Consider the following 286,805-nt stretch of genomic DNA (forward strand, 5'->3'; position numbering starts at 1 on the left):
TATCTATATTGTATAGGTATATATATACTATATATCTATAGTATTGAATATACTAAATATACTAAAGATATTTAATATATTTAGTATATTTAATATATTAATTATATTTACTATATTAATTATATTTAGTATATTAATTATATTTAATATATAATAATTATAAATTCCATTATTTTATGACTTCATGAAATAAACACAAAGGAACGTCACAGCCCAGCCAACAGGTTTTTAATTATTTTTAAATTATTTTTTAATTATTTCAGCAATGTTTCCCCTTCCTCTGGGACTACACTGGCCCCAAGCTGCTCAAGGAGGAATTATCTTGTTTAAACATATTATAATGTATAAAACACTATTTTTTGTCTCTAATATGATTAATATAAATATTAATTACCAAGATTTTTTATTCAGGCTAAGCAGAGGATGAAGGAGGAGCAGATGGATTCCACTCACCAGAATTAAAATCCCAGAATGGTTTGGGTTGGAAAGGACCTTAAATCCCATCCCATTCCATCCCCATATATATTTAATATATTTAATATATTTAATATATTTAATATATTTAATATATTTAATATATTTAATATAATAAAGATAATATAGGTAATGTAGATAATACAGAAATATAGATAATATAGATTATTATATTATCTATATAATAGATAATATAATTATAATATTATTATATGATTATTATAATAGATAATATAATAATATTATATATTATTATATATAATATATAGTATTTTATATATTTTATATATATTACATATTATATAATATATATTATATAATAAATATTTATATTATATATTATAAATTATATATTATGAATTATATATTATATATTGTATATTATATATTATATATTATTTAAGATATAAAACAATAATCCACATCAAGGATTATAGGAGAGCTCTATAGGATACAATTAAAATATTTATCCAGGATAAATACAGGATACAGGATACAATTAAGGATAGGATACAATAGAACACAATTAAGATATTTATATTTTTTAAATTTAATTTATTTAACAGAAAATGAACCCCAAATGCCACCCCAGTGCTGGGAAACCTCCTGTTTTTCTGGGCGCTGAGAAACCTGGAAAGCCAAAGCGGCGCCTTTGAGGAACAGCCCCCAGCACATCCCAAAACCTCTTTCACTTTTGGCTCCTCCACGAGCTGGAAACCACAGCCCAGAGTGAAAATGACGATTCAGGGCTGGAAAAAACACAGAGAGAGAGAAATTGGAAAATGATGCACTGCTGGTACTGGAGCCAAAAGAAAAGTCTCAGGACACGCCACGAGCTTCTTATAGGAAACAGCGAAAATATAAAGAATCTGAAAATGCAATATAAAACTCTTGATTCATCCTGCTCCCTTCCAATTTGACAGCAAAAATCCCAGTGACTTCACGGCAGTCTCAAGGCACAGAAAAGTTTTTCTGCAGCTTTTTTTGGTGTAGATGAGAACGGCCACGAGAAATGGGAGATGGTGTTGAGATGTTTTGTTGGTTGTTTCAAATGTTTTTGGCAAAATCGAACGTTCGAGGAGGTTTTTGCAAATGTGAGTGAGTGAGGTTTGGTTGTTAGAGAATCAAAGGATCGTGGAGTGGTTTGGGGTGGAAAATATCCCAAAGTTCCTTCAGTCCAAGGATCTCCTGTGGTTTGGGGTGGAAAATATCCCAAAGTTCCGTCAGTCCAAGGATCTCCTGTGGTTTGGGGTGGAAAATATCCCAAAGTTCCTTCAGTCCAAGGATCTCCTGTGGTTTGGGGTGGAAAATATCCCAAAGTTCCATCAGTCCAAGGATCTCCTGTGGTTTGGGGTGGAAAATATCCCAAAGTTCCGTCAGTCCAAGGGTCCCCGGCCTGGCCAAGGCCACCCCTGGGTGTTGTCCCCAAGTGTCACCTCCAAAGGGCTTTAAACCCCCAGGGATGGGGACACCACCCCTGCCCTGCCCTGCCCTTCCAACCCTTTCCACAAAGGAATATTCCCCAAAATCCACCATGAACCTCCAGTGGTGGGAGCTGGGGCTCTTCCCTCTTGTCCCAACACTTTTTCCTTGAGGAGAATAAATAAAGACTAGAAATGGAAAAGCTGGAGAAAGACCATTTACAAAGGATGGAGTGAGAGAACAAAGAGGGAACGGTTCAGGGTGAAGGAGGAGGAGGTTCAGGTGGGATTTTGGGATGGAATTCCCGGCTCTGAGGGCGAGGAATGCCCAGAGAATCCCCTGGAAGTGTCCAAGGCCAGGCTGGGATAGCGGAAGGTGTCGCTGCCATTGGAACGAGAAAACCTTTAAGGTCCTTTCAACCCAAACTTTGTGATTCCGTGGAAGTTTATCCTGGTGCCAGATCCCGTTTTCCGGGAAGGGAAGGGGAGGGAAGGGGAGGGAAGGGAAGGGAAGGGGAGGGAAGGGGAGGGAAGGGAAGGGAAGGGAAGGGAAGGGAAGGGAAGGGAAGGGAAGGGAAGGGAAGGGAAGGGAAGGGAAGGGAAGGGAAGGGAAGGGAAGGGAAGGGAAGGGAAGGGAAGGGAAGGGAAGGGAAGGGAAGGGAAGGGAAGGGAAGGGAAGGGAAGGGAAGGGAAGGGAAGGGAAGGGAAGGGAAGGGAAGGGAAGGGAAGGGAAGGGAAGGGAAGGGAAGGGAAGGGAAGGGAAGGGAAGGGAAGGGAAGGGAAGGGAAGGGAAGGGAAGGGAAGGGAAGGGAAGGGAAGGGAAGGGAAGGGAAGGGAAGGGAAGGGAAGGGAAGGGAAGGGAAGGGAAGGGAAGGGAAGGGAAGGGAAGGGAAGGGAAGGGAAGGGAAGGGAAGGGAAGGGAAGGGAAGGGAAGGAGCCCCAGCCCAGCCCCGGAGCCCCGGGCGGGATTCCCGGCCCCGCCACTCTCGGGATGAGCGCGGCCGGCGCGGGGGGAAATCCCGCTCGGGCCGGGCTCTATAAGAGCTGTCCCGGCTCGGACCGACGGCAGAGACAGCAGAGACATGGAGGGGACAGACGGCAGCGGGTTCGGCACCGGCAGCACCGGGACCAGCACCGGGACCAGCACCGGGAATAACACCGGGAGTGGGCGGGCAGCGCCGCCTGGCGGCCCCGGGCGGGTATTGCTGTGCCTGGCGCTGCTGCTGCTGCTGCCCCCTGCCCGGGCACTGCCCACCCCTGCCCGGCCACTGCCCGCCCCTGCCCGGCCACTGCCCGCCCCTGCCCGGCCACTGCCCGACCACCCCCTGGCCCAGTGCCTCAACCGCTCCTGGAACCTGCTGGAGGCCACCAACGCCTCCCTGCACCGCCTGAAGGTCTGCGGGGAACGGGATGGGACGGGCAGGATGGGGCAGGGATGGGGCAGGGATGGGGCAGGGATGGGGCAGGGATGGGGCAGGGATGGGGCAGGGATGGGGCAGGGATGGGGCAGGGGTGACACCAAAACAGGAATTGCTGGAGCAGGTTTGGTCCCCAGGAGGGCAGGGATGGTCCCCAAGGTGTCAGGGATGTCCCCAGGGTGTCAATTATGGTCCCCAGGGTGTCAGGGATGTCCCCAGGGTGCCAGTGGTGTCCCCAGGGTGTCAGTTTTGGTCCCCAGGATGTCAGTTATGGTCCCCAGGGTGTCAGTTTTGGTCCCCAGGGTGTCAGTTTTGATCCCCAGGGTGTCAGTGGTGGCCCCAGGGTGTCAATTATTGTCCCCAGGGTGTCAGTTTTGGTCCCCAGGGTGTCAGTTATGGTCCCCAGGGTGTCAGTGGTGGCCCCAGGGTGTCAGTTTTGGTCCCCGGGGTGTCAGTTTTGGTCCCCAGGGTGTCAGTGGTGTCCCCAGGGTGTCAGTTATGGTCCCCAGGGTGTCAGTTTTGGTCCCCAGGGTGTCAGTTTTGGTCCCCAGGAGGGCAGGGATGGTCCCCAGGGTGTCAGTTTTGGTCCCCGGGGTGTCAGTTTTGATCCCCAGGGTGTCAGTGGTGTCCCCAGGGTGTCAGGGATGTCCCCAGGGGGTCCCCAGGAGGTGACACTCCCCAGTCTCCCTTCACAGCCCCATCTCTGCTCTCTGCCCTCCTGCCCTGACCAGCCCCCTAGGAGAGGCTTTTGCTCAGTTCTCCTCCTTTCCCCTTTATTTTTGCTAAATTTCCCGGCTATTTTTGCACCCTCGTGGCAGGGAACCCCAAAAAGCCCCAGCAGCGAACAGGAGCTGCTCCCCATCTGCATTTGCTACTTTTCTCCTTCTAAAAGATCATTTCCATTCTAAACTCTCCTGCCATGAATTCTCCCCAAATTCCACATCTGACGAGAATTTAAAGCCACGGAGGCAGAACAATTCCCCAAAAAATCTAAAACAAATCTGTGCAAAAACTGGGATTATTCCCAATTTATCTCCTGTATTTCACATTTAACCTCACAGAGCTCCTCATTCCTGGGATCCATCTAAGCACAGGCAGCTGAGATAAATAAAATTATTGTGTGTATTTACGGATAAATGTCTAAAAATATATAAATATATATAAATATATAAGAATTATATATTATATATAAATATATATAATATATATTTATATAAATGGATATAATATATATTATATATATACATTATTATATTAAAAATTTGATATAATATATAATTATATATTTTATATATAAATATATATGATTATATATATTTATATAAATTTATATATAATATATATAATATAATAAAAATGTATATAATGTATAATTATATATATAATTATATATAATTATATATATAATATATATAATATTATATTATATATTATATGTTATATATAATATTTAATAATAATATATAATATATATAATATAATATATATAATATTTATAATTATATATATTTTTATATATAATGTATAAATATATATTATTATATATTTCTATAAATATATATAATATATATTATATTATATAAATATAAATATATATTATATATTATATATAAAAATATTATATATGTATATTTATATATTTATATAAATATATAAAATGCATCATGAATATGTCACAAAGCCTTTTTTTATTCCCTTTTTCCCCACAGGAACGCGACATCCTGAGGTTTAACTGCACCTTTGAGGAGGTGGATGTGGAGGACATCACTGAGCACCAAATGAACACCATCAGTGCCTGCACAGCTCAGGATCCAGGGGTAAAACACACAGAAATTAGAGAGAAAATTACAATTTTACCTCCTTGTTTTGTGAGATACATAAAATTATTGTGTGCATTTACAGATAAATGTCTAAAAATATATTTATATATAAATATATAAGTATTATATATATTATATATAAATATATATAATTATATAATATATATATTATAATCTACATTCCACATTAAATCCCCTCAAATCTTATTTCTTGTTTTAATCTGCAGCCTGGAAATTGCCCAGTCCTGGAAAAATCAACTTTCGATCAGGTAAAAAATGGAAATTTCCCAGAAAAAAAAAATTCCTTTTTTTTTTTTTCTCCTTGTATATTTAAAGCAGCATCAATTCCCACATTTCCTGATAATTCCCTAATTTTTAATTTCTTTTTTTTCCCCAGGGAAAATGCCTGCAGGGGATCTCTGAGGATCTGAGAACATACAGACCCCACCTGAGGAGCCTGGAGGATCCGCAGCTGCTCCTGGCGCTGGATGAGCTGATGGAGGTGAGAATTCCTGCCCCAAATTCCTCCAAAATTCAGCAAATAGGACAGAAAAAAATTCAATTTTTCCTCCAGATATTGAAATATAACAGAGCCAATCATTGGATGTGATACAGGATGAATTAAAGGTTGATAAAGTAGATTTTAGTCTCAGTTCAGAAATGCAATCAGGAAATATTTGAGATTCAGTATTTCAAATTTTTTCCTCAGTCTATTAATGGAATAGTGAAATATTTCAGAATTTACCTTATTAATGATCAATTAAATATTTCCAATTTTACCCTCAGTCTATTAATGGAATAGTGAAATATTTCAGAATTTACCTTATTAATGATCAATTTAATATTTCCAATTTTACCCTCAGTCTATTAATGGAATCCTGAAATATTTCAGAATTCATGATGAATTAAACACCCCAAATTTTCCCCTCTCTCTATTGATGATAAATATCCCAAATTTTCCCCTCTCAATTAATGATAAATATCCCAATTTTCCCCTCTCTATTAATGATAAATATCCCAATTTTCCCCTCTCTATCCATGATAAATATCCCAAATTTTTCCCTCTCTATCCATGATAAATATCCCAATTTCTCCCTCATTCTACTAACGATAAATATTTCCAATTCTTCCCTCACTCCACCCACAATAAACATCCCAAATTTTTCCCTGGGCCCATCCTCACATCCCAGTCTTGCCGTTCACCCCTAAGAGGGGAAAAAAAAATCCAAGGAATTCTATTTTTGGTTTTAAATCATTTCCTAACCTTGGGCAGGCCCTGGGCAACTGCAGCAGGAAGGATTTGGAGACACCATTGGGATCATCAGTGGGATCATCAATGGGATCAATGGGATCATCAATGGGATCAATGGGATCATCATCAATGGGATCATCAATGGGATCATCAATGGGATCAATGGGATCATCAATGGGATCAGTGGGATCCCCCCCAGGACTGGGCTGGACGCCGTTCCCGGAGCGGTTGAGGCTCTGCAGTTCCCTCCTGGCTTTCCGTGTGCGCAGCGTCACCATCAGCAGGATGCTGAGCTTCCTCAGCTCCCTCTGAGTCCTGGCAATTCCAGAGGGAAAACAGCTTCCTCAGCTCCCTCTGAATCCTGGAATTCCTGGGAATCCCAGAGGGAAAACAGCTTCCTCAGCTCCCTCTGAGTCCTGGGATTCCTGGGAATTCCAGAGGGAGAACAGTGGGATGCTGACCTTCCTCAGCTCCCTCTGAATCCCAGGAATCCCAGAGGGAAAACAGTAGGATCAGCTTCCTCAGCTCCCTCTGAATCCCAGGAATTCCAGAGGGACAACAGCAGGATGCTGAACTTCCTCAGCTCCCTCCGAGTCCTGGGATTCCTGGGAATTCCAGAGGGAGAACAGTGGGATGCTGACCTTCCTCAGCTCCCTCTGAATCCCAGGAATCCCAGAAGGAAAACAGTGGGATCAGCTTCCTCAGCTCCCTCTGAATCCTGGGAATCCCAGAAGGAAAACAGTGGGATCAGCTTCCTCACCTCCCTCTGAGTCTTGGGGATTCCTGGGAATTCCAGAAGGAAAACAGCTTCCTCAGCTCCCTCTGAGTCCTGGGAATCCCGGGAATTCCAGAGGGAGAACAGTGGGATCAGCTTCCTCAGCTCCCTCTGAATCCCGGGAATCTCAGAAGGAAAACAGCAGGATCAGCTTCCTCAGCTCCCCCTGAGTCCTGGGAATTCCAGAGGGGAAAACAGTGGGATCAGCTTCCTCACCTCCCTCTGAATCCTGGAATTCCTGGGAATTCCAGAGGGAAAACAGCAGGATCAGCTCCCTCTGAGTCCTGGGAATCCCAGGAATTCCAGAGGGAAAACAGTGGGATCACCTCCCTCTGAATCCCAGGAATCCCAAAGGGAAAAAACCAGGATCAGCTTGCTCAGCTCCCTCTGAATCCCAGGAATCCCAGAGGGAAACCAGTGGGATCGATGCCCACCGATCACTCCATAAAATTCCCACAATTGTTTTTAGGGATTTCTCCTTTTTAACCATGTTAAACTCCTGGGTTTTGGAATTTCAGCTGCATCTGAGCACCAGAATGTTCCTATTTATCTGTATTTATTCTGCTGATTTCTCAGGAATTGAGAGCTATTTATGGTAATGCCTTTTCTTGGGGATCCCTTCCAACTCAGGAAATTCTATTCCATGGTTTATTTAGGATGATATTCCATTCTGTTCCCTGATTTATTTATGATGATTTTCCATTCTGTTCCCTGATTTATTTATGATGATATTCCATTCTGTTCCCTGATTTATTTATGATGATTTTCCATTCTGTTCCCTGATTTATTTATGATAATATTCCATTCTGTTCCCTGATTTGTGATGATATTCCTTGATTTATTTGAGATTCTATTCTACTTTATGATTTCTGATGATAATCCTGAATTTATTTATGATTATATTCCCTGATTTATTTATGATATTCCACTCCGTTCCCTGATTTGTGATGAAATTCCTTGATTTCTTTGAGATTCCATTCTATTTCCTGATTCATTACAATATTCCTGGATTTATTTATGATTACATTCCCTGATTTATTTATGATGATATTCCTTCTTTTACATGTTCCATTCTATTCCCTGATTCCATTCTGGTCGATGATTTATTTATGATATTACCTATTTATTCTATTTATTGCTTAATAAAATCAAAATCACAGATATTTTTTTGTCCTTTGTGATCCAACATGAATCCTTGGAAATACTTTGGATATTTCTGGGATGGGAAAGCACCTGCCTGGAATTGGTGTGGTTTAAAATCCAAGTTTCCCTCTTGGAAAAAACAGGGATAGGGAAGGTGTCCCTATCCCAGAGGTTGGAACTGGATAAAATATTTTGGGATTTCCATCCCAAAAAAACCCTTGGATGCTTTTGGTGGCACTTCCAGCTTTTCCAGAAGTTGAGGAACAACTTCCATCCTCCTCCTCCTCTTCCCAGAACACCAACAACTTTTCCAACACTTCATCCAACTAAAACAAACATCAGAATTCAGACGGAAATAATGGAAAATTTTCTTGTTTAATCCTTATTTTTTTTAAAAAGTATGTTTTCCTTTCCCAAACATACACAGAGGAAAATGATCCCAAGTATCCCACGGCCTTAAAAACAAGACAATCCTGGATCTGGTCACTCCTCTCTTCTGCAAATTCCATTCTTTCCCAATTTTTTTTTTCCAATCCTGGAAAAAAAACCAGATTATTTTGGCTCCTCACACTTTTAAGCACCTAAATTCTATTCAAATTTGAATAAATCAAGTAAAAAAAAAATTAAAAAAAAAAAGAAGTATAAAAATTTTCTCATAGAAAAAAAAAGTATTAAACAATGTAAAAAAAAAAAAAGGGAGACAAGATATACAGAAAAGAGAGGAGAAAAAATTCCATGGGGAAATTCCAAGTTCATAGTGGTGTTCCCCATCTTTGGGAATTTCAGGAAGCAGAAGCACAGCTTAACAAGGACTGGATGTCCAGGATCTGTACAATAATTCCATATATACAGTGATTCTGGAAAGGAATCTGGTGCAGGTTTAGGATTATTCTTCCCTGATCCATGAGAAATCCAAAGCACCTCACGATTCTGGCAGTTCAGTAGGTTTTTTTTTTTGGAAAGGGGTGAAAGTTTCCAGGGGAATTGAATTCTTCTCCCTGTTTTAAAGTTTCCAGGGGAATTCTTCTCCATTTTTTAAAGTTTCCAGGAGAATTCTTCTCCCTGTTTTAAAGTCTCCAGGGGAATTCTTCTCCCTGTTTTTCCCTGATGGAAATAAAAAAATCTTTTCCAGGTGATGAAAAAGATAAAAGTGGTTTGTTTGTTTGTTTTTTTCCAGTGTTTGTGTCTTTCCAGAGTGGCTTTTCCCTGTGGGTGAAGCCTGGAAATCCGGGATCCACCTCTCCTGAAAATCTGGGAAGTGGCTTCTGTCCATCCAAAATTCCATTCCACGTTTCTCTGGAGGATCCTGCCTGACCTTCCCAGCCACTGGTGATGCCACAAACATTCCTGAATCCCAGCAGGATCCCAGGGGAGCAGAATGGTTGGATGGGGAAGCTCCCACCTCCTCTTCCTCCTCCTCCTCCTCCTTCCAGCTGGCTCAGCCCTGAGCTGAGAAACCTGAGGGAAGGGAAAAAACACACCTCTGAAGTTCCTGAATTTGAATTTAAAAATATTTAAGTTGAAAAATAAATGTATTAAAGCCCTCTCCATGAGGCTGTGGCAGAGTCTGTCAAGGGAGAGCTCTCCACCTTTTCCAGCCAGGTTGTTTTCAGGGAGAATTAATCATGGAATTAAGATCCATGGAATTAAAATCATCCAAATCCAACTGTGCCAGTCCTGGACAGCCCTTTCCATGCAGGAATTTTCCTGAAATCCAATCTAAACCTCCCCTGGCACAGCCTGAGGCCATTTCCTTTTGTGCTAAATTAAGGAATTCAGACAGAACAAAGTTTTGTTGTTGCAAAAGAAAGAAAAAAAAAATCCATTTAATTTTTGAGGACAATTTCCCTTGGCTGGCTGAGTTCATAAAATTATGGAATGGTCTGGGTTGGAAAGGACTTTAAAAGTCATTTAATTCCAACCCCTGCCATGGGCAGGGATAATTCCCAGCTCCTGGAATAATTTGGATTTGTAGAAGGTGAACTGAATGTAAGAACTCCATGGAAAGGAGGGGGAGCTCCCTTGGGAAATCCATCCCCACATGGGATGGAACCACAAAGTCATCAGGGAAGGTGATTAATTAACCATTAATTAACCATTCCTGAAATAAAGACCCAAACATCTCCTCTTAGGACTTCCAGAGAACCCCAAGAACTGGTTTGGACACCAGGGCAAAAACATTCTTCATTTTGTATCATCCCCTGAAGGGAAGGATAAAAACACCACAAAGCACTGGTGAAAGTGGAAGGGAGACAATTTTAACCTCCACAACAAACCAAGCACTGGAGATTTGGTGAATTCCCTGCTGGAATCCCCCAAACCCAGCTGGAGCAGGGATGGTTCAGTGCCCAGGAGCTGATGGTACCTTGCAGCGTCTGCAGGATCTCGTAGGTGGCTTTTTCCCCCAGGCTGCTCTGCAGAGCCTCTGCAGTTCCATTGCCCTGTTCCCTGTCTCTCCACTTCCTCAGCACCAGGAATTTCTGCATGTTCACCTCCTCCTCCATGGCCCTGATGTCCTCGATGTCCTTCATCTCCATCTGCAGGCACTCGATGGCGATTTCCCGCCAGCGCCGGTCCAGCTGCTTGGCCACCATCATCAGCTCCTTGTCTGTCAGGCTTTTGGCTCCCATTCCATCTGAAAAACATTGGATTTCCCCCCAAATCATCAGCAGCTTGGCCACCATCATCAGCTCCTTGTCTGTCAAGCTTTTGGCTCCCATTCCATCTGAAAAACATTGGATTTCCCCCAAAATCATCATCAGCTTGGCCACCATCATCAGCTCTTTGTCTGTCAGGCTTTTGGCTCCCATTCCATCTGAAAAACATTGGATTTTCCCCCAAAATCCACTCTGAGTCTCCCCTGAGGCCGTTCCCTCTCCTCCTGTCCCTGTTCCCTGGGATAAGATCCCAAATTCACCCCAAACTGTCCCCTCCTGTCAGGGAGTTGTGCAGAGCCACAAGGTCCCCCCTGAGCCTCCTTTTCTCCAGGCTCAGCCCCTTCTCAGCTCCCTCAGCCCCTCCTGGGGCTCCATTCCCTTCCCCAGCTCCCTCAGCCCCTCCTGGGGCTCCATTCCCTACCCCAGCTCCATTCCCTCTCCTGGGGCTCCATTCCCTTCCCCAGCTCCCTCATTCCCTCCTGGGGCTCCATTCCCTTCCCCAGCTCCCTCAGCCCCTCCCGGGGCTCCATTTCCCTTCCCCAGCTCCCTCATTCCCTCCTGGGGCTCCATTCCCTTCCCCAGCTCCCTCAGCCCCTCCTGGGGCTCCATTTCCCTTCCCTCAGCCCCTCCTGGGGCTCCATTCCCTTCCCCAGCTCCCTCAGCTGCTCCAGCCCCTTTCCCAACCCCATTCCCTTCCCTGGACGCTCAGTGTCCTTGTGAGGACCCCAAAGCTGCCCCAGGGCTGGAGGAGCCTCAGCACAGGGGACAATCCCTGCCCTGGGCCTGTGGCATTGCTGGGACCTCCTTGGCCACCCCTGGCTCACCCCCAGCTCCTTTCCCACCAGACACTTTTCCAGCTGTTGTTCCCCAAGCCTGGACCATCCCACAGGGAAAAATCTTTGGGAAAGTGAGGTGAGTTTCAAGCCCAGGACACAAAAATGACCCCAGGCAGGTTCTTTCCCACCTGCAGTGCCGCCAGTTTTCTGCTTTTTGCTCTGCAGCCCCTCCTCCTCCAGGATGCTGAGGGCTGGTTTCCTCCTCTTCACACCTGGGAGGGAGCAGAGGGGCTGTCACTGCTGTCCCCAGGGCCAGGGAGGGGCACAGGGGACAGGGACAGTCACTCACTGCCTGAGCTCCTCTTCTGCTCGTTCTTGTTCTGGTCATAATGGATCCAATCCCCTGGGAAGGGCACAGGAGGGAAATGTGAGCGAGGAATTCCCAGCTCCAGGAATTCCCAGCACAAAGCAAAGCTCCTGGGTGGATTCCAACCCCTCAGGTTTGACAGAATGCAATTTTTCCCCTTTGATTCAATGTGCTGCAGCAGGCCCAAACAGGCAAGAGAAATTGCAAGTTATTATGCAAAAACATGCAATTTTATATTATATTATACAGTTCCATGGATAATATGTGGAATAATATATTGTAACATGGAATAATAATATAATAACATGCAATTTTATATTATATTATACAGTTCCATGGACAATATGTGGAATAATATATTGTAACATGGAATAATATGGAATAATACATTTTAACATGGAATAATACATCATAATATAGAATAATAATATAATAATGTGCAATTTTGCATTATATTATACAATTCCATGGATATATATACGGAATATATTCCATGGAATATATGGAATTATAACATAGAATAATAATACAGTAACATGCAATTTTGCATTATGTTATACAATTCCATGGATAATATATGGAATAATATATGGAATAATATATTATAAGATGGAATAATAATGTTATAACATGCAATTTTATATTATGTTATACAATTCCATGGATAATATATGGAATCATATATTATAACATGGAATAATTTGCAGGAGGATGGAACTAAATGGTCTTTAATGGTCTAAATGAGCAGAGGGATGGAGCAGCTCTGCTGGAGGAAAGGCTGGGAGAGCTGGGATTGTTCAGCCTGGAGAGGAGAAGATTTGGGGTGAGCTCAGGAGGAACTGAGGAAAGATGGAGAGAGACTCTGGAGAAGGGATGGAGGGACAGGACACTGGGAATGGCTTCAAATGGACAGAGAGGAGTTTAGATGGGATTTTTGGGATGGAATTCCTGACTGGGAGGGCGGGGAGGGGCTGGGATGAATTCCCAGAGCAGCTGTGGCTGCCCCTGGATCCCTGGCAGTGCCCCAGGCCAGGCTGGAGAGGGCCTGGAGCACCTGGGACAATGGAAAATGTCCCTGGTCCTCCCATCCCATCCCAGCCCATTCCCAAGGACTCACGCTCTCGGAGTTTGGCTTTCCAGACAGTCTCATCCGAGTCCTGCTCCACCAGGGACAGGGTGAAGTCATCAGGCTTCTCCAGATACACCTCAAAGTAACTCTTCAGTTTCAACACCGACCCGTCAACAAACTCAATCTCCTGCATGACAGAAATATAAAACAAATATAAATATTTACCTGAAATAAACCAAACAGAAGGCAATTGGCTGTTGGGAGAGATCTGAAAAAAAATCCAATTTCCCCAGAGTTTTGCTGTTGATTTTAGCATCAGGATTTCATCCCAAAATTTTAGAGCTCCAAGAGGCAAAAGGTTCCTTTTTGTGCCACGTTTCCAGGGAAGCTGCAGAGCAGGAAGTGAGGGTTGTGTAAGGGACTCACCTCAGGAGTGATCTCAGCTTCTGGCTCACAGATCAATCTGTACTTCTTTCCTTCCTGCAGTAATTTCTGGCACACAGGGGGCTTTTCAATCTGAACAAATTTCCTTTTGGAGTGTTTCACAGTCTTTGAGATATCCTACATTTTAAAAAATACCATTTCAAGCTCAATATTTCAACGTTACTGATTTCAGTAAAGGAATTAACATTTAAAACCTGTGCTCAGGTGGCTCCTTGGGCTGTTCTCTGGCCCCAGCTTTACACAACAGCCACAATCTGTGCCACAAACTTCCCAGAAAGCTGTGGAATAACCACCACGCTCAAAAAGCACCATCTAAACCTCCTCTGGCACAACTCGAGGCTGTTTTCTCTTGTTACTTGGTAGAAGTGACTCGGATAAAGAATGGAAATGGAAAAGCTTCGAGAGAGAAAAATTTGTAATTTGGGATTATTATAAAATTATATTTTGGGATGGAGTGACAGAAGAAAAGGGGGAGTGGATTCATTTTTAAAGATTGTAGGGTTAGATGGGATATTGGGATGGAATTTTTTCCCTGAGGGTGAGGAGGAGCTGGGATGGAATTCCCAGAGAAGCTGTGGCTGCCCCTGGATCCCAAGGCCAGGTTGGACATTGGGGCTTAGAGCAGCCTGGGATGGTGTGAGGTGTCCCTGGGCATGGCAGGGGTGGAATTGATGCCTTAAGTTTTATCTCCCATGTGTTTCAGGTTCTGTGGTGCCCAGGGGTGCAGCTCTGAGCTCACAGTCAGTGTCACTCAGCTCTGCACACAGCAGGGACACAAAACAAATCCTTTTCCTGCTGCACACCAAGGACAACTCTCAGCCCCAAAAGCACAAACAAGGGTGGACTGAAGAGAGAAAACAAGACGGATGAGACCTCACAACCTGGAGCTGGGATTGGACAATTAAACCCCAATATACAAATTGACCAAAATTTATAAAAATGTGAGATCTTGTGAGATTGTTGTGACTGTTCTTGGTCCAACTTGGGTGTAGCCCAAGGTGTGTCCTAAAGCCCTTTCAATAAATATCTACTTTAGCTCTGCCCAGTCTGTTTCAGGCCAGCTTTCCCAGAATAAGAAGGGATTTAATCTCCTTCCCACCCCAACCACACCAGGATCCCTCATCCCACCCTTCCCACGCCCTCCCGGGGCCGTACCTTGATGAAGGAGTCGTTGTTGGTGGCCAGGTAGACCCAGAAGGACAGGGAGGGGTGCTCGTCGATGGCCTTGTAGAGGATGACAGCCCCGTGGTACTGCAGGGGCTGGGGGCTGTGGATCAGGGGCCCCACGGGGGACAGGGAGCTCACCACCCACTTGACGTGCGAGGCCGAGAACTCTGCCGAGGGCTCGATGGCCGCGCCGCCGCCCTTGACGTGCAGCACCTTGAAGGCCACGCCGGCCCCGTCACCTGCGGGGACAAGGCAGGGTTGTGGCAGGGCTGGGAAATGCTGCTCCTTTCTCCAAGATTCTCCCTCACAGGCTGCTCAGAGCAGGCCAAGGGAGCTGCCATTTCCAGCCATGCACATACAGGAAGGGGCTCCTGTATGGTATTTGCCACCAGGGTTTATTGCAGTGTGATAAAGGGATCAGGGACAGAACACTCAGACCATGTGCTCAGGGGTGAAGTATGGGGTCAGTGGTCAATGGTCTGAGGGCACAATGACCAGGGACAGAACACTCAGACCATGTGGTGCCCAGGGGTAAAATAAGGGCTCAGTGGTCAGTGATCTGTGGGCACAATGATCAGGGACAGAAGATCCAGAACATGTGCTCTCAGGGGTTAAATATGGGGCCAGTGGTCAATGGTTTGAGGGCACAATGATGAGGGACAGAAGACCCAGACCAAGTGGTGCCCAGGGGTCAGTGGTCAGTGGTCTGAGGGCACAGGCAGTACAAAGGGCAAGACCTACAGAGGGGTATGAGGGATGAACAACTGGGGAGGGCAGGGAAACAATCCAGGGTAGACTGGCAGTAGTTTCTGCAAGACACCATGAAGGAACTCTTCTCTTTCAGCCTAGGCTGGGAACTCTTCAGTAAATCTTCCCAGGGCAAAGCCTCAAAGTTTCCCTGAGGGGATTTTTAGGGTTCCCACAGGGCTCAGAACTCCTAGAACACCCCCAGGGGTCCCTCCCAGCCCCTGTCCCCAGGCTCACCCCCCAGGCAGAGGCAGTGAGGGAACTGGATGGAGCTGAGCGCGCCGGGCACCGAGCAGCGCATGTCGAACAGGGGCCCGCCCACGATCCAGGGCTTCTCCACCAGCTGGGCATATTTACTCCAGGATAACAGGGAATAGGTGATCCTGGCACTGCCTGTCACCTCGAAGATCAGCCCAGTGATGCTGCACTGGTAGGAGCCCTCTGCATCCAGCTGCACCCTGCAAGAGACATCCAACAATGTGGCACTTGGCCAGAGGGAGAGACTCCCTCCTGCTTTATCTCGACAGCACAGGGGCCACAATGAACTCCAGGCTGGTTTTGAGCAGTTAAAAACTGCTGAGGGCCCACCCAGACTATGCAAAACAGCTGGAAATGAGCACTTTGCATAAAGCTTCCTGTGCCAGGAGCTGCTCTCACATGAAGGGCTCGGTGTCAGAGCCAAGGTTTCCCATGGATAATATTGACATCCAGAGTGGAGAACAGCAATGGGCACCCCACAGGGAGCACTGCAAGGCAGAGAGAGGGAGAACAGTGCTGCACCCAGGGAAAATGCAGGGCTGAAAGGGAGGGTGAGGCAGGGGAGATGCCTGCTGTGCACCCAGGCTGAAATAAGCACAGATAAATGGGCCCTGCTGTTCATTGTGGCAGCATCCTGAAAAACCCTGCCAAGAGCTGTCTTGGACCAGGATCTGGAGGCAGCACAGGCTCTGAACTGTGATTTTTAAGGATGTGGGTGCACGTTCCAGGATAAATCCAAATGCATTTGTGCAGCAAATGAGCTGTTTGCCCACTCCAACCAAAGACTGAAGCACCTTGATGAGAACAATGTAAACTCACACCCATTACATTAAAAAAAAAAAATTCATACATAAATTGTCCTCCAGCAAGTCTCCTGGGGGTCACTTGCTCCTTCTGGTCCTGGAAATAGATTTAAAAAAAAAAAAAATCTTTAAAAAGGTGAGGAGAGAGTAGAATTACAGTTTGCAAATGATCTCATGTAAAACAAGTGGGTGGTTTTTTCCTCACAAACCTACATTATCATTCCTGCAGTGCTGACAGCGTGGCAAGCAGCTCCCTCCTAGAGGGAAAAGAGGGAGATGAGCTCATGAAAAGCCAAGTAATTAAACAGCCAGGAATAATTAAAAAAAAAAAAAAAACCCTCAGGAGATCTGTTCCTACCTGACTCATTGCAGTAAGGTGGGGATTCCTTCTCCTCCTGTTCTTCATCTTGGAAAAAAGGAGTTTGGAGTGAATATCTCAATGTCCAGAGAGTTTCTGCTCCCACATTCACCCAAGACAACCCAATTTCATTTGCTTAAATTCACCAAATCCAAAAGGAGAACATTCCTGAGAGGCCTTGCAGGCTTTGCACAGCCTGGGGGTGAGGCAGAACAATCAGGATACAAATTTGCCTAAGGCTCCTTAATTGTTCAAACTCCTGGGAATTTTCACAGGGGTTAAAATAAAGATTTAACAAGAGATGAGCCTCACAGTGCCAAGGCATGGAAACTGGGAACAGCCTTCCCAAGGAGCAACCACCACACTGTCTGCACTGTTGTTTGTCCCTGAAATGATTTAAAAGTGCCTGGATTCTCCTGGCTGCAACCAAGAGGAGGGAATTCCAGCTGAGCTGACACTTCAGGCCAAAGGTTGTGTCCTGAGGGGTGGATTTGGGAGCAGGGGAGTGGCAGAGCTGCCAGGATCAGCTGCTTCCCATCCTACTTCTCTCCCAGGAAAAAGGGATCCTGGAGCTCTCCCAGAGCTCTCCTGGAACTCCAGTCTCCCCCTGGGCTGGGAGAGGCAGGGAAGGCCAACCAGCAAAACACTCCCTGCACATGGAAACTCGAGGCCTCCACCCCTCATTTCCTAGGGATGCTCTCCAGCAGCTCCTTTTCCCCCAAGAGATGGAGCTGATGGCTCCAAATCCTTCCTGCCACCCCACATCACCCCTGGGGCATTGTTTATCCCAGCTGCTTTCCTCCTGCTGAGCAAGGGATCACAGGGACAATAAACCCACACTGACCCAGCCTTCCTCCACCCCACTCCTCTGCATCTGCAGGGAAAAACCACTGGAACTGTTTAATTAGCAGCATTACATAAAAGCAGAATAAACTGCTGCCAGCAAAACCCAGGGAAGAGCAAAAAACCACCGACAGCAAACACTTCCCTTAATTCTTTTCCTGGCCATCCTGTTTGGCCAGTTCTGTTGCCAGTTTTTGAGGAAATTTATGGCCTCTTGGTGTTTGGACAACTGCTGTGGTGGTGTAAAAATACCCGTGGGTGTTGTGTCTGGGGTGTTGTGTCTGAGAGTGAAAGCAGCACGAGCTGCTGCCCTTTGATCATTGATAGGAAATCCCAAAAATTTTATTGGGGAAGCAATGAGAGTTAGCATTCCCTAATAACTGTGAGACTCTTTAAAACTGAACACCACTTTTAAAAAAGCAAACAGGTAAATAAATGATGATGTTTTGCTCACCTGAGTCCTCTTCTGAGCTGCTGCCCTTTAATCATTGACAGGAAATCATTGGCTCCCAAAAGTTTTATTGGGGAAGCAATGAGAGTTAGCATTCCCTAATAACTGTGAGACTCTTCCCAGGAGCAGCAGCTGGTTTAAACAGTTTTAATCAGTTTTAACAAAGGGATTACAGGTAAATAAATCACAATGTTCTGCTCACCTGAGTCCTCTTCTGAGCTGCTGCTGGAGCTGTCCTCAGAACTGGCTTCTCCTAAAAAATAGGTGGAATGTGAGTCCAGGGATCCATCAGGCCAGACAGCAGGTTAGATAATGAAACATTAAAAAAAAATAAATACTGAGGGCAGAGAAAAACATCAGAGCATCAAATCCCAGCACCAGGGAAGACTCTGGGGTCACCCAGGCCCTTGTGAAGGGTGTTCAGAATATTGAATTCTCATGTTTTATACAACCTGGGATAATTTTGGAGCTTCAGCCATGGCACATCCCAGATAAATTCTGGTTTTCCATGGCAGGTGGGAGCTGGGATGCACCAAATGTGGCTTGAATTAATTCTTCTTATAATTTGAAGGGAAACCAGCACTGGAAAGGCGGGGAGGTGCTCTGGGATGGGGCTGGGGGAAATTTGGGATGCAGGACCTTGCCAGGAGTGAGGAAACCCCTGAGCCATGGTGAGCTCACCCTCCTGCTGCTCCTCGGCTGATCCTGATCCCTCCATGCCATTGGGTGTCACCTCTGCAAGAGAACAGCAGGGAGTAAAAGTCTGAGCAGGATTTAACTCTGCTCTGCCCCATTTTGTACACAGAGAAAGGGAATAAATAACAAAGGAACAGGGATTTTAAAAGCCAGCATAAAAACCAAAGTAATCCATAAAGGAAGGGCTTACACTGAGGCTTTTAAAGGCAGTTATAATTATAATATTCCCATTCCAAAAGGTGGGCATTTCCCAAAATCCCTATGCCTTTCCAACTGGTTTTTAAAGGCAGTTATAGAATTCTCATTCCCAAGGATGGGTAATTCCCAAAATCCTTGTGCCTTTCCAACTAGTTTTTACAGCCAGTCTTAGAATTCCCATTCCAAAGAACAGGTATTTCCCAAAATCCCTCTATTTTTTCAACTGGTTTTTAAAGGCAATTTTAGAATTCCCATTCCAAACAATGGGTATTTCCCAAAATCTCTGCACCTTTTCAATTGGTTTTTAAAGCCAGTTATAGAATTCCCAGTCCAAACAATGGGTATGTCCTAAAATCCCTGTACCTTTCCAACTGGTTTTTAAAGTCAGTTATAGAATTCCCATTCCAAAGAACGGGTATTTCCCAAAATCCCTGCACCTTTCCAACTGGTTTTAAAGGCAGTTTTAGATGTCCCAGTCCCAAGGAAGGGCATTTCCCCAAACCCCTGTACCTTTTTCATCCGAGGAGAGGGACTCAGCTCCGCTGGAAGACAAAAGCAGACACACATGAACCCTCTGCCAGCCCTTTCTTTCCCAGGCCTGCACGAGGGGCAGCACTCCCAGCCCCAGGCCTGGCACCGCTCCCAGCCTCAGGAATCCGGGAGCTGGGGATGGAATATTCATCTCCTGCAGCATCCCCCCTGCCCTGGCTCTCTTCTGGCTCTTTTTGGGGACACCTGGCTGTGCTGGACACAATTCCAGCTCCTGCTTCCATTCCCTCTTGCCAAGCACCAGGATCCCGTGCCAGGTGCCCGTTGGATTTGGGAGCAATCCAACCAATCTCCAGGGAGGCAGAAAACTCAGATAAACTTTGCACTCCATCTGTGGTAAATTCACACCAAGCTCCAGCCTCCATCTCCTCCTGGGAACGGGGAAAAACTGCTGTGTGCATCATTCACAGGATAAAAATCCTGTTTGGAAAAGCTTTTTCCAGGAGTTCCACGACATCTGTCAGGCAGATCCAGCAAAGAAAAAGCTGCCCTGAGGAAGGGAATGGCCCTGGGTGCAGTCACCATAAACCAGCAGGTGACATCCAGCTCTGTGGATAGGAAATATTCCAGAAAATATTCCAGAACCTCCACCCTGCCAAGGGGCAGCTGGAAGAGCAGGCTGGAAATATTAAAAAAAAAAAAAAAAAAAATCATCTAGCCCTTTTTTTTTTTTTTTATTATTGGAGGTGGTGAAGGTCCCAGTGCAATCCCAGAGATGGTGAAGCTGAGATGTGAGAGTTGCTCAGCTCAGGGAGATGATTTTGGGGTTGATTTTGGACATCCTGGGAGCACCTGGAATGAGGGGGCATCACCTCCTTAGCCTGAGGCTCGGGGTCATGCAGGGGCACTCAGCCAGAATTCTGAACAAAGAAAGAAATAAATTTTATAAAAATAAATAAATAAAAGAGGCAGGAACATCCCAAATGAGTGAGCATTCCTGAGGAGCTCAGGGAAGTGATGCCAGCTGGGTGTGGGGTGGGGATGGTCCTGGCAAAAAGCACAGCAAAAAGGATCTGGGTCAAGGGCAGGAAGAAGTGCTTGAGGAAATTTTTTTTTTTTTTTTTATTTTTTTTTTTTTTTTTTTTCCCTCACGAGAGATTACACAACAACAGTTTGCTCTTCGAAACTGTATCTTTGGAAAAAAAAAAAAAAAAGAGAGAGAGAGCGAGAGAAAAAAAAAAAAAAAAAAAAAAAAAAAGTTTGCATTTATCTGGGGGATTTGGACGAAGGCTGGATGCTCTCCAGGGCCGGCACCTGAGCCAAGCGATGTTTGTGCAACCCTTCAACCCTTCTCTCCACCAAGTGCTGGCTTGCTAATTTGGGATCGCTGCCCTCCAGCCCCCTCCAGCTGCATTTCCCTCCTCCCGCGCTGGCAAACGGCGCAGAAACGGGGCGGGAGGGGCAAGAATAGAAGAAAAAAATTAAATAAATAAAGAAACAAAAAAAACGCGGCCGCAGAGCCTCGGAGCTTTGTGCACTAATAACTGTAACCATTAATTGCGGCGGGGAGGGAGGAGGAGCCGCCGAGCGGGGAAAGGGGCGCGATAAAACCAAAGGGAAGATAAACACGGGCTTTGCTCGGGGTCAGGGCAGGGCTGGGGGCTCGGGGGGCTCCGGGGGGCTCCGGGGGAGGCGGAGGGAGCGGAGGGGAGGCAGAGAAAGCGGAGGGAGGCCGGGGAAGGCAGAGGGAGGGAGGGGAGGAGCGGGAGCCGCGCTTTGTTCTGCAGCAGCAGCAGCGGCGCGGCCGGCGGCGCTCGCAGCCCCCGCTGCAGGTGCACGGCCCGGGCTCGGGTAACCGGGAAAAAAGGGGTTTGGGGACACTCCGGGCTCCGTGCCCAGGGAAGGGGCACCGGGAGGGGATGGAGGAGAGGGAGGATGCCCGGGATACAGGGGAGTGGGGGATGGGAGGATGCTAGGGGCGGGGTTGGGGGCGCAGGGGGACAGCGGGAGGGTTCGGGGGGACAGCGGGAGGGTGCAGGGGACAGCGGGAGGGTGCAGGGGACAGCGGGAGGGTGCAGGGGGTGCAGGGGACAGCGGGAGGGGACAACAGCGGGGAGAGTGGAGGGTGGCGAGGGAAGCCGCGCAGCCCCGGGGAGAGGCGGGGAGGCTGCGGGGGGATGGCGGGGGACAGGGACACGGCAGGGACCCCACCCATCCATCCATCCGTCCGTCCATCCCCGCTCACCTGTCGGGCTCCTGGGCCGGGCCGGACATCGCGGGGGCTCCGCTCGGCGGGAACGGCCGCGGCCTCCGCGCGCGGGGGCGGGGCCTCGGGCACGGCCCCCCCGGACACGCCCCAAACACCGCTGGACACGCCCCCGGCACCCCCGAACAGCGCCGGACACCCCCGGAAACACCCGAACATCCCCGAATACCCCTGACACCCTCGGGCACCTCAGGACGCCCCCGAGCGCCTCCGGACACCCCCGGAAATCCCCGAACACCCCCAAACTCCTCAGAACACCCCCACACACACACCCGGAAACCCTCAGGACACCCAAACACCCCCGGACACCCCCAAACACCTCAGAACACACACACACACCCCGGACACCCTCAGGACACCCGAACATCCCCAGACACCCGCAAACACCTCAGGACACCCACACACACCCTGGACACCCCAGGACATCCCCAAACACCCCCAAACACCTCAGGACACCCCCAAACACCTCAGAACACTCACACACCCTCAGGACACCCTCAGGACATCCCCTGGAGCTCCCGCTCGCCCCCCTCGTCCTCTCCCCCCTCAGAACTCCGGTGCTGTGTGTGAATATAGCTGGAATAATTCATAAATATAGAGTTAATATTCATATCTGGGCGTGTTTTCTATCAGAATATTTGTATTCTGTGGACATATTTAGATAATTGTAAAATCCTACAACGGTTCGGGTGGGAAGGGACCTTAAAGCTCATCTGGTTCCATTGCCACGGGCAGGGATAATTTTCTTGGTTTTTTTTTTTCATTTATGTTGCTCCAAACCTTGTCCAACCTGGCCTTGGACACGTCAGGATCTGCCTCCTGCTGGCAGAGCTGCTTAGAGGGGAAAAGGAAAGGAAAGGAAAGGAAAGGAAAGGAAAGGAAAGGAAAGGAAAGGAAAGGAAAGGAAAGGAAAGGAAAGGAAAGGAAAGGAAAGGAAAGGAAAGGAAAGGAAAGGAAAGGAAAGGAAAGGAAAGGAAAGGAAAGGAAAGGAAAGGAAAGGAAAGGAAAGGAAAGGAAAGGAAAGGAAAGGAAAGGAAAGGAAAGGAAAGGAAAGGAAAGGAAAGGAAAGGAAAGGAAAGGAAAGGAAAGGAAAGGAAAAAGGAAAGGAAAGGAAAGGAAAGGAAAAGGAAAGGAAAGGAAAGGAAAGGAAAGGAAAGGAAAGGAAAGGAAAGGAAAGGAAAGGAAAGGAAAGGAAAGGAAAGGCCCACACCAAAAAACACCCCACACCAGCCCGAACCTGCAGCACATTCAGACCCAAAAAAATACCAACCAAAAAACCCAAAAACAAACAAACAAACAAAAGGAATAAAAAGGGAATAAAAAAGGAATAAAAAGGAAATAAAAGCCTCTTAAGCAGAAGTATTGGGATGCTCCTGGAGCATCTCAGCAATGCAATAAATCCCACCTGGCCCCACCCTGCAAACCCTCCGTGAGGGGAATTCCAGAGCTGCAGCCAAGGAAAGCCCCTCACACCTTCCCCGGCTCTTCCCAGGCTGGAAACATCCAAAACCACACGGGTTTGTGCCCACAGAAACCCCTTGGAAAGAAGATTTAAGGGTATTTATTTTATTCCAAACCCCAATTCCTGTCTCAGCATTATCCCCCTCTCCCTGTGGTACAGGTGGGCTCTGGGTGACCCTTTCTGTGTGTCTGCCCAGGGCCTGAAGCAGAAATAAAAATAATCTCCATAAACAAACGTAAGGACTTGAGCAAACATGGGCTCTGAATGCTGCTCCAAGCGCCTTTTCAAGTGCTCCTGGAAATAAATATTCTGTATTGGGAGTTCTGCCCCTTCACCCCAAATCTCTTCTGGAGCCCCAAAGAGCTCTGGAAAATCCATATTCCCTGGATTAAAGGGAATATTGATTAAAGGGAATATGGATTAGAGGGAATATGGATTAAAGGGAATACGGATTAAAGCTCTCCAAGTGCAGAGCTCACAGGAAAGAGCTGTCAGGGACAAAGTGGGGCTGTAAAACTGATGGAAATCCAACAAAACCAACCAACTTTTAATGGGAGACCCTGGAAAAGTGACTTGAGGGGTGGAGTTGGGAATTGTCAGGGAAGGAAATCCCCTCTAAACTGCTCGTCCAGGCAAATCCAGCCTGGAACAAACAGGAAGAAGAGGGAAAAGTTCACAACACGACGACAGTTGAGAGTGTAAATAATCAACCCCCCACAAGGGAGAGTAAATAAAGAAAGGAAAGCAAAACCAAGGAGGGGAAAGGAGGAAGGGAAAGTGAGGGTGATGGAGAGGGGTTTTGTCTTTCCCAGCTCCATCTTTTTTTTTCCCCAGCTTTTTTTTTTCCAGCTTTTTTTTATTTATTTTATTTTTATTTTCTCAGCTATTCCAGAGGTCTCCAGGCCCAAGGATGATGCAATAAACATCCTCTGAAGTGTCAGGGCACCGAGGAGCCACAAACTCCCCTGGGGCAGCCCCAGCCCCGCTGTTTGTGGACTCTCAGCAGCTCAGCTCAAACCTCTCCAATTTTTAGTTTTCCTCTAAGGGGCTGATTCACCCCCCAAACCAAAACCTGCCCCAGTTTTACATCCCCAACCCTTCCCAGTTTAACTGGGAGTCTCGTGGTGCTGGGATTCAGTTTCTCAGAGCATAAATCAGCTTTTTTTTTTTAAGGACGGGGACAGATTTAAGACGCGCCTTTGTTGGCACTTTATAAACCAGGCCTTTGTGTGGAAAAGGAAAGTGCAGCTGCTGGTGGCACATCGGGACAGGTCCTTGCAGGGGAATTCCAGCAGGGGTTGGGCTGCAGAGGCTGAGGTGCCTGACTTTTGCCACCTAAAAAACAGGTTCTGGAGAAACTCAGAACAATTTCAGCCTCCCACAACCCCTCTGCTTTCTGCAGGTCCATCCCCTGAGCCCCACATTCATCCCAGTTTTAAAAATGGGGATAAATCATAGAAATCCAGAGCCTGAAGCAAATATGTGGAGGGCAGCAGGAGTGTCTAAGGAGGTGAGGAGAGATGTCTCTTCTTTCTTCCCTGGCACATTGGAGCTGGTTTTTCTGGAGGTTTTTCAGCATAGAAGTTCATGGCACTTCTCCTTTTTCTTTTCCTCCTTCTTCTCTTTCTTCTCTTTCTTCTTCTTCTTCTTCCTCTTCTTCCTCTTCTTCCTCTTCTTCCTCTTTTCCTTCTCCTTCTTTTTGTTTGAATCTTCTTTTCCTCCTCTTCTTCTTCTCCTCCTTCTTCTTTTCCTCCTCCTTCTCTTTCTTCTGTTAATCTTCTTCCCTTTATTCTATTATTACTATTACTATTGTAACTATTACTATTATTACTATTATTATTATTACTATTATTACTACCACTATTATTATTACTACTTTTTTTTTTTTTTTTTTTTACTTACAGCAGGCCATCAATTCACTTTTTGAGTACTATCTGACCAATTAATACATTTACCAGATCACTAAACAGAAAATAAGAAAGAGGCACAAAAAATTTGTTGTCAGCTCCCAGAATCTCCCACTTTTCTGGTCCCAGTTATTTTTTCACGAGGGTGAGAAGGGTTTGCAGTGCTGGGATGGACTGTCCAGCTCTTCCAGGGGAAGAATTCCAAGGGGAATTTGAAGGGAAGCTCAGTGAGTGGCTGGTTGTATTTTCTGGGTGCAGCTGGCCCTGCAGCATCCCAGCACAAGAGGGGAATGTTCAGGGCTCAGGGAATGTGAGCAGGGCAGAGGGAGCTCTGTGAATGCACTGAAAGAGCAGCTATTGACTGAGTCCTGCAGGAATTCCTGTGCCAGGCTGGCAATGAGGGCTGGGATTGTCTGCTGTGCACTGAAACCCTGTGGGAAATGGATTAGAAATAATAGAAATTATAGAAACAAGTTTCAAGTGATGACCTTGCAAATAGATGAGATTGTTGAAACCCTGGAGGCTGAAAATTTCAGGTTTTCTGTGCTAAAAGGTGCTGACCCCTCAAGGAAGCATCACATTTGACCTGAGGCCTTGGAACAGGGTTCAGGAATTGAGTGACCACACTGGGGTTGTGGGTGTGTGGTTTGAATAGTGTCGTGTGATCCTGCAAGGTGAAAAACTTGGATTTAGGGTTGTAATATATAGTAATACATATGGGGCAAGATGGAGGATTTAAGGCATTTATCTAAGTCCTTCTTCTTCACCTTCTTCTTCTTAGTTTTGGGTGTTTTTTTTCCTAATTGGGTGAAAAAGGTTCTGCATTGCAGGCCTTGGGTGGTCATTATTGAGTCAGAAATATAAAATAAAAATAATTACATGTGTCATGTCGTTATTGAGTGATTAGTGCTTAAATAACTTTGGAAAGAGTTAGGAGCTCTCCTTTTTACCTCATTTTCTCTGCCTTGCTGGTTAGAGCTCACGGCTCATGAATCTGTAAACAGATAAGAAACAATAAACATCCAAATCCAAACATGAAACCAACATTTCCCGTGTATTAATCCCAACCTTGGCAGAGAAAAAGGAGCCAGAACTGTCCCATGAGATATTTTGCAGAAACAGAGCTGTGAAATAATAAATTATCCAATAATGTGGTGACACCTATATTATTGATACTTTTGACCCAATAATAGTCTGCAATGGAGACCTTTTCACCCAATTAGAAAATAAAACACCCAAGACCATGAAGAAGAAGGTGAAGAAGAAAGACTTAGACAATGCCCAAAATCTTCCATCTTGCCCCACAAATATTACTATATATACTAAACCCCTAAATCTAATTTTTTCACCCTGTAATACCACCCATTTCTATTCAAACTCCACACCCCCAACCCCAGTGCCATCACTTAATTTCAGAACCTGTTCCACGACCTCAAATCAAATGTGGTGTTTTCCTGAGGGTCAGTGGTTTTTTTAGCCTGAAATTCTCACCCTGCAGGGTTCCAGAGCCCAGGGATTTATTTATTTATTCCAGAGCCGCCTGCAGATGGCAACAGCTCCCCAACCCCGCTCTGCTCTCCCGGGATTCAATAGATAAATGTTATTCATAATAATATTGTGTCGCCCTCAGAAACCAAAATAATAGAGAATAATATCAAATAAAGAAGTAATGTTACAAGAATAAAAATAAATAATAGAATCAGAGAGTGAAAAAAAAAAATTAAAAAGTCGATTAATGGGGCTGTTTGGTTATGGGGGAATTGGTGCCTGTAAATTTGGAATGGATGGAAATTTGGAAGGTTGTTTGTAATCCCACCCAAAATTCCCTCTGATCTTCATCCCTCAGGCAATTCCCAGCACGGGATGGGGATAATGGAGAAAGAGGTGCCTGTTGCAAATGCGGTTTTTATTTCATTCCCAACTCTTTTTCTTTCCCCCATTACAGCAGATTTAAACTGCCAGAGGGGAGGGTTAGATGGGATTTGGGGAAAAAATTCCTCCCTGTGAGGGTCAGGAGCTCCTGGCAGAGGTTGCCCAGAGAAACTGTGAATTTTGTTGTTATTTTTGGTGTTTGGGGGTACGGAGGGTCAAGAGCACAAGGGGAAAGTGAAAATGAAAGGAGAAATGGAGTTTCCTTAGACTGCTCAATAAAATATAGATTATTTTTGCTGAATATTCACTGTTTCACCCCCAATTTTCTGTGGGTTGTGTCATCCTGGAGCCCCAAAAAGGTGACAGGAATTGCAGGAGCCACCGAATATTTTGTTGCAACTCGTTGAGTGGCAAAGGGACATTATTTTTGCTGAATATTCACTGTTTTTACCCCAATTTGCTGCAAGTTGTGTCATCCTGGAGCCCCGAAAGGTGACAAGAATTGCAGGAGCCACCAAATATTTTGTTCCAACTCGTTGAGTGGCAAAGCGATGTTATTTTTGCTGGTTTTTTCCCCAGTTTGCTGCAGGTTGTGCCATCCTGGAGCCCCAGAAAGGTGACAGGAATTGGAGGAGCCACCAAATATTTTGTTGCAACTCATTGAGTGGCACAGGGACGTTATTTTTGCTGAATATTCACTTTTTTACCCCAATTTGCTGCAGATTGTGTCATCCTGGAGCCCCAAAAGGTGACAAGAATTGCAGGAGCCCCCAAATATTTTGTTGCAACTCGTCGAGTGGTACAGGGACGTTATTTTTGCTGAATATTCACTGTTTTTACCCCAATTTGCTGCAAGTTGTATCATCCTGGAGCCCCAAAAAGGTGACAGGAATTGCAGGAGCCACCAAATATTTTGTTGCAAGTCGTTGAGTGGCACAGGGAGGGAGAAGGATGCTCTGGTGGATCCAGGGCTCAGAGTCACTGCAGATCATTTATTATTTGATTTTATTTTTTTTGGTGTTTTGGTTGGTTTGTGTGGAACAGGAGGCTCTGAGGCCATCACCCACCCCCAGCCCAGCTCTGCCTGAGCTCAGCATCCCCTGATCCCCCCTGAACTCAGAGCCACCCCCTCAGGGCACAACATTTCACCAGCAAACACTTCCCTGATTTCCCCATCCCGATTTTCAGGATTGAAATGTCACCGAGTGAAGCAACAACACCCGGGCTGAGCAGGAAACCGGGGCTGGACACGGCAAATCTGCTTTTTGGGGCTCGACAAGGAGCCGCCCACCTCATTTTCCAGCAGGGAATATTTTGCTTTTCCCCAGCCATCCCACCGGTTTGTGCTGCTCAAAAAGGGACCAGCAGGACCCCCGAGGCTTGGGATGGATCCAGGAGGGGCCATTCCAGAGCTTTTCCCTGTTTTTTCACGCCGCCTCCGAGGCTGACACGGTGGTTTTAAGGAGAGTAAAAATAGCAGGGTCAAAACCTCTCCTGCCCCCTCAGCATCCTCATCATCCCTCCCCGTATCTGCATCTTTCCCTGAGGATGCTTCCCTGGGGAACTCACAGCCCTGTGCCTGGAAAAACAGCTGGAAGGGTTTTCTCCCCCTTTTTTCCTTCATTTTCACCTTTTTTTCCATAATTTTTTAACATTCTCCTGCCTGGGGGATGCCCTGAGCAGCCCCAGTTGGAGGTGTTGGATTTTCCCCCAGGAAAACTCTCTGTCTGCACAGGGAATCCAGGGAATTCAGGCTCCTGTGGACAAACTGGGGTGGGAAATGTTTAGTTTGGTAACAATAAAATCTTTTCAGAAGGAAAAGGAGAAGGAGAGGGAAATGGGAAAGGATTTGGTGCTCACTCCCTGCCCTGGGGCATTGCCCCACTCTCCTGACCCCACAAAAACTGGGATTACCTGGAATTCCTGGGACATGTGGGATGGCAAAGAAGCAGCCAGGAAAAAATTGGATTACTTGGAATTCCTGGTGGGATGACAGGGAATCAACCAGGAAAAATGGGGATTACCTGGAATTCCTGGTGGAATGGCAGGGAATCAACCAGGAAAACTGATATTCCCTGGAATTCCTGGTGGGATAACAGGGAAGCAGCCAGGAAAACTGATATTCCCTGGAATTCCTGGTGGGATAACAGGGAAGCAGCCAGGAAAACTGATATTCCCTGGAATTCCTGGTGGGATAACAGGGAAGCAGCCAGGAAAACTGATATTCCCTGGAATTCCTGGTGGGATGGCAACTGGAATGCAGCCAGGAAAACTGATATTCCCTGGAATTCCTGGTGGGATGGCAGCTGGAATGCAGCCAGGAAAACTGGTATTCCCTGGAATTCCTGGTGGGATGACAGGGAATCAACCAGGAAAAATGGGGATTACCTGGAATTCCTGGTGGAATGGCAGGGAATCAACCAGGAAAACTGATATTCCCTGGAATTCCTGGTGGAATGGCAGGGAAGCAACCAGGAAAACTGATATTCCCTGGAATTCCTGGTGGGATGGCAGCTGGAATGCAGCCAGGAAAACTGATATTCCCTGGAATTCCTGGTGGAATAACAGGGAAGTAACCACGAAAAATTTGGATTACCTGGAATTACAGGGAATCAACCAGGAAAACTGATATTCCCTGGAATTCCCGCTGGGATGGCAGCTGGAATCAGGCAGGACAATCCCTCCTGGCATTCCTGGGGCTGGCAGAGCTCCCCAGGCTGTGTCACACAAATTTCACCTCGAGATGCTCCGGACAGGCTCATCCTCATCATTCCCACTGGGAAAACCGCTCCTGACTCATCCCCTGGTGTGGGAAGAGCGGCAGGGCTGGGAAAGAACCCGCTGCTAAATTTAACCACAAATAATAGGAAGAGGTTAAGCCTTTTTGGGGCCGAGTCGGTTGTAAATAGCAGCGGGATGAAATCACGGCAGAAATCCACGCCTGGAGCTGGGGCAGCCTCTGGAGGGATGGGGTGACTAACCAGGAAAAATGCTGCTCTCCCTGGAAAACACAAAGAATTTCAAAATGAAAAAAAAATTTTAAAAAAAAAAAAAAAAAAAGGTTTTGATTATTCCAGACCGACACGAGGATCTTTCCAGCTGTGACAAATTGTCCTCTATAGTGACTTTGAGGATATTTCAGCTGCTCCCACCCAGGGATTCCATGTGGATGGTGTGGGATGGAGGTTCAGCCTGGAATCACTTTTTTAGGAGTTAAGATCATTTGGAAAAGGAAAAAACAGCAAATCATCCCCGATAGGAAGAAATGTTCATCATTTGTAACTCTAAAAGCCTCAGCCAAAGTCGTTGCGTTGCCTTTCCGTGGAGTCAGGGGAATAAAATCCTAATTGTGAGGAATTGTTGCAAAGGGAGAACCAGTCTGAGCCAATCTTTCTGATGCTTCTGTGCAGCAGGAGGAATAAAGAAGAATTTTTTTCAGTGTCACAGGCAAGCTGGAAGCCTGAAAACCCATTGACATCAATAGCATTGTCCTGATATTTCCACCTTTTATTTACTGGAAAAAAAAATGATGTTAAATAAATAAACATTTTATACATAAAATACAGAAACAAATACAGAATTGATAGGGATGATTAAATTTTATTTATTTCTTCGATTTGACTGATTTATTAGAGAAAACACATTTAATTTCTGGAGGACACCCAAACTTGTTAAGAGCCTGGGAAGGAATCAGAGTTGTCCAGGAGGGTTTCAGCCTCTCTCTCTCTCACTTTCCCTGGGTTTTAAACAGTCCAACAGCAAATATTTGCTGGCAGAGGAGATTTCTGAGCTGTGAGGTAATGGCTGGTGGAGTTTTTTTTACATTTGCAGAGTCATCTCCTCGGGTTTTGGGCCTCATTGCAGTCCCAGATGTGCTGGAGGAACTGGAGCTCAGCTTTGGGGTTTAATTCCAGCATTTCAGAGTTTCCCCTGAGCCCTGCTCTGAGCTCCCTGCTGACGGATGGGCTTCCTCAGGAGCTCCTCTGGGGGGTTTTACAGGAATATTCAGATAGTTTGTTCTATTAAGAATGATTTAAGAATTATTTTTGCCCTGGAGGAGGTTCCCACCAGGCTGTGTCTGATTATTGTGGAATCCTGGAATGGTTTGGGTGGGAAGGGACCTTAAAGCTCATCCCATTCCACCCTGCCATGGGCAGGGACACTTCCCACTCTCCCAGGCTGCTCCAACCTGGCCTTGGGCACTTCCAGGGATGTGGCAGCCACAGATTTTTCTGTCCAACCTCCAGTGCAGCAGAGATTTGCTCCACAATCCCCACAAAACGCTCAATTATCACAAGGTTTGGTTCTATCAGATAGTAAAATATCATTGAAGCCAAGAGTGCTGAACTTGTTCATACCAACATCCAGAGCTGTGCTGCCCTCCATCATTCCATGGGACTTTTCCAGCCACCAAAACCCCATTCCATGGAATTTTTCCAGCCACCAAAACCCCATTCCAAGGGATTTTTCCAGCCACCAAAACCCCATTCCAAGGGATTTTTCCAGCCACCAAAACCCATTCCATGGGACTTTCAGAGCCACCAAAACCCCATTCCATGGAATTTTTCCAGCCACCAAAACCCCATTCCATGGGACTTTTCCAGCCACCAATTCCCCATTCCATGGGATTTTTCCAGCCACCAAAACCCCATTCCATAGAATTTTTCCAGCCACCAAAACCCCATTCCATGGGATTTTTCCAGCCACCAAACACATGAAGATTTCAGAATCCTCCCCCAAAAAAAAAAAACCAACAAACCTCAGATCATCGCGATTTTTTTTCCTGAGGATTTTTCCCATATTTGAGGGGAAAACACATCAAAGGGAACTCAGATGTGAAGCATCACTTGTGCAAAGAGCATTTTTATGGAGCAGGTTCCTGTGGGGAAGAGTTTTGAGATCCCCAAATGTCAAAGGTCTTCAGGACAAGGACAATATGCAATGGTCATTTTTGCTGTGTCAGCACTTTGGCACCACCTGGAAGGTCTGGAAGTGGAGCTTTAATGATCTGCAGCTCCAAAGGGATCGATGGATTTCTGCAGGGGTCATTTGCAGGATCAATAGTTTGTCCATCCCCTGCAAAACTGGAGAAAATCAACCTGAAAGCTCCTTCCCAGAAACTGCGCGGCGGCTCCGGGTTTTACCTGACTCCAGGGAGCCTCAAAGTGAGTTTCTTTACAGATTTTGGGATGGGGGAAGGCAGGATGTGGCCACTAATGATGAGTTTATTCCTGCTGGTCCTGCCCCAGAGCTCTGCTGTGCTTGGGAGGCAGAGAAATTCCAGGCTGGGTGGAGCTGGGAACAACCTGCTCTAGGGGAAGGTGTGGAATCCTGCTGGAATCAAAGATCCCTGACTGCCACCACACTCCCACTCTCTACAGATCCCCAAAATGTGGTAACTGAGCCAGCTGCACCTCCCCAAATCCCCCAAACCCTCAGAGGATGCAGCTCCCGACATCCACAGCCATCCCAACATGGATCCTCTGGCCCTGACTCCTCCTGGGCCTGAATTCCTGTGTTTTTCCAAGCCAGGCATGGGGCTGAGGGAGCTGGGGCTGCTGCACACCAGGATTGGAATTTTTATTCCTCCTTGTGCCCTGCTCACTCCAGCCACCATTTTCCTTGTCCTTTCCTTGTCTCTGTGTCCTTTTTTCCTGGGACATGGAGCAGCTCCTGAGCCCCTGCTGCAGGCTGAGCAGCAGAGCCCAACTCCCAGCACAAAAAGTTGGCTTTAACGAGCTCTCAACAGGCTTTAATATTTCATGGAGCTCCGAGGGAGTCCCAGCTGATCAGAAATGCTGTTAAAAGGCTCAGCTCTATTAACGGCCGGGCAGGTTTGTACAGGCGCCTGCTCTTTGCTCCCAATTTGCCTCCAAAGCATCACCTCGGTTATGGGCGGCTCCGGAGGGAATGTGGCCCCTGGAGCTGCTGCTGGAGCTGCTGCAGAACATCCCAAATCCTGCTGGGCCCGGGCAGGGATGAGTCCCCAAAGCAAAGGGTTCTCAGAGTCACTGAGTGTGTGATGGGGCTGGACCCACTGCTGGCACCTCCTGTCCTCCTCTCCCAGCTCCTGTCCCTTTCTGCAGGGAGAAATGTCCCCAAAACGAGGGAACAGATGCAGAATAAACCCCTGAAATTCAGAAACAGCAGCTTCTCCTTGTTTGCCAGAAGCTCAGCACCACCACCACCTCCTTCCTCAAACTCCCTTATCACAGCTGAGAATTTTCCTCTCATTTTTTTTGTCCAAAATGTGTCACAAATACAGTCACCCAAAGCCTGGTGCTGCCGGCAGGGGGATGGATTGCAGCTCTCAGCAGTGAAATCATCCCCGGGCCAGCAAACAGCACAAAGGAAATAAATTCACCCCACGCGGAGCTCCTGTAGGTGGGTCAGCAGCTGCCCATCAGATTTGGCAGGGTCACCAAAGAGGAAAGCGAGCAGGAAAGGTCTGGTCAGCTTTTGCCGTGTTCCATGTTAGTTTTTCCATGATGAGAGCTCCCTCTGCTCTCCCTTTCCCTGGAGTTTTGCAATTAAGCTGAAGGTAATCAGCAAACCACGCAGATGAGGGTGGGCTGGGACTCCACTGGGTGACACAGGGACCTGTGAAACCTCAATGGCAGGAATAAAACCCACTAAAAAATAAGGAAGAAGGTCTCACTGTGTCTGCACAGGTACCAGAGTCTGTCAGAGCCTGCCCTGACACTGCTCTTGCCTCCCTTTTTAAGCTGCAAAATCAGTGCTGGGCTCTGCACCTTGAGTTCAGAGGTGAGGGTACAGAAACCTGAGCTCAGGGCTCAGGTATCACTTCCCCTGATGTCCCTGGGGACTGCTCAGCCCTGCACCCTTGGGTTTATCCCACCTGCTCAGCTACTGCTCATCCCCACACCCTTGGGTGCCACACAGCCCTGTGTCCTTGGCTGCTGCTCATCCCTGAACCTCGGGTTTGTTCTCCCATCCTTGGGTACCACTCATCACTTGGCTGCTGCTCATCCCTGAACCTCGGGTTCACTCTCCCATCTGTGGGTACCACTCATCACTTGGCTGCTGCTCATCCCTGAACCTCAGGGTCACTCTCCCCTCTCCTGGGTACCACTCATCTCCATATCCTTGGCTCCTGCTCATCCCTAAAACTCAGGTTCGTTCTCCCATCCTTGGCTCCTGTTCATCCCTGCATCCTCAGGTTCACTCTCCTATCTGTGGGTACAACTCATCCCCATATCCTTGGCTGCTGCTCATCCCTGAACCTCAGGTTTGCTCATCCCCACATCCTTGGGTACCACTCATCACTTGGCTGCTGCTCATCCCTGAACCTCAGGGTCACTCTCCCCTCTCCTGGGTACCACTCATCCCCCATATCCTTGGCTTCTGCTCATCCCTGCATCCTCAGGTTCACTCTCCTATCTGTGGGTACCCACTCATCCCTTGGCTCCTGTTCATCCCTGCATCCTCAGGTTTACTCTCCCCTCTCCTGGGTACCACTCACCCCCGTATCCTTGGCTGCTGCTCATCCCTGAACCTCGGGTTCACTCTCCCATCTTTGGGTACCACTGATCCCCACCTCCTTGGCTCCTGCTGGTCCCTGCACCCCGAGGTTCCTCCCCTCTCCCGGGCCCCTCTGCCCGCCGTGTCCCCCCACACAGATAAACCCTTCCAGGGCTCAGCCCCGAATTCGGGGCAGCTCAGCCGTGACTCGGTGGCGGGGCCATCCCTGCGCTGCCCCCCGGGGCTGAGGCCGCTCCTGGCCGCGTTCCCCGGTCCCATTAGGCTGCGAACGGCCGCCAAATGTCCCCATCAATATTTCATGGGGCTGGAAGGCGCGGATAAATCGCGGCCGGGCGGGCGGATAAATCGCGGCGCGGCGCGGCGGGGATGGCGGGCGGCCGGGGCCCGGGGGTCTCTCCCGGCTCGGAGGCGCTGGCCAGTCCCCCGTGGGTTCCGCGGGCGCGGTGGCTGGCGCGGAGACTGGCGGCGCTGCTGGTGCTGCTGGCGCTGGTGGCCGCGGGCTGCGCGCTCCGGCGCCGCGCCTGCCCCGAGCCCCGCCGGCCGCGACCCCCGGCCCTCCGCGCCTGCCCCGAGCCCCGCCGGCCGCGACCCCCGGCCCTCCGCGCCTGCCCCGAGCCCCGCCGGCCGCGACCCCCGCCCCGCCGGACGCCGGGGACATCCCCGGCCCTCCGCGCCTGCCCCGAGCCCCGCCGGCCGCGACCCCCGGCCCTCCGCGCCTGCCCCGAGCCCCGCCGGCCGCGACCCCCGCCCCGCCGGACGCCGGGGACATCCCCGGCCCGCCCGCAGCGGGGAGCGGGCCCCGCCTGCCGCACCTGCCCAGCTACGAGGAGGTGAAACACCTGCCCAGCTACGAGGAGGCGCAGCGCGGTGATACCCCAGAGCCCGCGGAAAGGGGCTGAGCCACCCCCGGGCACCGCCTGAGAGATGCGGAGGGAATGGCTTCATCCCCATCATCCCCATCATCATCATCATCATCATCATCATCACCATCATCCCCATCCTCATCATCATCATCGTCCTCAGCATCCTCTGGGCCATCGGGAAAGACAGCGGCCGGTCCCAGGTGTGCCAGGAGGGATGCCACGCCGGGAGGCGGCAGCGTTGTCTGGTGGGACAAATTGGGGATTCCCGGGAATGCCGCACACCGCGGGGTGACACACCTGGCTCTGCACAGGGACATTGGGATTCCCGGGAATGCCGCACACCGCAGGGTGACCTGCCCTGCAAAGGGACATTGGGATTCCCGGGAATGCCGCACACCCCAGCTGGACACTCCTGGTCCTGCACAGGGACATTGGGATTCCTGGGAATGCCGCACACCGCAGGGTGACACACCTGGCTCTGCACAGGGACATTGGGATTCCCGGGAATGCCGCACACCCCAGCTGGACACACCTGGCTCTGCACAGGGACATTGGGATTCCCGGGAATGCTGCACACCCCAGCTGGACACTCCTGGCTCTGCACAGGGACATTGGGATTCCCGGGAATGCCGCACACCCCAGCTGGACACTCCTGGCTCTGCACAGGGACATTGGGATTCCCGGGAATGCCGCACACCCCAGCTGGACACACCTGGCTCTGCACAGGGACATTGGGATTCCTGAGGACCCTGGAGGGAAGGGACACTGCCTGGACACACCGGGACAGCCCCACAGCCCTGGGAGCAGCTCCATGAGGAAGGTCACTTCCTTGGGGACATCAGCTCCAGGGCAAGGCCATGGAGGGATGGGAAGAGCCGGGTGCAACTTGGTGCATTCCTCAGAATTTTGGGATTCTCGGCTGTGGGATTTTGCTGTGTGGACACACCGGGGGATCCTCACCCCCAGGGATGCCACAGGGAGGATTTTTGGGCAGCAGGAGAAGGGAAGAACCTCTGCAAAACCTGCAGATAAATTATCAGCACCTCCTGCTCACTGAGGGCTCCTTCTGCTCTGAGGGAAATAAATAAATGTCCCAGCTGGGGATTCCCCATGAACAGAACACAGCAAAGCCCAGGAAAGGCAGAAACCTCCTCCACCCTCAATTCCACCACCCCTGGAGGAGCTGGGGGTGCCTCATTTACCCTGAATTCTCCCTGCAGCATCCCCGAGCCCAGCCCAGCCCTCTGACAATGGAAATGGTATTTATTTCATTAAATACCTTTGTTACCCCTGAATTCTCCCTGCAGCATCCCCGAGCCCAGCCCAGCCCTCTGACAATGGAAATGGTATTTATTTCATTAAATACCTTTGTTACCCCTGAATTCTCCCTGCAGCATCCCCGAGCCCAGCCCAGCCCTCCTGACAGTGGAAATGGTATTTATTTCATTAAATACCTTTATTTTTTTTTTTCTTTTTCCTTTCCTAGCTTGACTTCAGCCTTGGGAAATGCTCAGTGCAGGAGCAGCAGCCACTCTCCTCTCTCTCTCTCTCTCTTTTGGAGGTGTCTCTAATGGGAAAGAAAACCTGCAGGTTTATTTAAAATTATTTTAAAAATATTTTAAAATTATTTAAAATTTATTTTAAAAAGTTTCAAAACTGCAGGGCTGCAAGTATCACAGTTATTTCTTTATAGAAAGTGAAATAATCGTGAAAAACACAGAAATAATGAAATATTTTGGGGTTTTGTACAGCCAAGCTCTGTGCAGACTCATCTCTCTTTTTCCCTGAAGGTACCAAACCTATTTTCCCAAACTTTTACAGGAGGGAAAAAGCACCTGAATTAAATTTGAAAGCTTAAAATCCAGTATTGGAAATTTTATATTTCTAATTGGGATCCACAAAAATAAAACTTTGGAAATAGAGATTCTCAATTAATAAAAAGTGGGTTTTTTTTCTCCCTGGTTCTTCCTCATCTCCTGCAGAGTAAAATCTCATTTTTGTTGTCATGAAAATAAAGAAATGGAGGTTTTAAAATTTATAAATTTAATAAAAACCGTGTAAAAACCAATATGAAAACATATCTATAATATAAAAAACAGTAAATTGCTTATCATGAAAATAAATAAATGGAGGTTTTAAAATTTCTAAATTTAATAAAAACCGTGTAAAAATCAATATAAAAACATATCTATAATATAAAAAAGAGTAAATTGCTTATCATGAAAATAAAGAAATGGAGGTTTTAAAATTTCTAAATTTAATAAAAACCGTGTAAAAACCAATATAAAAATATATCTATAATATAAAAAACAGTGAATTGCTTCTCTCCAACTTCCCCATCTGTAGGTGATACAAAGTTTATATTTCTATAAATATCAATTAAAATTTCTGAATTTAATTTTAGAAAGCTTGGAGCTCTTCCATTCTTGCTCATTTATTTAATTTTTATTTAATTTTTATTTAATTTTTATTTAATTTTGACTAGTCTGAAGTGAATAAAGCAACCCCCACCAGGGTTTTTCTGCAGGAAATGGTTCCACATAATCTGTAAAAAATCAAATTTTCACTTGGGATGATTCAAACCTTCCTCCTCTTTCCCGTCCCCAAAGGGTAAAAAAATCCCACAGACAAATCCAGATTTCTAAGTTTTGTTGCCTTAAAAGCCAGAAAACAAAAAGATATTTTTAATTTTTTTTTTTGCTCTGAGCTATTACAAATATTGAGTAGGTTTTTAAACACCCACCTGGAGCTTTTAATTTTATTTCACTCGAGGAGTTTATTTTTCACCTAAAAATGTATTTTTCAACCTCTGTTTTTATGATCAGGGAGGATTTACTGTGGCCAAGGTTAAATCAAGTGAATGAACTCAATTCTCACCCTGAAATGGCAAAATTTGGGTTATTTTTGATTATTGATCCATAACAGCAGCACTTAAACAACTGAATTTTAATCACGTTAATTCATCTTAAATTGGTTTCTGATGGTTTAAATCAAGGAATTAAATATGAAATATTTCTTTTTGAAAGAGGATTTTAAAAGAATTTCTTGTTCTGGGCAATAATGTAACCAAAATGTACCTGAAACATCTGTATCCTCCTGCTATTTATTTATTATTTAATACTGAAAATAACTGAAAACAGGTAAAAACAAAATGCAAACCCCAAGAAAAACCAGCTCAAAATCCCCTTGGAATTCCAACCCCTAAAATCCCTCCCAGAAAAGCCACGTAGGAACATTTTTTTTCTGAGAATATCCTGAAATTTAGATGTCAAACCTGTATTTAGAACCTGGTGAAAAGAAGGAATAAAAGTGCTTTTCCAAAATATTTTGCTTTGTTTTTTATTTAACACCAGGACTGGATGTGTGGGATTAAAAAAATGGAATTAAACACCTCTCCCATCCCTTCCAAATGCAATTAAAACACTCAAAATATTATTTTTTTTTAGCTCTCAGATCCATTTAAAACCTCCACTTTTATCTTTTATTTATTTTTATTTTCTGGTTTTATTCAGAAATTTATGAACTGTGCAAGGAAGGGTCACACAATGGTTATTTACAAATTTTACTATTTACAATTTAATTTAACATTTAACATTTTATTTAACATTTTTCTGTTGGAAAGATACATAATAAACCTTGATGATGAATAATCTGGAAATAAATTTATAACAGGAGGAAAATGCAGCCACTTTTGGGTGTGAAACAAAGAGAAGTTTATCTTGATAAAATAACATAAATTAAAAAAAAAAAGTATTTAAGTATTTATAAGTATTTAAGTATTAAGTATTTACAGATCAAGTGCTTTGGGCAATAAAAAAATACAGGAAATAGTCTTTTATTTGAAATATTCTTGTTAATTTTACACATCAGATGCTACAAATGCTGTTTGTTACTTCCAACAAGCCTGAAAACACATTCCAAAGTATTAAAAAAAACCCATAAAAATCCTTTTACTGGTGAATGTTTTGCTCAATGACCAAACCTGAGCTGCTGAAATTATCTGAAATTATTAAAGAACTCTCTGGTACACCCTAAAAAATACATATTCCCACAACTGTGAGGGAATATTTGTACTTTAAAGGCTCAAGCTCCTTTTTTTTGTTGCATTTTCTGCACTTTCAGTTTGTTAAATTTGTTTTTAGGGCAATTTAACCAAGTCTGGAGAGATCCCTGAGGTTGCAGAAAAAACCAAATTGTTTAAATTGGGGCTTAAATTATGATTTAAGTAGAGACAACCCCAGTTAAAGAATATTAATGGCAATGAAAATTTAAAACCACTATGAAAGAACAGTTAATTCCCTTTTTTTTCCTTTCTCATTTATGTTGCCATCACTGGCACCAGAATATAAACCCAGCACAAAATGAAAAGAAATAATTCACCCCAAGGATTCAAATCTACAGAAATTCTTCATCCTGTGGCCCACAAAATATTTACTGTGTTTTTTGGCTTTTTTTTTTTTAAGCAAATATTGAAGGAGCACTTTGAAAATGCCCAAAAAATGGAATTATTGCTGCACAGTGACACTGGTCCTCACTGCAGAACTGCCTGCTGCCCGTTCTCTTTCTTTAGCAATTTCCAGCTCTATTTTGGCTTTGATTTTATTCCAATCCACTTCCAGCTGTAAGGAGAGAAAAAAATTAAACACACAGAGTTTGACATCAGAGAGAGACAGGTTAGTTATTTGATTTAAAAATACAATTATTAATACAATTATTAATTATTAATATAATATTTATATACAATCTACTTCCAGCTGTAAGGAGAGAAAAAATTAAACACAGAGAGTTTGACATCAGAGAGAGACAGGTTAGTTATTTGATTTAAAAATACAATTATTAATTATTAATATAATATTTATATACAATCTACTTCCAGCTGTAAGGAGAGAGAAAAAATTAAACACAGAGAGTTTGACATCAGAGAGAGACAGGTCAGTTATTTGATTTAAAAATACAATTATTAATACAATTATTAATTATTAATATAATATTTATATACAATCTACTTCCAGCTGTAAGGAGAGAAAAAAATTAAACACAGAGAGTTTGACATCAGAGAGAGACAGGTCAGTTATTTGATTTAAAAATACAATTATTAATACAATTATTAATTATTAATATAATATTTATATACAATCTACTTCCAGCTGTAAGGAGAGAAAAAAATTAAACACAGAGAGTTTGACATCAGAGAGAGACAGGTTAGTTATTTGATTTAAAAATACAATTATTAATTATTAATATAATATTTATATAATATTAATATAATTAATGATTACTAATTATTAAAATACAATTATAACTCAACAATTATTAAGTGTTGAGTTATTAACTCATGAAAGATGTGAAGGCACAGCTGAGTTCTGACTGAGTTTCCACCTTTAAAATAAATAAAACCTGAGATATTTTAATAAATCTCATTGTGCCAGGCAATAAAACACAAAAATAACCTGCTGCTAATTTAATATCATGACATCAGTGTCCTGTTACTGAAAATTCAGTATTTCTGCATCATTAATTTAGGAGTGATGTCTCCTCCAAGGGAGATGAGAGGATATAAAATCAAATTCCTGCTTGGAACTGCCCCCTCTGCATCAATAAATGTTTTATTTGAACCTTGGTGTTCCTCCAGCTGCAGAGAATTGGCATTTTCTGCCTCTGTTGTGTGGCAGTGAAACCTCACAGCAGAAAAGTTGTTTCTTCCCCCCCCAAAAAAATGCTTGACAAGGAAAATAAAAATGGATTATGGACATAAAAACGTCCAAAAATGTCATTGTGCAGTTCAGTTTATTGCTGGAGAATTCACACTGTCAAAGGTGGCCTGGGAGAAGAATTTCCAGGGCTGAACAGGGAATTTTTTTTTGCTGTAATTAAGTAGTGGAGTAACAGGGGAGATTCTCTAAGAGGGAAAGTGAAATTAAATATCCACATTCTCAGGTGAAAATATAATAATAATAATAATAATAATAATAATAATATTTCAGCTCTAGAGGCATTGACTGGGTCCAGGATTATCAGGATATGTGAAAAGTATTGAGAACTTGATATATAAAATAAGCACAATTTTAGATCCTGCCAGGCTGCAGAAAAGAGGAAAAAAAATCTTTATTTAAGCCTGAAGAGGTTTTAAATTGTGAGAGGAAAAGTGAGAAGAAACAGCAGCACAAAATCTTGTTTTTTCTCATCAATTTCTTTCTGATTTTGCTTTGTGAGTCTGACAAGTTACATGAAGAATTTACATTTTATTTACAATTACAGCTGAAAATTCTCATTATGTGGATCCCTCCTGCTCTCAAATCCAGAAAAGACCTGGATGAGGAAAAGGATTTTTTCTCTCCAGGAATCTCCTGAGTGAGACCCAAATTTCAAGACTGAATAAGCTGAAAAATCATCCTGTCACTGGCAAGGTGGAATTCCTTAGGAATCCTCATGGAATCTACAGCTTTCTCCAGGATTTTAAGAAAATCAGGATTATCTCCAGGGAATTTACGTGATTTTTGCTCTGTAATGGGTTTTATACTTCCAGGACAGGAGCTGGAAAAGCTGCAGGATAAAAATGCTTGAAATCTGTGCTTTATTTTTTCTGTATTTTCCAGGTAAATGACTGTGGAATGGCTCATTAAGGGCTGAGTTTTATTTGGGAAATGAGAATTTTTATGAGTTCCATTAGAAATCCAGCTTTATTCCAAGTGTCCAATGGAAGGATGTGAATTCCCAGCTCAGGTGTTCCCTGATCCATCAGCTGCAGTGGATAAAAAGGATTTCACACGAAGAAAAATGACTTTTTTTGTTATTTCTCCCTCCAGAATAAAGAGGGGAAAAGCAGGAAGGGCTCAAGGGGTTCTCAGTGGAATTTTGCCTCTCCTGAGGAAAATGTGTGGAAATATTTCAAGATCCAACATCTCAACTTCAGCATGTGTGAAATACTAATAAATTAATTTATTGATAATGCAGAGGGTTCCCAATAAATCTATTTTGAACTGTTTATTGTATTTACCAGAATAATTTACAGTCCATAAATATCCAGATTTGTTACTGTTTCTATCCATAAAATGCCATAAAAATGTTGGGAATATTTGAGACACTCATTGAACCACAGTGAAGTTCAGCTCTCTATTTACAGAAAACAACTGTGCCTCCACTTGTGTGATCTTTATCAGATATTAAATATATATATAACTATATATATTTATTATCTTTACCAGATATTAAATATATACAGTGAATCTTCAAATAAACCCCAAAATTTCCTGGCCAAGCAGCAAATTATTAGGCCAAAAACTGTAAAAAAATTCCATATTTATGGTCACAATTGAACCACAGAAGGACAAAAGAGGTGCAAACCCATCCCAGAAATGTGTGAAGCATCAGGGAAATCCCTGAGAGACACTTACACCTTCTGCATATTGCAAAAACCTTTGGTTGGTTTCTTTCTTCCCAAAATCTTCCAAGAATTTCTGTCTGTAAGCCAGGACTGTGTCCACGTGTGTCCTGTGCTTCACTGCCAGCTCCAGGGCTCTGCAATAAAGCAGGAAAAGGTTTGGGAAATGTTCTGGCATCACCAAAATCACCAGAAATCCCAAATCCAACCCCATATTAGGATCAGGAGGTTAAATGTAGCCAGTGATGAAAAATATCCAATAATTATTCCCATTGACAACCTCATCACATCATTAATTTGATCCCATTTTAAAGAAATGCAGAATATTTCAGAGTTTAGCATAAGAATAATAAGTTTTTTCTAGTCAGAAATACTCATAATACACATTTATGATATATTCTATATAATATTTATAAATATAAAGATCAGACACTGGATTAATTTAATTCATTGCCCACATTTGGTTTCTTCTCAATGGTTTAAGAACATTGATATTGGATATACAGAGAGTTTTTAGTTGATAGAATAAAAGAATATTATTTTTTTTAATATCCAGCTTAAAGCTGCCCTGACACAGCTTCATAACAAAACAAAATTAAAGATTTGTGTGGGGAAAAAAAAAAAAAAAATCAACCTTTTGCCTGAATAAATGAATATAACAGCAGAGAAATCAGGAGTAAACAACTCAGAGGATTCTGTCAGAAAACGTGGGGGTTTTGTTTAAATGAGAAATTCCTCCTTTGTTTTCTCAGCCTTTAATTCACATTTTCTCCACCTACACAATGCTGGGAGTTTTGAGTAGCCACAGATTTTATTTTTAGCAACAAGACATTTTAAAGCAGCTCAAATTCCCCAGCCAGTCTGGGGGCATCACTGAAGGCTCCACTGATGAGAAAGCAAAATGTTATTTCAAAATACCTCCAGGAATGTTTTGGAAGTACAAATACAAATATTTGTATTTTCTAAACACGACAACAAAACGTTTTTTTGGGGTTTTTTTCTGCTTATCATCAGGCAATGATTTAATTCGTTTATTTGAAGTAGTGGGTGATTAAAAGATTAAAAAAATGAGTCAGCAATAAAACAACTGGTGGAAATAATTAGGGAATAACTCCTACCTTTCCCAGTTGTAAAGGTTGATGTTGATTTGGATGGCCTGGTAAACCAGCCCCGACTGCAGCAGGAGCGTTTCAGCCTCCTGGCTGTTCCCACTGAAGAGCAGAATATGAGCCAGCCTGGATTCCTTGGATGGCAAATCCTTGATGGAATTGATGTATTGCACTTTATCAATCTGCTCAGGAGGAGGGCACAGCAAGAGAATTAATTATTCAATTCGTTTGGCGACGTTTAATTGGGATTTAATTCCGTTTTCTCACCTCGCCGATGGCCGCGTAGGCAATTTCAGCCGTGCTCATGTCCTTGTTGGCCACTGCCATGGCAGCCAAACAGGCCCAAAGGGTCTGATCCTGAAATTCAAAATAAAAAAACACTTGTCAACCTTTAAATGTTTATTGTGATGTTGCAAATGACTCCTCAGAGCTGCTACACAAGGCCTGAAATGATGAAAATTACATTTCTCTGCGTGGTGTTTATCTAATAATTAGGAAATTATTAATTATTTCTCAGGATTAGGAATTAAAAAACTTAATGGTAATAATAATATTATACCTTTTTATTATTATTATTTTTATTATTTTTATTGGTTCTTTGAGGTTTTGGGTATTTTGCACAAAAAACCTCAGAATCCAGGAAAATCCTAAATGAGATTTTGATGGATTTTCACTAAGACAAAACACACTAATAAACCATATTTTAATACAGTTTAAGCTACCACGTCTAAAACTCTATTCAGACAGGGAAAAATGTAATTTTGGACTTGCTAGCCCAGGAATTAAGGTGGTTTTAATGTTTTTTTGTTGAATCTGGAAATAAAGACTTTGCTCTGTGAAGGTTTTTAGAAGGATCTCTCTTGGCTGAAATCAGAATTAACAGAATCCTGCATGGAGGATGTTCTAAACACATTTCCCACCTTTCCCAACTGACTTTTCCATCACTCAGGAAGCCCAGAATTTGGGAAAATTCAGATTAAATTCAGAAAATTAAATGCTCCTAAAATCTTCATCACACTCTCTTCCCATTTCCCTTTTATTTAGAAAAACCAAGTGATAAAATGTTGAAAAGCTCAGCCTGAAATTATCCAGGAGATAAAATTTCCTGGAGTTGCTCCTTGATGGTTCCAAGTTGTTTCTTGCTGCTTTTTTTCCATCAGAAATATTTGTTATTCTTGATTGGAAATACTTTTTAGTCTCTACCTGGGCTGCCAAAATCAAAATATCCTGATTAAATCAGGTGATGTGGGACACTGCAAATAAAAATTCTGTTCCAATTAATTCTAATTAATCATCTAGATGTGCATTAATGTAATAACTGGTTATAAAAATATCTGAAATACACATTTAAGGTCATGATAAAAGTGCTGAACTTTTCTAGGAATAAATGGGAAGGAAGGTTTGAAGGGATTTTGTTGTTTTAAAAACTACCACAACTCACCTCATCTGTTGCTGTTGTCTAAATAAATACAAAAGAAAGCAGTGCAAAAAAAAAAGGAAAAAAAATAAAAAGAAGTGAAATAAAATACTAAAATTAACAGGTAATTGTGGAAATTTTAATTGGTTATATTAAGGCCCAGACTTGAAAATTTAAGTTTAGAACTGAATTCTGTGAACGCATTTGTGTTTAATCCAGCTGGACTCTGGTGTGAGTTATTAAAATAGCAAGAATTCTTAAAGAAGAATAGTAAGAATTCTTAAAGAGGAATAGTAAGAATTCTTAAAGAAGAATAGTAAGAATTCTTATTAAAAATAAAAATTACCATTTATCACGGAAGGAATTATTTTCTTATGGAATTAAGAAAAAGAATGAAAAATTTTTCCGCGAGCAGCCGAAAAAAATAAATTATGAGTGACAAATCATGCTGGAAATAAACTGTACCATTTGACATAGAGAACTCACTATTAAAGACAACTTAAAATAATTAATATTCTATGGAATGGTGTGGAAATATGGCAAAAAAAATCAATTTTACCTTGACGAAACGGCAGAGCCTGAGCCCGTCGTCCCAGCGGGAGGAGCCGACGTGGCCGTGCAGGATCGCGGGGTACGGGGAGATGTGCAGGTGCACCAGGGACCCGTCTGCCCTCCTGATGGTGAGCAGATTCCCCACAAAACTCACCAGCTGCGCGTTCTTGCTGAATTCACTGCGTGGGGAAAGAGAGAAGGAAGTTAATGTTCCTCTTTTGTTTTTTTTTTGTATGAAGGATTTAAGATTAGTTTTTGTTATTTCGTTAGTTTTAATTTGCCACTTCGTCAAAACAGATCTTTTACAAAACCTAAAGTAATATTTTATGAGAAACGATTCAAATTATGTTTCTACCTCCACTTTCAAACCCTACATCACCATTTAAACACTAAACTTTATAATTTTCCTTATAAAAAACCTCATTTTTCCTCCTTTCCCAACCAAGAACGAAGAGAATTTTAAAAGTCGCAAGGTCAGTTTTTAAAAGTCGCAAGGTCAGTTTTTACTCCTCTTGATAGAAAGGAAAGAAATAATTTAAAATAAATAATATTTGGATGAAAAAGGCTTTTTTTACCTGGTATCTTTTTCATAGAGGGTTTTTGGGAGGAGATCTTTATCCACATAGACTGTGTTGGGATAATACCAGACTGTGAATTTGGAATCCTGGATCCCACAGAGGATGTTGGAGGTGTCGTTCCAGGCCAAGCTTTGCACCATTGTCCCTTCATTTATAGACAATAAATATTGATAATAAATAAAGAAATAAGCAAAACATTTCCAGGAGAAACTTCAAAATAAAAAGAATTCTAATAGGGTGGTTATTCAGCATTTTTTGGTTGATGTTCTAAGGTTTTAACCCCAAATTTGTGACATTTTAAAAGCTGCTTTGCATGGAAATGATATAAAAATTATCAGAAATTAAATAAAATTTACTAAAATTGATTCTACCTCTATCACATAAAAGCCAAATTTTTTAAATTCAATTTAAATCACAGTTTTTTTAAAATTGAATTTCACTATTGATTAATCAAAATGTTGTCTCTTGTATTAAATAAAAATTTATTTCCCCCCCCAAACATCAATTTGAATTTTTCTCACCTATTTTGACAATTTTCTGCTCTTTCCCAAACCTTTTCACTGAGGTGATGAAAAGATCTCTGTTCTTATCAATAAAAGCAATTTTTCTTTCACTTGTCAGTCCTTTCTGGTCCAAAGCAATCTCCACAATCTCTGTCTGAAAAGATAAAAAAAAAAAATATCTCTGACTTTTATTTTAGAAATTTTATATTTGGACTTACAAATTGATTTTTTTTTCATAAAACTCTTCGATCAACTGGGTTGTAAAAACACTCTGTGTGTGATTTTTCTGTGGAATAAATAATTCCATGGGATTAAAATTAAGATTATTTTAAAGTCCTTTCCAACCCAACCCATCTCATGATTCTGTGATTTTAGAAACTGAATTTCATGAAGATTAAAACAAATTCTTTTTGTTTTAATTCAATTTAATTTAACTAAAACAAGACAACACAGAGCATTAAAAATCAACTGAAAAGCTCCTTTCTATTAAGATTTAAAAACCTTTAATGGGTTTTTAGTCCCATTATTGAGGAAATCCATTAGTGATTCTTAATTTCTAAAATTAAAATAAATTAAATTTAAAGCCTCCACTTCACCTTGTGGGTCAGAGGTTTTCCATCACCCAGTGGTTTCCCAGATAAAGCTTCAAATATGTAGATAACTAAAGAAAAACAATTATATATTATAGAATTTATCAATTATTATATTTCACAATATATTTCATAATATATTTCATAATATAATTATATTTCATAATATAAGAATTTCATATAATATATCCATAATATATATTTAACTATGTATAATAGTATATAATATGATTTATTAATTATTATATATAATATAATTTATTAATTAAAAGCAGAAGTTCTTAATGGATTTTTCCAGTGATTTCACTCCTTTTTTGAGTGAAATTTAGTGCAAGTGGATCAAATATTCTGTGTGAGCTTTACCAGTGATTTTCACACAGTAGTGGAAAAAAAAACCTTATAATAATCTGAATTTTCACTTCCTATCCCTGTTTTTCATTTCCTGTCTCAAATGGGGCTTTACAGAAATGACACCAAATTGTGATCAAAGTCTCCACCCACTATTTCAATAAATCCCCATTTCCAAAATCAGATTGATCAATCTTAATCCACAATTTAATGAATGGGAATGTTTGGAAAGAGAGAAAATTGAAAAATCCCACCAGAAAATAAAAAACTTATTCAAGTATTTCCTGCAAATATTCCATGGATGAACTGGAAATTCACCACCAAACCATTCTCTTGATGTTTTTAAATTAATTTTTAAGCAAGACCCATAACTCAAATTCATTTTTAGAATAAATATATTGTATTTTTATGGTAAATAAAGCAGAATTTACCTTTCTCATCAGCTTTGTCCTTCACTGCCAGGGTGTCATTGCTCAGGGACACTGTCCTGGCATTTAAAATGTCTGTTCTCATGCCTGGATATTTTGGAGAGGAAATTAATCTGCCTTCATAGGAATATAAATAAAGGCCTCCACCATCTACAAGAAGAAAATGCCTAAAAAAAAGAAAAAAAACACAACTAAACAACAAAGAAGTAAATCAGTAAATAATATAAAAATTGGTATTTTCATATGGGAAAGTCATATTTTCATGGGAAAGTCATTGTTTAAAATCTTCCAACTTTTTACCAGTTTCCATCACTCCTGAGCTTTAAATTTTCAAGATATTCTGGAAGTTCTGGATGTCAAAGTTTGATTTTAATGTATTATCTTTTTTTCCAGAAAAAATATTTATTATCTGAAATATTTATGATTTTATTTTTTGTTTCTTTCTGATATTTCAATTTGAGCTTATTTTGTTCATTATATACATGCACATAATAAATATATTTATTAGAAATACAATAAATATATTTATTATAATAAATAAACACATTATTTATACTAGAGAAAATAAACAAATGTATTTATTTATTCATTTATTTGATAATTTTATTATGTTCATAATGAGCATTTTAAGAATTCAGGTACCTTTCTGCTTGGAGAATCAAACTCACAGTTCCTTCCTTCAGGTCAAAAATCAATGGAGTGTTCCAGTTCTTTGTCCTGCAAATATTAAAAAAATCAGCATTAAAATCCCTAATTTCCACATATTTCAAACACAAAGTTGGATTTAGCAAGCAAAACACACATTTTTTATCATCAAATATTCCTAAAAGGGAAGTTTTTTAACTTCAAACAGCATTTAGGAAATTAAGGAACACTAATAAATACAAAATATGATGGAATAACATTTTTGCCTTCATTATTTCACCCCTTCACACCAGCAGCAGCTGCCTCAGGAGCCCTAAAACCCAGCAAAATTCTATTTATATGGATTATTTTATTTAAAAAAGATTAAAAAACTATTTTACAGTGATCTGCACTAGTGTTCAATGAGCAGATACTCCATCGAATATTTCGAATGATTAAAAACAAATTAATTTTTGTGCTTCAAATCAAGTTCTTGCCATTTTTTTTTTCCTCTGAGAGATAAGAATTTGTTTTACTCACGAAAATACATAACACTGCAGGGAAGTGGAGACCACCAAATATCCATAATTCAGGGAGGCTTTAATGACCCTGTCCCGGAATTCCAACAAATCCACGGCGTCGTTGATGACGTTGTGCACCTGAGCAAAAGGGGAAATGGCATCATTAAATTAAATTAAATTAAATTAAATTATTTAATAAAGAATTAAACAGCAGAGCTGAAATTAAAATTAATTAATGAAATATTTCCTGCTGAGAAAATCATTTGAGATGGAGTAAGCTGGAAAATTCAAAATCATTTGAGATGGAGGAAGTCGGAAAATTCCTATTTTTGGATTGTTCAGGTATTGGTTGTTTGAATATTTGAAATGAAGAATGTTTATTTTGTTGTTATTTCAATAAATGTCAATGTTATTAAATAAATATTTCATCCAAATAATCCAGCAATGTCCAGGATTGGGATGAGGATGTTGTAGAGCTCTGAATGTGGAAAATTTGTGGGATTTTAATGATTTTACACTTGGAATCACAGGAAATTCAGGATGTGGCTGAGCAGGTCGTGGTTTTGTTATTCTGCTTAAAATTTCCTCAAGAAAATCAAAATTTGCCTCAAATCAACACAGATTTTTCAGCTCGGAGCTAAAAATCCAAAAGGGGACCTTAAACAACAAAGTATCCTGGTTTTTTTGTGGGATTTTGGGGGTTTTTTTTGGAAGATTTCACCGTTCTGAGGGTGGTGACTTCCTTCTGATGTTCTCCATTATCCAACTGCAAAACAAGGACTGACCTCAATTATTCCAGGAGTCTTGAAACCATTTCCAAGAAGATTTTAATTGCTAAACCCACCATAAAATCACTAATTAATTTTGCCATTGTAACACTCAGGAAAAAAATCCATCTCCAAGTTTTTTGTAAGATTTTGTAGGATTTTCCTATGTAATATATAAGAATAAAATCACTGTGAAACAATGAAAATTAAAAATGATTCAGGGTTTTAGATACATTCCCTGACTCTTTGCATATTGAAAAAGAGAATTCAAATCCCATGGAGATCATTCCCAAGTGGGACGAGTCGATGTCTGGGAATGAGGGAAAAAAATTGGGAATTTTGAGTTGATTTTTGCTGTGTGTGTTTTCCCAGACACTGAGTCACAACATCCCACCCACGGCCCCAACCCCAAATCCAGCTGCTCCAGCTCTTCCTAATATTAAAAGGAAAAAAAAAATAAAACATTTAGGAATTTGGAAAACGTGGAAGGATGGAAATCTTTATTATAAATCCCAGAGAAATGTGAGTCAATGTCTGAGAACACAAATATCCAACTCAAAATTCTCATTTTTTCATTAAGATGAGCTTTGTGATCAAGCTGAGGGCTCTGAAGTGATTTTACCTTCATGGTTCTTCTTTTAATTAAAGTGATTTCCAAATTTTTCCACTCCCAGTGTTGTTCCACCACGTGGGCAAAGATGACGTGGCCGTTCCCACAGGCTCCGGCCAGTTGGGTGCCATCGATGGACCAGGAAAGGGCAAAAATGCTGCCAGTGTTGGGTTTCTCCAGGGCATAAGACCACTGAAAAAAAAGGAAAAAAAATAATAATTTAGGTTATTCTGTAGTTTTTTAGAAGTTGTTTGTTGTCATTAATAGGTTTGGAGGGTTGGGGTTGTGCAATAAATGAATTTTTTGTTGTGTTGGGATTGGATGTTGAAGTCACTCAAGGGGGAAGAAAAAATAAGAAAACGATCAAGTAAAGCAGGTAAAAATTTTTTTTTTTTGTATTTTTATTATTCCAGAAGAATAATTTTCCCCTCATGTTTTAGTGTCATTTGAAAAATCACCTTTATTGAAAAGTCACAATGATTGAAGTACATCAGGCACCAGTTTTCTACTCATAATTTATTCCCATTCATAAATCCAGGCAATCACTACAGAAAATTAAGGTGCTTAAAAAATAATTACATTTCCTCCACTCTGTTATTGTCCAAATAAAGGATTAATTAAAAGTTTCCTCCAGAAAAGACCTTAATTCTTCATTCCCTTATTCTTATCCATGAGACTCCTCTGAAGTTTAGATTCTTATTAATAAATTCTTATCAAAAATTAGATTTTTCAGACTAAGACACTTTTTTTTTTTTTCAATTTCCTTCCTATAAGAAACACAAATCATCCTGAACCTCCAAAGAGATGTTTTCCTGAAAATGGATGAAAAAGAAAAATTAAATAACCTTTTTAGGGAATTTTAGGTCGATATTAAAGCAGATTTTAAATCAAGAAACAAATCTCAATTATTTCCTATTTATGTAATAGAATATTTTTAAAAAAAAGTAGTAAATGAAGAACTACCTGGGTGAGTAAAAGGTGATGCTGGCACTGCAAAATTTCCATTTTTGAGCCCTGATTTTAAGGCTTCACCTTCCCCACCATCCCCTGGGCTGGGCAAGGGGAAGGAAAATTCAAAGTTTTGAATCCCAAGGAAGGAAATCCCCATTTTTAAATCCCAAGGAAGGAAATCCCCATTTTTGAATCCCAAGGAAGAAAATCCCAATTTTTAAATCCCAAGGAAGGAAATCCCTATTTTTAAATTTCAAGGAAGGAAATCCCCAGTTTTAAATCCCAAGGAAGGAAATCCCATTTTTGAATTCCAAGGAAGGAAATCCCTATTTTTAAATCCCCATTTTTGAATCCCAAGGAAGGAAATCCCTATTTTTAAATCCCCATTTTTAAATCCCAAGGAAGGAAATTCCAATTTTTGAATCCCAAGGAATGAAATCCTCATTTTTGAATCCCAAGGAAGGAAATTCCCATTTTTAAATCCTAAGGAAGGAAATCCCATTTTTGAATCCCAAGGAAGGAAATCCCCATTTTTTAAATCCCAAGGAAGGAAATCCCCGTTTTTAAATCCAAGGAAGGAAATCCCTATTTTTAAATTTCCCAAGGAAGGAAATCCTCATTTCTAAATCCCAAGGAAGGAAATTCCAATTTTTAATTCCCAAGGAAGGAAATTCCTATTTCTGAATCCCAAGGAAGGAAATCCCCATTTTTGAATCCCAAGGAAGGAAATTCCCATTTTTGAATCCCAAGGAAGGAAATCCCCATTTTTGAATCCCAAGGAAGGAAATTCCCATTTTTAAATCCTAAGGAAGGAAATCCCTATTTTTGAATCCCAAGGAAGGAAATCCCCATTTTTAAATCCCCATTTTTGAATTCCAAGGAAGGAAAGTCCAAATTTTTGAATCCCAAGGAAGGAAATCCCCATTTTTTAAATCCCAAGGAAGGAAATCCCCATTTTTGAATTCCGAAATTCCAATTTTTGAATTCCAAAATCCCAATTTTTCACTGCTCCTCCACCTGGCCAGGCAGAATTGAGCCCCAAACCTCTCTCCAATAATTAACCCCAATAATTAAATCCTGATTTCAGCTCCATTCCAGATGTTTTTCCCAGCTGGAATCAGTCTGGGAACACTCTGAAGGAGCCCTGGGATCCTCCCAGCCTCATTTCCGAGGTCATTTCCCCACCCAGGAGGAATCAAAGGACACCAAACCAGAATTAAAAAAAAAAAAATCACTTTAAGGATCTCCAGGAATGTTTTTTTCCCATGAAAAGCCAGACCTACTACAGCTCTGATGAAATCCATTCCCAAAATTCCTTTTTTTTTTTAAATAAACTTCTTTTTTTTTCTTCAAGCTATTGAAAATCACTCAAATATTTCCAGATCATAACCTACATTAAAAAAATAATTAAAAAAAGGCATTTCCAAGCTTTATTTTCCAGCTGTTTTGAAGGCTCTGGGTAAGTCAGAGCTCTCCAGTGATTCATGTTCCCTGCAGATGTCTGGGCTGGTTTATCTGGTTTTATCAGAAAAAAAAATCATTTTAGCTCTTCATTTTTTAAATAGAATTTAGTTAAGAATTGGAGTAGCTGCTGTGGAATTCCTAAATACATGGATTTTTTTTTTTTTTTTTTTTTTTTTTTTTTTTGTGACTCCAGGAATGAATGTTGGTCCAATGTGAATTTTGGGTTCTATTTTTCCTGTGCCATCATTAATTTTTTCACTGAATTCTCAACCCAGGAGTTGTCAAAGTTTCATTTTATTAAATAAATCCAGAGAAACAGCAGCTTGAGCTTCTTCTCTTTTCTGATTGCACAACAGAGTAAAAGTTTGCAAGATGTTTTCCTCTATTTTCCAAGGCAATATTTCATATTTTAAATAGAATTTCAGGCAAAATTTGATAGAATATAAAAATATAAGAGAAACAGTGAAATATGGAAACTGCCAGTGTAGTAAAATGGCCAAAATTCAGTCTGTAATACAAGGAAAAGCTTGAAGAATGTTCAAAATAATTAAAAGATGTATGGATTAATGGAAATAATTTGTTTTATTAGAGAGGATTTTCTCAGCAGAGTGCTGAAGACAGGAGGGAAGCAAAGGGCAGGATTTAACAGTCAAATAAACATCAGCAGAAAATAAATGTTCAACAAGAGGAGCACAAACAGTTTGGAAAATAAACAAAAGCATTAAATTAAACTGGTCAATCCCATTCAGGGTAAGTAAACCATGAAGAGAAGATGGATAAATACATTCAGCAATATTGAAATATAAATTGGATGCTTTTATTTGCTACTTAAAATGATTTACTTGACCACTTTTAATGGTTTTTATCATTGATCCCTCTACACTCCCAAGGCGCAGGGAACACAATTATATTAATTTATTTCACATATAAATACATCACTCCTTGTCATGATGTTTAATTCAAGAAATACAATTTAAAATGTTATTATTAAATTTGTAAAAGTTTATTCTTTACCATGAAGTTGCTTGAAGATGACAGGGAGGTAGGAAAAAAATAAAATAAAATAAAATAAAATAAAATAAAGTAAAGTAAAATAAAATAAAATAAAATGAAATAAAGTAAAATAAAATAAAATAAAATAAATAAAATAAAATAAAATTAAAATAAAATAAATAAAATAAAATAAAATAAAAATAAATAAAATAAAATAAAATAAAATAAAATTAAAATAAAATTAAAATAAAATAAAATAAAGAGAGAAAAAAGAGCATCGAGTGGAAGAATTGAATTGAATTCTGGCCCAAAGTGAACACACATGCTGGAGAAGAGTTAATGATAAATATTTATTGTCCTGATGGTTCCCTGGGGAACAATTTGCCAAGGCAGCTCCGTTCCATCAGACACAATCAAAGTGTCTGTGCTGAGCAGGAAAAGGCAGCTCTGCTTCTCCTCAAACTGCCATGGGAATATTCCCTCTTTCCTCTCAATTCCAGCCACTTCTTTAGTCAATATTTATATTTAATATCATTATTTCCATTCAAAATCCTGAATTTTAAAAGAATAAAATTTGCTGAACACATAAAGGATCTACTGTTCATTTTTGTTTAAGTGTTTAGTAATAAACCAGGTAAAATAATCTTAATTTTATACAAGAAATGAGCTTGTTTGTATTAAAATTCCCAATAACTTTTTCAGTATTAAATGTTGATTAAAAATTTGCTTTTTAGCTTGTAGGAGTGTGAGCCAGATTTACAGTAAATGAAATTACAAACCTGTGGATATCAAAATAAAAGATTTTTAAATCAGCAAATTCACACCTTATGGAAGAAAAGTTCATTTGAGCACTTTTCCTTCACGTTAATTGTAATTAACTTTTCCTTCAAGATAATTGTAATTAAATTTTCCTTCACGTTAATTGTAATTAACTTTTCCTTCAAGATAATTGTAATTAAATTTTATTTATGAACTTGTAATTAAATTCTGTTTATACACTGTCAGTGAATATCAGTGGGATCAGAATCAGAAAGTGAAATAGGAAAACTCAGATTTTTTCCTTAATCTTTAAAGGTTTCTCTTCATGAATTTAAAAATATTTTAAATGCACACTCCAAATTCATGGGGAGGTGAACCAGGATTGACAGTGATTTTTTTTTCCAAAAAAAAAGCAATAAACACAATAAGAAAATAGGACAATAAAAGTCCCCAAAAAATCAAAGTTTGCAGCAAAAAAATCTGAGCAAAAATGTGCAAAACCACAGGAAATTCAGAGAGACAATGAAATTATTCTGTGCTAATTCAGAGCACCAGGGAAGGGAGGTAAAATTGCATTAAATTCATTTTAATTTGAGATAAAATTGCAAAAAAAACCCCTATAAAAATAATGATTCAGGAGTAAACCTTCAAGGAAAAAAAAATTAAATAATCAAAGTGCAGGACATGGTTCTTCCACTTCCTTTTCTATTTTATGGTTAAAAAATTGCAATTTATCTTAAGTTATGATCACAAGAAATGCTCTGTTGTTTTCAGGTAAAGAATTTCATGTCCCAAAAGGCAAAATTTTATTAAAAAAAATAAATTCTGGTCAGCAAAAAAGTATTTTTTGCTAATAAAACACCCACCTCAACACTGATATCTTGAGGAATATTTAGTGTATTATCAATAAATTTGGATTTTCACTCTGAAATTTGATATTTTAATGATTTTTTTATAGATAAAAAAAGAGATTTTTCAGAGTTTTACTCACGCCAGTTTTATCACAGAGCCGTAAAGTGTTGAAGGAACCCAGAGCTCTGAAATTTGATTTTTTAGTGATTTTTTATAGATAAAAAAGAGATTTTTCAGAGTTTTACTCACCCCAGTTTTATCACAGAGCCGTAAAGTGTTGAAGGATCCCAGAGCTCTGAAATTTGATATTTTATGATTTTTAATAGATAAAAAAAGAGATTTTTCCGAGTTTTACTCACCCCAGTTTTATCACAGAGCCGTAAAGTGTTGAAGGATCCCAGAGCTCTGAAATTTGATTTTTGAATGATATTTTATGATATTTTATAGATAAAAAAAGAGATTTTTCCGAGTTTTACTCACCCCAGTTTTATCACAGAGCCGTAAAGTGTTGAAGGATCCCAGAGCTCTGAAATTTGATTTTTGAATGATATTTTATGATTTTTTATAGATAAAAAAAAGGAGATTTTCCGAGTTTTACTCACCCCAGTTTTATCACAGAGCCGTAAAGTGTTGAAGGATCCCAGAGCTCTGAAATTTGATTTTTGAATGATATTTTATAGATTAAAAAAAAGAGATTTTTCAGAGTTTTACTCACCCCAGTTTTATCACAGAGCCGTAAAGTGTTGAAGGATCCCAAAGCAAAGAATTCCCCATCCAGGGCCCAGGCGATGGAGGTGATGGGACACTCGTGGGGCTGGGAACTGAACAGGCCACGGCCAAAACTGTCCCAAACCTGCAGCAAAATTCACATTTCCAGCCACAAAAAGATCATTTGAAATGTCATCTGGATTATAATTCACTTTTGGGTTTTATGTATATTTTTTTTGTATTTTTTGTTACACCAGGAGAATAGTTTTCACTCGTGTTTTTAGTGGGACTTGAAAAATCACCTGTATTATATCTCATTTTTTATATTTTTTTGTATTTTTATTAATCCAGGAGAATAATTTCCCATGTTTTTAGTGGAACTTGAAAAATCACCTGTATTATATCTCATTTTTTATATTTTTTTGTATTTTTATTAATCCAGGAGAATAATTTCTCTCTTGTGTTTAGTGTAACTTGAAAAATCATCTGTGTTTTATAACTCCTTTTTGTTTTGTATATATATATATATAGTGTTTTCCCCTCACTTTTGGTTTATATATATATTTTTGTATTTTTTGTTACTCCAGGAGAATAATTTTCTCTCGTGTTTTTAGTATAACTTGAAAAATCACCTGTATTTTATATCTCCTTTTTGTTTTATATATATATATATATTTTGTATTTTTGCTATTCCACAAGTGGAATTTTCCCTCATGTTTTCAGTGTAACTTGAAAAGTCACCTGTATTATATCTCACTTTTGTTTTATATATATATATATTTTTTGTATTTTTTGTTACACCAGGAGAATAATTTTCTCTCATGTTTTTAGTGTAACTTAAAAAATTATCTGTATTTTATACCTCCTTTTTGTTTTATATATATATATATATATAGTGTTTTTACTACTCCATAAGTGTAAATTTCCCTCATGTTTTTAGTGTAACTTTAAAAATCACCTGTATTATATCTCACTTTTGTTTTATATATGTATATTTTGTATTTTTGTTAGTCCAGAATAATTTTCCCTTGTGGTTTTAGTGTAACTTGAAAAATCACCCATATTACGGCTCACTTCTTATATTTTTTGTATTTTTAATAATCCAGAATATTAATTTCCCCTCATATTTTAGTGTAATTTGAAAAATCACCTATATCACTTTTGGTTTATATATATATATATATTATATTTTTTCTTTTTTATCATTTCAGAACTATCATTTTCCCTCCTGATTAAGTGTAACTTTAATAATCACCTACATTATACCTCACATTTATTTTCTATATACACACTTGTTATACTTCTATTATTTCAGAAGTAAAATTTTCCCTCATGACATAGAAATTCTAGAAATAATTGCCCAAGTTAATGAAGTGTAATTATATAATTATATATATATATATATATATATATATATATATACACAAACACATATATATTATTATTTAATTAGAACTGATTTATTTAATGCAACAGATTTTGCTTTTGGCAAATGTCACCTAATTCTGGATAAAATATTTTACACCCCTCAGTTTTATTTCCTGTAAAATTCCCCAAATCTATAAAAGAACCACAAAGTTTATTCTGTTTGCACTCACGAGGCCCCTCTGCAAATTAAAAAATAAATAAATAAAAGAGATTTTTGTATGGAAATCAATCAGGAAGCCAGTCCACAAAACAATTTAATAATTTATTGGATTTTTCAAATTTCTTAATTGTCTACTGTCTATTGCAGCCATTACAAAATTAAATGACAGAACCCACACATGATACAAATAAATAAATATTTATTTATTTACCCATAAATAAATAAATAAATAAATAAAACCAATAAATATTAAATACACATAAATAAAAACTGATTTAAAAATCCGATTTTATTTTAGGTACTGGCTTTGTAGTTTGGATGTAGATTATATGAATATATTTCCTGTATGTATTAATATATTTTAAAATTTACACTAATGTTCCTGTAATAGAAAATCAGCAGTTTTAACCTCCTTTAATTTGATATTTCAGCTTATATTAATTCAAATAACCACTTTTTTATTTGTAAATATTTTTCTTTTTGTTTCACCGCCATTTTAACGATTTTTATCTTGCTGTATTTAAAAAAGATTTGTAATTTTATGTTTCTACACAGAGTGAGGTGTATTTATAAATAATACAATTTTTTCTTGAAAAGTGAAAGATTTTTCATTTTATTTTTCGGGCATCCAGGGTAAAATTAAGATAAATTTCAGGATATGTAATAAATTTTTGGTCATGGAATTAAAATTGAAGCAGAACTCACCTTATACCTACAATCCTCCCCTGCAGAAAGAATCAAATCATTCACTGAATTCCAGTCAGTCTTTAAAATCAGCCCATCGTGGGCTTTCCACTGAAATATATTAAAAAAAAATCAATTCAACAGATGCCACAACTCTGACAACTTCAATTTTTAATATTTATTACCTTTTAATATTTATAATACCTTAACAACTTTATGATTTAGCAGAGAAATAAATTAAATAAAACCTGATCGAGGAGCAGAATCAAAGCACAAAAATTTGCATTAAAATCCTGTTTTCAACAACTGTTTCTTTAATAAGAGAAAAGGGAGAGGCTCTTTATTTGTGGAAAGATTATTAATTTATTAATTAATCAGATTATTGATGGTACCTGCAAAACTTTAGCATTTGGCTGGAGGGGTTTAATGACCAGCTGCTTTCCTGAGGTGAAGAGAACTTTGTCAGAGTCTGGTCCCCAGGACACTGAGTACACTGGAGTTCCTGTGGGCAGGAAAAAATGGGAAAAAACATGGAAAAAAACCTGGGAAACATTCCTGGATAAATCCTACAGGAATTCCTATAGTCCTTTTAATACTGTATTTTTAATATATGTAATAATAATAAATAATATTGATGATGAAACACAATAGTGGATAATAAACTAAATATACAATTATATATAATATAATTATATATTATATGGGAAAAAACATGGAAAAAACCCTGGGAAACATTCCTGGATAAATCCTACAGGAATTCCTATAGTCCTTTTAATACTGTATTTTTAATATATATAATAATAATAAATAATATTGATGATAAGACCCAATAGTGGGTAATAAATTAAATATATAATGATATAAAATATAATTTTATATATAAAATATTTAACTACATAAAATACAACACACAATTATTGCTTAAAAATATATTATTTTTACATTACATTTAAATATCTATGCAGATAATCCAGTATTATATAAACACACATTACCCATTTCTCAAGCCTCTTTCTCTATTGTAATTTTACATTATCAAGTTCTAAAACTTTTACAAAATGAACAGTTTTAAGTCCAGAAAACCAAGAGGAAATAGCTGCATTTTGTATTTATATTCAGATTTTACCTACTGATGCAATTTTAGTCCCAAGTGTCACTCCAGACACAAAGAAAATCAAAATAACACCAAGAGACATCAGAAAATCAATCTTTTCACCCCAAATTATGAGGCTGAACACAAATGTGGGAGGAAAAAAATTTTGTGTTGCACTTAAATTATTTTTTTTTAGGTTTTTGGACATCTAATTCACACAGATTTTTGTTTTGCTGCAAAAACAAGTTCCAAAATAAATGACAATAAATAAAATTGGCCCACAGACTCCACAGACTTTCCCCAATTAACTGAAACTTTCTTAGATTGAAATCCCCAGAATTTTGTAGCTGAAAAAAAAAAATCTGACTGTTCCATTTTAAAATCATGTTCCAGTTTTTAAATTAGAGTTTTTTTGAAAACAGAATAAAGCAAAAAATTAGATGGAAAAACATCCAAGAGGAAAAAAAAAAAAGAATTTAAAAAAAGTCAGATTTGCCAACTGTGCAAATATTTTCCATATTATTTGACAGGATTTGTCTCCTCTGAAGAAAAATCAAAGGATTTTGCTACTTGATTCCTTGAAATAAAACTAAGTTAAGTAAAAAACATCTCCAAGTATTAAACTGAGCAACTGAATTAAAAATTGTTCAAATAAATAAATTTTAATGTAATTTTCTGGTAATAAAAAAACCCCAAAAGGCTTAAAAATGGTTTTACAGTGTAAAATTCTCAGTGACAATTTTGGCATATTAAATTCTATTTCCAAAAAATGACTCAGGAATATTTTTTGTATGGGAATATTTTGATGAGATTTAGATAATTGAACTACAAAAATATCATCCAGTATCTCCTCACTTCTCTCTGTGCAAAAAAAAATCTGATTTTATTATGGTTAAACTCAATTTGAGCTCCCAAATATTCACCCCCTAAACTGAGACCTGGTGTCGTTGCTCCTGAAGATTTCTGCATTTCACAGATTTTTCTTTTAGGGGATTTTATGACTTAAAAAAATACAGAATTATGGCAGATTTTTTTTTTTTTTTTTTTAAACTTGTCAAGCATCAGAGCAGACAAGTCCCAGAAACACAACATATATTAAATAAATGTGGCTCTGGCTGTTTTTCCTCCTGGCAATTCCTGGTGAAAATGTCATAAATTCTGTCACCAGCTGGAGCAGAAATTCTAAATAAACTCATTTTTTTATTTTTTTATCCTGTCTTAATGCTGATCTAACAATCAGAAGAGGTTTTTTTTTTCTATTTAAACCAAATGTTTTCCTTTTTTTTTTTTTTTTTTTTAATGATGGCTGAGGACTTAACCACAATTTCCAGGGTTTAACAGCAGGAGCTGAGTTAACTCATTTCCTTCTGCACTTAACAAGGGCTGGGTTGGGAAAACGCTGCCAACACCCTGGAAAACCCAGAGGGATAAAATCCTGCAGGATAAACTGGAATATCTGGGAGAAAAAGAGGGAAAAAATATAAAAAAATGGGATTTTAGGAAGGAAGATGCTGCAGATCCCACAGCAGACTTGGAGTTTGGGGGGGATTTTGGATGATTAACATGAATTGAAATTATTTTAGGGATGTTGTGGTCAAAAAAATTTAGATATTAGGAATAAATTCCTCCCTGAGAGGGTTGAGATGGAATTCCCAGAGAAGCTGTGATCCCTGAAAATGTCCAAATCCAGGTTTGGGATAGTGAGAGGTGACCAGGGATGAGCTTTAAAGGTCCTTCCAATCCCAAATCATTCCAGGATTCCATGATAATCTTGTAGGAAATCCATGGAATAAAATTTCCTCACCAAAATGGGACCCAAATACAACATTTCAGTGTAAGGAGAAGGAGAAAAAAAAAGAATTTTAAAGGAATTTAAAGAGAAATAAAGGCCAAAGATCATCAGCCCAAAATATGAGCCTGAAAAGCTGTTTCTAACACAAAGAGTAGAATGTTGGCAAATGGGATATTTTTTTAAAGTTCTGATTATAATAAAGGAAAAGAAAAATTGGTTGAACACAATTTCACCTCCCTGAAATATCAGCATTCCTGTAGAATCCTGATCCCAGGTATGGCCACACTTACAACAGGATCTGTGGGATTCTGACTCTGAATTTAAAGATTTCAAGGCCTCACAAGGTTTTTAAGTTGAAAACACAAATACAAGGTGACAGTTATTCCATGGGGACTCAGCTGTGCTTTTGTACTGCACCAAAAACTTGCAGAAAATATGAAAATTCATATTTCAAATCAGAGCACAGAATTGATAATGCTTTTTTCAAACCTCAAATAAGCAAAATAATGCACAAAAAATTTGACAACATCAACTGAGATCCGCTAAAGAATATGTGCTTTGATTTGAATATTTTGTTTTTTTAATTTTAGTTCAGTTGGTTTATCTTTTTCACCTGCCAAACATTGTAGCAGCATGTGAACTTCCTTAAAAGCACAGAAATGCATTTTACACTCAGTGCTGTGGTTAAAATGCCTTCCCCGGGGGTTGAAAGAATTCAGATCATTTGTTTCAGCCAGAGATAAGGGCCTGACATTTAACCCAAGCCCAGGTGTGTGTGTGGTTTCTTCAAAAATGTCAGAGCCTCCATCTATGAAGTCTGAAAAACAAAATTGAGCTGAGGATCCTTTCACTGAAAACGGCACCAAATCCTCAGGGTGGGACTGAGACTGCTGCCCAAAAATATTGCAACATTTTTAATTTGAAAAATGAATTATTTTTTTTAATTTTATTGAAATGCAACTCTGATTTACATTTAGTTTTAATTAAGGCCTCGACACCCTTGAACAAACCATCACTGCTATATTTAGGGTCTGTTAATTAAATATATTTCAGAATAATTCAAAGGAACAAGTTCTGATGGAGCTTTGAGCAAAATGAACTCACCTTGCTGAGCCAAAGTGGATCTCAGCATTCCACTTTTAGACCAGATTTTCACTTGTCCATCTTCCCCGACTGCAAATGAGCACAGAAATCAAACCAGAAAATGATCACTCTGACAAATGTATTTCTATTTACTCAGGAAACACTTGAGTTAAAATAAATCCAGCTTTTCTTGCAGGTAAATTCCTTTTCTTTAGTTTTCCAAACATGCAATGGGAAGTATATGAAGGAAAAATATTTAAGATTTTTTTTTGTTATGAATAAGTTGTTTTCCTTTCCTGAAAATCCCTTTGAAATTTCCTTTCCTTTTTGAAATTTTCTTTCCTTTCCTTTCCTTTCTTGAAAATCCCTGAATTCTCTTCTGAAGCTGCTCATAGGAAGGGAAAATCCATCATTATTTAAAGTATCTCAAATTCTGTATTTTTGATTCCTTCAGAAGCTGCTTAAAGGAGCCTGAAGGGAGCAGGAGCAGATTTTTGATGGATTAAACTGGAGATTTCACAGCTGATAAATGGTGGAAGTGAAGATAACTCTGAATGGCTTCAATTTTTTACCACAACTGTGTGTTACCAAATAATTCAGTTTATTTATTGAAGAATTAATTGTTAAACACTACACAGCACAATTAGGACTGTTTTGACAGCACAAAATTCCTGGTGTTGGTGTCATTTTTAAAATACTCTGCTCCTTCAATGAGGAAAAAGGTGAAATTAATGGATTATTCCATTCAAATATAATTTATTTACCACATTTCAGCTTTTTATATCCGACCAACGTTGTTTTAAATGTTTAAAAAATTATTTAAAAAATCCCTCAAAATTAAAAATTTTATTTGAAATAGAACTATAAAAATAATTCAAGTGGTGCAGTAGCAATGATTTATTTTACTCCTCCACCAAGTCCAGCTGTGGTAAAAGAGGAGTTGATCTCCTCAGAATAAACTGGAAGTGGTGATGAATTCCCACACTCCCAAAAAAAGTGTCAGTGTCATGCAGCCTCATAAAAAAAATAAATAATAATAAAAAAAGAGGAGATTCAAAAGACAATTTTGACTTTGTCTTTGGAGAAGTTCCTGAGGCAAAGCTGTCTTTAAAAGGAACAATATTTCCATCCCTGTGGGATTTCAGAGGAACAGGCCAGACAAGAGTTCCTTGAAGCAGCATTGCAGAGTCTGGAAATGAGCAGAATAATCCAAAATTATCTTCAGTTTCTTGTGGCCTGAGCTGGATTTTGTCCAGAGGAATCAGCTGTGCTCCATCAGCAGGAGGATGACACCAGCAGAAACCCCAGCAAGGAGCTCAGCAATGGGAATTTCAGCACTTCCCCTCAACACCCAGATGGAATTTGGGACAAAAAATTGCCAAAAGTAACTGGTTAATAAAAGATTTAGGGGGAAAAAAATGGTGTGGAAATGAAGAAATTGTGGGGTTACTCCCACAGCATTAATATAAACAGGCTGTAGGTGATAATTATTGATAATTGAGGAATAAAGCACAGGAATATTCAAGATTAATGAACCTTTTTGGCTAAAAAAAAACCCCAAAATGTACCAACTTAGCAACTTTTTCTTGTAACAGATAGAAAAAAAAAGAAATCAAATATTCTCCTTTCTGAAGTTCAGAAGAGCCACAAAACCACCTAAGCACTCTGATATTAAAACATTTACTTTCAAGGAGTTTGGATGACTTAAATGAAAAAAGAGAAATATTTTTACTAGATCTAATAATTAAAAATGGACAACACTGAGCTAAAATAGCATTAATTGAATAGTGCAAAATGAACTCCTAATAAACAAAGTGATAACAACCTCTGTGATAATTAAGACCAAAAAAAAAAGTAGATTATTATTTTAGTTTTTAAAGTATTTTATTAATGTAGAAAAACTCACCTGTAACCAGGGCTGTTCCCTCATAATTCCACCTTCCTGCAAGGACAGCTCCACAATGTGCTTCTACACTTTTCTCCACTCTTCCCAGCTTGGAAATCAAATGGAATTTCCCTAAAAATAAATAAATAATAAAAAAATACACAGTGAATATAATTCACATAATTACAAATAATTAGTTATATAGTAAATTATTAATTAATTACCTTATGTGTTATTACAGCAGTGCTGGTATCTTCTGTGGAAAACACACACACACAAAGCAAGAAACCAACAATATAAAAAGAAAACTTCCAATTGTTTCTCAGAGCTCAAATGAGAATTATTCCTCTCCCATGCTGGAGCTGGGGTGGAATTCCACAGCAGCCAGCCCCAAAGTTTGTAATGATTTCAACAGAAGGATCAGGAAGTTTTTTTCTTCCCAAATAAGGGATGCTGCTTAAATCCAGGAAGATCAGATTTAAACTGGAGCAAAGAGCAGACAATGGAGAGCTTGGAAATATGAGCAGCCCAGTAACTGAAATGAGCTACTTCAAAAAATCAAATTATTTTTAGCATTATTTGATCTGAGCTGCCAGACTGAACCACTGCAAGGAAGCTCCTGAGTGACCAGAACTTTTGGCACAATAATTCAGTCAAATCTCTGCCAAGGCAAGATCTCCAAGGAAAAGACTTTTAACATTGATTTAAAAAGAAAAAAATTCTATGGTTTGGATAAATCAGTTTAATGATTTACACATTATTTAAAATATCATGGAATCCCAGACTGGTTTGGGTTGGGAAGGACATTAAATCCCAATGGGCAGAGACACCTTTCACAGACCAACAATTCCAAATTGTTATTAATTAATGCATTCCATTAATTTAGAACTACAAAATAGAATTTATCTCATTAATGTATCACTTATTGTATAGAACATCCCTCAGGTCTGGATTTTCATGTTTCTTGTATGAGCAATAAACGGATTTAGAGGAATTCAATGTTATTTTCTCCAATTCAATTGCTAAAATGGCTTTTTTTCTGCTTTTACATTAAAAACTTTTATTTTCTGGTAAATAAATCTTTTATTTGCTGCACTTTTTTCCATGCAGTGTCTTTATTCCATCTTTTTCACTGGAGAATCCTTAAACCTCATCTCCCAGGACCAGGAATATTCCCATCACCTACAGGGCTCAGCATGAAGTGCTTTTTCAGGATATAAAGAATTATCACTTTTTCCAGGATATAAAGAATTCCATGGGATTTTATATATTCAAACAGCTTCCACTGATCTAATCCAGAATCCCAGAATATTTCTGTATTCTGAATTTCTGTAAGCAATTCCTCAGCTCATAAGAGACAAATGAAATTCCAGTGGAAGCACAAGGAGCTGAGAAAGAACTAAAAGCTTTGGTGAAGTCAAAATATCAGGAAAATGGGGAAAGTATCAGATAAAATCCTGATATCAAGGGAAAACTCAACTATTTTCCCAATCTTTGGTATCTTCTCCCACTCCACAAGCTCCTACTTCTCTCACAAAGCCCTTCCAAAGAGGGAAACAGAGGAAATTGTAGCTGAGCAGGGAAGAACATGGTTACATGTAAAAAGCAGGATCAACTTTCCAGAATTCCTCTGGAAAAAATGTCATCATCACTTAAAACTGGATCCTAATCCTTCTGCAGAACAGGGGAGATCAAGTTTTCATGGATATCAGCTTTGCTTCTGCAACTTCTTTGCTTTTCCAGGAGGGGAATTTACAATTGCTGACAGTGAAATGCTTTTTCCATGGAATTCCCACAAGGAGGTTTCTCCATTTCCATGGATTTCTGTTCTTCAGTTGAGGGAACAGAGACTTTCAAATTACAATTTACTACACAAAAAAGGAGAAAATTTTAGCCTGCAGTAGGTAGAAGTGATTCATCTTAATCTCTTGGTCCTTTATTTTTATTAAATACTGAAATCAGAACTGTTCTCAACCTGAGAATGACTAAAGGAATTTCCAGTGAGGGATTCCCAGCCTATGCAAACACAGAATATAAAATATTTATGTTTTATTCATTAACTTCCATGGACTCTTAAATGCTGATCTAATATAAAGTTATCATTAAAAATGAAAAAAAAAACAAAAAAACCACTAATGATTTCTGGTTAATTTGAAGGTTAAATCCAAACATATTCTTCATTTTTTGTTAAAAAATAGCAACAAGACCAATGTCAGGAGGAACTAAAAGAACAATATCCCCCAGGAGATGCATTTCAGAAGAAAACCCAAGGGGACTAAATTTACATTTGCTCTGATTTCAAACATCTGCAGTTCAACTAGGAATTAATGCAACCCTGTAAAGACATTCTGCTCCTTTTCCATTGGATTCAGCAAATTTCCAGGAATCCTTATCACAGAGGGCAGGAAAATTGCAGGAATTATCTGGTGCAGGAAGAAAAATCTGGCTGGCTGCAAAATCTTTTTGGGGAGAAGAGAAAGAGAACAAAACCATCCCAAGCAATCCTCAAAATTCCTTGCTCCCCAAAGAATGGCTTGTATTTGACTGACATGGGTATGAAACAAGAAATATTTTAAATTTTCCTACATATTCAAAAGTGCTTTACCATCAGAACTGGTGAGAACAAAGCTCTCAGCCTGGGATTGCTTCTTCCCACCAATCCCTCTGGGAAACCAGTGCAGATCCAGGGGATAAACATCATCTGGGAGCTTCACCACCCGCGTGGCCTCGCTGGTGACGGGGTTCCACCTCAGGATCTGGTGGTCGTCACTGCAGGAGAAGAGTTCATCAGCTGTTGTCCACCCCACACAGCTCACCAAGTCCTTATGTTTCATTTTGTTAAGGAATCTAAACAATTAAAACTGTTACAAATAATCAAAAATCCCATTTTGGCTATTCAGAACCGAAGGGATGTTACAGGATGATTATTTTGATCAGATCGCGTGGAATGTTTTATATTTTTTGCTCTTATGTGGCAAGAGCTGGGAAAAATTTAGCCAAAAATAAAGCAATTTTTCATGTTTAAAAATAAAAAAAAAAATCATGATGCAAAGTTGTCAAAACATGGCTAAAAATGTTGGGTTAATGGTCAAAATGCAAAACATCCAACCACCATTCAAAGGAGCTGGTTTATTAACACCACATCAGATATAAGTGTTCAATAAATCTTAAAACATTGTCCTGAAAGGCTCAATGACAAAGGAAAAGCAAGAAAAAAAAAAAAGCTATCTGCAATTTACTAATATTTTACTGTAATTTCAACAATAAAAAAAGTCTGGAAGAGTCTATTCAGAATGAACATGATGTTCCATTTTTTTTTTTTTTTTTCTGTGACAAAGGATATGTTTTGGCTCCTTTAAAAGGGAAGTTTTCAGTCTCATCTCAGCTGTTCAGATGGAGCATTAAAACCATGTGTTATAACTGTAATAAAAGAAAACAAACACATAAATATGTATAATTAATATAATATATATGCACACACAAGCAGCCAAAATTAAAAAAAGGAGACATTAAATTCATTAAAATGAAGAGTTCTGAAGTTATACTGCATCACTACTGGTGAAAAATAAGCACCAAGAAATACCTGAGTTTAAAGAAAATTCTGTTTTCACATTATCCAACTGAGTGTGGCCAACTTGAAGAAAAAATGATGCTGTGGACAGTGAATTCTTGGATAAATAAAGTTGGAAAAGACCTTTAAGATCAAGCCTGAAACATCAGAGGTTGGAGCACTGGACACACAGCCAGGAAGGGAAAAATCTGATATTTTCCTTTCAAAGCCCAGAACTTTATCATAATTTTTAATTCATTTTAATCACTTTGTAGTGGCACTAAAAGGCTGAACACCCACCCTGGGTCACCCACAGGTACATCCATCTCTCCCAGCCCACGTATTCCCCACATCCCAAGGAATGCAGCAGCGGCTCCGCTGGAGTCTTAGCAGAGATGTGGCAATAAGCAGGAATTAAACCCAGGAATTATCCCGGCTGGGAGAAGCCAAAGCGCCTCTCACGCCTCCTCCTTTCCCCATCCGGAGCTGCCGGCCAGGAGATGAGGATCAGGGACGGCGGAGGAGAGGGAGCAGGAGCGGGATGGGGGAGGAATTTGGATTTGGGGATGCCAAAGGCGGGATGGGGGCAGCGCGGGGAGGGAATGACAGGGGGAAGGGAAGGGAAGGGAAGGGAAGGGAAGGGAAGGGAAGGGAAGGGAAGGGAAGGGAAGGGAAGGGAAGGGAAGGGAAGGGAAGGGAAGGGAAGGGAAGGGAAGGGAAGGGAAGGGAAGGGAAGGGAAGGGAAGGGAAGGGAAGGGAAGGGAAGGGAAGGGAAGGGAAGGGAAGGGAAGGGAAGGGAAGGGAAGGGAAGGGAAGGGAAGGGAAGGGAAGGGAAGGGAAGGGAAGGGAAGGGAAGGGAAGGGAAGGGAAGGGAAGGGAAGGGAAGGGAAGGGAAGGGAAGGGAAGGGAAGGGAAGGGAAGGGAAGGGAAGGGAAGGGAAGGATGGGGGAGAACCGGGGAGGAAAACTGGCGGGATGAGGAAGGGAATGGGAAGGGATGGGGGCAGAGCAGGAAAGGAAAACAGGATGGGGGAAACGGGGAGGAATGTCACAGCTGGATGGGGACACCGCGAGGAATTAATGCCCCACAGCTGGATGGGGACACCGGGGAGAAATGTCCCACAGCTGGATGGGGACAATGTGGAGGAATGCCCCACAGCTGAATGGGGGCACCGGGGAATGTCACAAATGGATGGGGGGACCGGGGAGGAATGCCCCACAGCTGGATGGAGACACCGGGGAGGAGGGAATGTCCCACAGCTGGATGGAGACACCGGAGAGGGAGGAATGCCCCACAGCTGGATGGGGACAGCGGGAAAGGAGGAATGCCCCACAGCTGGATGGGGACAATGTGGAGGAATGCCCCACAGCTGGATGGGGACACCGGGGAGGAGGGCATGTCCCACAGCTGGATGGAGACACCGGAGAGGGAGGAATGCTCCACAGCTGGATGGGGACAGCGGGAAAGGAGGAATGCCCCACAGCTGGATGGGGACAATGTGGAGGAATGCCCCACAGCTGGATGGGGACACCGGAGAGGGAGGAATGCCCCACAGCTGGATGGAGACACAGGGGAGGGAGGAATGCCCCACAGCTGGATGGGGACACCGGAGAGGGAGGAATGCCCCACAGCTGGATGGGGACACCGGGAAGGGAGGAATGCCCCACAGCTGGATGGAGACACAGGGGAGGGAGGAATGCCCCACAGCTGGATGGAGACACAGGGGAGGGAGGAATGCCCCACAGCTGGATGGAGACACAGGGGAGGGAGGAATGCCCCACAGCTGGATGGGGACAATGTGGAGGAATGCCCCACAGCTGGATGGGGACAATGTGGAGGAATTAATGTCCCACAGCTGGATGGGGGGGAATGCCGAGAGGAAAAAGCAGCCGCCAGAACGGGGCGGAAAAGGACACACCAAACCCTCAGGGCAGCCTCAGCCCCCACCGCCCGCTCTCCGACTCGCTTTTCCCTCCTTTTCCACCTTTCCAAGAAATAGTTTATCCAACCCCTCCTGAGGGCCGCCAGCAGCCCGGGGCTCCCCGCCCTGCCCTCAGCCGTCCCCCGGAGCTCTCCCTCCCCTCCACCCGCCCGTCCCACGCCCGGCCGGGGGTCAGGGCTGCCGACCCTGTCGCCCACCGCGGCGGTGACTCAGCCCCGGGGAGGGGGCCGGGGCCGCCGCCTCCCCAGCGCGCCTTTACCTGCGCGGGCAGCGGCAGGGAGCGCGCAGAGCTCCCGGCGGATCCCCGGGATGATCCTGCTCCCGGTGGATCCCGCTCCCGGTGGATTCCCGGGATGATCCCGCCTCTCTCTCTCCCTCAGCGGCGGCGGCTCCCGCTCCCCCCGCGGCCAAGCGCCGCCGTCTCTATGGCGACTTCTCGCGAGATTTCATCCTCCTCCTCCTCCTCCTCCTCCTCCTCCTCCGCCACCTCACGGCTCCCCCCCCCCCCCAAGGTGCCACGGCGCCACCCGTTAATTAATTAATTAAACCCGCTTCAAATTCGCCGCGCTGTCACCATTTTTTAAAATTTTTTTTCTCCACGCGTAAATTTTTTTTTTTAATATTTTTTATTTTTTTTTTTTTTTTTAAACCAGCGCGCGGTCACCCGGCAACCCAAAGCGCTCCGCCCACTGACCTACTTCTAAAATTAAAATTAACCCCTTTTCTCCTCTGCCACGGCATCGAGGCTGTTTGACCGCGTCGCTTTCACCCCTTAAAACCTTCCACTTCTCCATCTGTGCCCAGAGCAAGCCGCTCCCGGCGGGTTTGTGGGCGATTTTTCCCCTCCCCTCAGTAACGAACACAAGATGGCGGGCGGGGGCGGCGGGGCCGTTCAAACCCGCGGGCCCGGCCCCGCCCGTCCCAGCCTGCCCCGCGCTTTTCTAACGAATTTCGGTTCGAGTTCGCCGTTTCGGCGCCATTTTCGAGTGTGGAAGCGGCTGAGCGGTTTTTTTTTTACAGCGGCCGGAGCTGCCCGGAGCTCCTGGCCGGGGCACGGAGCCGCCGGGAGCGGCAGGTACGAGCTCGGTGGGAGGGAAGGCAATGGTGGTTCAGGCTCAGGGCGGTGGGGTTGGGGGGATGGTGCTGATGTGGAGAAAAAAAAAGAGATGCTGGGAGAGTTGAAGGGTGCTGGAGTGGAGATGAGGATTTTGGAGGGGAAGGTGCTGAGGGGAGAGACAGGCGGTGCTGAGGGGGCAGGCGGGGGGTGCCCAGGCCGTGGCAGGGGGAACGGCGGGTTCTGCCCCGCGCGTTATTTCCCCATTTCCCTCCCCGGCCGGAGGGAGCAGCGGCTTTCCCCGGGCCGGGCTGTCCTGCCGGGCCTTCCCCCGACGGCTCCGGGCTCTGAGGAGGCTCCCGGAGGGGCTGAGCAGCCCCAGGGCTCCGCTGTGCCCTCAGGGACCCCCGGCTCGGAGGATGGGGAAGTTCAAAGGCACATTTGAGTAGCGGAGAGACCCGATTTTAATCTGTTTAGAGCCTTTAATGTGCCTTCTAGCCCCGGCTCTGCCTGCTGCTTTGGTGCTTGACGGATGGGAGAAAAATCCCAAGAAAGTCTTTAATGATTCGCTTAAAAGAGCTTGGACTCGATGGATCTTTTATTCTGGGATTCTGTGACTTTATTCTGGGATTCTGTGACTTTATTCTGGGATTCTGTGACTTGGAAAGAGCGTGACAAGGGCGCAGTCCGGCTCTTTAGGCTTTGAAAAAACCCCCCCAGATTTGTCACTGACAGGGCTTGTCGCGATCAGATTTAATCGGTTAATAAGGAAGTTTTTTCTGCCCATCTCCGACTCTTTTTTTATTTTTTTTTTTTTCGCCATCCCCGTAAGGAAAACGGCGCTTGGCAGGAGAGATGCTTTTAGCAAACACCTTTGGAGTTGGCTCGGGGAAAGGGAGGGGCTGGGCACGAATTTGTTAAATTTGTTCGAGGCTATGTGGCAGCTGATTTATCGCGATTTAAAAGCTCAGGTCAAGTAGTTCGGCTTGTTCATTCTGCTGAAGTGTCCCGAGGAGTGTGAGGGGGAAGGGTTGGGAAGGTAAATAGGTCTATATTGCACAATTCTGTTGGAGTGGAGCAGTTTGATGGGGGGAAAAAATAAATAAATAAATGTGCTTTGAGAGGCTGTAATTGTCCGCGACAGCCATTGCGGAACAGTTCTGAACGGGGGCATAGAGTGAAATTGCCCGAAAATGAGTTTTGTCTCTCATTTCCCCCCTCCCCCTTTGTCCCGAATGAAGGACTCTCATCAGAGTGTGGGCTGGGGGTAGGTCTGAAAACGTCAAATGATTGGCACCAATTGTAAGATGACTTTCTAACCACGTCAGTTTTTTTTTATCTTGTGAGAAGTAAACTTTCTCATGTCTGGTTTTTTTTTCTGCGAACTCACTTCGCCACTTGCTGCGATTTCAACTCTTTTTTTTGCGGGGGGAGAGTTTCGCTCCTCACTCGTCTTTTCTTCTCCTCGGGTGCTTTTTCTCTTCACCCGTTTGGGGAGCTGATGGCTTTTGTAATGCTCCTCCTTGCTCGGATCGCTTTAACATCCCAGCTACATGAAGGTATTTCTTTTTTGCTTTCTCTCTGAAAACGCTGAGTGCTGGCAGGAGGTGTTGTGTTGTGTTTTGTGAGCAGACTGTGTCGATTTGAATTATTTAAGAGTCAAGTCTTTGCTATAATCACGCAGGGCTTTTGTTTCTCTATCTGTTTATCAATCTCTCTATAGCCATAAAAATATTTATTGAAAGTAAAACGAGTGTCAGGTCTGAGATATAAGGAGTCCTTCCAGGAGAGCAGAGATGTGTCTCCTGGGCTTGTTATTCAATGTGTGTTTAACTCTTTTGCCCCCAACACCAGGGAGCAAAGTCACTGCCCCAAGAGTTGGCAGCAGGTAGATCCACTCTGTTAATACAGATTAGGCTCAGCCCCTCCTTTTGGCAGTGATGTATCTTAAAATATATCTAAAATATATCCTCACGAAGCTCACCTCGATATTTTGTTTCAAATTTGGATTTTTGTCTGAAGTTTCTAAACGAGCAGAGCCTGCGGGCAGAGAGGTGTGGAGGTGAATTCCCGGCGGGGCTGGAGATCACGGCGTTCGTTCTCTTGTTTGTGGCAGCAAAGGAGATAAAGGCCCGCAGTTGTTTGATTGCTCGGGATGGAAGGGGAGCAGCCCAGAGGGACCGTGCCAGGCAAGAGCACCAAAAGCTCCACTGCGGCCCGGGGGAAGGGCAGGGAGCCCTCCCAGGAGTCCGACACGGACATGGAAATGGAAAACGAGGGCGCCAGGAGGGAGCCTGACAAAGAACCTCCCCAAGGTAGGTCTGGGCTGGCTCTGCTGGTGCTGATGGAGCCTCCTTAGCACCAGCTTCAATTCCCCACTCTTATTCCCTTGTACAAAGCAACGCTGAGACCCCTGGCAATTTCAAACTCTGCTTTTCAAGTGCTCAAAAGGGCTTGCAAAGAGTTAAAGGGCTTGGCCCAGTACAAGTGCAAAAACAATTTGTAAGACTTTCTCCTAATGAAGCCGATTTCAGAGCTCTGATCTGCAACATTGTGCTTTAAATTGCAGGATTTTTCAAATTTATAGGCAGCCAATGGTATGGGATTTCTTGGAATGGAATAAATGTCAAGTTTATTTACTTAACTCTTAAAATGATTTGACTTTCTTTTTCATGAAGCAGTGGATTTTCTTGAGTTCCTCCAGTTGAGCTTTAGCAGAGAAACTGTTCTAACAGCAGCTGTGTGACTTTTTAGGGAGCCAGATGTGCATTGGTTAAAGGCAGATCTTTGACAAACAGATGAATACATTGAAATTGGTGGTAAAAAAAACCCGCTGCCTGTTGTCAGGAGGACTTGCTGGTGCCTGGGGAAAAGCTGCTCTGCTGATATCCAGGGGGCCAGTTTTTGTTTTCGTAACAAACTTCCTGTCTTTGCAGAGCAGCCGTGCTGTCATTGCAGCTTTCAGAGCTCCCCAAACCTCTCAGAGTGACTCTGAAATGTGTCTTTGCACTCACTCATTAAGGAAGGCTTTGCCTGCTTCACATTTGTGGATTTATTGTGATGGTTGGAGCTGTTGGAATTGCAGGGGGCCTGTTAAAGTGTGTTGGGAGTAAAGGTTACATAATGAAAGAACAAACCCAGCGATGGGACATCTTAAGTAGCTCTTAAAAAACATTTTGTTTGTGGAAAGAGGAATTTTAATTTCACTGAGCTCATATTAATGATTACAGGCCGAAATGTAGTTTGGTTCAGGCAGAAGTGATGTTTGCTTTTTTTCAGTTCAACATTTTAAAAGGTGTCAAATCATTGAGAGCTTACGGGGTTGTTGTTTTTTTTTGTCTTTCTTTGTTTGTTTTTTATCTTTCCATTTATTTGGATGGGTTTTAGCAGGCTCAGAGGAGGTGGTGGATAATCGAAGTTTAGAAGAGATTTTGGGTAGCATCCCTCCTCCCCCACCTCCAGCAATGACCAGTGAACCTGGTGCTCCTCGCCTCATGATCACTCACATTGTAAACCAGAACTTCAAATCCTATGCAGGGGAACAAACTCTGGGACCTTTTCACAAGGTATCTTTCTTTTTTTCTTGAGTTTTTTTCTTTTTTTGCTTTTGAACTGTAGCTGAGGCTTCACTGGGTGATATTATTCCTTCCTGTATTTTCATCTAAGCTCACCTCAAAATAACTGAAAAAAATATATTTAAGGTTTAGAAATATTTTGATACTAATGTTCTAAATTAAGCAAAGAAAACACTTAAGTGCAACTTCCCAATGCTGTGCAATTTAAATTTGTCAGCACAGCTTAGAAAAAACTCTCTTTTCTCTTGATTTCGTTTGCTGGAGAACTTTTAGAGCTGTGTTTGAAGAAAGAGAATATTTTTTAGTGCCCACAAGAGACTTACGTGGCTGAGCATGAAACTTTTCTTGTGAGGGCTGTGAAGTGCAGGGAGAGCTGAACTTGATTCTTTTGCTTCATTTTTACCTTGGGCAGCCAAAGCTGAGCCCTCAGACTCTCACACACATGAACAAAATGAGTGATGGGCTCTGGGCAGGGTTTATTTCCCTTTGAGGATGATTTTCCCCCTCTGTGTGCAGCGTTTTTCCTGCATTATCGGCCCCAATGGCAGCGGCAAATCCAATATCATCGATTCCCTGCTCTTTGTCTTTGGCTACCGAGCCCAAAAAATCCGCTCCAAAAAGCTCTCGGTGCTGATCCACAATTCTGACGAGCACAAGGACATCCAGAGCTGCTCTGTGGAGGTTCACTTCCAAAAAATCATTGACAAGGTATGTATGAGTCCAGCTTTTTTTTTATTATTATTATTATTATCCTTTTTAAGGAGCTGAAAAACTTTTTGAATATTTGCCTATTTTTGTTGGAGCTGGGGAAAACTTTGTAGTGTGATTAGTTTACCTTTGGGATGTAAAACCATCAGTGTTAATTAACTTTAAAAATCCTCTGTTGAGTAGTGAAGCTCTTCAAATCTTAATACAGATTCTTTTATTTGCTGCAGGACTTATATGTGGTAGATTTCTGTTTGAAAACAATTTAGAGATTTTTAGTCATCATTTTAAGAAGAACTCGTTTTATTTTGTAATCTCGTTTACCTCAAGTCAATTTATTTCTGCAATTAAAAGAATTTAATAAAAAATTGATAAGTCTATGTTTGGACATATTAGAGATTCTTAAATGTATAACACAAATATATGTATTAAGAAATAAAACCTATTTAAGCAAAACTTTTCCAAGCAGTTAGAAATTATTTTAGGTTGTCTAAATTTAGAAAAATACATAATGAATCTGAAACTTATTTACACTTCATGTACTGTAAACATGCCTGCAGTTTTGTAAAAGATTTTTCAGCAAAAATTCTGGACCCCACATTTTACCACTAAAATTTTTTGAAGCTGATATTTTGTTAGAATGAAATAGAAATAGTTGGAAAATTAAAAAAATATATTTTGCTTGCTGCTTTGTATATTGATAAAAACTTTAGCTTTTTTTTGTTGTTTTATTGCAATTGCAGTACAAAAAAAATATTTCTCTTAATTTAAATTTCTTTTTTGTGCCCACATCCAAACTTTTAAATTTAGGGTGAACCAAAAAAGTGAGAAGTGTACATTGAAATTCCAAAAATGGTGTCCATAAAGTGGCAGCATTTCCAGCCTTTTTTAGAAACTGTTTGAAAAGACACTTATTTTTTTTTATATATATTTTTAATAACCAAATTTAAAAATTAATCAATTTAATTTTTTAATTTTTTTTTTGTTTTGTTTTACTTTGTGTGAACATCCAGAAGCTGAGTTTGATTTCAAACCACTGAACAATTTGAGAGCTCTTGGGGGGTTAATCTGGATGAGTTTTAACTTCTTCAAGCCTGGCACCAGCTTTATTTTGGCCGCTGCTCTGGGAGGTGAATGGAAGCTCCTTTTGAAGCTCCTGATGTCACATTTGTCACATCTTTAATATTTGGCTTTTTTAAAAAAAAAATCTGGTGCAGTTTCTCTTTGGAGCTGGAAATGCAGAGAGCTCTGCATTCCCCAGGGCTTCCCCCAGCAAAGAGAATTAATTTTCATTTCTCCAAGCTCTGACTGATATTAGAGGTGAGAAAAGCATCAAATGAATACAATTCAGGGTATTTTTTTATCCACTTCTCAAATTATTTTCTTTTTTGCTGTTGTTTTTCTCTCTCTCTCTGTTTTTTTTGTTTTTTTTTTTTTTTAAAGATGCAATTTTAAGGCAGCTCCCACTTGTACAACTCAGAGTCCACGATAAAAACATCTCATGATGAAACTTATCTGCTTCATTGTGAAATAGGAGGTGAATCCACAGCTCCAGTGATTGTTTCTCTGGCTTTGTGTTTCCTCAAAGCAGGAAGGAGATGATTACGAAGTCATTCCTGACAGCAAATTCTGTGTCTCCAGAACTGCCTGCAGAGACAATTCCTCCTCCTACTACATCAATGGCAAGAAAAAATCCTTCAGAGATGTTGGGATGCTCCTCAGGAGCCACGGCATCGACCTGGATCATAACAGGTTCTTAATCTTACAGGTTGGTGTGCCAATAAAACCCATTTCAGAGTTGTAATTCCAGTTAAAATGATTAAAACCTGCAGGTTTGAAGTGTTGCCTTGGAGGCCTTGAGGTGCTGTAGCAGCACATCATGGTTTGCATGCTCTGCTCAAGGTGCGAATCATTATTTGCTGCTGGAGCAATTGAAGGCCCAGAAACAGTTGGGGGGAATCCTGCTGGTCCTTTTTCCAGAAGGGAATTGTACTCCTGGGTGCAGGATTAGTACTCCTGTGCTTTTTTCCAGGAGGGAATTGTGATCCTGACTGCAGGACTGTGCTCCTGTGCTTTTTTCCAGGAGGGAATTGCGTTCCTGGCCCTTTTTCCAGGAGGAAAAATTGAATTCCTGTGCCTTTTTCCAGGAAGAAATTGTGCTCCTGACTGAAGGACTGTGCTCCTGTCCTTTTTTCCAGGAAGGAATTGTCTTCCTGACTGCAGGACTGTGCTCCTGTGCTTTTTTCCAGGAGGGAATTGTGTTCCTGGCCCTTTTTCCAGGAGGGAATTGTGTTCCTGTGCCTTTTTCCAGAAGGGACTTGTGCTCCTGACTGCAGGATTTTTGCTCCTGTCCCTTTTTCCAAGAGGAAATTGTGCTCATGTCCCTTTTTCCAGGAGGGAATTGTATTCCTGGCCATTTTTCAGGAGGGAATTGTGTTCCTGACTGTAGGACTGTGCTCCTGTCCCTTTTTCCAGGAGAGATTTGTGTTCCTGTCCCCTTTCCCAGGAGGGACTTATGCTCCTGACTGCAGATTTTTTGCTCCTGTCCCCTTTTCCAGGAGGGATTTTTGCTCCTGTCCCCTTTCCCAGGAGGGAATTGTGCTCCTGACTGCAGGATTTTCAGGATTTTTGCTCCTGTCCCCTTTTCCAGGAGGGATTTTTGCTCCTGTCGCCTTTCCCAGGAGGGAATTGTGCTCCTGACTGCAGGATTTTCAGGATTTTTGCTCCTGTCCCTTTCCCAAGAGGGAATTGTGCTCCTGACTGCAGGATTTTCAGGATTTTTGCTCCTGTCCCCTTTCCCAGGAAGGAATTGTGCTCCTGACTGCAGGATTTTCAGGATTTTTGCTCCTGTCCCTTTCCCAAGAGGGAATTGTCCTCCTGGCTGCAGGATCCGTGCCTGTCCCGCATTAGCAGCACGTAAATATTGGCGTGTGACAGAAACCTTCAACCCCAATATTCTTGTGCTGCTTCAGCGTGGCAGAGACTCAGCAACTGGGGCTGCTTTTATCTCAACTCCATCCAATCCATCCAATCTTCATTTCAGTCTCAAGTGTTTCATTGTTTAATCTCCTCTTGTCTGCAGCTCTCATGGTTTTACTGAGCAAGGAGTGTGGAAAAATGAAGTGTGCATAAAATAAGTGCAAGAAAAAAAAAATCTCCTGAATTGTGTTTGTTGTTCACCAGCTCTAGAAGTAGCAGATTTATAATTAATTACAGTTTACAGCCCATAATGTAAAAAATAATCTCAATTTGTCAATAGAATATCATTTATATTCCTGTTTGACCTTCAGAGACTGAGCCTTGCATCTGTTTGCTGTTTTAAAATCAAGCTGAAGGAAGCAACATTAATTATTTTTCTAGTTTTTAAATAATGAGAATTTTGCTACGTTGCAGCCAGTTAAAATATAAATTAAGCAACAAGTATTTAAATATTAATTCCATTAAATAACTATTTCTGCCATTACCTGTAATTACTAATAAATCCCAAATCTCCTCTGGCCTAGAAATCAGTGATCACTGGGAGCTTCCCAAGGTCTGAAATGTTTTAACAGAGTTTATTTTAGGCCTTGTTCTGTCAAAGGAGCTTCCAGTTCCCCTCTAAAAAACCAAAATATTTAAAAAACTTGTAGCTGGGTGGCTGTGCTTGCTTCACTTCCTCCAGGCTTTCTGTGCAGTCCTTTTTTTACAGCTACACCCACAAAAAGAGGATATCTCTGTTTGCAAGTCTCCATGCCAATTAATTATTTCCTCCAACACTTTATTCCTGTGTTTTCTGCTTCAAAATGGAGCGAGAAACACCTCCAAGAAAACAACTTGGAGTAAATACATCCCTTTTTATTTATTTATTTATTTTAATACAGTTGTTTTAAATTCTCATTTTGCCAAAATTTCCAGAAGGGAGAAATGTAAAATGAAAGATGGAGCAGGGTGGGAATGCTGGGGCAGAGATACTCAAAGCTCAGAGTTTGAGAACACTGGGAGCAGGGGAGGGGAGAAACATTTGGAAAAGAATACTTGATATCTTAATTTATTTTATTTTTTTTTCTCCCCAAATGGGATTTATTTTCTTCTCCCACAAATTGTTTCAATGAGGGGAGCATCCCTTTTTTTCCTAAAAGCTGCAATTTCAGGCTTTCCACCCTACAAAGGGAAATGGAGGAAAAAAGAGCAAATATTAAACCATAAGCCAGAGTTTTCCCACCATCATTTTTCTATTTGATCCCACCAGGCTTTGTCTGAGAAACTGCCCTGAGATTTTCTGCTTTTTTTAGCCTTTCTGACTGAGGGCAGGGCCTTTGTCTTTGCCTTTTTAAAGTGAAATCCACTGATGTGACTGTCCAAAATTCAGCATTTCCACTTGGGGAAATATAACAATATTTTCCACAGAATGACAACAAAACTTCAACCCCCAAATCCTAAAATTTACAGTTAGAAAGAAATAAAACCAGCTAAGGCTGTGGATAGTTATCACAAAAATTGCATTTTCCCCTCCCTAATGATTTCCAAATTATTTAAAATTGAAGGGATAAGTAACAAGTTTATTTGGCTTTTTCTCGTTTTTTAAACAGCAAAACTAAGAGTTTAATTAAACTAAGTTTAACCAACTATTTCTCACTTATTTTAAGTTATAAATCTGATTTTTAACTATATCAATAGGGTGTAATTAAAACATTTCATTTGTACTCCAGATTTTGTGGGAAAATATTAATTAAGGATTATCAACTGCTGATTTGGGTGTGTGACAGAACATTTGCTGTCACTACTAAAGAAAATATTGTAGGAGAACTTGTCCTACATGTAGTAACAACACCTTCAGAGCTTTGATTTTATCTTGCTCACATAATTGCCATTACTCAATGGAAAATATTTGCTTCTTTAGAAGACTGTTTCAGGGTTTTTTTTATTTTATTTTATTTTTGCTTGCTTTTCCCCCTTTCACCCCCTATTTTGCAGTGGTTTTCTGCTGATTTTGGTGCTTTTTTTAGGGTAAAATTTGAAAACTGAATTTTGATCTAAGTATTTATGCTGATGCCAAAGTGAAAATAGTCAAATCAAAGTGTTGCTGACTTTTTGTGAATAACATCACAAAAAAAAAAAAAACCCAAAAAAAACACCAACTCACCTGTGGGACAACAGAAAATATGAGAATAATTGAGAAAAATGGCAAATTTTGTGCCTGAATTTGCAAATTGAAATAAATCTGCTTTTAAAATCCTTCTGGTTTCAATGGGATGTTGCCAGCACAGAACAGGAGGAGTTTGTCACTTCTGAGATCCTCAACTCCAACACTCCTTAGTGCATGGTTTTTAATCAATTACCCTGTGTGCTTTTAATACTTCAGGAATAGACAATTATTTAGCATTATTATAATAATAATTATTTAAAATTATCACAAATTAGTTGCATTTTGAATCAGCTTGAAACCAGGAAAAAAACCAGCATCTTCTCACTTAAAAAAAAAAAATAAAAGAGAATTAGGGGGGGAAAATTTGGCACCTTGGTGCAGCTTTTCTGTCTTCCACACCTTCCAGGAACTTGGAGAGGTGTAAAAAACAACAAATAAAATAATGTAGTTTTCACTGAAAGCCTTGGAAGCCTTACCCAGAGTAAGTATTGCTGCTGTTCTCTGCACTGACTCCTCTGAAAGGTTAAATTAAAAAATCTCAGCCTCTTCCTCCTGCCTCTTTTCCTCTAAAGAATGAGGAAAAAAAAAAAAAATGGGAGCACTGGAGGAAATATCAGATTTGGGAATCCAGGGGGAGAATATTTATTATCTGGGATGGGCAAAGGTGAGAAGCAGAGTCACCAAAAAGGGTGGAAAAGCCAAATAAAGATGCCCAGGTGACCCCCCCCTTTGCACACAAATATTGCAGAATTCATTCTGTATTCACAGCAGCAAACTTCTGAATTGATCTGAATTTATTTCACAATCTTACAAACAAATTAGAATTGTTTAAAGTAATTTTATCCTAATTACAGTTGTATTTCACTTGGATATATTTGATAGATTTAATTAAAATATTCTCCTGTAATCTTAGGGCTAGATCTTTGTAATCTTTGGTGTATTTTGTAACTGATTTGGAGCTCAGTTTTATCCCGTGGCAAGATGAGGTTGCCAGGAAGGAAATTCAGGTTTTTCACCTTCTCCGTTGTGGGAGTCACTTCCAGGGGAGTGGGGAGGAAATGAGGGACAGAAACCAGAAATCCCCAATTGTTGGGGGCTGTGCTCCTGATGGGACACTGGAGTTGAGGCTATAAATGGGATTATAAATGAAATTATTAAAAAAAAATCTGTGCTGCAGCATTGGGGGTGAAGAGAGGCTTGTTCCTGGAGGAAATTCTGCAGAAAAACATGGAAAAATGGGAGGAGAAAAATCAGTGATAATTGAATAATTTCTTTACAACACACCAATAACAAATTAAACATTGCAGGTTGGGTTTGCCAATTCCTGACTTAAATTCCAAAGTGACTCTGGGTTTGCATTCACTTTGTGCTTTTATATTAAACACAGGATTGTCCTGAAAACTTCTAAACTGATTCCCAGAATGCAGAAATTGTAGTTTTGTGCAAACAACTGAATGTTGTATAAAGGCTCAGTCTGAGATTTGCCTCATCTCTGGCCAGTGGTGACACTGGAGATTTTTATATAGAGATTTATTTTTTATTTGATTTTTATTTCCCACTGAGTTTTCCTGGAAAGGAAAAATTTTTGGTGCTTTTTTTTTCCCTCTTGTATATTCAACTCCTGTGGTGAATATAAAAAATTGAAGGGTAAAAATGAGTTAGGACTGCAAGCATTAAATAATAACAAAAATAACATGGAATTACAGGAAAAAAATCCCAAAACAATCTGTTCTAACTTCCCAAAACTGTGTTACAGCAGCAGAATAATGAGGTTATGGGAATATTTGGTCTCTCCATCCATGGATGCAGAATTGGAATTCATGGGCAAAGCTTTGTGAGATGGGATAAAATAAATAAATAAATTGAAGATACAGAAATTTAGGATTTATTTTTTGCCATTATTTCCTGTACCTCTGCTTAAAAATGAGAGTTACCATTGTGGTAAAGTGGAGGGAAAAAATCCTAAATCCAAGTGTGAGCAGGTAAAAGAAAAATTTAAAAACTGAAATCTGGGAGAGGAGGTGAAATCAGTGGAAGTTGCAGGCAGGAAAAGGAAAACACTTGTCTCATTTTGCTGCCTAAAGGCTTTTTGTGGAGAAAAACGCACTTTTGGTACCTTTTTTATCAAGAAATTGATGGCACAAAGCAGCCAGGAAATAAAAATGTAGCAGGGAAATAAAATTTTACAACTTCCAGGCTGCTTTTTGCTGTAAATTTTTCCTCCCCCTTGGCTTTTGCTGCAGTTTCAGGTTGTGTCAGGCAGGTGGAATTGGAGCAGTAAATTTGTGGTTCTGCTCTCTGTGTGTGCAGGAGGGGGGTAAAGAAACAAAGGAAAAACAAGAATTAGCCTTAATTTTTTTTCTCTTTTCAATCTCTAGAAAAACAGCTTTATAATAAATATTCCAGGTGTTTTAATGGGATTTTCCTTCCCTGTGTCATTCTGGCTTTGCTGCTTGTGATGCTTAAGAGTTTTCAGCTCCTTCTTCATTTCCATTTATTTTGATGTTTGAGAGAATTGAAACATTTCTGTGCTCTGGAAAACAGAGGAAAATATAACTTGACTTTTATTAAGAGAAGTTTGACCTGTGCTGGGTCACTTTTGTCTCCAATTCCATGGTAAAAAGTTAAGAAAATAATAGAAATTGGGGTGTAATTTGAATGAAAATGGTTTTTTTTTGACATTTGGACAAACAAATAGCTCTGGCTGCTCTGATCCTCCACAAAAGTGTGAGTTTAAGGTGTTTTTTACATTAAATTTTAATTACTCATGCATTTATAGTACTATTTCATCACAAATCTTCCTTAATTTTGTGATGATTGATAAATTAAATCATGTCCTAATCACTGCATTCAGATATGAATTCCATTTTATTATGTAATACCATAAAAATGCAAACTGATTTATGTAATCATTTGATTTAGAAAGCAAATATTGTGAAATTCCAATATTAAGGCATTATTACTGTTAAATATTAAGTTACAGATAATTGGAATTGTGCTGGAACAGGTGTTATGGTTAAATTACAGTAAAGTTTGCTGAGACTCAAAGATTTTGGTCTCAATAAAAAAAACCTTCCTTTTATGGGGGTTTAAAAACCCTTAAAAACTTTTCTGTTATAAAAATATACTGAAACTGCTCAAATATTACTCTGAATTTTAAAAAAATTGTCTAAAAAATACTAAATATTCTTAAAAACACCAAGTATTATAGTCACAGTTGTAATACATTAATTTTTCTGGTGGTTTAATGAGATTTGAAAACAAATTTATATATTTTGACCTGTCCCCAACTAGGGCAGGTTTTCCTGATCCCATATTGTTACATTTTCCAGGAAATATTTTCTCTAAAGCCGTTTCTGCTGAGCACAAGTGTGATTTTCACTTCAGTCAGATGTCACATTGCTCCACCTCTGATTAGTGATGGAGGAAAAAAAACCCCAAAACCTAAACCACCACAACTGCACCACGAAATTCCCCTCCAAAACCACCCAAAGTTCCCTGAGCTGCTGCCCCGGGCACGGTGCCTTCCCACCTACTGAATTCTAAGTTCTCCCAAAGTTCTCAGCTTTTTAAAAGCTGACCTTAAGGCAGCAGAAATTGAGAATCCAAAATCTTGGAAAAATGTTTTTACCTCCTTGGTGCCATAATTATTCACAATTATATCAATTTATAATTGTCAAAGAGCTCTGGGAGTGCTGCAGTGATAGTTTAACAAAAAATCAGGATGTTCAAGGTGTTGCTTTCCCAAAGCTTTATCCCAAATATTCAGAGATGAAAAGAGGAAACAATAATTAAAACAAATATCTTCAGAAACAACTTTTGCTGCCCAAGGGATGGATGGGATATGGGGAAGGAATTTTTGGCTGTGAGGATGAGGAGGGGCTGGGCTGGAATTCCCAGAGAAGCTGCCCTTGGATCCCTGAAGTGTGTCCAACACACCCTGGGATAGTAAAAAGTGTCCCTAAAGTTCCCTTCCAACCCCAAAAAAGTGTTATTTGTTCTTCATGAAGAGCTCTCAGGTTGCTGTCAGTAATTTTTCAATGCCAGACTCTTGTTGCCATCTCTGTCTCCTCCACAGCAGAGTTTTAGGATGGGATGTGGTGTCTGGATCCCAAAACTGCCCCACAATCCCAGTTACAGCACTTGGGGCCACTCACACTGCACAGCTTTGGGAAACCAGAGCCAGGCCCAAAGGGAAAGAGGAAGGTTCTGGAACAGAGCTCAGCAAATGGGAATTGCCTCTGTAGGATCTCATTTCTAGACCACAGTTTCAGGAAAAACCTCAGGAGTGGGTCAGACTTTCCCTTTATCAAGCAGTTAGACAACCTTGTTTAAAATTCCAGTCCAGAAAACATGGGATAAACTTAGGTTAGAGGGTCAGCTCTTTTCCTCCTTTTAGAGAGAACAGTTATTGTGGGTAAATTCAGAATTTTAAACTGCTGCTTGGGTTGCCAGTCCTGAAACTTCTTTTAAATTTTCCCTCTTTACTTAGGAACAATAAAAAACTAAATTGAGGAAGTATCTTAAACGTCAAAGAAACACGGGTTCCAAATTCCAGCAGTTTATTCCTCATGCTTTTCACCAAAGGAGCCACTTCCAGCTGAGAAAAGCTCTTGCCTTATTTTACAGCCTGGTCTCCAAGGGGATTTGTCCTGATTTGCCCCAGGGCTCAGCTGATGGTTTGGAAATGTTTCCCCAGATGAGGAGCTGGTGCTGTAGATTCCCTGTGGTTGTTCCCTGAGGAATTCTGTGGGAGCTGCTGCAGGAGCTGGAATTGGTTTTAGAGCTGAGTGTAGAACCTTCCCAAAGAATGGTGGGGATGGAAATGTGGGATTGCAGGATGGTTTGGGTGGGAAGGGACCTTAAATCCCATCCATTCCACCCCTGCCATGGCAGGGACACCTTCTACTGTCCCAGGGTGTTCCAAGCCCTGTCCAGGCTGGCCTTGGACATTTCCAGGGATCCAGGGGCAGCCACAGCTTCTCTGGGAATTCCAGCCCAGCCAGGAATTCCTTCCCAAAATCCCATCCAGCCCTGCCCTCTGTCTATGTGAGGTCATTCCCTGTGTCCTGTCCCTCCAGCCCTTGTAAACAATCTCTCCATCTTTCCTGCAGCTCCTTCAGGCACTGCAAGGTCACAGTTCAGTCGCCCTGGAGCTCCTCCAGGACAAATCCAAGGCTGGTTTATTCCAGGATTTTTTCCCTCGTGTGGATATTTGGTTCCTTGTTGGCATCACCCATGGCTGGGTGTTGACTCCATTTTGATTGTCTGAGCAGAGCCTCCATTTCCTTTTTGATTTTCCACTTTTCTCCCTGTCCTGAATCCCTGAACCACAGGGAGACAACTGAGGGCAGGAATTGCAGAATTGCAGAGGTTCTGGTGGCAGCCCTGGCAAAGCTGGGGGTGACAGTTTTGAGGAGCTGCCCGAGCTCCTTTTTTCCCCCTCATTGCTCAACAAATGTCTGCCTGCCCCGCCTTGGTTTCACTTTCACAATGTCCGAGCTGCTCCAAGATTCACAAAGAGCAAAAAGGTTTGGGGGTTTTAAATTCGTCATTCAAAAAATGGATCAAGTAATGAGCGCTGGTAATTAATTAGGAGACACTTAAATAATTTTTAGCAATTGGAAAATCTGTTTGCTCTGTTAAACATTGTCAAGAGAAACAGGTACAGCCTTTTCACTCTCCTTTATCAATTTAAGGAAACCTTAAACCTTTTTCTTTTCTGGAAAAAATTATTTTAATTTTTTTTTTCTGGAATCCTTTTATTTCTTAAATCTGGGCTGATCTAGACAGATTTCTTTATATATTAATAAGTAGTAGAAATATTAAATAATACTTAATCTTATTTAGTTAATAATTTATAAATATACTTATTTTTACCCTCAATAAGAAAACAATTCAAGAACTCACATTAATAAGCTACAGAGAAACCCCACAACTGCATCATCATCTTTCTTAGAGGTGGTTAATTATATTTAGCCAAATAATAAAAATTTGATTAATTTTTTGCTTGTCCATAATTGCCATTTTCCCCTGTTAAATCCAAGGTGGGTTTGTGATTTACAACACTGAACATGAGGGCTGCAAACCCAGTGCAGAAACCTCTCAGTCCTGATCAGCATTGAGTTAAATCTTTCCTGTGATTGTTTTCTTGTGGATGTAAACAGAGGAAATGCTTTAATGCAAGAAGGAGAAATCCTTCTGACAAGCCCAGAATAACTGAGGAGGTTTTGCACAGTTTCCTCCCCCAGGAGCTGGCAGGGAGGTTTTGGGGAGAGAACCCACATTTTTATGGCAAGAGAGCAAATGGGTATTTGGGGTTTTGTACAATCCAGCAGCAGTTATTCCCAAACTGATTGTTTTGCTTTTTTGAGATGTGCAAGAAATAAAAACAAGAGTTGGGTTGTGGGTTTTTTGTCTTTCAGACCTGCAGCAGTAACACAAACTGTCCTTGTCACTGGCTCTGTTTAATCCTTTCTGAATCTTATTTTTGAAAATTCAAATTATTTTTAATACCACCTCAATCACTTAAAATTAATGCGGTGCATAAAGGGAAATGACACAAAGGAACCCTCATACCTAAAGAATCCTTTTCTTTCTCCACCAAGGAAGCCTCAATTAAATGAATTACAATTCCAGTTCATCCATCAGCCAGGATTTTATGGACTTTCTGCTTCTAAAGAGACTTTTCAGGGACTTTAATCCTTATTAAACTCTTGCCAAGGACCTGCTTTATTCTATTCTCCTTTTTTTAGCTTGGGGAAACACATTTTGAATCTTTTAGAGAACGAAGGAACGGTCAGACCTGAAGGGTGGAGGAAATGGAGAAATGGAGAGGAAATTTCTCTTCATTCTGATCTCTGTTATCCCAAATAAATGTGAAGGTTGGACTCGATCTTGGAAATCTTTTCCTTAATGTTCTTAATGATCCTGTGATGAACCTTAATGATTCTGTGATATTCCAGTTGGAATAATTTTGATTGCTGCCTTCTATAACATCTGTTTGATGAGAATTCCATAGATTTTTTTTTCCAGAATACTTTCCCCATCCCAGAAAAAAAAAGAAAAGAAAAGAATCACCTTGTGGCAATTTACGACACGAAAGAACGACAGGTTGAAGCGGGGAGCAAAAGAAGGGCAGTTTATTATGATTTGGGGTTTAAATAGGATTTAGGATTTGATCAAGGATTTGGGAGATGAGGGGAACACCTCTCTGACCCCACTGGTGAATTCAGCATTCCATCACAGAGAGGGATGCGAAAATGATCTAATTTTGTTTTATGTTACATTCATGAGAGACTCCACTAGAAATACGCCAACAAGATTATCAGCAAGTTAAAAAATCAGAACATCACCACCCACCTTTTATTTCCCAAGGGGGAGGTGGAGCAGATTGCCATGATGAAGCCCAAGGGGCAGACGGAGCACGACGAGGGGATGTTGGAATATCTGGAGGATTTGATCGGCTCAGCGCGGCTCAAGGAGCCCATCCACACCCTGTGCCGGAGGGTGGAGCTGCTCAACGAGCGCCGCGGGGAAACGGTGAGTCTGAACCTCCTGGGGCATCACCCCACTGCCCCCAGCCATGGGGAGACCCCAACCACACAATTCCTGCTGCCCAACCTCCTGTTGTTACCTTTTATTGGTGTTAAAAGGGCTAAAAAAGCTCTAAAATCAAAGTTCGTTTTCCTCGATATGGCCGTAGTTAAATCTTGTGGCAGAATTGTTTTAGACAACACATGGAGTTGTAGAATTAAATTTAAAATGGCCATTCAGAAGGTTGAGATGAAGGAAATCATCATAAAATTGCCTTGCAGAGGTAATTCCTATGGTAGACTTTTAAACAACACCTGGAGATGCAGGAATTATATTAAAAATGGTCATTCAGAAGGTTGAGATGAAGGAAATCACCATAAAATTGCCTTGCAGAGGTGATTCCTATGGCAGACTTGTTTTAAAGGTGAACAACACCTGTAGCTGCAGAAATTAAATTAAAAATGGCCTGTCAGGAGGTTGAGATAAAGAAAATCATCATAAAATTGCAATGCAGAGGTAATTCCTGATACCATTTTTCCAGAGGATTCATATCCTACAAAAGGGTTGGAATTTTCTCCTCATGGTTTTCTCCCATAGTTCTGGCCCTACCTCAGCCCTGCCCTTTTGTTTTCTCCAGTTAAATCGAGTTAAAATAGTGGAGAAAGAAAAGGATGCCTTGGAAGAGGACAAGAATAAAGCCATTGAGTTCCTTTGCTTGGAAAACCAAATATTTAAGGAAAAGAATCAGCTCTGTCAATATTACATGTAAGTAATTCCCAGGGTTGGCTTTAATGAGATTGGGCTGCTGTTAAACTTTGCTTCTAATCTCTAATTAGAAATATTCTCCAAATTATTGTTATTTTTTGATGCTTTACATAATCCTGTTGTTACACTGAGAATTGGAACTAGAAATTCATTGTGAAGATGGAGAAAAGTGAGAATTTCTTGTTGTTTTCTTTTCCCAGCCATGACCTAAAGAAACGAATAAATGACCTGGAAACGCAGAAAGAGAAAATTAATGAAGAAACTAAAAGTATTAATGAGAAAAGCAGTAAACTTGCAGAGGAAACAAAAACCAAGAATAAAGCTTTGAAAGAACTTGAGAAGTGAGTACTTTTGGCATGTGTAGTACCACATTTTATATGTTTCTCACCAAAAAAAAAATTATCTGATGAGCAGAGTCACTTCTGGTACATCTAAATACACAAAGAAGGATTTAAATTAATGCACAAAAATAAATTAAAAGCACAAAAATAGAATTCACATTGGTTTGATTTGGTTCTGGGCAAGATTCACAATTACAATAAGAAAATGTCTGGTATTTTTAATGGATTTAAAATATTTCTTTATATTGATTGTACAAAAAAAAAATTAAAAATATCTTTTAGATTTACAACCCTAATCCTCAGGGACATGGATTTGGGATTTTTTCCCTGGTTTCCTCATGAATCATTTATGCATAAATTGTGTTTTTTAAAAATGCTTTGCTTGGGTGCTGATTTTCAATCCAGCTGCAATATTGACCTCAGGGAATTACTGAGGAGAGATGGGAATTCTCAATTCTGTCAAGAAAAAAAATTGAAAATTCCTGAAAATATGTTTAATATTGCTTGGGTAGTTGATCTTTTTCTGATGAAACATCATATTTCCAGAGAAAATACTGGGAATATAGTGAATATTGGATATTGTTTATCAGAAAACAAGAGTAATACTAGTTAAATTCTTCATGTTGACTTATTAAACCAAGCTTAATAAACCTGTATGAAACATTTTTTTTTTCTTTCTTCCTTCAGGAAATACAATAAAATCACGAAGTTCATAGAGGAAAATAAAGAAAAATTCACTCAGCTGGATTTGCAGGATGTGAAAGTGAGGGAAAACCTCAAACATGCCAAGAGCAAGGCTAAAAAACTGGAGAAGCAGCTTCAAAAGGACAAGGAAAAGGTAAATGGATCAGCTGGGTTGGCTTGGAAAAGTGCAACTAATTGTGGGAGAAAATGGGAAGAGCACAAAGAAAGTGGGAAAAGGGAGTTTGAATTGTTTTAATCAGATTTTTTAAGTCATTAAATCTTTTTAAGTGAGAGGTTTTCACTCTATGAGTGGATCTGGGTGATCCACACTTGGTCATTGAGAGCTGTTGGGGTCCTTTGGATGGAGGAGGGACTCAGGAATTGCTGTCCCAGGGGGAGAGGAGGCTCAAAGTCCTTTCCTGGTGCAGGTGGAGGAGCTGAGGAACGTCCCCTCCACGAGCACCAAAACCATCGAGGACGCCACGGCCAAGAGGGAGCAGCTGGCCAAGGCCAAGGACAAGGAGGAGGCCAAGCTCAGGCAGGTCCTGGCCAGCCTGCAGGAGGAGACCAAGGGAGTTCAGAAAGAAAAAGAGGTTTGGACTTCACTCTTCTCAAAAAAACCAACAGCAGGCACTTGTAAAATGCCATTTATTGACAAAAATTACATTAATTTTCACAGTTCCTCCTCTCAGAGGAGCCTCGGTGGGAAATTAATCTGAAATGAATAATTACAGCTGAACCCTTGGCTGCTTTTTGAGTGCTCGAGCATCATCAAGTAGCTCATTCATAGATTTAATATAAATAATACACTCTGATTTTCTGCCACCAAAATATTTAAGCCCATGGTGTTATTTAAATAAATAAAGATATTTTGGAATGATTTGTTCCCAGCCTTTCCCACATTAATAGTGAATTAATGGACAACTATTTAACTATTTATTTGGTTATTGCTGGTGGTGATGTTCAGTACCTGGAGGCTGGAAATTTATCCTGTAGATTTGCAGGGTTGTTTTTTTGTCCTTGAAAATGTGGATTCTCCATGGATTTGAGCTGTAACTTAGCTCAGTGTGTAGAGCTCCTCCCACCTTTCAGAAAACAACACAATGTATGGAAATACTCTGTGATAACTCCCTGAAGTTCTTTCTAATTAAGAAAAGCCTTGTTAACCCATTAATGTTAATTAACAAAGAAATGCTGCTTCTCCCAGAGAAGAGAAGTGTTTCCTGGTGCCAGGGCTGGAAAAGCACATCCCATCGCTGTTCCCTTGCCCAGCTGAGGGGCTGAGCTGGAAAAGCACATCCCATCCCTGTTCCCTTGCCCAGCTGGGGGGCTGAGCTGGAAAAGCACATCCCATCCCTGTTCCCTTGCCCTGCTGAGGGGCTGAGCTGGAAAAGCACATCCCATCGCTGTTCCCTTGCCCAGCTGAGGGGCTGAGCTGGAAAAGCACATCCCATCCCTGTTCCTTTGCCCAGCTGAGGGGCTGAGCTGGAAAAGCACATCCCATCCCTGTTCCTTTGCCCAGCTGCGGGGCTGAGCTGGAAAAGCACATCCCATCGCTGTTCCTTTGCCCAGCTGAGGGGCTGAGCTGGAAAAGCACATCCCATCGCTGTTCCTTTGCCCAGCTGAGGGGCTGAGCTGTCCCTGGGTGTCTCTGCAGGGCAAGGAGAAGGAGCTGATGGAGTTCAGCAAGGAGGTGACCGAGGCCAGCTCCAGGATGGAGATTGCACAGTCAGAGCTGGAGCTCTACCTGAGCAGGTACAACTCTGCTGTGGCCCGGCTCAGCCAGGCTCAGGAGGCCCTGGGGAGCACCTCCAGCACCCTGAAGGAAAGGAAAGCTGCCATCAAAGACATCGCTGGGAAATTGCCCCAGGCTGAGCAGCAGCTCAAGGAGGTGAGACTTCACTTTCCTATTTCATTCCGAGGCACACACAAACCAAAGGCCCACTCTTCCCTTTGGTATTAGAAATAAACCATGACCCATCTCTAAAACAACCTTGAAAAGCTGCTTTCTAATACTCATTTTGCTAGTGGAGCAAATATTGGATTTCAAACTTGCTTTGTTGACTTAAATCCTACATATCCCTGCAAGGGAATGGATTTAATTTCACACTGAGGGGTGGCTGCAATCCTGAGGCCCTGGCACAGTTTCCCAGAGCACTGTGGCTGCCCCTGGATCCCTGGCAGTGTCCAAGGCCAGGTTGGAGAGGGTTTGGAGCAGCCTGGGACAGTGAGAGGTGTCCCTGCCATGGCAGGGGTGACACTGGAGGAGCTTTAATGTCCCTCCCAACCCAAACTATTCTTCAAATTTCATTTCTTGCTCCTCAATCATTCCCTAAAGAACAAAACCATGCATTGTCAACTCCCTGAATCCAGCAGCTTTTGGGAGGCTGAGCCAATATCTTTGAACCCCCAGAAAGAGGATGCTCTGGAGAAACTGGGAAGGGAAGAATCCGGGGCCAAGGATCTCGTGAGAAACCTGCGGCGAAAAGTAGAAGAAGCCAAAAGTTCTTTAGCGCAAAGTCGCAGCCGAGGAAAAGTGCTCGAGGCTCTGCTCCAGCAGAAGAAACGTGGGAATATTCCTGGTCTCTATGGGAGGCTGGTAAGTTCTAGAAGGCCATGAAAATTTTAGTGTTGAACTTAAGAGGAGCTGAGTGGTGTTGCTGTGACAAAGTGTGGGATGCCTCACTTCCCTGGCGTTAGGAATTTGGAGAGAGATTCTTCTCTTCCCTGGCATTAGGAATTTGGAGAGGGATTCTTCTCTTCCCTGGCATTAGGAATTTGGAGAGGGATTCCTCACTTCCCTGGCATTAGGAATTTGGAGAGGGATTCCTCACTTCCCTGGAATTAGGAATTTGGAGAGGGATTCCTCACTTCCCTGGCATTAGGAATTTGGAGAGGGATTCCTCACTTCCCTGGCATTAGGAGTTTGGAGAGGGATTCCTCACTTCCCTGGCATTAGGAGTTTGGAGAGCAGAGCTGTAAATCCTGTGGGCTTGCTGTAAAATCAAATATTTTTCAGTTCTTTCCAAGCAACGTTGGTTTAAAGTTCTGAAAATTCAGAGCTGAGTTTTTCATTCCTGTTGCACATCAGTGTCATTGTAAAAGTGCTGGTTCTGTATTCTGCAGCTTTTTGTCCAAAGAGAATTATCTTTGCTTCATAAAAATCAGTTTATTCAGCTTTTAAAAAGTGCATTCATGGATTTACTGGGACAGAGCTCAAAGAGCAGCTCAGGTGCCAACTCATCAGTGTTTGCCCCTCAGGGAGACCTGGGAGCCATCGATGACAAGTACGACGTGGCCATTTCCTCGTCCTGTGGGGCCTTGGATCACATTGTTGTGGACACCATTGACACTGCCCAGGCCTGTGTGAACTTCCTGAAGGCTGGAGGCATTGGAGTTGCCACCTTTATAGCCCTGGACAAGGTGGGAAAAAAAAATCATTTTACTGTTAATTGTACTCTAATTCCATTGGTTTTAAAGCCTTAATATCTCATAGAATAACAGCATGAGCTCAATGTTTATCCCAAAGATTGATTCCTTGTTTCCTGTGTGGGTGTAGATGGCTGTGTGGGAAAAGAAGACACAGAAAATCCCAACTCCCGAGAACGCGCCGCGGCTCTTTGACTTGGTGAAGGTGGAGGACCCCAAGGTCCGCCTGGCCTTCTACTTCGCCCTCAGGGACACCCTGGTGGCCAAAAACCTGGAAGAAGCCACCAGAATAGCATTCCAGAAGGAGAAGAGGTGGAGGGTGGTAACCCTGCAAGGACAGATCATCGAGGTGTCAGGTACTGCAGCTCCATTGGATGCACTTTGTGGGTGATACCAAAGCCCAAGGAGTTCTCTGACCTCTTCTCATCCTTTTTTCTGTAGGAACCATGACTGGTGGGGGAGGAAAGGTCATGAAGGGCAGAATGGGCTCCTCAGTAGTGATGGATATCTCAGAAGAAGAGGTGAGTACATCATGGAAATGGAATTCCAGCAGAATTCCCTTTGTTTGGGCAGTTCTGACACACATGTGCCTTTCCAAGCAGCATGAGCAGGAGCAGTGTGGGATGGAGGATAATTACAAAGGGTTACAAAGTCAAAATTCCCCGTGTTGGCAGAGGTTACAATGCTTTGAAGTGCATTTTACTCCACTCTCTCCTGTGTTTTAAGAGCTGTTGAGCACAGGGATGAGCCCTGGCTTGGTTTTGTCGTGGTGACACCAATAAATAATCCTCTCATTCTGTGTAGATCAGCAAAATGGAATCCCAGCTGCAGAGGGATTCCCAGAGAGCTGTGCAGTGTGAGGAGCAGAAATCCCAGCTTGAGGAAGCCATAAGGAAACTGCAGCAGGACATTCGGGAGATGAGGAACACCTCAGAGAAATACACAGCCAGTATCCAGGTGAGGATTCCTGAGCCCCACACAGGCCTGGCTGCTGGCAAGGAGTGTTCAAGGACAAGATTCCAGCCCAGTTTTGTTTTCTCTGCAGGGATTTTCTGAACAAGAAATTGATCTCAAAAAGCAAATCAAAGAACTCGAAGCCAACGTTGCTGCTGCTGCTCCAGACAAAACCAAACAGAAGGAGATGGAAAAAGCCCTCGATGGTTATAAAAAAGGTACATTTTGTGGAGAGGAAATTAGAGATAAAAGCTGTAGTAAGGAATGGGTTTGGGTTGTGCTTCAGTTCCCTGTCTTAGTTTGGGACCTTGTTTTTTAAGGTGCTTCTTGAGATTAGAGAGTAAAACCCCTTTTCTGTGTAATTGTTGGAGTTGATGTTTCAGTCAAGCTAAACTAAGCAGAATTTCAGTATTTTGTTTCTGTGCTTAGATTTTTGTGGTTGTATCACACATTCATAGGGAAGCTTAGTTCAATTAGAATTGTTAATGAGGAGGTAATGATATAAAAGTCCAGCAAAGGTTTTTGCCAGGCTCTTACCAGGCTCTGCCATGAATCTAAAACAAATCCCTGTATGTTTTGTGGGAACACATCCCTTTTGTGCAGTGATGCTGTTCACCAGGGGCAGGAACTACACAGTTACACCAACTCCAGGGAAATGCTGGTGACCAGTTCTTAAAATCTTAACTTTTGAGCATCTTCCTATTAACTAAATGCAAAGAATGAGCTTGGAATAACTTCTAATGCCCCACCTCATATATTTCAGCACTCTGTGTACATTAACTAATCCACGTGGAGTGGTTTTTGTGGCAGTAGAGCAGTGGCAGAAAGAAGTGGCAGGATTTTGATGTTTGTCACAGTCAAACCCATTGAGTTTGTCTCAGTTAAGTCATAACTGTTTGTCACAGTTAAACTTGTCACAGCACAGAGAGTCTGTGCACTTCTCAGTGGAGGAACAGAGCAGAGGTTCCATGTGAAATCCCTTCCACCACTTCATCCCTTCAGTGCTGATGTCCCTGAGCAGCCCAGGGCTGCCCTTAACTCCCTTTTCCATGCCCAGATTATGAGTGTGTGGCTGAGAAGGCCAGGAAGATGGAGGAGGAGGTGAAACGGCTGCACCAGCTCATCATGGACACCAACAACCAGAAACTGAAGGCTCAGCAGGACAAAATTGATCAGCTTGACAAGGAGATGGATGAATGTTCCTCAGCCATCACCAAGGCCCAGGTGGCAGCCAAGACTGCAGAGAGGTACAGCACAGGGAGCTCACTGTACTCATTCGCTGTCTGTGCTCAGGGAGGGAAAGGGAAGGCAAATCTTGTACTTTCTAATAGTTTAAAAGTCATATTTCATCAGCATTTCTCTAGTATTTGCCTGAATTATTTCTCTAATGTTGCCTAAACTGTAATATTCAGGATAAAGTCCAAAATAGCACTCAGCTGGATGTGCTGTAACAGTTCAAACCTGAAGGGACTGAATTTATTAGGAGGTCTGTCAGGAAATAAAATGAGATCTATTTTTTATGGGAATTCACCAATCCATAGAGAGTCCAACCTCTGAAAAGAAGAAATGAAGTCATTTAGTGAGGTCTGGCTGCTGAGGAAGACAACTTTATTTTCCTTGGATCCCTCTGGAGTGTGGGAGTTGGTGCCTAAAGCAGCACTTGCTCCTTGCTGTCAGTGGGGTTGTGCTCCTGGGGTATTTCTGTGCTCTTTGCCTGGTGTGAGGTGCACAGAGATCCCTCCCTGTCCCTGGGCAGGAACCTGAAGAAATCAGAGGAGGCTCTGAGGCGCACGGAGAAGGAGATGGAGGAAAACGAGAAGGAGATGAAGAAGTTGACAGCAGAGCTAACAACGCTGGAGGATAAAGCCACCGAGGTGATGAACGAGTGCAAACAGGCTGAGGTGAGTCCTGGCACCACTCTGGGCTCCAGGGAAAGCAGGAAAAGGAATTAAATCCTCCCTGGATCCCACTGACATCCCACTCTCTCTGCAGAGCAACCAGGCTGTGACAGTGGTGTGGTTTTATTTTTTATACTCACCTGGAAATTTATCCTATTTAGGAGAAAAACTTACACCAGGTTTCTCCAGAGAAATTGCTGGGTTTAAAAGTTGCTTAAACATATAATTTTTTTCCACTTATCTGAGATTTTCCTGTCTAGGTTTCTGTGAGAGAGGAAAAAACCAGGATGGTTGAAATGCTTTCAAATAAATCTAAGATTTTATATCTTTCTCTAATTAGCTAAAAATGAGTGTAGGATCTATTTGATCCAGATCTGGAATGAAAAAATAAACTGCAGCATTTTCTCAGTCATTCCAGAACTCAGGGATCAGTTATAGATCCAGGAATATTTATTTATTTCCATCAATAACCATGAGTAAATTAAGTGAAAACAGACTTTTCACCCAAACATTTTATAAGTGATTGATTAATGCAATTTTGGGGGTATTTACCATTTTTCTATTCAGGAAGTCTTGCCAGGAGTGCAGGAAGAGCAGAAGAATTTACTCCAGGAGGTGAAAACTATTCGGGATGCTGAACATGCCCTTCAGAGTGAAGCTCTGAGCATCAAGCTGAAAATTGAACAAATCGACAGCCACATTTCCACCCACCAGGGGAAGATTAAATACTGGCAGAAAGAGGTAGGGGATGGTTTAGTTCCTGAAATTTAAATCAGAGAATTGTGGGATGGTTTGGCTTGGGAGGGACCTTAAAGCTCATCCTGATCCACCCTCAGGGACACTTTCCACTGTCCCAGGGGCAGCCACAGCTGCTCTGTGGATCTCTCAGGATGAACTCATCCCCTTAGAAAACACAGGATTTGGGAGAAAATTCCTCTTCAGATCACAGCTTACTGCTGTAAATGCAGGAACATTAATAGGATAAAAGGATATTTATTCTCATTTTCACATCCTGTTTTCGCGGGACTTGTGGGAAGAACCTTGGAGTGTTTGGAGATTGAAGCTTCCCTGTCCTAACCCGGCAAAACCTCATTTTAGAAACAGAACCTGAAGTGCCCCACGTGTTAATTAGAGCTCTCCACGCCCTGTGCTTTGATTGCAGATCTCCAAGTTCTCCCTGCACGCCATCGAGGGCCAGGCCCCCGAGGAGCTGCGGGCGCTGAGCGAGGAGGAGCTGGAGGCGCTGCAGGAGCCCGACGTGCTCAGCAAGAGAATCGCCCTGCTGGAGGCGCAGTGCCACCAGCTCCGCCCCAACCTGGCCGCCATTGCCGAGTACAGGAACAAGGTAAAGCTGCTGCCAGCCCCGGGGGACGGCAAAACAGGCCCTGCTCCTCCTCCTTCCTCTTGGGAGCCTGGAATACGCCTGTTCCTGTTGTTACCAACTCTTAGAAAGTTGTTTTGAAGAATTTCCACAGTTTCATTGTCAGGCGACAAGAAGTTCCTGGGTGATCTTCAAGTTTTTTCCAGCCTGAGTAATTCCATGATTTGTGGGTTAGTTATCTTCTTTTCTGTTAGAGCCAGGATCAAATGCTTGAGAGATGGTGTTTGTGTTCAGACTCAGATGTTTATTAATTCTTATCTATATATATGTATCTATCTATGTTCTTATTTTCCTGGAAATGTTTATTTATTAGAGTCAAGTTTTCACAGCAAAGACAGACACAGCTGTTTATTAATTCTTATCTATATCTATCTATCTATCTATCTCTATATATCTATGTATATAAATATATTCTTATTCTCTTTGGAATGTTTATTTATTAGACTCAAGTTTTCACAGCCAAGACAGACACAGCTGTTTATTAATTCTTATCTATATCTATCTATCTATCTATCTATCTATATCTATATATATTCTTATTCTCCTGGGACTATTTATTTAATAGAGTCAAGTCTTCACAGCCAAGACAGACACAAAACACCAGGATTTTTCCTTCCTCACATCAGGAATAGTGAGCCATTCAACAGATGAAATATTTTTTTATTTTGACACAGGTTTGGTTTTTTTGTTTTCCCTCACAGAGATGGAAAAAGAGAGACAGATTTGGGGGTTTTGTTTTAGGGCTGTTAGCCAAGCTGGGGAAGAGGAAAAGTGGTTTAAACTCTAAAGGGAGGAGGCAGCTGCTCTAAGTGCCCTCGGGTTTGGATGTTTTCCCCTGCAGGAAGAGCTGTACCTGAAGCACGTGGGGGAACTGGACAACATCACCAGCGAGAGGGACAAATTCAGAGAGGCCTTTGAAGAGCTCAGGAAACAGAGGCTGAATGAATTCATGGCAGGGTTTAATGTCATCACCAACAAGCTGAAGGAGAACTACCAGATGCTCACGCTGGGAGGGGATGCTGAGCTGGAGCTTGTGGACAGTCTGGATCCCTTCTCAGAGGGAATCATGTTCAGGTTTTCAAAACACTTCATATTCTATCCAGTTTTAATCATCATAGTCTTTTTTTTAACCTGTTGTTAAACTAAATGTTCACTGATCATCAGTGAACAGGCTCAATGTGGGCAAACAGTGACAGGAACCACAACTTTTTAGCTCTCAGATTAATTTCTTTCTCTTGGAGAAATCAGGAATTAAAAGAGTTGGAAAGCTTTGAACTCCTTTCCCAGCATTTCTTATTTCCCAGGTCACTGTTCTGCCTAGGGAATGATGGCAGTGCTCTGTCAGAACTGCTCCCAGGAGAAATTCCTGGAGTTCAGCTGGGAAAGGCACAGGGGGGTGAGGGGCTGCAGCTCCTGCAGGAACAGCCCCGTGGTACCCTGAGCTCAGGCAGGATCACAACTGACAGACCCAACTCCTGCTCTCTTCCAGTGTCCGGCCTCCCAAGAAAAGCTGGAAGAAAATCTTCAACCTGTCAGGAGGAGAGAAGACCCTGAGCTCCCTGGCCCTGGTGTTTGCCCTCCACCACTACAAACCCACCCCTCTGTACTTCATGGACGAGATCGACGCTGCCCTCGACTTCAAAAACGTCTCCATTGTGGCCTTTTACATCTATGTAAGTAAATTCCTCCTGCCCTCAATGTTACATCTATGTAAGTAAATTCCTCCTGGCCTCAATTTTACTTCCATGTAATTTCCTCCTGGGATGGTCCCCTCCTCCTCCAGAAGGGACAAGGTGTCACACACAGTTCCAGGCAGATTGAAGCTCTGGGATGCTGCAGTTTCACTCTGGAACACACACAGACTTCTCCCCCCAAACCATCAGTTATTATCAGAATACACAACCTCAGCTGTTACTGATGTCTCCATGGATCCAAGCTCATCATTTCCCGAAATTCCTTGGATTTATACTCCCCATCAGTGTCTTTGATCTATATCTTAATTAGTAGTAATTAATTTTTTTCATGCCTTTAAAAATTCTGCCCTTACCATATTTAATCAAAGCAAACCACTTACACAGCTCCAGTTCAGGTAATTAAACCTGAATAAAACTGAATATTCAGGGTTATAATTAACTGCAGTTTGGGAAACAGGTGGCAAAGATTAGGAGCAGCTACTTCAAACTGGGGAATCACTTGGAAGTTCTTTGTCTGCAGCTGCAGTTTTAACCTTGGCTCTGTGTGCCCCACCAGCACAGAGGGGATTTAGGGAATGCCAGGCACTAACACAAATCATTTCTGTTTCAGGAACAAACCAAAAACGCCCAGTTCATCATCATCTCCCTGCGGAACAACATGTTTGAGATTGCAGACAGATTAATTGGGATTTATAAAACCCAGAACACCACCAAAAGTGTGGCCACCAACCCCAAAATCCTGGCTGTGAAAGGACTGGAGGAGCTTGGCCTCCCTGCCTGCAGTGTAGCCCAAAAATAGGCAGGAAGAAACTTCCATGGCTGCTGTTTCTTTTTGTCTGGTCTAATTTTGTATTGTAAACTATGTTTTGTAAATTTTGAATAAATTTTGTAAAAAATTTGATCTTGTTAATATAAACCCAGCCTCAATAAATTCCACTTTTTGAATGTCATGTGAAAATTGAGGAAAGGGAGATGTAAATTGCTGAAAAAGAAAGTTGCATTGGGTTTACCAGGGGGCAGCACCAAAGACACAGACACCAATTTAAGGACTCAGTGTAATTTACTGTAATGCAAAACTGCCAAGAATTACAGCAGAAGCTCAGAAATGCACCTGATCTTTGGCACAGAATTCCAGGAGGATGTTAAGGACTGAATTCCAAAATTGTGGATCAAGGCAAAACTCACCACTCGTCACCTTAAGTGGATCAGGGCTTTAGTTCAGAGGAGATCCATGCAATGCAGCAAAGGAAGGATATGGAAACACAACAAGTGTAGAGCTCTGACAGTGCAGCTTTTAAACAGAAATTGGAAATAATGCTGGATTGCTGCACTAGGTGTTTTCAATCTAATCAAAGGAGTAAGGAAAAAGTCTCCTGCACAACTGCAGAGGGAGGGTAGAAGTGAAGCACAGCTCCCACACTCTGTCCTGCAGGTGAGTGCAGAAATCTGGAAAAATCCACCTCAGGAATTTCCAGAGCTGCACCAGAGGAGCCGGGATGGCACCAGCAAAGAAATCCTTGAGGCACAACACCAAAAGTGGGATCAGGATGAGCAGAAGAACGTTTGGGTCAGTAAGAGCAGCCTGGATGTCAGCAACAACAGCCCAGAGTGCGGCTGAGCGCTGCTCTCCAAAGCCTTGGCCCTTGGGAACCAGGTGGAGCTTTGGAACGTGGATCCTGTGCACCTTTCCCAGCTCAGTTTTAGACCAGGTGTCCTGCAGCACCTTCTCCATCCTCGGGTGAATCTCCACAGGTTCAGGCTCTGGGAGCTGCTTCTGTCTGAGGGCCTGGAGCCTGAGCTGCAGCCCGTCCAGCTTCTCCAGGAAAAGCAGCGGGGACTCCTCCTCCTGCACAGCTGAATGCAGCTCCTTCAACTCACTCTCTTCCAACTTCACCTTCTCCACCTCCTCGATGAGGGGATCGTATTTCTCCGAGATGCTGCCGTCCAGTTCATCCAGCGCACCCAGCAGAGCTTCCTTCTGCCTCTCCAAGACATCACCGAGTTCCCGAAAATACCTCAGCACCGCCTCCCTGTCGCTCCGCGCGGCCTCCTGGCACCGCGCCTTGTCCTGCCGCAGCCTCTCTGAGCACAGCCTGGAGCGGGGCTGCTCCTGCAGCTCCTGCAGCAGCCGGCCCGAGGCCTCCCTGCCTTTCCTGTAGGCGCTCTGCAGGTCATCGATGGCGTGCCCGCGGTGTTTGCCGATGGTGATGCACTGGGCGCACACCAGCCGCCGGTCCTGCAGGCAGTAAACGTTCAGCGGCTGCTGGGGGTGTGCCCTGCACGTCCCCGCCTCTGCCCCAGCCCCAGCTCCAGCCCCAGCCCCGGCCCGGGCCGCCTCCTCCTCCTCCTGCTCCTGCTCCCGCTCCCGCTCCTGCTCCTGCCGCCACTTGTCGATGACGGCCTGGAGGGCGAAGTTGACGGGCAGCGCCTCGGGGCCGTGGGCGGGCAGGACCAGCGGGGCGCGGCAGCTGGGGCAGCGCGGGGAGCCCCCGCACGGGCTGGAGCGCAGGAGACCCCGCACGCACCGCAGGCAGAAGGTGTGCGAGCACAGCAGCAGCCGCGGCTCCGAGAAGATCTCACAGCAGATGGCACAGGTCAGCTCCTCCTCCAGCCGCTCCATGGCCTGCGGGGACACACAACACACAGAATGAATCACAGGATGTGGAGGTTGGGGGAGGCCTTCAGGATGATCGAGTCCAACCCAGCCCTGACACCTCAACTGGGTCATGGCATTGAGTGCCACATCCAGTCTGCTTTAAACACATCCACCACCTCCCTGGGCAGACTATTCCAGTCTTTAATCACTCCTTCCGTGAAAAACTTCTTCCTGATATCCAACCTATATTTCCTACATTTCCCTTAAGACTGTGTCCTCTCCTTCTGTCAGTGCTGCTTTGGAGAACAAACAACCCTCACTCACCTCTGCTCCCACAAACCCCAACAATGCACCTGAATTTTGGCACAGAATTCCAGGAGGATGTTGAGGACTGAATTCCAAAATTGTGGATCAAGACAAAACTCACCTCTCCTCACCCTAAGTGGATCAGGGCTTTAGTTCAGAGGAGATCCATGCAATGCAGCAAAGGAAGGATATGGAAACACAACAAGTGTAGAGCTCTGACAGTGCAGCTTTTAAACAGAAATTGGAAATAATGCTGGATTGCTGCACTAGGTGTTTTCAATTGAATCAAAGTAGTCAGGAAAAAGTTTCCTGCACAACTGCAGAGGGAGGGCAGAAGTGAAGCACAGCTCCCACACTCTGTCCTGCAGGTGAGTGCAGAAATCTGGGTAAATCAGCATTTCCTCACTGGGAATTCCCCACCTCAGCAATTGGGGCAGAAAAAAAAAAAAAAACAACCCAAAATGGACATGAGCAATGGTTCACAGAATTCAGCAAATTCCAAGCTGCACTCAGAGCATTCCCCCAGCCATATTCACATCATCCATATCCAACCCTTAAAAATCCAGGAAAAGCAGCAATCTGCCACCAGACACAGTGGAAAACAGTGGTAAAAGCCAGAAGTAGAATTTCTAAATAACCTCAGAGCAATGGAAATTTTCTCCCCCCAGGAGTAACATTTTCAATGTGAACAGAAGTACAGAATTTTTTTCTCTCCCCCTCTGGTTTCAAATGTTCCTTTTGTAACATAAAATAGTCATGAGTGCATTAAACAGTCCCATTTAGCAGCTCTCTCAAGGCTCTGGCACAGAAAGTCCAGCTCAGCAGCCCCCACACACACCACCACAGCAGGAACCACTCCGGGGTTACTTTAAGCACAAAACTAAAAAATGAACTTTCACTTTCCATTCTCTGCAACGTTGCTTTGTTCTATTTCCCAGCTGAGTGAAATCACACTGCAAAATTACAAGTAACAGTAACACTAAAACCTGTTTTCCTAAAAATTATAATAATCCTGGTTTTCTTCCTGCTAAAAGATAGGGAAATTAGTACCAAATTTCCTTCTCTTTGTGCCACAGTTTCCTGCCCCCTTCACCAGCTCCAGTGAGCCCTGTGGACTTTGCCACACTGCAGAAAAGAATTGTCAGAGCATTCAGGATCAAAGGCCATCAATGTTTGATTTATGGCAGGAGGAGCTCCAGCTTTGGAGGAAGAAAAGAGGAAGGGAAGAGAGGAAAAGCTCAGGAGGGAAATTTCCTTCCCAAAGAACACACACCCAACCTGCCTGAGCTCTGGGAAGGGCGAGAGGAAACAAATCCAACTGCCAAGGAGTTGTTTGCTGCCAGAAAAACAAAGGAAAACCTTCGCAAACCCGATGGGAATTTGGGCCGGAATCAGCAGCAGGTTCGGCTGTGAGCCCCGGGCACCCCCCGAGGGAACAGCCCTGTTTATTCTGTTTATTTGTTATTCCTTCACGTCCCAACAACACCTGCAAAGCTCAGGTTTGCTCTGGGCACACGGTGTTTTCTCACTTTCTTCCAGACAAAGGAAAAGGTGGAAATCCTGAAATTCAGTTTCATCCGACACTTCACGGAGGAAACTGATTCATTTACTGATTCATTTACTGATTTATTTACTGATTTATTTCCACCTGCAGACTGGATTGAACAGATTGGAAACAGGCTGGGAGCACAAGGGAAAGGACAGAGGAGACACCGCAGAGTTCAGCAAACAACAAAAAGTTTTCCAGGGATTAAAAAAACCCCAAAAAGCAGCAGAAAGCTGGGAAATGCTGGTTTTATCTGCCACAGCATCCACACTGCTGGGGAATACAGTGTTTAGGGAGATAAATAACTGCTTTACAGGGCAATCCCATTGTGCTCTGAGAGGTTAAAAAGGTGAATTTGGCACTGGTAAACCTCCCCAGGAAGGGGAACTGCCATTCTCCTGCTCAGCAAAGGAAACATCAGCTCTGTCCTGAGGATGGGACACTCCAACGGTGCTGAACACAAACCAGGGATGTTCTCTGCCCTTTCATGTCAGAGAGATTTCAGTGCCAGCCTTGGCTGGTGACAAATCCACAGCCTTTTCACTCAACTTTCACACTCTGCCTCAAAACTCAGGGATTTTTCGAGACCGGCACAGGCATCACTTCAATGAAGACTTTTACAGTAGGAACTTATTCTGGTAATTTTAAACCCCAACTTTAAGAAAGCAGAACCCAGGCCCAGGAGAGTCTGGTGATCCCTTCCAATACCCTCAGGGTATTTTACGATTCTCTATCTCCCTCTTCTTTTCTATTCCCTTGCCAAGACCAACTCTCCATCCCTTATAACTCTATCAAGGCTTGTGGCCACGAGCATTATTTACCTGTTATTTATCGGCAGGAGGGCGGAGCTCACACCCCTTCCTGTCCCTGCAGCTCCGCACACGGGGGATCCACGGGCGCCGTCCCTGTGAGGGAACAGGGATCCACAGCCGGGCCACAGGAACCAGCTGAAATATGATAAAAGCGGCGCTGGGGCGGCCCCGAACCCCGGGAGGGCGGTGATTACCGGGCCAGGCCCTCAAAGGGGAGCCGGGGCCCTCAGCTCGGCGATGGAGCCGCCCAGGGCCCCTCGCTCAGTGATGGAAGCCGCTCCGGGTCTCTCTGTTCAGCGATGGAGCCGCACCGGGCCCTTCGTTCAACTGTGGAGCCGCTCCAGGCCCCTCGTTCAGTGATGGAGCCGCTCCCGGGTCTCCCCGTTCACTGATGGAGCCGCCCCGCTCTGGCCCCGCCCCGCCCGGTAACGGCCGCGGCCCGAAGGCCAATGGCGGGAACGGGAAGGGGCGGGGCTGAGGGGAGAAGGGGCGGGGCCGGGGCTGAGGGAGAGCGATGAGGGGACTGAGGGGAGAAATGGCGGGACCCCACAGGGACCCCTCAGGGACCCGCCCCGGCCGGCCCGAGCCGGGACTGTGGGGTCTGTGGGGTCTGTGGGGTTTGTGGGGACTGTGGGGCCTGTGGGGTTTGTGGGGCCTGTGGGGTTTGTGAGGCCTGTGGGGTCTGTGCCCTGCGGTGGCCGAGCCGCTGGAGGAGCTCGGAGGAAAAGGGAAGGAAAGGGAAAGGGAAAGGAAAGGGATCCCCACTCTCCATCCACCGACTCAACCTCATTCCTGTCAAAAAATCCCCCCTGAAGATGGAAAACAGGAGACACGAAACCTCCTCTCCTCTTGGGAGCCACAGACCCGCGCCTTGGGGCGGAAACTGAAATTATTTCCTCTTTTCTGTCTCATTTCTCTGCCTCGGCTGCCGAGAGGATTTTTAGGGACACAGGGAATGGCTCCCATTGCCAAGGGCAGGATTTGGGCAGGAATTCCGCCCTGGGCAGGCCCAGTGAAGGCTTTTCTCATATCCCACATTATTCTCTGTTCATTTACACTTCACCGAAGTCACTCTCAGCTGTTAAAAAGTGAATTTGAAAGAGAAATGAAACTCATTTAATGTTCATGATGCACCATCATTCAAAACTCACCTAAAACTACTTTAAAAAAAACTCCTGTGTAGAAAATAAAATACAATTATCTGGGAAACAGCTAAAATTATAAAATAATTTAATAATAATAAAATAATAATAATAAAACCCCTCAAGCTCTAATCACAAATTACCCAACACATCAGGAAAATCCTGAGGGGAAAATCACAGGAGCAGAAAATGAGGGAGTTTTAGACAATAATTCAAAATACTGAGGAACATATGTTGGTTTTCATTGATTTTATGAACTTAAATTAAGAAATTTAAGATGAAGCAGCATTTCAAATGCAAACTGCCATTTCAGGAATTAAATCTGGGGTTAAATCTGTGATTAAAGCCACGTTTTGCTGATAGAAATTCTGTCCCCCATCTGCCTTTCCATCAAATGACAAAACTTCTGGAACACATTTACCAATAGCTGATATTTCAAATTTCCCCAAATTTCCCTTTTCTAGCAAGACCAGCCTTTAAAGTGCTTTATAGAAATTTAGAATTGAAATAAATTAGAATTAAAATTGACATTTTAATGACAATTTAAGGAAAAGTTTTCCCCAGCTTTTGGGGCAGCAGGATAAATACAGAATTTATAATGGATTGACCAGCAAAAAAATGGGAATTATTTGATGGAAATGAAGCTTCCACCCACTTTTCCTGTGTTAAATGCAGCAAAATATTAATTTTCTCAATGATTTCTGTGTTTTTCCCCCTGAATTTCACTGGAGCAGTAGCTACAACTTACCCTGAGAGTTTGTAAACTTGACACGTTTGCAGCTACCGAGTTTCCTCTCACCAATATTTGCTCCAGATGTAAAATTCCTCTAATTGTTTCCAGCCTCAGGAGCAGCTTTTCCCGCCAGGAATTGGGTGACACGCAGAGCTGAGGAAACATTTATGGTTAAAAGTGGTAAAAAAAGTCTCTGGGATTTAATCTGAAGACATCCTGGAGTTATGGAGTGGCTCTGCCAGGGTTTGAATTTTCCTTTTTAATGTTAAAAATGCTTAAAAATGCTTTTTAATTGTTTATTTTCTTACTGTTCTGTGCAGAAATTTGGATTTTTACCAGCCTGTCTCACTCTCAAAGCAGAAATTCACAATTTAGTGGGAAGGAAAATGGGTTGAGATCTGTCCAGGGCTCTGTAATCCAAAGATAATTCCATTTCCAGCAGAAAAATAATTAATTTCTCTAAAAAAAACCCTTTCCACTCAGTTTATTCTTCTTTCTTCCCACATCCTAAAATTCCAGGGGTAACTATTTAATTTTTTTTTTCCTTTAAAAGAAAATTTCCCACCCGGCACAGCTGATTTGTGGATTAATTTTTGTCCTTTTAATATTTTAAATCTTTTTTTCTGTTTGTTAGCCTAAACTCAGATGAAAAGATATTTTTTAAATTCCAAAATATGGGATATTTTAATATGTAAATATGGATACAACACCCAAACTCAGTGATCAGCATTCCCAGAGGAAATTCCCATTTTTTTTCTGGTTTGTATCCCAACAAATCCCCATTTCCCCAAAGGCATCACCTCAAAAAAATGCAAATTTTGGGAAAAAAAGGCACCGCACAAAGAGCTCCAGTGGTGCCACCCTGTGGAGGTTGGAATATTCCACATTTCGGTGATAAAACAGTGACAGGAGCTGCTGTGAAGAGAATTTCCCTGTTAAAAACCCACCCCAAAGCCCCAAATCCACCAAAAAAAGGGAAAAACTGCAACAGCAGCAGCTCAAGGGAATTTTCTGGAGTTATTTTATACCCAGGAAGTGCCCAAAAGGCATTTTTCAGCATTAAATATATAATTTTTTCAGTATTAAATTCAAAATTTTGGTGTTAACTTTGATTTTAGAAAAGCAGAAGTTGCCAAAAATACCTGTTTTCCTCTTACCCCAACAGGAAAGTTTTGTAAAGCAGCAATTTTTTATAAAATATCCCTCCAAAAGGTGTTTGAGGGTGAAAATTGTAATTTACTGCTTAGGATTTTCTTCAGAACATTGCAACTTCCATAAAAAAAATTTAATTTCTCTCCTCCACGGATTCCCTGTCTCCATGAAAACAGCCCTGAATTACTGAGTGAACACACAGAGATAATTAAATAAAATAGAAGTAAAATTGGTAAATTTTAAACATTTATAACAAAATAATTCCATGCAACACACCAACATTTAACAGGTAAAAAAACCCCTCAACCCCAGAACCTTTAAAAAAAAATCACCTCTGTCTTTTATGCTGAAAAAAAAAATGAGAATATTGTATAAATAAAGAGCCAGAGCAGCAGAATTGCAAGTTTTAATGTTTATTTTTCCCCAAGACAGCCTAGCCTGCACTCTACTTGGATAAATTCACAAGCTAGTTTTTCTGCTGCTTCTATTTTTTTTTTTTATTATTTTAAACTTTTTAAACCATGTTTCTGATGACAAGGAATGCTGCAAAAATACTCTAGAGTCCAACAAAGAGTTATGATCACAAAATAATCTTTATCCATTCTACAGTGTTTCAGAATTACCAGCTGATTTGAAAAAAACACAAGGTAGATATAGATGCTAATGGTGGCTAACCTGGGATGGTTTTTTTTTTTTTATTTATAGCAAACTGTTGTTCATGCAACACTTGTGCTCAAAGGGGAAGGCACAGCATTTCCTACAATGAGCCACCTTATCAAGAGTTCACTTGGTACAAATTTGTAACATCACCTTGAATTTAGTGTGTGCACCACCTCGAAATTGAGGCATTCCCTCCAATTATAAAAACACTTGCAGCCTTTTTTGGTGCAAGTTTTAAAAATACAAAGTTTTTTTTTTTTTTTTTTTTTTTTTGTGGTTTTTTTTTTGTTTATTTTTCTCTCTAAAGTGGCTCAAAATAGATTGTTCATGGCTGCCTACATCTAAGATAAAAAGAGTCTAAAACAATTGGATTAGGCATATTAAAGGTGTTCAAACCATGACTTGATTTGTACATCTATTCACACCTCTTTTTTTCTTTTTTTCGCTCTTTATTTCAGCAGTACATATGCACCAAATTTCATTTTTTTTTAGACGTTTCCATATCATTTTCATAGAAAACAAAGTTTGAAAACAAGTAACATTGAAACACAGCACGGTATCCTACCACAACAGAAACATTTTGGTTACAGGACTCAACGAAATCTAAAAATGAACTCTATGCTGGAGAGATTTACCACATGCAAAGGTCTTCATGTTATCTTTGAAAATGAAAAGGATGAGGTTTTTATTACCACATTTTACTGCTTTTCTAACTATTATGGCAACTTGTGTACTGCAACACAGTCTAGTTCAAAGGGAAATTGATGATTTTTTTCTGTTTGTTTGTTTGCTTGTTTTGTTTTTTGTTTATTTTTTTTTTTTTCCATGCAAAAAAAATCTACAAATTAGTTTTGATGATATGGAAAAGCTTTTCATAACATCAAACATTCATCTGGTGCAAATGCACAGGGAAGCCTTCCTGAAATTCTTGACTTTTACGAACAACTAAAGAAAAAAAAGAAAAAGGAAAAAAAAAAAAACAAAAAAAAGAAAAAAAAAAAAAAAAAAAAAAAAAAGGGGAAAAAATAATAATAATAATAAAAAAAAATAGAGAAAAAAACACAGGCTGCAGGAGTAAACCAGAGTCTGCTGCTAAACCGGTCTCGGTGTGTCCAGTGTAAAGTGACACTTGTCTGTAGTTGGGTGACAGTTTAGGTTCCCCAGCCCCGAGGCCACTCAAGCTCACGCGCTCACAGACACAGCACACCCACTCGGGCCCCGCGCTGGCCGCGGCCCCGGGGGCCCCGCACTCTCACTCCACGCTGGCCATTCACACTGGTGGGGCTGCAGAGCAAGGCCTGGGCTGCTCTCCCTCTCTCTCTCTCCCTCTCCCTGCGGTGTGTGGGCACCACCCGCCCTCTCTGATGCTTTTTTTTTTTTTTGACGAGGCTGATGATGAGAGTTTTCTGCGTTCCGTCCCCCCCACCCTCTCGGTTGTTGTTGTTGCTCTGGGAGGTCGGTTGTTCCTTCTCAGGCACTGAAGATCTGTGACCTGTAGCCCTTTTAATTTTTTTTTTTGTTTTGTTTTTTTTTTTTCTTTGAACAATCTAAAGAAGCATTCAGTGTGAAGTTTGTCATTACATTTTGCCACTCATTCTCACTCGCACCCACTCGCCATCTTGACTTCATTTGGGCTTTTTTTTTCTGTGATTCCAAATGAAATCTTCACATTTACTTTCCCGATTTAATGCAGCAGCGGATCCCATGAGCCAAGATTGATGGATCAAACCTTTTTTTTTTTTTTATTCAGTGCTGCATTGTACCTAAACTCCCAAAATACCACTCTAAAACTGGAACCCTTCTGCTGGTACGTTGGCAGATGAATTGAAACCAAATGTTCCGCCTTGGATCGCTTCTGGAACAAGGCTTGGATCTTCATCAATCTGGAATGCAATGGGAACATGGTGAGCAGGGACACAACAAAACCTCCCTCCACGAGAGCTGGACAATCCCAAAAGCAGCTCCCTCTTCACCTCCTGCCACCCAGTCCTGCCATCCCTCCCCTAATTTAGTGAGAGAATTAAAATAAAGGGATTTAAACCCAAATGTTTTAGTTTGTATTTGTCAGGGAATGTTGACATGGCACCCCAAACCCTCTTGTTTACACAATTTTCTCTCCTGGAAAACCTTCTGGCAGTTTCAGGAACTGTCTCAGTTCTTAGGAGAAGACCAAGGCAAGGAAGGACTAAGCTCAAACTGAAACTGGATTAAATTCCAAGTCCGGCTGTAAATGCCAAAGTTGAGCTGCTAAACAAGAATTGGATCTTATTGTTCACATCCAAGTGGGACTCCAGCACAAAATCTTCCAAGTGAATGAAAACAGGCCAGGAATTCACCTCAACTCCACCACTGCTGCAGTTCCTCAACATGGCAGAGCCTGGCAGGGCTGCACTTCCCCTCTGTGACTGAAATGCACACAAATCAACCTTGCCCTTGATTTATGTTTCAGGCTTGAAATGGAAACAACTTCCCTGATCAGCACATTCCAGCCCTGGAATTATTCAAATATCCCAACTGTTTTGTTTCTTAAGCAGCAGCCTCAGCCCTGGAGTCAGCAGGCAGCTTATCAAATGGGAAATGTCAAGCTCAGGCAGGGGCTGAGAGTTAAAGGAACTATTCCCAGCCTGGGATTTTAATCCCTACAAGAGATGAGGCTTAATTTAGGCATCAGATCTTCTTTAGATGCTTCATCATCAGCAATGGCAGGAGATGCAAGAGGTTCAAACAAGGGCTCGTTCCTCCCTGAGCCCAACAAGAGCAGCCCTGGGGCTGTGCCTTTCCCCTGAGGCACATTTATCAATAAAAGCCATGAGCACACTGCAGGGAACTGCACACTCACATCATCTGAAGAGAAGAACTGATCAATGATCTCATAAGCCAGTTTGTAGATGTCTTCATTTTCATGGTTTTGTAGCTGTTCAATTTTCTCCAGGCCTGCAAGCAACACACGAGAGATTCTCAGAACATCGAATTCAGGCCAAACAACTTTCAATAAAGAAATTAAAAATACATTTGGGAATAGAGTTATGAATAATCTGGTTATGAATTAGATGCTCTTGAACCCACCTGGCACATTTATCTGTATTTTACACACAGAAACACAGATGTTCAGGACACAGAAATCTCTCTGAGGCAGAGTTTTGGCACAAGCACCTCTTTTCTCCTCCCAGCCCATCACCCACCACTTGATCTTTCTGCCCTCCCTCAAGATTTGGGATTTTAAAGATTATTCTACTCCATGTTAAAAAATCTCACAGTTTTTTTACCTGTGCCCAAATTTAATATCACTGTTCTTCCATCCCTGAAAAGTTTCACTCAACTTAAACCACAACCAGCATGGAGAAAGTCTCAAAACCGTGAGGAAATTAAAGTTGTTACACATTTTTACAGTCATTGTATGTAGAATTATTTTTATTAAGTTCACCTGGACGTGACTTGTGCATAATTAAGGTAAGCACATCATCCCCACACTGACTAATTTAATTTCTATTAATTAGACTAATTTGTCTAATTAATATGCAGACTGTTACAAAATTAGCACCTAATGAACTTTCCTGCCACTTTCCTGCTCCTCCACATTTTATTTGCTCATGAACTTAAGAAAAGCTGTGGATATTCACCTGATAGGCATGAAAAGGGTGCTTTAAAAAGGGTTTGCTTAAAATATCTGTGCAAACAATAAACCCAAGACAAGCAGGATGCCAAAGCAGCAATCCCTGGAAAAGTTATTCAAATTTTTGCTCCTCTTACCTCCACACTCTTCTATAAGGTTGGCTATGGTTTCTGCTTCCTCTTCAGCCATTTTTAATATATTACTTAGTCCATCCAGAACCACTTGCACAACTTGTGCATCTTTTACTGTCAGCAAATTGCAAAAGGGAGGAATTACATTTTGTTGAATTAAGTAAGCCACCTGAGGGGGGAAAAGACAAGAGTTACAGCAGGAATGGGACAGCAGCACAGGCAAACACAGCCCAGCAAGTCCAACAAGGACTCTGAGTCACCCACCCAGCTCAGAGCATTCTGGAATCCCTTTTTGAACATTCAAATAACAATTGGGTATTAAATTATGAATAGATTTGAGATTTACAACACCTAAAAGCAAATCCTGTGAATTTTGCAGTGTCAGATAAGGGTTTTCAACCTCTGCAGTGGCCGCTTCAGGAATCCCTTTTTGGAACATTCACAGGTAACATTTGGGTATTAAAGTACAAATAGATTTGAGATTTACAACACACAAGGAGCAAAAAACGTGAATTTTTCAGTGTCTGATAAGGAGTTTCAACCTCATCTCCGAGGAGTGACAGCAGCACCACAAATCTCATACTCTGGGCTTACAAGAGACTTGTGTACTCCTTACTCCTTGGTTAATGTCCTTTTATTTATCACATCCTCATGGTTTGGGAAAGGTAAAAAGAAATGTCCCTCATGCCAATAGAGCTTCCAACCAAACCCCCAGGTCACTCCAGAAACCAGGGGAGGTCACCCCAAATCCCATGTGGAGAAGGGAAAGGTGACACAAGTGAAGGACAGAGGGATTTGTAACCCCAGCACCTCCCCAGACAGGAATGAAAGTCTTCTCCAAGCTGGACTCACCTGGTCTTTTCTCCCACTGATTGTTAAGTTGCTTATTGCCCAAGCAGCTTCTTTCTGAGTCCCAAAATCCCCCTGAAAGCACAAGCAGAGACAGAACAGTCATTGCAGGGTTTGTGACAGGCAGGATTCCCACCAAAGCTGCATTTGTTACAGTCCCTCTGCAGGGTGTCAGTGTAACAGCTTTCTGTGAGAGTAACAAACAAATCCAGTCCTGTTTGAGTGTCTCTGTGTCCATCCCTTCCCTATAAAGAGGGTTTGAAATAGATTTTCCAGGGGAAGGAGCTTTGTTTCCATCACACATTGCACTGCCACATCCCCACAGGGGGAGCTGAGATAAAAGCACTGCACACTCTGCACCTGGGGCTGCAATCCCATGGAAAAGTCTCCAATCTTTTCTCACAGATCAATAAATTGGCAATTAACCGATCTGTTTGTGACCAGCTCTGTGTTATTTGTCTTTTCCCACATCTTTTAGCTGTTCCTTCTGCCACAGCAGATCCTTGGGGGAGCTTTGGGAAGTCACTTTTTCCCAAAAAGCTGGAAAGGAACACAGGATTTGAAGCCCCAACACCAATCCCTGGGATCTGACCTTATCTAGAAGATGGATTATCATTGGAACAAGGTTTGCATCTATTACTGCCTGGACTTGCTGCTGGTTTCCTGCAGTGATGTTAGATAGGAACCACACTGCTTCCTGCAAAATAAAATAAAAAATCAGGAATTAATTCACAGAAGGATTTTATATAAATTATGCCTACTCTTATTTTTACATCTACAACTGGCCAACCTTGAGCACAAGCAAACATTCAACCAGCTGGACTGTGCAGAGCTGAATTCTTGTTTGACAAACCAAAGGGACAATCTCACCTTAGGAGACTCCACAAGACTCCTCAGCCTTTCACAGTTACCAGCTCCAACCAAATACTTCAAATTAAAAGGAAAAATTATTTGGAGACAGGAAAATGCCAAATGAGCAGTGATTGCTTCCAGCAGAGCCAATAAAGAGCAGGTTTGAGGTGCTGCCCCAAATGCCTGAGACAATCCTGTGCCCCAGGAATGACAGTGCAGGACACAGTTCTTTACCTCCTTCCTGATGTCTCTTCTGAGCTTGAGGTTGAGGAAAATGCAGCACTATTAATTAAACACTTGATTTTTAACAATTCTCTGAAGTTTATGATTCTTTATGCTCATTCTGTCCACAAACCCAGGACTCTCCTTCCAGGCAAAGCAAGAACAGATCTTTTCCCCAAAAACTGAATTAAATTCAGAGCCCTCATCTCCCTTTTAGACTGGGAATGTAAGTTTTAATCAAGAAATAACAGTTTTAAATACATTTTGAAGTATATTCAGGGTATCAACCTTTTAAAATCCTGCAGCTGATAAGATTTCTCCCTTCCTAGAAATTCTCCACCATTCCATTCCCTTCTCAACCTCCCTGAACTTTTTATCTGAGTAATTTCTCTCAAAATAAACCTCAGGAATGTTGATCCTTCACTCCCTGACTCTCTGAGATCAGATCACAGGATCACAGGTGACCCTGGGAGATGTTTGGGCATCCTGGGGCTCTCCTGGTGGGATTTTTTTGGGGCTTTAATCACTGGCAGTGTTGGAGAGGGGCCCCTGAGGTGCCCAACACGCCTCAGATGCACTCCTGGCTCAGCACTGCCATCAGTGCCCCCAGGAGAGCCCCCTCACACCCCACACACACAAAACCCCCACCCCAGTTTGATTAATTCCCTTTCCCACTCACACTCCATCCAAACACACCCAATTATCTCCTTGTCATCACTTCCAAGAGAGTCGAGTTTAATTAAGGTGACATTTCACCTACTGAGAACTCCAACTTTTTAAGTCAACAGGCAGAATTTTAAGAGCGAGCTTTGATTTTCCTACAAAAACACTGACATTCCTGTCAAGCACCAAATCTGCAGCTCCTAAGAGACTTCCCCTATGGATATTGATTTCCAGTATTTGCTGAAATTTGCCACAAACTGTTGGAAGGAGTCAATTATTCCCATCTTTATGACCTTCCCCAAGTTAAATATAAAATCTCTCAATCATGTAAACCCCCTGGTGTTGCTCACCTTATTAATTTTTTCTTTGGGATGTGTCAGAAGTGCTGGGAAATGTGAGAGAGCTTCACAGTTGAGGACGACCTGTGTCTGCTCATCGGTGCCCGTGACGATGTTCCCCACAGCTCTCAGGGCAGCTGTCTGCAAACAAAACATTTCCTTTCAAAACAACCTGTTTTTTCACCACAAAAAAAAGGTTTTCAGCACAAAAATAAGGTTTTACGCAAAGAAAAAAAAAAGGTTTATAAAAAAAGGTTTTATGCAAACAAAAGAAAGGTTTTATGCAAATAAAAAAAGGTTTTATGCAAATGCCGCAGCGCTCAGGAAAAAAAAAATATTTTAAAAAATTCAATGTAAGGTATTAAAAAAATATATATTTTCTGAAGTAGCACATTTTGAAGGTTATTTACTCCAAACTCACCTGGACTTTGACTTCCTGGTGGCTGAGGAGAGGAACCAAGTGAGGGACAATTCCAGAGTCTATCACCATCTGGATCTGCTCATTGCCAGCGTCCGTGAGATAGGAGAGAGCCCAGACTGTATCTACCAATATCTGAGAGAAAAAAACACAACAACTCTGTCAACAGCACAGAAATAACTCCAAAATAATAGACATTTAGCGAGAAATTGATAATTTATTTGAATTAATGTGTGTGTGCATTCACAGGCAGAAAAGGCAGTTTGAAATTTGAGTATTTGAATTGACAGCTTGGAAAAATATTGAGTGAGTGTTGTTGTTTCAGCTGACAGCTCTTGAGTGGCTCACCAATACAGGCATTTCAAAAATTCAAATTAATTTAATTTCACCTCCTTAGAGGCAAGAAATTAAATCACATAATTACTATAGGAGTAGTAAAGTTAATATAGATGTATTTTTTTTGCAGAGCACCGTTGCCATTAAGTGAACTACAACTTCTTTAGGAAGCAAAGAATCTTAAATTTTGATTTATGTTCAGACAAAAAGCTGACTTAATCCATAATTTCAATAAATATTTGCTCATTTATTTCACTTTTAAATGACAATATTTAATTATTTAATTATTCATATTTAACACCTCAGAAGTTACACCTAACCCTGACATTTGACATGTGCAGCAGACACTGGTTTTCCTTTCCTTCACACTGATTTTCATGACAAATTAAAATTTCTTGTATTTTTCTGCGAATGAATGCTCACAGAAATAAAAACAAATATATTTTAAATATATTGTGAATGAATGCTCACAGAAATAAAAATAAAATGCACTTTCACTTTTAAGTACATGCAAATAAATGACAGAAATACCAGGGGGAAAAAACCGCTGTTTAAAAATAACATCAATATTTTAAAATAAGCTGTTAATAGATACCCAAAGAAATCTGTTGCATTTGAAAGGTGATTTAAATTTTAATTTTATTTTATATTTCAGCTAAAAAAAAGCTCCAGCAGGAGCTGGGAGTGGCTTTAGAAGGGTCACTCACATTTACATCCGTGTGGTGAATCAGAACGCAGAGCGCTGGCAGGATCTGAGGGGGGAGAAAACAAACACCTGAGGGTTATTTTAAATCACTTGAGGGTTATTTTTAAATAATTTACACCCAGCTGGAATGCAAGGCCAGCCCAGAGCAGCCCCAGCACCTCCTGGATGGTCTCCATGGGCGGAGGGGGGTCCTTGTGGCGGCACAGGTTGACCATGACCCAGGTGACGTTCCTGAGGAAGGTGATGGGGATGGAGGGGCTGATGAAGGACAGCAGAGGCTTCACCACCCCCAGGCTGATCACATAATCTCTACACTGGGGTCCATCACCTGGGGACAACAGAAAACATCTCATATTGTAGAGATTTTAACAGAAAACATCTCATCATCCCCAGATTTTAACAGAGCGCAGCCCATCGTTTATAGATTTTACCAGAAAACGTCCCATCAAATCCAAATTTTTACAGAACACATCCCACCATTCAGATTTTCCCAGAAAATATCCCACCATTTAGAGATTTTCCCAGAAAACAGCCCATTATTTCCAGATTTTACCAGAAAACATCCCACTATTGTCAGATTTTACCAGAGCACATCCCATGCTTTCCAAATTTTAACAGAAAACACCCCACTATTTATAGATTTTACAAAAAACCCCTCATCATTCCCAGATTTTCCCAGAAAACAGCCCACCATTTAGAGATTTTACCAGAAAACAGCCCATCATTTCCAGATTTTACCAGAAAAGAGTCTGTCATTCCAATTTTTAACAGAAAACATCCCACTATTTAGATTTTACAAAAAAAAAAAAACAAACAAAAAAACTTCATCATTCCCAGATTTAAACAGAAAACACCCCACCATTTCCAGATTTTAACTCAAACCAACCCATCATCTTGAGATTTTACCAGAAAACACCTGATGATTCCCAGATTTTCCCAAAAAATGTCCCACCATTTCCAGATTTCTGGTGGTGGGTAAAGGAAAGGGGTGACGGACAACACCAGACCACCAAGAACAGCGAGAACCCAACAAAAATTCCTCAAGATCCCTTGAAAAATTCTCCAAACAATAAGAAAACATCTCCAAAAGTTGGTGGTGCCAGGAGTAGCAATAAAAATTATAATAAAAAAAATCTCCAGAAGTTTGTGATGGCAGGAGTAACAGTAATAATAATAATAATAATAATAATAATAAAACATCCAGAGAGGTTGGTGATGGCAGGAGTAACAATAATAATAAAAATAATAATAAAAGATCTCCAGAGGTTGGTGATGGCAAGAGTAATAATAATAATAATAATAATAATAATAATAATAAAAGATCCCCAGAGATTGGTGATGGCAGGAGTAACAATAATAATAATAATAATAATAAAAAAAACATCTCCAGAGATTGGTGATAGTGGAAGTGACAATAATAAAAATAAAAATAAAAATAATAAAAGATCTCCAGAGGTTGGTGATGGCAGGAGTAACAAAAATAATAATAAAAAAACATCTCCAGAAGTTGGTGATGGCAGGAGTAACAATAATAATAATAATAATAATAATAAAAGATCTCCAGAGGTTGGTGATGGCAAGAGTAACAATAATAATAAAAAAAATCCCCAGAAGCTGGTGAAGGCAGGAGTAATAATAATAGTAAAAGATCTCCAGAGGTTGGTGATAGCAGGAGTAACAATAATAAAAATAAAAATAATAATAATAATAAAAGATCTCCAGAGATTGGTGATAGTGGAAGTGACAATAATAAAAATAAAAATAATAATAATAAAACATCTCCAGAGGTTGGTGATGGCAAGAGTAATAATAATAATAATAGTAATAATAATAATAAAACATCCCTGGAGGTTGGTGATGGCAGGAATAATAATAATAATAATAATAATAATAATAATAATAATAATAATAAACAACCCCAAGGAAGACCCACCTATGATATTTCCTAAAGCCCACACTGCCTGCTCACAAACATTTTGATGAGGTGAATGCAGCAGTCTCAGGAAAAGCGGCACAGCATCTGAAAAAATACAAAAAAAACCCCAAAAAAACCAGGGAAATGGTTAAAAAAAATAATTCACAGAATTAACTCTCACATCAGGCTTTTTTTTTTTTTTTCTCCTGTTAAGAACTGGTCAAAGCTTCACAAATTTCCCAGGTGATACTAAAATAAAACACTTCAATAATTCCTCCTTTGCTGCATATTTTTATAGAGCCTGAACTGGAGAATATTAAACCTCTGACATTTAATTTGTTTGCAAGTCTCAGGTTTACTGAAGCTTGTCAGGATCCAAATTTAGCTCCATTTCTTGAATTCAGAATTTCTCTGCTAAGTGATGCACCAGACCCAAGTGCAGAGTAACAACAGAGACCAAACTCAGCCTTTCAAATGAAGCAACTGGGGAATAAACAGGAATGGAGTGGGAATTAAGGAGTGGGAACGGAGGAAAAGGGCAGAAAATAAATTCTAATTTACATAATTGATCCTTTTTTATTCCCCTCCCAGCATTGAGGTGCTTGTTTATATAATAAAACCCATTTACTTCATCTATTTCAAGAGAAAATTATGTTTTTTTAGTTAAGTTTTTTCTTAATGTAAACCATTTTTACTAGAGAAACAATGAATCAGCAGGATTCTTATTTCCTGCTAAATAAAGGTATTTATTTAGTGTCTGTAGGAGAAAAAAACATCTCCAGCAAGCAGATTTATAAATTCTTATGGAAAAATTACAAAAGAGCACCTTTTAAATTGAAATAAATCATAATTTCAGATGTCACAGTTATTAAATTGACTAACAGTGCAATACAGACCTACAGAAATCACTGAAAAAGTTCTAAATCCATTGATAAATTAGATTTAAAGTGGGTTGTTTGGTTTTATTTCAAGTTTTTTTGTGATTTCTGGTGGTTTTTTAAAAGTTTGAAAACTGGAAACCAGCAGATATCAACTCTGCTGAGATATTTTGAATTTCCAGCTGTTGCTCACCGTTAGGAAACCCCAGCGGGTTTAAACTGAAAATGAAGAATATCAATATTTCAGAGGGGTTGTTTGGTTTTATTTCAAGTTTTGGTGACTTCTGGTGGGGTTTTTTTTCAAGCTTAAAAACCTCAACTCTGCTGAGATATTTTGAATTTCCAGCTGTTGCTCACTGTTAGGAAATCCAATTGGGTTTAAACCTGAGAAAAATGAAGCCAAAACCAGGAGTGTGAGGTAACAGGGGAAGAGGCAAGAATATTAATATTTCAGAGGGGTTGTTTGGTTTTATCTCAAGTTTTTTGGTGACTTCTGGTGGGGTTTTTTTTCAAGTTTAAAAACCTCAACTCTGCTGAGATATTTTGAGTTTCCAGCTGTTGCTCAGCTTTAGGAAACCCCAGTAGGTTTAAACTGAAAATGAAGAATATCAGTATTTCAGAAGGTTTGTTTGATTTTATTTCAAGTTTTTTGGTGACTTCTGGTGAAGTTTTTTAGAAGTTTGAAAACCTCAACTCTGCTGAGATATTTTGAATTTCCAGCAGTTGTTCAGCATTAGGAAACCCAAGTAGGTTTAAACCCTGAGAAAATGAAGCCAAAACCAGAAGTTTGAGGTGAGCAGCTCCTTTAGGGACTGCCAACCTGATCCCAGATTAAATCCCAGCTGTGGATTGGAGGGATTGGAGGGAAATCCCCCTGCAGGACTCACTGGATTGAACTACAGCCTGTGTTTGTTCCGAGGTTCCGGAGGCAATGTTTGTCAAAGCCCACGCAGCCTCAAACTGTAAGGAAGGACTGCAGAGAAAAGACAAAAAAAACCACAGGGATTTTATTTTATTATTCAGGTTACAGCAAATCAGCTAAAACTGCAATAATTGGAGTTTTGGCAATACTCACTTGTCATCTCTTTCAAGACAGTGCACTAGGATGGGTAATATTCCTGATTTTATTAGGTCGTCGATGGGCGGGTTGCGGTCACTGGACAGCAGCTTCCTGTGCAGGGAAATGGGAGAGAAAAATCAAATTACACACAAATCCTGCCTGGAAAGGGGCAGGGAGGTGTTGAATCCAGGTTTTCCTTCAAAAAGGGAGCAGTGCTGACAGTGGAACAGGTCAGTAAAGGATTCCTGGGGTGGAGTTTGGGAATTTCCAGTAGAGCCCCCAAAAACCAAACTGGTTTCCCAAATTCCTTCCCAAGTGTTTCTCTCCTTCTCCCAAAGACCCACAAGATTTATTTATTTCCTCCTCTTTAAGTGAAAATAATCCCTCAAAGTGAAGTTATTTTTTTTCAAATTATCAAATTGAGCCACTGGAAAAGCAAAGCCATTGCATCCATTTGTTCTATTTCATTCCGTGTTTGGGAATTTCCAATGGAGCCCCCAAAAACCAAACTGGTTTCCCAAATTCCTTCCCAAGTGTTTCTCTCCTTCTCCCAAAGACCCACAGGATTTATTTATTTCCTCCTCTTTAAGTGAAAATAATCCCCCAAAGTGAAGTTATTTTTTTTCAAATTATCAAATTGAGCCACTGGAAAAGCAAAGCCATTGCATCCATTTGTTCTATTTCATTCCGTGTTTTCTCCCCTTTGGAAGTTTATCAGAGTCAGGAAAATAAAAGATCTGAGTTTTTCAGTTTTAATTCCTGCAGCTTCTTCCTTCTCCACCCAGCAAAGGAGACACTCAGCTCTTTTTCTGCACTTCAAGATAAAGGTTTTACAGTCCTTTAAAATGTATTTTACTCTGTGAGAAGCATCAAGTTTGCACCAAATAAATCCAGATATTTATATGTAAAGAAAATCCACACTACTTAAAAGCTCTGTGTATTCTGATTTCTTTAAAATTCTATTTTCCTTTTAAAAAATCAATCAATTTCAATCAAGCCAGAACACATTTTCTGACCTTAAGAGCATGATAAATCAGAATAAAATCAGAATAAATTTGAGCAAAGTGTGTTCTTACCTTGCTGCCTGCACAGCACTTAACTGAATACCCTGGTTGTCACTTGAAGCATTCTAAAATGAGAAAAAAAATGAGATTTTTCACACATCTGTCATCATGCCATGAAGAATATTTAAACAATTTAATTGTTTTTACCTGTACTATTGCCTCCAATGAAGTGTTTTGCTAGAAAACAGAGACAAAAAGCAGTTAGAAATTCTAAATATCTGCAATATCTGCAAAAAGAAGTTATTGTGAGTTAATTCTTACCACTCTAAAGTCCCCATCTATATCAGAATCTTCACAGATATCTTCATGGGGAACATTCCTTCTCTTTAGGAGATGCTCATCTCTTTTGTTCTGAAAGAGAAAAATGATGGAATATCTTTAAAACTTGGATTTTGGGGGACTGGGGGTGTTAAGAAGGGAAGAGAAGCTTCTGTTTTAATCATAAATACACCATCACTGATAATTAAATGTTCCAAAAAAAACTTGGAAAGGATTGCACAGAGAATTTTGGGAATTCTCCCTAAAAAAATCCTGCCTCCAACTTGTGCTGGAAGTTTGATGTGCACAAATCCATCAATATTCCAATTTATTTGTCATCATTTCTATCAGGACACAGCAATTCCCAGAGGTTTTTTTCTGTTCAGCTCAGAAGGAAAATAATTCCAGTTGTGATTTCTTTTCCCCAACAATTCCAGTTTTACCTTCAGACACTTCCACACTTGTAAGGAAGAACTTTCTGCCTGCAGATGAGCAGGAATAGTTGATTTTCAAATGAAAAAACAAGCTTTTTATAAATCTTTAAAAACCTCTGGAAGTGCAAGAATTATTTCCTTATTTAGGATACAAATAAACTCCTGGTTTTCAGGACAAAAGTTATGGAACTCCCATAACTTCAGAACTTTTGAATATTTAACAAAAACTCTTATATTTTACTGGAGTAACAATAAAGTCAAATCCCACCTGGTAAGGATGATAATATAAAAGAAAATAATAATAATAATAATAATAAATATATATATTATAAAATAAAAGAATAATAATGCTGGGTCATCTCACCTTTCTCAACTCCACAACAACTTCATTTCTTTGTCTTCTCATAGTCTGGAAAGAATCAAGATAAAAAAAACTTCAATTGAAAAAGTTCTTGTAGAATTATTTCAGTTCATGCACTTCAAACAAAACTTTGACACACAGGGTTTAATTTTCATTATAAAAAGTTGAGATCCTACAGGAAATAACTACAATATTTCTGTTATTTCATAGTAAAATACTCTCTCTAAATCTTCATGCTGAGGAAAAAAGGAATTAAGAATAAAACCATGTATTTTTAAATGGAAAGTTGTGTATTAAACAGCACCAAAAGCATTAAAAACACCCTGGCAATCCAACAGTAAAATAACTTTATAAACAAGCTCAATTTAAGAGACCCTGCAAGCCAAGCTGAGTTCCAGAATTATTATTTATAAATTAAAACCTTTGACATTCTAACAGCAATTTTTTGGGGTCATTTTCTCTCCAGCTGCCATTGACACCACTCAGCAAAAAAAAAAAAAAAATCAATTGTAAATATACATAAATTAGTTTATTGCTGCTTGTGTTGCTGCAGTGAAAACAGAGAAATAAATCAGTCTGGGGTGATTTTATTCTACACTTTGAGCTCTACAGTGAATGAGAACAGCAAAATTCCATTTTTATTGTGACAAGCCCAGGGAAAGCACAGGACAGAAGGAAAAGGAACCTCCTGAACAGAAGGAGAGCTGAAGATAAACATGAAAACTTCACTTTCAAAGCATCATTATTTTTGTCAAAAAAATCAAATTTCAGCTGAGCACAAAAAGGAAGTTCCTTAAAGGAAGGAGCTACAAGAAATAGGAAAAAAGTGGACAAGTGATGGTTCCCTGCTGCTTTGGAGGGAGAACTTTGCATGGAGGGGAAAATCTTCTTCCTCCCCAAAAAAGACAATTTCCTGCCCTGGGATGCCCAAACCCCCGGGACAGTGAAGAGCAGAAATCACTCCAGGATTTTTCTCTGATTTTTCACTCCAGGATTTTTCTCAGGATTTTCCCACCCAGCACTCCCAGGCTTTGTGAAGATGCTACAACTTTACACAAGATTTATGTACTCCAGGCTCCTGCTCGGGGGGGTTTCTCCAAACTCTTCTAATCTGACACATCCAAGATGAAAATAAGTGATGAGAGGAAAAGCTCTGATGAGCAGATTGCAGAATTGTACCACATCCCTGGTGATCTCACAGGACTTTTAACACCTTCCCAAAGCACGAGGCAAATAAAGCAGAATTTCCACCCAAAATTTGTCCTGGGAGAAGGATGGCTCTTCCCAGACCCCAGGGATGACACTGCTGCTGACACAGGGACCAAAACAAATATTACAACAAAAAAAGAGCCTCAGATGTGTCATTTAGAAAATTCCTTACATAAAAAAAACCTGCAGTTGATCAGAATTTAAAAGATCCTCTGCTGGGATAAGAATTTTCTCCCACCTGCCACAAGCTGCCTCAGCCTGAATTCCTGCCTGCACACCTTGGAATGACAAAAGCCACCAGTGGAGTCACTTTTAAGCACAATTTCCCAAATTTTCTGCTAAAATCCCCCCTGTGTGTAAACAGAGTCTGTTGACAGAACAGTTACAGGTCAAGCTGGCACTGCTGATCCTCTGAGGAAGAGGAAAAGCACAAAGGATGAGAGAACTGAGGTCAGCTCTGCCACGGGATTTCCCAGATTCATCCCAGTTTGGAGAAGGGAAAACACCAAGCAGAGTCAAGATCAACCTGTGCTGATTTTTGGAGAAGAGCTCAGAGGGCAGAGCTGAGGGATGGTGGGGATTATTCCTTCTGAAACCACTCTCAGCAGAAAGGGTTTGAAGCACAGTTCAGCCCTGGGAAAGGCTCCAGTTGAACAACATGCACCACTCTGGCAGGAATTCACTCTCGCAGTCACTGGATCCTGTTTGTGAATTGCTCCATCAAAAAATCAAATGATCAGATCTATTTCTGTCGGCCCGCCACGGCCACCCCTCCATCCTCCCTTTTTTTTTTTCAATTATATTTAGCTGCAGATTTCTCATAAGGGCTATTTCTGACCGTTCGTCATGACTGAGCCCTGCAGCTTCGTGTGAAAATCTCGTGTTGGTGATGCCTGAAGGATCCTCAGACACTTCTGGGGTTTTCACATCACCATGAGGATCATTCCAGGATCCTCAGACACTTCTGGGGGTTTTCACTCCACCACCAGGAGCATTCCAGGATCCTCAGACACTTCTGGGGGTTTCACATCACCATGAGGAGCATTCCAGGATCCTCAGACACTTCTGGGGGTTTTCACATCACCACCAGGAGCATTCCAGGATCCTCAGACACTTCTGGGGGTTTCACATCACCATGAGGAGCATTCCAGGATCCTCAGACACTTCTGGGGGTTTCACATCACCATGAGGAGCATTCCAGGATCCTCAGACACTTCTGGGGGTTTTCACATCACCACCAGGAGCATTCCAGGATCCTCAGACACTTCTGGGGGTTTTCACTCCACCACCAGGAGCATTCCAGGATCCTCAGACACTTCTGGGGTTTTCACTCCACCACCAGGAGCATTCCAGGATCCTCAGACACTTCTGGGGGTTTTCACATCACCATGAAGAGCATTCCAGGATCCTCAGACACTTCTGGGGTTTTCACATCACCACCATGAGGATCATTCCAGGATCCTCAGACACTTCTGAGGTTTTCACATCACCATGAGGAGCATTCCAGGATCCTCAGACACTTCTGGGGGTTTTCACTCCACCACCAGGAGCATTCCAGGATCCTCAGACACTTCTGGGGGTTTTCACTCCACCACCAGGAGCATTCCAGGATCCTCAGACACTTCTGGGGGTTTTCACATCACCACCAGGAGCATTCCAGGATCCTCAGACACTTCTGGGGGTTTTCACATCACCATGAGGAGCATTCCAGGATCCTCAGACACTTCTGGGGTTTTCACATCACCACCATGAGGATCATTCCAGGATCCTCAGACACTTCTGGGGGTTTTCACATCACCACCAGGAGCATTCCAGGATCCTCAGACACTTCTGGGGGTTTTCACATCACCATGAGGATCATTCCAGGATCCTCAGACACTTCTGGGGTTTTCACATCACCATGAGGAGCATTCCAGGATCCTCAGACACTTCTGGGGGTTTTCACTCCACCACCAGGAGCATTCCAGGATCCTCAGACACTTCTGGGGGTTTTCACATCACCACCAGGAGCATTCCAGGATCCTCAGACACTTCTGGGGGTTTCACATCACCATGAGGAGCATTCCAGGATCCTCAGACACTTCTGGGGGTTTTCACTCCACCACCAGGAGCATTCCAGGATCCTCAGACACTTCTGGGGGTTTCACATCACCATGAGGAGCATTCCAGGATCCTCAGACACTTCTGGGGGTTTCACATCACCATGAGGAGCATTCCAGGATCCTCAGACACTTCTGGGGGTTTTCACATCACCACCAGGAGCATTCCAGGATCCTCAGACACTTCTGGGGGTTTTCACTCCACCACCAGGAGCATTCCAGGATCCTCAGACACTTCTGGGGTTTTCACTCCACCACCAGGAGCATTCCAGGATCCTCAGACACTTCTGGGGGTTTTCACATCACCATGAAGAGCATTCCAGGATCCTCAGACACTTCTGGGGTTTTCACATCACCACCATGAGGATCATTCCAGGATCCTCAGACACTTCTGAGGTTTTCACATCACCATGAGGAGCATTCCAGGATCCTCAGACACTTCTGGGGGTTTTCACTCCACCACCAGGAGCATTCCAGGATCCTCAGACACTTCTGGGGGTTTTCACTCCACCACCAGGAGCATTCCAGGATCCTCAGACACTTCTGGGGGTTTTCACATCACCACCAGGAGCATTCCAGGATCCTCAGACACTTCTGGGGGTTTTCACATCACCACCAGGAGCATTCCAGGATCCTCAGACACTTCTGGGGGTTTTCACATCACCATGAGGAGCATTCCAGGATCCTCAGACACTTCTGGGGTTTTCACATCACCACCATGAGGATCATTCCAGGATCCTCAGACACTTCTGGGGGTTTTCACATCACCACCAGGAGCATTCCAGGATCCTCAGACACTTCTGGGGGTTTTCACATCACCATGAGGATCATTCCAGGATCCTCAGACACTTCTGGGGTTTTCACATCACCATGAGGAGCATTCCCAGCACTTTGGGATCCACCAGCCCTTCCTAAATCCACCTGGAATAGGATCCTGACCCCTGTTCCTTCCCTGAGGGATCAGCAGCTCAGCCTGTGGTCACTACTGAGTTGTTTTTTTGTTGTTGTTATAATATTCCTCTCCATTTCTACACCTCCAACAGGAAGCTGTGACAGCACAGGGGTAACTGTAGAACTTTGGCTGCTCCTTTCCTCCCAGGGAATAGTTTTCCAAAGGCACATTGTTGCTGTTGGGGAATTGCAAAGCCAACAGTTACTGTAAATAAAAAATGAGTTGGTTGTGCCTTCCTTCCTTCCTTCCTTTCCTTCCCAGGAGTTCTACCAGCACCAGCGTGGTCTGGGATTGCAAATAAAAACAAAAAAACACCCCACAGGGAACAGAGAAGTGAAAAGAGATTGTTTTCCCTCAGTTCTATGCCATGAGTCAGGCCCTCCTCCATCCATCATTCCCCTCCTGTACAAATCCAAGCTGGAGCAATGAAATCTGCCCTCAAGATCACTGATCAAAAGGCTTTGGGATCACAAAACCAAGATACCTCCAGAAATCACATCCCAGGCTGAGCTCCAGATAAAAAAATAAAAATCAGAATCAATATGACATTCCATGTGCCACCAGCCCCATTTTTTTCCTGGAGAAGGAGAGAAAACGCCTCAAACAAACAAATCTCGGGATCATTTGGAAGTGACAAGATGGATGAGCTTCACCACACAACTCCAAGTCAGCTTAAAGGAAAACCTATTTTTATCTCACTGAGTGAAATTCCTGCTCTCCTTCACTTCTTCCATATTTAATCCCAAGCAGACTATTTTGTGGGGGATACAGAAAGGTCTGAAAAAGCTTCAAAACACCTGCAATATTCAATTTATCTCACAGCACCACCTTTCCTTCACTCCCCTGGAGTTTCTCCTTGGTCTTCTCAAATATATTGATATTTATTAAAGTCCAGTGAATGATGCTGGCAACTCTTAAAATCCTGATATTACTGATCTTTGAGCATCTTGATGAAATGGCTGCTCCAAAATTAGTTTTGAAGTGCTTTGCATCATGGAATGATCATCATTTCCCCTCGTGCATCTCTCAATTGCAGAAATTTTTATTATTTAACTCTTCTCCTGTTCGAGCAATCCTTGATCTCCTGGCCAGCAACACAGGTGAGAAAAGATTCAGCAGATTTTTCCAGGATTTCCAGAGAAATAAAATGCAGGAAATAATTTTTATTTTATTAAAAAAAAACACACACAAAAAAAATCCTAAATGTCAGTCAGATTGCAATGCTGGAGCATATCTGGAAATATTGCAATGCTGGAAATAATCACCAAGTGAAAATGAAATGTTGAATCACCAGGTGATGAAAGAAACTGAAGCAAATAAAACACCCCAAAAACTCTGCAAATCTCCCCAAACTGAGACCTCTAAATACAGAATTAAAAAGGCATTATTTAAACTCAAATTGTTCATAAAACTCCAGCACAGACACAATGAACAATTTGCACTTCTCTGGCTTTGTTATAGCAAAGATTTTGGTATTTAATTCCAAGATGAAAAATAAAAGGTGGATGGGTGTCAGCACAGCCAGGCCCACAATAAACAATAAAAAACAGCTCAACCTTCCTCATCCAAGGTGGAGAAAAAAAAAAAAAAGAAAAACCTGTTCCTCACTGAAGACAAGATGAGAAGAGTCACCTTACCCTGCTCCCTAATGGAAAAGTATTTGCATAATTTAATATCAGAGTCCAGATAAGCCTTTCCTCAAGTCAGATTTTGGGGTTGGAGGTTAAAGACAAAAACTGTGGCCACTTCTGCAGATTTTAACTGTTCTTTGTGTTGAACCAATTCTATTTTTCTCCCTCCACAGCATTAAATCTTGAAGACACTAAAAAAAAAACCTGTTGCAAGCTCTGCCCAGAAATCTCCAAATTATTGCTCTCCCTACCATTAAAAACTTTATTATAACCTGTATCCCTTTGAGCAGGAGCAGAAATCAGGGAAAAAGGAAATGATTGGAGATTTCTGGTCCCAGAGAATCCCTTTATTGCCAGTGTCACCACCAATCTGTCATCTCCAAACACATGGCAGTAATTATTTACAACGTGCCCGTGCAGGAAATGTTTACCCAAGACTTTAACAAAATTCCTTTATATGCTGAACACCTTATGTAAAACAGGTGCTTGTGTTGAGCTTTTTTATTATTATTATTATTATTATTTTTGATTTTTTTTTCCAGGCCAGAATTTGTATTTTTAGAAACATATTGAGGGGAAAAAAAATAAAAAATAAAATCAAACTTTAAGTATCCAAAAAAGTGAATGAATGTTTGGTATTTTAAGGGATAAAATATAGGAAATCCCCTAATTTTGGTGAGAAATAAAATAACTTCCTGTGAATATGTAAAAGACAATGTGACAGGAATTGCTGCCACTGGAACTGTCAATGGCACATGGAATTAAGAGATAACATTTTTAGGAAGTTTGTAATTCATAATGTGGAAACCTTTTACAAGATCTAGAAATCTCTTCATTTTATTGAAATTAGGGTGATTTCTTATTTTTTTAGGGGCAAACTGTCATGGAAAAAAAAATTAAAAAAAAAGATGTTTTTGTCAAAACAACCCAAGGCCAAGCAGAATTTCAGCAGAGATAAAAAAAAAGGGGGGAGGAGTGAAGGAGATAAAGATCGAGTGTTGGTTTCCTCTGTGAAATAAACACACAAAGTGGTGCCCAAAGAGCAAAAATCCTGGATTTTCCTGCCCCCAAATTCCCCCAGGGTGATGTGGGAGCAGTAAATGAGCAGCAAGGACAGCCAGGAGCCTGAGCTATTGTATGAAAAATAGCCCTGCACTGTGGTTATTTTAGGGAGCAGGCGTGTGCTCCAGGATTTGCTGGATAAATGTCACTCTCTAAAATTTAACACGGCCCAGCGAGTGGGTTTGGAGTGTGGGAAAAGGTTGTTTAATGCTGCAGATAATAATAATAATAATTAAAAAAATGATTGAAGATTTTTCTGCTTTCTGACAGTTTCACATGTGGTGTTACCTGAGTGTGTCCATCCTAAACTTTCCCAATTTCAGCCCCTTTTCCCTTAAAATTCTGCACCAAAGCACCTGAATTCCAACTCAGGAATCCCATTTTTCATTTTAAAAGCACATTCTGTGGGAATTCCTAAAGGTGCTTTTCTGTAATTGTCTCTTCAGTGGTAACAAATTTAATATAAAAACAAATTAATATCTAAGGCAAGGGGTTACCAATCAACCTCACAACTCTGTTGGCAAAATGGAGAAATTCATTATTCCCACAATATTTTGGATATAAGTGAATAATAAACTGTTTTATCAGCCTAATTGGACAGGTTAAAAATCCAGGTGTTACAGAGCCCTGGGAAACCTGGCTGATGTTTTAAGGAGTTTTTTACTTTTGAAACGTTGTAATGTCTTTATATAAAAGACTGGAATATTATGGGAAACACAAAAGATTTTTCGAGGGTAGTAAAAAACCCACGAGAATGACAAAATTCTTGTCCAGAACCTTGTAGAGAAAATTGGTTTGAAGCTCCAAGCAGCTCCAGGCCGAGGATTTAAAGGTGAAGATTGATACTTAGTTTTAAAATTTGACTCTTTTCTGAGGAAACCCCAAATAATGTATCCTGCTGTGTTTAGGAAACATCTTTAGCAGCTCTAAATAACTGAAGCACCAAAAAGTTCAGGGGCTCTGAGATATAAGAGCAGAAAACAGAAATACAAAAAAAATTAAAAAAAGGGGGAGAGAGAGAGAGAGAAGAGAAAATAATATAATATAAATAATTTTGCTGTGAAGGTTATGGCGCTAGTTTTATTTAACCGGGTATCCTGGACACACACACACGCAGCACAACAGCCAAGGCGGGCCCTAATCCTGACTCAGGCTTTTAGGGGCTGCTGGCAGAGACAGAACCGTTCCCGCAGGATTCCCGGGGAACCCCCCGCTCCGGGGCCCGCTGGGGCAGGGCCGGGCCGGGCCCGAGGGGCGGCGGAACCCCCGGAGGAGCGGGCTCGGCCCCTCTCTGGGCGCCCACAGCCAGGCCCGGCCGCGCCCGGCCCGCAGCGCGGCCTCGGCGGCTCCTTCCTCCCTCCTCCTTCCTCCCTCCTCCCTCCCTTCCCGGCCGCTCCCGCCTCCCCGCGGGCCCCGTCGCGCTCACCTCCAGGTCGCGGCCTTTGTTCTTGAAGTTCTTGAGGCGCTGGTTGTCCAGCTTCTCGTTGTCGGCCATGGCGGGGCCGCCCGGGGAGGAGCGCGGCCCCTCCGCCTCCGCCCGGGCCCGAGCGCGCCGGGGGCCCGGCGGGCCCGCTCTCGGCCTCGGCGAGCCGGGAAAAGGCCGGGGCTCTCGGGGGGCGGGTCGGCGGGGCCCGGAGCCGGGTGCGGAGCGGGGCCCGAGCGGGCGGTTCGGAGCGGGTTGGGAGCGGGCCCGGGCCGGTCCCGGCGGTGCCGGTGCCGCCGAGCGGGGGAAGGGACGGGCCCAGCCAGGGAGGGAGAGAGGGAGGGGGAAACAGGGGCAGCCTCGCTCTGAGCGCCGCCGCCCATTGGCTGCGCCCCGCGCGCCCCGCGGCCAATGGCGGCGCGCAGGGAGAGGGCGGGAGCGGTGACGCAGAGCGGGACGGGGGAGGGAAGGAGGGGCCGCCTCAGCACCGCCGCCATTTTGGGCGCTGTGGGGCTGAGGGGAGGCGGGTCCGCTGCTCTCCGCGCTCCCCGCGCCTGCGCTGCTCCTGGATGGGTTAATCCCTTCCGTGCTCGGCTTTGGAGGCGAAAGTTAACGTTTTAATCCTTCCCCCCATTAGGACTTTCCCTTCGTTTCCCCTGATGGAGCCGACAGTTAACAGTTTAATCCTTCCGCTTGCTGCGCTCGGCATTCGCTCCCGTCATGGAGCCGGAAGTTGGCGCTTTAATCACTCACCGCACTTTATATTCATTCTCCTCATGGGGCTCAAAGTTAATAGTTTAACCCTTCCCCTCACTGAAGTTTGCATTAGTCTCCATCGTGGAGTTAAAAATTAAGTTTAATCCTTCCCCTCATTACACTTCGCAATTATTTGCATCGTGGAGCCGAAAATTAACACTTTAATATTTCCCATCACTACACTTTGCACTCACTAAGAATAATCTCCCTCCCAGTCTGCCAGAATTTCAGAGGAAATTTAAAAAAAAAAAAAAAAAAAAAAAAAAAAAAAAAAAAAAGCTGCTACAGAAACTTTTAATTTTTTCTTGAAATAAGATAAACAGTATTGAAAGCAATAGAGAGATACACTTGCAGAGCAGAGGGGATGGTAATTTTGTCCCTACTTCAGAAATTTTACTTAGAAATTAATACCTTTGTGCCATAACTAGAAGAATTCTTTAGGGGGTATGTGTGTGTATATATATATACACATAGATTATATATATATGTGTATATATATATATATATATAGTCTCCACTCATTTTTAATGATTGGCAATGAACTCAGTGAAGTCTTCCATTGTAATTTTCCATGATACTTGATGAGAAAAGTTAAAGTTATGACAGGAGATGCAGCTTCCCAAGAGTGAAAATGAAGTCACCAAGTCCTGAGGAATATCAGGAAAGAGAACTTGGGAAAACACAACGACAATGATTTTTCAGACTATGAAGAACTATGTGTTTTATCTCTGGACACTTCCCAGAGGATGAGGCTTGGCTCTGGATAGTTCTCCAAAAAAATCCCCAAAAAGTGACAGGAGCTGAGTCACCACAGCCCCATCTGTTCCATAACTGTAGCAGTGATGTCACAGTGATATGAGGAAGATAAATTAGTTGTGGCTAATTAGTGCTGGTGATGTTCCATATCAGCATGGCTTGTCTAACAGTATATAAAGCATTTTGTCCCTGGATGGACAAAAATGACATTTTTTTGATACAGCTATTTACTTTTTTAAATGTAATGCAGATTTTCCATGTGGTAATGTTGCAGAAGACTATATAGAGATAATATTTTTTTAAAAATAGTCTCTTTAGTTAGTGTTCTGTTTCATTTACAGGCTGAGAGATTTAGGATTGTTCAGCCTAGAGAAGTGAGACCTCAGAGCCCCTTTCAGGCCCTAAAGGGGTTCCAGGAGAGCTGGAGAGGGACTTTGGACAAGGGATGGAGAGACAGGACACAGGGAATGGTTTTAAACTGGAAGGGCGTAGGTTTAGATTAGATATTAGGCACAAATTCTGTGATGAATAATGAAATTGGACTCTGGTACTACGTGTTCCATCCCTGCCCAGTGTTCAGAACTATGACTAGTAAAAAATACCCAGTGTGTAAGACCCAGCCTGGAATTTTATGAAAGGAAAGAAAACCCTTTTATTCCATCACCACCTTTTTTGTGTCTTTGTTACCCCAGACTTGCTCATGCCACCTCCCAGTGTCACCTCCCTGGGCACTGAGTGACCCCTTGGTGTGGCTGGAATTGGAAAGGCAGCACATCCTGCCCTGACTCAGAGCCCAAACCTGCCCCAGTGACCTCGCAGGGAAACCATCCCTCTGCTGCCCTTGGAAAAAGACTGACCCAGTCAAAAGGCTGAGCAACAACCTCATTCCTTTATGAGTAACCACTTGAAAATAACCGAGAATCACCCTGGAGAATCTTCCTCCAAATCCAGACCTGTCTGAAAATCACACTCCTGCACCACCGGGTCTGACACCCCATTTCTTTTCTGTGTAACTCCATGTAATAACATCCAAAACACGTTTTGCTCTTGCTAAATTATGAAGGAAGACAATCCTTCAGTGGTCTTTTGATCTGGTATCATCCAAAGAATAATTTATATTGTGGCTTCATTGTAGACATAATCAGAGATGAACTGAGTGCATTTTGTGTAACTGTAATCTAATTAAGCTGCTTGGCTCTCAGAAGAACAATTACCACACTATTTTTGTTTGATTTTACCTCAGGTCCACGGTGCAAAAACACTCAGAAAAACAGTTTTGAAGGATAGACCAGTTCCCCTCTGAATCCTTGATCCAGTGTCACTGGGCTGTCTTTAAAAAAACAAAACCCAAACAAACAATTGGATTTTTTGATTCTGAATGAGGTGTTTTTTTTTTTTTTACCAAATGTAGGTGCCTACAACATAATAAATTATGCATAAAACACAAATTTCTCATGGTGTGTTGCTGTTCAGACTTCATATGATGCTACAGAACAAAGCTCTGCTTCTTTGATATTTTTTTGCATATTTTTTAGCTTGAAAAATAATGATGCAAATATAAAGGTGGGAATTAGGCTCTGCTCGCCTTCCTATCCTTCAAGCGACAGATAGATTTGTTTTACAAAGAGTTTACATTTTGTTTACAACTCTCAATTTGTGAATTTTGCACCTCATTATGCAATTAGAAAGTGTTTAAATCTCAGCTTATCTTAAACACCTCTTTTGAGTAATAATATGAACTGACCTGAAAGCTTTTTCTAATCTATTAGTAAAAATATATAAAATATATTTACTAAATGTACACTTAGGTGAAATAAACTCCTGCTTTTCATAGCCCCATCTCCCTCCTATAAGGAACAAAAATGTTATGTAAAGCTGCAAAGATTTGTGTTACACACAGAAAAACACCCGTTAATCCCGGGGTTTATACAAATGGAATAGCTGGCATTAACAAAGAAGCAGCCCACTGCTGGGAAAGGATATTTTATAATAATCTTTCAGCTGGTGTGCAAACCCAGACTTTTGCAGGAGCCACGTTTGAAGGGGATTTTTGTTGGGAGTTGGCTGAGGTGCTTTGAATGAGAGCAGGAGTCAAAGATTTGGCCCACGGACACTGGAGCAGCTCTGCTGTCTCAGGGCTGTGCTCACACTCACTCAGGGGTTGCTGCCTTGTAGAGGGAACATTTTTATTCAAAAGCTGTGGAGTTCCTGTGCATGTTTCTCCTTGGGTTTAATTTAGAACCACTGGTTACACTGTATTTTGATGGGTTTTTTTTCACTATTTAGAGAAAAAGAAATATTTACACTTTGAGAAAAACACTCTTCAGTCGGGGTGGTACTCAAAAACTCACTTTTTAAAATCAGTTTCTTAAAGAGATGGACTGCACAAGCTTGAACTGGAAAATCAGCTTCAAATATTCCCAATATGACAGGACCCTATGCCTTTCCATTTCTAACCCTTTAATCCCCCTGTGTGGGTCACTGGACCCCTGGAGCTGCTCTGGCCCCTGTGGGATGTTAAGGCAGCCAAGGGCTGGTGGCACTGATTTAATTTGGGATCTCTCCCTCATTCCCTCTGTCCCTGGGCTCTGCTGTGTCCTCACAGCCTGAACGCTGCATCTGCCGTGGGATCTCCTCCCACAAGGCCTCTCTGAACGTGTAACACCCTCTCATGAGCACTTCTTTCTAGTTAAAGGCCTCTAGATATTTTTATTTATTTTATTTTTATTTTATTTAGGCTGCAGCAGAGGAGGGCACAGAGCGGGGGGAGTTCCCCTGGCTCCAGTGGCCCTTGGCTGATTCACATCAGCCCAACATCTGCTCCTGTGATGAGGAAATCAGCCCAGGGCTCCCACATGACACCGAGCAGGAGCCAGGCAGCTTCAAATGCCTGAGCAGAGCTCCAGAGCTGCCTCTGAGAGAGCACAGCCTGCTCTGGTCTCAGCCACTCTGCTTTAAATCACTTCTGATTTTGTGCTGCATTCAATTGGGGGGTCGCCTTTAATATACATTGATACCTTTCCTCCAGTTCAGCCTGTAAATGTTCTGGTTTTAATTCTGTTTTTAATGCGCTAAATCAGAGCTTTTGCAGATAAATTTATAGGTCATGACGTGACCATTGGCAAAAAATGTTCCTTGGTACCAGAGCTGGAGTAGATCCCAAAAATCCATCAGCTGCAAATAGCCCAAGCAGAAGAAGAGGAATCAATCCTCAATCAGCAGATTGTGGAGCTGCACTTCCCTGCTGGTGTCCCAGCTGCTTTGCCTTGCCAGCACAATTTCCTATTGAAGGAAAGGGAAGAAATTAATTTGAGATAAAAAAGTGAAGAAATGGTCACTGAAATGGGCCATGTCAAGATGCCCTGGCAGATCCAAGGTTTTTCCATGTTAAAACAAATTCTTGTAGCACTGCAGATGGTGGGACAGTTACAAAAATTCCTTCTGTCTCTGCTGGTTTGGGGTGAGTTCAATAATATTTCTATAAGGAAAGGAAAACTCATCTGGTGGCAGATGTGGGAACTCCACTATTCTGGATCCTGTTTCCCTTGACTTCAAGAAGGGAAGTTACTTTTCCATCCTTAATTCCTCAGGTTTCCAAAAGGAAGGCTGATCACTGGAGCTGTATTTGAAAAATTAATCTACACAACATGCTCAGATAATTAAATGGTGTGAGGTGTTAGGTGATGTGTTCCATGTTGTACACAGAAATATTGGTAGCATCACGAAAACAGAGACATTTTTGGGAGCATCTCAGATCGAAACTCTTATTTCTGGCTGTTAACACTTACAGGGAGCAGAGTTTAGCTCATAAAACAGCATCAAACCCAAGATGCAACAAAAATGTAAATGTCCAGATGCAGATTGCTATTGTCAGTGCTGTGTCTCAGGCTCATTTTGAAAGGAAACTTGAATACATGACTGAATAAGGAATTTTGAAAGGCTCGGGGCTCGGTATTGAGCAGAGAAATGAAAATACTCCAAGTTTGCATCTCTCTTTGTTCCGCTGTAATGGAGAAAATGAGTGCTCTGAGCAGCAGCACTAACGAGGCCCATTCTCCCAAGGCTCAGCACTGAGATCTCCTTGATTTTCTGCTGTCTGATAAATGATAATATTTCTGTTCAGCTTTTCTTTTGAGGGGGAATTACGGGCACGTAATTTTCCTGATTTACGCAGCATTTCAGCAGCTTCAGGAATCTGTGCCTCTGTCAGATCAATCCTTTCTTTGAATGCTCATTATTCCTCTTTATATTCAAATCTCACTTTAGTTATGAAATGGTAACCAGGGCTCTTCTAAACCAGAAAAAAAAAAAAAAAAAAAAAAAAAAGGGAATTCCAGTTTAGGAATCTGCTTGTTTGGGCAGTTTGGACATCACTCATTGTTATTTTCAGTGTCACAAAGTGAAACTTCATCATAATGCATTGATGAAAACGAATGTGGGCGCTATCAATTTAATTAATTAGAGCAGCAATTTAAATTTATATTTAATAAAGGGAAAATAATCTCTGAAAACAAACCCATCAGCGCTGTAATGAGTCAGATTTTGTTTAAAAAAACCCCGATTTTTAGCTGTGTGGTTTAAGCATCTCAGAGAGTTTGAATTTGCAAACCCGACAGTTTCGTTTTGGCGGGGCTGCAGGAAGCCTCACACACCACAAGATGTCTCAGCGAGGAAACACATTTTACACGAGCATCTTTTAATAATGTTACTCAATTTTCTGCTGTTTCCCTCGGGTTTTCCTTCGTGCTCGACAGGGGCTTTTCAGCACCACACGAGGAGCCAAAGCCTCTACAAATTGACCCCTTGGCGTGGGCAATAAATGGATATTTTAAATAATCGATGATCCAAATGACTCAGTGGAAAACCTTAAGTTTCAAAAAGGAAAGGCTCAGTGTAGGTGACAGCAAAGAAGTTTTCAATTTTCCCGTGTAGGTTAAATGGAAGAGTTATTTGAAATCGTAATTAATTTCCACAATGTTTGACCTTAATATGTTAAATATTTTTAACTATTCGTACTAACGAGTAATATTGTTTAGAGTTAGTGTAAGGAGACGTTTATTTGCAGAGGATTTTCTCCAAAGTTGCATCATCTTTGGGGCTTGATATTATTTTATCTATGAAACCACTGCCTTCAGTGTTGAACGTTCAGGGGGAGCACAGAGAAGTTCCCCCTGTGAGCACCAGGAGGGTTTGCACACATGAAATGTTCATTTTAAAAGAAGGGCAGCCTCAGCTTTTGCACCAGAGTGCAAACTTAATGGCTGGGAAGGGATATATATGTACTTCCTTTTTTTTTTTTTTTTTTTTTTTTGCTTTCTATTGCTTTGTGTATCTACAACACTCAGTACTTTGACCTGAGAATTTTCTCACTTATTTTTCTTTTCACTTCTCTTTTTCATGGTTGTTACTTTCGTTTGCTGTCGTTTATCTTCCCCCACTGACCCTCCTGATCAACTCCTTAAATTCTTCTTCTTTATATTCTTTATTCTTTATTTTTTTAAAATAATTCTTTAATAATTAAAGTTCTTTAGTAATTCTTTATTTTTTCACCTTTTCAGAGAATTCAAGCTGTGCAAATACCGATGGGCACATAAGAATTGTGTGACCACCAAACAGACACTTTAGGCAAATTAAACCTTTACTGTTAATCCTCAACGAAGGAAAAATCCATGAGAATTCAATCCAAAATTATTCCCTTGTGCTGGGAAAGGCATCCAGCTCCCATGAGGAGCCAGATATTAATTTATCATCTATTAATTAAGCTGATTGCAGAACACCTTTATGTTTTATGTTCCATCCAAACGATACGAGGGATTTTCACAGCGACCTGTAAGAAATAAAACTCCTCTGACTTCTTAAGGGAAGGTTGAGAGAGAGACTCAAATTCTTCAGTGATAAACGTGTGTGCTTTAGATAAAGTAACTGAAAACCATTGACTGGGGCACGGTTACCCTTTAACAGCCAAGCAGAATTTCACAGGAGATTGGCCTTTGTCTGGATCGATAAAATCGTTGCTGCTGTTCCCAACTGTAATTGCTGAAACCAAACAATATGACTGGCTCGGGTTTCACAGCCAGGTGGTTTATTAAAATCACAAAATTACTTATTTTTTTTTTTGCAAGTATTTGGCCAGAATCAGGATGATACAAGGCCTAGAAACTTCTCATTGGCCGGGCAAATGAAAAGGGTAAAACAAAGTAAAAACGAGTCAACAAAAGGTTAAAAAAAGGTAAAAAAAACCAGGACAAAAAGATGATCTTGCACCAATAAAAGCACCTTGTAAGACTAAAAGGGAGGAGATGACAAATATGGGGAGGAGAAGGAAATAATAAAAAATATTCATCAAAAGGCACGGCTCATAAAGCATTGTCAGGAGGTTTGCACACATCGTGGGAAAGGAGAGCTTTGAGCAAGGACCTGACAGAAAACAATGAAACGGGGCTGTAAAATGTCTTTGGGTCACTCCAAACCTGAGGAGTGGCTGAGGGCAAACCCAAAAACCTCAGGGGAAAATCTGATAAGGAGACCAGGGGAGGTGGCACTGCCACTGGAGAGGGACAAGGACAGGGGGAAAGCTCTGCTGGGAGGGGACACTGAGGTGCCAAGGCCCAAATTCCACAAACACATCAGGGATGAGCAGGAGCAGCACAGGAACACCGAGCACAGCTGTGGAACACAACATTTTGCCAAAATCCCCTCCCCTCAGAATGTGTCTGCACTCCTTACTGGCCACGAATTTCCATTTGCAAATGGTGCCTGCGGTGTGGTGTGTGCTGAGAGCCTCCACCCTCCAGAATTTACATCCCAAATGACACTGGGCTGGCTAATCCAGGCTGTGGGACGTGAGGAGATGGATGTCCAGAATCCAAACAGGATATCTGAGCTGATGAAAGTGGAGGAAGCCTGGTGTAGCAGCACAGAACTCAGCATGGCCTGTTCACCTGGGGGAAAAACAAAACCTGTTTAATGTGCACACAGCACAACCCTTTGCAGCACTTAGAACTTGTTTGACACAGGAAAGTCTTTCCTTGTCCAAAATGAGACGGCACAGAGACATTTTGATTATCACCAGTTGTCTGATACTGGAAAAGCCTTGTCCTGGATTCTTTAGACACTAAAGAATTCTCCTGGATTCTGAATGATTGGACAGTTGTCTCCCAGGCAAAGCAGGAGGCAGTGCTGCTATCCAAATTTGCCATGGTTTCTTCTGCTGCTCCACACCTTCCCTTAAAATGGCATTTCATCCCCATTTCACCCCATGTTCAATGAGCTCCATGAGTTATTCCTAAAGTCAGAACCCTCAATGTGACTTTAAACCACAGGGATCTTATCAAAGAATGGCCAACAGGACAGAGCCCCATCCTTGGTGTCTGTCAGATTTTAAATGGTCCCATCCAAACACATCTCCTCGAGAGGACACAGGGTCCTGCAGGCCTTGGGCTTCAGATCCTTCTCTTTTTGTGTTCCACTCATTTTCTCATGTTTACTCTTCTGCCAGCACAAAGGAACAGGGACAGCAAACCCTTTAAGGGCTATAAACCCTTTAAGGAATATGAGCAGACAAAGAAAAGTTTGAGCCCTTTAGCTACAGAACACCTGCAGTGCTTCTGCACAAGGCTGCCAGAATGCAGCAATTAAAACATAGAAAACAACAGGGTGAGCTGAGTAAAAAAATTCTCAGATTTGAAGCAAAATAAACATCTGACCCCAATAAACATCTGACCCCAACAAACATCTGACCCCATCTTCATCCCATGAAAAGCTTTCAGCTCCCAGACATCTGCTCCACTGCCTCAGGGCTCTTCAGATTCTGATTTCTCACCATCTCAAAGCATCCTAAAACCTTGAAAAATCCTAAAAGTTTTTTAGTGAGTAATCTGTAAAAATTCTAAATAATAAAACCAGCCAAACGTATCCAGGAACAAATGATCCCGCTGCTGTGGGCTGGATTTTAGCAGCAGTAAAATTCCTGAAACACCAAGGACAATTCTGCTCTTTGTGTTCAGACAAGCACTTTGAACTCTCTGAGCAAGAGGGAGCTGGAAAACACCTTTGGAACTCCCTGAGTATTGATTTCACCAGGGAACAGGTGATGGGATCAACAATTCCCAGACTTCTCTTGGGAGCACACAGCGCCCTGGGCTGAGCCTGTGCTCAGAGCTGAGCCACAATTCCCTTCCTCTGCACTTCCCTGCCCAGGCAACTTCCCAAAATCTGCTGAGTGTTCTTGGCTCCAGGTGGTTTGCAGCAGTGCATTCCATCTCTGCCTCATCCTCAGGAAGCTCCTGAGTGCTCTGCTGATCCAAGCACGATGGAAAAGCCCTGGAGCAGAGGAACTCATTAAGGCCTGGCTCTGGATTGATGTCCCTTGTCTCTCATGGAACATTTATCTCCCTGGGGATCAGTCTTTTTGTACCTTATCAGCCTTGTCTTTAAGGGGGCACTGGTGTGGTCACTTTTCTCTGTCTCACTGAGTTTTTTTTAAATTAAACTTTCAGGCATCTAATTCCTCTGAGAATTCCGTCTCTGAGCCAGCTTGACTGATTTATTTTAAACCTTTATAAAAGGATTCCAGAAGGTTGGGGTCTCCTCAGGCAGATATGACAGGCCTGCCTTCACTTCTCTGGGAAATCAAACCCTTAGAAAATGCAATTTTTAAATACTTGATATCCTATAAAGTGAATGGAATTGAGTTTATTCCTTTCCTTTGAAGCAAAATGTTAAACACTTCTTCAAGTTGATGTGAGTGTCATTTAGTGTAATTTGATAACCTGCAGAAGGGCCTGTGTGCCTGAGAGCTTATTCTCATTTTCAGCTGTATGAGTTGGTCTATTTTATGACTTTATTCCTCCCTTCAGAACTTGCTTCTTGGCTAATTAGAGACCCTGGTGCCCCCTCATTAAATCTCTCAGGAGTGTTTCTCCCCGAGGAAGTCCTGAGGCCACAGAACTAAATTCTGCTTTATAACACACACGTGAGTAGATTAAGAGAATTCACCCCACACCAGACACATCCAAGCGTTTATAAATGTATTGATATCAAATATCACATTTTTAAACTCTGAATTGTTTGCCTTGGAAGACCAACATTAATGACTTTTAAAGATCTTTTTAGGGACAGAAGATGATATTTGCTGTTGAGCCCAAATCATCAGAGCAGGCAATGAGAAATCCAGACACTTGCTCTGCTTTTAGCAAGAGTCTCAGCATGAGTCAGGATTTAGCTCCTGGTAATTAATTAGTCTCAGTATTAATAACAACTTCTATTGAGAAACTTCCCTTGGTTTACTATTTCAGCAAATCCACCGGATGATTTTTCTGGTTTTTAAATAACCCGTGCATGAGACAACAGGGTATGTCTGGGTGATTTTATTGCTGCTTCACCCTTTGATAACTTGACATTCCTGTCTGTTTGTTAGCAAGAATGAAACGTAAACTTCCCACTTCCCACCTATTTCCTTAGTGTAATCCTGAAACGAGAAAAACAGGAGCACAAGATGACCCCTGCCACAATTTTTCCAGAGCCCAGGACTGGAAAATCACCACAAAACCAGTGGGATTCAGCTCTCCCCTGAGTGAACTGAACCTCCTGTAAGGAGGACAGTCCAGCAGTGCAGGAACAAGGAGAAGTTGCAATAATGAGGAACAAGCAGCACGTGGATATCTGGGACAAGCTGTCTGGGACAGCACTGCAGCTCTGTCTGGGGCGGGGTGAGGAGCTCATCCTGCTCCTCACAACCTCTCTGCAGCAGTTGTTCCTAGAATGCAGGAACAGACAAATTCTCTTGTACATAACTAAGAGTTCAAGCCCTCACCCCACTCTGTTTTCAAATGAGAAACACATCCATGGAGCATCTATTACAGACCAGAATTTGATCACTGCTGACCAAATGACTTGGCTGGTTTAATCTTGAAAAAAATACATTTGAATCTTCATTTAATTTAAGCCACTTAAACAGTGCTCACCTATTTTATTTCCATGTGCCCGACTGCCCCTTTCTCATCATTCAACTCGAATAACCCCAATAAAAAAATAATAAGAAAATGCTACAGAGTCCTATCTCAGGTACGAGATGTCCTATGAGGTATATCAAATATCTACAGGTAGAACAGTAGAGTTTAATATTGTCAAAGTCCTTTATAAATATTTATGTATAAAAGTTCTTCAGAATCCAGTATTCCCATATTTAATCTGTCCAACAAAATACGTTAAGAGTCACCAGAAGTGGATGATAGAAATCCTTGAAAGGATTTTATGTATAAAAGTTCTTCGGGATCCAGTATTTCCAAGTTTAATCTGTCCAACAAGAAAATACAAATGTTAAGAGTCACTAGAAGTGGATGACAGGAATCCCTGACAGGCATTGAGTTCCTTGAGGGTGGTGAAGGTCTCCTTTGACTTGCTGTACTGCCTGGCAAAGGTGGCCACTCTCTGGAAAGCTTCTGCCAGCCCCTGGCCCGTGATGGCACAGCAGGGCTGCACGTACCAGTTCCTGTCACTGCAGTACTTCTTCATCTTGAACCTCCTGGTGATGTCCTCGGCGTTCAGAGCTCCGGGCAGGTCCTGCTTGTTGGCCAGCACCACCACAGGGACGTTTTTCATGGAGTCACTCTTTAAAATGAGCTCAAATTCCCTCCTGGATTCCTCCAGCCGGCGCTTGTCAGAGCTGTCCACCACGTAGAGCAGCGCGTGGGTGCCTTCCAGGAAATTGCTCCAGAGCTCTCTCATTTTCTTCTGCCCTCCAACATCCCAGAATGTCAGTGTGAAGCCTTTCCCTGCGTCAATCATGTCCACATTAAAGCCAATGGTTGGCATTGTTAGAAAAGCATCTTTGTACCTGAACTTGTAGAGCAGCGTGGATTTCCCCGCAGAATCCAAGCCCAGCATCAGGATGTTGGTTCTCTTCCCTGAGGAGGCCTTGGCGTTCTGGAGGCCCATTTATCCCGGGGATTTCTCTATTCCAGGGAGATTCCCCCTTTCCCTGGGGCTGATTTGTGTGGCTGCCTTCCTTCCCCTGTCCTGGGGTGAAGCACAGGCAGTGAGGGAGAAGAGGCAGCTGCGAGCTCTGGAGCAGTCCAACCTCTGTGCAAACACACACACGCCGCTTTTATCGGCCTGATAAGGAGCCAGGAGGCTTCGGAAGGTGCAGAGCTCCGTGCCAAGCCTGTGGGTGGGACTGGGATGAGTAAGAGCAGCCCCAGGGGCACAGGCACAAAGGTTACAGGCTGTTTGAACAGCCACGCTCCCGGCACCTGCAGCCTGATCCGTGGCCAGCTCCTGTCTCCTCTCCCCTGAGCATCCACAGCCATCTGGGGAAAAAAAAAAAAAATGAGATGCGAACACAAGCAATGGAGAGGGGAGATTGAAGATTTAAGGTTTGTCCATACTTAGGAAGCCACAAAATGAGCGGGTAGATGATTTATTGGTGTGTCTCATCTCCCACAAGCTGATCTTAGTTGATCTCCAGTGTGACTTGCAGCCCATGGACTCAATCAAGCCCTAAGAGAACTCCAGTAAAACTGGGCTCTGCTCTGAGCAGCTGCCCCAGGGACTCCTCTGCCAGGGCTGTAAACTCAGGGAGTTTGTTTAGGTTGTTCGTGGATGAGTTTAACTGCACCCCACAGGGTGGAGACTAAATACAGACTTTATGGTCTGGTCATCACTGAGATCCTGCTGCCTCAAATTAAAAATTCCTGTTACCTTCATTTCACTCTTCTCCATGGTTGCCCAATGAAGATTTCCTCCAGAAAAAGGTCAAGAAGTGAAGAAATAACTGAGTCTTGATATTTTATTTTTTTTTTTGGCCAACATTCCAAGCAGTAGAATAAAACAAGAGGAGAATAGAAAATTTAGTCAGCTATTAATGAATTCCTATTGACTGCTCATTTTTCTGATAGTGGATGCACACCTGGCTGCTCTGACACATCCTGAGCACTGCAGGAGTTGCCCTTACACCCAGGAAACCATTTCTCTTTGCCTCAGAGAGTCCAGAATCAGCAAAAAGATGCAAAGGTCTTGTGGTCAAAACGAGCTGCTGACTGATAGAGCAATCATTTCGATAATTACGACATTGGTTGCGTAAAATCTGCCTCAGCCCTGACAGACAAGTTATAATCTGGTTTCTCTGGAGGCTGAAAGGGTTAGACTGGGGGTAACAAGAGATGACAGTGACACACTCACTGCTGTATGTTTTTGATATTAATAACATGGATGGATTATGTGTGGAGCAGGTCAGGATGTGTTAAACCAGGGGGGAAAAGTGCATTTGTTTCTAAATAAATGGACATGAATGAATTGCAAGATGGGGAGGCAGCAAACTGCAAACCACAGGGGTTAACACATCAAATGGATCAGATGCAATTCCAATAAAATGTGGGTATCTTGGGCAAGGCAGGGATGGATGGTTTGGAGATCACTCACAGTTCTGTGCTCTGTGTGTGCTCCACCTGTGCTGGGTGTTTATGGTCACAACTGTTACTCCCTCCAGCAGCCCTCAGCTCAGAGCAGGGACCAGCAGAGCCTGACGTTTTATGAGGTGATTTGTGTGGGCCTCTGCAGGTTCCTGACTGTGCCAGAGTGCAGAGCCAGAGCTCGTGATCCAGAGCTGCTCCCACTGAGGATTCCCAGAGCTACTTCTGGTAAGGATTCCCAGAGCTGCTCCAGGTAAGGAGTCCCAGATCTGCTCCCACTGAGGATTCTGTGCACTGCTCCAGGTCAGAATTCCCTGCACTGCTCCCAGTAAGAATTCCCTGCACTGCTCCCAGTGAGGATTTCCAGATCTCCCACTGAGGATGCTCTGCACTGCTCCCAGTGATTCCCTGCACTGCTCCCAGTGAGGATTGCAGAGCTATTCCCACTGAGGATTCCCTGCACTGTTCCCACTGCGAATTCCCAGATCTGCTCCCAGTGAAGAACCGCTGCACTGGTCCCCATGAGGATTCCCAGATCTCCCAGTGAGGATCCCCTACACTGCTCCCACTGAGGATCCCAGCGCTGTGTTTGCCCTGCCAGGCCGGGACTGTCCCGCCTGTGTCCAGTTCACCTTCCATCTCCCCTGCAGAACCCAGAGGCACAAATCCCCCCAGGGAGCGCTGATTTAGCCCCGACTGCCCAGTGACCCTTCCCTAAACTGAACAGCTTCACCCCAAACCCCGCACGCTCCCCGTGCGGGCGAGAATAAACCCCGAGGGGTGATGGATGGACTAACTCAGCAGCGAATCCTCTCCGGGGGCACCGGCACGGCCGGGCAGGAAGGGGAGGAGGTTCCGCCGCCTCTGCCCGGCCTTTGCTCTCTCGGCTGCCGGGGAAGGCGCGGAGGAGAGCGGGGAGCGGGGAACAGGAGCGGCTCCTGCCCGGGGACACGGTAATGGGGATGGGGAATGGGGTGGGGAGAGGGATGGGGAATGGGAATGGGATGGGCACGGGGAATGGGATGGGGAAGGGAAGGGAAGGGAGAGCGGGGACTCGGCCCGGGTGGAGCGAGGTGCGGGAGGAGGGAAGTGCCGGCCGAGCCCGGGCGTTGCTGGGCAGCGCGGCTGGGACAGAAACACCAGAGAAGCGGCTCGGAGCGGGTCCGTGGGCTCGGCAGAGGGCGGCACAGCCCCTCGCAGGCAGGCATCCCTCTATCCCTCCATCCATCCATCCCTCCATCCCTCCCTCCATCCATCCATCCATCCATCCATCCATCCATCCATCCATCCATCCATCCCTCCCTCCATCCATCCATCCATCCATCCCTCCATCCCTCCATCCATCCATCCCTCCATCCCTCCATCCATCCCTCCATCCCTCCATCCATCCCTCCATCCATCCATCCATCCATCCATCCATCCCTCCATCCCTCCATCCCTCCATCCCTCCATCCATCCCTCCATCCATCCATCCCTCCATCCCTCCATCCATCCATCCCTCCATCCATCCATCCATCCCTCCATCCATCCATCCATCCATCCATCCATCCATCCATCCCTCCATCCATCCATCCCTCCATCCATCCATCCATCCATCCATCCATCCATCCATCCATCCCTCCATCCATCCATCCATCCATCCCTCCATCCATCCATCCATCCCTCCATCCATCCATCCATCCATCCATCCATCCCTCCATCCCTCCATCCCTCCATCCCTCCATCCATCCCTCCATCCATCCATCCATCCATCCATCCCTCCATCCATCTCTTCCTGCCAGGAAAGGGACACCAGGGATGGTTTGGGCAGCCTCCAGTGAGAGGGAGTCACTGCTAAAGGTCCTTTCAATGAAAAGCTTTAAAGTTTTGTTGTGTTAGAGCATCACGACCTGGGATCTTGCGAAACTGCCTCTAGTTTCGATTGTTTTTAAAGATAAAATCGTTCAATCAGTGGCTGCTTTGGGCTGGAAGGACATTAAATATTATCTCGTGTGTAGGGACACCTCTCACAGAGGCTCCAGACCTTATTTCCAAATTATTTCTGCTGGTACCTTTAAAAACCATTTATTTTCCTATCCACCTGTTATTACGGTATTTTAAAATCATTATCTTGGACTATTGGTTATTATAATTAGTAATCTTTAATGAAAATGAGAATATCTCACCTTTTTCCTGCCAAGCACGTCCACACTCCACCTGTGTGGGAGATGGATTTAATCCCTGTGGAGCATTCTGAGCCTTGCATTTATTTCAAAGTTCACCAGTTTTATCTGCTGGCACAATCTCAGCCTGGGGGAAAATGAAAGCAAAGCCCTGCAAGGAGCTGCTGTTCACAAGTGGAAGGGAAAAAATTCCAGCAAAAAGTCTGGAAGTGGAGGAGGAGCTGGAAGGGGCTGCACCTGCACCGTGGCTGAGCAAACCTCAACTTCTTCACTTGGCTTTAAGCACTTGAAATGGGAGAAGGTGGGGATTTATTTCCCTGGGTGCCCTGAAGGAGCTGAATTGGTGTTGATTTCCCCAGATTTTTCCTTCTGTAGCAGGTCAGGATTTGTCTCCAGTTTTGTTGGTCACGGTCTCATGAAATCAGGGTTTTCTTCTTCTAAAGAATCAAAACATTTAAAATATTTTTTTTCCATTAGACAGCCAAGAACTGATCAAACGGATCAGATTTCACTGAGATGCTTTAAAGTTCATAATCAAAAATATTATTGATCTGATATCAAATAATAAACACTGATACATAACTTAGGTTATTTTCCTCCAGTATGTATTTTCCTACTGTCCACTGAAAGTCAGGTTGATGCATAAAAAGAGAAGATTCCTGTGAGTTAATTACTGATTTTGAGAGGAATCAGTCCAAAATTCTTCTATTTAAATGCTTTATATAATTTTTTTTAAAATCCATTTTAAGGCATTGTTGGTGAAATGTTCTCCAAATGCTTCCTTTAAAGGATGATTAATTTAAAATCAGATCTTACACAGAAACCTGAGGCAGGTGGGCTCTGGAAAATCAAATTCCCCTGGATTCCAGAGTGCTGTTCTGGAGGTTGGATTTATTTGTCAAACATAAAACATTTATGAGCCCTGTGGTGATATTTTTGAGGACAAAGAGTAATTAATTGTGCTGTAAAATCCAAACCTTCAATCATCCTGACTGTGTCTTTATCCTGCTCGTGCAGGATAAATATTATTACTGCAAACATCAGAAACCGTGTGGAATTCCCACAGTTGGGCACTGGAATTAAATTTGGCTTAAAGGTGTCTAAAATAGATGCTTGAGCACGTGTGGTTTTAAGGAAATACAGTGAAATCAAGGAAATACAGTGAATTTAAGGAAATACAGTGAATTGGAGGGTACAGGCCTGGGGGGCTGGTGTTAAACTGAGTTTTGTGAGGATTTATCCATTGGAATCTCTGACCTGGCATTGACATTAACTGACAGAGGCTTCAGCACCAATTCCACGGGGGTTTGGAAGGCCCTGCTGTGGATTTGTGTCCCTCAAATCCCAAAATTACCTGGCTGATGGTAAAAATGGCCACGATTTTGGTCACAAACGGCTTCAGCACATCGCTTGGTTTGAGGAAGTTGGTTTTTACCTTCCCTCCTCCCCCTCAGAAGCAGCAGCTGCTCAAGCCTTGAATGAAAATGAAATATTTGCTCGTATTTCTGCTTTCTTGTCCCATGTGCTCATGCAAATCACACTTCCTGTCTGAGGAAACTCTGAGGCCTCTGAGCATCCATTTCCTGAGCATTTGTTGGACTTTGTGCACTGTGTCCTGTCCTTGAGGTGGAGTCGGGTCAGAGACACTCCAGAGATCCATCCCTGGGACCTTGGAGTGGGATCAGCTGGGGATCAGCTCTGTGCAGGGGGGATTTATTGGGATTTCCGTGAGCTGTCAATGCAAACCCTCCTGGGCAGTGGCTCCGTGTCCTGCTGCCATCCATGGGATGAGGATCAGGATCAGGGATGGATCAGGAATGCTTGGATTGGCTGATACCACAGCACAATTCCAGCCAGCACAAGGAGAAGGAAATGTCTGACCCACACCCCTCTGAATTCCTCTTTCCCCTTTCCCTTTCAGGCAGGATGCTGCTCCAGGACTCGTGGAACGGATTCTGAGGGGCACCAGCAGATCCCGACCATGACGCCGGTGGGCACCTGGTACAGGAGATCCTTGAAAGGGATTTTCCTGTTGCTGCTGGTGTTTTCCCTGAGCACCATGTGGTACATCACCCTCTCCTCCAGGGCTGGCCTGCAGAACCTGAACGTGCTCTACTTCTACGAGTACGAGCCCGTGTACCGGCAGCCGCGCCCCTTCACGCTGCGCGAGCGCCGCGGCTGCGCCGACGCCGACCCTTTCCTGGTCATCCTGGTGGCCTCCAGGCCCGGGGACGTGAAGGCCAGACAGGCCATCAGGACGAGCTGGGCCTCCCGGGATTCCTGGTGGGGCCAGAGGGTCCTCACCCTGTTCCTGCTGGGGCAGGACACGCACAGGGAGGACGCGGCCGCGGCGCTGTCGGTGGAGGATGAGAGCCTCCTCTACGGGGACATCCTCCGCCAGGATTTCGTGGACACCTACAACAACCTCACCCTGAAGACCATCATGGCCTTCCAGTGGCTCTCTGAGTTCTGCTCCAACGCCAGGTTCTTCATGAAAACTGACGTCGACGTTTTCATCAACACTCCCAACCTGGTGAAGCTCCTGCTGCAGCTGAACTCCTCGGAGAACGTTTTCACTGGGTATCCCTTCATTGACAACTTGGCCTACAGAGGCTTGAACAAAAAAAACTTCATCTCCTATGAGGAATATCCCTTCAAGTTCTATCCTCCCTACTGCAGCGGGCTGGGATACATCCTGGATGGAAAACTGGCTCTGAGGACTTACGAGCTGATGGGCCACGTCAAACCCGTCAAATTTGAGGATGTTTATGTGGGGATTTGCTTGAATATACTCCAAGTCAACATCACTATTCCAGAAGGTCCAGAACAGTTCTTTCTCTACAAAATCAACTTTGATGTCTGTAAGTACAGGCATCTGATTGCAGTTCATGGCCTCACATCAAGTGAGCTGGTCCAGTTTTGGCAGGATTTGTCATCCGACACTTCAAAAACTTGCCTTTGATGGTGGATTTATTTAGAAACTTCACTTTGGTGTAAGAGTGGCCTCTGGAGCTGACTCTGACTGCTGGGGCAGCATTTCTCTGGGGCATTCCAACCCTTCTCAATACAAACAGGGATTCCTAAAGCACCTTTCCATTTTCCACACCCAGAGGGTACCTTGGAATGTTCTGTCCCCTCTGCCTCTGCTGCCTTTTCCATGTGCTGGTGGGATTTACCCCCGGGAATCTTCTGGAATGTACAAAATACCACCAAGGAAAGATGTTTATGCCAAGAAAGCAGCTTTGAGGATGATTCCCAACTTCCTGCCTGGATTGTTTTTTTATTGTTTTATTGCCACACTCCATCCATTATTTCACTCTCCATCCATTATTTCACTCTCCATCCATTATTTCTTCTCTGCCCAGCAGGAAATTTAACCCAACCCAACCTTTTTTTTTCTGTGAAAGCCTCCTGAGAGTGTCACACGTTGGTATTTAAATGTGTCACCTCCACGAGGCTTCCAGGAGTGTTCCCAGCCTGGGGATCCTGTGGGATCTGCAGGAGTGATGGGAAATGCTGGGAATGTGCTGCACTTTGTGTGTCCACATTAAATGGAATGGCTTTGGCGCCTCTGCTTTTGGACATCCCAAAACCATTGGGCTCATCAATCCCCCGCCCCTCTGTGTCTCTGTGTGTGTTTGATGCATCCCAGGAGTTTTGGAACCCTGTGGGGGAAGATGAAAAATCATTTCTGTTGTGATTTATGTCTTGATTCTAAATGAGAGTTTTTTTGATCCAATTGTAAAACGCGAGAATAAATAAATTCCCCCGTTGATTCTTTAAAGAAGAGCCAGCTGTGCCCTGTGTGTAAAGACCGGTTTTTAATCACTTTATTCATATCAGCAAGGCCCAGTTTTCAGTAGTTTACACTTCTAATGGACAAAGATACAGAGTTTGCAGTTGCATGAACAGGATTAACCTGGACACATCCACGACACGGGGGGAGAGACCACGGAGACGTCCTGGCCCCGCTGCCAGGGCTCCCCCTTGGGCTGGGACAACCCCACGGCCCTTGTCTCTCTGAGACAAACCAGGGGGGGCCCAGACCCCCAGGAGAAGGGCTGAGGGCTCAGAAGGGCTGAGAGATCAGCAGGGTCTCCAGGAGAAGGGCTGAGGGCTCAGCAGATCTCCAGGAGAAGGGCTGAGGATCAGCAGGATCTCCAGGAGAAGGGCTGAGGGATCAGCAGGACCCCCAGAAGGGCTGAGAGCTCAGCAGATCCCCAGGAGAAGGGCTGGGGGCTCAGCAGATCCCCAGGAGAAGGGCTGAGGGCTCAGCAGATCTCCAGGAGAAGGGCTGAGGATCAGCAGGATCTCCAGGAGAAGGGCTGAGGATCAGCAGATCTCCAGGAGAAGGGCTGGGATCCCCAGGAGAAGGGCTGAGGATCAGCAGGACCCCCAGAAGGGCTGAGGGATCAGCAGATCTCCAGGAGAAGGGCTGAGGATCAGCAGATCTCCAGGAGAAGGGCTGAGGGCTCAGCAGATCTCCAGGAGAAGGGCTGGGATCCCCAGGAGAAGGGCTGAGAGCTCAGCAGATCCCCAGGAGAAGGGCTGAGGGATCAGCAGATCCCCAGGAGAAGGGCTGAGGGATCAGCAGATCTCCAGGAGAAGGGCTGGGATCCCCAGGAGAAGGGCTGAGAGCTCAGCAGATCCCCAGGAGAAGGGCTGAGGGATCAGCAGGACCCCCAGGAGAAGGGCTGAGATCTCCAGGAGAAGGGCTGAGGGATCAGCAGATCTCCAGGAGAACGGCTGAGATCTCCAGGAGAAGGGCTGAGGATCAGCAGGATCTCCAGGAGAAGGGCTGAGGATCAGCAGATCTCCAGGAGAAGGGCTGAGGATCAGCAGATCTCCAGGAGAAGGGCTGAGGATCAGCAGATCTCCAGGAGAAGGGCTGAGAGCTCAGCAGATCCCCAGGAGAAGGGCTGAGGGATCAGCAGATCTCCAGGAGAAGGGCTGGGATCCCCAGGAGAAGGGCTGAGGATCAGCAGGACCCCCAGAAGGGCTGAGGGCTCAGCAGATCCCCAGGAGAAGGGCTGAGAGCTCAGCAGATCCCCAGGAGAAGGGCTGAGGGATCAGCAGGGTCTCCAGGAGAAGGGCTGAGGATCAGCAGGATCTCCAGGAGAAGGGCTGAGGATCAGCAGGACCCCCAGGAGAAGGGCTGAGATCTCCAGGAGAAGGGCTGAGGGATCAGCAGATCTCCAGGAGAAGGGCTGAGATCTCCAGGAGAAGGGCTGAGGATCAGCAGATCTCCAGGAGAAGGGCTGAGGGATCAGCAGGATCTCCAGGAGCAGGGTTGGGATCTCCAGGAGAAGGGCTGAGGGATCAGCAGGATCTCCAGGAGCAGGGTTGGGATCTCCAGGAGAAGGGCTGAGGGATCAGCAGGATCTCCAGGAGCAGGGTTGGGATCTCCAGGAGAAGGGCTGAGGGATCAGCAGGATCTCCAGGAGCAGGGTTGGGATCTCCAGGAGAAGGGCTGAGGATCAGCAGATCTCCAGGAGAAGGGCTGAGATCTCCAGGAGAAGGGCTGAGGGATCAGCAGATCTCCAGGAGAAGGGCTGAGAGCTCAGCTCAGCTGGGTTTTGTGGGCAGGGCTGGGGTTTGCTCTGCTCCACAACCACACCTGGGGCTGGGCTGGGATTTTGATGATGGGCTTTCTTTTTTAGGGATAAAAAGGTTCTTGGGGACAACACTCTCCAGACAAGGATCTCAGATGTCAAGTGTTCTGATGGTGAAGTCAAAAGCTTTTAAAAAATAAAGGCCTTATTTTTTTGGTTGGATTTTTTTTTTTTTTAATTTTTTTGGGGGGAAAATACAGTATTGCATAAGTGAGGGGATGATGGGCTTGTATTCCTAGATCCAGGTGAAATTCCAGCTGTGCCGTGGGATTGGATTGTTCTCTGAGCAGGTCCTGGGGGAAATGCCTTGTTCTGTGATTGTTGATACACCTCAAACCCCAAACCCTTTTGTTTTGCTCTAAGCCTGCCACGTGAAATGCTCAGAAATAAATTATTTACCACAAGAACACTGAGACTCCAGCACAGCTTGTATTGCTTTTTTTCCAAAATAAGATGTAACGATGGCTCTGTGCCTTCAGCAAATGGATAAAGCAGAGAGTGCTCGTGGTGAGGGAGAAATGAGACTCCTGGGGGGGCTGAGAATGGCCAGAAATTCTCCTGTCACCTGCAGGAATTTGGGGTTTGGTGCCCCAAAGGCTGACTCTGCTCACAGGTTCCAAGGCTTGGGTTTTATACACAGTGATCTCTTTGTGCCACCTGAAATGAATTTACACATTTACATTTACACACCCAGCAGCATTGGACAAACATCCATCCTGCTCCTGGTTTCCCTAAAAAAAAAAAATAATAAATTCCTCATTCCCAAATCTGACTTTATTATTGCTTAAAAGCCTGTAAAACCCCACACTGAGCTCCTGCTTCTGCTCAAAGCCATTCTTAGGGAAGTTTTATTTGTGTGAGCAGCCTGGCAAAAAGTGAAAAACCTTAAAAATATGGAATAATCTGGGCATTGAATTAGGGGGAGGCCCAAATTTTATTGCATCTGCCTGGAATATTGTACTAAAAACAAAGTGTAAAAAGGTTTTCCAAATCCTAAGGTGTTTTTTTTTTTTTCTCATATTAAATCAAAATTGCAAATATTTGTGATTTTGACAGGAAAACTGTGGGGTTTCCTGACCTGAAAATAATAAATAATAATAATAATAATAATTATTATTATTATTGTTCATTGGGCAAAGATGTTTGGAAGTTGCTGCTGAGTGAGGAGCAAAAGTAGGTTCCAAGGTGATATTCCCAGTCTGGATTTTATTTCAGAGGAGTTAAAATGCTTTTTGTGCATCTGGAACAAATAAATTCCCAATAAATCACACAGGAGATGCAGGGACAGCATTCCCTGTGGTCGCTTTAATGGGATATTTGGGATATTTCCCTAAATTCTGTCTCACATTTATGGATGATTGGTGTCAGAGCAGGCGGGAAATGGAGAGGCTCCTGTGTCCGTGGCTGCAACAAAAAAAATGCAGGATTTGCCATTAAAAATGCTTGGAAAAATAAAAGTCCTTTAGTTCCCTATTGCTCAAATAATTCCCAGAATTATCCCAGACTGGTTTGGGTTGGAAGGGACCTTAAAAACCACCTCGTTCCAACTTCCTTAGGGCTGAGCAGAGCAGACTCAGGAGCTGCCAAATTCCATCAAAAACATCAATTTTTCCCCTCAAACCTCTGTCTGAGGTTCAGGAAAGGCTTCAGCTGCACCCACCAAGGTTTTGTGTTCCAGATTATCTTCCAGAGCTGGACACAGCTGATCCCTGGGATTTAAATTACCTCAGGAAAATTCAGATTTATCCACCTGCTCCCCTAAGCCTTGTCCAGTCAGCGCTGCAAACACAAAAGTGACAAAACTTCAGCTCATTTTTAACTGTACAGAACTTTTTTTGGGGGTTTTAAAAATTTTGAATTTATGAATTCATTGGGCACGAGGGGCAGTATCAGTGGCCAAATTCCAGCAGAACATTCTCACCTGGAATTTTGTCCAGAGGCATAAAAATCCTGCTTTGGGAGATGAAAGGCTGCTGAGGTGTTTTTTATTTTTCTGTATTATAATCACTGATTAAATTCTTCTCTGTGTAAAACAAGTACCAGCTACATTAGCAATAAATCCATATTATTTAAAGCGGGGTTGTCCCATATCCTGAGACACAAAATTCCCTTTTTTTTTTTAAATTTTTTAGCTGTGGCATTGGTGTTTTTCTGTAGCCAACACTGCTCAAATTCTGACTTCTGGATTCTAAAATCTTCACAATATTTCTCATTTCACCTCTGGAAATGGTTTAACTCTGCAACAACAGCAGCAGTGGGAGGTTAAATCTTTTATTTAAAGATCTGTGGGATTTGTGGGAATGTCAGGGCGGGAGGAGGAGCCATGGGGCCACCAGAGGGACAGGCTGGGACAGTCCCAGCCCTGCCAGGAACTCCAGGAACAATCCCAGTGCAGGCTGAGGATGGATGAGCTCCATGGCTGAGAGAATCCTCAGGATATCCCAGGTGAGTGAGCTGGGAGCTGGGAAATCCCTGGGAACAGCCCCAGTTCCCTCAGCTGAGCCCTTCCAGGAGTATTTTATCACCTCAGGCCATCAGGAAGATGCTCTTTGTGAGGCTCACAAAGGGGATGAGCAGGCAGGAGGAGCTCCCAGCTGTGCCAGAGGCAGCTCCTGCTTCTGGAGAGCAGAGCAGCAGTGCTGGAGCCCTTCTGCCCCAGGATTCTCCTGCCTCCAGCCCCTGGCAGCCCTTCCCAGGTGGAGGATGGAGTGTTAAGGCAGTGGGAGAACCCTGGGTTGGTCAGGTTGCATAAACAAAAAAATGTACAAGGAGTTCACCTGGTCAGCCTCCAGCTGTGTCACGACAGAGTTTGGCACAAATCAGCACAGCTGGAAAGTTGGGAATTCTTTTGATTTGGAGGAGAAACTTCCAAACCTTCCAGCTGGGAGCACAGGTAGGCACTGGATGTGGATGTGGGAGACCACACAGAGCCTCTCTCACCTCCATCACTCCTTCCTTTTTAAACCTGAAGCAGCTGAAGCTCCTTTTTTTAAAAAAAAAGTAATCAAAGCAAGCAAAAATCCCCAGGCTAAGCAGAGATCATTGGCATGGATGGCTTGGGCTGGGACAGCACTGCCAGGGAGGGGAGAGGACACTGAAGGTGCTCAAACAGTTCTTGCTGCAGCTGCAGCCACTTGGAATTTGACCCAGGGCTGCCTGGAGTGCCAGGGAATGATCCTGGAATGATCCAGGCAAAGCTGCAAACCACTCCAGCCCTGCTGTGTTTGCCTAAATCCTGGGAATGTGGCTCACTCCCAGCGTGAGCTGCTCTCCCAGGGCTCCCTCCTGGCTGGGAATTCCTGCCAAGCTGCTTTTCCTGTCTGTCCCAGGGCTGGAGGGGCAGCCAGCTGTGCTCCAGAGCTCATGGATCCCTCAGGAATGCTCCCTGACCTTGGGGTGCTGTGTGCAGCCAGCCCAGAGCTGTCATTTATCCCGTTTTTCTGGGCATGGCCATCACTGGAGCTTCTGCAGGGCCTGGATGGGTCAGTGGGGATGTCTCTGCACACAAATATCTCTCTTCTTTAGAGCTGCAATTCCCCTTTTCCCAGGGCAGCTGTGCCCTCCAAAGGAAAGGCACAACAGGAACATCTCCATGAAGGACACAGGGAAGGGAAACTCCCCACTCTGAGCTCTGCCTGGGGCTGCTCCAGCACTGCTGCTGTGCCATTCCCAGGATCCAGGATTCCCAAGGAATCCTCATCACCCCAGGGCTGCATTTCCCAGCACTCTGAGCCCACATTTCCACACTGGAATAACTGAAGCCATTATTACCATTTCCTGCTGGCTGAACAGCCCCAGGGATTGAAAACATCAGGAATCTCCCATCCCCTGGGCAAGGAGCAGTGCAGGCTCCTCCACAGCCTCTGGACACTCCTCAGGGGCTCTCCCCAGAGTTCAGGATCAGCAGAGGGGTCCAGAAACGTTTTACACAGCATTGGAAATACCACCAGAGCCAATTAAGGGCTGAGATTATCCCCAAACCAATTAAAGGAGGGCAGTTTGTTGGGGGAGAGGTGACAAAACTAGAAAGACAAAGATGGGGATTCTTTCTGGAGCAGAAATTTGTGCTGTTTGGTTTTTGCCTTGAGAGACCCTCGACCCCCTCAGCACCTCCCCAGCCCAGCTCAGCCTCACCCCAAAGCCCTGCAGGGGAGCAGAGGGTGGAGGCAGCTGGGAAATGAGGAATATTGGACTTTCCCAAGGAAAAGGCAATGCCAGGTAATCCATCCCACCCCTGAGCCACCTCCAGCCCCAAACACAGGCAGCCCCCAGCCCCCTGAGGACTGGAGCAGATTGTTGTGGGGGGGATCCCAAGGACTTCTGTAAGGCAGGACAAGGAGAAAGGAGCCACCCCAAATCCTGCCCTGTCCCTCTGCCATGACACAGCTGCAGCAAACTCAAAACTGGCCTCATTCCAACTTAACAGCAGTCACACATCCCAAAATACAATTAAATACTGAAAGTTAGATCTAAACAGACTTTTTAAACCTAGATTTAACACAACCTTTTCATCTCTACAGTGCACTGATGCTGCCTGGCGTTTGCAGGTCATCCCAAAAGCCGGTTCCAGAGGGGTCTGCCCTGGGATTAACACCACAAATCCACCTGCAGTGGTACAAGGAAATCCTTCCTTGGCTTGACTTCCAGCTCTGAGGAACAGCCTGGACGAGGTTCCCAACAGTCACCAATGAAATTCCGTTTTCTCTCACATCACTTTCAGAGTCCACAGAAATAAGGTCAGGGTGATGCTCGGTGAGGGACAGACACTCTGCCATCACAGCTGAGCTCTGCTCCCATCCTGGGGGGTCACCACTCCCAGGATTTTGCTGAAGTCCACCATTGCTTGGTTTGGATACGATATGGCCTAGAAGAACTGTCCTAGAGTAATGCACAGCCTGAATAAACGTGGTAATTCAGGAGCTCTACCTACTCAACATGCTGGGCAGGGGTTTATTTCTGGGGAGAGGTTAAACAAAGCGAGAGCCAGCAGTGGCAGCAGGCTGAGAGTTGGCTCCTCTTCCTCTTTTCCATCACAAACCCTTTTCAGTGCAGCTCCACAGCAATGAGGAATAAAGAGCAGCTTCTGAGCAGTGACACCCAGGAGGGAAAAGCAGCAGCACTGCCCTGACCCTGCCGTGCACACCAGAAGGGAGGAATCAAACCAAAAACCTACACAGGATTCGTAAAGAAAAGTGAGAAATGGGCAGTGCCAGTCGGTTCCTAAGGAGCAGCGAGGGCACAGGAGGGCGGGGACATGGGGACAAACTGGATTCTTGTCACTTGCTCGCCATGGATTTGTTTTTTATTGTATTGCTCCTTCTGTCAAGGCCAGAAGGGATCCGCTCCTCCCAGGGGAGAGCCCGCACGGCGTTTCCAGAGCTCCACATCCAACGTGGTGAGTCCTGAGCGAGCCCTGGGGGTTCCTCCCTCCCTCCCTCACTGCTGCTCCTCTGCTCTGCTGCTATTCCTGAACTTCACCACCATGACGGTGATGTTGTCGGGGCAGCCCCTGTAGAAGGACTGCAGCACGATGCTCTTGGCGCCGAAGTGCGGCTCGTCCAGGCGCTCCTTGATGAACCTCACGGCCTCCTCGTTGCTGAAGGCGTCCCACAGCCCGTCCGAGGCCAGGATCATGAACTCTGGCTGCAGTTTGTCCAGGTCAAAGCTCAGGATGTCGGGGTCGGGGATCACCACGTTCAGGTTCTTCAGGGGGTAATCGCCCAGCGAGCGCGACATGGCCAGGATGCCCTGAACGCGCCACGAGCCGTTGAAGCTGATGAATCCACCTGGGGAGAAACAGCAAAAAAAGGAAAAAAGCAGCTCTTTGGAATGTTCAAACAGCTCTGTGCTTCCTGCCAGAGACCAGGACCTCTGCCAGACCCTCCCAAAGGCTCATCCTGAGGGGTTACAGAGCTCACAGTGTGGGAGGTGGATCTGGGAGATTTTGGAGTGCTCAAGGGAAGAGCTGGATTGTAATGACTGGATAAGGGAATGGTTCTGCTTTACCCCAGGAATGGCTCTGCTTTACCCCAGGAATTGCTCTGCTTTGCCCTAAGAGTGGCTCTGCTTCTCCCAGGAATGGCTCTGCCTTACTCCAGGCTCTGCCTTCCCCAGGAGTGGCTCTGCTCTCCCCAGGAATGCTCTACTCTCCCCAGGAGTGGCTCTGCCTTCCTCCAGCTTCTGGACCAGCACAGGAATTCCTGCTCTTCACAGGAATTTACAGGTTTCCAAAGGAAACCCCTTGGAATTTTGCAGAAGAAAACAGTGAGGGCAAATCTTGACATCCCTGTGTTTGTTGCTGGTGGGAGCACAGTGATAACCTGAGGGCTTTAAGATGTTTTATATTAATGATAAAACTCATTTGTTCCCATTTTGGAGGGGAGACAGGCCCTGCATGGCTGGGGCTGTGCTCACTGGAGGGTTAACATAAACCAGAGGAACTTATTTTCTCCACCAAAGAATTTGCTGCTGCTGTGGGAGCCAAACTAGGAATGGATTCCAAGAAAGCTTTGACAAATCCAAGGAGAATTGGCTGTTAAACCCCAAGATCCCAGTGTAACTTCCAGCCCAGGAGGTGGCTGAAGTGACAAGTGATGAAAACAATGAAGATTTATTGTGGGGAGGTTTCTTTCCCTCTACTCCTGTCACGATTTCCATGTTTGTGCTCCTTTTATGGGAATAAAAACCAGCTTGGATGAAGGAGATTCCTGCTCTGCTGATTTTAGCTCTAAACCTCCCTCAGGCTCAGACCTTTTCAAGGCTTTGGGCAGGGGCTGAAACTCCTGGGATGCTCCTGGTGATCCATGTGGGGATCCCAAGGGATGGGATCCCACTGGGGTATTGCTCTCTCTACCCCAATCAGATGGGTAAGGGATGGATCATCTGCTGCCACCTCTGCCCTGTGACATCCCACTGGAATTTTGGGTGGAAAAATGAGAGATTTGATTTGCTGCCACCTCTGCCCTGTGACATCCCACTGGAATTTTGGGTGGAAAACAGATTTGATCTTTGCCACCTCTACCCTGTGATGTCCCACTGGAATTTTGGGTAGAAAACAGGAGATTTGATCTGCTGGTGCCTCTTCCCTGTGACATCCCACTGGAATTTTGGGTGGAAAAGGGGAGATTTTATTTGCTAGTGCCTCAGTCTGTGACATCCCACTGGAATTTTGGGAGATTTGATCTACTGCCACCTCTGCCCTGTGACATCCCACTGGAATTTTGGGTGGAAAACAGGACATTTTTTCTGCTGCCACCTCGGCCGTCACTTCCCACCCTCTCATGGGAGAAAACATCAATTTTAGCGCCAAACAAAAAGCTGACCCTCCCAACAACTCACCAGCTCTCTTGATCCTCTTCCTCTCCTTGAGCTGGTAGGGTTTGTGGTCGTGGGACAGGGGGATGGCATTGCCATCCTTGTCACACAGGACGCCGCGGGAGTCGCCCACGTTGGCCACGGTGAGCTCCTTGTCGGAGAGCAGCGCGATCAGACACGTGGTGCCTGCAGAACAACGGGGGGAGGGAAAATAAAAATGAAATAAAGAGTGTTGTCCTGGGTTGTAGTGTAAGATGTGCACAAAGTATTTATTTTATCACCATCTCCATGAGCTGTTGGAACCAGGTGGGGCAGTGTTTTCCCAGGCCCCTCCTTTGGGCTCTTCTGCTCACGGCCCATCAATGCCTTGCCCAGGACTCACAGGGAACTCCCTCCAGGAGCTCTCTCTGTTTAATGGGCCACCAAGGCCCCACTGCAGGACTGTCTGTGTTTAATGGGCCACCAAGGCCCCACTGCAGGACTGTCTGTGTTTAATGGGCCACCAAGGCCCCACTGCACGACTGTCTGTGTTTAATGGGCCACCAAGGCCCCGCTGCAGGACTGTCTGTGTTTAATGGGCCACCAAGGCCCCACTGCAGGACTGTCTGTGTTTAATGGGCCACCAAGGCCCCACTGCAGGACTGTCTGTGTTTAATGGGCCACCAAGGCCCCACTGCAGGACTGTCTGTGTTTAATGGGCCACCAAGGCCCCACTGCAGGACTGTCTGTGTTTAATGGGCCACCAAGGAGCCACTGCACGACTCCTCATCCCATTGGGAGATGCTCCCAATGCCCAGGGGGAGGAGCCAAGCATTCCCACCTGGAGAGAATCTGGGATTTGGGACAGGACAAGCAGCCCTGAGCCACTGGATTCCCAGAGGAGCAGAGCTCCCAGACCTTTCTGTGGGATCACTGCTTCAGGAAGAGCCCCTCACCTGGACTGCTCCCACCACCCTGCTCAGGGTGTGTTCTGGCTCTGTCAGTGCTCCTTTGTGTTATTGCCTTTATTTTATTTTATTTTACCTTTTTACCTTTCTTCTTATTAAATTGTATTTCTGACTTGGAGCCTCTCACTCGTTTTGCTTTCAAACCATGACAGGTGTAAAGAGGTTTTCCTGATCAGCAGGAAAAGGTTCTTGTATTCCCAGAATCCCAGGATTGGTGAGTTGGGAAGGATTCCCAGGATGGGGGAGTCCAGGTTGTGACCCCTCTGAGCACTGAGGTGACATTAAAAGAGGGGCTGAGATGGGAGGGATATTCCACATTTCCCATCTCCTTTCCAGTTCCCATCTTTCCAGCAAATACCAGCTAAAAAAAATTAAATCCCATTCTGGGCCTGACACCTGGCTCTGGATTCAATCCCTAAATATCAATAAATATCTCCAGGACTGCTTGACAGCAGGGAAAAATTAATTCCATCTCTTTTTTTTTTTTGTTGTTGTTGTGCAGTAATGAAACTCAATTTCTCCTGGGGTAGAAGGGCCATCCATTAAAGAAAAAAACCATTTCCCACAGGACAAAACCACCTCCAGAACATCCCAGCAGGCTGGAATTCCCTGAATTAAATGCCAAAAATGCCTTTAAATAACCAAAATTTGCCACAGATCAGGCACTGACCACCTCAGATGGTGTAAAATCAAAGGAATGGGATTAAGAGCCAGCAAAGCTTTGTTGGGAGAAAATATTCTTGCACAAAATTGCCTCAGCCTTAGCCAGTCAAGAATGCCACTTTTTAAACTAAAGGATTTAGAGATTAGGAGAGGATTTGTCCCCATCTGTCACTTTTGGCCTCCTTTCATTTTTTAAAGCTTCCTTTACTCAAACCTCACTAAAAAAAAATCTTGCCAGCATTTGACTATTTCCAGACAAACTCGTTTTATTTGTAGCTCTGAGGGATTGATTTCCTAAAGGGAAAGATTCCCAAAAAGAGGGAAAAATTCACATTGGGATGTGGAATCCATCAAAGCTACACTTTATTGATATTGGGTGTTGCCAGAAAAACCAAATTAACTCCCCAAAATCGTGGTGTTAATTAAAATGAACAAAATTAACACCCAGACCCAGAGTTTTGAGCTTTATTCTGGCAAATGGATTCAGCTGAACTCGATTCACTTTGGGAAACATCTCTGGGGAGAAAGGAGTGACCTGAGGGTGCAAAATGGTCCTTCCAGGAGGGATGGGAAAGGTTTCCTGGCTGGAAAAGGTGTGGGAGAGCTTCCCTAAGCTCCAAACCCTGCTGCAATCACTGACTGAGCCCCTCAAACATCTCCTTTTCCAGCTTCCCTGGCTCACACCTGCTGGAATTCCACCTGCTCCTCATTATTCCAGAGATGAACCCCCTGCCAAAGCTCCAGGATGGGTTTGGGTGATCGTTTCCCATCGTCGCCCCCTGCCAGACAAAATTGTGTTTTCACCACTTTTATTTTGCCAGTTTTGAAGGATTGTTTCCCTCATTTTTCGTGCCCCCACCCGCAGCTTGAGTTCCTCACTGAGTTGATTTTTGCTGTGGGAAAAAAAAAAGCCAAAAAACAAACAAAAAAAAAAAGGAGAAAATGCCACCATTAAGGGCTGGAGCAGCCAGGATCACCAGCAGCTGCTGGAATTACATTTAACTGCCCATTTTCTGTGTTTTCATCTCTGGAGGTGTCTCCACCTGCTTGGCTGGCTGGAATTTTGGGGTTTCATTCACAGCTGTGCTGCTGGCAGTTTTCTAAACCAGTTATTACTGAGCTTCTCATTTCCAACATGATTTTTTGCTGGATGAGATAAATCCCCAAATATGTGTTTCAAGCGGTTTTAATCTTTATTTTTGCTGTACAAACACGGAGATTTCCATAAAGGAAAAAGGTTGCTTTTCCTTCTGCCAGGAATCAGTGATTTCACTGCATTTTCTCCTCTTTATAATAAATGAAAATAAGTGGAGAGGAGCTGGAGGAAACTAAGGGAAAAACAAAATTACAGGATTCGTTGGAGTGGGAAATTCTGTGTGAGAAAAGATCAGCAGAGGTGACAGAAAAAAAAAACAACTTTTGAAGCTTGTTTTTTATGGATCGTTAAAAGTGAAAGAAATATTCTGCACCCTCTGCTGGCCTTTGAGAACCCACCAGCCAAGCTCCTTGTGCCAGGTGTGTTTTGCAGAAGGATTTAAAAGCCTCAAGGCATTTCTAACTGATTGAAAATAAAATGCTGGGAAAAGGGTGAGTATCAGATCAGAGAACTGTGAGTTCACTGTGAAAAATCTTCCAAAATTGCCTGGGTTTGGCTGCCCATGGCCTGGTGTCATGTTTAAAGTCAGGGTTTGTGCCTGCCCAGTCCACTCTCAGCTGGGAAAGGCCAAAAATCTGCTATTTGTGAAGGGGAAAAAGGCAAAAATCAGGTCCAGGGGCGATGCAGAGAAAGGGAGATCGATCAACAGCAGGGCACAGAGCACAAAGGGCTGCCAGGAGGAGGAGGAGAAGGAGGAGGAGAAGAAAGAAAAGGAGGAGGAGGAGAAGGAGAAGGAGAAAGAGAAGGAGGAGAAGAAAGAGGAGAAGGAGAAGGAGAAGGAGAAGAAAGAGGAGGAGAAAGAGAAAGAAGAAGAAGAAAGAAAAAGAAGAAGAAAGAATGAAGAAGGAGGAAGAAGGAAGAAGAGAGAAGAAGAAGGAAGAAGGAGAAAAAAGAAGAAAAGGAAGAAGAAGAAAGAAGAAGAAAAGAAAGAAGGAAGAAGAAGAAAAGGAAGAAGAAAAGAAAAAAAGGAAGAAGAAAAGAAGAAAAGGAAGAAGAAAGAAGAAAAAGGGAGAAGGAGAAGAAAAGGAAGAAGAAAAGAAGAAAAAGGAAGAAGGAGAAGAAAAAGGAAGAAGAAAAGAAGAAAAGGAAGAAGAAGAAGAAAAAGGAAGAAGGAGAAGAAAAAAGGAAGAAGAAGAAAGAAGAAAAGAAGAGAAGGAAGAAGAAAATAAGAAAAAAGAAGAAGGAGAAGGAGAAGAAGAAGAACAAGAAGAAAGAAGGAAGAAGAAAAGAAGAAAAGGAAGAAGAAAGAAGAAAGAAGAAAGGAGGAAGAAAAAAAGAAGAAAGAAGAAAAGGAAGAAGAAAAAGAAAGAAGAAAAGGAAGAAGAAAGAAGAAGCAGCAGAAGTAGTAATAGTAGTGTCCTCTCAGCTCCTTGGCACCCCATCCCTCATGAGCAACACTCCCCACCCCAGCCTGACTTCACAAGAAACAAACAAAAGGACAAAGACAAAAGCCCAAAGTGTTTGGGACCAGAACCAAAACCAAACCATTTTCGTGGCAGCAAAAAGTGAAATTTCCAAGGAAGGCCATCCATACCTGCCTCATCATAGGACACAGTGAGCTTCTCCAGCATCTCCCTGTCGATGGAGAGGATCTGCTGCTCCAGGATGCTCTGGTAGGACAGGACACTGTTCTCCTTGTCCTTCTCGTAGTCCTGCAGGTGCTGCTTCAGCACCTCGGGCAGCCGCGACTTCACGTACTCTGCTGCAGACTGGGGAGAGCAGGGGGTTCATAATTAATGCTTTTGTGTTAATTAATGCTTTTGTGTCCATTCATTAATGCTTTTGTGTCCATTCATTAATGCTTTTGTGTTCATTAATGCTTTTGTGTCCATTCATTAATGCTTTTGTGTTCATTCATTAATGCTTTTTAAAATATCTACAATGAAATATATTACTCAGCACAAAAGTCTCATTTTTCTCTGTTCACTAGACACCCCCCCCTTCAACACACACGTAAAAATCCCATCAGGAATTGTTGAAAATCCCATCAGGAATTGTTGAAAATCCCATCAGGAATTGTTAAAAAATCCCATCAGGAATTGTTGAAAATCCCATCAGGAATTGTTAGAAATCCCATCAGGAATTGTTAAAAAATCCATCAGGAATTGTTAAAAAAATCCCATCAGGAATTGTTAAAAAAATCCCATCAGGAATTGTTAAAAAATCCATCAGAAATTGTTAAAAATCCCATCAGGAATTGTTAAAAATCCCATCAGGAATTGTTGAAAATCCCATCAGGAATTGTTAAAAATCCCATCAGGAATTGTTGAAAAATCCCATCAGGAATTGTTAAAAATCCCATCAGGAATTGTTGAAAATCCCATCAGGAATTGTTAAAAATCTCATCAGGAATTGTTGAAAATCTCATCAGGAATTGTTGAAAATCCCATCAGGAATTATTAGAAATCCCATCAGGAATTGTTAAAAAATCCCATCAGGACTTGTTGAAAATCCCATCAGGAATTGTTGAAAATCTCATCAGGAATTGTTGAAAATCCCATCAGGAATTGTTAAAAAATCCCATCAGGAATTGTTAAAAAATCCCATCAGGAATTGTTGAAAATCTCATCAGGAATTGTTAAAAAATTCATCAGGAATTGTTGAAAATCCCATCAGGAATTATTAGAAATCCCATCAGGAATTATTAGAAATCCCATCAGGAATTGTTAAAAAATCCCATCAGGAATTGTTGAAAATCCCTCATTTTTCAGCAACCTGAACACAAAAATTTGCTCACATTTTTTTAATTGATGGAGAAAAAAAAAATAAAAAATCCAAATATCCGAATCAAATTTTTCCTTTTATAAATGATGATGAAATTTGGTCTCTGAAGTGGCTCCTTGGGAGCTGCTTTGGACATGGGGAAGGAGAAATCAAATTTAAAGTCTTTATTCTAAATTTTAAAGGAAAGGAAAGGTCTGAAATGTTCATTGTGGGTTTTTTTTTCATTAAACTGCCTCAAAAATCAAATGGTGCCTGGACAAAGCAACTTGTTGGGAAATTTGGAACAGAAATTTCAAGTTTCTGGCATCGAAATTTTTAATTAATTGTGGAAAAAAGAGGCAAAGCCTTGGGAATGCTGCTCATCCCACAGTGGGGAGGAAAAGGAGGAGGAGGGAGGCAAAATATCCCAAATTTTGTGGGTTTTCCACAGAAATGGAATTAATTTCCAATTAAACACAGGCAGATTTTATTTGCAGGGATTTGCAAATTTGCAGGGACAGAGGGGACACCACAGATTTATGATATTTATGGTTTGGAGAGAGAATTCCTTGTGTTTTCCCAGCTACTCCAGACATCCAGGGAAACACAGGCAAAATAAAAGGCAGGAAAATAAAACTTTCCAGGGAAAATAAAAAAGGATTTAATCATATAAATATAAGGGATAAATATAAGGGTTTACCAGGGAAAAATAAAAAAGATTTATCAAGGAAAAATGAAAAGGATCCATGGCAGAGTTTGGCATTCCTGGTGTAGCAGTTGGGACACCAAGATGCTGCTGTCACATCCCTCCTTCCCACAAAATTCTTTTCAAAAAACACCTGAATTATTACAAATTTCCACCTTCAGAGGGGATGTCCCATCCCTGGAAGGATTCAAATCCAACTGGGATAGTGGGAGGTGTCCCTGCCCAGATCAATTTTAAAGGGAGGACAAAAAGATTTTTGAGGCTTGACAGTGCAAAAAGGTCCAAAACTGCCAAGTCAAAGAAAGTTTTTTGGGAGCAAACCTTAAGGGAATGTCAGTGAAAAGTTTCCTGGTGCAGAAAAATCCCAAGATTTATCCTGGTTAAATCCTGAGCTGCTCAGTGAGCTCAGACTGACACGTCCACAAAGTCACAACAAAGCCAGAAAGAAAATAATATAAACACAGAAAATAAAGAATAAAATTAATTGGAGCAAAGGCAAATGACAAAATGTTCCACAAATCCATTTGGAAGGAGGAAAAGCCAGGGAAAATGATGTTGCACTGGTGATGATGGTCTGGGAGCTGCAGGATTTCCTGGCTCTGCCCTAAACTGCTCATTTCCCTTCCCTGGAGTCACCACCTGGCCCTGCAGCTCAATCCCGGGCAAAGAACCAAAACCTTGGGCAGGAACAGGTTGGGAAGTGCTTGGAAAGATGAATTTTCTTGCTATTTTCCAGCTGAAACCCACCCAGGGATATGCAGGTAAATGGGCTGAAAATAAACCTCTTTAAGGATTTCTGTGGTTGAAAAACCCAAAGGGAGAGAGGTGGAATTACAGAGGAGTTGGTTTAATTGTGATCCCTAAAAACCAGGAGAGGGGATCAGATGGTTCCTACATCCAGGAAAAAGATGGGATTTGAAAGGAATTTCTCCTGAAAAAAATGGGAAATCATGGAAAATATTCCAGCCAGAGCTGCTGTTTGAAATCCCACAATGATCCCATTTATATTTTCACAATCCACATCTCAGACCAGCAACTCCTCAGCAGAAATACTTTTAAATACACATTTTTTGGACTTGAATATTTTTTTTTTAAAAAAAAAGCCCCCAAATCCACCCACACGATTCATTATCCTAAGAAAAGTGCACTTAACTTATTAAACATCTCTCAATGGGAAAGCAAAAAAGCACGGAATAATGAGGTTGTGGACAAGGAACGTATTCCAGAAAATCCATCAGTGAATTTTTGCAGCAATCCTCTGAGGTTTTCCTGCTCATCTCCACAAAGGACAGCACAGAAATATCTATAGATTGGCACAGACACATAAATTAAGATTCACAAGTTAAAAAAAAATCCTATTTCAGATTAAATCAAAGACCTGAAATCCACCTTTTCCTCATTTTCTCAATTCTGGCAGAGAAGTTCCACCTTCCAGGGGTCAACTTGGGCATCACCTTCCCCTGATCAAACCCTGCGAGGGTTTATTCCCATTTTAGTGCCATTCCAAGAGTTTTCCTGGCATCCTGACACTCTGGAAGTGGCTAAAGAATATTCCCTGGATTCCCTGGGAGCCAAAGGATATTCCCTGGATTCCCTGAGAGCCAAAGGATATTCCCTGGATTCCCTGAGAACCAAAGGATATTCCCTGGATTCCAGAGAAGTCTCCCTGGATTCCTGTCCCCCTGAGAGCCAAAGGATATTCCCTGGATTCCCTGGGAGCCAAAGAATATTCCCTGGATTCCCTGAGAGCCAAAGGATATTCCCTGGATTTCCTGAGAGCCAAAGGATATTCCCTGGATTCCCTGGGAGCCAAAGAATATTCCCTGGATACCCTGAGAGCCAAAGGATATTCCCTGGATTCCCTGGGAGCCAAAGAATATTCCCTGGATTCCCTGGGAGCCAAAGGATATTCCCTGGATTCCATGAGAACCAAAGGATATTCCCTGGATTCCATGAGAACCAAAGGATATTCCCTGGATTCCTGCCTCCTTAAGAACCAAAGGATATTCCCTGGATTCCTGCCTCCTTAAGAACCAAAGGATATTCCCTGGATTCCCTGAGAGCCAAAGGATATTCCCTGGATTCCCTGAGAGCCAAATTTTTCCTTTAATATCAAATTTTGGGGTGTTTAGCCAATTATTTCTATCTAAAAATGTCTTTTTTTTTCCTCTGCAGTAACCAATCAATATGTATATCCTAGAAAAGCTCAGCTCACAATTTAAAATAAATTTATGAGCTGGAAATGAGTTTGAGGAGCTCTGAAATTCTCTGCTGGGACTTTCCACACCACTGGACACCAAAACCACCAGTATTATTTTAACAGCCCACGCACAGTTATTTCCACAGGAGACCAAATATTAGCTCAAAAACATTTTTACTTCATCAGACACCGTCTAATAATGAGGTAATTAACCTGACTCCGAGGAGATGGTTAAAGTTCAAATTAATATTCACCCTGGATTGTCAGAGATTTATGAAATCCATAATTACAGCCATCCACAGCTGCTTCAGCTGCAGAAAATAATGGATTGCCCAGTGAGAACTGGGGAAGTGAAAAGAGAAGGAAAAAAACATCTGGAATTTGGGTTTTGCTGGGAGCACACAGAGCTTGAGCTCCTTTGGGTGTGGATTTTCTCCCAAAATAAAACCATGGTGATTTATGGCCCCAAAAATCACATTTCAGGCCTTTAAACAGCCCCTGGAACTGTTTTTTATTGAGAATTATTGCTGTGTTTGAGCAGGGGAAGGTGCTGCTCAAGTTGACCCCTGGAAGGTGGAATTTCTCTGCCAGAACATGGGATGAGGAAAAGGTGAATTCCAGGTTTTTTATTTAAATCTGAGATGGGATTTTTTTAACTTGTGAATCTTAATTTATGTGTCTGTGTCAATCTATAGATATTTCTGTGCTGTCCTTTGTGGAAAAAATGAGCAGGAAAACCTTAGAGAATTGCTGCAAAAATTCACTGATGGATTTTCTGGAATACATTCCTTGTCCCAATGAGGAGCAAGGAAGTCAACAAGACGTGGGATGGAAAAAGGGATTTATTCTGTTCTCCCTCCCCCAGCAGCCACAGGGTGACAATCCACAAATTCCCAATCATTTCCCACTTGTACAAACCATGGTTTTAATGGCAGCTCTTAATTAATGAGTGAAAATGAAAATGGAGCACAGGAGGGAGGACAAAGCACAGACATGGATCTGTCTGAGCTGAACCACCAGGAATGTTCTGGAACCTGGAGGTCTCATTAAAACACTGATTTCATCAAGGGAGGAGCATCATTAAAATGATCTTTTCTGGCATCTCCACTGTCTCATTCTCTAAACCAAGAAATCATGGTGAAAAATAAGGAAAATATTCCCAGGCAGATCTTCCCCAGCGCCTGGAATTTAATGAATTCCCACTCCATAGGAAATATTCTTGTGGTTTCCAGCCTGAATCCTCCAGTTTTTGGGATTTTCAGTGCGATCTGTCCCTGCTGAACCACCAGGAATGTTCTGGAACCTGGAGGTCTCATTAAAACACTGATTTAATCAAGGAAGGAGCATCATTAAAATTATCTTTTCTGGTATCTCCACTCAGGACCACAGCACTCCCCTGTCTCAGTCTCTGAAGTTATGGTGAAAAATAGGAAAATATTCCCAGGCACATCTTCCCCAGCCCTGGAATTTAATGAATTCCCATCCACAGGAACTGTGAACTTTCCTGTTTTTGGGATTTTCAGTGGGATCTGTGTCACCTCCATCCCTTTCTCCTGTAAATCCCTGTCAATGCAGCCAATTATCCCGTCAGTGCAGAGCAGAGCAGGTGGAATTCCTGCAATCAGCTGTGACACTTCCCTGCAATCCCAGCAGCCGCTCCTGGCTCTGCAGGGGAATCATCACACGGGAGGGGGAGATTTATCAACACACAAGGGAGTCATTTACACCCAAACCACCTCCTTAATTTAATAAATTTTATTCTTAAATAATATTTATTAACTGTATTTATTAATTTTTATTAATTACATGATTACCATTTAATACTTTAGCACTTTATTTTAATACTTTATTATATTATTTATTTATAATATAATATATTATTATATATCATTGTTATATATAATATAATATAATATAATATAATATAATATAATATAATATAATATATTATATATCATTATATATTATATAACATGATATTATATATTATAATCTATAATATATTATAGAAGATATCGTTATTATATATTATATAAATTATATTATATAATATACATATATACATATATGTATATATAATATATAATATATAATATACATATATATACATATATAATATATATATTATATATTATAATAATATTATATATAATTATATTATATACATATATACATTACATATAATTATATTATATAATATACATAATTATCTATATATTAATATATAATTTTGCATTAATAAATAATAAATATTACTTAAAATATTTTTTAAAATAAAGAATTATTTTATTTATTATTTTATTTAAAATCGATCTTAAAATTTATTGAAAATTTAAATTTATTTTAAATTTATTTTTAAAGACTTATTTAAATATTTTAAATATTTATTACATTATGACTATTTAATATTTTAACACTTTGGTACTTTAAACAAAATATGTAAGTAAATAAATGAATAAAAATTTTATAAAATAATTTTTTGTTTATTACTTTTTATTTATTATATTATTACTATTTAATAGTTTAACACTTTGGTACTTTAAATAAAATAAGTAAGTAAAGAAATTAATAAAAAAATTAAAATAATTTTTATTTATTACTTTTTATTTATTACATTATTACTATTTAATATTTTAACACTTTGGTACTTTAAATAAAATATGTAAGTAAAATTAATAAAAATTATTTAAAATAAATTTTCATTTATTACTTTTTATTACATTACTACTATTTAATATTTTAGTTTTTTATTTTAATATCTTATGTACAATTAATATTTATAACTTTTATTAATTACGTCCATCATGGGCTCAGCACTGCCCTGGCAGCTCCTAAATTTTCCTTCATTGTGCAATATCAAATATCCAGAATTGTGCTTGGATTTATTAATTACAAATTGTTTGCAGGTGCTTCCCCAGAAAATGAGTGAATTCCTCTGGATTTATCAATTATTTAGGGATAATTCCATCAAAAATTGTCACAGGACCATTTTCCAAGTGAAAACAACAATTTCTGTTTATTGTTCTCCTGAATGGGCACAGATTGAAATGCAGGAAATGAAATTTAAATAAAATTTAAATTAAAAAAATTAAAGAAAAGCTTTTTTTTTGTTTTGTTTTGGTCAAACACAGGCTGTGGAATCACCATCCATGGAAATAGCAAATCCCACCCTGAATATTTGTTCTGACAACCACACACCAAAAAAAAAAAAAAAACCAAACCAAAATTAAGAATATCAGGAATAATAAGAGTAAAGGAATTTATTCCTGCAGCAAAAAAAAAAAAAAAAAAAAAAAAAAAAAAAAAAAAAAAAAAAGCATCAGCACTTAAAATGACACACACACAACCTCTGAATGTTAATTAGCAAGTCAATCATTATCCACGCCTCTTTTAGGAGGAAAATTAAGATCAGGGAGGAAATTAAAGTGAAAATGAGGGGCCCAAAGCAGTTGAGTGATGAAATTCCTGTCACTTCTGACAAACAAAGAGCTTAAAGTGATGGATCCCAGAAATCCTGGAAGAATAAACACTGAAAAGCAGAAATAATTCTGATAAAAACCCACATGGGCCATAAGAAAAGGAAAATAATATTTGACTAATATTTGAATTTACCAAAGGGCACGATTTAGTTTAATGGCACAAAAGCAAAATAGGTGTGATTGAAGTGCTTAAAAAAAAATAAAATAAAAATAGGGATGTCAAGATTTCACCTGATTTTGATGCTAATTGGGTTGGAACTATTAACAAAGATGAGCTGAATATAAAATAAAACCCTGTAAAAAAAAAAAAAAAAAAAAGGTTTAAAATGCCTGAAAAGATTTGGCCATTACCAGGTAACGATGCAGAAAAAACCAGATCCCAAATTAAAATTTATTTATTTATTAAATGTGCAGGTGCACAGAGCAGGGATTGCAGTTCAAAGCCAGCCAGGATGAACTGAAACATTATTTTTTTTTCTATCTCTGTAATCAAATCTAAGCAAAAGGGATAATTTATTTTAATATTGGCATAAAGAGGCAGAAATGAGAGAAATAAAAATAATGGTCAGAGCACCATAAACCCTCTAAATTTACCCAGGTGTTGAAACTGCTCATTTTCTGAGCTTTTTTTATTTTTGATACAGCAAAAATGCTGCGTTTTTGGAATTTACTGAGCTCATCAAGTTCAACATTGAAGGGAAAAAAAAAAAAAAAAAAAGAAAAAAAAAGGTTTGCAAAATGACTCAACTTTAAATGTCATTTCCAAGGCTGTAACCCTGAATCAACTCAGCCCCTGAACTGAAAGCTTTTATTAGGAATTAAAATGCCTTAAAACTACTCCAGGGGATTTCCACAGGTGTCTCTGTGCAGAAGCTTTTCCAAAGAAAAGGTTTTTTTTTTTTTTAGTGAGAAACCAGTTTTACCAGAAGCCTTTCATTCTGCTCCTGTAGTTGAGGGAAAAAATGTTATTTATAGCCCATTAGAGTCAATTAAAGAGCAAGAGGCATTAATTCATCTTTCTTTGCCATTGTTCTCTCCCTCCAAGCACTGAGGGAGAGGAGGGGAATATTTCAGCCTAAATGGTCTCTCCTGATTTAGAGATTTCACTTTGTGCCAAAGCAAGAAAATCAAGAAGTGGAAAGATTCAGTTTGGGTGAGTTATACAGGAGGCAAAAAATAAAATAAAATAGAATAGAATGGAATAGAATAGAATAGAATAAAATAAAATAAAATAAAATAAAATAAAATATAATAAAATATAATAGAATAAAATAGAATAGAATAGAATAAAATAGAATAGAATAAAATAAAATAGAATAGAATAAAATAAAATAGAATAAAATAAAATAAAATAAAATAAAATAAAATAAAATAAAATAAAATAAAATTCTCTATTTTCACCTGCTTAGAATTTCCCCAATGTTCAAGCAGCTGGTCCCAAATCTGTCTCCCACTTTTCCTTAGCACTTCTAAAATGGAATATTTCTGTAATTCCACCCTGTACAAATCCAAAGCTCAGCAAGTGACAAACACACAGGAATTATCAAATAACAGCAGAGTGTTAATGTATAAAATATTCTCATTTTGCCTCCCTCAGCCATAAATCCCCTGAGAGAAGCAGGAAAACTCCTGGAGCAGGAGATGTTGGCCCTTGGAGCCAAATCCTGTCCTGATAAGGCTTTTCCTAAAGGAGATAAATAAATCTAATGCTGGGAACCATCCTTTAAATCTGACCTTAAAAATTTCTTTATTGAGAAATCCCATTAAAAATTTGCCTTGTGTTACATCCAAAGGTGTGAGGAAAAGAGATGAGATGGAGAAAAATCTGCTGGGAAGTCTCAGGGATCATCCAGAGGGATCCAGGGATGGAGACACAGCTGGATTTTCCTCTGGAACAAACCCTGCACACAAGGAATGAACAAGGAAAAGGTGAAATTTAATTCACCACAAGGTTTAATTTCCTTTAAAAATTTAAAATTTCTGAAGGAGACAACGTGCAGGTTCAATGAGTTCTGGTTAAATGTAATTCTGGTTATTTTTCTGAGATTCCCCTCCTCCCCTTGGGTTTGTAAAATCCACTGTATTGACCCCAAATAATGAGCTGGAGGCAGCCAGGAAAGATCCCTGGAAAACTAATCCGGAATAAAACAAACTTTTGTGTCCTCCTGGAACAGGAGGCTGCCAGGAAAAAAGATTTCTGTGATCATGGGGGTGATAAGAGGCTGAAATATGAGATTGTGGCACAATTCAGGGTTTAAAAAAGGCTCCTGGAATCCCCAAATGTAGAAATAGTGGGGTAATAACCATGGATTGGGGTGAGGTTATTAGGGAATTGTCTGCCTGTTCCACCTGGAATTTGGGAATCCAGAGAGTCACTGAGGGTTGAAGAAAAGAATAAGAAAAAAGGGGAAAATTACTTTTAAAAGTTTTGGAGTTTTGGTTTTGTGGTGTTTTTTTTTTTTTTTTTTTTTTTTTTTTTTTTTTTTTTTTTTTTTTGTGGGTTTTTTTTTGTGGGTTTTTTTTTGTTTTTTTTGGTTTTGTTTTTGTGGGGTTTTTTTTGTTTTGTTTTGGTTTGGTTTTGTTTTTGTTTGTTTGGTTGGTTTTGGTTTTGTATTTTTTTTCAGAGAAGGAAATTTTCCCTCTGATGATTTAACAGGTCACAGAGGTGAGGATGTGCAGGCTCTGAGAGAAGACTTGCTCTGGTTCTAAGGACACAGCTCCTTTTCCTAAAAAAAAGGAGGGATCAGAGCAGTTTTAGGGACATCAGAGACTGAGGAAAATAAGGATGGGACAGCAGGATTCCTGCTGCAGAGTCACTGCCCTGAAATCCTGAAATTCATCTGCAGGTTCTTCTCCTCCTGAGCTGAAGGACCCAGAAAGTCCCATGAAATAAAACCACCTCCTTCAGGAGGAAAAGACAAACCTTCCAGAATTGATGTCAGTGAGTAATTATATAAAGCACTTAATTAAATGGCAGAGGCTCAAAGACAGGGGACTTCATTAAATAGAAAAGCAGCCAATTCCAATCCATAAATAGTTTCCAAAGCCTGTTCGTTTTCTGGAGGCATTTTCACTACACAAACACTGAGAGCTCTACCCTTGAGAGCAGGAGAGGAATAAATCACACCCCAGTTCAGACAAACACCAATGTCTGCATGTTATTCCTTCTTCCACCTAAAAATGTGAAGGAATTTTAAAAAAAAAGGGATTTTTCCTGCTTATGGGGATCAGAACTTCACTGGTTTTTGAGCCCAAAGGCAGGTGGGGAGCAGGGAATGGTTTGGAGGTGGGTTTTGTTCATATTCCTTGAGTTTAAAGATGGGAAAACAAAACAAAGGAGAAAGGAGGCAGATGTAGGAAAAAAAAAAAAAAAAAAAGGGAGATAGAAATTAATGAAAGGGAGAACAGTGCGTGAAGAGGAATAGGCAGAAAAAGAAAAAGTGACACCAATTTTGTTCAGAGAACACCTGGAGGTGGCACTCAGGGCTCTGGACAAGGCACAGATTTGGGAATCTGGACTCCACAGTTTTGGGAATCTTTTCCAACCTCAGGGATTCAATGCCAGGGAAATGTGAGTGGCCATTTAAAGGACATTTTCCCCAAGCACAGTTTAATTCAATCAGATGTTACACAGTTTGTCCAGCTTGTGTTAATTGCACTTATCACCACGGCAGAAGGTCAAGGAGGTTTCCAGCTATTTTCATCTCTGAATAAATGGAGAATTCAGGGACTGAGCAAGAAATTATCCAGCTCAGGGGGGGGAAAAGGTAACTTCAGGACAAACTGATTTACAGAGGGGACTAAACACTGCCTGCCATGAACTGAAATCTCCAGCACAGCCAATTCTGGTTGACATTAGAGTATTGCAGCCATAATTTAGCAGATTTTATCTCTTTATTCACCACCAGGCTGCACTGCACCCAAGCAGGGCCAGACCAGGATTCCTCTCTCAAGTGAGGCTGATTAAACGTCCCAGCAGTTTCTTTACTGCTTCACTTTGCAATTTCCTCCTATTTTTTTAAGAGCAGCCCCAGCATGGATTAAAGGTCCATGATAGCACACCATAAAAAACTTCAAAGCAGCAACTGCTCCTGCATTAGAAGCTCCTTGAAAAAAAAATAAAATAATAAAAGCTCCTGCTCTGAAGAGATAACAGCACAGCTTTGATTTTTAAGGCTTTTGTATTGCTTGGAGTGTTTGTATATTAAAATGACACAGCCTGGAGTTTGCAGATTTCATGGCAAGCCTTGAGACAACAACAAAAAAAAAAGCAAAATACCTTTTATGGGGAGCGTGGAGCGAAGCAAAGCTCAATGTTTTGGCAAAGGGCCCAAAAATCCTCAGCCTTTCAGTCCCAGGAGGTTAAACAGAAATTTAAACAAACCTGAGCCAACGTTTTGGAAGATTTGAAATTCAGAGAAATTCAAGATATCCCAGGGGCTGGTTGGGTTTTCATGCTGCTCCAAGCCCCTGATCCCAAACACTGGGATCCTTTTTCCTTTTCCCAAACCACATTTACAGGGTGGAAAAAATCCACTCACATCCAGCCTTTGCTTCTCAAATCCCACCAAAACGCTTCCCCTCTTGGGAATGAATTCCCTCAGCTCGCAGAGGTCTCTGAGAGCCTCAGAGGTGGAAGTTGGGGAGATGGAGTTGATTTTTCAGCAAAATGGAGCTGCTGGTAAATCAATGTTTTGGTGTCACTCAGGCATTGATTTATTATCCCCCAAAATTGTGAATATTTCTCCCCAAAGTCTTATTCCTCAAAATCATCAATATTTCTCCCCAAAGTCTCTTATTCCTCAAAATCATGAATATTTCTCCCCAAAGTCTCTTATTCTCCAGAATTGTGAATATTTCTCTCCCAAAGTCTTTTATTCCCCAAAATTGTGAATATTTCTCCCCAAAGTCTCTTATTCCTCAAAATCATCAATATTTCTCCCCAAAGTCTCTTATTCCCCAGAATTGTGAATATTTCTCCCCAAAGTCTCTGCCCTGGTGCTGTTCCCTCACTTGATCCCTCAGGACGGGTGAACTCCATGGGGATTTCTCATTATTCCACCTGGATCATTTCCACCCAACTCCAGCAGATTTTTCCTTATTTTCCAGAGAGTTTTTCCCTATTATTTTCCATAGAGTTCCCCACCAGCTGTCATTGACTCCACCTGATCACTAAACCGTGTCTAAAACCTTCATCTCCAGGTGCTTTTAAATAAAATCCACCTACACGACCTATTCCCCCTCCAGGCACTGCCTGATCTCAGCTGCTGGAAAAAATAAATTAAAATAATAAATCCAGATTTATTCTTTAACACTTGGAGCAGCGAACACTTGAAGGGATGAACTGTGGTGGAAACCAAAGGAGAAGAGCAGAATGGGAAAAAAATAAAAAAAATCTCAACAGCTTGAAGTGTCTCGACAGATCAGGACAAAAAAAAAAAATAAAGTGAGAGAATAATTTTGGGCAAGAAATTGTGGAATTGCAGCTTTCCACCCCAAAAAGAAGTGGGTTTGTTTCCTGACGACCGACACAAACAGGGAACAGAGAAAACAACATCTGAAAGACTCAGAAGGTTCAAAGAAATGCTGCCAAAATTGAGAAAAAAAAAAAAAAAAAAGCCAAGAAAGGGTAAAAACAGGATTTGGGAATCTTGTGGGTGTGATAGAAACTCATCAGAGTCGAGACAAATAAAATACCAGCAGGAAATGTTGAGAGGAGGGGAAAATAAAACCTGGTGTGGAGAAGAGAGAGAAACTTATTTTGGAGCCAACATGACGGAACAGCCAAATAATGGCATTTCTTAGGGAGAAAATCTGTGGGAGAAGGAAAAGGGACAAAAGGGAAGGCTGAGCACCAAGGGGCTTAAAGGAATTTTGGGAGACACTTTGAAATCTTGGGTTTTCTGTTTCTTTCTCCTGAGATTTCAAGTCTGGTGGTTCTGGTGGGTCTTTTTCTGTCTCTGTTTTCTTTGACCTCTGAAGGTTTTGAGGCTGAGTCTGGGCTCGGTGTGAGGATGATGTGGAGTCTCACAGTCTTGGTTTTCTTGGTTTCTCGCGTTGTTTATTAATTCTTATCTTACAATTCTCTGTGTCCCCCAAGGTGTTCACAGCAGCCTGGACATGATGTGACTCCCCAGTGATGGGAGGTCACTCTGGTTTTATTCAGATAATTACGTGGTTATTATTTACCATTTCATACCAATGTCTATCACCTGTACAAGAAGGGTCATCTCTACTTTGACCCAATCCACGGAAACTCCCCTGTGCCCACGTCACTGCAGACAATGGATGCCAGGGGAGAAAAAGAAGAAGAACCCAGGGCTCCACCCTAATTCCTCCATCTTGTCCCTTTGCATCTACATTGTAAAAACCCCAAAACTACAAAATCTTCTGCACAGTGATAACCTACACCACTGTCTGTCACACATTTGTGCCTTGCAATTCTTCTCTGTGTTGGATGTTTTTCTCATGGACCAAAATCAAACATTGTGTCCTCCTGGGCTCTGTGCCAGGCAAACCCCCCTGGACAGACCCCAGACCCCCTGCACAGACCCCAGACCCCCCTGCACAGACCCCAGACCCCCCTGCACAGACCCCAGACCCCCCTGGACAGACCCCAAACCCCCCTGCACAGACCCCAAACCCCCTGGAGAGACCCCAGACCCCCTGCACAGACCCCAGACCCCCTGCACAGACCCCAGACCCCCCTGGACAGACCCCAGACCCCCCTGCACAGACCCCAAACTCCCTGCACAGACCCCAGACCCCCCTGGGCAGACCCCAGACCCCCTGCACAGACCCCAGACCCTCCTGGACAGACCCCAAACCCCCTGCACAGACCCCAAACCCCCTGGAGAGACCCCAGACCCCCTGCACAGACCCCAGACCCCCTGCACAGACCCCAAACCCTCGTGCACAGACCCCAGACCCTATTTTTTGGGTCCCAGGCCTCTCTACTGAGCTCTGTGACCTTCCAGGGGGCCCAGAGAGATGCCCTGGACTTTGACATTGAAAGATCAGCTAAAAGAAAGGTGAGGTGCTCAAGGTGCTGAATGTGAAAACCTTCAAAACCTTCCAATCCATGCCCTGGCCTCCAGCTCCATTAAAAAAAAAAATCCCATTTTCCTAAAGAGAGGAGAAAATTATGGCTGAGAAGTTCCTTCTCCAGCACCAGCAGCAACTGCTGGGAAGTTTCTGCTGAGCCCTGGGTGCTCTGACAGGAATTAAATCCCTGCACAGGACCTAAACCAGCTAAATTGTTTGCATTTAACTCTAAAAATTTGAATTTTTTTAAAATTCTTTTTTTTTTTAAATAGGAAGCTGGGGGTTATTTTATTTTTCGTGACTAACTGCAACTAAAAAATGTAAATTTTTTTGTACTTTGTTTGGGATTTTTTAATTTTAATGTGGTTTTTTTGGGGGGAAAAACCTCTTGGTTGGGCTCTGGAAGGGACTGGGAGTTCCAGGTGGATTTTCCAGCTGCAGAGCCCCAGGAAAAGCCCATTCCTGGCCCAGGAGTTGGTGCCAGCTCAGCAGCTCAAACCCAGATTCATCTGCCTCGGGATTGAATCTTGGCTATTTTTATTCCATCCCGTTCCAGGGCAAGAGAAAAATCCCCTGCAAAATTCAAACTTCACCTTCAGCAGCTGCTGATACCCCAAAAATATCAAAGAGGACAAAAAAAAAATTCCAAATGTGCTGCTCTGGGAGGCAAAAATGGCTTTAAAGGCAAATTTCATTTAATTTCCCACCTAAGAGAACAAAACACACGAGCAAAAAGGTCATGGCAATGAAATCAGGGTTATTTCTGAACTCTTTATTTCCATTTTTGAGCCTCATCATCTCCTTTTCCCCCCCTGCAGGATTTCCCTAAAGTGGATTTTAGTGAAGTGAGAAATCAAATTTGCAAGAGCAAAGGGCTGCAGGAAATCAAAGGATGAAATCCTTGATGTTTCCTGACACTTGAAAAATAATATTTTAATCTGGTTTTGCTAAAGCTTTGCAATAAACTCTGCTGCCTGGAAATCCAAGGGGGGAAGTGAATAAATCCAAACACAAAATTAATGTTTTTTCATTGGATACAATTAGGGGGATATTAAATATTATATTCAATATTTATTTTTTTATATTTATTATATAAAGATCTACAGATTAAACTACCTGAAAAATGAAAATATTGAACTTCAGCATTGAAACTGAGCAATAAAATCGGTTTTTATGGATAAAAATCTCTTTCACAAGGAGCTGTTTGCTCCTTACACAGAATTTCTGGGGAAACATCCTGGATTTTATTTTTCCACGGAGGTTATTTTGGTCACTGGTGCAGTTTCACATGCACACGAGGCTATTTTTTGGTACCAAAATGATCTTTATTCTGCTATTTTTAATCCTCATTGCTGTGTTTTTTTGCCCTTGGCCTCTCTGCAAAGCTTTCCCATTCCCATTCCTCCCCCAATCCCAGTTCTTTGCATCCTTTCCTACAGAAATTTCCTTAAAAACTTTTTATTCTCCTTAAAAACTTCTTATTCTCCTTAAAAACTTTTTATTCTCCTTAAAATTTTTTATTCTCCTTAAAAACTTATTCTCCTTAAAATTTTTTTATTCTCCTTAAAACATTTTTATTCTCCTTATAATTTTTTTATTCTCCTTAAACTTTTTTTATTCTCCTTAAAACCTTTTTATTCTCCTTAAAAACTTCTTATTCTCCTTAAAAACTTCTTATTCTCCTTAAAATTTTTTTATTCTCCTTAAAAACTTTTTATTCTCCTTAAAAACTTTTTATTCTCCCTAAAAACTTTTTATTCTCCCAAAAAACTTTTTATTCTCCTTAAAAACTTTTTATTCTCCTTAAAAATTTTTTATTCTCCTTAAAAACTTTTTATTCTCCCTAAAAACTTTTTATTCTCCCAAAAAACTTTTTATTCTCCTTAAAAACTTCTTATTCTCCTTAATTTTTTTTATTCTCCTTAAAACCTTTTTATTCTCCCTAAAAACTTCTTATTCTCCTTAAAAACTTTTTATTCTCCTTAAAAACTTTTTATTCTCCTTAAAATTTTTTTATTCTCCTTAAAACCTTTTTATTCTCCTTAAAAACTTCTTATTCTCCTTAAAAACTTCTTATTCGCCTTAAAAACTTTCTATTCTCCTTAAAAACTTTGAATTTAAAGCCTCAATTTTCCAGCAGAGCCCAAACAAAGCCACCTCTCGTTCTCCCTGTGCTGTTTTTGCATCGTGAATTTTGAATATTAAAGCGCATTTTGTAGATTTTTGGGGCTTTAAGACCATCAAGCCAAATAATATTTAGCAGATGATAAATGTCTTTTCCAACCTAAATGATTCTGTGGTTATTTAATATATTAAATAAGCAAAGAATAAATAAAAGAGTGAAATTCAGCTGGGCTTAAAAACCAAACTCTGAGCACTCCACGCTTAGAAAGGATGGCTGAGGTGGAATAAAACTCCTTAAAATCTTTTAAAATTGTACTTTATATGCATTAGGAGGACTTGCTTGAGAAAAAAAAAAATGCTTTTTCCTGCTGATTCCTGTGGTTTTCTCCTTGGCCTTTCCCAGAGCTCGCAGGAATTATGGAAAATAAAATACAGAACTACGGGGTCAAGCAAAAAAAGCTGTTAAAATGTTTTCGTAGGTAGGTGGCCAAGAAATAATCTGATTTTTCTCTCAGGAACCGAGCTCAGAACCCACTCAAACAACATCTCTGGGTGATTTAGTGTCGTGGTGTTTTAAAGTGAAATCAATTATGAGAAAAATCTGGTTTTTTCTTGCTAAATATTGCCAGAATAACCTGCAGCTTGTTCCTTTCTGCAAGGACTAGTACGAGTTTAGTTTTGAAAGGTAGCTGATAAAATCATTTCCATGTAATTTCTCAGAGAATTCATGGGGAAAATGCCACGAGATGGAAATCCCACTGGGAATTTGGGATAAATTCCACAGGAAATTAATGATAAATCCCACAGGGAATTTGGGATAAATCCCACAGGGAATTCAGGATAAATCCTACAGTGAATTCGGGAGAAATCCCACAAGGAATTTGGGAGAAATCCCACCGGGAATTTGGAAGAAATCCCACAGGGAATTCAGGATAAATCCCACAAGGAATTTGGGAGAAATCCCACAGGGAATTTGGGATAAATCCTACAAGGAATTCTGGAGAAATCCCACAGGGAATTCGGGATAAATCCCACAGGGAATTCGATTTAAATCCCAGAGAGAATTCAGGATAAATCCTACAGTGAATGCAGGAAAAATCTCACAGGGAATTCAGGATAAATCCTACAGGGAATTTGGGATAAATCTCACAGGGAATTCGGGATAAATCCCAGAGAGAATTCAGGATAAATCCTACAGGGAATTAATGATAAATCCCACGGGGAATTCAGGAAAAATCCTACAGGAAATTTGAGATAAATCTCACAGGGAATTCAGGAGAAATCCCACAGTGAATTCAGGATAAATCCCACAGGGAATTCAGGAAAAATCTCACAGGGAATTAATGATAAATCCCACAGGGAATTTGGGATAAATCTCACAGGGAATTCGGGTTAAATCCCAGAGAGAATTCAGGATAAATCCTACAGTGAATGCAGGAAAAATCCCACAAGGAATTTGGGAGAAATCCCACAGAGAATTCAGGATAAATCCTACGGAGAAATCCTACAAGGAATTCGGGATAAAACCCACAGGGAATTTGGGATAAATCCTGCAGGGAATTCAGGATAAATCCTACAGAAAATTCAGGATAAATCCCACAGAGAATTTGGGATAAATCCCCCAAAATTCAGGATAAATCCCAATTCAAGGTGTTCTGGATAAAAACAACACCAGATTTGGAGTTTTAATCAAACACCAAATGGTGTAACCAGAAAGAAGAGAAACAAAACTTTCCCTCAATATTTCCACCACTTTTTTTTTGGGAACCTTCTCATACTTTTTGGTCATGAACAACTGCAACAATCCCAGGGAATAAAAATCCTGAAGTTTCTTCTCTGTGGGACACTGGGAGAGGTTTTTTTCCCCCAGTTTCTACCACTGGAATATAAAAAATATATTTTAAAATAAGTATTTTTTACTTATATATAAAATATATTTTATATATATTTATATATAATATATACTTATATATAAAATATATATAATATATTTTAAAATAAGTATTTTTACTTACATATAAAATATATTTAATATATATTTATATATAATATATACTTATATATAAAATATATATAATATATTTTAAAATAAGTATTTTTTACTTTATATATATATAAAGTATATATATAAAAGATATAATTTATATATAATTATATATAATATATATAATATATATTATAAAAAATATATATTATGTAATATAAAATATAAATAATATATATAAAATATATAATACATAGGGCACTATACATATAATATTATATATAATATTTTATATATAATATTTAAAATAAGAAGTATAATAAATATATAAGGCACTACACATTATATAATATATATTATATATATTATATATTATATATTATATATATATTATATATTATATATTATATTTTAGAGAGAATATATTAAATATCTTATAGTGTATCTATTATATAATATATAATATATATTATATCTAATCTATTCTATATTATCTAATATATCTATGCAATATACATGATAATATATATATATTTTAAATATAAAATATATAGGAATATAAATCTACCAGATGTGCTGCCAGCTGGAAATCTGACCCATTAAAATCTGCATTAATACCCAGAATAATTCAAGTGGGAGCTTTGTGCCACCAATTATTCCTTTGCAAGAAACCAAAGAAGAAACTAAAAAAATTTTTAGCCAAGGAATGGCTAAACAGGAAAAAAAAAATCAAAGTATTCCCATTTCCAGGCCTAAATCTCTGCAAGGCAAAAAAATCTCTTTTTGTACCTCTGGCATAAATAAAATTCAGCTGTGCCTTTTTTGGGTGGAATAAATACTTTAAAGCATTATTTGGGGTTTAAAAATAGAATTATTTTGTCCTGCCTGAAGCCTGGGTGGCACCACTGGATGTGGAAGGGTAAAACTTGGGAGTTTTATTCTGTTTTTTTTTCCTTGTGCAGGATTAAAGAGCTCAGTCAGGTCACAGAAAGACAAAACCAAGGACATGAAGCATTTAAATCCATTTGTGAAAAATAAAATACTAAAAAGTGATTAAAAAATTCCTTGGAAGTGAAGAGGAATTAAAGGAAGCTCCAGAGCAGAGCAGGAATATCTGACATATTCCTAAACCTCAATAAATAGAAGTGAAAATAAATCTCATTTTCTTGTACAGAACACGATGTTATGGATATAATTTCTATATATAATTTCTATATATAATTTATACATAATTTCTAAATAAAGTGCTTGGAGCATCCCATTCCAGGGAATATTGTGATCATTATGGGCAGCATAATTTAATTTAATTTAATTTTCCACCACTGCCTGTACACAGATGTAGAACTGAAGGAAAAGCCAACCTACCTTAACCATAACTGATAAATCAAATTAAAATCCACAGCACTGAAACCACTGAGAAAATACTTTATAAATAGATAAAAAACCTTGAACTCCACAGATCTTTTTGCAAGGAAAGAATAAAAATATTCTGAGTTTCAACATCCCATCCAGGGCTTTGTTTGCAGGTTTATTTTCGGGGAAATTTTTCCAAGGTCCCTCTTTGATGTGTCCCTTTTATTTTGGATTATTTTGGGAGGTGCTTTTGGAAGTGGAGTCACCAAACACCAGTGGACAGGATGTTTGTGAATTCTGCACTTGAAAATGGAATTATTGTGTCCTGATGTGCAAAAAACACGCTTTGAGTGGAAGCTGCTCAAGAGAAAAGTTGGAATAATGTCCCAAACAAGGAAATTCCTGCTCCAGGATCCAGCCTGGGGTGGATTTTCACATCCCACTCACATCAAAATCCAACAAACAGGGATGGGATCTGGGGAAACAGGGCCTGGACACATCAAATAAAGGAATGTTGATGGAAGATTGAAAGAATGGGTGACAAATTATTAAAAAAAAAAAAAACAGGAATTGTACAAATGCAGATGGTTTGGGACATGAAAACCAGGAATGTGACCTGATAAAACACCAAGGAAAGCCCCATGGCCACACTTTATCCCAAAAATGCTCCTTGGCCGGGCAGTTTTCCCACCCAGCTGCAAAATAAACTTGATTTAACACCAATTCTCCTCCACAGGGACAGCCCTGCTCCTTCCCATGGCAATGAAAAAAAAAAAAAAATAGCCAAGGATTTCCCTTGGATTAGCTAAATTAAATTCCATGTCAATAATCCCACAGTGCCACCTCTGCTGCTCCTCATCCAGCATCACCCTGAGCTGCCCCACAAAGGATTTATTTTTTTTTTTCCCAGCTTTGTTTCTTTTGCCACTAAACCCAAACAATCCCCTCGTTTTCCAGGCTTGAGAGAGACTTGCCAGCTTTTAGGAAGAGCCCTGCTAATTCTGTATTTAACCAGCAGCAAATTTGTGCCATTTAAAGCTGCTTTTCATTGGGGTGTTGCTGTCCAAAAACATTTCCAAAGGATGTTGTTGGCTGGGCTGGAGCTCCTTGGTCCTGGTTCAAGATGCTCATTTTCCAAAATCCAGAGCTGTGTTGTGGGTTTTAATGAACTCTGTTCTTAATTGCTTTGCACGTTTCTAATGTACAGCATGAGGTGAAAGGGATGCAGAGGAAAATCAAATTCAGTGAATGGGGTTTACAGAATTCCTTTTATTCTCCTTTCAGTGTGACCACAAGGGTTTGGAAGGGAGTGTGAAGAAAGGCAGAATTTGCCCAAAGCACCCTGACTGAGTGAGGAGGAGTGCAGCTCAGTGCTGTGAGAGTGAGGAAATATCCTTTACAGAGAGAAAAGAACAAATCACAGAATTCTTTCATGAAATTCAGTGGGAAAATAGGAGAGTTGGGGAGAGGGAAGTTGCCCAGCTCTGATGTGCTCAGAGTGCTGATTCCTGCAGGAATTTATCCCTCTGGATAAATCCTTTTTTATCCTATTTCACCAACCTCCATGAAGAACAGGAACTGCAAAATCCAAATATAAACTGTAAGGCCGCAATGACCCAAGAATTGTTGAATTTCTCCTAAATAAAGAACCTGAGATGAGAGATCTTGAACAGTGGAGATAAATCTGAGTAAAGAGATACTTTAGGAAGAGATGAGCAGGTGATAAGGAAGTTCTGTCCCCACCTGGCAGCAATTCAGGGGGAGTGACATTGGCACTCTTTAAGTAAGTGCTGACAGCTGGAAAATAAAGCCCTGCACTTGGCAAAAAAAAAAAAAAAAAAAAAAAAAAAGAGAGAGAAGAGGGAGAAAAAAAAAAAAACCTGATAAAAGAATAGGAGGTGATTTATGAGGAACAGAAGAAAAGGCAGCTGGTGCAGTTGTGAAGGTCAGAACTTGGGAGAGCAGGAGATGTGAGAACAACCTGGCTCAGCAGCAGGGCAGGAGGAGGGAAAACTGGGCTGGGTAAAACAGAACTTCCCAGCCAGGGCGAAAAGGAGGATGAAAATAAATGGTTTGTCCAAAAAATTGGGTTTCTGCAGGTCTGGAGATGTGGTGGAAGAGAAGGGAGAACTGAATTGTGGAATCACCAAGTGCTGTGGGGTACAAGGATCTTAAATCCCACCCCAATCCAAGGGTAGGGACCCTTCCCACTGTCCCAGGTGCTCCAAGCCCTTCCCACTGGCCTTGGCTGCAGGAACCCCTCCTGTGCTCCACTCCTGCCCATGGCCCTTCCCTCTGCACCCTGGAATTGCTGCTGAATGACATCTAGGACCTCCCCACCTTCACAGGAAAGGATTTTTTTCCAAACCTTTCCTTATTCAGTTTAACACCATTTCCCTTCATCTCACCAGATGTGGAGCCTCCTTCACACCAGGGCCCATCCCAGAGTTTAAAAGCTGCAAGATGAGCAGGAAATCATCCAATAACACACCAGGATGGGTCAAATCAATCAGAGAATTCTTAATTTTGGGAAAGACCTTCAAGGCCCTCAGCACCATCACCATGGTCACCACTAAACCAGCTCAAGTGTCACATCCACACCTTTTAAAAACACTTTTAAAAACAGTTTAAAGCAGCATTAATTAAAGCCCTTCACTGCCAGACTCTCCATCCTCTCCCAGCTCCCTGGAAAAGGTTTGTTCCCCATTTCAGTTTGAGCAGCTCCAATTCCTGCCTGCTGATCTGACACCACTTTAGTTAATTCAGGTTAATAGAATGAAATTACCCTCCCAAAACCACAAAACTCACACCCCCTGGAGTATTTAAGGACAAGGCACAACATTATTAATAATAAAGGCTGGAAATAAAGAGGGTAAAGCAACTCCCTCTTTAAAAATAAATGAATGAGTGTAAAGGAACTACCTCCACACTTGGAAATTGTAATTCCCCTCATGAGCAGCTTTTTCACAGCTTATTCAAATTCACATATTGTCCCTGCACTAGATGCAGCATTAGAAATATAATTACAGAAGATGACAAACGAAGTAAATTGTACCCAAACTGTGGCTATAAACCAAAAAAAAAAAAAGCTGTCTGCTCTGTGTCAGGTGTTTTGAGCTATTCTCAAGCAAGTCTAGAGGTTAATTTAATAAATATAATGGTGTTTATCAGCTTTAGAACCTGTGCAACATCAGCCTTCAACACCCCACAGCCCCAGCACCTCCAGAAAAGGACAATTTATCCCAGCCAAGGGAAAATCCTGCTCCAAACCCTGCAGGAAAAGACTGCAGGGGTTACAATTTATCCCAGCCAAGGGAAAATCCTGCTCCAAACCCTGCAGGAAAAGACTGCAGGGGTTACAATTTATCCCAGCAAAGGGAAAATCCTGCTCCAAACCCTGCAGGGGTTACAATTTAACCAGCAAGCTGCAGAAAATGGGATAAATTAATGTTTAAACCAAACAGCTGCTTCATTCTGAGTGCTTAGGAGATGAAAAGATTAAGGAGGAGGTGAAGTTTGGGGCTGAGGAGGTTCCTCATGTTTGGTGATGATGATGATGATGAGCTCAGCAAGATCCCAGCTCAGCTCCTGGTCAATCCCAGGATCCCAACAATTTAATTTTGTATTATATAAAATCCCAAAGAGCCATCCCAGGTATTTATGACTTCTCCACTTCATTAAAGATGGGTGATTATAAAAAGGAAATAACAGGACTGGAACTGGCGTTTGAATTTTATGGAGCAGAGGGAACAGGAATTAAATCACTGGAATGAAGGGAAGCCAAACACAACCTGCTTTGCCTGAAGTTATTTGTGGCTCCAGGCAAAGCTTGGTGCTGCTGTTGATTTTCCTGGCACGCCTGAAGGCTGAATCCCTGGGAAAACAGGGAGATAAATTGTGATTTGGGGATGTTTAATGAGAGATTCCCCTCTCAGGGCACAGCTCTGTCCCATCCCAGCCCAGGAATTTCATCCCCAGCACAAAGTGAAGACAAAATCACGACCAGGAATTTTAATTCCATCAGCTGGAAGGATTTTTTTTTTTCTTTTTTCCTTCTGTTAATGTAAAATTACCATCTTTAAAAAGAAAAAAAAAAAAAAAAACAACAACCCTACAAATGAAATCTAATAGTGTGAAGAGCACAGAATGAGTGTGGGGGAAGTGTGGGACACGCTGCAAAGAGCAGAAATTTCACTCCGTTTTTAAATTTAGGGGATTGCAGCCTCAAGAATGTTAACTCCGCTTTTCTAATTCTTCAAACATTTAAAGCAAAATAGTAAATTAAAGGGCATTTTCCTGCTCTCACTCTAATTTCGAGTGCCTTCACCTCTGCAGTTGCAGAGTTTATTGAGCACATAACACACAATGTTTAAAAATCATCAATCAGGGGGGATTTATTCCTGACAAAAGTGCCCAAATTGCTGCTGACATGGGACTCACACGTCAGGATTTTCTCCCTGAATTTCTAATGGCACAAACATCACAGAAACAGATCCCAGAACACAAATGAAAACCTCAGAACAGAATTGTTGTAATAGAATTAAGATTTCAATTTGAGACATAAATTTTGTTTCAGATGTGATTGCAAAGCCATAGATCAATTTTGGAATATATGAGCAACATTATTAAATGTTAATAATAAATGAATGAAGTACAAAGCCCTGGATTTCCTGGATTAAGGAATAACCTCACATTTATTCCTTTCAGGAAGACAAGAACAACTTGCACCTTTTGCTGGTGGAACCTGTTGCTTCTCCAGCGCTGCCTTTGCAATGCAACGTTTTAAAATCAAGAGATGGAATTTCTCCCTCTCTAAAATCACTCTGGAGATGGAGAAAAAGCAGGAGGAGTCTGAGGGTGATTCCATCCCTCTTGTCCACTTCCCTCTGCACCCTGAAATTGTTGCTGCTCCAAGAGTGACAAAACCAGCCCAGGTGAAGCTGTTGGTTTGGGATTTTCCTGCCCAAAAAAAAAAAAAAGTGGGATTTCTCCATCTCTCCAAGCACAAACACCCACAGCAGCATTTGGGGACACAATGGGTTCAGGAGTGACCAGTTAAAAATTCTGACAGGAACCTGATGATGCTCCCAGGACCTCTGACCACATTAATTCCATCTAAAATAATTAATTTACACCTCACTGAAAGCAGCAACACTCGGAATATTGCAGGAATTCCATCCCTCTGAACAGCAGCAGCAGCTCTAATAAACACATTCCCTGTCTATCTGTATTACAGCACCTGTATAAATAATAAATTCAGCTTCTCTAGTGCCAGGCAAGTACTACACAAACAACCCTCTTGCTTTACACACAACTGCAACAAAATTCCTCTCCCCAAAGCTGTCGTCTCTTTGAACTCCAAAGGCAACTCAGAGCAAAGCAAAAAAAAAAAGAAAGTGTTTAAAGATAAATGATGTGCAGTCCTTGCCAGAAAAGCTGGGAGGGAAATAAACGCTCTCCTTCCTTTTGGCTGCTGCTTTGTTGTTTCTGACACAGCAGTGGAGTAAAAAAAAAAAAAAAAGAAAAAAAAAGGAGATGATTTGGTTTGGGAGTAGGAGTTGTGGAGTATTTTAGGGGTTTGATGTTCTGGAGCCCCTGGTGCCAATCTGAAGGCTGGAAGTGGCACAGAGAAACCAGGGTTTGTCAGCCCAGGAATAAGTTTTATTCCTAATGCTGCCAGAATCACTTGGGAAGAACAATTTGCAGCATTTTGCCCATTTTTTGGAGGTGATGGAGGATTTATGTCCGTGATGAGACCCAGAGAAAACAGTGAGCACTGATGGGCTTCCATCTACACGGGGACATTTCTATTTTTATTTCAATTTCCAAAACCAAAATGATGAACTTTAAACGCAGCTGCAGGAGCTGGGACAGGATGTAGAAGTGACAATTGTACATAAAATCAGCTCCCTGGTAAATCTGCAATAACATGATCTGTTCTCATAAATTCTTTATCAGGGCAAACCTGGCACTGGGGTTGATGATGTTCAAAATGTGCTCACAAATTAATTCAGCTCCAGAATCCTGGGGCTTGGCTTTCCACTGAGTGCTGATGTGGGTCCACCACAGAAAAAAAAAAAAAATAAATAACCTCAGTAAAATTACTGATAAATTGCAATAAACACCAAACTGTTCACAGCCAGGTTTTTCCATCAGCCCTGAGCAGCTTTTAACACCCAAAACTGAAGTGGAAAGTCAAAAACTCAGCCCTCAAGGTGAGCTGCTTTCACCTTCACCCTGACAGGAGACAAATGAACACTTGGGAGCAAACAATTCCTGCAGAAACAAGTCCTCACCTGGAGAAACCAGGCCAAGAAATGCTGGGATGTACCTGGAACAATCCAGGTGTGCCTGAGCAGGGCAGGAAAAATGTGTGTACACAACTGAAGAGCCCAGACACCCAGAGCTGGGGCCAAGGTGGATTCCTACCAAATCCAGATGGATTGAGAATTTCCCCAAAAGTTCAGAGTCCTGAAGTCCAGGCTTTGCCCTGCAGGTGAAATGAGCCCAGAGTTCTGGTTTATTCCCATCCCAGTCCTGCAGTGCTGGGGAAAAGCAGGATTGAACTCCCAGGGATGACTCACACCACAGAGCTGATGGTTTGTTGAGAGAAAAGGGGAGAAAATACCACCAAAAAGCCACTTTTAAAATAAACTTGAATCCCTACATCATTTATTTCCTCCTGCTCTGGGATTTGAGGCAGTGGAGCAGCAGTTCCAAGGGAAGCTGTCCTTCCATGAGGCTGATTAATAGAAATAAAAATGACATTATTAACACTGGCCAAGGGCAGGTTCCTGCTGAACAGAAACTGTCAGAGCTGAATTTCCAGCCTGAAAAGTGCCAGGAACTCCTGCAAGAAAGGGAATTCCACTCCCACTGCCAGGGAGAAATGCTGAGACACGCAGGGGATGAGGGGAGGAGGAAAGGAGAGAAGCAGGAGAAAGAAAAATTCCCATTATGGGGGAAAAAAAAGGGAATAAAAGCTGCCTTCTCTCATAGGGACACCATAGGAAGGGATTGATCAAGGGAAAGGGAATTCTGCCAACATGAAATTCATGTGTTACATCCAAATTTCAAATATCCAGGCATGATATGGATGAAAAACTTTTCTGCCACAAAGGTTCAAACCCCAAGAGATATACATAAAAAAATATAAATATATTAAAATCTATTTAATATATTAAATAGATAATATATAAATAGATAGTATATAAATAGATAATATATATAAATATATTTTATATATCTTATTATGAAAATATAAAAATATAATATACAATATATATGTGTTTTTATATATGTTTATATATGTATATATATGTGTTTTTATATATGTTTACATATATATATTTATAATTATAAATATATAAAAAAATCTATTTAATATATTAAATAGATAATATATAAAATATTACATGTATATATCTCATTATAAAAATATTATATATATATATATTATATATATGTGAATTTTATACACATATCCACATATGTACTATGGCAGTCTCCACAGTCACTCACAAAGAATGAACAAGAAAACTCAAATAATTAACAGGCCACAAGAACTGCACTGAAGTCTGGAGAGTTTAAAACACTTCTGTGATTTTTAATTCTCACTATTATCCTGCTGTTTGTGGTTTTGCAGCTGCTCTCCAGGAAAAGAACTGCAAGGATTCTTATATATCAATATATTCAGTTTAGTGCAATATTCTCATCCAGCACCACTGACAAAACAGATTTTCCTGCAAAACATGAAAGATAAAGGGACAGACATTCCTAACTCTGGTTTTGGCTGCACCTCCTCAAATCACCTTTAATAAATTACTGTATTTGGGGCTTCACCAAGGAGTCACAACTCAATTGTGAATACAAGGTGGGTTTTATATTTATGACCTGGGACAGAATTCCAGTGAAAACAGGAACTGGAAATAGCAATTCCCCAAAAAATCCCCATAGAGCAGGGCACTCTCTTTATTTCCGGGTGAAATATTGGGCATTATTTGATAATTCTGTCACCACTGAGCACTGTTTGATGATTTTGTCACCACTGGGCATTATCTGATGATTTTGTCACCACTAGGCACTATGGGATGATTTTGTCACCACTGGGCATTATCTGATGATTTTGTCACCACTAGGCACTATGGGATGATTTTGTCACCACTGGGCATTATCTGATGATTTTGTCACCACTAGGCACTATTTGATGATTTTGTCACCACTAGGCACTATGGGATGATTTTGTCACCACTGGGCACCATTTGATGATTTTGTCACCACTGGGCACTATTTGATGATTTTGTCAGCAGGTTGGAACCAGGGAAAAGGAATTTCTGCTTCATTAGAGGAACCAGTTGTGGTCAGTGCAGAGGAGAAAAGTTGGCTCTTTATAAATCCCCATCAGTGCTTTTCAAACAAACAGCTCCAGCTGCAAATTCCCTGTGAAAAACTGTCTAAAAAACCAACTCTGAGCTATCTCAGGAGCCAAATTCTTCAACAAACTCATCTCAAGGTTTGGATTTGTGACTCTGAGTCTCAGACACAACTCTGGATGTGCATTTTGGGCTGGGAAGAAACTTCCATCTCCTTTTTTTTTTTCCCCTTTCATTAGGCTGAGCAGGTCCCAGCTTTAACCCATGAACACAAATGTTTCCCTCAGGAGCCCCCAAAAATAGGAATATATTCCCATTATTGCAAGAGAATCATTTTGCAGGGTCAGTGGATCTCCAGCCTCCCCTCCAGCCTAATGGAGCGACACCAAAGCATTTCCCTTTCTGCCTCCTCAGCTCCTCCAAGATAAATATTAATGGCCAAGCACGGAGGGAACACTCCAGTGACTCCTCTGCAGCTATTTCACACTAAATAAGCCCTTTAAAGTGTTTTGTTTTTTTTTTTTTTTCTTCCCTACCAGATCTTCTCCTCTGAATATTTTCTAGGCTTTGCCTGAGCTGAGTTTCTCCTCGGTGCCATTTAAAGGTTTGTACAAAGCTGGGGTAGAGCTGAAATGTGTAGGGAGAGCAGCTCTGTGGCAGGAAAATCAAGTTTTTCCCTGAAATCTCTTTGCTGGTAAGAAAAATCCCCCTCTGAGGGGTGATTTTGCAGAGATTTCATCTCTGAGCTCACACACCACCAGCCTGCTCTGAGGAAAGGATGCTCATAGCACCAAAAAAGGGATTTTCCCTGTGTGAAAATGCAGAGAAAACACAAATCTCACACCCAAAGCCCAATTCTGTTAAAAAATCTCCTGGCAAATATTAAATTTCTGCTTTTAAAGGCAGTGGGGATGTGCCTGAGCCTGGCCTGAACATCCACTGGCGACACCTCCCGTGGAGCTGGTGCTTTCCTTTCTTCCCTGTAATGAGTAGAAAATTAATTAAAGAGACCAAAGCCTTCAATAATGCACAAAACACCCCTCAAGGGCCAGTTTCTGCTGCCTCCCTGTGAGAGCTCAGGGTGTTTTCACAGTGAGCTCCCTCTGTGCTCCCCAGGATGAAACAAAGAGCCCAAATCCCCAAGTCAATATAAAATGAGTAATCTGGAGCCTGCATGTCCTAAAAATAGATCTCGTGTACGTTGTGCTATGAATAATTCCTCAGTTTAGGGGAACTGAAGAGCCTTTTAAAGCTGAGACCACAGAGGCTGCACTTTGGACAGAGACAGGGAGAGAGCTGGGGGCACTTCTGCCCAAAAAAAACTAAGTTTGGATAATTTTTCCTGGTTTTTTTTGATGTCAGAGCTTGTTTTTTCAGGGTGATTTTTTTCCATTGATCCAACACTTTACAGATTTGTATTCCTGGAGATCCCAAAGGGGTGTTTTCCATTGGTAACTCACAGAGATCTTTGTATCTGGCAGATATTAGATCCTAAATCAAGTGGAGATTGGGATAATCCTGGATCTAAGGGAAACAGAGGAATGATCCTGGATCCTGGAGGGATGGGGAGATAATCCTGGATCCAGGAGGGATAATTCTGGATCCAGGAGGGATGAGGGGACAATCCTGGATCCAGGAGGGATGGGGGACAATCCTGGATCCAGGAGGGATGGGGGAATAATCCTGGATCCAGGAGGGATGGGGGACAATCCTGGATCCAGGAGGGATGGGGGACAATCCTGGATCCAGGAGGGATGTGAGATAATCCTGGATCCAGGAGGGATGGGGGACAATCCTGGATCCAGGAGGGATGGGGGATAATCCTGGATCCAGGAGGGATGGGGGATAATCCTGGATCCAGGAGGGATGGGGGACAATCCTGGATCCAGGAGGGATGGGGGATAATCCTGGATCCAGGAGGGATGGGGAATAATCCTGGATCCAGGAGGGATGGGGGACAATCCTGGATCCAGGAGGGATGGGGGAAATAATCCTGGATCCAGAAAGGATGGGGGGACAATCGTGGATCCAGGAGGGATGGGGGAATAATCCTGGATCCAGGAGGGATGGGGGACAATCCTGGATCCAGGAGGGATGGCGAGACAATCCTGGATCCAGGAGGGATGGGGGAAATAATCCTGGATCCAGAAAGGATGGGGGGACAATCCTGGATCCAGGAGGGATGGGGGATAATCCTGGATCCAGAAAGGATGGGGGGACACTCGTGGATCCAGGAGGGATGGGGAGGATTTATCTGCCCAGGACAGTTGAGACCTGAGCAGTGCAGGAGGAGCTGCCAACAGCACATAAAAATGGGTTTGTGTCCCAGTCTGCCCAAAAACTAACAGGGATAAACACATTATTTCAAGAAATTCCAACCAAACCAGGCAGGAAAATACGAATTCCAGATGCAGACTGTATTCCTTTGCAGATGGATAAACACTAAAGAATTGTTTTGGGTTAAGATAGACAAAATATCTTTGAAAAGAGTGATTTAAACAGGACAGAAATAAACCTGGGCACCAATTTGATTCAGCAAGTTAATTAAACAAGGAATTGTTCTGGATTTGCATGTGGACTATGGAAATTTCTGAGGGTGAGGCTGGAGTGATGGTTTAAAAACGTGCCAGGCAGTGCCACCACCACTGATTTCATCTTCCTCTGGAAACAAAAGCCTTTTTACACCAAAACTCTGCTGAATTTCCCATCTGATCAACGTAACTCACAGCAAAGGGAGGGTTTAACTCACAGCAAAGTGCCCAAAGGCTCCTTCCTTCCTTTCCCTGTGAAGTCAGGCAGGGAAAAGAGAAAAATCACCAAATGAATCTTTTAAAGCAGAATTTTAACTCTATAAATAGAGGAAATTTCCCTGCAGTGCTGTGTCACCCACAGGCAAAGCCACCAGACTTGGGGACATTGTTCCATGTCACATTTAAACAGCCAAAAAAACCAACCCAGGGAATGTTTGTCTTGAGGGGTGGCAAAAAAAAAAAAAAAAAAAAAAAATAAACCCAAATTCAGGAGAGTAATCCCCAAAAGTGCATCTCTTCAGCACTACTGAGCCTTCAAGCAGTGGGTGAGCATTAATAAATCAGATTATTCAATTTGTTGTGAATTAAAGTGAATGTTTATGTGACATTCCAGTAAATTGTCATATTATATATGATGGTATAACATTATATTAATAGAATGTTGTAACATTAAATTGCTACATTATATATCAATATATGTAATACAATTATATATAATTAATATAATATTATAATATAGTGTAATATTATATAACTATTAATATAATTATATATAATTATGTATATTATATAATTATATGTAACATAATATATATTATAATGATATGATTGATATAATAAAATATGATAATTTATTATCATATAATTATAAAATATTGTAATATTATATGATTGATATAATAGATATAAATATATCTTGTGTTTTAATATATTATATTAATATAACATTATATTAATAGAATGTTATAATATTATTATAATAGAATGTTGTAACATTTACTATATTATATATATTAATATATAATGTATTAATTTAAATTATATATAATCAATATAATATTGTAATATAATATACTGTAATAGTATATAACTATTAGTATAATTATATATAATTATGTATATTATATAATTATATGTAACATAATATAGAGAACATAATATATATTATAATATTAATATATATGATTATAATAGAAATATAATATTAAAAATATAATTTATATTGTGTTTTAATATATTATTATAATATTATATTAATTTAATGTTATAACAGATGCACCAAAAATCACTTTTAACCTGATGCTCCTTGCCCCAGCAACAGCCTCAAAAATCCATTTTCTTCTCATTTCTCCTTTCCTGCTGAAAGCCACAATTATTCCAGGAGCTGCACAGGCTCTGCCCTGGCAGTTTGGAAATGAAAAGCTGAGATGTTCATTAAGGGGCCTAATGAAAAGTGAGTGGATTTAGCAGGAAAACTGCACCTTTTGCTCCCTGAGCATCCCTGGAACAGGCTCAGAGCTGGAACTGTGGCTGCTGCTGGAAGTTCTTCATAAGCAGCTCTTGTCAAGCAACTTTTTAGCCTTTTAAAAAAAAATCTTAAATTCCTTGAGAGCCATTAAAAAATCTAGCAAAAAAACCCTTCCCAAACAGACAAAAAAAATCCCAATCCAAACCCAAAATTCCCCAAAAAAAAAAAAAAAAAAAAAACCCCAAAAACCCCCCCCCAAAAAAACAAGAAAAAACATCAAGAAAAAAACACCAAAAAAACCCAACCCAAAAAACCAAATAAAAGATGAAACACCAAACAAAAAAAAACCCACAAAAAACCACCTAAAAAAACCCAATCAAAACACCCCCAAATAAAAGATGAAACACCAAACAAACAAAACCCATGCAAAAACCACCCAAAAAAAACCCCCAATCAAAACACCCCCAAACAAACAAAAATAAATCAGTTTTTCCTGCTCTAAATAAATCCCATAAAGTTAAAACTGCCGACACAAAAATTGTGCTGAAATTTCACATTAGGTTAGAAGTGTGACCTGAAATAAATAAAATTCTCTCCATTTCAGGCCCCAGAATTAAATCAGTGTACAGCTAATTGGGATAACTCTGGATAAATCAAGGGAAAAAAGGAAGCCAAGCAGGATTTGGGATTTTTCAGGAAAACAGGAGCTGCATCTCCTCAAACCACTCTAATAATTAATTCCTGATGGTGGAAGAGAAATAACTCCATTCCCTTTTCTCTCATTCTATAATCACCCAATTCAACATCATTTTGGAGCAGCTGATAAAACCAGCCAAATTCAAACCCAGGGATTACAGAGAGATCAGACATTAATCCAGAACCTTTTTCCTCGCTGCACGTTCAGGATCACAATTTATCATTTTGCACTGGGGTTTTGTTTTACAGGAAGGGTTTTTTTACTGCTCAGGGCTGGGGAAAATGAGGAGTTATTTAGTGGCTGAAACGTCATACAAGATGATCCATCCTGGATATTTTTGTCACAGAAGTCAAAAAATGGGTTTTTTAATACTTAACAAAGCTCCTGGTTGAGTTTTTGCTGATATAAAATTATTCAGGACTCAACCACAATCAAAACTGAAAGCAGTGCCAGGGCTTGTCCTCTCCTATCCAAATCTACCAGAGAAGTTTAACTGGATTGAAATTCCTTTAGGTGACACAGTGGGTTTAAAAATAAAGCCCATCTTAACCTGAAATTGGATTATTTATTTTTACTTTGGTCAAAGCCTCTGGGAAAAAAAAAGCAGCAATTACCAACTCCCCCTCCCTGCAAACCCTGGGAAAGATTATTCTCTTTTTTTCTGAAAGATGAGGAGATTACAAACACCTCTTGCGTTCAAAGCTGCCCCATAAATCTGATTTTTCTTCTCATTATTGTACAGGAAGATCACTCAGGAACAAACAGCAAAGCAGCAATAAACAAAATACATCCCAAAATGTGTCTGAGCAAATCTGCTGCTGGAACCCCAAAGCATCTTTAATCACAGAAGGGCCAGGGTGGAGCAGGAGGTGCCAGAGGGGATAACACTGACACAGGATTTGCTGCAGGAAAGGAGGGACAGAGAATCAGCACCTGGAACACCAGGGAGGGATTTTCTCCCTGGATTCACGGATGGGGAAATGGAAATGAAATCACTGCCCAGGAATTCTGCAGCCAGGAATGATCCAGGAGAGGCACGAGGAAGAGGATGGTGGAGTTCATGTGAGGATTCACAGAAAGATGGAATGGTTTGGGTTGGAAAGGATATTAAATTTATTCCTCCATGGGCAGGGACACCTTCCACCATCCCAGGCTGCTCCAATCCCAACCCAGCCTGGCCTTGGGCACTGCTAGGGATTCAGGGAGAGCCACATTCTCTGGGAATTCCAGCCCAGCCAGGAATTCCTTCCCAAAATCCCACCTAAACCTTCTCCCCTTCAGCATAAAGCCATTCCCTCCTGTCCTATCCACAGCCTTCAATTCCTTTTCCACTCTCCTTGTAACCACAAGGTGCCAATTTGAGAGAAAAACCCCAAATAATATGATCTTAGACTAGAGGGTTTTTTTAAAAAAAACCCAAAAATTGTGCTTAAATTCTTCATTCTGAAAAAAATTTAATATTTATCTTAAATACAACAGAGTCGTGACCAAACGGTCCTGAACAAACACAAACTCTGCTGGGCAGTGATGACAGAAATGTCTGAAATCAAGGCAAACACAAGTGGAACAAAAGAGGAGCCCAGAGGAGCTGCAGGCTCTGTTTGCTCACCTGGGTGAGCTCAGCTCCCCAAGAGGGCCCTGGAAGGTTCCCTGACTCCCCACTCCTGGTGGTTTCAGGTTCCTGCAAAGAGGAGCTGGCGCTCCCAGGATTCGTTTTTAAACTTTAAACAGATCCGAGAGGGTGAAATATTAAACCTTTCAAATCAGTGGCAGGGCAGGTAATGACAAGAGGCAGCTCTTTTGGAGCCTGATTTAAGATTTACTCCTCACATGCAATCCTCCTGCTCAATACAAGGTTTTATACATTTATATGACATGATTTATTTTTTAAGTTGTCACCAACTGAAAGTTTTCCTCCTGGGACTGCAAAGCTGAGGGCTTTTAAGACAAGGATTTTTTTCCAGAATGCCACTTTTTGTAAATGACTTCATGTTCTGCAGAATTTATTAAAAAGCAAAGCCATGGAGGGAGAAGGGTTGATGTTGTTCATTTGTAAGATTATAAAAAGGACAAACAAACTTTTGATAATACATAAAATGCGATTAATCACATCATTCTATTTATTTAATATTAATGTTAGCTGGGAGTATTTCTTCCCCAGCCGGTTAATTCCTTCAGTTTTGGAATGGGAACGAGCTGAGCTGTAAATACAACCCCAACAGAACAATTCAGCAGGAAATGTGGATTTTCCTTCAACAACAGGACACAGCAGAGCCTGATCCCACCTCCCAAATTCACATGGACACCCTTTGGAACATCCAGCTGTGACTCCAGGAGTTATCCACAAAGTGTTGGGGCTCACAGGACAAGGAAAGGAAAGGGGAAAGAAGGGAGGGGGAAAAAAGAAGGGGAAAAAAAACAAGGGGAAAAAAAGAAGGGGGAAAAAAAGAAGGGGGAAAAAAAGAAGGGGAAAAAAAGAAGGGGAAAAAAAGAAGGGGAAAAAAAGAAGGGGAAAAAAAGAGGGGAAAAAAAGGGGGAAAAGAAGTGGGGGAAAAAGGAAGGGGAAAAAGGAAGGGGGAAAAGGAAGGGGGAAAAGGAAGGGGGGAAAAGGAAGGGGGGAAAAGGAAGGGGGGAAAAGGAAGGGGGGGAAAGGAAGGGGGGGAAAGGAAGGGGGGGAAAGGAAGGGGGGGAAAGGAAGGGGGGGAAAGAAGGGGGAAAAAAGAAGGGGGGAAAAAAGAAGGGGGGAAAAAAGAAGGGGGGAAAAAGAAGGGGGGAAAAAAGAAGGGGGGAAAAAAGGGGGAAAAAGGAAGGGGAAAAGGGAAGGGGGAAAAAGAAGGGGGGAAAAAAGGAAGGGGGAAAAAGAAGAAGGGGAAAAAGAAGAAGGGGGAAAAAGAAGAAGAGGGAAAAAGAAGGAGGAAAAAAAGAAGGGGGAAAGGGAAGCTGGGACTGAAACAATTGAGAACAACAAAGTCCTGTGATCATTTATTCCCAGTTCCTGGAGGATCTCAGGGAACTCCTCTCCCAGGCAAAGGATTTTACACCCACCAAGGAAAAAGGAGCCACACACAAGTGGAAAGCCATGGAAAGGTTCATTCCCAGGCTGGGGATGAACTCCTGTACTTGTGCTGGAGCTTTTATTTCCCCCCAGGAGCTTTTTTTCCCCCCAGAAGCTTTTATTTCCACCCCCAGGAGTGTTTGTTTGTTCTCCACATCCTGAAGCCTCTCACATCCCAGTTAAACAGCACCAGGTGGTTTTTTCACTCCTCCTGTTTCCCTGCCTATGGGAGAGCTCATTTTTGGGGATTTTGTATCATTAAACATTTAGCTCGATGCTTACCCAGCCCTCAGCCCTGCGATAGCTAATTTGTGCCCATCTGTCTTGAAATGATTAGGGCCTAATCTAGTGAATTCATTGGGCTGCTGTTAAAACTCTTCCTGAATTCTAATGATCCAAGAGCACAAAGTCCTGCAAGATGCTGGATGTTCTTTTGGAGACTCTGATCTCCATAATAATGGAGCTGATGGAAGAAGGAGCAGCAGGGCTGCCTCAGTTTGGGGTGGGGAATTCACTGTGTTATGGGGAATGTGCTGCATTTCATAATTTGTAATTTGATAAACTAGGCTTGGGTGTCTCCAGCAAGAGAATAATGGAAATCAACACCTGAAAAGAAGTTCTCAGCCCTGGAGATGATGATTAATCAAAGAGCAGAACCAGATAAGACTCAAGGACTCGACCCACCCAATGCAATAATCAACTCACTGACTCTGCCCAGAAATCTATTCAAAAGTGGGACTGTCTCAAAAGAAAAACTCAAGAGTACATCAATCCCAGAATAGTGGACAAAGGGAAATAAACTGTATAAAAACTGGACTCTTGGTGATGGGATTTGTGAACAGGGAAGGACAAGAGCAGTGGAGTCTTGATCAGAGCTGACTTTTTATCGTGGTTTTCTGTGTTTGCTGTTAGGCAAAAAAATAAATTCTGTTTTTTTAATTTTATTTTTGCAAATGCGGCTTGTCTCATTTATAACAACTGCAGGTATCTGGCCCTGCCTGAATATTTAAATATTTTTTTTTCTCTTCATTCAGCTCTGGAAGTCACCTCCCCTCCAAGCTCATTAAACACCTCGGGGTGTAATTAAATCACCACTCTGCAAACAACAAGTGACTCCAAGATGAATTCACTCCTGTCCTGCCCAAACACCTGGGGGAAAAGCAGTTTTTACGGAAGGTATGTAAGGACCACAGCCCGTTTCTCAGATAAAAAGCTCTTTTGTCAGCACAGCCAGGCCTGGAGGGGGATGATGGGGATGACATTCCAGCAGCAGGAAAAGGAGGAAAGCTCTGCAAGAACAATTCCCTTCTATGAGCACACCAGGCCAGGCAGGCAGATTTGGGGGTGCTTTTGTTCAGTGTTTTGTTGTCCTGCACACACAAAGCATTGTTCTTTCATTTTTCCTCCCCTCCCAAGTGCTGGGGAAGTGCAGAGCCAAGGATTTGTGTGGAATTGCAGCAAAGGAGCAGAGAACATCTCTGATGAGAGATCCACCAAGAGTCATTGCAGGACAATCCTCACTCTGGGTGCAAGATCACAGATGTGAAATTCAGGAAATTCTACAAACGGCTACAAAAGAAGGGAATTATTCATTCAAAAATACACAAAAATACACAGATTGTGCAGAGCCAAGGATTTGTCTGGAATTCCAGCAAAGGAGTTAAGACATCTCTCATGAGAGATCCAGATCCACCAAGAGTCACTGCAGGACAATCCTCACTCTGGATGCAAGGAGATCACAGATGTGAAATTCAGGAAATTCTACAAACAGCTACAAAAGAAGGAATTTATTCATTCAGAAATACACAGAAAAAATAATAAATCAACTACACTTTGTACCCCTCTCCCTCAACTCTGTTTCACATTCACTAAGGGCTGAAATAGTAAATCTAGCCAGGCAAAGAAAAACAGCTTTTCCAGCAAAGGAATAAATCAGAACTCAAAAAGCACAGGGGGAATGGCTTCTCACAGCCATGGATGGGATTTTGGGGGGGATTTTGGGGATGGAATTCCCAGAGAAGCTATGGTTGTCCCTGGATCCCTGGAAATGCCCAAGGCCAGGTTGGACATTGGGTTTGGGGCCCTTGGGACAGTGGAAGGTCCCTGCCCATGGCTGGGGTGGGATTTAAGGTCCTTTCCACCCAAAACCATCCCAGGATTCTGTGAGAAGCACAGACAGATGTTGCCCCAACACTGAGCAGTTCATGTGGAAAGATGACAAACCCCCAAGATTCTTGGGCTATTTCTGCAGAGAATTTCAAAAATACCTGATTATATTATTATTGTTAGTGCTTATTTCTGTATCAAACTCACCCTCTGAGCTCTGCAGGCTCGGTCTGTAAAACCACAGAGCACAATTCACTTGGGTCAAACCAGAAAAGCTCCTTCCAAAGGCACAGAATTTGTGCAGAAAATAAAAACAACACAGAGAGATAAAAAGGAGGCAATGGGAATTCAGGAGTCCTTCCCAGCAGGAAAAGACAGGCAAGGCCAATTCAGCATCCAAAATTTGAGCCCAAATTCAACCAGGTTGGAAGAACTCAGGATTAACAAAACAATTGGAAAAAACAGAGGAGAAAAGGGAATTAATGACCAGAAAAATCCCTCACTGCTTCTTTTGATGCAGCTGGGAAATACCACCAAAAAAAAACCCCAGACAAAACACACCCAGTTGGAGGAAATTAATTAATGAGTGTTTGTCAAGGTGTTGCACAATTTGGTCCTCAGATGTAGAAATAGAGAAATTGGAATTGAAGTGATGGATGGGAACTGTGACAGCTCAGGGGGAATTCTGAATATTCTGGAATTTCTCAGGGAGCAAAGAGGGAATTCAGAATATTCTGGAATTTCTCAGGGAGCAAAGAGGGAATTCAGAATATTCTGGAATTTCTGGGGATGGAGGAGAAGAAGGAGAAGGGCCAAGGGGAAGCTGCCAGGGACTCTCCCAGAAGAAGGAAGAAATAGGGAAAATACAAAAAATTGTTGAAGTCTGGAAGGGAGGAGGGAGAGGAGCCAGAGAAAGATGAGACGAGGTTTGAACTCAGAATCAATTCAGGTCAGAGGTTTAAACCACAAGGATCAGGGGGTGAAGCTTTTGGAAGAAGATGTTGGCAAGGATGTGATAATTTGCTAATTTTACATTAAAAACATCCCTATCAAAAATGAATCCAGGATTTTTTGCTATTAAAACTACAAAGTGCTGAAATCAGGGCACGGCGAGGCCACGGTGATGAAGAAAAACGAAATAAAAACTGATTTATTTTTCCTCTCAGTGTCCATCTATTTAAGGTACAGAGTTTGTGGGGATAACTCTACAAACCACAAGCCAGAACAACATAAAAATCAAATTTGGGGCAGGAAAGAGATCCCTGGAAGTTGATTTAAAATCTCAGGAGAAGCTGAATGTCTTTGAGACACAGAGATCTCAACTGGTTCTCTAAAAATATCCAAATTCCTTATAAAATTACACTTAAAATACTTATTTTTAAATTATAACTTAGATTATTGTGATATAATAATATATTATAACTTATTATTATAATAATATAACTTATATCTAAAATCCTTATATTGTAATTATAGTTATATAATCCTTATTGACAAGCAATATAATTAACATATAATAATATTAATAATATTACTTATATATAATATAATGTTAATATAATAATTATTTAATAATTATATATTATTAATAATTAATATAATAATATTATGTTTAATATTAATATATTGTATGATGAATTTATGTTATATTAATTAATTGCCAATATAATTAATATCTATAATCTGTTAATATAATCCCAAATGGTTTATTTGGAGCTAAAAAAAAAATAATAATCTCTTTAAGGTTTTGGAAAAGGAAAATTTCTAAAGCTACAGCAATAAATCCACACTGTTATTTCTACTCTGGTGAAGTGTCTATTCTACTCTGGAATCAATTTTATAATTGATTTTGCAAGGAATCAATTATAAAATCAAAGATTTTTTATCTTAAACCTCTCCAAAATGTTTGGCTCATGGCAGGTCGAATGAATTCTTAAAGGACAGAAATTCTGATTTAAAAAATCTCTCTTTGAGTCTTTATAGTTGTAAAATATTTGTGATTTTTACCCCTCAAATTTGCCATCTGGAGGTACTTTGGGGTCTAAAGGGATTTTTATTAAATTGTTTTCCTGTTTCTCCTTCACCGCCTCGTGCCAGGAGTGGATTTAACACAAAAACATCATTTTTGGGGCTGCTCCTCACCAAAATCACTTTTATTGTGTCCACTGCTATTTCCAGCAAATATTCCAAATTAAAGGGTGCCAAATGACCCTCCTGGGTTTATTTTTAAAGAAAAAAGGAATTATCACCTTGATTTTTACAACCATAAAAACCAACTTTTTTCCGAGTTACAGCAACACTTATTTGTGATCTGGCAGCGATTTGTGCTGGTTCAACACCCTCACTGAGCTCAATATTCACAATATAAATAAAACAGCACAAGAAAAGAACTTTTTCCTCCCAAATTTGCTGCACGAAATCATGTTTAGTTTAAAAATCTGATGTCAGCACTGACCTAAAGAGATTTGCAGGAATTCCCTCCTGTGAGATCAGCTCTGGGTAAAGGCAGGGAATGAAAAAAAAAGCAGTTTAAAAGCACTTGGCAAACTTGGTTCCTCCTCAGGACCTGAATTCTTTTTCTTTTATTATTATTTTTTAATTTATTATTATTTTAAAACTTTATTATTATTAAATTATTATTATTATTATTATATTTTTAAATTTAATTTATACGTGAATAAAGCACAAATTCAGATTTTTCCCCATAGAAGTTATTTACAAATGGAATGATCTTAACTGCATTGCCTTTTAAAAAAATGGATATTTTTCAAAATTTGAATTATTTCCCTTTTGTTGTGTTCTGCCTGATTTTAGTCCTAAGTTTAATCAGAGCAATCAGGAGTCTTTAATATCATTAAATAAACATCCCAGCCCAGACTGATTCCACTGCAGACAGACACATTTAAATAGATAAAAATTCACCTTAAAACACCCAATCCCTTTAAAAAACCAGACCCAAATCCAAGAATTGATTTGTTTTAGCCCCTTGAGTCCCACCTATACCCAGTTCCCTTCTGCAGAGAGAGAAAAACTCATTTACCACATCTTTATTTCTACATTAAAATGTGCTGTTTAGGGCCTGATTTAGCAAATTTCCCAGCTATTATTAGATAATCTCTGACTTCTCACGGAGCAAACATCAAATGGGATGGCAGTTCTCATGTTAAAACAATTATAAATCCAGAAAATCTGGTTGAGATGGTGCCAGGAAGCAAAAAAAAAAAAAAAAAACACCAAAAAAACAAAACAAAAACACCAAAAAAACAAAACAAAAAACCAAAAACAAAACAAACCCAAAAAAACCAAAAAAACAAAACAAAACAAAACCCCCCCCCAAAAAAAAAAAAACCACAAAAAAAACCACAAAAAAAACCACAAAAAAAAAAAAAAAAAAAAAAAAAAAAAAAAAACAAAAAAAAAAACCAAAAAAAAAAACCAAAAAAAAACCAAACAACAAAACAAAAACAAAACAAAACAAAACAAAAAAAGCCCCTTTGGAATTGTACATATTGTTTGTTGAGAAATGAAAATAAATGGGATGATGAGAATAAGTGGAGTGCAAGACACGAGGCAAAGAGAAGCAAAGTTTGCTGAAGAAATGTAAAAATGTGGCATTTCAGTAAGAAAATTCAGGAAATTATTGATCTATTCAGTGTTGGCTCAATGAAAGCAGCAGCTTGAGCTCCCGTTTCCCCCCCAAATGTAATTTATAGTGGTATTACTGTCAAATAAACAACAAAAAAAGGAGTATTTTACACCTGGATCACGTAAAAATGATGGAGTAACACAACATAGATTTGATTTATGGCTTATTTGGGAGTTTATCACCATCCACTCATTTCAGTGCCCAGGCAGGTGCAGTGACCCAGCACAGAAACACCATCCCAGGTCTTTATTCCCAGGAATTCTCTTTCCACCTCTTCTTTTTCACTGGCAGCTTTTCCAGCACCAAAATTCTCTATTTCTCAGCCACCCTGTCTCCAAAAGGTGCCTCTCACTTCATGAGTCACAAATAAAATCAAGATAAAGTCCACTTTAACTCGACAAACAATGCCCAGACCCAAATCTGCACAAACAGAGTTTGGTTTTAAGCTGAGCAAAGGTTCCAATATAGAAGATTTATTTCTCCACACACACTCTGAGGGAGCTGTTTCATCAAGGAGACTTCTTCAAGTGGTTCTTTCAGAGAATCAGAAGTGCCAGGTTGGGGCACTTCAGTGCCCAGGCAGGTGTAGTGACCCAACTCACTCATGGAGCTCTTTATCCCCAGGAATTCCCTTTCCACCTCTTCTCTTTCACTGGTAGCATTTCCAGCACCAAAATTCTCTATTTCACCCACCCTGTCTCCACAACTTCACAAATCACCACAAATAAAATCAAGAATAAAACCACCCAGATCTGAAGCTGCACAAGCAGAGTTTGGTTTTAAGCTGAGCAGGGGCTCCAATGTAGAAGATTTATTTCTCCACACACACTCTGAGGGAGCTGTTTCATCAAGGAGACTTCTCCAAGAGGCTTTTTCAGAGAACCAGAAGTGCCAGGTTGGGGCACTTCAGTGCCCAGGCAGGTGTAGGGATCCAGGTCACTCCTGGAGCTCTTCATCCCCAGGAATTCCCTTTCCACCTCTTCTCTTTCACTGGCAGCATTTCCAGCACCAAAATTCTCTATTTCAGCCACCCTGTCTCCAAAAGGTGCCTCTCACTTCATGAGTCACAAATAAAATCAAGATAAAATCCACTTTAACTCAACAAACACCACCCAGATCCAAAGCTGCACAAGCAGAGTTTGGTTTTAAGCTGAGCAAAGGTTCCAATATAGAAGATTTATTTCTCCACACACACTCTGAGGGAGCTGTTTCATCAAGGAGACTTCTCCAAGTGGCTTTTGAGGGAGCCAGAAGTGCCAGGTTGGGTCACTTCAGAGCCCAGGCAGGTGTAGGGATCCAGGTCACTCCTGGAGCTCTTCATCCCCAGGAATTCCCTTTCCACCTCTTCTTTTCCACTGGCAGCTTTTCCAGCACCAAAATTCTCTATTTCACCCACCCTGTCTCCACAACTTCACGAATCACCACAAATAAAATCAAGAATAAAACACTTTAACTCAACAAACAATGCCCAGACCCAAATCTGCACAAACAGAGTTTGGTTTTAAGCTGAGCAAAGGTTCCAATATAAAAGATTTATTTCTCCACACACACTCTGAGGGAGCTGTTTCATCAAGGAGACTTCTCCAAGTGGCTTTTGAGAGAACCAGAAGTGCCAGGTTGGGTCACTTCAGTGCCCAGGCAGGTGTAGTGGCCCAACTCACTCCTGGAGCTCTTCATCCCCAGAAATTCCCTTTCCACCTCTTCTTTTCCACTGGAACTTTTTCCAGCACCAAAATTCTCTATTTCAGCCACCCTGTCTCCAAAAGGTGCCTCTCACTTCACAAGTCACAAATGAAATCAAGATAAAATCCACTTTAACTCGACAAACACCACCCAGGTCTGAAGCTGAACAAGCAGAGTTTGGCTTTAAGCTGAGCAGAGGCTCCAATATAGAAGATTTATTTCTCCACACACACTCTGAGGGAGCTGTTCCATCAAGGAGACTTCTCCAAGAGGCTTTTGAGGCAGCCAGAAGTGCCAGGTTGGGTCACTTCAGTGCCCAGGCAGGTGTAGGGATCCAGGTCACTCCTGGAGCTCTTTATCCCCAGGAATTCCCTTTCCACCTCTTCTTTTTCACTGGCAGCTTTTCCAGCACCAAAATTCTCTATTTCTCAGCCACCCTGTCTCCAAAAGGTGCCTCTCACTTCATGAGTCACAAATAAAATCAAGATAAAATCCACTTTAACTCAACAAACAATGCCCAGACCCAAATCTGCACAAACAGAGTTTGGTTCTAAGCTGAGCAAAGGTTCCAATATAGAAGATTTATTTTTCCACACACACTCTGAGGGAGCTGTTTCATCAAGGAGACTTCTCCAAGAGGCTTTTGAAGGAGCCAGAAGTGCCAGCTCGGGGCACATCCCTGGATGTGTGACAGAGCCTGGAGCCCGTGCCAAGGGCCCCATTCCTGCTTTCCCAGGGAATTTATGGAGCTGCAAATAGAAAACCTTTGCAAGGCTGTATTTCACTTGCCTTGTCATGGCTGGAAGGAGAGAAGTGCTGCTCCTGCTGCTGCTGCCAAAATTCCTTCTGCAAATCCCAAACTGCTTTTAGATCAGAGAGGCCTCAGCTGCAAAACCCCCACAAAAAATTCCCTCTCCCTGTTGTGTTTGGGAGCCTCGGAATGCTGGTGATGAATATTTGGGGAGATTTGCTGAGCCTTGCCTGTTCCAGGGTGGTTTTTAAATCTGCAGTAAGAGTTTTACCAGATCAGAGACAAGGCAGGGATTGTGACCCTGCCCAAAGGAGCTCAGACACCACCTCAGTGACCTCTCCTGCTTCCTTCCCACCAAAATGAGCCTTTCCCAGGGTATTATGGATGAATTCTCCTGTTTAAAAACTTCTCCACAACTTTAGAGCTGCTGAAGGATCCACTGGTTCTCCCAGAGCTTCCCAAAACTCAAACCCACCAGCAATGCCCAAACCTCATCCAAAGCCACCAAAATAAATACAGAAAAAACCTGGAAAATATATAGAATACAGAAAAAAACCCAACCAACCAACCAAAAAAAAACCTGGAAAAGCAAGGCTGAAGGAGCTCAGCTAATCCTTAGAAGCAGTGAAAGGGTTGGAAAGGAAGAATATTTCCGAGCTCAAACACCACCTCAGTTCCCTCTCCTGCCTCCTTCCAACCAAAATGAGCCTTTCCCAGGATATTATGGATTAATTCTGCTGTTTAAAAACTTCTCCACAACTTTAGAGCTGCTGAAGGTTCTCCCAGAGCTTCCCAAAACTCAAACCCACCAGCAATGCCCAAACCTCATCCAAAGCCACCAAAATAAATACAGAAAAAACCTGGAAAATATATAGAATACAGGAAAAAAACCTGGAAAAGCAAGGCTGAAAGAGCTCAGCTAATCCTTAGAAGCAGTGAAAGGGTTGGAAAGGAAAAATATTTCAGAGCTCAAACACCACCTCAGTTCCCTCTCCTGCCTCCTTCCAACCAAAATGAGCCTTTCCCAGGATATTATGGATTAATTCTGCTGTTTAAAAACTTCTCCACAACTTTAGAGCTGCTGAAGGTTCTCTCACAGCTTCCCAAAACTCAAACCCACCAGCAATGTCCAAATCTCATCCAAAGACACCAAAATAAATACAGAAAAAACCTGGAAAATATATAGAATACAGAAAAAAACCCAACCAACCAAACAAAAAAAAACCTGGAAAAGCAAGGCTGAAGGAGCTCAGCTAATCCTTAGAAGCAGTGAAAGGGTTGGAAAGGAAAAATATTTCCGAGCTCAAACACCACCTCAGTTCCCTCTCCTGCCTCCTTCCAACCAAAATGAGCCTTTCCCAGGATATTATGGATTAATTCTGCTGTTTAAAAACCTCTCCACACCTCTGGAGCTGCTGAAGGTTCTCCCAGAGCTTCCCAAAACTCAAACCCACCAGCAATGCCCAAACCTCATCCAAAACCTCCAAAATAAACACAGAAAATGCTCAGCAGGGAACACCTGGAACACCAAGGCTGAAGGAGCTCAGATAATCCTTGGAGGCAGTGAAAGGGCTGGGGAAAAGAAAAGGAAAAATATTTCTGATGAGACACAAGTGTAAAAACCAGATGGAAACAACAGCTGAAAGTCAAGAGTAAAAAAAAAATGGGAAAAACTCCCCATTTTCTGCCAATTTGGCGGCTCTTGATGGGCAGAGCAGTGTCAGGGCAGGAGGAAAACAAGGCTGGAGCAGCAGCAAGAGGAAATCCTGTATTTTAGATCAGCTTTGCACCCCAAACCCACATCCTGGGCACTCCTTGAGCTTGAGCAGATGAACTGTGACATGGCCACCGATTTTACAGGTTCAGTCACCTCTCTGGAATAAATTAATCCAGGTATTTTTATCTGAAAGCCAGGCAGGAGAAGCTGGAACTGGAACTTGAAGGATCTGGGTTTTACTGGGACAGAGCTCTGAACTAATCCCTGGATTTGGCTCATTTCAGTGGAGATATTTTACTTTCTTCCCCCCTTTTCCCCTTTACTATCTTTTTTTTTTTTACACTCTGCTTCAGCAAATTTCACCCAATTTAGAGAATTTTGAGGACCTCCAGGAGTTTTTTTTCTGGCTCCTTTCCCCTGACACAGCAACCCACAAATAAGAGCAAACCCACTCAAAAACACTGAATTTTTGACTTGGAGAGGCACCTGCACAAAAAAACCAACCTCATTTCAAGCCCGCCCTGCTGGGTTTTTATTAGGACAACTAGGGGAAATGTGGAATTAGGAATGCCATCCCCCTCCTCTTTTTCTTTTTTTTTTTTTTTTTTTTTTTTTTAGCACAGTGGAGGAAGAAAAATCCACAGAGAATTCACCCAACAGAGGGAGAAAAGTTTCACTGAAGTGTTTTGAGTGGTCAGAAAAAATGGGAGAAGGAGCAGGACAGGCAGGAAAAGGGAGTTTTTAAAGGTTTTTTTAAGAGTTTTGTGTTGATGCAAAGTGATTTAATGCAGGTAAATTAAATGTCAATCCAGAGGAAGCTCTGCAGTCCAGGCTGTTGAAAATCCAGAGTGCTTGGAGCTGTTTTGGATGAGAAATTATTCCCTGGCTGTAAATCCCAAGCAGGAGGCTGTAAATGTGGCAAATTTCCTGGTGAGAACTGGAAGAACCTGAGCTGGTGTCACTCACTGCACTCGGGGATTTTATTTTACATTTGTGCTGAAATGATTTTTCCATTATTTATTTCTTCTTTTTAAAGAAAATACAACACACTCCTCCAAAAAAGCCACTCAAAATCCATGTACTTACTTTATCGAAGTCTTCCTAACTATTTTAAATGTTTTAACTCCAAAATTCAGACATATTAACCTGTTTTTTAATTAATTTTTTTACTACTTTTTTTTTTACTAATTAACATTTTTATTTAATTAATATCCAAGAATTCCTGCTGCAGGTTTTCTCCATAGCAAGAAAAGCAAAGACCCATTTCTTGGAAAGCATTTCTTTCCATGTATTTATTAATATATTTATTACCTTGCCTTGGGAGAAATACCTGTTTAATTTCATGCATATTTAAGAGTCCACCAAGTGGATTTTATGCACCATAAAGAATATTTTTTCTCCCTGGTTAAGCAGCCCAAAGGAGGGTTATTTGTGACCAGAACTGGGATTTTTTTCCCTTTTAGAGGATGAGGGCTGAACACAACCACAAAGTTGTTTTTTTTTTTATATAGGAAAAAGCAAAAATAAAATGAGGAAATAACATCTCATTAATTCTGCCAGGAAAAAAAAAAAAGGAGAAAAAGCTCATCCCAAAGAAATCCTGCTGCAGACACCTCCTGGAACAGCAATTCTGGGATTTTATTTACACTGGAAACTTGCTTGTCCAGTCAAAATATTATCAAATTTCAGAGGGGTTTTGTTTCAATTTGTTTTCATTTCTATAAACAAAAAAAATTAAGATTAATTCGCAGACAGACTTGCTCTGATAGAAAGTTCTTCCAGTTTCCATCACAGCTGGGATGGTCATCCCCAAAAAGTGAATTTCTTGGAATGAGATGTTTGCTTGCAACACAGCTGCTCACTTGATTAAAGCAAAAATAAATGAAAAATTAAAAACTAAAGAAATAGTTTCCATCTGTGTGATTTCTACAGAGTGGTTCAGAGACTTAAAATAGTAATAACAACGTGGTTTTGGTACAAAAAGAATCAAATTGAAGCTGAAAACCTGCAGTTCTTAGAGATTATCAGCTTTTAGAGTTCAGCAGAATTTTCTCTTCTTTCCTACCTTCCTTCAGAGTATGGAAATAATTGAAAGTTTTCCAAATGTCACCTTTTCCAAAAGGAAATGTGCACTGAGCTCTGCAATCAATATATTGCCACAGGATGGTCATTACCTCAAAACAACAAGAAAAGCCAGTTATTTACTGGGCTTGAGAAAGATCAAATAACCAGAGTGTGACAAGACAATGAGTATAAAATGGAGTATAAAATGGTCACATCCACGTTTTAAAAATTAAACTGCGTCATTTCTCTAAGGAGAATTCCTGTTTTGAGAAGAGATGAATTCCAGATGGGGGATAAGAAATCCAACAACACATAAATGATTTTTAAAAGGCTCCTGTTTACAGCAGCTCCTCAAAATATTTGGAAAGCAAAGCTTTGGTTTCCAGCAGGAGGGATCAGTTTTGGGATCATCACCCATTTTTGGGGACAGGAATATTCCCCATGGGGAAAAGCTCAGCCTCTCCATTTTTCACTTTGAAACAATTTAAAATAACAAATTTTCCAGACCCTCTTGACCAATAGATCTAAACACCAATAATGCCCAGAGATTTTTCATCTCCTGTGTGGTTTTGAGTTCATCTCCTGGTGTTTTTGGCTCTGATCGATTCTGTGATGGGCAGGTTCAAATGGGAAATTTTCACTGGCACCTCCTGTTCTCCTTCCCACTGCACCTGGGGAAATATCATGAGGTTTCCTTTGAGTATTTTTAATTTTTGCTACAGAAATCTCCACTTTTTCTTCCTTGAGGTACCAACCTTTGTTTAGCTGGGTTTTCCCTGGTATTTTTGTTTTGCTGGATTGACACCCCTGAGTTGAGCAGCCTCTGGGCAGGTTCCAGGGTGTTCCCTGACATCAGGAATTGTTGTCATTCCACTGAAATTCTGTCAGCCAAGCCAGGGCTGAAAACACCAGCTGGGAGAACCAGGAGAGGACAGGCAACAGTGCTGGACATCTCAAAAATAAACCCAAAAAACCAAACCAAACAAAGCAAAAAAACCCCCAAAACCCCAAAAACAACAACAAAAAACGAACAAAAGACCCCCAAAAATACCAAAGTAAAAATAAAAAAACCCCAAAAACAAAACAAAACAAAAACAAAAACAATCAAACAAAAAACCAAACCAACAAAAAAAACCACAAAAAAAAAAACACCCCCAAACCCCCCACCCCAAAAAAAAAAAAAAAAAAAAAAAAAAAAAAAAAAAAAAAAAAAAAAAAAAAGAAAAAAAGATAAGAAAAATGCAGGAATGAAGTGGATCCAGCTTCAACCACAACCTCTTTTTGCTCTTTCTCATCTCTCCTCATATCCTGGCTAAATCTTGAGTTGTTTTTTTTTTTATTTTGGACTCCAAGTTGTGTTTCCATTTCACCCAGATCGATGCCCTGCAATGAAAGCACAGCCTGGAGAACTCAGAAGAGCTGCAGTGCACCAGGATTCCATCCAGGCAGCCATGAATTATTCAGCCAAGATAAATCCACAATTTTTTTCCACCCCCTGTATGGGCTATTTGAAAAATTGATGAATTTCACTTTGAGGGCAAGTTTTGAGCAACCTTTACAAAACGGCAGCACAAAGTTATTCCAACAATTCTCCCACCTCCAGCTGCTTTGGCACAGCAAGGACTGGAGGATAAACACCCCTTACAGTCAATTTGGAGTCCTAAAAACAATAAATAAATTTAAAAATCACTGATCCTACAACAGTTTGGCTTAGGAAGGATCTTAAAGATCATCTGGTTCCCACCCTGCACTAGCCCAGGTGGTTCAGGTTATTTCTGAAACAATCCAGAGGTAAGAACTTTTTTTTATTTTAAAGATGAGTTCTTTCAGCTCTTAATAAACCTCTATTAAATAGATTTTCAAGCTGGTCTTACAGTAGAACAAGAGAATTTTGGAGCCCAAATAAACCAGCCAGATTTAAGAATTTTTTTGACTTTAAAGATGAGCCCTCTCAGCTGTAAATAAACCTCTATTAAGTAGATTCTCAGGGTGAAAAATAGATTTTTCAAGCTGCTCTTACAGTAGAAGAGGAGAATTTTGGAGCCCGAGCTGCTGCTGTTCACATCCACACCGTGACCCACAAATGTTTCTCCTCACGCTTGATTCACAAAAATGAATTTCTGTGCAAAGTCCTTGTCCAGAAAAATGCATTACTAACTCTGATAAAATCCAAAGATAGGGCTCTGCAAACTTCCCTCTTCATGCTTCAACACCACTGAAATCCAGATTGTTAAATCCCATTTAGAATTTGATTTTTGAGACACAAGGATTTTAAAAAAACTGCCTATAAAATAAGGAAACCCAATAGCCACAGAATGAGTAATTAGCACTAAAATCTCTCACACAGAGAGCAGAATTTAACCCAGATATTTTTATCTTCACCAAAATTCAATTAACAAACAAATTGCTTTTGGTTTTCTGTATAATGGAAAGACTTTATATGTTTCACTGTTGTTTTCTAAACTTTCCCTCAAACCTCCCTTTGGATTGCTGAGACCTTTCAATTTATTTTTTTTTTAACAAATGAAGAAATCAAGCTCTTTTTGTGCTGTCCCACAATTCCATAAATTCTGAAAATGAAGGCAGGGATAAGAAATCTCCAATTCCAGCTCTCCAAGGAATGCACCTGGAACTTCAATCCAGCCTGACTTTGCTCCCTCTGGAATTCACAACAACTCTGTTCTTATCAAGTTGCTGCAAATAAGATCTAATTAAAATAAAATGTTTTATAACCCCAAGAGGTTCAAATGGCCTCAAATAGTGAAAATCATCACATCTCAAAGAGTGAAGTCAACCCTGTGAAGTATCTGGTGCTGAAGTGTAGAGTGATAATTCCATATTTTATTTTTTATTATTATTATTATTTTTTTTCCCCCCTAACATGTCACCAATTTTTGCTGCACAAAAAATAATCCCTGTAAGGTTTTTTTTTTCCTGTGGTGTGGAGTTTTCTGAGCTTTAGGCAATAATAAAATCCTGTTCAGCTTTTCTTCATTTGATTCCCTCTCCTCATGTGGCTTTACAGAGGCAGGATAAAACACAGGCAGAAATGTAATTAATTTAATTTCTTTTTATTGTTCCCAACTCGTCCCTGGTCACCTTGAAACGCCCCTCACGGCTCAGAGAGGTTTTCTTGCAATAACTTTAATTTAAGCCAGATCAGAAGGCCTTAAATGTTTTATTAAGGTAACTTTGAAAGTGGAAACAAAAAAAAAAAACCACTTAACTTGATCTTCTGGGGTGTTTTCATCAGAAGAATAAACCCTGTTATGTTCCCTAATTTAACTTTATATTTTTTTTTCCTTATTTAAATCAGAGCACACTTGGCCATGCCTAGATCCCCGTTCTCTGAGGAGTTGAGCTCTTGGATCAAAAGCTTCCAGGAGATTTTTTTTACTTTTTCCAGGGCACGTTTTTTAAAATCTCAACAGCAGAAAATGAGAGAGAAGAAAAGAGTTCAGCCCCAGGAATTCACCCTGCAGCACCTGCAGCCCCTTCAGCTGGAGGCAACACTTTCATTTCTTGCAGATTTTCCTTTGTGCTGCTCCAGAGAGGGCAAATTATACTGAATTTTCACATCTTGCTGAGTGGAAAGGTTCCTGCTGGCAAAGGAGAGGGAACACCAAGTTCTTTTCCTGAGGTTCAGGTGAGCACAGGGATGATGTTCTCCTGGAATTTCTGGGGTAAATTCACTTCTGGGTGTCCTGAAATCACCTCTGAACCAAAAAAATTCTGTTTCGAACCAAAATGCACCTAAAACATGATTGACAGCTCAAGGTTCAAATCAGGGTTTCTCAGGAAATCATTTTGGTGTGAAAAAAACACCCCACCCAGATCCACGATCTGGAATAGGAATTGGTGCTGTCACATCTTAGGTGTCATTAATTTCTTAATAATCACATTAAATAAAAAATCTGGTGCCTGCAGAGCCCAGCAGGAAGATGCTGGTGTCACATTAAATAACAGAAGGCACACAGGGGGTGTTTGACAAAAACAAAAACAAAAAATAAATAAAAGAGCAGTTGCACCTGGGAGAAAACAAGACAGGGGCTACAAATTTCTATTTTCAGTTGTGTGAGAGCAGCAAAGAGACACGAGCAGAAATTGGAGCCTGTAAAATGAGCTGGAAACACCTGCTCACAGAGCTATAATATGTTTTTGTGACCCACTTTGGAGACACTCTCAATCACAGGCACAGCGAGGTCAGTTGAAAGCCACTGTGACAGAAAAAAAAAAAAACCCACAAAGTTTTCAATTTGTGTATTAAAAAAAAAAAAAAAAAGAGAGAGAAAAATCTCAATTGAATGGTGTTTGCCACTGGAATTGTATTTAGCTCTCCTGTCAATTGGAGGTGCTGGGCAACTCAACAACAAAACATTCCAGTAAAAATATCTCCTTTCTCTAATAGGTTTGAGGTTACAGCCTCTCCCATTATTCACCCACAGCACCTTCCCTCCCCGTCAGCTTTCTCCTTCATAAAATGGACACCAGGATGCCAAAAAAGCTTTTAAAAGCTGCACTTGACACGACTCATTTCCAATTTGCAGCTGGAAACTCTTTTCTTTGGCTCATCTGAGGCTGTTTGGAGTGCAGCTCTCTCCACTGAATGTTTACAGGGCCACTTCAGAATCCACAAACTCCCAGCTCAGGCAGCTTCAAAAGCCTGGAGTGCTCCAATATATCCCAAGAGAGGCCCTAAATTTATTTGGGAGTGTTTTTACTACTCATCACAAGCAGAGTTTCAGCCTGACTACTGCCTGCAGCTGTGACGCAACACAAAAAGGGCAAAGAAGTTGCTTTTTTTTAAAAGAAAATAAATTGTTTTAAAGTAAAACTCGTAACAAAATTTATTTCTCGAAGCTTGAGAATATATTTTATCACCTTAATATGATAATTAATTAAAATAATGGATGTAAGCAGCACACATTTGCCTCTGAATGCTGAAGAAAAATACTTATTGAAGTGGTAACCAGCTCTTACCAAGAATTTCTCCTAAAACTGGAAAAAAAAGTGTGTTTTATAAAAATAATTGACTATTTTGCCATCATTCTCTTTGAAGATGTGGTTACCTTGAGCAGAATTACCTCCAATTCTTGTCTGTCTCTAATTCTGGAGTCTGAGGAGAAGCTTCCTGATCTCATCACATTATTTGGCTTCTTATTCAGCTTTTCATCCTGCTTTTATTTACAGCAATGATATCCACAAAAAAGAAAAAAAAAACACAACTAAAATTGGTAGTAAATACCACTCTGCCTCAATGCAAAATAAAAATAAAGTGAAGCAATAATAACGTAACAGCTAAAAAAGAATTCAGGTTGATGATTTAAACGTTTGCCAATTTAAACCATCACAGAAAGTGGTTATTTAAAGCACTGATTGAAATAATTCCATCCCGGAGGCAGGAGATTGCTCCTGCCCTCAAAGTTAAAAATAATATCCCAAATTAACCTCAGCAACAATTTCCTAATTGCCAAGGAGCACAAATCTTTCATGCCACGTTCATCTGCTGAGAATTCTGTCATCACTTCCCAGAGAACTCCTGGGACTGCAGTCCTGAGGCTTTTTAAAACAAGTCAAACTTCAGGGGTGTTTTTTTTATATTATGACATCAAACATTTGGGAAAAATGAGGGAGTGTCACCCCAAATTCTCTGTGAATTCAGCAGCACCTGCATTAATATTTATGGTGGGGCAACTGGTATTGCAATAAGTCAGCAGAGACTCCATGATCTCCATGCAGGAAAAGCCAATTCTGTATTTTCACTATTCATTTTATACAGTTTTTATAGTGTGCAGCTTTAATTGGTTAATGGCTTTTGTGTGCAGCTTTAATTGGTTAATAGTTTTCTTGCCTATTTCTCTATTGGTTAGGAAAAGTTATTCTACTTGCCCCAAAGCACTCCTGGGACTGCAGTGCTGAGGGTTTTTAAAACAAGTCAGACTTCAGGGGTGTTTTTTATATCAAACATTTGGGAAAAATGAGGGAGTGTCACCCCAAATTCTCTGTGAATTCAGCAGCACCTGCATTAATATTTATGGTGGGACAACTGGTATTGCAATAAGCCAGCAGAGACTCCATGATCTCCATGCAGGAAAAGCCAATTCTGTATTTTCACCACTCATTTTATACAGTTTTGACAGACTTTGCGTGCAGCTTTAATTGGTTAATGGCTTTTGTGTGCAGCTTTAATTGGTTAATGGCTTTCCTGCCTATTTCTCTATTGGTTAGGAAAAGTTATTCTACTTGTCCCAAAGCACTCCTGGGACTGCAGTGCTGAGGCTTTTTAAAACAAGTCAAACTTCAGGGGTGTTTTTTTATATTATGACATCAAACATTTGGGAAAAATGAGGGAGTGTCACCCCAAATTCTCTGTAAAACAAGCAGCACCTGGTATTAATATTTATGGTGGGGCTGCCTGGGGATCTCCTTTGCAACTGGTATTGCAATAAGTCAGCAGAGACTCCATGATCTCCATGCAGGAAAAGCCAATTCTGTGTTTTCACTCATTTTATACAGTTTTGACAAACTTTGTGTGCAGCTTTAATTGGTTAATGGCTTTCCTGCCTATTTCTCTATTGGTTAGGAAAAGGATTCTCCTTGTCCCAAAGCACTCCTGGGACTGCAGTGCTGAGGCTTTTTAAAACAAGTCAAACTTCAGGGGTGTTTTTTGTATCAAACATTTGGGAAAAATGAGGGAGTGTCACCCCAAATTCTCTGTGAATTCAGCAGCACCTGCATTAATATTTATGGTGGGGCAACTGGTATCGCAGTAAGTCAGCAGAGACTCTGTTATCTCCATGCAGGAAAAGCCAATTCTGTGTTTTCACCACTCATTTTATACAGTTTTTACAGATTTTGTGTTCAACTGTAATTGGTTAATGGCTTTTGTGTGCAGCTTTAATTGGTTAATAGTTTTCCTGCCAATTTCTCTATTGGTTAGGAAAAGTTATTCTACTTGTCCCAAAGCACTCCTGGGACTGCAGTGCTGAGGCTTTTTAAAACAAGTCAAACTTCAGGGGTGTTTTTTATATCAAACATTTGGGAAAAATGAGGAAGTGTCACCCCAAATTCTCTGTAAATCAAGCAGCACCTGCATTAATATTTACAGTGGGGCTGCCCATTCACACTGCAAAGCAGATGAAAAGCTCAGGGGTATAAACATCAAGAACACTAAAGAGACAAACATATTTCCTTCTCCCCTTCCTCCTGCTCCCACACTTCATTCCTGAAGCTCACAGCCTTGGACAGGGATTTTATTTCATGCCAAGCACAATCAGATATTTCAATAGCTCAGTGTTTGTTTGCAGGGAGCACACAGTGCAGGGAAAATGCAGCCCATGCACACATTACCCAGAAATAAATCACATTCCCATTTAAAATCAAGTTTAAAGAAGTGGCAGAGCTGTATTATGGGCCACACACTTTCCCTCAGAAGAAATGTTTCACACCCTCCAGCAGTTTTCTATCGGGAAGAGAATGAAAAAGTAAAGAGATTTATTACATTAAAAAGCATATTGATTGAAAGCAGTGCTGTATGACAGCTCCAGCTATTATAGCAGAACTTAATAAAATCAAATGTTTACCCCTGAAGGGGATTTGGAGGGGGGAAAAAAAATAAAAAAAAAGGCTTTATCAACACTTATGACAATGAGCAAATTTGCAAGGGATAACTGAAAGTAAATGCAAATAAATGCTCATTCCTCCAGGGGAGCTTTGAGGTTTCCCCACATGAGGAGCTGTGGTTAATTGTGATGAGGCTCAGCAGTGAGAGCACATCCTTTGATTGTGTGGCTGGAGGTGGCAGCTGCTCCCACAGCTGGGGAGCAGACAAGGGCACAGCTGATGAGAGCAGGCCGTGTTCAGCATCACAGTCAGTGTGTGGGAGCAGCAGGACAGGCCTGTGTGCTGCCACGCTGCCCCCAGGCCTTGGGGATGGGCCTGAGCCAAAGAATGATGCTCCTTCCTCCCTGTCCTGGTCCCCTCTGCTCATCCTTCCTTCCTCTTGTCCACTCTGCTCATCCCTCCTTTCCTGTGTCCCCTCTGCTCATCCCTCCTTTCCTCTTGTCCACTCTGCTCATCCCTCCTTCCCTTTGTCCCCTCTGTTCATCCTTCCTTCCCTGTGTCCACTCTGCTCATCCCTCCTTTCCTGTGTCCATTCTGCTCATCCTTTTCTCTTGTCCACTCTGCTCATCCTTCCTTCCATTTGTCCACTCTGCTCATCCCTCATGTCCCCTCTGCTCATCCCTCCTTCCCCTGTGTCCACTCTGCTCATCCTTTTCTCTTGTCCACTCTGCTCATCCCTCCTTTCCTGTGTCCATTCTGCTCATCCCTCTTGTCCCCTCTGCTCATCCTTCCTTCCCTTTGTCCCCTCTGCTCATCCCTCCTTCCCTTTGTCCCCTCTGCTCATCCCTCCTTCCCTGTGTCCCCTCTGCTCCTCACACAACCCCCAGATCCCGAGATCCCATCCACCACCAGCTGCTTTTCTGGGATGGCTTTTCCACAGGAGCAGAAAGAAAGGTGGATTTCTCCTCCATCCACATTATTTGATGTGATATTATTTGATTATTTGATGCAAACAACTCCAGACCTGAGTGCCTGCTCTTAACAACAACCTTCTGTTCTTTTTGGTTTTTAGTGGGACCAAAATATTTCCCTTGATCCTTCCTGATCTGGTTCAAGCTGTATTTGTCACATAAACATCAATTTCATGGCATAAATAACAGTTTATTTAAACTGAAATTTACCATTCTCACCAGTCTTACTTACCCTGAGCATTTGTCACTATTCTGGCGCCTGCAAACCTTTTTTCTCTCGTAAACTGTAATGAAATTTGCATTTTTTTCTTCAAAGCCATGCTGCTTTCAAATGAAACCTACTTTTGGCACGAGCTTTAAACTGCTTTAATAAAACCACCAGCTGAAGTGTTAAACACCAACTAAAAAACAGGAATAAAAGCACATAAAACAGCCCAAAAGGGGGGAAAAAATCTGCAGCTTGTTACAACTCCTGATTTTACACACAAATTACAACAGCCTGGAGATCCAGCACGGATATTTTTGTCAGGATGAAAACTTCCTTTTGGAATTGCCTTATCAGTTTATTGCCTTTGCTGTTTCATGACCTTGTGGGTGAAGTGAAACCCTACAAGGCTCATAAAGAAAAAAGAGTCATTAAATGTTGATGACCTTCTCCTACACGGGAGAAACTCCTGGGCTGGGATGTGGTGACAGACTCACTGATGGTGAACCTGAGCACCAAACAAAGGCAACCTGGAGTTCTAAATTCTATTTTAAAGCACATAATCCATCCCAGGAGGGCACAGCTCCTTGGGGCACAGCATTCCCTGAGGGTTTGTGGGATGAGAGATAAAATATGTGGCCACAGGAGCAGCAGGGATGAGGATTCTGTGCAGGACACAGAGCAGGGGGTGCTGTAGGGCCCAGAGAATGGTGAGTTCACTTAAACTTCCAGAATTTACCAAATATTGCAGTGAATAATTGGAGCAAGAGGCGTTGCGACTTTCTGGGCATAATTAGAGCAGCTGCTGCCCTTAAATGAGGTTTGGGAAGTCTCCCTGCAAGGGCAGAGATTCAAAGCAGGAGGAGCATTTTGTTCCTTTTCCCAGATCTGTCGGTGTTTCTGTGCTGTGCTCTGAGGGAAGAGCAAGACCTGAACCTCGAGATTTAACAAAAATTAGTGCCAGGTTCCTCTGATTGCCTTTCCTAGAATGGTCTGGGGTGGAAGGGACCTAAAAATCCATCTTATCTCATGGGTAGAGACACCTCCCACTAGACCAGGATGCTCCAAACCTCGTCCAGCCTGGCTTTGGACACTTCCAGGGATGGATCCCAAAACTTGGCTGATCTTGCAGCACGATCCCACTCGTTTCTGAGCAGATCAAAAAGCTCCTGGGGCTGAGGAAAAGTGGAATTTCACTTCAGCACAGGCAATACCTGTGTGCTGAGGAAAACACAAAACCCCCAGATGAAGAGGGGCAGAGCTGAAAAAATCCCAAGAAGACAAAGACAAAGAAGATGAAGAGGAAGAAGAAGATGAAGAAGAAGAAGAGGAAGAAGAAGAAGAAGAAGAAGAAGAAGAAGAAGAAGAAGAAGAAGAAGGAGAAGAAGAAGAAGAAGACGATGAAGAAAAAGAAGAAAAAGAAGAAAAAGAAGATGAAGAAGATGAAGAAGATGAAGAAGAAAAAGACGAAGAAAAAGACAAAGAAAAAGATGAAAAGAAGAAAAAGACAAAGAAAAAGACAAAGAAATAGAAAGAAAAAGACAAAGAAAAAGAAGATGAAGAAAAAAAGAAGAAAAAGAAGAAAAGGAAGAAAAAGAAGAAAAAGAAAAAACTTTACAAGTGCCAGACCCAGCTCATGGGAACCCTGCCACGAGCATGGGACATCCCCACAGTGCCAAAAACTGCTGCAGGAAAAGTGCAGCCACCAGCAAAAACCAGCCAGCAGCAAACACACAACACCCGTGTGCCAAGAGATTGTTTCAAAAGTGAAACTGCCACAAGCCAAATCCCAGTTTTAAGGCACAATTTACGCCGTAAATATTTGGGTTTCTAGCAAAAAAGGGAGGGAGGAGAAATCCCACTCTGCTCCAAGGCAGAGCAATCTGCTGGTTGGATTAACCCACACCACAGAGGACATGAATTTTTTTCTTTCTCTCCCACTATTAAACAAAAAAAAAAATCCAAATTCCTGAGCTATGGGACAGAAATGATGAAAATCTCACTGCTTTGAGATTTTTTCCTCCCCATCCACAGCAATTCCCAACATGATTCCCGTGGAGGAGTCTGGAGCTCCTCAAAGTTCACAAGGAAAAAACTTCAATGACTTTCACGATCTGCAAACATCTCATCATCAAAATTGATTTTATTAAACCAGTGGCAATGTGTCGGCAGCCTGAGAGCCCAGACAGGGAAACACCGATTAAAACAAAGCTGGCAAAACACATTAAAAATTAATTGACTTCTTGATTTTTATCAAAATTGAAAACAAGCCTCCATCCTACAGCCAATGATACAGCCCCGAATGGCAGCAATTAAAAGTTCCTCCTTCCAATTACAGCTTTTTTACAGCGTTTTAATCAATTTTTGTACAGCAAACGAGCGTAAAAACTCCATTTAGGAGTTTAACCCTAAATGGAATCAGCGCGGTGGTGAAGGGTGAAAATCACAACCCTGGAGCATGAGATGCAAGAATAAAACTTTGATAAAGTGAACAAAATGACAGGAATGTTCCTGTAAATCATTTCTGAGTCATATTTTAGGCCACTGGAGGGGAATTCAAAAGCAGATTTGGGAGTTGCCTATCACCATGACCTCACCTATGTAAATATTTACCGAAACTTTTGGGCACGTCGCAGGGGATTCTAGATTAGAAACCAAAGGAAGTTACTATAAAAGGAAAACTGTGCCAGCGGTTTCTGGTTTAAAACCCTCAGAGACTTCACCTTCCAAGTGGGCTGTAACATCCAGAGAAACTCCAAAGCTGCTGTTTGATTTATTCCTACCTTTTAGAAAATCCCAAGCCAGCAATCCTGAACGGCCTTGACCCAAAAGGCTGAGAGATAAATCTTCATTGCTGAGATTGTTTAAGTAGTTCAGTATCACAGGGATGGGGGCAGGAATTACAATCAGCAGATTAAAAAAATAAAAAAAAATGAATTCAAATTGTAAAATTGCCAGTTTTCTGCTGTCAGGATCAGAGAGGTGGATTTGAAGGCACAGCAGGTTTATTTAAACACAGCTGGCACAGTGCCCTCTCCTCCAGACCTCACCTCAGCCCAGAGCTCACTCCAGGCTCCTCAGCGCTTTCCACTTTATCTTCTGACCTTTCCCTTTGATTTTTTTGGGTTTTTCTTAGTTAATCAGTAACCAGAGACTTCTGCTGCTGATTTCAAGGTCCTGAGCTCCACTGAGCATCAGCCACTTCCACCCCGTTCCCTCCTTCCCCATTCCAACTCCCTTACACTTGGAATAAAAAATAAAAAAAATAAAAAGGTGTATTTTACATCCTAAAACATTGGCTCAGCAGCTCCAGAACTCAATTATATGCAAAAAAAAACCCCTCTTAGCCACAACTACACATCATGAGGGACAAGTCTTGCCACGTCCCCGCTCAGGAGGTGGAGGGAAATAAAAAGAGACATTTTTTATGAGACAGTTACTGAGCTTTAATTCCCCACATCCTTTTATGACTGCAAACAAGCCCAGGCAGGGGAAGGTACTATCTATTACCGTAATTATTTTTAAAACCTTCACCCCACAGGGTTAGGAAAAAATAAAAAAACCCCAATGATTTACAGCAGAGCCATAACTATAAAACTGCAGATGGGAGCTGAGCTACTTTGCCCTTGTCTAACGCTGAGATCTCATTAAAGTGCGTGCTTAAACCTTAAATATTTGAGAGTAAATGGTAGTTAAAATGGGAAAATCATCCTCATTAAGCAGGCAGCCTTTCCTCTGCTCAGCTTCCCAGCTCATCATTTGTTATTTGGTCATTTTGTGGAGTTTCACACGGCTCCATCTTCCAGCCTGGACAGCTCCAAAGTTCAGAAATAAAGGGAAAAGGGCAAGAAAAAAAAACAAACCCCACTCAAACTATTCTTTAAGAAAGAAAAAGCACAGATAATTATTTCTTTTATAAGTTAAATCACCTTGAAGGACAATCCTTTGGCCAAAGTCATTCAGTGAGACAACAGGCAGCAACTTTTCTTTATTCTCTCTAAATCTATTTCTTTGACCTCCACCTGCTCTGCATTATTATTATTATTATTATTATTATCATCATAATTACCATTAGCATTACTATTCTATCTCCAAAAAACTAACTTTTAATAAAAAATTCCACTACACACCCCATATCCAATCTCCTCTCTGAAATATTCTTGCCTCTCTCAGAAGTTCCTACAGCAAACCAGAACATTAATAATAATTATTTTTGCTTATTCCTTTCTCCTCAAGCCACCCACAACACCCAAAGCAATGGCTGCCAACCCATCCAGGATAAAACTAGAAGCTGGAAGAGGAAATTACATAAGAGAAAAGTCGAATTTATGCAAAATGAAAGCAGAACTCAGGGATCTTCATAAATTAGCAGCGCACAGTAATTGAAGCTGCTTGAATCATGTTCCTCCATCCTTCCACTTCAATGGGATGTGGCAGGAAGTAATTGATGGAGACAGGTTCCCTTGCATAGAGCTGGAAATAATTAATCTGCCATCTCATTTCTGCTATTGGCTCTTTGGAAAAAAACAAATTTTTTTTTTCCCCCCATATAGAACAGTTTGTTTCACACGTAACCCCAGGGATCAGCTGTTCTTTAGTCTTTAAATACACATAAATTTACTGGGAGTCCATATGGAAAATTGAACCTTCACAAAGGCTTTGCTACGTGAGTATCTAATGTGTTTCACTGATTATTTTATGTTTTAAAAAATATTAAAATAAATTAAGACATACAAAACCCTCATTCAAACAGAGACTTAAAATGTAGAATTATGTTCTAGGGACTAATTAAGAGTGTAAATTTTAATTTCTTCTCTCTTATTTTCTACTCAAAATTACAACACCTGCTTAAAATAAAACCTGTTCTTCATTAGTTCTTTTTTTTGCTGCATGCACAGCACCCAGTTCATGTTCTTCTGAACAGTTTTTAAAACTTGAAACTAATTAGGTCCTCAACTTATTTTTGTAGGAGTAAAGGCCACGAAGAACACTTTGAGATTCCATTACGAATAAGAGATGCCAGACGGATACATTTATAAAACCCCTAAATTTAGAAAGATTTGTGCAGAGCTCTGCTGAACCTTTCCAAATGAAAAACCTCCCTGTATTTTGCCATCAGAGCGAGTTCTGGGGAGGCAGAAACACAAAAGGCCAATGACATTAATCCACCCCAGGGATGGAATTTCAGGATGCACAACAAAGCAGGGCAATATCTGTGGGGCACATCAGATAAATGCCAACATTCCCTGTGCTGCCTGGGGGGTTATTTAATACCCCTCACCTTGCAGACCCGTGCAGGGCGAGCTACAAAATTAATGAAAGAAATCAGATCCTCCTTTCACACTGGGGATCCCACAAACACGGAATATTCTGTTTAAAAACATCTCTCAAGACACTTTTCCCAGCTGTTTGGGTTGCTCGATTCCCACAAGGAAACTCAGTTCACACAAAGGCAGAGCCCCCAGCCCACAAAAGAGCCAGATGTCCCCAACAAGCTGCTCAAAGCTCCTGTTCCTCCAGGAAAATCTGGGAACCACCACTTTGGGAACATCATCAACATCTCCCCTCGTGTTCCTTGAATGCCCAGGAACAGCAAACCAGCCTGAGAACACCAGGAGGAGCTGGCACAGCTGTGCCCCACCTAAAACCAGATTTAAAACCCCAAAACACGGCTCAGCCACCAGCAGGATTTATTTATGGAGCCGACAATTCTCAATATCCAAAGAGTTTGTGTTAATTTAAAGGGGGAGAAGAGCTGACACTGAGTAGAGCTCAGGTCTCTTCCCAACCTTGGCAGTGGTTTCCCCACCCTGAGCTCATGGCCTGGATTTTCCAGGGAGTCTTTCCAGGTTTAGCAGGGCATGAATGTCCCTCCTGTTCCTCCAGGAAAATCTGAGAACCACCACTTTGGGAACATCATCAGCATCTCCACTCGTGTTCCTCGAATACCCAGGGACAGTGAAGAGGTCTGAGAACACCAGGAGGAGCTGGCACAGCTGTGCCCCACCTAAAACCAGATTTAAAACCCCAAAACAGGGCTCAGCCACCAGCAGCATTTATTTACGGAGCCGACAATTCTCAATATCCAAAGAGTTTGTGTTAATTTAAAGTGGGAGAAGAGCTGACACTGAGAGTAGAGCACAAGTCCCTTCCCAACCTTGGCAGTGGTTTCCCCACCCTGAGCTCAAGGCCTGGATTTTCCAGGGAGTCTTTCCAGGTTTAGCAGGGCATGAATGTCCCTGTGCCCTCTGAACGTCTGGGCACTGCCAGAGCTTTTCTAGGAAGAATTTTGACCCTTGGATCTGGGAGGAGCAGCTGGAGGGGACACCCAGGCTTCTGCTTCTCACACACCAAATTCCCAACATTTCTCTCCAGCGGGTTCTCTCCCAGAGAGAAAAGTGAGGAAGGAAAGGCTCTGCTGGAGCCGATTTTACCACACAAGGACAAATTTCTCGTCCTCTGCCACAGTTATGAAACGCGGTGCCTTTTGTGCCACATCCCAAAGGCAGAGAGAGCAAACAGCAGCTCCAACATCTGTCACCGCAATCCAGGGAATATCCTGGAGGAGAAATCAACCTGCCCCCCAAAAAAGAAAACACCACCAAAAAAAAAAAAAAAAAAAAAAAAAAAAAAAAAAAAAAAAAAAAAAAAAAAAAATCCAGTTTTGCTGCTTTTCCACTAGAGAAGGGACAGCGCGGTTGTAATGACATTTAAACTCCACACAACCCCCAAAACACGATGCTCAGGGCTCGGTGGAGAGGGAATTACTGATTTTATACACACATAGAGACACTTTAGCATCTTTCAGCACCCCTCCTGGATAACCTCAGCCCGTGGTGTGTCCTGGGCAGAGGAGAAACCAGCCCGCTGCCAAAACCACATCCCAGCACACTGGGCTGGAACAAAAGATGACTCCGGGGAGTTTGTGCTCATCCATCGTTATTCCACTCACGTCAGGGCCACCTCCAACAGCTTGTGCTTCAATGAAACCTTTACTACCGCCAAGGGCAAAGGGGCTACGGGCACGTTTATAAATGTGCTAAAGGGAAGGGAGGGATTACACAGCCCTTTTTATGGATACATCCAAAAAAAAGCGAGGAAATCCCCCCTCCCCACAATGAACCAACCACACAAACCACACAATCCACGCCTTGCCCTGGACCATCCTCCCTCCCGCACCCCTTTTATTTGGGGGTGTTATTGCATTATATATATGTACATATATATATATATATAAATTTCCAGGTGAGCACTTGCCTCTCCTCCGTGCCCATCAAATATCCCGAAGATGGAGGGGTGAGTCTTGTTCACCAGGTCGGTGATCACCTCGAACCTGTCCTCCATGTGGTCCCTGCGGCCTTGGATGGAATAAACGGCCACGTTGTGGCTCTTGAACTCCCAGGTCTTGGAGAACTCCGCGTCCAGCACGTCCAAACCCCCGAGCCTGTCATTCTGCATGATCTCGGCCACCTTGCCCTTCACCATCTTCACCGCGTCCCTGCTGGACTTCACGATGGTTTTCACCTCATCCGTGTGGAAGAAATAACTCCACAGGGCCAGGCTGATGCACAGCAGGAACAAGGTCTCCGGTCTGAGCAAGAAGTAACGCATGATCCGACCCAGCAGAGACAGCAAAGTCATTGTATCCTCTATCATTTATTATCGCGACCGTGTCTCCCCACAGCACCATGCAGCGAGCCCGGGGGCCGCTCTCCTCTCTCAGTGCATGCTCGGCCGGGCGGGCAGCGCCGAGCCCGGGGCTCCGTTCCCTCAGCTCCGTTCCCTCAGCGCCCTCAGCTCCCGGGCGGCCCCTCCGCCGCGCCCCGGGCCCGCCGATGCCTGCGCCGAGCTCTCCTCCTCCTCCTCCTCCGCTGGATTCCTGCTGAGGAGCCGCGGCTCGGCCCGGGAGGGTTTGTCTGCCAGGGCCGCCCGCCCGCGGTACCTCCGTGCCCGTGTCCCCCGCGCCCGCCCTCCTTCCCACCCGGGCGGAGCGTCCCGGCCGCCGCCCCCGCCCCGCCGCCAAACTACAAATCCCGGCAGCCCCCGCGGGGGCGACGCCGGTGCGTGGGGGGAGAGTGAGGCATGCTGGGAGTTGTAGGAGGTAGGAAAGGGAAAGAATTTTATTCACTTTCATTCCTCATCGCTGGAAGTGTCCAAAGTGCGGCTGGACGCGGCTTGGAGAAGCCTGGAGTAGGGGAAAGTGTCCCTGCCCAAAGGATGAGATGCCCCTTAAAGTCTCCTTCCAACACAAACCATTCCAATAATTTTAGTAATATCATTAATATAATTAATATCATTACCTCTACTATGGATTTGGAAATTCTATTAATTTTATACTTAAGGAAAGGTAAAAATAAATGTAAAATAAGGAGGATGCTGCTCACTCCCACCAACCAATCCATTATTTATTTGTCATTTTACTGCAATATAAATGTGTCATTGTCTATTGGCTACAAACTGTGTAGTTAATAATTCTAATGATACTATTAGTATCACTTTATTATGGCTTTTAAATTTCTATTAATGTTATTATTTATTTATTTAACATTAGAATAAATGTAAAATAAGGAGGATGCTGCTCACTCCCACCAACCACTTTATCATTTATTTGTCATTTTACTTCAATATAAATATGCCACTGTCTATTCTAATAATTCTAATAATAATATTAATATCACTCTATTATGGCTTTTAAATGTCTATTAATGTTATTGTTTATTTATTTAACATTAGAATAAATATAAAACAAGGAGGATGCTGCTCACTCCCACCAGCCACTTTGTTATTTATTTGTCATTTTACTGCAATATAAATGTGCCACTGTCTATTCTAATAATATTAATATCACTCTATTATGGCTTTTAAAATTCTATTAATTTTATCAATTCTTTTACATTAAAAACAAATGTAAAATAAGGAGGATGCTGCTCACTCCTACCAACCACTTTATCATTTATTTGTCATTTTGCTGCCATATAAATGTGCCACTGTCTATTCTAATAATATTAATATCACTACATCTATTATGGCTTTTAGAATTCTATTAATTTTACAATCCTTTTGCATTAAAAATAAATGTAAAATAAGGAGGATGCTGCTCACTCCCACCAGCCACTTTGTTATTTATTTGTCATTTTGCTGCAATATAAATTTGCCACTGTCTATTCTAATAATAATCCTAATATCACTATCTCTATTATCGCTTTTAAAATTCTATCAATTTTATCAATTCTTTTACACTAAAATAAATGTAAAATGTAAAATCTGTGCTGAAAGCCCTGAGAGCATAAGATGCTCCTCAGGGATGAGTTTTCCATGAAATTCCAGATATTTTATCCAGCAGGAGAAATTCTGGCAACACCAGGGCTCTGAGTGTGGGGACCCAAAGGCTCTGAAATTCCAGAGGGGCTGGAATTTCCCCAGGAAAACTTTAAATCCTGCAGGAGAATTGGGATGGAAAAACCACTGGAGATGAGATGGGAACACCCAGCCTTTGGAATGCAGCTGCTCATTCCATTAAATGTGAATTTAAATGTGAATTCAGGACAATTCTGCACCACTTAAGTGCAAAATTCAGGGATTTTTGAGCCATCCCAGCAAAAATAATCCAATTCCAGGACTCCAGCAGCTCTTCCCAGGGGAGAGGCAGAACTTGAGCATCCTCAGATCCTGATTTTCACTTTTATTGCTGGAAATCAGCAATAAAACTCACCAAAATTGGGGATATCAGCTCCTGTTTAATTTTGATTTTGCTGCCAGGGTTCTGTCAGAAGAAGTTCTGACAACACCTGGGCTCTGAATGTGGGAACTCAAAGGCTCTGAAATTCCAGAGGGGCTGGAATTTTCCCAGGAAAACTTTAAATCCTGCAGGAGAATTGGGATGGAAAAACCACTGGAGGTGAGATGGGAACACCCAGCCCTGGGAATGCAGCTGCTCATTCCATTAAATGTGAATTTAAATGTGAATTCAGGACAATTCTGCACCACTTAAGTGCAAAATTCAGGGATTTTTGAGCCATCCCAGACAAAAAACCTCAAATTCCAGGACTCCAGCAGCTCTTCCCAGGGGAGAAACAGAACCTGAGCATCCTCAGATTCTGATTTCCACTTTTATTGCTGGAAATCAGCAATAAAACTCACCAAAATTGGGGATATCAGCTCCTGTTTAATTTTGGTTTTGCTGCCAGGGTGACCTCAGGCTTTTGGTCACTTGTGGAAAGGATGAAAAGAGATTTTTGAGCCAGATTTGGGAATAAACTGGATAATTTTCCACTTGGGAAAGTGGGAAATAAAAGAATTCTTTGCTCAACAGCTCCTCCTCCTGCTCGCCCAGAGCATGAAACCATCAGAACATCATTTGGTTTTTATTTTTTTGGCTTCAGAAATGAATAATCTGATGCTGCAAAGGTGAATTTATTGTCTGGTCAGTGCTCTAATCCACAGGAATTGTGGGTTATAAACAGAATAAATTTATTAATTATTTTGGCTCCATTATTTTGGCTCTACTTTTTTATAGAGCCATTATTTTGGCTCTCTCTCTCTCTATATATATTTATATGTATATGTATATATATATATATAATTATTTTTTGCGAAAAAAAGCAGCATTTGGCTTTTCTGGGCAATTTTTGTGGCTCTCAGAATTAAAATAGAGAGAATATAGGAGAAATTCTCACTATTTGCTAAGTCTGAATAACACCAGCATTTTTATCATGGTCATTTTTTACTTGTATGAAATAAAATTCAATAGTTTTGATTGGGAAAAGCTTTATTTTGTGAATGCACTTACCAGAGTAACTTAAATAAAAATAATAACAGGGGAAAAACTCTTTAATTTTTGAATTTCCCATCATTTCACCCTGGGGATGAGCATTGATGGGTCACCAGTTTTATTGGACAAAATCATTAAAAATAACATTTAATTTGATGGAAATTCCCTTGTAAAAACACTCCCCAAATCTGTAGAATATCTGTTATTTGATAATCTCTGGGATGCTAAAATTTGAAGGATGTTTCTGCTCCTGTTGGCTGAATTTTGCTGCCCAGTTTTAAAGGTTTTTCTCAGCATTTTCAGGTTCAAAAACCTTTTATTGTCATGAATCAGCTGTACACAATAATGTGACTCACCGGAAGACATTAAATCAAAATATTCCCCCAAACCTGTGGATTCACCTCCCTTTTTCTTCTGCTGAGCCAGAAAAATCAGAACAGAAAAATCAGAATAAAAAAATCAGAACAGGAAAATCAGAATAGAAAAATCAGAATTGAAAAATCAGAACAGAAAAATCAGAACAGAAAAATCAGAACAGAAAAATCAGAATTGAAAAATCAGAACAGAAAAATCAGAACAGAAAAATCAGAACAGAAAAATCAGAATTGAAAAATCAGAACAGAAAAATCAGAACAGAAAAATCAGAATTGAAAAATCAGAACAGGAAAATCAGATCAGAAAAATCAGAACAGAAAAATCAGAATAAAAAATTCAGAATAGAAAAATCAGAATAGAAAAATCAGAATAAAAAAATCAGAGCAGAAAGTTCAGAATAGAAAAATCAGAATAAAAAATTCAGAATAGAAAAATCAGAATAGAAAAATCAGAATAAAAAAATCAGAATAGAAAAATCAGAATAGAAAAACCAGTACCAATAAAAACAATAATAAAAGTGGAGTTTTTCCACATCAGGGCTGCAATGCAGTAGAATAATCTCATGCTTTTCTTTCCTGATATTTCAAAAAAATATATTAATTTTAGAATATTCAGGGTGACACAAGCCCAGCTCTCCAGAGGAAAAACTCGGTGCCAACATTTAGTTTGGATAAAAGTAAATAAGGTTGAGTTGTCCTCAGTTGACATAAATGACATTTCCTGATATTATTGCCAGGATTTTATCTTTCCAAGAGATAAAATGCCAAGAATTGCAGGGAAATTCTTCCTCCCCCTTGAGAAATCCCATCAGTTCTGGTTTGCAGAGGAACATCTGCAGATGTCAAATGCAAACAGCAATTTTCCACACAAGTTGCTCCTTTCTCTTATTTTATTTTATTTTATTTTATTTTATTTTATTTTATTTTGTTTTTATTTTTTATATTTATATATATATATATTTATATATATACTTATTTTTTATTATATTTTTATTTTTATTTTTATTTCCCCAGGATTCTCAATCCCAGGAGCATCTTCATGTTGTAAAATCTGATTTTTTTCATTTATTTCCTGGTGATCTCGGTGTCAGTGGGAAGGAGAAGTACCACGACATTTCTGACTGATGTGAAATAAATCTTTTATTTAAACACAGAATTCTGCTGTGGGATGGTGGGCAGCAAACCACAGCAGGGAAATTATAAATATAAATTATATAAATTATAAATTAAAAATATGATATAAATTAATATAAATATGGTGGAAAAAAAATTATAAATTATAAATATAAATTATAAATATGGTTAAATCCTGGTTAAATACCTGCAGGTGCCTGGGGTGGAAATTCCACACCTGCCTTACTCAGGGAATAAAATTCTGATTATAAATATAGAATTTGGTGTAAATTATACCTGAAATAAACATTATTTTAAGAAAATAAAAATCAATCTTATTTCCCAAATAAATCCCACACCTGCCTCACTCAGGGAATAAAATTCTGATTATAAATCTAGAATTTGGTGTAAATTATACCTGAAATTATTATTATTTTAAGAAAACAATAATCCATCTCATTTCCCAAATAAATCCCACACCTGCCTCACTCAGGGAATAGAATTCCTGACTATAAATCTAGAATTTGGTGTAAATTATACCTGAAATTATTATTATTTTAAGAAAACAAAAATCCATCTCATTTCCCAGGTAGATCTCACACCTGCCTTACTCAGGGAATAGAATTCCTGATTATAAATCTAGAATTTGGTATAAATTATACCAGAAATGAACATTATTTTAAAAAAATATCTCATTTCCCAAATAAATGATGGGATGTTGTTTATTAACCTTTACATCTTCTTACTCCCTTTGAACATCAGAGCCAAAGCACCTGGTGATACAGTGAGAAAAAATGCCAATATTTAATTCCATGGAAAAGTTTAACCAGGGATGGATTCCAGAAGGAAATTCTGGGGTTTCTCAACCTACAGAGCCTTGAATTCTCACAATTCTGGAGTTGCCACAAAAATTTGGCTGCTGAAGTCACGAGGAGTCTTTTTTTTTTGGTGACACCACAAGCCCCAAAATATTAATTTGGAGCTCAAATTAATTGAGGCCAAATATCTTGTTTTGGAAAGACAAATGTCTGCTCAGGAAGGCAGGAGCCTCCCTTGGAATGGAAAATATAAAAAAATCTCACTCCAAATTATTGTAATTTTGAAATTAAGGGAAAGATACGGGAATAGGAATAACAGTTCTTTACTAGGAATATTAAAATTAAAATAAAACACTGACAGGGTCAGAACAAAACCTGACCCCCTGTTGGTTCAGGGTGTTGGGAGCAATAAAATAAACCAAAATAAATCCTCCTGCAGTGCCAGATGTGGTTCTGGTGGAGCAGAGATGATCCTGGAGAAGGTCCAGTGGTGCTGAGCTGGAAGGGATACAGAATTATCTCTATTATTATCATTATCTAATTATCTATTATAATTATTATTATTATTATCTCTATTAAAACCCCACCTGGTTTAACAGCTGCTAACAGGATATAAACTTTTTGTCACATTTTCCTTTGTAACCTAAGACACCGTGACATATTTTAGGAGACAGAGATTATTCCAAACTGATTTTTCCCTGTAATTTTCCAGAATTGAATTCACTGGGGATTGGAAAATGACTGAGATGCCACCAAAACACCCAGAAAATAAAGCCACAAATGCTCCTGATGGAGCTGCTCTCTGATTTTTGCTTTAACCAGCAGCATCACTGCATTGTGCAGATATTTGTGAATATTTTTAAAGATTTGCTGGTAAATAAATGCCTCACAAACTCCTCACTTTTTTCCAGAGAACTCCAGGACATGCAAGAAAAACAGAAATAGAAACTCAGCAATCTGGAATTGCTTGGCAAGGCAGCAGAGTTTGCACAAAACCTTCCTCAGATCTGGGCAGAAATTGATTAAAAAAAAAGCAATTTTAATTTTCTTCTCCATTAATTTTTGCTCTGTTTAGCAGCTGTTTGGTGTCTGTGGTGCAGACTGTTTAATTTGCATTAACCAAGAGGCTGCAAAAATTGATTTATACATTTGAATGCCTCACATTCCCACTCTGAGGAGCTTTTGGATGCAGAACAATGACAGGTTTAAATTCAGGATTAAATCCTCAGGCCAGGCTTGTCCCAAAGCTGAGGTGAGAGGGGAGCTGAGGTTGCAGGTGCCTTTTTTGGTGATTTCTCTGAGACTAAGATTAGCTGTGCCCTGAGCTGAGTGCAGGGTGGAAAATCCAGATTTGTCTTGGCTCTTGCAGAGGTTCATTCCAGCCCTGACCCTTCCCTGGACCAAATCCTTAATAAAACCCAAAAAGTGAAGCCTTCAGAGGCAGGGTGGAGATAAATCATCTCTGGGTTAATTTAGATTTCCTTGGGCAAGGCAGATGAATGGGTTTGTCACTGCCTGAGCCTTTGACCATTTTGTGTCCATTTTATGACCATTTTGGGTCCATTTTGTGACCATTTTGGGTCCATTTTGGGTCCATTTTATGACCATTTTGTGTCCATTTTGTGTCCATTTTTGTAACCATTTAGTGACCATTTTGTGACCCTTTTGGGTCTATTTTTGTGACCATTTTTGTGTCCATTTTGTGACCCTTTGGTGTCCATTTTGTGGCAATTTTGTGACCATTTTATGACCATTTTGTGTCCCTTTTGTGACCATTTTGTGTCCATTTTTCGACCATGTTGTGACCATTTTTCGACCATTTTGTGTCTGTTTTGTGCCCATTTTGTGCCCATTTTGTGACCATTCGTGACCATTTTTGTGACCATTTTGTGTCCCTTTTGTGTCCATTTTGTGCCCATTTTGTGTCCATTTTTGTGACCATTTTATGGCAAATTTGTGACCGTTTTGTGTCCATTTTATGACCATTTTGTGACCATTTTTCGACCATTTTGTGTCTGTTTTGTGACCATTTTGGGTCCATTTTTTTACCATTTTTCGACCATTTTGTGTCCATTTTGTGACCATTCATGACCATTTTTGTGACCATTTTGTGTCCCTTTTGTGACCATTTTGTGCCCATTTTATGGCCATTTTGTGTCCATTTTTATGACCATTTTGGGTCTATTTTGTGTCCATTTTTATGACCATTTTTATGACCATTTTTGTGTCCATTTTGTAACCATTTTGTGCCCATTTAGTGACCATTTTGTGACCATTTTGTAACCATTTTTGTGACCATTTCGTGACCATTTTGGGACCATTTTTTGTCCATTTTGTGACCATTTTGTGACCATTTTGTGTCCATTTTATGGCCAATTTGTGACAATTTTGTGACCATTTTGTGACCATTTTCTGACCATTTTGTGTCCCTTTTGTGACCATTTTGTGACCATTTTGTGACCATTTTTGTGTCCATTTTGTGACCATTTTTGTGTCCATTTTGTGTCCATTTTCGTGACCATTTTTGTGTCCATTTTCTAACCATTTTGTGCCCACCTTGTGCCCACCTTGGCTATAACCCTGTCCATTCCCTTTCCTTCCCAAGCCCTCCTAAATCCCTTTCAATAAATCTCCACTTTATTCCCCATCTCTGCCCAATCTCTTTTCCATCTCAGCCCTCCCAGGGACGCAGCAGGGAGAGGACAATTCCCATTTCCATCTCCCGGGGTGTTTGCAGTGACAAACCCTCCTCTCTCTGTTTCTCTCCTCTCCAATCTCTTGGCTGTGACGGGAACGACGTGGTTTGGCCCAAAAATATCTGCCTTGAGCTGTCACAAGTGTCTCTCCTCCTCCTCCTCCCCTGGTGAATTCTCCATCCACGGCACCATCTGCTCCCTGGGGAGGAGGATTTGCTGGGTTTGATCACAGGGAAATTGTCTGGCTCAGGTTTAATTTTATGGTTTTGTTGGAATTCCCCATTCCCACGTCGCTCCCGGAGCTGCTGCCAGATGTTGGAATGAGCTCCAAACATCTGTAGGGCTTCCCTTAGTGCTTATTCCTGAATGTGGCTGTGGGAAAAGCCTGGTGGGAACAATAAATGTGTGTTATAAAATTGGCTTTTGGCAAGATGTGTGCTGTGTGATTGATAACCTTGTGGTAAAAAGTTATTATTGCAATGATAATATTTATATAATTTAATATTTATAATAAATAAATAGTAATTTTATAATAATGTTTATATATTTATATTTTATATTATATAGATATGTATTTATATAATATATAATATATAATGTATAATGTATAATATATAATAATATAATATATTATGTTTTATATAATATATATTTACTATATTATATATTTATATACTATAATACGTTATAATATTTATATTAACTTATGTATTACAAGTGATAATAATTTAGTTATATTATAACTTATATACATAATATATAATATATAATATATTATAACTAATATATATAATATATTATATATTATATATTATATATTATATATTATATATTATATATATAACTTATATATAATATATAACTTATATATAATTTTTATATATATATATGATTAATAACCTTGTGGTAAAAAGTTATTGCCACAACGTTAATATTTATATAATTTAATATTTATAATAAAGAAATATTAAATATATTATAATATTTATATATTATATATTTCTATTATATATATAAATATATAAATATATAGTATGTATAAAATATAGTATATATAAATATATATTATATATACACTAAAATATATATTTACTATATTATATATCTATATATTATAATATGTTATAATATTTATATTATATATTATGAGTCATAACAACTTAGTTACATTATAACTAATATATATTATATGATATATAATATATATATCATATAACTGATAAATAATATATAACTTATATATAATTTATATTTTTTATATATATATAACTTATATATGAACTTATATAAAAACATAAGTTTTTCATTTCTGCTATTAATAAAGAAAACTAGGCACAGTGGTAGTAGTTGATATAAATATGATTAAACTGTCTGTTTAGTGAAAATAACATCCAGTGAACATATAAAGAAGACTCTGCTACTGATACACCAACCATCAGCATCTCCCATCTGAAGAAAGTACAGACCAAAGCCCAAGCTAAAGGTGATAATGATGACACAACCATGAAACACTCATGCTCTAAAAAATCAAACCCAAAGAGAAACCACACAAAACAGTTCCTAAAAAATGAAAACTAGTTTATAAAAAACTATGAACATTCAACACACTGATGCAATAAATAAAAGTATTTAATGAATGTTTCTGATAGAGCAAAAGTAAACTTAGCTGAGTGCCAAGTCACCCAACCAACCGTACTTTGCTTTTTTATCTCCTAATTGTCTTAATTTTTTAATTAAAATTTACCAAAAAAGTGAACCTCGTTTTTGACACGATCCTAAATCCACTTTTCCTCCCTTGCCAACCTCGGGCCTTTCAGCATTCCCAGCTCCCAAATCGTGCCACGGTCCCAGTGTCTGTTTGGGAATGACTGGGAGCTGCCTTCAGCCTTCAAATCCCACAAAAGGTTTGGGTTCATCACCAGGGTGATGCCTTGAGTTTTATCTTTCTTGTATTTCACTCAGCTCTGCACAGAGCAGGGACACAAAACAAATCCTTTTCCTGCTGCACACCAAGGACAACTCTCAGCCTCAAAAGCACAAACAAGGGTGGGCTGGAGGGAGGAACAAGAAGGATGAGACCTCACAACCTGGAGCTGGAACTATACAATTAAACCCCAAAATGCAAATGGACCAAAACTTGTAAGAAAAGGAGGAAAAAAAAAAAAAAAGGAGAAAAGGAGGAGCAGGAACGTGGAAGGGCTGGATGTAATTCCACAGATCCCTGTGCTGTTTATCTGACGGATGAAGGGATTTATTTATAGCTCTTGGCTTCTCCAAGAACGTTTGTTCTGTGCTGACCTTCCTGCTCAAATTGGAAATCAGGAGAGCAGCTCTGCCAAGTGAATGAAACAGCTTTAAAACACAGGGGGAAGCTTTTTGTTGTGATGTGAGTCCACTCACTGTTAATGCTGTGTCTGATGGTTTTTTTGCCTTATTGTCAACTCTGCTCACTGTGGAGAGCTGGGATTCTCCAGAGCAGACCTGAGATGTGGAGAGAAAATCACCACAAGTTCATTTCAGGAGGGAAGTGAGGACGCAGAAGCAGCAACCTGATCATCTGCTGACAGCAGCAGCCCATTCCCAATCCATGAGTAACGCCCCACAAATAAAGGAGCAGAGATTTACACTTTTCCTGGCTGCCACAACCAGTCATTGCTTCCTAAAAAGCCACGGGAAGGAGGAACTTTGTGCTCTCTGCTGAGTGTCAGACCCAGGGCTGTGGTTTGAAAGCAAAACCAGTGAGAGGCTTCAAGTCAGAAATATGATTTAATAAGAAGAAAGGTAATAACAAGAGGTCAGAGGGGTTTGGGGTCTTTATTTGGTGTTGTTGGGTGTCGTGGTTTGAAAGCAAAACGAGTGAGAGGCTCCAAATCAGAAATATGATTCAAAAAGGAGAAAGGCAAAAAGGTACAATAAAATAAAATAAATGCAATAACACAAAGGACCCCTGACAGAGTCAGAACACACCCTGAGCAGGGTGGTGGGAGCAGTCCAGGTCAGGGGCTCTTCCTGAAGCAGTGATCCCACAGAAAGGTCTGGGAGCTCTGCTCCTCTGGGAATCCAGTGGCTCAGGGCTGCTTGTCCTGTCCCAAATCCCAGATTCTCTCCAGGTGGGAACGCTTGGCTCCTCCCCCTGGGCATTGGGAGCATCTCCCAATGGGATGAGGAGTCGTGCAGTGGGGCCTTGGTGGCCCATTAAACACAGACAGTCCTGCAGTGGGGCCTTGGTGGCCCATTAAACACAGACAGTCCTGCAGTGGGGCCTTGGTGGCCCATTAAACACAGACAGTCCTGCAGTGGGGCCTTGGTGGCCCATTAAACACAGACAGTCCTGCAGTGGGGCCTTGGTGGCCCATTAAACACAGACAGTCCTGCAGTGGGGCCTTGGTGGCCCATTAAACACAGACAGTCCTGCAGTGGGGCCTTGGTGGCCCATTAAACAGAGATAACTCCTGGAGGGAGTTCCCTGTGAGTCCTGGGCAAGGCATTGATGGGCCATGAGCAGAAGAGCCCAAAGGAGGGGCCTGGGAAAACACTGCCCCACCTGGTTCCAACAGCTCATGGGGATGGTGAGAGAATAAACACTTTGTGCACATCCTACATTGCAACCCAAGACACCCAGCCCCAGCTCTGGGTTTGGTTTAGAGCAAGGAGGGGTTTGCAGCAGAGGGAAATCTGGCTGGGATCCCATCCCTGCTCTCCCAAACACCTCCCGGAGCTGGGATGGGCAGTGGGGACAAGGCTGAGCTGTCCCAGGGTGTGGTTATTCCCCCCTCACTCTCTGGGGATGGAATTTTGTTGTTTGAGCACCTCGGGGATCCAGGTGTGTCCCTCTCCCAAAGCCGAGGGGACTCTGAGGATGCTCAGGACTCTCCTGTCCCCACCAGGAGCTCCCTCCAGCCAGGCTGGAGGGAAAAAATTGGGAAAATTTGAGGAAGTTCAAGTGTCCTTGTCCAGGGAGTTTGATGGCAGCTCAGAAAGACCCCTGACCCCAATAAAATGGGTTTTTAAATATCTCAGAAACCTCACAGGGACAAATATCAAGGCAGGAGGGGCTCAGATTTAGATTTAGAGAAGTGGCAACACCTCGTTTTTTATTTTATTTCTTTTTCCAGGAGTGACACAACACCTCAGGGGTTTTTTTTTGGTTTTTTTTCCAGGAGTGACAATGGGATGAGGAGATGGGATTGAAAGGCTTTTATAATTCTGAAAGGATTCGCTCTTTTTGCACCAGTCTGTGATTAATCACAAAGATGGAGATGCACAAAAGGAGATATTTTTATATCTGCACTAAAATTCTGCAAATTCCACAAATGGCTCCTAATAATGGGAGGATAAAAAGGGGGAGAAAGAAAAGGGAAATGTTAAAAAATAGGCTGAGGCAGAACAAAGGTTAAAACTCCAAAATTCCAGTTTTTATTAATTAATTTACCAAACAACTGCGCCATATTTAACAAAAAAATCCACTTTTTAGGTGTGTGGAGAGAAATAACTCCCTGAAAATAAATTCTGCACAATCTCTGTTCTGCAAAGTGTGAAAGAGCTTCCAAAACACACCAATAAAACCTGGGGAAAATTCACAAAAATCAGGATTTTATGGGAATAAATAACTGCACAGGAAAAAAAAAATTCCCCACTGAAAAGAAATTCCTGTTGTTTACAGGAGAGAGAAAGAAATTCCTGATCTTTTCTCCAGGCCCAGAAAAACTGGGACATGTGTAAAAAAAAATATTTTAAAAAAGGATTTTTATGCAGGGAAAGGTCTGAACCTCTGTCAGAATAATGTGAATAAAGCAGCAACAACACTGATTATGTTGGCAGGGCAGAAATGCAGAAGGTTTGTTTTCTACAAGAAAATACATCAAGATTAAGAAAAATCTGCCTCCAAATCTCATTCTCAATTAATCAGTTTTGTCACCCAGGAATGAAATAAAAGGTGGATCCAACTTTTAATGTTTTTTTGCCATCAAGTATGGCCAGAGGTGGCTGGAAAAAAGTTGAAGGTTCCAAATTTGTGGGGCCTGGAAATAGAAAATATAAAAAATAAGAAATATAAAAGATAAGAAATAAATATAAAATATAAGAAATACAAAATATAAGAAATATAAAATATAAGAAATATAAAATATAAAAAATATAAATGATAAGAAATATAAAATATAAGAAATCTAAAATATAAGAAATATAAAATAATTTAGCCAAAGTTGTATTTCTGTATATTTTAACCTCCCCTATGGGCTGATCCCTCATTGGAAGAGAAATTTCTGGAAACTTCCCCATTATTGTCCATCACCTACAGCTCATTTTCCTTCCAGAAATTCCTGGAATTTTTGTCTCCCTCAGAGCCACAAAAAGGCACCAGGGGTTGAAACAGAATTTCCAAAGCGTGGAGATTGGAGATAATTCAGTTTAAATAAACTCAGGGTAGTTTCACTCTGATGCTGTTGATAAATCCCCTTTTGGAGCAGGTTTGAGATAAAAACAGGCAAAGTGACATGGGAGGGGCACCTTCCACTGTCCCAGGCTTTCAACACTTCCAAATGTAATTTATTTTCTTTAAAAATCCTGTTAATAAAATCTCCCATAACATTCGACAGACCTGTGCTTGTTACCACTACAAAAATTCACTTTACAGGTGTAAAAGTGCTATAAAAATGCTGCTTTTTAGTTACTAGAAAAAAATTATTTATTTACTAGAAAAAAAAATATTTACCAGGAAAAAAATTATTTATTTACTAGAAAAAAAATTATTTACTAGGAAAAAAATATTTATTTACTAGAAAAAATTATTTACGAAGAAAAAAAATTTATTTCTTACTGCTTCAGTCAGTTGTTGTACAATGTGTGCAATACAGCACAAGGGTGGCGTCATTCCTGATTTAAAGCAAAAATGCAGAATGATCCTGGGAATTGGAAAACAGGATGGTCAGAACCAGGAATCCCAGTTTCATTTTAATTTAATTAATTTAGTTAATTTAATTTCACCGAGCTCATCCTCTCCTCCTGAATATTCCCCTAAAAAAGGCAGATTTTAATTCCTCCTGGCACCCAGCTCCTTGGAGCTCCCCCTGCACTGATTTATCTTCCAGAGGCGCCTCCTGCACAGCCCAGGTGGATTCCCAGCCCTGCGGTTGTTGTCACAGGAACTGAGCCCTCCCTGATCCTCCTTTTGATGATTCCCTGCTGGAATGGTCCTTTCCAGGCCCAGGGCATGAGCTGGAGGAGAGTTTAGTGCTTTGGGAGTGATTTAGAATTCCTTGTGCTCTCCAAAGAGCCCTTTCAGTGTTTGCTGCTGCTGGGCTGAGTCTTGGGGCAGCTTTGGGTGAGCTGAGGATGGGATCAGGGGGATGGAGAAGGGATGAAGCATTTCTGGGGATGGAATCACACAGCTGGATCTTCCTGGAGCAGGGATGAAACATTTGTGGGGATGGAATGACACAGCTGGATCTTCCTGGAGAATGGATGAAACATTTTTGGGGATGGAATCAGGGAGCTGAATGTTCCTGGAGCAGGGATGGAGCATTTTTGGGGATGGGATCAGGGAGCTGGAGAATGGATGGAGCATTTCTGGGGATGGAATCGGGGAGATGGATCTTCCTGGAGTAGGGATGAAACATTTCTGGGAATGAAATCAGGGAGATGGAGAAGGGATGGAGCATTTTGGGGGATGGAATGATACAGATGGATCTTCCTGGAGAATGGATGGAACATTTCTGGGGATGGAATTGGGGAGTTGGATTTTCCTGGAGGAGGGATAGAGCATTTTTGGGGATGGAATCAGGGAGATGGATCTTCCTGGAGAAGGGATGAAACATTTGTGGGGATGGGATCAGGGAGCTGGAGAATGGATGGAGCATTTCTGGGGATGGGATCAGGGAGATGAATCTTCCTGGAGCAGGGATAAAACAATTCTGGGGATGGAATCAGACAGCTGGATTTTCCTGGAGCAGGGATGGAGCATTTCTGGGGATGGAATCAGGGAACTGGAGAAGGGATGGAGCATTTTTGGGGATGGAATGACACAGCTGGATCTTCCTAGAGAATGGATGGAGCATTTGTGGGGATGGGATCAGGGAACTGGAGCAGGGATGGAGCATTTCTGGGGTTGGAATCAGGGAGATGGAGCAGGGATGGAGCATTTCTGGGGTTGGAATCAAACTGAGAGGAGCTGGAATTCTGCCCCAGGCACGGAGAACTCCAGGTTTCACAGTTTTTATGGGACACCCATTTATGACACTTCCAATGACACGACCTCACCTTCCCTGGAGCTGGAATGGGCCCTGTCCCCTCCTCTGGGCCAATTCCCTGCACATTCCTGGTGCTTTTCCCTCGGTTAATGACCTGCCTGGGTGCAGGGCTGAGGAATCTCCTCCTGGACTGGTCTGGCAGCTGTGGGGAGCTCTGGGAAATGGGGTGACTCTGACAGGCAACAATGCCCCAATTAAATCTGGGATTTGCATTCCAAACAGCCCCAGAGCTGAGCCCAGGGATTATCCAATCCCATAAATTCCTTCTCGTTCTCTCTCATTCCTCCAGATAAACCCCTTGAACAGAACTTTTCCCAGGATCTGGGCAGGTTTTCCCTTTTCCCAGGACAGGAGGGGATGTTCTGTGGGTTCCTTGTCCTGCCAGTCCTCAGCAGGACCAGGAATAGAGAAGGATTTAATTTTTATTTTGATTTTTTGATGTGAGGCTGGGATATTTCAGGCATTTTTAGCTTGGTTTTCTATGGAAACAAAACTGATTTTATTTCATTACCCCCCTCTCTCTTTACCTCCCACACTTTTTGGCCCCTCGACCAATTTCGGGGAAGTTGGGAGAAGAAATTCTGAGCTCAAAGATGCCAATTTTATCAGAATGGATGATTAGGAGGAGAAAAGCAGTTTTATTACATAATCCTTATTGGACAGCAAAGAAATCCCCACAAAACACAACCACTCTGCCTCTTATTAGACATCAGAAAATCCCAATTAAGCCCTGAAATAATAGGGAAAAAATATCATTATTTCTACACCTGGAACTAATCTGTTAAATTCTGTATAAACCCCAAAGTTCTCCATGAAAAGATCTAAAAAAGGGACAAAGTGCTACTGGGAGAGTCTCATTCCCGCTCTTCAGAGTAAGATCTTTGCAAAAAAAATTTGCTTTTTTAATGGATTTCCAGTCACCCATCAAAGGTTTTGTCTGGGGATTTCTTTTTTTTTTTTTTTTTTTTTTGTCATTGCTTTGTGGGATTTTGGAATTTTTTTGGGGGAGTTATTTTTTAGGTTATTCTTTCTCTGTGTGTGAAACAAAATATCTGAGAGCACAGAAGATAAAATTGCTTTAAAAGGTGGAGGTTTCAAGCAAATCCACTCCTCCATCCAGGAATGGATCCTGCTCATCCCACCTAATCCCAGGTAAATTTATTTACTTAATTCACCTAATTTTTATCTAATTTTTAATTACCTCATACACCTAATCCCAATGGATCAGGTACAACTTTGGGAACTCTGCTGGAGCCAAACAAACCCACCCAAGTCTTGCTCGTGTCGTCCCAGCTCAGGGAATTTGTTATTAAAAGTGGAGAATTCCTGAGAAGACTGAAAATCTTGGATTTGTTTTGTGCTTGGTAGCGATGGAAGAACCTCCTGAGTTTTCCTGGTTTTTCTGTGGGTGGTTTTGAAAAGGGGATTTTGAAGAGGCTGCAGCACCTGGCAGGGAAACTGAGGAACCTGGGACAGGGATGTTGTCCCAGTGTGGGAATCAAACACCAATTTTCACCCCAAACACCCAATCAAACACCAATTTTCACCCCAAAACCACCCAATCAAACACCAGTTTTGGATTGAACTCGATGATCTTGAAGGTCTCTTCCAACCTACATATTCTGTGATTCTGTGATTCTGTAATTCTCTAATTTTCACCCCAACACACCCAATCAAACACCATTTTTTACCCAAAACACTCAATCAAACACCAATTTTCACCACCAAACCAAACACAAATTTTCACCCCAAAACACACAATCAAACACCAGTTTTGGGTTGGACTCGATGATCTTGAAGGTTTCTTCCAACCTACATATTCTGTGATTCTGTAATTCTGTAATTCTGTGATTTTCACCCCCAAACACCCAATCGAACACCATTTTTTACCCAAAACACTCAATCAAACACCAATTTTCACCCAAAAACACCCAATCAAACACCAGTTTTGGATTGGACTCAATGATCTTGAAGGTTTCTTCCAACCTACATATCAGTGATTCTGTGATTCTGTAATTTTCACCCAAACCACCCAATCAAACACAAATTTTCACCTGAAAACACCCAAACAGCAACTTACACCTCAAAGCTCCCAATCAAGCACCAATTTTTACCCCAAAACCACCCAATCAAACACCAATTTCACCTCAAAACACCCAGTCAAACACCAATTTTCACCCCAAAAACTCCCAATCAAACACCATTTTTCACCCCAAAACACCCAATCGAACACCAGTTTTCACCCATGAACACCCAATCAAACACCAATTTTGGGTTGGACTCGATGATCTTGAAGGTCTCTTCCAACCTACATATTCTGTGATTCTGTGATTTTCACCCCAAAACACCCAAACACCAATTTCAACCCAAAACCACCCAATCAAACACCAATTTTCACCCAAAAAACACCCAAACACCAATTTTCACCCAAAACCTCCCAATCAAACACCAATTTTCACCCAAAAACTCCCAATCAAACACCAATTTTCACCAAAAAACACCCAATCAAACACCAATTTTCACCCCAAAACACCCAATCAAACACCAATTTTCACCAAAAAACACCCAATCAAACACCAATTTTCACCCCAAAACACTAAACCAAACACCAATTTTCACCCGAAAACCACCAATCAAACTCCAATTTCACCCCAAAACACCCAATCAAACACCAATTTTCCCCTAAAACCACCTTATCCCAGCCCAGGCTCCATGGCCAGAACTCCTGGGAGACAAAGGTTGGACCTGGACCATTTGATCGAAAGGCTGAAAAAGGAACATTTTGACAGCTGCTCCCTGGACCAGTCCTTCACCAGTTCTGAATTTTCTCAGGAAAAGAGACAACTCTTAAAGAGAAAACTTGATTTTATTGGAAAACACGACGGGGATAAGCAAAATGTTGAGGGAGGAGGGCGGGATTTGCTCCCAGGTGAGCTCAGGCTGTGTTTGGGGAGGGAGGGAGGGAGGGAAGGTGAGGCTCAGACCTTGCTGGTGGCTCATCCTCCCCATGATTCACGTTTGGGAATGATTTGGCTGCAGGCAGACACTTTAGAACACCATCTATCTATTATGCAGATCCATAACATTTGAATTTCTTCATTTACTTGCCCAATTAAAGCATTAAAATCCCTCCAGCACATGCGACCTGCTCTTATTTTGCACCTTTTCTGAATAAAACTCCCCTTTTCTTTTCCTCACGCACAAAAATTCACCCCCAAATTCCCTCCACCCTGGGTGAGATTTGGGAGATGCAGAAGATTTGGGAGATGCAGAAGATTGGGAGCTGTTTGATCCTAATCAAAGGTTGCAAAAGAAGCTGGAGACTTTCCTGGGCTGCAATTTTGTGGCCTCTCAACTCTTCCCCCTCCATAATTTTGTGCAGACATTAAATTGTTCCTTTGCAGGAGGAGCTCAAAGCCCCACAGGGGCAGAGGAGGTTTGAAATTAGGGAAAACATCAATTGTAAAATATTTATTATTTTTTTTTTTTTTTTTTTGGTGTTGTTCCACCCTGCAGAGTCCTTGAGCTCTCAGAGCTGTTGGTGTTGGTGTCCTGAGTTTGGAGCCAGCCCAGGGCAGAAATTATTGCATAAATCAGAGTCCTGTGGCCAAAGGAGAGTTCAGGGAGGCAGGAGGAGGGCGGGGAATGGAAAACACTCTGTAATTGAGCATCAAAGCTCCTGGGCTCTGCCTCTCCCTGCAGAGCCTCAGCAGCATCCCCAGCTCGGGACGTGTGGACAGGTGAGTTCTGCTTTTACAACTCTGATTTTTCACAGGAAAAAAAAAAAAAAAAAATCTGTCCTCAAAGTGATGCTTTCCAATGGAAAAGGCTCAGGTGTTACTTGATGTAGGGAAAAAAATCCTAAAATCCATAAATTCTGTAACGGGCAGAAAAGGGATGGTTAATGGGGATGTTGATAGAAGGAATTGTTAATATTTTCATCTGTTGAGCTCAGGAAGGAAAAGAGGTGGGGAAGAAATGGAAGCAAAATGTCTCTAAAATCTTTGGGAAGTGATTTTTTTTAAGGATAAAATCCCACTCTGTTTGGATCTGTGGAGTTAATTTTATGTAATTTCTGAGGGATAAATTTCTTTCCACAGATTTTGACACCACCAGGAGTTTTTTACTTCCCAATTCAAAAGTGGGAAATCAGAGTTTTTGGGTTGTTTCCTCTTATTTACCAAAGGACAGAAAATGTCAATAATGGAAATAGTCCTTTTTTCCCTTTTCCTCTCCAGTTCTGTGTCCTGTTGATGACAAGTGCAGCACTCAGTGACTATTAGCACTGATTTATTTCTTCTTGAAAAGAAATCTGTATTTATTATTACTTTACATTATTATATATTATACATTCTATATTAAATATGAAATATTTTCTAGTATCTAGTATCTATCTAGTTCATATTCTATAGTACATATTTTACATTACATATTAAGTAATTTAAAATAATAATGATAATTATGATGATACTAATAATGATAATGATGATGATAATTATTATTATTGGTATTATTATTATCATTTCATTCTGGCAACAGACCAATTCAATCCCTGCTGCAGAAAAAGCTGGATAACCTGGAGATAATTTCCTTTTATTGGAATTCTGTATGTGTGGAGTTCTCCACCCTCTCAGTTTGCACCGGGATCTTCCAGCAGCCACTGAGCACGAGACATAAAATCCAGTTTTAGTGGTAGAAATCAGCCTTGTAGCAAATTCTGGGGAGAAATCCACAAGTGGGAAGGGGAGGAGGAAGGAGAGAGGGTTTTAAGGGATTTTTAATTAAGCTGCTCCAGCAGAGTCTTGAGTAACCCAATGTAGGGTGAAATTCTGGCAGAATTCAGCCTGGGGAATGGAATTGCCACAAATCCTGGATAAAATGATGGAGTTTCCTTGGTGATGATTGTGCAGTGTGAGGTTCCCATTTCCAGGATTCCCCATCCTTCACCCCACAGGGAGCTCTGGGTCAAAATTCACAGGTGGGAAGGGAAGGGAGGAAGGAGAGAGGGTTTAAAGGGTTTTTTAATTAAATTGCTCCAACAGAGCCTTGAGTAACCCAGTGCAAAGTGAAATAGCCACAACTCCTGGATAAAATGAGCTCCCATGGAGCCTCTTTAGTGAGGAGTGTGCAGTGTGAGGTTCCCATTTCCAGGATTCCCCATCCTTCACCCCACAGGGAGCTCTGGGTACAAATCCACAGGTGGGAAGGGAAAGAGGAAGGAGAGAGGGTTTAGAGGAATTTTTAATTAAGTTGCTCCAACAGAGTCTTGAGTAACCCAGTGCAAGGTGAAATAGCCACAACTCCTGGATAAAATGATGGAGCCTCCTTGGTGCAGTGTGAGGTTCCCATTTCCAGGATTCCCCATCCTTCACCCCACAGGTTTCTCTGGGCATTGGGGATGGATGTGAAGAACAGCCCCAGGTACCTGTACTGGCTCTTCTGCCAGTTTGAGCTGATCACCTGCAGTTACCTGATGGAGCCCTGGGAGAAGGTTCTTTTCTACTCCTTCAACCTGGCCATGCTGGGGCTGCTGCTCTACACCACCTACGTCTGTGTGGCTTTCCAGGCCAGCTCAGCCTTCCAGCTCCTCTGCAGCTTCCTGGGAAACCCACGGGAAGATGCTCTGCCTGTGCTGAAATAAAACCTCAACACGACTTTGGGATCAAAGTGGTTCCTTAGCCCGTTTCTCTCCAGGAGCAACAAACTCTGCTTGATTCTCTCTTGGTGTTCTGCTCTGACAGCAAATTATTTTTGCTCCAATCAATCCCTGTGTTTTATTATTTGCTTCTTCAAGAGTTTTCGATTTTATTTAACAGTGGAATTACAGAGCTGGGATTGGGACAGGACAGGAATTGGGACAGGAACAAATTCCCTGAAGGTTTTGTTATTCCAGGGGAAAGGAAAAACTTCCCTGAAGGTTTTGTTATCCCACGGAAAAGGAAAAAATTCCCTGCAGATTTTGTCATTCCAGGGATAAAGAACAATTCCCTGAAGATTTTATCATTCCAGGGGGAAAGGAAAAACTTCCCTGCAGATTTTGTTATTCCAGGGGAAAAGAACAACTTCCCTGAAGGTTTTTTTATTCCAGGGGAAAGGGAAAAATTCCCTGAAGATTTTGTTATCCCAGGGAAAAGGAAAAACTTCCCTGAAGATTTTGTCATTCCAAGGGAAAAGAAACAACTTCCCTGAAGGTTTTTTATTCCAGGATATGGAAAGTTTTCATCTGGAGCAAATGATGCAGAAATGATGGATTTGTTCTCGTCTGCCAAGAGGAGATGTGCACACACACACAAAAAAAATAAAATATCTTGGACTTGGGGTCGCTGCTTCCCTGAGCTCGCTGTGTTTTTATGGAAGGAATTTCAGGATTTATTCCCTCTCCTTGATTGTTTCATACAATGAATTACTCGACTGGTTCCTCATCGTGATGGGAACGATGCTGCTGATTCATTAAAAACATCAGGATGTGCTGCTGTGGTAATTTATGATGAAATTCTCAGATTCTCGAGGCTTTATAAAAACAGATCATTTTTGGTTTACTTTAGAGGATGAGTAAATCACATAGAGATTATAACACTACAGATCCATTTGTGATAGGGTTTCAATTGAAAATAAAACCCCTAAAAATGTAAAAATACAAAGTCTCCTTTTCTCTTAATGCTTTACTCCCTATTTTACACTTTCCCTGTTGAGCAGAGTCTGAAACACAAACTCCTGAGCTGTAAATAACCTGCTGGATTTGCTTTTATTCCAAATTCCATGACTTTTTAACCTTCAAACCAGCAGATTCCTGTGCTGGAGTGAGCAGGAGCTGCACTGGGATGAGATTTGGGGTTTGGAATCCTCAGGAGATGAAGGGAGTGGAGCAGGACACACACACAGGGTGACACAAATCCACATTTTTCCACCCACTCTCAGGTGTGTTTGGGGATTTTTTTTCCAAGCTCCTGGAATGTCCTCTCCTTCCAGGGGATGTAGGTGGCAATGCAGGGACTCAGGGAATGAGGCTTGGCCACAGGAGGCGACAAAATGAAGTGAAAACATTAATTATGTCATTTGTCACCTCAGGTGCTTTCCCAGTTTATAATTACGGGGAAATAAGATAGGAGATTAAAATAATTTCTCTGGGAAAATGAGGGCAGCTGTGCTCAGGCTCACAAGTCTTTTAACAATGCTCAAGTATCTCTTGATTTTGTAAAAAAAAAAAACCTTTTCAATACTTTCAAATTTGGATTCAATTATATGTTTTATTAAAGCAATATAATTGAAGTTGTAATTAGTGTAGATTTGCTTTCATGCTTAGTCTGTAAATTATATTTACATTGATATTTATCAATATAATTTGTATTTACTGGTGTTTAGGGACAGGAGGGAACACGCAGTATTTTAATTATATCAATCTATTTATGGAGACAGTGGGTTTTTCTTTCCCAGCCTGTCAGTCTCTAATAGAGAAACACAGGCAGCTCTTTTTACATGACAAAATCTGTATTTCTCAAGACCACGGAAATAAAAAATTATTGCTCAAGATGTGCCTGGGAGTGAGGCCAGGGCAGGTCACCCCAATCCCAGCAGAGGAGTTTCTGACATCCCCAGAGCTGTGGGCAGTGAGGAATCCCAGCCCAGGCTGGAGGAGCAGGAGCTCTGCCCTGCTTGTTGTTGCTGCCCTTCCCCACGGGGTGTTTGTGGGATCCTCCAGGGCCTGCAGCCTCTTTTGCAATAAATGGGGAAGGATTTGGGGCAGGATTGGGGCGGGATTTGGGGCAGGAATTGAGCAGCAATTGGGGCAGGATTTGGGGCAGGATTGGGGCAGGATTTGGGGCAGGGACTGGGGGAAAGACTTGGGCAGGATTGGGGCAGGATTGGGGCAAGATTTGGGATAGGATTGGGATAGGATTTGGGGCAGGATTGGAGGCAGGAGTGGGGTAGGATTGGGGCAGGAAAGGGGCAGGATGGGGCAGGATTTGGGCAGGACTGGTGCAGGATTTGGAGCAGGATTGGGGCAGGATTTGGGGCAGGATTTGGGGCAGGATTGGGGCAGGATTTGGGGCAGGATTGGGGCAAGATTTGGGATAGGATTGGGATAGGATTTGGGGCAGGATTGGAGGCAGGAGTGGGGTAGGATTGGGGCAGGAAAGGGGCAGGATTGGGGCAGGATTGGGGCAGGACTGGGACAGGATTTGGAGCAGGATTGGAGCAGGATTTGAGCAGGAATTGGGGCAGGATTTGGGGCAGGATTGGGGCAGGATTTGAGCAGGATTTGAGCAGGACTGGGACAGGACTGGGGCAGGATTGGGGCAGGATTTAGGGCAAGATTTGGGGCAGGATTTGGGCAGGATTTGGGATAGGATTGGGTTAGGATTGGGGGAAAGACTGGGGCAGGATTGGGGCAGGATTGGGGCAGGATTTGGGGCAGGATTGGGATGTGTTGGGGGCAGGATTGGGGGGTAGATTTGGGGCAGGATTGGGACAGGGCCAGGACAGCACCAAAATCCAGCAGAGGGAACAAGGGCCCAAGTGGCAGCTGGAGCTCCCCAGAGCTCCTGACTCACTTTCCCCATCACCCCCTTTTCCCTTCCTGTGCCACGACTCCAGGATTTAAAATATTTCATCCCAACTCCAGTTGCCATTTCAGCTCCAGCACTGCCTGGGCAGGTTCCTGCTCACCTGGGAATGGGATCAGGGCAAAGTTTTTCCCCCAGAAGGTGCTGGGCACTGCCCAGAGTGGGATTTTTCACAGCTTTTTCCTAAATTTTTCCAGATTTTCCCAACAAACTCCACTCAGCTGCTTTGAGCAGCCACAACATTGAGTTTTTCCCACTTGATGCTCAATGTTCCAAACCTGAATGAATGAAGGAATTAATGGTTGATGCAGGAAGTGTTCCAAGAGGAATGGGAAATGGAATATTCCCTGCACACCCTTCCCTGAGGGTCAGCTCAGGGCAAGTTTCTGTCCTCAGGAAGGAATGCAGAGAGAACATTCAGCACCACTCACATCCCTGACATGTGAAAAGGAAATATTTAAATTGCACAACTTAACCCACGCTGGTTCAGCGAGAGTGGAAGTGAAAGAACAAAATAAAAACCAGCTGCTAAAATCAAACTGCTGGTGCTGCTGGCCAGGAAACCTTTGATGTTTCCAGCCAGAACCTCCTGCTGCATTCCCACCCTCCTCACTGGCAGTGATTCTTATATGCTTTAGGTTAAAAAAAATTGGGAAAATTCAATTAAATGTAGGAGTTTCACACCTTTACCTCCCATTCAACTTGGAGCTGTTTTATTGATGCAAAGAGTTTTATTGATGCAAAGAGTTTACACTTCCTAAAGGCACCAAAGATGATTCTGTTCATGTGGAATTTTACCCCCCTTCTGCTGCTGATCATTTTGTTTTTAAAGCTAATTTCTTACTCCTCGTTGTCCCTGTCACTGTTTTGCTGCACTCGGGTTTTATTTATTTACAGCCACGTGTAATTACAGTTCTTATCTTCCCTGTTTCATGACCAGACCTGAAAATCCTGCTTGGAAAATGAATCTGTCAGCTCCTCCTGCCCTCTGCATCCCACAGGACATTTCCATCCTGCAGGGATTTGCTCAGAGCAGGGGAGAGGGGGGAGTTTCCAGCAGATCTGACCTGGAATTCCTCCCAAATTCCTTATTTTAAGCCACCTCCAAGAGTAAGAAGTTTTCTGTTTCATTTCCCTGCTCAGCTGAAACTGTTTCATGCAAGAGTTGAGTTCCAGTCTCCCTGAGACAGGGAATTCCTCCTCCCTCCACTGCTGCTGTTTCCATTTCTGTCACAGAGATATTCTATGAAATGGGATTTACTTGAATATTTTTCCAGTTGTTATTTTTTTTTTTCCAGGGATTAAGGTATGAATCATCATCCTTAGAGCATAAAATCTCAGCAGGGTGTGCAAACAACAGCGAATATTTCACAGCTTCAGGAGTTTCCTTTTATCTTCTCACAAATCTCACTGAGCAGAGAGGAGTTTAAAACTGGTTTTCAAGGATTTTGGGATTTGTGTCATTCCAAAGGGTTTCGTTTTAAGAAGCTGAATATTTAAATTGCATAAAATCCCTTCAGTTTCTGGTTTTACCATCAGGTTTTGTCGTGGAATTGAAACCTTGACAAGTTTTAAAATTCATTTCCTTTTCCTGGCTTGACTTAGCCAGGTTCCCATCTTGTATTTAGGAGGAAATGCAGATTCTGACAGCAACAAGATTCTTTATTCCATGATCATATCCTGCAATGAGCTGCAGGAAACATCCCCAAACCCCTCAGGATTTCCAGTTCCCACCACTCCTCTGAAATAAACTGCCCTGAATTGAGATAAATCTGCAAAAGGAGCAGTTTGCTGATATTAAATCCTCCAACACCAAGCTCAAAGTGGGTTTTGTCTTATTTTCCTTTAGCTTGGTGTTATTTAGAATTTAAATATTAAGAACTGCTGGGGACAGAGAGTTTTTCCTGAGTTTTTGGCTCCTGGGGCCACGCAGGAACAGTGACATCAGGTGGACTCTCATGCTCAGCACAGGCACAGCCTCATTTCCCTGTGGATGTTCCTGCAGGAGAAAAGGGTTGGATCCATCTCTGACTCTTCCCAAGGGAATCCAGTGAAATCATTCCAAAAAATCCCAAAATCCAACAGAAGGAATCTGTACCTTTGTCTAACTTTTAAAGGAAAACTTCCTGACCCAAAATTCCTCTGGAATTCCCTATTTTAAGCCACCTCCAAGAGTGAGAAGTTACTGAAATGATTTTGTTGGAAGCTCCCAAAATTAGCCCAGAGCTGTCCCTGGAGTCCAGCCAAGCTCAGGCACCTGGCCTGAGGTTAAAAGATATTTAAAAGTGTTTTAAAAGTGAAATATTTCACCTCAGCAATTTCCACCTGACCCTGGAGTTACATCAGGCCGTCCTCTCACAGGATTTTAAATCAGTTCAAAGTGAAATCATCACCTTAAGCTTTTCATCAGCAACACACAAGAGTTTTATCTAGGAAAAAGAAATCAAAAATGAATGTTTGCATCTCCCAATCCCATTTTTCTGTTCATTTTTCCCCTCACTTATCCAGATTTTGTGCTGGAAGGTCTGACTTACACAACACATTTATTTTCTCTGAGCAAAACTTAATTCCCCAAGTTCTGCACAGCTTTTTCTGTGACTTCCAACTCAAAATTCATCAACATCTGGGTGGAAATGCATCGTTGAGCAGCTCTACATGAAATCCTGAATGATTTCTGTGGTATAAAAGGAGCTTTTTGTGGTTTAACTCAGAGATTTTGAGGAAGAGCTGCAGGACAAGTGGCAGCTTTTTATCCATGAGAATTAAAACCTTTGTAAACTCCAGTGGCAGCAAAAATATTGGCAAATATTTATTGGGCACTCCCAAAACCTCTCTGAGCTCCCAAAGGGGCACTGCAAAGTTGAGAACTTACAAAAAAACCCAACTTTGGTTCTGGGGAGCTGCTCCAGCCAAACAAATCCCAAAAATCCAATCAATCCTTGGATTTGTGGCTTCAAGATCTTTAAATCCTGCAGACAAAAGTCCATGAAAGATCCATGAAAAACTTTTCCAGGCTGGAAGGGGGGAAAGGAAGAGGGATTTATCCTTTAGGGATAACCAGGATGAGACAACACAGCAAAAATCCAACATTCCTGGGAGATTTCAGGAAGGAAAACAGAGAGGAGGGAAAGGATTGATGAAAACAGCAGAGTTTAAACCCAGTTTTTATTACACTCCATCAACTGCCACCAACAGGGAATTTTTTATTCAGAGAGTTTTTTATTCAGGGAATTTTTTATTCAGGGAGTTTTTTATTCAGGGAGTTTTTTATTCAGGGAATTTTTTATTCAGGGAGTTTTTTATTCAGGGAATTTTTTTATTCAGGGAGTTTTTTATTCAGGGAGTTTTTTATTCAGGGAGTTTTTTATTCAGGGAATTTTTTATTCAGGGAGTTTTTTATTCAGGGAATTTTTTTATTCAGGGAGTTTATTATTCAGGGAGTTTATTTTTCTGTCCTCTTTGGGCTTGCAGAGTGCAGCTGGATTTTTAAAATTAACTCAAAAATGATGAATCAAAACATCTCTAGAGGTTTTTAATCCTTTATATCTGGTTTATTAATGAATTGCTGTGCATGTTGCTTTTAATCCACTGATCCAGACATGGGAAATAGTTTAATATTCATCACACTCTATAGGATTTTCCAATCTTTTTGATCAAGGGAAGTTTCCTTTGTGTAAGGGAACAGAAATTCCAGTCTTGAGCTTCCCCCAAAAATGGATATACAGAATAATCCACCAGTGTCATAAAAGGCTTCAAACCATTGTGCCAAAAAATGGGGAAAACCTTCCCCATGTGAGAAATTAAAGCTGTAACAGCAGGTAGGGACTCTACCTAAAATCCAGGGAACTGGAATAAAATCTCTCCCTCTGGACATCCTTCTTTATTTTCTCCTCTGCAGAAATTTCATGGAAAGATCCCTCAAGGATGGGGAGGAACTTGTGGAATTTATATTGCAATGCTTCCAGCAGAAATTGAACTTTAATTGCTGGATTTTCTGGAATATCATCCAGAAAATATGAACTCCAGGGATTATTTTGGGGAATTTTGTCACTTTTTCTGGTCTTGTGATGGTTGATTCTGGTCTGGGGAGTTTTTCCTCCCCAAGGGAATATTTATTGGTTGTCAGTAATATTTATTACTCTGTCAGCATTTCTGCTCCCTCCCCTCCAGTGGCATCCTCTGAAATGTGGAGATCTTCCAGCATTTCAGCCAGGCTGATCCGTGGGGCTCCATCATCATCTGTGTCACTCTCCACTGGAATATCTGCATCTAAAAACACACAGAAAAAACCCCAAAAAACCAGCTGAGCAAAGAAAACAAACCCCAAAACAACCAGAGCAACCCCAAGGGAAAATAGGGGAAAAAATCAAATCAACAATGCCGAAACAACCAACAAACCACAAAAACAACAAACAAAAAATTCCTCCTAAAAACTCAACAATCCCCTCATGGAAATAAATAATAATAATAAAAAAAATTCTGTATCAAATCCTTCACTCAGCAGAGATTTTGGGTGCAGGAGCAAAGTTCTTTTTCATGTTAAAGGCAAAGAAAGAAAACCCATCAAGTGAAACACATTTGTGAAATACTTTCCAGTATTTCTCCAGGCATGAAGAGTTTGGAGAATGCAAATAGAGAATTTCAGTGAAATTATTTTGCCTCAAACATGATTTAATGACACGCAATGAATGAGTTAAAAAGGCCTCACTTCTGTAAATGTTGACATTCTTCCTTATGGTCTCATCCTCTTCCAGATCTTCCAGGAAGTCTTGGTATTGTCTGGAAAAGATGTGGGATGGATTTACTCACTTTTCATTTGGATTGGTGGAAATTCATGCAGCAAAGTAAAATCACAGAAACAAAAATCACATCAGAGCTGAGAGCACTCCCACATTTCCAACCCATGATCTGTGGAAATTCATGCAACAAAGTAAAACCACAGAAACAAAAAAACCCATCAGAGCATTCCCACATTTCCAACTCATGATCTGTGGAAATCCATGCAACAAAGTAAAACCACAGAAAAAAAAAAAAAAAAACAAACCATGAGAGCATTCCCACATTTCCAACTCATTCCCGCTGCTGTTTCACCCTCACCTATTAATCCCCAGCTCATTTATTTCTAATTTTCTCCCTTTTTTCCACTCAGCTGGAGGTTATTTAGAATCTGCTGCTGCTGGAGCAGCTTTGTCACTGACCTTTCATCATCTGTGTCTGTGGCTTCCCTGTCCCTTTCCAGCTCCTTCAGTTTCCAGTTCCTGCGGCGCTGCCGCTTGGAGCGGTCGTAGCTTTTCTTGATCAGCACCTGCAGGGAAAAGCAGCTCCTTTTTCAACCCTCCCAAATCCTAAATCAGCCCCAAAATCCACATTTGGGCATCTAGAACCAGCTGGATTGGCATTCAGTAGTTATATATATATATATTTGATGTAACTCAGTGTTATATTGGGTTTATTACAGGGAATTTGTTGGTTCGAATGTTTTCAAACAGTTGGAAAATGATCCTGAAGAGACAGGTCCACGCTGGATTATAAAACAGTTTTCAGTGATTTTTAATAGGAATAAAACCAACAATTAATGAATTATCTAACCATGGGCATTGGTTAGATAATTAGAAAGAAAAAAAGATAATTGATAATTGGAGAAAAAAGATAATTGGAAAAAACCCATATAATTTAACCATAAATCAAATATTTAAGGAAATAATTGTTCAAATTTTTCAAATGTTAATATCTTCTCTTCCTTTCCAAACAGTTGGAAAATGGTCCTGAAGAGACAGGCCCACACTGGATTATAAAACAGTTTTCAGTGATTTGTAATAGGAACAAACCCAACAATTAATGAATTATCTAACCATGGGCATTGGTAAGATAATTTAAAAAAAAAATAGATAATTGATAATGGGAAAAAAAACCCCAACAATAATGTATCATTTAACCATAACTCATGTATTTAAGGAAATAATTCTTCAAATTCTTCAAATGTTAATATCTTCTCTTCCTTTCCAAACACTTGGAAAATTATCCTGAAGAGACAGGCCCACACTGGATTATAAAACAGTTTTCAGTGATTTGTAATAGGAATAAACCCAACAATTAATGAATTATCTAACCATGGGCATTGGTAAGACAATTAGAAAAAAAAGAGATAATTGATAATTGGAAAAAAAAGATAATTGAAAAAATAAAACCCAGCAATAAATGTATCATTTAGCCATCACTCGAATATTTAAGGAAATAATTCTTCAAAATTTCACTGTTAATATCCTCTCTTTCTTCAGGCACTGTTCATTATAAAATCACAGTCCCTCCCAGCCTTGGGTAATGGAGAGAACTGTACAGAAAAAGGGATTTTCTTACCACATCAGGAATGTGCTGGGGGTTCATCTTGTTGGCAAATTCATCATTTAAGTTGCAGTTGGCCAAGTCGAAGCTGAAATAGAAACAGGGGGTTTTTAATTCTGCTTTACACAAACCCCTGACCCCAATGTATGTTCAAAGGCAGCACAGTGCTGCTCCTCAGGAGGAGAAATATTTCCAGATGAAGGTAAACAAATAAAAATCCACATTAATGAGCAGCTTTCCTAAATCTGAGTTTGGCTGCTCCCAAATCCTGTTCTGTTGGCACTTCCCAACCTCTGGAATCCAAACTGAGGTTCTGCTGGGCTCACAACATTCATGTTTAAACCTTTTGAAGCACCACCTAATTTGTCTAATCTTACAAAAAATCACATTTGTTTTCACTTTATGTGATATTCATTAGCAAATAAATAATTAATTGGTGTTTTAAAAATCCTTCCCATCTATTTGTGGCTGAATTGTGATTCCAAGCTGCACTCTGAAGGGAACCAGCTCTCTTATTTCTAACAATTTTAACATAAAAACTCCTTCTAGAAAAGAGATTTCCTGGATTAGGACCAGGGTGATTCCCACCCCTTTTTGCTGCTTTCACTTTGAAATCAGAACAGATTTAATAACACATTGAATTTAGTCATTAAATAATCATTTCATAGAAGTTTCAGAAAAGAAGAACAGACCCCAGGACCAGGTCTCCAGGATTGAGGATGTGCCCCAGGTGAGTACAGCAGAAATATTGGTGATCCGTGTCCAGCTCCGAGGTTTTCCTGACCCAGGCTTCAGCCAGAGTGTGCTTTGGGAATGGAAAATAAAACATTTCTTAACCAAATCCACCTTAACCCCAACATCTGCACTGAGTTCAACTCCACTCCTCATTAAACTCGTGTTCCTGCATCAAATATCCAAAGTATCCCTTGCTACTCCTCATTTCTCATTAAATAAAAGTAAGGAAATGGACTTGGCAACTCCCAGGAATTCCCAAAGGCTGTTTCTATAAACAGACACCCATTTTAGCTTTTAACTGAGAAGATCCATTAATTCTGATTAAAAAATAAATGCTTCAACAAAAGCAATTCAATCATTAGAGCTGCAAAGTGAGTATTTCAATACCCAGTAACAAACAGAGTTTAAACTTTTCAAGAAGAATCCCTGGAAGTGAATTCTCATTGTGCCTGTCTCATTTCCAATCCAAATAATCCCAAAAAAAGCTTCTGCCAGTGGCAAGATCCAGAAGAGCCCAGTCTGACCGTGCCAGGCACATCCAGATCATGAATTCAGCTGAGCAGGAGGCCAAAAACCACAAATGAAACAGAGAAATTCTCACCTTGTTTGATCGAGCCCCTGCCCCAGCACCTTTTTTCTTCTCATGGACCCTGTTGATATCCATGATGATGAACTCCTCCAGCTGCTTGGGGTGGAACAGGCTGTGGAAGGGGTGACGCCAGTAGGTGTTTCCATCGATTTCAGCAACTGCAAAATGACCAGGGAGAGGATTTTGTGCGAAAAAAGAACCATGAAGAAAAAGGAAGGCAACTGCCAGACATGTTTTGTTCATCATTGTAACACAGTTATTTGGGACATGACCTATTATTGCTGCAGGAGCAGATTGATGCCTTGGGAAGGCTGGACAGAGCTGGAAATAAAGTAGAGATTTATTGAAAGGTCTTTAGGACACACCTTGGGCAGGACAAGAGCCTGGCCAGGGCTACACCCAAGGTGGACCCAAAATGGTCACAAAATGGATCCCTAATAGTCACAAAACAGTCACAAAATTGACCCAAAATGGTCACAAAATGGACCCAAAATAGTCACAAAATGGACACAAAATGGCTGACTGGTCACAAGGTCTCACATTATTACAAGTTTTGGTCCATTTGCATTTTGGGGTTTAATTGTCCAATTCCAGCTCCAGGCTGTGAGGTCTCATCCTTCTTGTTTTCTCTCTTCAGTCCACCCTTGTTTGTGCTTTTGGGGCTGAGAGTTGCCCTTGGTGTGCAGCAGGAAAAGGATTTGTTTTGTGTCCCTGCTGTGTGCAGAGCTGAGTGACACTGACTGTGAGCTCAGAGCTGCCCCCCTGGGCACCACAGAACCTGAAATACATGAAAGATAAAACTTAAGGCATCAGGCTGATCTGTGCCAGACTTTACTCAAAGGAATTATTCTCTGGATTTATCCTTTCAGATGGATTCTGCTGCCCAACTCACCAGCACAGCACAGAAATTCTGGTACTGAAATGGTTAAAAAAATTAATCCAGATGCCATGTAATTATAGAGGAATAAACCTGACACAGGTAAATGCTCAGAACATCCAGGATCTCAAACTGAGCCTGCACATTCCTGGATCCTATTGGGAATCAAGCCTGGAGAACTCTTAGTTCACTAGGAAATTTCTACTCTACAGATAAATTGAACAACATTAAGGTCCAAACCTCCAGGATTTTGTGGAAACAAACCACAATTGTGCCAGCAGAACAATCTGTGCTGAGGAGAAGCCCAGACTTACTCTGCAGAGTCCTGGGGTCGATGAGGTGGATGGTGCTGGTCACTCTGATGCACACACAGATCTGGCTCATGTTCCCCAGGCTCTGGGCCAGTTTGGGGGACAGACACACAACGTTGTCCTGCAAACCAACACCAACAATTGATATCCTCACTTCCTCTGTTTTTAACCAAAACTTCTGATTCTAAACATTGTTTTTTCATCATATTTTCATTTTCCCAGCTAACACCCTCCAGTAAATTCTGCATTTCCCATTTGGATCCCTCCCCACCTCCCAAACCCCACAATGTGGCCTCCATCTCCAAATCCCAACTCTTCCCTCTTTTCTTTTTGAGAAGAAAACACCCTGAAGATGAAGCAGAGGGAAGCCACTACCTTGCATATGGGAACAATTTCCACAGAGAAAGTGCTTTTGTAGTTGTAGACATTACTGTGAATGTCGTGGGAGATCAAACGTTGGGAGGATTTGGATCTGTAAATGAAAAGAGAATTTTCAGCAAACAAGAGGGACATCACCTGGACCTTGGAACAAAGTGTATCACAAATAAAAATATTAAGGAAATAGAGGTAAATTTTACTGTGGCTAAGTGGAAAAAGTGATTTTTGTAAAAGAGATTTTGTCTATTTTGATTAAAATACAGATTCCTTACACCTGCACCTACAAAATTATTTTAAAATGAAGGATTTGAGACAGTTTCCCAAAGTTCTGAGTACCCAAGGCAATGAACAGCAGTGCTGTACCTGGATGGAACTGTACTCTGAAGGAAATCCACCATCTTCTGGGCATGCTGCTTGGAAGAGTAATAAAAATCCAGGCCATCTGAAAAGAAAGGAAATAAATCTATTTCTATTCTATTTTAATCAAATATAATTAATAAGCTTTTCTCTCCACAGCTCCCAGCACACACACACATGCAAACATCCATCATACATCCAGGTTATTCCACTCACCATGGATTTCTTTGATCCTTAGTGTGTTCTGATGGAGCCTGTGCTTCAAAATCAGCTGCTCCAAATAGTAAAAAGTCTTCTTGTGCAGAGTCTAAAACCAAACAAACACAAAAGCATGCAGGTTATTTAAGAAGCATCAAGTACAATCAGGATCTCTGAAGAATAAACATTTATGTGAAGAGATCACCTAGAGAAGGAACATCCAAGTAAACAAAAAGATTTCTGAGTGCTCTCAAATTGTTTAAAGCTTCCATTTCTCATTTTTGTGTAATTGGTTGTTAGAGAGATCTATTTCCTTTTAAGAAGATTTAAATATTTGTCCCACTGATTTCTGATTTACAGGAAGGTATTTAGTTATCCACACAGCATCACTTTAAAAAATGTTAATACTGGACAGCAGAGTAAGAAAAATTCAACATTGAACACCAAACATATTCCTGTGGCTAAGTGTGAGTACATTTCTGTCTGAGAAATCCAGAAAATCGCCCAATTCTTTGCCTGATTGTTCTGCCACACTCAAATAAAAATTCAGTTTGCCTCTACCTTCTGCCTGACTTGCACCACAGCTTTCCAGAAATCCTTGGCTTCAATCCTGTGACAGTCCTCACACATCTGAGACTGAACAACGTACTCCACCACAAACACCTGCTGCAGAACTGCCCCGTTTATCACCTGCAAAACAGAAGTGTTCAAGGTTTATGCTCTATTCAAATAACAGCAGTATTTCCTCATTTTTACTGGAGCAGATAATTACTTTCTTCATTCTGATGAATGGCACTTTAGTGACAAAATTTAGGCAGGGTGAAATCTAATAATAAGAAAAATAATAATAAAAAAATTCCTGTTGTTTGCCATAAAAGCTTTTTAAAAGCCACAGGGAGAAGGTTTTGCTGAAATTACCTCTTTCTGAACAGTCAGTTTGAGCTTCAGCCTCTTGGAATGTGGTTCTGTCCAAATGAATCCTGCATCGATCAGCCGGACCTGCCCGAGGGGAAGGACAAGAGCTCAGTGAAAACAACTCTAACTCCACAAACACAAACAGTCCATAGTGAAGAAGTGGATAATCTTAATTAAATATATATATATTAATATCCCAAATCCAATTAATAGTGCTTAGTTAGAACATGGAGGTTGATTGATGTAAAATAAAGGTGCTCAATCTTGGGTCTTTCCCTGTAAAAATACTCTGATCCTAAGGGATGCTTTATTCAGCTTAAAGATGTGAATTGAAGTTAATCTATATACAGACCTCTGCAACCCTTTTTTCTATCATAATGTGAGAACAAATATTGCATAAATAATTTCTGAAACGTGCAAAAACCTCTGAAATTGAGATACATTAAAAACACATCAGCTTCCCTCAGTTCATTCAGTAACAACTGAGACCAGGCTGTGAAATCCCAGCAGGATCAGCCTCTCACCTTGCTCAGAGAAGCTTTGATTTTCTTCAGGCACAAAGCCAGGAGCTCTCTGGATTCCAAGGCACAGTGGATCCAAGTTCCTGGAGGCTGGAGATACCTGGGATACAGGGAGCATCACTTTACAGCTGCTTGAGCACCTTGAATCACTCCAAGGACGAGCAGCTATTTCCAAAGCTTTCAGTTTAGTAACAACAACGCAGCTACAACTTTTAGGATCATAGAAAATTATGGGAAAGTGTCTAAGGTGACTGAATTCATTCTCCCAGCACTGCCAAGGCCACCACTAAACCACATCCCCAGGTGCCACATCCACAGGGCGTTTAAATCCCTCCAGGGATGAGGATGTCACCAGAGCAGCAGCTGTGCCAGGCTGGACAACCCTTTCCATGAAGAATTTTTCCCAATATCCAAACTAACCCTTCCCAGGCTGTCTTATCATGTCAGGGAGTTGTGCAGAGCCAGAAGGTCCCCCCTGAGCCTCCTTTTCTCCAGGCTGAGCCCCTTTCCCAGCTGCTCCTCCCCAAACTTTGTGCGCTTTTTCTCCCTAAACCTAAACCCCGAGCCTGCTGCATCCCGAGGCCATTCCAAGGGCATTTCCCCGCCGTCCCCAGCGGTTTATGCGGCTCCTCACCTCTCGCACTGCTTGCAGAAGTGCACCGTGCCCTGCTTGGGGATGCCCTCGGTGATGTCCACCTGGGCCCGCAGGCAGCCCACGCACATGTTGGCCGGGTTGGGCGGGATGGGGACGCCGCACTGGCAGCACAGGCTGGGACACAGAGGGACAGAGAGAAGCACAGTCAGTCACAGCCATAGCCATAGTCACAGTCACAGTCACAGTCACAGTCACAGTCACAGTCACAGTCACAGTCACAGTCACAGTCACAGTCAGAGCCACCCTGGTCCCCCCGGCACCGCTCACATGTGTCCCTGCGCCGGGGCCGCCGGGGCCGGCAGATACTCCATGGCTGCGGAACACGCGGCGCTTTCCGGCCCGCGGAGGAAGGGGAGGAGACGGCGGGGCCGTGGAGGAGAGGGTGGAGCGAGGGGGACACGGAGAGGCGGGAGAGAACCGGGATGGGGCTATGGAGGAGCCGTGAGGGAGCGCGGAAAACGCCGTGAGGGGATCCGGAAAGGGCTGTGAGGGACTATGGAGGAGCCGTGAGGGGCCATGGAGGAGCCCTGAAGGGACCTGGAAAGGGCCGTGAGGGGCCATGGAGGAGCCGTGAGGGGATCCGGAAAGGGCTGTGAGGAGCCATGGAGGAGCCATTAGGGAACCTGGAAAGGGCCGTGAGGGGCCATGGAAAGCCGGGTGGGAACCGTGAGGAGCCATGGAGAAATGGGCAGGAACTGTGAGGGGGGCATGGAGGAGCCCTGAGGGGGTTGTGATGGAGCCGCCATGGAAGAGCGGGCAGGGACCGTGAGGGAGCCATGAAGAGCCCTGAGGGGGCCCGGAAAGGACCGTGAGGGGCCATGGAGAGGCGGGCGAGGGAACGGTGAGGGGATCGTGGCGGAACTCTGAGCGAACGTGGAAAGGGCTGTAGAGAGGCGGGTGGGAGCTGTGAGGGAGCCAAGGGGGAACCGTGATGGAGCCGCCATAGAAGACCGGCGGGAACCGTGAGGGGGCCGTGATGGAGCCCTGAGGGAGCGCGAAAAGGCCGTGAGGGGTTATGGAGAAATGGGCAGGAACCATGAGGGAGCCGCCATGGAGAACCGTGAGGGGTTATGGAGAAATGGGCAGGAACCATGAGGGAGCGCGAAAAGGCCGTGAGGGGTTATGGAGAAATGGGCAGGAACCATGAGGGAGCCGCCATGGAGAACCGTGAGGGGTTATGGAGAAATGGGCAGGAACCATGAGGGAGCGCGAAAAGGCCGTGAGGGGTTATGGAGAAATGGGCAGGAACCATGAGGGAGCCGCCATGGAGAACCGTGAGGGGTTATGGAGAAATGGGCAGGAACCGTGAGGGAGCGCGAAAAGGCCGTGAGGGGTTATGGAGAAATGGGCAAGAACCATGAGGGAGCCGCCATGGAGAACCGTGAGGAGCCACGGAAGAGCCGGAGCTCGGAAAGGGCCGTGAGGGGCCATTGAGGAATGGGCAGGAACCGTGAGGGAGCCGTGATGGAGCCCCGAGGGAGCCCAGAAAGGGCCGTGAGGGGCCATGGAGAAATGGGCAGGAGCCGTGAGGGGCCATGGAGGAGCCCTGAGGGAGCCCGGAAAGGACCATGAGAGGCCATGAGGGGCCATGGAGAAATGGGCAGGAACCGTGAGGGAGCCCATGGAGGAGCCCTGAGGGAGCACGAAAAGAGCCGTGAGGGAGCCGTGGAGAGGCGGGTGGGAACCGTGAGGGACATACGCTGTTACAATTCATTAATTAATAATTAAATGATACTTTCATTTATAAGGAAAGGCCTGTACAGTCCGCTCGATTCATATTCCATTTGTGATGTACCATAAGGACCCTTTGGAAAGGAGGAACCGCCGTGGCAGCAAGTCAGAATTAAATGACATTTAAGATCGTTTCCAGCCCAAAGCATTCTGTCATTTGATGCTTCTGTGATACCAAGGTTTGTTTGTGGATCAGCATTTGTTTCCTGCAGGTTGTGCTGGGAGAAAAATAAAGCTGAATTGCATCAACACATTGTGTGGGATTTATTTAACGTGGTGACATCCTGATGGAAATGAAGAGTTCTTTCACTCGAGGACTGAAAATCACAGCCTGTCGAGCTGTCTGCCATGGTTTTAATTCTTTGGCACATTTTTCTTTGGTGTGCTGCTTGTGTTCACACTGTTACTCACTTCTGCTCCTTTGAAATGAAGTTTCTTTGCAGATCTCTCTGGACAGACTCTATGGACCATATTATTAAAAACAATGAAAGGAAAAAGCACAAGAAAAAAAAAGAAATGTCTCCCTGCTCTGAAGTTTTGTTTCAGAACCTCTGCTGCACTGTGGGTGTGACACAGTTTTTGGTTTGAAGTCCTGATGAATCACTTGATCTTTGATTTAGGAAATAAAACACTTCCAGGTTGGCATTTGGAGAGGGGAGGGACAAAGCCTGTCCTTTATGGAAATCTTTGAAGTCACTGGGAGGAGAATTGGATCCTGATAATGCTGGAAAAGTTTCCATTGCACATTTATTTTCAACTGCAGATTTATTTTCTCCACCTAATTTTGGCACTAATATATCAAATCCCACCTCAGCTCAAGGCACAGCCTCAGTGAATATCAGAACTGGGTTCTTTGTAGTCATCAACGTACTTTGGGTTTCTTCTGCAATTCTGGTTGGAAAATTTGTGTGTTTTAAACTGTTACAACCATTTCTGAAGGATTTTATATTTTTTTTTTTTTGCACAAAATGAGGTAAAAAAGCAAAGCAGCCTGAATCTCACCCCCAGTGAAAGCCATATCAGTTTGTACTGATTTATTTTGTGTTTTTCAGTCAGTATTAAATGTGTTATTGATCTTATATAGGAGTTTTCTGCCTCTACTGCCATATTCTTTCACAGCACGTGGAGGATCTGTGTGATAGGCAAGGACAGCAAACACACCATTAAAATATATGTTAAAATAAAAAATTTAACATTATTTAAAAATAATAGAGATTTGTTCTCAGGCTTAATTTCAGAGGGTTGGGCCCTCAAGAAAGTCCCTGTGGGTGTTTTTTGGAAAGCTCAAGTGCCAAGGCCAGAAAAAACAGGAGACTCTGCAAGTGACAACAGCTGCCAGCAGGTTCATTTTCAGTAGGAAACAATGGAATGGTGAATTCATGGGGAATATCCCTGTGGTTAATTTAACAGACACCTGAGGTCACTATTCCCTCACATTAACTGGATCCAGGAAAGGAGGTCCTGGGACCTCTCCTCCATTGGAGCTGCTCTGACCTTCCCAAATAATGTTTGTTCTGGGCTGCTCTTTTCATTATCTTTGCTCATTTCAGCATGAAACTCCCAGGAATTTAACAATAGAACTAAACAGTGTTTTACACTTATTTTTCCCTATTCACTCTCACATAAATTGGGGATTCAGAGCAGTGTCCACTGTCACAAGCAGTGAAAATATCCTCATTTAACTGCAGCATTTAAGTACCAGCATCCAGATGGAAGCATGGGAAGGTCTGTGCAATAACAATAAACCACCTTTCTGATCTTTACCGGTGCCCAGTTTATCTCTGAGGAGGATCCTGGTGACACCCAGTCTGTGTTTGGAGCTGTTGAGGTCCTCAGCGTTCACACATTCCCAACAATTTTGCTCCTCCTGTAGCATGAAGTCAGGATTTAGAGGAACAGAGGGGTTTCCATTCTGACAACAGAAGAGTCACCAGGATTCAGAGGGGAATAAAGGCAGGACTTGTCACTGGAGCTGTTTCAGGATCTGAGGTGGAGGCAGCAGCTCCAGCTGCCACCAGAGACATTCCTGGGCAGGAACAGCTTGTGCCTGGCCTGAGTGTGGGGTGGCAACTCCCAGGTTTATTCCAAGCCAAAATTTATAATCAGACATCTCCAAGTTGTCTATTCCTTTGGAAAACAGGGCTCTCCTTACTTTGCAGTTGGGAAGCTGCAAAGTGATGATTTCAGCAAGGGCTGCTGCTTCAGCTTGTCCTCTGGGGTCTGAAAGGGAGGAAAAACATTCCCTGATTCCACTGGGACACGGCTCTTCCAGGGGCTGCTCGCCGTGTGTTCACCTGCACTAAATTTACTGGGATAATGCTCCAATTATTTTCCAGTTCTTGCCTATTTCTTCAGCTCCTGTGAGGAATCCAATTAGCAATCCAATTTCTGCTGCGAGCCACGGGTATTATCACTGCTGATCAACAAAAGGAGCCAGAAGAACTCCTTTAAAACAGCTTTTGTGGCTGGGATCGGCGTGTTGTGACATTCCGCTCTCAGCTGATGGAGGTGAAACTCTCAGATGATGGAGGTTGCATCACCGGCTTTAATGAGCGTTGTCACAGCACAAATACCCGTGGGTTGGCTTCCTTTTTGTGTGTGTGTGTGTGTGAAACCTGCACGTCAGACATGGATGTGGTGCAGGGATCCCTCTGGAAGTGCTGCCCTGTGTCAGCAGAGGGGGATAAACTCCCAGCCCTGGGAATAGCTGGGTGCTCAGAGCTGCTGGGGTTGTGCAGTCAGGGGAACAAACAGCATCCTCTGCTTCCTAAATCTCTGGAAGCTTTTAAAAACTCCTCCTGTGCCTGTCAGGGGCTGACAAACAGCGGGATTTTTCTTATAAACCAAAATAACCCAAACTGTATTGAGCTGCTCAAACAAGGAGACATCCCAGATTAATGAAAGTGGATTTAGATATGAGGGAGGAATTGTCCCCTGTGAGGTCCTGGCACAGGGTGACCAGAAAAGCTGTGGCTGCCCCTGGATCCCTGGGAATGCCCAAGGCCAGGTTGGACAGGGCTTGGAGCAACTTGGGATAGGGGAAAATGTCCCTGCCCAATGCCAGGGGTGGGATGGGATTTAATTTCCCTTCCAACCCAAACCATTCTGAGGTTCAGTGATTCTGTGAAATTGTGATAACTCAAATATTGTGGCTTATCCTTCCTCGATAACCACGGACAGCCATGGCAAAGGTTTCCCTTTAAGGCAGAGCATGGACAGGAGCCAGGAGGTGTTGCTTTAGTCCTGCTGTGTTTGTTACCAGGTTGCCCTAGGCCTGAACCTCAGACTAAGAAATAATTGTTTTTAAAAGGTAAATATTTGCTCCTCAGAGCACGAGAGGGATCTGAGGATGATTGTACAGGAGCTGTTTGCTTTCCACTTACCTTTGGTAATCTTCCGTGTCCCAGTAAAACATCTCATCCCATTAAAGGAATTCTGGTGAGAGGTGGGGTGAGCTGAGAGCTGCTGGGAAAAGGACAAGTGTGGATGTCAGGAGAGGTTCAGGTTGGATATCAGGAAGAATTCTTTCACTGAAGGAGTGGTTACGCACTGGAAGTGGAGTCCCATCCCTGGAAGTGTTCAAACAACACTTTTGGATATGGTTTAGGGGGTTGAAGGCTGAATTTGATGATCTTGAATTTGATGATATTGAATTTGATGATCTTTTCCAACCTCAATGATTCTGTAATTCTGTAATCAGGAAAACGAGTGTATTTTTCACTCTGAGTTCTCTGTTAAGGAAGTGTGAGAAGAGCAGGTAAAAATATTTTGCACATAATTCCTGTTCAAAAACTGCACATAAAAATTATGGGTAGAGTTGACATTTCCCGACTTCACTTTCCTGACTTTCTTTGCGTCACTCTGGCTGGAGACAAAACCAGGGAAAATGCCAAAAATACAGTTCAGTGATTGCTTTAACAGTCAGGGAAGGAGAACATGGAAAAAGGAGGAGGGATGGGAGGAGGAGGAGGACAGGGACACTGGCTGCCCAGGGCTTCACCAGACCACTGAGACATTTCAGCATTAAACATCTTTCCAGTGGCAATCTAAGCTGTGCTGAAATAAATTGAATTTCCTAAATGAAATGACAATTCACTCCTTCTTCTTAACTATTCATTATTTCATTTTTGCTTGCTCCAGTCCTCTCTGATGGCATTTGCATTACAATTATTCAGCGAGATAAATTCCCGGGGGGGGGAAGTGGAGATGTTGCAATTGTCGTGGGATGGATCTTTTCCCACCTCTCCCACCTCGCTGGCACAGGCAGGACAAGGAGCTCTGACACATCTCTGGGAAAAGGTGTTTGTGCAGGTCCTGCTCAGCCAGAACATTGCAAAACCAGGGCTCGCTGCATGGCCAAGGGAGTGGAAACTTCCCCAGCTGATCCCGGTGCTGCAGCTCATTATTTATTTAGGAGTTTCTGCATTTATATGAAAGATGATCCCAGTGACGCTCGTTTGGCAATTGAAGATTTCTTGGGGAAAAGAGGCCACGGAGCCAGAGCTGCTGCAAGGGGCTGTTTTAGTGCCCAGGGATGGATGGAGGGGATTGGGGAGGAAAGGTTTGGGTTGGAAGGGACTTTAAAGCCCGTCCAGTGTCACCCCTGCCATGGGGACACCTTCCACTGTCCCAGGTTGTTCCAAGCCCTGTCCAACCTGGCCTTGGACACTTTTAGGGCTGGATCAGCCAGAGCTCCCCACCCTCACAGGAGAGGATTTCTTCCCAATATCCAGTCCTGATGCTGAACTGGGCTGCGGAGCTCTGAATTATTTTGGTGCCACTAAAATACATCTGGGATAAGGAAGAGCTTTTGGATATCAAAATTAGCCAAAATTTGGATACTTAACTCAGATTCTTGGCTAGCACATGAGGCACCTGTAGCCAGCTGTGGAAGGTTTGGGCACAGGGAACACTTGGAATTTTTTTATTTGTCTCCACACCAAGCCTGAGGCAGCACAGGCTGCTGGGTGTAGGTTCTCACACCTCAGTACCAGCCTGATTCCACTTGATTTCACCTTTAATTCTCATGTGGGGAGAAATATTGGAAAAGGAAGTAAAAAATGTGTGGAGAAAACTTCCTGGGATGTATTATTTACCTGAAATGAAATACCAGACGTGTCCCAAACTTCCCCTGAGCAAGACACCATTGTGTCCATGTGTTAAATTAGTTAGCAGCATCTTTTTTTTGAACTGTTCCTTCATAAATCACTCAATCTCTGTGCATGTGGCAGATAATTACTGCCTCAGTGAGGCTTCTCTCTTGTGCAATTTGTGGCTGTGGGAAATGCAAGGAGCTGCTGGAAGCCCTTTCCTCTGCCAGCCTGATGGGTGAGGCTGTTGCTCCCCATCTTTAATTAGGGTGCTGCAATCCCATGCCAGGCTGCTTTATCCTAAACCTGGCCTCACTTCTTTCCTACCAAATTCCCCCTGGTGAACATTTTACCTGCATTTTCTCCCCATGTTCTTTTTTTTTTATTATTATTTTTCAGTACCTAAAGCTCCTAAAAATTCACAGAGTGTAACTCATCCTTAGCTATGACCTTGAAATGAAGAGATATTTCTGATTACAAAGCAAAGACAGGAGCTGCCAGAAGAAATAACGGGAACGGCACCCTGGCTGCCAATGGATCTATTCCTGACCCTGCCACAATTTACCTTCATTTCCTCCCTCTTTGCTCAGTCATTGTAAGAAAAGCAGAATCCTTTTTCTTTTATTTATTTATTTTTTAATATGGATTTGCCAGATTTATCCTATTTCCTGTCATATAGATATTTCACCTCTCCTTTTTGTCCTGATTCCTGACTTTTTTCCTCTTGCCTGAGCATATTCCAGCACTGAGATTCTTATTTTTGATGCAGAGGGTGAATGGTTTTAATTTCACTTTTAAACCCAATGTACGTTGGTGATTGAGGAGGGCTATAACTTACATCAGACCACATAAAACAATTTCCATTGCCTATTTTGAGCTTGGATCACCTTATTCCAATAAAAAGGAGACCTTGACTTCTCCTGGCTGTACTGAAACCTCAGGATCAGCAGAGTTTTATCAGCTCTTACCTGTCCTGATGGAGCAACTGCTGAAATAAGGGTGGAGCAGGCAGGGATGATGACAAGTGAGAATTCTGGGAGTTAATTCTGATCTCCACCTGTGAATCAGAGCCTTCCAGCCAGGGAGTTTCCATGGAAGGTGCCTGGAGATATTCTCAGGATTTGGGCTCCTCAAATCCTGACAGAGGTTGCTTATTGGAGGGAGTGTGAAGGACAAAGTTGATGGTGTTTGAACTGTGTTTAGTGCAGGCTGAGTTTTCCTTGCTGTGTGTGAGAACAGAGTGATGAGGAGCTCATTTCCTTTTCTCTTTCCTTGATGGAGTCGTGGGCCAAGCTCAGACCCAGCTTTTGGAGCATCTCAGGAAGCATCAGACCTCCTTTGTCAGCTCACAAACACTGAATTTTCAGTTTCTTGGGATTATTTTCCCTGAACATTTCAATAATTTCAGCTCCTTGACTCCCTTGACTGCACCAGTTTTGGGTGGTTCCATATTGGATCGGAGAATCTGCACTTTAAGAGGAGTCCAGCTTTGCTTCTGACACCCCAGTTTTTCATTTTGTGCAAAGATTTCAGGGTATAGCTGTTATTTGAGGGGAAAAATAATCCAAATTATATGTCTGGGGGTGAGAGCACAGGGCTGCTTTTGCTGCATGAATATTGATCACTGTGTGTGATTAAGAGAAAGTGAATTATCCTGTGTTCTGTCATATTTCATTTGCAAATCTGCCTGTTCTGCTTTAATTTCAGATCTTTAATTTTCAGAGCCTGGCATGTGGCCACTTGTCCCACGTCTGTGCCCTGGGGTGCAGCAATTCATCTGAGAGAATTGTCCCAATTTTGGCTCTCACTGGTGCTGCACGAGGGTAATTTGCCATTTGTGTGGTTTTGCTGACTCTTCTACACCTGCTGGGCTTCTTTTACTGTGGCTTCAGTAGTTGTGTGGATTTCTTCCCTAATTTCCAAATAATTGGGGAATTAAATTTAGAAGTGGAGCATCCAAAAGTAAAGAATTTTAGATTATGGCTGAATCACAACAATGAGAAAATCTTTAAAAATGAATTTTAAAAAAGGAACTGGTTTAAGATTTCAAAATTTCATAAGAACGGGATTTTTTTTCCTGGAATTCTGAGTGAATTGGACACTCAGGTGTGCAGAGCCACTGTTGGTGATCCTGATCCCTGTTTTCCCTGGGGAGCAGCACAAAGAAAAAGCTGTTTTTAATAGTTTTGGGTCAAAGCTGCCCAGAAGGTCCTTGGCAAGCTGTTTTTAATAATTTTGGGTCAAAGCTGCCCTCGGGGGCCTTGAGAGGAGAGTTCTGGAGGTTCCTGACCTGGGCACGTTGATGTGTTTGTGGCCCTCAGTAATGGATTTGGGAGGTGATCCATGAAATTGGCCAGGAAACCTTTATGGCAGGAAAAACGGGAGCTCTGATGGGATGAAATTAAGAAAATGAGTTTTAAACAAGAGGTGTATGGTGCTGGCCAGCTGAGCCCCAACATTTCTCATCCCTTAAATTAATGGGGTATTTGTACTTTCAGGGTCAGTGCAGCTGGAATTGGATCATCTCCTGTTCTGCTTTTGTTCCCTTTTTCACTGCTGGATTATTGGTTCTGCTGGCTCTTTTTATTTGGCTTATTTTTGGTGTGAACATTTCCAGCTGCTGTGCTACAATTAGCCCAGTGGAGCAATTAACTACAATTAACATGGAGTTAAAATGAAGCTGGAGAAAAGAGTTTTTTTATAAAGAGCCTGACATCACAACTCTCACAAGGATTCTGTCACCCATGTACTGGGTACACTGGTGTTACTGGGAGCTCTAAAACCCCACCTTCCCACCTTAGTGTGCAGTTGTGATTCCATGGAAACTTCTTCCCATTGTCCAGGAATTTTTTTATTTTTTTTTCCTCAGGAAAAAGGATTTCAGAGCTGGAACAGTTTCCTAAGCTGTGGTGTGGTCTCGAGCTGTCAAAAGTGTTATCTCACCTCCTCTATCTTTTAGCTGGGGAAAAAAAAAAAAAAAAAAAAAATATGCTTCTGTTCCCTGCTGAGTGCCAAAATTCCTTTGAAGTCTCCTGCTGGAACCCAGTGATTTGGAATATTAAGTAGGGAGAGTTATTCCAGCTTTTCTGGATGCAATGGGAAATGAAAAAGGCTGGGGGAATCTCAAAAGGTTTTTAGCAGAGATTGGTTTTAGCAGCTTCTTTTCTTCCTAGTAAATACCTATTGCCTTTAAAATTTATCTTTAAAATTTAGTAAAAAGGTGAATAATTCACACAAAAAAATGAATTTTCACTCGGTTAAAACTGCAGAGACCCTCCCAAAAAGCACCTGCTGCTGTTTCCCTGCCACTTCCTGCTCCTCGCAAAGCCAGACAAAGGGAACAGGCACAATAAGGAAGAAAAGTGCTTTGCATGGACCCCACCGTGGGAGGGCAATGGGGATCCTGAACAAAGCCCTCAGTGCGTTGTGTTTGCCAAATTAAATGTTTAAAGAGCAATATTCCATCGGGTGTGTGCTCCTGGAGCTCCAACTTTCCATTCCTGCAAAAAACTTCTCCTCGTGCTCTGAAAGTTGAGTTTTGGTGCCATGGGGAAGAAATTCACTTTTTAAGGAATTAAAAATGAATGGGAACAGGAGTGATGAGGACTCACACCATCATATTATCCACATGAGCAGAATCTTTGGAGATAAAATTTAAACCCACTTGGAGATAGAATTTATACCAACTTGCTAAGCAAATATTCTCCGTTTTTCACCTCCAGCATTGGGATTATAACTTTTAGTCTATTTTACAGAGGCTTTTAAGAGGAATTGTCACAGGTTTTGGTATTTTTCATCCCCTCCAGTGCTGTGTTCATGACTCAAAGTGTGATTACAGCTTGGCACCTCGTATTTGCAGGTTCCCAAATGTGATAAACTGTCAGGACAGCTCCTCTTGGAGCCCAAACCTCCAGCTGAGCCCTCAGCACACTCAGGTATTGGTTAATCCCTTCATTTGAAGCACTGAAAATCAGTTGTTTTTTTTCCCCCTCCAGAAACAGGAGAGGTCTTGAACTGGAGTTCACTCCAGATCCATTTAAAGGATTCTCAAACCTTGCCCCAAAAAAACATTCACCACAAAACAATTTATCTGCCACACTGCCAGCCTGGCCCACACACATCCAGGATATTTATGAATGAGTAAAAAAACAAAAAAAAAACCACAGAGGAGCTGAGTCATGCAGCCAGAGGTCGTTTCTGAAGAATAAAATTTTATTCATTTATTTCTTTATTTTTATTTTTGGCTGAAAAAACTGCATACACATGTTCAGATCTGGGCAACCTTCACCACATGTCTTCGTTTCCAAACCAACTTGTGCTTTGAAGCATGCAGGAGCCTACTGCAGCTTGAGAAAGAAGTGAAGAGGTTTGTTTTTTGTTTTGTTTGTTTTTTTTTAATCTAGAACTGTGCAAACATCAGTGGAAAGCTATTTACATTTTGCACCTCTCGCTTCTACTAACAGCAGCATCAGCTGGTGGAGATGTGCAGTGTGCAGCTGTAATTTATGATTTGGCATCCACCTTTGATTTGTGTAAAGAGTGAGAACCAAACAAACCTCCCATTGTTCCAAAACCTCCCCACAGGCAATGGTAATAAATCTACTTTCTTCTTTGCAAAGGAGATCTCTTTAAGCCTTCCCTGCAGGTATTAAAATGTTATTTCCACTCTGGATCCTCTTCCCCTGGTGCTGATTTGCACTTTTGCTGCCTTGGTGAGTGGGAGCAGCAAGAAAAGATTTTGATTTTCATCAGAGAAGGCAGGAGGGCACTGGGACAGAGCAGAGCTGCTTCTTCCTGTCAGCCTCACGGAACTGCAAGATGAGGTGGAGAACTTTTTACACAAAGAAAATATTTTAGACCATCTGTACCCAGATGCAGGAATTTAGACGTGAAAAAAAGCTGGATTTAAGTTCATCTTCCTGTTGCTTTCTCTTCCAAGTTCCCATCCCTTAAAGCCTGGAAGTCAATAACCAGCCAGACATGAGCTCTCCAATCCTGCTGGATATTCTCATTTTCCATCTCCTCTAACCTGGGCTGTGCTGGTAGAACTTTGGGTGCGATGAGCCACCAAAACAGTCTCTGCCAAAGTGCTTGGATGAGGCTGCTGGGAGTGGGAGCTGCTTGGATCCTGTGCCATCCCAGGTGCTGTGTCCCATTCCCAGAGTGTTCATGGAAGAGGGGCTGTGCTCTGTGCCTGGCTCTGCCCTCCAGCCCCGGAGGTGAAGCAAGCAGTGTTTTCCTATAAGAGCCAAAACTTCATCACGGACACAAAACTCACAAAGCTGCCAGAGCTGCTGGGCCCTGCTGGGGTCCAGCTCAGTTCAGCATTGCTCTCTCAGGCTGGGACCCAAAAATCTGGGAGAAGAATTCCAAAGCCAGGCGGACGTGGATGGGCACGAAGACGTAGGCTGTGTACACCACCATGGCCAGCACGGTGACGGTGATAGTGTGGAACATGGACTGCTCCCAGGGCTCCAGCACGTAGCTGCACGTCACCAGCTGGTACTGGTAGTACAGCCAGTACAGGTAATCCTTCACCCTCTTCACGTCCATCTTCAGCTCCAGAGGGTTTGGAGAAGGCCTGGAATGACAGGGAAAATTGGGATTATGGTTACACAAACTTGTTTTCCAAGGTTTTTCCCCGGAGCGAAGGGAACTGCTGAGTTCTGCAATATTATTGCAGCTGTGTCAGATGGACATTCCCACTTCCCAGAAAAATTGTGGCTGCTCCATCCCTGCAGGTGTCCCAGCTGGGATAGTGGAAGGTGTCCCTGCCCATGGATGATTAAATTCCCTTCCAACCCAAACCTTCCTGTGATTTTATCAATTCCTGTCGCTATAGAACACAAAATGAACAACACACATGCAGTCAGGTCGTCAGCGCAAAAAGAGGGAAGTTTATTTTTCTGCTTCAATTTAAATAGATTTTGGACAATGACCAGGGATTGGAGGATGAGGTTGCCACCTCTCCAACCCCACTGGTCAAACTAGAAATCTATTAATTGTCCCTCCTCAAGAGAGGAATGATAAATGAAAAATACAGTTGCCATAACATCACTTTGTTTACATAAAAATCTGTAAAAAACTCCACTGCAAAAATGCAAATATCAGAAGACTGAAAAAAAATCAAAGCAACAAATTCCCACATTCCAAGTGTGTTTTCCTGTTCATTCCCTGTGGAAATCAGGGAAACAAGGATTTAAAAAGAAAGGCTTTGGGCCAGCTTCCATAAATATTCCATAAATTCCATGTATGCCCCAGAATAAATATGAGATTTAAAACAACTGCTCTGTAAAAACTCCTCTGCTTAGTTTTGATAATATTTTTTATTTTTTTGCAATTGTTTGGAATAAAGAAAAGCCAAGTTATGAAAGGGAGAGGGAGAAAAAGTAATCTCCCATTGCAGAAGGAGATTTTTTTTTGCAGCTCATGCCAAAGAAATGAAAAACATTACAGATTAAAAGAGTTTTTAATGGAAATTACAAGTCTAGGAAAGATTTTCCTCTTGGGTAATACCTTTATGCATTCATTGTCCCCAGCTCCACTTGGAAAAGAGAATGGCTGAGCAAGAATTAAATAGGAAATAGGCTTTGCTTCCACTGCTCATTGTTAAATGTGTCTTTTGGCATTCGGAACAATCTTTAAATGCAGGTGAAAAGCATCTATTTAGTGAAAATAGAATGATAGTGAAGTGTACAAGGCTTTACAGAGGGATTCTGTTATTTTGGGGTTTAAGGACATTCCCAGCACATCAGCCCATAGGGAATTCAGCAGATTTCCCTGCTGGAAAACCTCCCAATGTCCCATTTTTTCCTACACTTGTGCTGCCTGAAATGCCAGAACAAAGAGGTTTGGACACATCACATCCCTCCAGTCTGGTGTTCACAGGGAGTTTGGGCCCACAGAGCTTTGCTGTCCCTCAAAGCAGCAAATCCTGCAGTGGCACTGGGAAATTCACAGCCTGGGATTAAAATAACGATGGGTCACTGATATGGGTCAGAAATATCCCAATATTCAGTGGTTTCCTGCTCTGCACTGGGAAATTCACAGCCTGGGATTAAAATAACGATGGGCCACTGATATGGGTCAGAAATATCCCAATATTCAGCGGTTTCCTGCTCTGTTCTGGGGAGATGTGGGATTTACCAAAGGGAAATTTGTCCTCCTGATTCTCCCAAAGCATTTCCTTCACTTCCATCTTCCCAAGAGAGTTCCTACAATTTGGAGGACAGACCAACATTTGAAATTCAGCAGTGGCTGTCCCTGTGACCAGCTTTTCTTGCAGGGGTTCAGGCTGGGGAGAAAGGCACTGCTGCTCTCTGGCTGGGCATGAATGGAAGCTGATTCCTTTCAGATCATTTATTTGAAGGCACAACTCCAGAGAGAGAGGCCTTAAAACCTTGGAAATATTGCAAAGCCTTCAATAAGTGTGGCCCAGCTGGCAAAGTGGGGCTCCCTGGGAGCCAAAAAGTGTCACTGGTTGGAGTTTCTGTAAAAAGAGCAGCATTTTCCACTGAGGGAGAGAAAAAGGAGGAGGAAGAGGGGAAGGGGAAAGGGAAGGGGAAGAAGGAGAAGGAGAAAAGAAGAAAAGAAGAAGGAGAAAAGGAGGAGAAGGAGAAAAGGAGAAAAGGAGAAAAGGAGAAAAGGAGAAAAGGAGAGGGAGGGGAAGGGGAAGAAGAAGGAGAAGGGCCCTCTCACACTCTCCAGGATTTACACTGGGGTTAGGGCTGTGCTGGTTAAACTCATCCCCTCCGTGGGTAAATCCCTGCTAGTCCTGACCCCTGCCCAGAGAAGCTGCAGGGCTGGAGCTCTGCTGGGGCTGTTGGAGGCTCTGAGTGACCTCAGGGGCACAGACTCCTGTGCATCTCCATCCAGAGCTGGTTAAGGCCAGCCAAAGGCAAGAAAAAACCTCCCCAAAGCTGATTTTCCTGGTTTCCAGGCTGCAGCCTCACCATCATCACTTGGAGGGCTGCATAAATAAAGGATGAGGCAGTTTAAGATGATGAGCAGCCCTTGGGGTTTAACCAAAGCCCTGAGCACCCTTTTCCCAGCCTGGGGATTGCATTTCCCTGCAGCTCCAGCACAGCCTGGCTGCCTTTGGTTCTCCCAGCTCCCAGTAATTCCATCCCCAGGCACTGAGACCTTCTGGAATCCCAGGAGGAACACGAGCTGCCTTCGTGCTCTGTGGTCTCCTAATGAATGGTGGAGGTTGGGGATAAGTAAAAGGCAAAAGCAAATTACGGTCTGTGGCCTCAGCACTGACACACTTCTCCTGCATTTCATCCAGCCTGAAACTGCCTCCCTTGGCAGGGAGCTGTGCAGGGAGAAAACACAACTCCAGCTGCATAATTTATAAAGGAAAACACAGGAGGGGAAGGAAAAAAAAAAAAAAAAAAAAAAAAAAAAAGCCATTTGAAAGCAGCTGAGGCAATGAGAGACAAGGCTCACACAGATCCCTTGGAGAAGGGACAATTTGCATCCCTTTGGGCTTGTTAGGAGGAAGAAGGAGCAGCCCAAAACCTCACACCTCCAGAGGTCTGTGGCAGCTTTACCACCCAAATTAACTGTAGCAGCAATCAAAGGGAATAGCAGATTACTGGGAGAACTTTGGAGGCTAAAAAAATCTGTATTTTAAACAGGACTCATCCTAGAGAGGCTTCACGTCCACGACTGTGTTTTATTCTATTTCTGCTGGCACTCCCACTTGAAAGGGCCCTGAGTTACTCACTCATCAGCTCCCACTATTGCAGAGCAGGAGATAATTTGTTCTTATGCAATTTTAACTCCACAATGATGTGTCTACAAATTTGGATTTAAACATTCAGTGGTGTCGGGGAAATTCCTTCCTGTTTAGAGGCCACGGGACTGTTACAGCCAGCTATGAGTGAAATGAAGAGAATTCAGCTCCTCTTAAGCAATATTCAGATTATTTGCAGCAATTGCACCTCTAAGAGAAGAAAAAAATAAAAATGCAAGAAGAGAAACCTGTAAAGCAGCTTTTAAGTGTTTTAAGTGGCTGCCTGATTTTCTTGCTTGTTGACACACGTCTCTGATTAGGGCAGCTGAAAAGATAAATCATCATCTAAATATCAAGATTTCATTTCAGAGCATGGCTAATCTCCCAAATTTCTTCATTAATGACCTTATTTTCCAGAGTCAGAGCTAGTTGGGAGTTAGAAAATGCCGGTGTTAGGTCCTTTAATAGGTAATTTCTGCTTAGATTTGGGGAATTTTGGTCACATTTTCAATCTGTGACTCTGACCCGTGGCCGGACAGCTCCTGCTGGGAAATTCCTGTGCAAAGAAACATTCTTGCAGGGGAGAACTGGGAGAGACTGGTTTCCAAAGAATGCTTGAAAAACCCTTTATGCCCTCAGCAGGAGGGGTTGGTGGAGTTACACACAGTGGGAAAAAAGGGGTTCCAAAATAAATTCAGGAAAAGTTCAAAAATAAAGCCTGAAGCTGGAAATTACCTCATGATCATTCAACAGGTGATCTCTGCTGCTTTGAATGGAGAATAGGGACAAAATGAGAAATAAAACCAGCCATCAATCAATCAATCCATCAATCAATCAATCCATCCCCAAAATACAACTATTTAATTGGCTAAAAAATGGCTTTTTGCTGAATATTTGCTGGGATAACCCAGGCAACAAGAGTGGATGGGGTTTGCAGAATCCTGAGGGAATCTTCTCGTGCTGGAACTTAAATAAAATCCTTCCACGAGGGGATTCCAGTCCCACCACCCCTGAGCACCCACGTGTAGGCAGGTGCAACCAGGCAAAGTGCCAGAATGAATTGAAACTTGTCTGATCTGTAAATAATTTGGGATATCAGAAGCCAAATGGGCGATCACCTCCTTGGGATTGAAGTGGGAATCCCATCTGCAAGTTACTGATGTGGAACTGTTCCTATTTGTAACTTCATTGAGTTAAATGGGTTTGTTCTGCTGAATATCCTGATTTATCCAAGGCACCAATTGTCCCTCTTAATGCTGACATAATTCTGGGATGAGCCCAGTGTTCATGCAGGATGACACTTCCAAGTGCAAACAGAACCAGGAAAGGATTCCCATTCCCATTTCCATCCCTATCCCCATTCCCATTCCTATTCCCAGCCTCATTCCCAGCCCATCAGGCATTTCCTTTCATGTTTTATTCAGTGAGCACCAAGCAGGTGCACAAGGAATGAGAGGATCAGCAGTTGGGCAGAAATTGAGATGAGGCAGCAGATTCCAGGGAATCCACGTCCCAACATTTCCTAGGAATGTCACCACAGCCTGCTCCAGAGAATCCACATCCCAGCACTTCCTGGGAATGCCACCACAGCCTGCTCCAGGGAATCCACATCCCAGCATTTCCTGGGAATGCCACCACAGCCTGCTCCAGGGAATCCACATCCCAGCATTTCCTGGGAATGTCACCACAGCCTGCTCCAGAGAATCCACATCCCAGCACTTCCTGGGAATGCCACCACAGCCTGCTCCAGGGAATCCACATCCCAGCACTTCCTGGGAATGCCACCACAGCCTGCTCCAGGGAATCCACATCCCAGCATTTCCTGGGAATGTCACCACAGCCTGCTCCAGAGAATCCACATCCCAGCATTTCCTGGGAATTCCACCACAGCCTGGTCCAGGGAATCCACATCCCAGCATTTCCTGGGAATTCCACCACAGCCTGCTCCAGGGAATCCACATCCCAGCATTTCCTGGGAATTCCACCACAGCCTGCTCCAGGGAATCCACATCCCAGCATTTCCTGGGAATTCCACCACAGCCTGCTCCAGGGAATCCACATCCCAGAATTTCCTGGGAATTCCACCACAGCCTGCTCCAGGGAATCCACATCCCAGCATTTCCTGGGAATGTCATCACCACAGCCTGCTCCAGGGAATCCACATCCCAGCATTTCCTGGGAATTCCACCACAGCCTGCTCCAGGGAATCCACATCCCAGCATTTCCTGGGAATTCCACCACAGCCTGCTCCAGGGAATCCACATCCCAGCATTTCCTGGGAATGTCATCACCACAGCCTGCTCCAGGGAATCCACATCCCAGCATTTCCTGGGAATGCCACCACAGCCTGCTCCAGGGAATCCACATCCCAGCATTTCCTGGGAATGTCATCACCACAGCCTGCTCCAGGGAATCCACATCCCAGCATTTCCTACGAATGTCACCACAGCCTGCTCCAGGGAATCCACATCTCAACATTTCCTGGGAATGCCACCACAGCCTGCTCCAGGGAATCCAAATCCCAGCATTTCCTGGGAATGCCACCACAGCCTGCTCCAGGGAATCCACATCCCAGCATTTCCTGGGAATGCCACCACAGCCTGCTCCAGAGAATCCACATCCCAGCATTTCCTGGGAATGCCACCACAGCCTTATTCCAGAGAATCCACATCCCAGCATTTCCTGGGAATGCCATCACCACAGCCTGCTCCAGGGAATCCACATCCCAGCATTTCCTGGGAATGCCACCACAGCCTGCTCCAGAAAATCCACATCCCAGCATTTCCTGGGAATGCCACAACAGCCTATTCCAGAGAATCCACATCCCAGCATTTCCCATTTCTCATCCCATTCCTCTGTTGCTCTGATCCCACACGGAATGTGTTCCTGGAGCAGCAGCTCAGCCTGGAGCTGCCTTCCCCTCCTGGCAAGCAGAGCCCTCAAGTTCCTGCAGCACTCCCACATGGATCTTTAAATTTCACCTCCAGCTTGTTCTCGCAGGGAGGAAATTCCAGATGGAATGGGAATGAGAAGAGCAGCAACAATCCCAGCACAGCTCCCGCTGTGGACAAGAATGGACCTCAAAAATCACCTTGAGTTGCAGATTTTAATAAATAACCCTCCCTGGAATTCTGGAGGGCACAGCAGAGCCTGTAGGGTTTGCTGGGAAAAAAATAAAAATCTTCCAGGAGGGGAAAGGCTGAAAGACAAGGATACACCTCAAAAATCACCTTGACTTGCAGATTTTAATAAATAACCCTCCCTGGAATTCTGGAGGGCACAGCAGAGTGAAGCAATCCTGGTTTCTCTCCCTCAGCACCCTTGGCCATCCCTTACAGAGCTCCAGGAGATGGAAATCCCTTCCATGTGTCCTGTGCAACACCAGGATGAAGGTCTGAGCTGGGGAAATCTTGGTGCTGAACATGACTCAGCCATTCTGATGTGGGTGAACATGGTTTGACTGAGCCTGTGAGGTTTGCTGGAAAAAAAAAAAAAAACCCAAAACCTTCCAGGACTGAAAGGGATAAAGGAGAAAGGGTGATGGTGTTTTCAGCCCTGGTTCTGTTTGACTTCACTCAGGAGAGTGAATTCCAGTATCTTCCTAATCTTTAACCCCAACTTCCTTCCTGCTGGCCTCAGGGGGAGCACACAGGGGCTATTTTGGTTCTTTCAGATGTTACATAATGCACACGAGGCCCAGGAAGATTTCCTGTTACCTCTGGAAACTTCAAACCCCTGCTCCAGTGGAGGTGCCACACCTGCACAAAGTCTGACCCAACTTCCTCATCTCCACCTGAGCCCTGTGGGCTCCTCCTGCAGCAATTCTGGGCTCCCAAACTGGGGGGTTTGGTGCTGGAGTTCAGCTGCATCTCTGCCTGGAGCACAGGGATTGTGGAGCACAAAAATTCTGGAGCATGAGGATTCTGGAGCACAAAGATTCTGGAATACAGGGATGATGGAGCATGAGGATTGTGGAGCACAGGGATTCTGCATCATGAGGATTCTGGAGCATGAGGGTTCTGGAGCACAAAGATTTTGGAGCACAGGGATTCTGGAGCACAGGGATTGTGGAGTACAGGAATGCTGGAGTACAAGGATTCTGGAGCACAGAGATTCTGGAGTACAGGGATGATGCAGGACAGAGATTCTGGAGTACAGGGATTCTAGAGCACAAGGATTTTGGAGCACAGGGTTTGTGGAAGAGGGATTCTGGAACATAAGGATTTTGGAGCATGAGAATTTTGGAGCACAGGGATGCTGGAGCATGAGGATTCTGCAGCACAGGGATTCTGGAGTGCAAGGATTGTGGAAGAGAGATTCTGGAGCACAGGGATTCTGGAGCACAGGGATTGTGGAAGAGGGATTCTGGAGCACAGGGATTCTGGAGCACAGGGATTGTGGAAGAGGGATTCTGGAGCACAGGAATTCCTGAGCACAGGGGTTCCTGTCAGCCTCCCAGCTGCATGGGACAACAGCCAGAGTGTGGCTGAATTTTCTCCTTCAGTTGAATTAAGAGCACAGATGGAGTTTATAATGACCCACAACCCTGTGGAAAAGTCCTTTCCAATGAGAGCCACACATTTTTGACCCTCAGGAAAGCAGAGCTTGATCTGCAGCACCCCCAGGGATCTCATTTGGAGAGAGATTTCTCACCATTCAGTACCAGCACAGGGCTGATTTCATGCCTTGGCTGCCCCCTGACAGCTGGAGGCTGCTCCCAGCAAAGCCACAGCTCTAAAGAACTCATCTGCCCCTACCTTTGCAGCCTGGCTGATTTATCAGTGCCCAACCCCATCCTTAGGCACAGGGAAAGGAGAAGATGCAGCTTCTCTGTAGCAACAACATTCCTGGAGCAGCTCTGTCCCATTTTCTTCCAAGGCCAAATTAATTTTTCAACGATTTTTCCTGTTCTTCCCTCCCCTGAAGTTTCCTCAGTTGTTTCCTTACATAACCAGCTGCTCCTTGCAGTTTAGGGACAAATCCTTTCCTTTCCAGTTTTCCTGGGCTGAGCATGGTTTGGGCTCTGGGTGCTCCCCCTGTGCCAGGATTTGGGCCTTGGAGCAGAACAGCTCTGCCAGAGAGGATGGGAAAATGGCAAATTGAATCCCAGGGAAACCTTTCCCTCTATTTTGAGTGGAAATATAATTTAGGAACATGGGTTTGAACAGAGCTATTCCCAACCAAAACATCAAATTTGGGACTAGAGACCAGCACCAGGTTTAAATTGCAAACACTTAAAAATGGAGAGTTCTCAAAGATCTGTTCCAGGAATATCTCAGAGGGGTTTTGCATTTTGCTCCTCATTTCCTTGTGAGATTTGGGACATCATCTGCATCCTTTGAAGGCTTTCTAGTTCAGGAGGTTGTGTAAACACATCAATCTATCAACAAAAATAACTGAGACGTTTGGGCTCTAAAATAAGATTGACTTTCAGTTGGAGCCCTTTATTTTATTCAGACTTCTTTGCTTTGCTCTGAGTCATTTCTGAGGCAGCTGGAAGTAACAGCCTGGCTTGTGTGCAATGTGGGGAGGTGAATATTGTCCCAGCTATGACAGGTATTAGTGGAAAATGGGACCGAACTCTTGTGCAAGTGCATCTCCCCTGAGATCTCATCAAAGGAGGCAGAGTTGCACCACTCCAGTCACTGCTCCGAGAGGGGAAAAGCAAAAATGGAGTGAGATCCTTGCACCAGATAAGAATAAAAAAGAGAGATGCACTTTTTTCACAGATTTAACCCCATCCATGCAGTGAGGAACAGCTTTCCTTGCAGGCCACTTCCTCACTGTGAGCAAACAGGTCTGGGCACACAAAGCTGTTGATATCCATAAAAACAAATGAAAAGCTCCATAAAATGTGGCTTGGCAGGACCCAGAGGAGAGGCCTGGCTGCCTCTCAGCCAGCTGGAGCTCTGTGTGTCCTGGTGCTGGGCGTTTTTTGGGCACAGAGGGGTGAGACAAGCATTGCCATGAGCCCCAGCTGCTCCCCAGGCAGCATTTTCAGCATCTCCCATTCCAGCTGGAATGTTGGAATAATGTCTGTGCTCCATGCACTGCTTCTCTCCACTAAACCTGCTCCAGAAATCACTCCAAGCTCTCATGGAATTGCTCTCAAGGCACAGATATTTGTACCATACTCGTGAGGTAAAGAAAACCAAGCATCCCAATTCCTAAAGCGTTAAAATCCGCATTAAAATCCGCATTAAAATCCCTCCAAGCGCCTGGTGCTGACGAAGCAGAGCCTAAACATTTATTGCAGGGATTCTCCCCGGTATTATCCAAGGTTTATCCAGCGGGGAAGGCAGGACTTGCACCTGCTCCCTGCTGAAGGCAGCCACCAGCAACTCAGAGAAAACCAAAGAGGAAAAACCCTGCGGGGATGAGCATTCCCAGCACAGCCACCTCCCTCCTCCATCACCCCCCACCCACCGCAGCCTTTTCACTCCTGGCTCTTCCACTCCTGTTTTTTTTTTTTAGGGAATCCCAAACCCTCTTCCTGCCCCCCTGGAAATCCCCCGACCGCAGCAACAAGTCACAGCATCACGGAATTGGCTTGGGAAGGACCTTAAAGCTCATCTAATTCATTTAAGGGACGTCTTAAGCCACCAGAGAGCCCTGGGCTGGAGGCTGCAGGTGCAGCAGCTCCCCTGGGGAAGGCAGAGCGCAGCATCCCCGGAGATCCCCGCAGGTTCTGCGGTGCCAGCCCCGCTCCCCGGGCCCTCCCTCTGCTCCTCACCGAGCCGCCGGGGACTCGCCGT

General features: G+C 41.9%; 11 protein-coding genes and 1 long non-coding RNA gene across 21 annotated transcripts in view; 4 read left to right on the plus strand and 8 right to left on the minus strand.

The window, feature by feature from the left end:
• Nucleotides 1-8,659: 8,659 nt before the first annotated feature.
• CARD8 (caspase recruitment domain family member 8) lies at nucleotides 8,660-21,926 on the minus strand. The gene is made up of 15 exons (XM_083868242.1): nucleotides 21,872-21,926; nucleotides 19,648-19,679; nucleotides 18,925-18,978; nucleotides 18,446-18,496; nucleotides 16,950-16,997; nucleotides 16,805-16,848; nucleotides 16,639-16,688; nucleotides 15,768-15,988; nucleotides 14,772-15,022; nucleotides 13,599-13,733; nucleotides 13,221-13,359; nucleotides 12,086-12,139; nucleotides 11,925-12,008; nucleotides 10,669-10,938; nucleotides 8,660-9,761 (listed from the first exon to the last, which is right to left on the minus strand). The coding sequence occupies exons 1-15, from the start codon at nucleotides 21,898-21,900 to the stop codon at nucleotides 9,742-9,744; spliced, it is 1,482 nt and encodes a 493-aa protein (XP_083724368.1). The 5' UTR covers nucleotides 21,901-21,926; the 3' UTR covers nucleotides 8,660-9,741.
• Nucleotides 21,927-39,288: 17,362 nt separating this feature from the next.
• On the minus strand, nucleotides 39,289-67,628 carry IFT80 (intraflagellar transport 80). Its single transcript, XM_083868645.1, has 18 exons — nucleotides 67,385-67,628; nucleotides 64,801-64,911; nucleotides 62,916-62,984; nucleotides 59,319-59,428; nucleotides 58,948-59,037; nucleotides 56,662-56,799; nucleotides 50,940-51,119; nucleotides 49,570-49,688; nucleotides 49,048-49,122; nucleotides 48,409-48,572; nucleotides 47,636-47,700; nucleotides 47,058-47,193; nucleotides 46,534-46,681; nucleotides 45,966-46,137; nucleotides 44,257-44,346; nucleotides 43,999-44,171; nucleotides 42,894-43,017; nucleotides 39,289-40,118 (listed from the first exon to the last, which is right to left on the minus strand). The coding sequence occupies exons 1-18, from the start codon at nucleotides 67,611-67,613 to the stop codon at nucleotides 40,005-40,007; spliced, it is 2,307 nt and encodes a 768-aa protein (XP_083724771.1). The 5' UTR covers nucleotides 67,614-67,628; the 3' UTR covers nucleotides 39,289-40,004.
• Nucleotides 67,629-71,235: 3,607 nt separating this feature from the next.
• Nucleotides 71,236-100,365, plus strand: SMC4 (structural maintenance of chromosomes 4). 4 transcript variants are annotated; one of them, XM_083868632.1, is made up of 24 exons: nucleotides 71,238-71,346; nucleotides 73,442-73,640; nucleotides 74,713-74,891; nucleotides 75,417-75,608; nucleotides 77,197-77,373; nucleotides 88,108-88,272; nucleotides 88,904-89,031; nucleotides 89,232-89,372; nucleotides 90,060-90,210; nucleotides 90,485-90,649; nucleotides 91,714-91,947; nucleotides 92,470-92,655; nucleotides 93,318-93,479; nucleotides 93,616-93,841; nucleotides 93,927-94,006; nucleotides 94,290-94,442; nucleotides 94,531-94,657; nucleotides 95,497-95,686; nucleotides 96,196-96,340; nucleotides 96,905-97,078; nucleotides 97,500-97,682; nucleotides 98,560-98,792; nucleotides 99,208-99,391; nucleotides 100,023-100,365. In XM_083868632.1, exons 2-24 carry the CDS (start codon nucleotides 73,481-73,483, stop codon nucleotides 100,209-100,211), a joined length of 3,924 nt encoding a protein of 1,307 aa, XP_083724758.1. In that variant the 5' UTR covers nucleotides 71,238-71,346; nucleotides 73,442-73,480; the 3' UTR covers nucleotides 100,212-100,365. The 4 variants fall into 4 exon arrangements, 3 of the variants coding, with proteins under 3 accessions (XP_083724758.1, XP_083724760.1, XP_083724759.1); XM_083868634.1 differs by having other exon boundaries at nucleotides 71,247-71,346; nucleotides 73,447-73,640; XM_083868633.1 differs by lacking the exon at nucleotides 71,238-71,346 and adding an exon at nucleotides 72,485-72,884.
• Nucleotides 100,366-100,453: 88 nt separating this feature from the next.
• On the minus strand, nucleotides 100,454-102,255 carry TRIM59 (tripartite motif containing 59). The gene is made up of 2 exons (XM_083868243.1): nucleotides 101,811-102,255; nucleotides 100,454-101,702 (listed from the first exon to the last, which is right to left on the minus strand). The coding sequence occupies exons 1-2, from the start codon at nucleotides 102,138-102,140 to the stop codon at nucleotides 100,758-100,760; spliced, it is 1,275 nt and encodes a 424-aa protein (XP_083724369.1). The 5' UTR covers nucleotides 102,141-102,255; the 3' UTR covers nucleotides 100,454-100,757.
• A 6,271-nt stretch (nucleotides 102,256-108,526) lies between these two features.
• KPNA4 (karyopherin subunit alpha 4) lies at nucleotides 108,527-131,136 on the minus strand. The gene is made up of 17 exons (XM_083868725.1): nucleotides 130,837-131,136; nucleotides 122,461-122,505; nucleotides 121,666-121,755; nucleotides 121,552-121,581; nucleotides 121,417-121,469; nucleotides 120,356-120,451; nucleotides 120,168-120,253; nucleotides 118,421-118,507; nucleotides 116,646-116,815; nucleotides 116,489-116,533; nucleotides 115,449-115,580; nucleotides 115,040-115,168; nucleotides 113,545-113,649; nucleotides 112,956-113,027; nucleotides 112,110-112,272; nucleotides 111,199-111,293; nucleotides 108,527-110,242 (listed from the first exon to the last, which is right to left on the minus strand). Exons 1-17 carry the CDS (start codon nucleotides 130,903-130,905, stop codon nucleotides 110,144-110,146), a joined length of 1,566 nt encoding a protein of 521 aa, XP_083724851.1. The 5' UTR covers nucleotides 130,906-131,136; the 3' UTR covers nucleotides 108,527-110,143.
• An 11,079-nt stretch (nucleotides 131,137-142,215) lies between these two features.
• ARL14 (ARF like GTPase 14) lies at nucleotides 142,216-143,400 on the minus strand. The gene has a single exon (XM_083868616.1). The coding sequence runs from the start codon at nucleotides 143,281-143,283 to the stop codon at nucleotides 142,666-142,668; it is 618 nt and encodes a 205-aa protein (XP_083724742.1). The 5' UTR covers nucleotides 143,284-143,400; the 3' UTR covers nucleotides 142,216-142,665.
• A 2,228-nt stretch (nucleotides 143,401-145,628) lies between these two features.
• B3GALNT1 (beta-1,3-N-acetylgalactosaminyltransferase 1 (Globoside blood group)) lies at nucleotides 145,629-150,976 on the plus strand. Its single transcript, XM_083868799.1, has 2 exons — nucleotides 145,629-145,708; nucleotides 148,839-150,976. The coding sequence occupies exon 2, from the start codon at nucleotides 148,899-148,901 to the stop codon at nucleotides 149,877-149,879; it is 981 nt and encodes a 326-aa protein (XP_083724925.1). The 5' UTR covers nucleotides 145,629-145,708; nucleotides 148,839-148,898; the 3' UTR covers nucleotides 149,880-150,976.
• Nucleotides 150,977-155,524: 4,548 nt separating this feature from the next.
• PPM1L (protein phosphatase, Mg2+/Mn2+ dependent 1L) lies at nucleotides 155,525-228,987 on the minus strand. The gene is made up of 4 exons (XM_083868726.1): nucleotides 228,289-228,987; nucleotides 164,144-164,318; nucleotides 159,868-160,029; nucleotides 155,525-158,315 (listed from the first exon to the last, which is right to left on the minus strand). The coding sequence occupies exons 1-4, from the start codon at nucleotides 228,685-228,687 to the stop codon at nucleotides 157,966-157,968; spliced, it is 1,086 nt and encodes a 361-aa protein (XP_083724852.1). The 5' UTR covers nucleotides 228,688-228,987; the 3' UTR covers nucleotides 155,525-157,965.
• Nucleotides 168,418-223,115, plus strand: LOC310913093 (uncharacterized protein; the record flags this gene model as incomplete). Its single annotated transcript, XM_083868225.1, has 2 exons — nucleotides 168,418-168,422; nucleotides 222,283-223,115. The coding sequence occupies 2 exons, from the start codon at nucleotides 168,418-168,420 to the stop codon at nucleotides 222,560-222,562; spliced, it is 285 nt and encodes a 94-aa protein (XP_083724351.1). The 3' UTR covers nucleotides 222,563-223,115.
• A 10,359-nt stretch (nucleotides 228,988-239,346) lies between the features above and the next one.
• The window catches only part of LOC310913316, a 525,559-nt gene continuing 478,100 nt past the window's right edge, over nucleotides 239,347-286,805 (plus strand). Inside the window, exon 1 of the long non-coding RNA XR_014590792.1 lies at nucleotides 239,347-239,597. This is a non-coding gene — a long non-coding RNA (uncharacterized lncRNA). The remainder of the gene's footprint in view (nucleotides 239,598-286,805) is intronic.
• On the minus strand, nucleotides 255,763-264,817 carry NMD3 (NMD3 ribosome export adaptor). Its single transcript, XM_083869085.1, has 15 exons — nucleotides 264,760-264,817; nucleotides 264,472-264,606; nucleotides 263,841-263,937; nucleotides 263,320-263,400; nucleotides 262,963-263,091; nucleotides 262,420-262,510; nucleotides 262,210-262,288; nucleotides 261,844-261,940; nucleotides 261,472-261,589; nucleotides 260,293-260,438; nucleotides 259,649-259,761; nucleotides 258,972-259,044; nucleotides 257,813-257,919; nucleotides 257,323-257,393; nucleotides 255,763-256,883 (listed from the first exon to the last, which is right to left on the minus strand). The coding sequence occupies exons 1-15, from the start codon at nucleotides 264,801-264,803 to the stop codon at nucleotides 256,750-256,752; spliced, it is 1,515 nt and encodes a 504-aa protein (XP_083725211.1). The 5' UTR covers nucleotides 264,804-264,817; the 3' UTR covers nucleotides 255,763-256,749.
• Nucleotides 275,318-286,805, minus strand: part of SPTSSB (serine palmitoyltransferase small subunit B) — a 12,343-nt gene continuing 855 nt past the window's right edge. For 4 of the 7 annotated variants that reach the window (XM_083869019.1, XM_083869018.1, XM_083869017.1 and 1 more), the window contains one exon: nucleotides 275,319-276,894. In XM_083869019.1, the coding sequence (XP_083725145.1) occupies nucleotides 276,630-276,866 (237 nt within the window). In that variant the 5' untranslated portion in view covers nucleotides 276,867-276,894 and the 3' untranslated portion in view covers nucleotides 275,319-276,629. Of the gene's footprint in view, nucleotides 276,895-286,783 lie in introns of all 7 variants that reach the window. The other 3 variants (XM_083869016.1, XM_083869020.1, XM_083869014.1) reach the window with 2 other exon arrangements.

This window comes from Zosterops lateralis (genome assembly GCF_965231275.1).
Source record: "Zosterops lateralis genome assembly, chromosome: 10".
NCBI lineage: Eukaryota > Metazoa > Chordata > Aves > Passeriformes > Zosteropidae > Zosterops > Zosterops lateralis.

Coding starts and splice junctions, on each gene's coding strand:
- NMD3 (XM_083869085.1), bottom strand. CDS start 264,803: ATGGAGTATCTGCCGGCCCCGGCGGCCCCGGCGCAGGGACACAT. Junction 261,590..261,843: donor AAATTGTTCCCATATGCAAG/GTAGTGGCTTCC, acceptor GTTGGTTTGCAG/GACAACGTTGTGTGTCTGTC. Junction 260,439..261,471: donor CGACCCCAGGACTCTGCAGA/GTAAGTCTGGGC, acceptor GTCATTTTGCAG/TTGCTGAAATCGATGGAAAC.
- ARL14 (XM_083868616.1), bottom strand. CDS start 143,283: ATGGGCCTCCAGAACGCCAAGGCCTCCTCAGGGAAGAGAACCAACATC.
- SMC4 (XM_083868632.1), top strand. CDS start 73,481: ATGGAAGGGGAGCAGCCCAGAGGGACCGTGCCAGGCAAGAGCACCAAA. Junction 91,948..92,469: donor CTGAGCAGCAGCTCAAGGAG/GTGAGACTTCAC, acceptor TTGAACCCCCAG/AAAGAGGATGCTCTGGAGAA. Junction 99,392..100,022: donor TTGTGGCCTTTTACATCTAT/GTAAGTAAATTC, acceptor TTTCTGTTTCAG/GAACAAACCAAAAACGCCCA.
- KPNA4 (XM_083868725.1), bottom strand. CDS start 130,905: ATGGCCGACAACGAGAAGCTGGACAACCAGCGCCTCAAGAACTTCAAG. Junction 122,506..130,836: donor ACAAAGGCCGCGACCTGGAG/GTGAGCGCGACG, acceptor GATTCTTTCCAG/ACTATGAGAAGACAAAGAAA. Junction 115,169..115,448: donor ACCAGGAAGTCAAAGTCCAG/GTGAGTTTGGAG, acceptor TTTTGTTTGCAG/ACAGCTGCCCTGAGAGCTGT.
- IFT80 (XM_083868645.1), bottom strand. CDS start 67,613: ATGAAACATAAGGACTTGGTGAGCTGTGTGGGGTGGACAACAGCTGAT. Junction 56,800..58,947: donor GGGAGGATTGTAGGTATAAG/GTGAGTTCTGCT, acceptor ATTTTGCTGCAG/GTTTGGGACAGTTTTGGCCG. Junction 44,347..45,965: donor GGCTCTGCCGTTTCGTCAAG/GTAAAATTGATT, acceptor TTTGAATTTCAG/GATCAGACCCTTTGGGCCTG.
- B3GALNT1 (XM_083868799.1), top strand. CDS start 148,899: ATGACGCCGGTGGGCACCTGGTACAGGAGATCCTTGAAAGGGATTTTC.
- PPM1L (XM_083868726.1), bottom strand. CDS start 228,687: ATGATAGAGGATACAATGACTTTGCTGTCTCTGCTGGGTCGGATCATG. Junction 164,319..228,288: donor TTGATGGGCACGGAGGAGAG/GCAAGTGCTCAC, acceptor TGCTCTCCCCAG/TCTGCAGCAGAGTACGTGAA. Junction 160,030..164,143: donor TGTGTCCTATGATGAGGCAG/GTATGGATGGCC, acceptor GTTGTTCTGCAG/GCACCACGTGTCTGATCGCG.
- CARD8 (XM_083868242.1), bottom strand. CDS start 21,900: ATGTCCGGCCCGGCCCAGGAGCCCGACAG. Junction 18,497..18,924: donor AGCCGAGGAGCAGCAGGAGG/GTGAGCTCACCA, acceptor CCTATTTTTTAG/GAGAAGCCAGTTCTGAGGAC. Junction 13,734..14,771: donor ACAACGACTCCTTCATCAAG/GTACGGCCCCGG, acceptor TTTAAAATGTAG/GATATCTCAAAGACTGTGAA.
- TRIM59 (XM_083868243.1), bottom strand. CDS start 102,140: ATGACCCAGTTGAGGTGTCAGGGCTGGGTTGGACTCGATCATCCTGAA. Junction 101,703..101,810: donor TCAACTTCGCCCTCCAGGCC/GTCATCGACAAG, acceptor GCTGGGGCAGAG/GCGGGGACGTGCAGGGCACA.